The sequence below is a fragment of the Nomascus leucogenys genome, chromosome 21 (genome assembly GCF_006542625.1).
Source record: "Nomascus leucogenys isolate Asia chromosome 21, Asia_NLE_v1, whole genome shotgun sequence".
Classification (NCBI taxonomy): Eukaryota; Metazoa; Chordata; class Mammalia; order Primates; family Hylobatidae; genus Nomascus; species Nomascus leucogenys.
The window spans coordinates 52,504,842-52,747,714 of NC_044401.1; the positions used below are offsets into that span (position 1 = coordinate 52,504,842).

At 45.7% G+C, this 242,873-nt stretch overlaps 4 protein-coding genes and 1 pseudogene across 10 annotated transcripts; 3 read left to right on the forward strand and 2 right to left on the reverse strand.

Moving 5' to 3' along the window:
- Positions 1–4,176: 4,176 nt before the first annotated feature.
- Positions 4,177–45,043, forward strand: TMEM40 (transmembrane protein 40). Of its 6 annotated transcripts, none has more exons than XM_003265001.4 (12): positions 4,177–4,383; positions 26,466–26,546; positions 27,516–27,647; positions 33,866–33,955; positions 35,353–35,406; positions 39,968–40,003; positions 40,388–40,420; positions 40,802–40,849; positions 41,719–41,790; positions 41,904–41,978; positions 42,633–42,695; positions 43,777–45,041. In XM_003265001.4, the coding sequence occupies exons 1-12, from the start codon at positions 4,344–4,346 to the stop codon at positions 43,794–43,796; spliced, it is 744 nt and encodes a 247-aa protein (XP_003265049.2). In that variant the 5' UTR covers positions 4,177–4,343; the 3' UTR covers positions 43,797–45,041. The 6 variants fall into 6 exon arrangements, with proteins under 6 accessions (XP_003265049.2, XP_003265047.2, XP_003265048.2 ...); XM_003264999.4 differs by lacking the exon at positions 4,177–4,383 and adding an exon at positions 16,533–16,649 and having other exon boundaries at positions 43,777–45,043; XM_030802001.1 differs by lacking the exon at positions 4,177–4,383 and adding an exon at positions 29,028–29,033 and having other exon boundaries at positions 26,465–26,546; positions 43,777–43,796.
- A 67,673-nt stretch (positions 45,044–112,716) lies between these two features.
- Positions 112,717–193,890, forward strand: RAF1 (Raf-1 proto-oncogene, serine/threonine kinase). 2 transcript variants are annotated; one of them, XM_003264994.3, is made up of 17 exons: positions 112,717–113,106; positions 158,766–158,998; positions 165,443–165,555; positions 167,944–168,046; positions 168,362–168,519; positions 170,976–171,074; positions 172,970–173,123; positions 176,844–176,871; positions 176,980–177,107; positions 177,456–177,573; positions 185,736–185,820; positions 186,531–186,707; positions 189,869–189,915; positions 191,694–191,812; positions 192,239–192,370; positions 192,512–192,646; positions 192,830–193,890. In XM_003264994.3, exons 2-17 carry the CDS (start codon positions 158,792–158,794, stop codon positions 192,971–192,973), a joined length of 1,947 nt encoding a protein of 648 aa, XP_003265042.1. In that variant the 5' UTR covers positions 112,717–113,106; positions 158,766–158,791; the 3' UTR covers positions 192,974–193,890. The 2 variants fall into 2 exon arrangements, with proteins under 2 accessions (XP_003265042.1, XP_003265043.1); XM_003264995.3 differs by lacking the exon at positions 165,443–165,555.
- On the reverse strand, positions 143,889–143,986 carry LOC115832218 (annotated as a pseudogene).
- Positions 193,778–224,037, reverse strand: MKRN2 (makorin ring finger protein 2). The gene is made up of 8 exons (XM_003264996.4): positions 223,883–224,037; positions 208,490–208,618; positions 207,225–207,406; positions 205,120–205,421; positions 202,477–202,691; positions 200,757–200,867; positions 195,519–195,663; positions 193,778–195,354 (listed from the first exon to the last, which is right to left on the reverse strand). Exons 1-8 carry the CDS (start codon positions 223,906–223,908, stop codon positions 195,217–195,219), a joined length of 1,248 nt encoding a protein of 415 aa, XP_003265044.1. The 5' UTR covers positions 223,909–224,037; the 3' UTR covers positions 193,778–195,216.
- A 6,404-nt stretch (positions 224,038–230,441) lies between these two features.
- On the forward strand, positions 230,442–236,209 carry MKRN2OS (MKRN2 opposite strand). Its single transcript, XM_003265056.3, has 4 exons — positions 230,442–231,072; positions 233,060–233,109; positions 234,258–234,420; positions 235,832–236,209. Exons 1-4 carry the CDS (start codon positions 230,855–230,857, stop codon positions 236,070–236,072), a joined length of 672 nt encoding a protein of 223 aa, XP_003265104.1. The 5' UTR covers positions 230,442–230,854; the 3' UTR covers positions 236,073–236,209.
- Positions 236,210–242,873: the final 6,664 nt, after the last annotated feature.

Consider the following 242,873-nt stretch of genomic DNA (forward strand, 5'->3'; position numbering starts at 1 on the left):
AAGGGCAACTTTGCTGCCTGTGCTTGAGCTGGGACACCCACCTCCCCTTGCCCTCTGATATCAGAGCTCCTGGTACTGGAACTTATACTACTGACTTTCCTGGACCCCCAGCTTGCAGATGGAGGATTATTGAACTTCTCAGCCTTCATAATTGTGGAGCTAATCCCTCACAATAAATCTCTTCCTGTACATCTACATAAAGTCTATTGGTTCTGTTTCTCTTGGAACCTTGACTAATACAGGTACACAGAAGAGGGAAGGGGGAGAGGGGACTCATGAGCCAAGCCTTGAGGAGCAGCTGCCTTCTCCAAGTGTAGAAGTGGAAAGGAGTCCCGCCACACATGCTTGCATCTGCACATCCTCAGGCTCCTGTCATTGGGTGGGTGGGACAAATAGTTCTGTGACATCTGCCTGGGCTTGAGCTCAGTTCAGACCACTCAGAGTAGTTACTGCCCAGAGTTCTTGGGAGAATTCCAAGGCTGAAGGCGCTGTCTCCTTCCAACAGAAATGAGCCCATTCCAAACACTTAGGGCTTGGGTCTCAAGATGATCTCAAGAGCCTTCTCTTTATCTTCTTTCCTTCCTCCTGCTCCTTTTCTTCCTTCTGAAAGGGGCCCAAGGATCCCATAGACGGTTGTTTTTGGATAAACATAGAAATTGACCATTCTGCTGTTAAAGATTGAAATTTACATTTGTTTTATCTGAGCTCCTTCCTCAGGAAAGGACCTTCAGCCTTCTCACAAAAAGTATCGAAGAACTGAAACCAGGTGACTGCACTAGGTGCCTGACCCCTCATTCACCATGATTGCTTCCTTGCCCCTCCCAAGTTCCTGTTTTCTTACACATTGTTACATTTCTTGCCTGCTACACCAACCCCTGGTTTTAGTCAGTCAGGAAAATAGATTTGAGACTGAGCTTCCATCTCTTCAGCTGTAGCAGCTGATTAAAGGCTTCTTCCTTGGCAATACTTGTCTCAGTAATTGGCTTTCTGTGCAGCAAGCAGCAGGACCTAGACCAAACCCCTGGTGTTTTGGTAACACTTCCTTCTTCTCTCTCCCCTCCTCTTTTCTTCCTTCCTCCCCTCTTCCCTGTCTCCCTTCTTCCCTCTCTCCCTTCCTCCTTCCTCTCTCCCTCTCTCTCTCCTTCCCTCCCTTTATTTCTTCCCTCCCTTCCTGTATTTGTCATAAAGGTCAACAACCCCCAGTTATTTATTGCCAGAGACTGTTGAATCCTCCTAAAGAAGAGAACTATATTGGTAGATCAGACAACTCTAGAAAGGAATCACCAGGCCCAAAGGAAATCACAACTGGAGATTCCATAACATTTATAGCAAGGAGTGTCCTGGTGTCCAGTCACTAAATGCTTTCATTCTGGGTTTAAACAAAGATATGGAATTCACAGTCCAGACATTTCTGAAAACAGTACTGCCTCTCTGATGCCATGGAACACGGATCCAGTGATGTACTGCATCCTTGGAAACTTTTATTATGGAAATTTTGATATATACCCAGTTAGACAATAATACAGCAAATCACCCAGCTTCCACTGTTACTAATATTAGCCAATCTTGCTTCATCTCTCCCTCTTCCACATTTTTCTGCTGCTCAAGTACTTCAAAACAAATTCCAGACACAAGTAATCACTTCAGCCCACATTGCCAATGGATGACTTTGTTTGTTTGTTTGTTTTGAGACGAAGTCTCACTCTATCGCCCAGGCTGGAGTGCAGTGGCACAATCTCGGCTCACTGCAACCTCTGCTTGCCAGGTTCAAGTGATTCTCGTGCCTCAGCCTCCCCAGTAACTGGAACCACAGGCGTGCTCCACCACACCTGGCTAATTTTTGTATTTTTGGTAGAAACGGGGTTTCACCATGTTGGCCAGGCTGGTCTTGAACTCCTGACCTAAGGTGATCTGCCCACCCTGGCCTCTCAAAGTGCTGGGATTATAGGCATGAGCCACCACACCCAGCCTGTTTTTTACATACCACCATGCCATTTTCATACCTAACAAAAACAATTCCTTAAATAACTCAATGCCCTGTATTCAAAGTGTTCAGACTGTGTCAAAGATGTCTATTTGCAATTTGTTTGTAAGATGAGTATTCACAAATTTCCCGAATTTCCCCCTCCTTCCTGTCCCTGGCCCTTCTCAGCCTCAGGCAGGACAGAGGACTGTCTGCCTCCTGTCTGTTTTAGAGTATCCTTGGCCCCACTTGAGTCAGGCCTCCTATAGTGCAGCTCTTGTCTGCGTGTTCCTGCTCAAATCTCTCCAGGGATTCTCCAGGATTTCTCTCAACAATGAAGCTCCCAAACTTCATTCATTCACATACCACTTCCAGAACTTTTGCCACATCTATAACCACCTGTATTATTTATTACATATTTTAATATTTAAGGTTTTTGTTTGTTTTGAGACAGAGTCTCACTCTATCACCCAGGCTGGAGTGTAGTGGTACGATCTCGGCTCGCTGCAACCTCCACTTCCCAGGTTCAAGTGATTCTCCTGCCTCAGCCTCCCCAGTAGCTGGGATTACAAGCATGCACCACCACGCCCAGCTAATTTTTGTATTTTTACTAGAGACAGGGTTTCACCATGTTGGCCAGGCTGGTCTCAAACTCCTGACCTCAGGTAATCCACCTGCCTTGGCTTCCCAAAGTGCTGGGATTACAGGCGTGAGCCACTGCACCCAGGAATATTAAAAGTTTTAATATTACATTATAACTTTTTAACTCACATCTTAAAAAAAATTATTTTCTTTCTTAATAATAATAATTACTATTTTATCTTCAACTTTTATTTTAAGTTCAGGGGTACATGTGCAGGATGCGCAGGTTTGTTACATAAGTAAACGTGTGCCATGGTGGTTTGCTGCACAGATCATCCCATCACCTAGGTATTAAGCCCAGCATCCATTAGCTATTCTTCCTGATGCTCTCCCTCCCCCTGCCAACAAGCAAAATAATTTATTTTTAAAGGAAACTTTATGTTACTACCCAAGACAGAAACCCAGTATTATCTGCCATAAATTGAAAATAACTATTAAAAAAGACAAAAATAACAGGAAAGTGGAACAAGGTTATTATTACATTCTAATCAGATACCACTGTCTGCTGAAAATTAGAGTGTGTCTCCACAGATACATTCTAATACTTTATTAAAAGTGAGCATGGGCTCAAAATGGGCAAGGCATGTTAAAAACACATTAACAGTACACAGAGACTTTCTCCTAGATGTAATAGTCACCAATATGCAGTTTAAGTGAGCTAAGTTAATATAACAACCCAATAAGGTAGGTACGATTGCTATCCCCGTTTTATGGATGAGGAAACCAGAGCTCAGAGAGGTTAAGTAACTTTCTTGAGGTCAAACAGCTGGTAAGTCACAGTCAGGATTCAAATCCATGCTGTCTGGTTCCAGAGTCATAAACACCATGTTATTCTTAATCAGAAGGGCCCAGAGACGTTGAAAATGGAAATTCTTTCTGATTATGGGATTCAGTATTATTGGTACTAACTATGATTATCTCCTGAACCACCAGGAATTAGAGGGGCTGACTTGGGGACACCCACTCCTATGGAGTAACCTCTAAGTCCCTTTTTTTTTTTTTTTTTTTTGAGACGGAGTCTGGCTCTGTCACCCAGGCTGGAGTGCAGTGGCACAATCTTGGCTCACTGCAGACTCCACCCCCCGGGGTTCACGCCATTCTCCTGCCTCAGCCTCACGAGTAGCTGGGACTACAGGCGCCCACCACCTCGCCCAGCTAATTTTTTGTATTTTTAGTAGAGACGGGGTTTCACCGTGTTAGCCAGGATGCTCTCGATCTCCTGACACCATGATCCACCCACCTCGGCCTCCCAAAGTGCTGGGATTACAGGCGTGAGCCACCACGCCCGGCTGAGTCCCTTTCATAACCAACTCCTCCTGCCTCAGCTTCCCATCTCAGCTGGGACTACAGGTACATGCCACCATTCCAGGCTAATGTTTTTTGAATTTTTTGTAGAGGCAGCGTCTTGCTATGTTGCCCAGGATGGTCTTGAACTCTTGGCCAGAATCAATCCTTTTGCCTTGGCCTCCCAAAGTGTTGGGATTACAAGTGTGAGCCCCTGTACCCTGCCCCAGCCTCAGCCTCATGTTACTACCCCTCCACTCTCACCTCCTGCTCCAGAAGGTGGAGCCTTTTTAACTTGTTTAACTACGGGTGGCTCCTGTTCAGAGGTGACAGCATGCTGGCAGCCCTGGAAGCCCTCGCTCGCTCTTGGCGCCTCCTCGGCCTCCGCGCCCACTCTGGCCCCGCTTGAGGAGCCCTTCAGCCTGCCGCTGCACTGTGGGAGCCCCTTCCTGGGATGGCCGAGGCAGGAGCCGGCTCCTTCAGCCTGCAGGGAGGTGAGGCGGGAGAGGAATGGACGGGAACCGGGGCTGCACAGGAACCGGGGCTGCACGCAGCGCTTGCGGGCCAGCTAGAGTTCCGGATGGGCATGGGCTCGGCCGGCCCCTCACTTGGAGCGGCCCCGCCGGCCAGGGCAGTGAGGGGCTTAGCACCCGGGCCAGCAGCTGTGGAGGGTGCGCCGGGTCCCACAGCAGTGCCGGCCCACTGGCGCTGCGCTCGATTTCTCGCTGGGCCTTGCTGCCTCCCCGTGGGGCAGGGCTCGGGACCTGTAGTGCGCCATGCCTGAGCCTCCCGGCCCTGCCGTGGGCTCCTGTGCCGCCCGAGCCTCCTGGACGAGCGCCGCCCCCTGCTCCACGGCGCCTGGTCCCATCGACCGCCCAAGGGCTGAGGAGTGCGGGCGCACAGCACGGGACTGGCAGGCAGCTCCACCTGCGGCCCCGGTGCGGGAGCCACTGGGTGAAGCCAGCTGGGCTCCTGAGTCTAGTGGGGACTTGGAGAAACTTTATGTCTAGCTAAGGGATTGTAAATACACCCATCCGCACTCTGTATCTAGCTCAAGGTTTGTAAACACACCAATCAGCACCCTCTGTCTAGCTCAGGGTTTGTGGATGCACTAATCGGCACTCTGTATCTAGCTAATCTGGTGGGGACTTGGAGACTATGTCTAGCTAAGGGATTGTGAATACACCAATTGGCACTCTGTGTCTAGCTCAGGGTTTGTAAATGCACCAATCTGTGCTCTGTGTCTAGCTGATCTGGTGGGGACTTGGAGAACCTTTATGTCTAGCTAAGGGAGTATGACTACACCAATCAGTACTCTGTATCTAGCTAATCTAGTGGGGACGTGGAGAACTTCTGTGTCTAGCTCAGGGATTATAAAGGCACCAATCAGCACCCTGTCAAAACGGACCAATCGGCTCTCTGTAAAATGGACCAATCAGCAGGATGTGGGTGGGGCCAGGTAAGAGAATAAAAGCAGGCTGCCCAAGCCAGCAGTGCTAAGCTGCTTGGGACGGTTTCACGCTGTGGAAGCTTTGTTGTTTTGCTGTTTGGGTCAAGGCTGTTTATGTAGCTGCAACACTCACCACGAAGGTCTGCAGCCTGGTTCCTGAGGGCGGTATAGACCACGAACCCACCCGCAGGAACGAACAACTCCAGATGCGCCACTTTAAGAGCTGTAACACTCACCGCGAAGGTCTGCAGCTTCACTCCTGAGCCAGTGAGACCATAAACCCACCGGAAGGAGCAAACTCCAGACATGCCGTCTTTAAGAACTGTAACACTCACTGCGAGGGTTTGTGGCTTTATTCTTGAAGTCAGACCAAGAACCCACCGATTCCAGACACACTGTGGTCTCTGGCTGAGGGGCAACGATGGTCCTTAGTGTTCCCTTCTGCTCTTGAGTCTGTAATTCTATTTCCACAAGTTTTGCTTCCTGGACAAGATACAAGGGGTGTGGAGACAGGAGCTGCACCATATTCCTTTCTAAAACCTCCAGCTGTATGCTGGACACAAACTAGCCCCAGTAGGTCCTCAAGGTGAGACCAATTCTTTGACCTTCCTTCCCTCTTTAAGCCCAATAGTGCTGGGTGGTGAATTAGCCCTAGTTGTCCTGTTTTCACGTCTCCTTGGAGACCACCTTCTGGGGCCCCTAGCTCAGCAGTGGAGTTCAGAGGAGTCTTGCCCCAGGCCTTTGGCCCTCCTTGCCTCTTTGTTAAGTCCCATAGTGCTGGGTGGTGAATCAGCCCTAGTCGTCCTGTTTTCCCGTCCCCTTGGAGACCACCTTCTGGGGCCCCTGCTCAGCAGTGGAGTTCAGAGGAGTTTTGCCCATGCTGCTTTTGCCCTGTGAATGGAGAGCATTTCTATCTAGCCAGGCCTGTAGGGACCCAGGGCTCAGATAAACTCCCATCTGATGGGTACGTTACTTCATTTCTCTCTTCACCCCAATTCTCTAATCTGCAGGTAAAACAGACCCTAAGGACCTCAGAGCTCATACTTGACGGTAGAGAAGTGGGCCAAAGCTCCTGAACTGCTACTTGCTCTCATCTCTTCTATGGATGCCACAGTCCCCTGGGAAAGAGGACATCTCCCACCCTCACCGTGATTGTCTCCACTTGCTCTTCTCCAAGGAGAGCCTTTTCCCCACTGCTGTCCTGGAAGCCAAGGTTTTATTCCTGTTACCCATTGAATACATCTGCTGATTCTATTCCTTCCCCTATGAAAGCTAGTATCAGGGCTGACAGGAAGGCGATGAAAAAATTTGGTAACTGACTCCCCAACTTTTACCACTTAATCACTGTGACCTCAAGCAAGTTACTTAACCTCCCTGGCTTCAAGGTGTCCCACAAAACTCATTCTCTAGTAGCTGCTCCAGGGTAAGATCTTCCCTCACCTGGAGGAAAGTGCATATTTTCTGGACATAGAGTTCTTTCTGGAGACTGGCCCCTCCCCAGGAGCAGACATTTCTCTCCTTTGTCTGGCTTCAGGAAGCTCAACTAGAGCTGTGGCTGTGTGGTGAGCATCCACCCAGGATGAGAGGGGAGGAAAAGGGAGGACCTCTCGTTCCACAAGGTGGTCTGATCACTAGGCCGAGGGTCAGGAGATTGGGGTCCTGGTCCCACCTCTGCCCCCTAAACTCCTTGTGCATTTGTGGGAAAAGTCCTTTTACCCTTTAGATCTGTATTTCTGCATCTGTGAACTGTCCTCAAGAATGCCTGTTCAGCTGGCCTGTCAGAGTCCTGTGAACTAGACAAGAGAATGACTGTTCAGCATTGTCAAAGGGTGGCCCATGGACTGGAGAAAATATTTGCAAACCACATAGCTGACAAAAGGTTACTATCTGCTATATATAAATAACCCTTTTCTTTTTTTTGAGATGGAGTCTCGCTGTGTGGCCCAGGCTGGAGTGCAGTGGCACAATCTCGGCTCACTGCAAGCTCCGCCTCCCGGGTTCACACCATTCTCCTGCCTCAGCCCCCCGAGTAGCTGGGACTACAGGCGTCCGCCACCGCGCCCGGCTAATTTTTTGTATTTTTCGTAGAGACGGGGTTTCACCGTGTTAGCCAGGATGGTCTTGATCTCCTGACCTCGTGATCCGCCCGCCTCAGCCTCTCAAAGTGCTGGGATGACAGGCGTGAGCCACTGCGCCCGGCCCTGTATATGAATATTTATAGCAGTTTTATTAATAATAGACCCAAACTGGAAATAATCAGATGCCCCTCACTGGGTAAGTGGCCAACGAACAGTTGCCTATCCACACCATAGAATCTGAACATCCACACTACTCTGCAATAACAAGGAACAAGCTGGCTGGGCACAGTGGCTCATGCCTGTAATCCCAGCACTTTGGGAGACTGAAGTGGGAGGATTGCTTGAGCCCAGGAGCTTAAGACCAGCCTGAACAACATGGCAAAACCCTCTTTCTACTAAAAAAAACTAGGCACAGGTGGTGCACATCTGCAATCCCAGCTACTCAGTAATCTAAGGTGGGAGAATCGCTTGAACCCGGGAGTTGGAGGTTGCAGTGAGCAGAGATGGTGCCCATTGCACTTCCGCCTGGACAACAGTGCAAGACCATGTCTCAGAAAGAGGCTGGGCACAGTGGTTCATGCCTATAATCCCAGCACTTTGGGAGGCCGAGGTGGGCAGATGACGAGGTCAGGAGATCGAGACCATTCTGATTAACATGGTAAACCCAGTCTTTACTAAAAACAAAAAATTAGCTGGGCGTGGTGGTGGGTGCCTGTAGTCCCAGCTCCTCGGGAGGCTGAGGCAGGAGAATGGCGTGAACCCAGGAGGTGGGGAGCTTGGAGTGAGCCGAGATCGCGCCACTGCACTCCAGCCTGGGCAACAGAGGGAGACTCCGTCTCAAAAAAAACAAAAAAAACCAGCCATTTTTCTTTAGAACCCAAAGCGACCATTTAGTGGACCTTCTTGTCTGTCTTCAAACAGATCTCCAGCGATGGTTTGTTTGTATTGCTGCCCTCCAGTGATTGTCAAACTGGGTTCTCTGGCACCCCTGGGCTCTTCGTTGGCACCCCAAGGGCTGCCTGCAAGGCCAAGGTGATGCTGGGCTGGTGTTCCCATCGACAGCCCATGGCTTCTACTTCAACCAGAAAAAAAACAATCCACTTTGATCAGATAAGATTTCTTAAATTTTATTTGTCAAAAGGATTTTTCTGCTTAAAACAGTTAAGATTGTTGAGTACAAATCACTAGTTTTGCACAAATCAGAATGAGCTAGGATTGACTTTTCCTCTACTCCCTCTTTATTTTTTTTAAAAATTTAACTTCAATAATAAAATTTAAAAAAAAATTAACTTTAGGCCAGGCACAGTGGCTCATGCCTGTAATCCCAGCACTTTAGGAGGCCAAGGGAGGTGGATTACTTGAGGTCAGGAGTTCAAGACCAGACTGGCCAACATGGCAATACCCTGTCTCTACTAAAAATACAAAAATTAGCCAGGCATGGTGGCAGGTGCCTATAATCCCAGCTACTCAGGAGGCTGAGGCAGGAGAATTGCTTGAACCTGGGAGGCGGAGGTTGCAGTGAGCCGAGATCGTGCCACTGCACTCCACCCTGGGCAATAGAGTGAGACTCTGTCGCAAAAAAAAAAAAAAAAAAAAAAAAAAACTTAAAATATGTAAACCTGCCTCCTGGGTTTAACTTTAAATTAATTTTAACTCTAAATTTAACTTTAGTCCTTGCCTTTTAAAGTAGGCGCAGGGACACACGCATGAGGGTTAGGAGAGCCCTCAGGATAACCAGATCCAACTTTCTGCCTTCAGCCAAGGCAAGCTTTCATTATGCCCATTTTACAGGTGAAACAACTGAAGCCCGGAGGCCCAGGGTGAGTAAGGCTTAATCTAGTTTAGGAATCTTTTAAGCTCCATCTCAAATGGCATCAGCTACAGCCACTGTTTCTCTAAGACCATAGATTGCAAGGATTCCAGCGTGGACCAGAAGCTAACACTTCAAACATGGATTTAAGTGGCACATGCAGGAGCTTCCAAATCTGTGAGTTAACTTGGAGTTTCTCCATGAAGGGATAGAAAGAGTCCCAGGTTTCAAGTCAGGGAGAATCCAGTGAAAATCCTGACTCAGCCACTTCCCAGCCATATGACCTTGAGCACATCATTTAACCTTTCTGAACCTCATTTTTCTCATCCATGAAATGAGCACAATACTCTCCAATTTAGAGTTGATTTAATAGGTGCTTTAAGATGACTAAGACAGGTGCTGCCCTCACAGACATCTTTCTGGTGACTAAATAAAAATTCATGTAGCCGGGCACGGCAGCTCATACCTGTAATACCAACACTTTGGGAGGCTGAGGTGGGTGGATTATTTGAGGTCAGGAGTTCAAGACTCAGCCTGGGAGTGAGGCACCCACCACCATGCCCAGCTAATTTTTTGTTTTTAGTAAAGACTGGGTTTACCATGTTAATCAGAATGGTCTCGATCTCCTGACCTCGTCATCTGCCCACCTCGGCCTCCCAAAGTGCTGGGATTATAGGCATGAACCACTGTGCCCAGCCTCTTTCTGAGACATGGTCTTGCACTGTTGTCCAGGCGGAAGTGCAATGAGTCTTTAGTGAGACCCCCGTCTCTACTAAAAATACAAAAATTAGCCGGATATGGTGGGTGCCTGTAATCCCAGCTGCTTGGGAGGCTGAGGCAGGATAATCACTTGAACCTGGGAGACGGAGGCTGCAGTGAGCCGAAGTCACACCACTGTACTTCAGCCTGGGTGACAGAGTGAGACTGTCTCAAAAAAATAAAATTAAAATTAAAAAAATAAACCTCATGTAAAGAACCAGGCTCCTGGGTGCTCATAGTAGGTAAACATTCTTTTCTGCATACACCTACAGGGCATAATTCTCAGACCTAGGGAGTCACTGGGGAGTTCCAATCAGCCTGAAGGATCCCACAGCCTCATCACAAGAACACCAAGGTATAGCAGGGGCTGACGTGTGCCAGGTGCTGCCTTGACCACTTTATACAAATATTCTCACCATGGATAGGGGCTGTGTCTCCCCATTTTTATGGATGGGGAGACTGAGGCTGAGCTGTCTAACTTGTCTCCAGAACACCGATGCCTGCTGAGTCAGGCAGGCCCCCGCTTGCAGTTCTGGAAGCTGGATGCCATGCTCAGCTGCTGAGCTGGCTCCCGCGGGGCTGTCAGCTGTGCTCACAGGACTGTAGGAGGTTGTCCTATGAATCACCCCCTACACACAGGGCAATGAGGTCACCTCAGGATGGAGCTGAGCTGGGGCCTGCCTTACACTTCTGGCAGCTCTATCATGTCCCCTGAGATCTGCCCACGGCAAAGAGGTAGGAAACGCCCTGAGGTTCATCCATCCTGTACCAGGTACACACACAACCAGATGCTGTAGGAGGTGTAGAGAGGGAAACTAAGGCTCAGGGAGGGAAGTACCTGAACTTGGGAGTAGGAGGCAAACAGAAGGTAGTGAATAGTTTTTTTTGGAGCACCTACTATGTGCCAGGCATTTAAACCTTTTTTTTTTCTGAGACAGAGTCTCACTCTGTCGCCCAGGCTAGAGTGCAGTGGCGCAATCTTGGCTCACTGCAAGCTCTGCCTCTCAGGTTCACGCCATTCTCCTGCCTCAGCCTCCCGAGTAGCTGGGACTACAGGTGCCCGCCACCATGCCCCGCTAATTTTTTGTATTTTTAATAGAGACAGGGGTTTCACTGTGTTAGCCAAGATGGTCTCTATCTCTTGACCTCGTGATCCACCTGCCTCAGCCTCCCGAAGTGCTGGGATTACAGGCGCGAGCCACCGCGCCCAACCGCATTTAAACTTTTAAGTGGCAGGAAACATCACCTAGTCGAGTGGGGCTTGTTTAAATACAGATTCTAGGTCCCACTCCTGGAGTTTCTGATTCAGGCCCAGGATGGGGTCTGAGAATTTGCATTTCTAAAAGGTTTCCAGGGGATGCTGTAGCAGCTGGTCCAGGGACTATATTTTGAAAATATCTAGTTCAACCTCCTTTCCTCTGCTTAATGGTGGTCCTTAATTTTCTTCTTACATACCTCCAGAGACAGAGAACTCACTGTCTATTCAGTCAGCCTATTTCATGTTTGGATAGATCTTACTTTGAAGATATGAGTGTGTGCTTATGCTGAACTGAACACTCACTCTGTAGGCTCTCCCCTGTGGCCTCTGGACCACAATGGTCTCATTAGAAAGGAGCAATTGGAGAAGACAGACTTACAATTAGACCTGGGGTCCCCCTCACCCTCACAGTACTCCAGCCTCTGCCAGTTCTACCTCTAAATCAGCACCATCCAATATAGAAGTTCTGTAGCTACTGAAAACTTAAAGTCTAAAAAAATTTTCAGTAACTATGTTAAAAAATAGTAAAATGAAGCAGGTGAAACTAATTTTAATAATATATTCCCGACCAGGTGCGGTGGCTCATGCCTATAATCCCAGCACTTTGGGAGCCCGGGACTGGAGAATCACTTGAGCCCAGGAGTTCAAGACCAGCCTGGGCAACACAGCAGACCCTTTCTCTACCAAACATTTTAAAAAATAAAAGTTAGCCGGGCATGGTGGTGCACAGCTATAGTCCCAGCTACTGGGGAGGCTGAGATAGGAGGATCACTCGAGCCCATTTCAAGGTTACCATGAGCTATGATTGTACCACTGTACTCCAGCCTGGGCAAGAGAACAAGATCCTGTCTCTAGAAAATAATAATAATATATCCAAATATCATTTTAATAGATAATCGATACAAAAATTATTAATGAGCTATTATACATATATGTGTTGTATATATACATATATTTTTCATACCAAGTCTTTAACTCTAGTGTTATTTTACACTCACAGCACATCTCAATCCTGATCAGCCATGTGTCAAGGGCTCCATAACGACATGTGGATGGTGGCTACTGTTTTGGACAGCGGAGCTATAAACTTCCCACGACCCTCTCCCTAGTCCCCATCTCCCCTGCATGGCTCATGCTCACCCAGATGCTGGATCCTCACAGCTTCTCCACCAGTCCACAATGCAGCAGCCAAATCCTTATCTTTTTTTTCTTTTTTTTTTTTTTTTTTTTTTTGAGATGAGATCTCACTCTCTTGCTATGGTTGGAGTGCAGTGGTGTGATCTCTGCTCACTGAAACCTCCACCTCCCAGGCTCAAGTGATCCTCCCACCCCAGCCTCCCAAGTAGCTGGGACCACAGGCATGCACCACCACACCCAGCTAATTTTTTGTATTTTCAGTAGAGATGGAGTTTCACCATGTTGGCCAGGCTCGTCTTGAACTCCTAGACTCAAGTGATTCACCTGCCTCAGCCTCCCAAAGTGCTGGGATTATAGGCATGAGCCACGGTGTGTCTGGAATTGATGGGTTCTTGGTCTCACTGACTTCAAGAATGAAGCCGAGGACCCTCACAGTGAGTGTTACAGCTCTTAAGGTGGCACATCTGGAGTTGTTCGTTCCTCCTGGTGGGCTCGTGGGGTCTCACTGGCTTCAGGAGTGAAGCTGCAGACCTTCGCAGTGAGTGTTACAGCTCATAAAAGCAGTGTGGACCCAAAGAGTGAGCAGTAGCAAGATTTATTGCAAAGAGTGAAAGAACAAAGCATCCACAGCATGGAAGGGGACCCTCAGCAGGTTGCCGCTGCTGGCTCGGGCAGCCTGCTTTTATTCTCTTATCTGGCCCCACCCCTGTCCTGCTGATTGGTAGAGCAGAGTGGTCTGTTCTGACAGGGCGCTGATTGGTGCATTTACCATCCCTGAGCTAGACATAAAAGTTCTCCACGTCCCCATCAGATCAGTTAGATACAGAGTATCGACACAAAGGTTCTCCAAGGCCCCACCCGGGCAGCTAGATACAGAGTGCTGATTGGTGCACTCGCAAACCCTGAGCTAGACACAGGGTGCTGATTGGTGTGTCTGCAAACCTTGAGCTAGATACAGAGTGCCGACTGGTGTATTTACAATCCTTGAGCTAGACATAAAGGTTCTCCAAGGCCCCACCAGAGCAGCTAGATACAGAGTGTCGATTGGTGCATCCACAAACCTCGAGCTAGACACAGGGTGCTGATTGGTGTGTTTACAATCCCTGAGCTAGACATAAAGGTTCTCCACATCTCCACCAGACTCAGGAGCCCAGCTGGCTTCACCCAGTGGATCCTGCACCGGGGCTGCAGGTGGAGCTGCCTGCCAGTCCCGTGCTGCACGCTCACACTCCTCAGCCCTTGGGTGGTTGATGGGACTGGGCGCTGTGGAGCAGGGGGTGGCGCTCGTCAGGGAGGCTCAGGCCGCACAGGAGCCCATGGAGGGGGTGGGAGGCTCAGGCATGGCGGGCTGCAGGTCCCGAGCCCTGCCCCGCGGGAAGGCAGCTAAGGTCTGGTGAGAAATTGAGCACAGTGCCAGTGGGTCGGCACTGCTGGGGGACCCAGTACACCCTCCGCAGCTGCTGGCCTGGGTGCTAAGCCCCTCATTGCCCGGGGCCAGCAGGGCCCGCTGGCAGCTCCAAGTGTGGGGCCCGCCAAGCCCACGCCCACCCGGAACTCCAGCTGGCCCACAAGCGCCGCGCGCAGCCCCGGTTCCCGCTCACACCTCTGCTTCCACACCTCCCTGCAAGCTGAGGGAGCCGGCTCCCACCTTGGCCAGCCCAGAAAGGGGCTCCCACAGTGCAGCGGTGGGCTGAGGGGCTCCTCAAGTGCCACCAAAGTGGGAGCCCAGGCAGAGGAGGCGCCGAGAGCGAGCGAGGGCTGCGAGGACTGCAAGCACGCTGTCACCTCTCAACGGCACCCAGGCAAAATTCTTATCTTAAATGCAGGTTTGGTCATGCCCCTCTCAGGTGGCTCCCCATCCCTCTCAGGATGTCTGGCTGCTGTGGCCCTGCCTCTCTTGCTTCCTCCTCTCCCCTCTCCATCCCCAAGGCCCCCACTCTCTGGCTGTGCAGAATTATTTGCAGATCCTCCACACAATAGTGCTCCTGACCTCTAACCCTCACACATGGCTCCCTCTGCATGGAATATCCTTGGAACACTTCTTGGGCTAACCTTTCAGGTCACTCATTCATTCAACAAATGTATTGAGGGCCAGATGCAGTGGCTTACACCTGTAATCCAGAGCTTTAGGGGGCCAAGGCCGGAGGGTCACTTGAGGCTAGGAGTTCAAGACCAGCCTAACATAGCAAGATCTTGTCTCTATAAAAAATATAAAAATCAGCCAGGCGTAGGGGTGCATGCCTGTAGTCCCAGCTACTCAGCAGGCTGAGGTGAGAGGATGGCTTGAGCCCAGGAGTTTGAGGGTGCAGTGAGCGATGATTGTGCCACTGCACTCCAGCCTGGGCAACAGAGCAAGACCCTGACTCAAAAAAAAAAAAAAAAATTAGTGAGCACCTACTATGTGTCAGACATGATCCTAGGTCCTGCAGCAAAGCAATGCGTAATGAGGAAATAGGCATAACAAGAAAATACACTGGCCGGGCACAGTGGCTCATGCCTGTAATCCCAGCACTTTGGGAGGCCAAGGCGGGTGGATCACGAGATCAGGAGATCGAGACCATCCTGGCTAACACGGTGAAACCCCGTCTCTACTAAAAAATACAAAAAAAAAATAGCCAGGCGTGGTGGTGGGCGCCTGTAGTCCCGCTACTTGGGAGGCTGAGGCAGGAGAATGGCGTGAACCTGGGAGGCGAAGCTTGCAGTGAGCCAAGACAGCGCCACTGCACTCCAGCCTGGGCAACAGAGCGAGACTCCATCTCAAAAAAAAAAAAAAAGAAAAGAAAATACGCAGCACAGCAGATGGTGAGCAGTGAAGCAGGCAGAGGGAAAGCTGCTGTGGAGTTACTACTTTAAGCAGGATGGTCAGAGAAGGCTTCATGGAGAAGGTGACTTTTGAGTAGAGAGCTGAAGTGAGGGAGGGGCCAGGTGGCTTTCTAGGGAGAGAGCACTCCAGGCAGAGGGAACAGCCAGGGCAAAGGCCCTGAGGAGGGAGCCTACCCAGGGGAACTGGGACATGTTCCAGTGTTACTGGAGCAGAGTGAGGGAGGAAGTCACGGGAACGAAGGTCAGAGAGGGCCAGAGGTGTGGGGAAGATCTCGCAGGAGCTTGTAAGACCTTGGGTTTTACCCTGAGTGCAGTGGGAGTGTGGCAGCTGCTGAGCGGGAAGGGACATGAGCTGCCTTGGGTTTGAACAGGACCCCCTGGCTGCCTGGCTGATGAGAATAGTCAGGGGTGAGCGGGGGGAGCAGGGAGCCCAGTGATGACACTGGCTGGATCAAGGTGACAGTTGAGGAGTGGAGAGAAGGGGCTGAATTCAGGCTATACTGAAGGCAGGACCAACAGGATTTTCCAGATGGGTCAGATACAGAGTGTGAGAAAGCAAAGTGTCAAGTATGACTCCAAGATTTGGGGACTGAGCTTAGGGTATGGATGACCCCTCTTCAGGAAGTCCTCCTCGGGAGCCCACAGCTCCCTGTGCCTTGCCTGTTTCCCTCCAAGGCTGGGGGCTCCCGTGGTAGAACTTGTTTGCTGTCCTGCTGCCACAGTGCTGGGTAAGTGAGAGGTGAGAGGTGGAGGCAAGCTGAGCTGGGGCCATGCCCTCAGCTGTGTGAGGTCTGACACTGCTCCTCTCACCTCTCTAGGGACCTGTGTTTTCCCACTTGCACAAGGCGAGTGGGTGCTCTCCAAAAGTACTTCTAGCTGTAACCCAGTTTCCTCCCTAGGAGCAGGCACTGCCAGTCTCCTGAGCCCCCAGGCCCTCTCTCCTGCTCCCTGCCAACCTCAGCCTCCTGGGAGCATCGGAATATCTTCCTTCCCCTCTGGGACGCACAGGGCAGGTTGGGACACATGTCTGGGGCCTGAGTCAGCCTCACCAATGTGGGTGGAGGGGGTACCTGGGATGCGTCCCCTCCTCCCTTCCCAGAGGTTGGTACAGCCAAGGGTGGCACAGCTGCCCCCATTTCACTGCCTCCTGGAGTCCGAGGGCATGGCTGTGGCCCTGAGGCAGGGCCAGGCATGTAGCTGCCCCACCTGCCCCTCCTGCAGTGTTGTAGGGAAGAGTCAAGTCAGACAGGAAGGCCTGGGGCTGATAGCACCAGCAGGAAGGAATGCCATCTCAGTAAGTGAGTGGGGCCCAGGGGCAACGTCACGGTAGTCCCGCCCTCCTTGCTGTCACAGGTGCAGCCTGTCCTCTCCTTCCCCTGACCAGCCCAGCATCCACAGTCTACACAGAGCTCCCCTTGCTGCCCAGACAAGCTGAAGGACCACAGGTAATGGGACATGGGGCTGGGTGAGCAGTGGGGTGGAGTGTCACCTTTTAAGGAAATCGGGAGAAAGAGTGTCCACAATAGGCTTGATATTATGTGGTTCCTTGGTGCACCTGGGTTTGAGTCCCAGCTCTGCATCTTCCTAGCTGGGTGAGAACCTGTCTCTACTTCAGGGGAGGATGACAAATATTCACCTTCCTGGGTTGGGTTGAGGCTTCCACCCGCCTATACTTGGCTGTGGTAGGTGACCAGCTCCCAATTCTGTCACCAACTTGCTGCAAGACTTTCAGAAAAACCTTTGACCTCTCTGAGCCTCAGTTTCCCTACTTGTAAAATGAAGGGTCCAGCTAGATCTCTGAAGGCCCCTCACACCCTCACTGTTATGGAACCTAACAGCTTAGGAGGGGAGGGGTGTTCCCACAAATGTCTCAGCCTCTGCACCAACATCAGTGACTGCAGGCAGCCACCCCTCCCTCTGCCCCTCCTGGAGGAAGCCACCTTGGGCTGCCAGCCAGGTTTGGGAGACGGGAGGAAGAAGTCAGCCGTCGCCTGCCTCCAGCTCAAAGGCACCCCCGGGGAGGATATGCCAGAGAGCTGGACCATGGGGAGGGGGTCCTGCTGCCTGTCGGGGGCTCAGGCACAGGTGGTGTGGCCAAGGGGAGGGGGGCTTGGTAGACCTCTCAGAGCTCCCCCCACCCACCCCCGTAGGCTGTCATCCTCGTCGTAGAGCCACTCTGCTCAGAGCACCCTGGGTTTTAGGCCTCAAGCCAACCTAGTTTCCTTTTAAGGGGGATGAGAATGATTATGGTCTTGTGCTTATTATTTTCTTCTGTTTTGTTAAGAAACTGCCCAGGAGAGTTCAGAGCCCTAACTAAGGAGTCAGGAGTGTGTGTTAGGGGGAGTGGTAGGGAGTGAACTCAGGCTAGTGTAGCCCTAGAGCACCAGGTTACTTTTGCTGGGAAATCCTCCTTGTGAAAAGGATCAGAGAGAGAGAGATCTCAAGTGCTGGCTGCACGTCAGGGACCATCCTGGGCCTGCCCTGCTCCCTGCCTTATTTCACTTCCAAACAATCCTGTGGGTAGAGTCCTTTTTCTTTCTTTCTTTCTTTCTTTTTTTTTTTAAATAACAGATTTACTGGGATGCAATTCACTACTATAAAATTCACCCTTTTAAAAGTGTATAATTCAGGGCCAGGTGCCATGGCTCACCTATGTAATCCCAGTACTTTGGGAGGCTGAGGCGGGTGGATCACTTTGAGGTCAGGAGTTCAAGACCAGCCTGGCCAACATGGCAAAACCCCGTCTCTACTAAAAATACAAAAATTAGCCAGGCGTGGTGGTGCGCACCTGTAATTCCAGCTACTCGGGAGGCTGAGGCGTGAGAATCACTTGAACCCAGGAGGCAGAGGTTGCAGTGAGCCAAGATTGCACCACCACACTCCAGCCTGGATGAGAGGGAGACTCTATTTCAAAATAAATAGATAGATAGATAGATAGATAAAAATTAAGTGTACAATTCAGTGTTTTTGTGCATTCACAGAGTTGTGCAGCCAGTGCCACTATCTAATTTTTTTTTTATCATCTCCAAGGTGAACCCTGTACCCTTTAGCAGTCACTCCCCACTTCCCCTTCCCTCTGGCAACAACAAACCTACTTTCCGTCTCTATGGATTTGTGTATTCTGGACATTTCATCTGAATGGAATCATACAGTGTGTGGTCCTTTCTGAGTGGCTTCTTTCACTTAGCCCAGTGTCGTCAAGGCTCATCCGCATTGCAGTGGGTGTCCATCCTTCCTTCCTCCCACTGGTTGGATGAGGTTGCATTGTATGATGATCTCAAACTTTGTGTCTCCATTTACCATGGGATGGACATTTGGGTTGTTTCCGTTTTTGGCTGTTATGTGTAATGCTGCTATAAACATTCATCACAAGTCTTTGTTCGGATATAGGTTGTCAATTCTCTTGCTAATATACTAGGGATTGGAATTGCTGGGTCATGTAGTAAATCTTTTTTAACCTTTTGGGGAGCTGCCAAACTGTTTTCCAAAGTGACCTCCATTTTACAATCTGACCAGCAACTTATGAGGGCTCCAGTTTCTTTGCACCCTCACCAATACTTGTTAGTGTCTGTATGTCTCATCGTAAGCCACCCTAGTGGGCGTAAAGGGGTATCTCATGGTGGTTTTGATTTGCACTTCCCTAATGACTAATGATGTGGAGCATTTTTTTTTTTTTTTTTTTTTTTGAGACAGAGTTTCAGTCTTGTTGCCCAGGCTGGAGTGCAATGGTGCAATCTCAGCTCACCACAACCTCTGCCTCCGGGGTTCAAGCGATTCTCCTGCCTCAGCCTCCCAAGTAGCTGGGATTACAGGCACCTGCCACCATGCCCATCTAATTCTGTATTTTTAAAAGAGATGGGGTTTCTCCATGTTGGTCAGGCTGGTCTCAAACTCCCGACCACAGGTGATCCGCCCGCCTCGGCCTCCCAAATTGCTGAGATTACAGGCATGAGCCACCGCACCCAGAGATGTGAAGCATCTTTCTATGTGCTATTGACTATTTCTGTGTCTTCTTTCGAGAAATGTCTATTCGAATCCTCTGTCCATTTTTAAACTGGATTATTGGTCGCTGTATGTTGAGTTGTAGGCATGCCCATTTTTCCAACTAAGGATTCTGAAGCTCTGAGAATGGATGTGACATGCTCCAGGTCTCAGAGTCAGTGAGGGGTAGAGGCGGGAATTGAAGATCTAGGTCTGTCTGATGTTCAAGAGAACTGACAAGCTCTTGTGCTGGATGCCACCTTTCTGTTTCTTATTGTCAGTTGTGTGTGTGCGTGTGAGAGAGAGTGTGTATGTGTGTGGTGTGTGTTGTGAGAGAGAGAATGTGTGTGTGAGAGAGAGAATGAGACCGAGAGAGAGAGAGAGAGAGGCGGGTAGAAACACAGAGAGAAAGATGGGAAAGAACGAAACAGAGACTGAGATTCCAGGCTGTGGGAGAAGGGACCCACCTGGCTCTATCTAGCTGGGCACCCACCTTGGTGCTTTGGTGTTTGACTCAACACTACACCAAGTTAGGACGATGAGAGCCAGGGAAAGACTTCTATGAGTTTTAGGTTTCTTCCTATTAATCTTCAAATGTGTCAGTGGAGCCTCAAAAAAGTTTTATGGAAGGCAAACTCCCCCTCTAGTTTTCCTTGTCCCTAAATCTGGAACAAATTATCTGATTAGACCCAAAAACCCCAAACCAGGACCAGCATCCCCTAGTGTCTAGCTAGGTCTGAAGATCTAGAGCAGCACTCATCTAACTTTTTGGTTGCACAATCTTCTCAAGAAGAATGCTCTGGGCACCCCCAGCATATACATATGCATAGATTTGTACACGTATATACAAGCATGGTGGCCATTAGCTGATGTCTCAGGGCCAGTGTACGCTCAGAATGAATTTCAATCACCAATGATAGTGGGTGGAAATCCACCTTTCAAATCGTTTCTCATTATTATTTCAGGAATTCAAAATACGATTGTATTTGAGTTTGAGTTTGTATTTGTTTCTCGTTATTATTTTGTATTTTGAGTTTGTGTTTGTTTCTCATTATTTCAGGAACTCAAATACTCAGGAAACAGTTGCTTCGTGTGTGAGATTCCTTTCCATTGCTCTTTCCAACGTGGTAATGCAGCTAAACTAAGAGCAAGGACAAGTCTGTCCCGCACTTTTCCTGTTGCTTGTTTGTACTTTCATGATTAGGGTTATCTCCATCCGCGGTTTCTTTGCAGAGACTCTTTGAAGTCACTTGTCAACAAGAAGGGGGCTGATTCAGTGAAAGCTGTTTCATTTGAGCCTCAAATTAACCCAACTGGGCTCCTGCACACCACAATATATGGCAATAGTCTGGATGTAGAGAAAAGGAAGACGTGGCCACAGTCAACCTGTCTGCCTTGTGGGGCTCCCCACTGGCCTCTAGGAGCCCCACTTAATGGACATGACATGTGGTGTCTGACATATGAGCCAAGGGTGCACATCAGGGCTAAACTATATACTGTTAACTATTTTTAGTTAAAAATTACATAGAAATCGATAAATTAATATTTTCCTCCTGTACTTTGGAGAGAATTGCTTGGGACACTAATAGGTTCTGAGCTAAGAACATCTAAGCCAACCCTTGCCACTCCTCAACTTGCCACCTCACATGGCAGCATGCTCAGGACAACCCCAAAGCTGTTGTCATTTTTAGGATATTATTTTATATATTGAGGCCAGGTGCAGTGGCTCAGCACAACACTTTGGAAGGCCAATCCCAACACTTTGGGAGGCCGAGGCAGGAGAATTGCTCAAAGTCAACAGTTCAAGGCTGCAGTGAGCCATGATTGCTCCACTGCACTTGAGCCTGGGTGACAAAGTGAGACACTGTCTCTAGAAAAGAAGAAAGAAAGAGAGAAAGAAAGAAAGAAAAAGAAAGAAAGAAAAAGAAGGAAGGAAAGAAAAAAAGAAAGGAAGGAAGGAAAGAAAGAAGGGAGGGGAGGGAGGGAAGAGAGAGGAAAGAAAGAAAAGAAAGAAAAAAGAAAGAAAAGGAAGGAAGACAGAAAGAAAGAGAAAAGGAAGGAAGGAGGGAAGGAAGGAAGGAAAGGAAGGAAGAAAGAAAGGAGGGAGGGAGGGAGGGGGAAGGAGAGAGAGGAAGGAAGAGAAAGAAAGAAAAAGAAAAGAACGAACGAAAGAAAGAAAAGAAAAGAAAAAAGAAGAAAATTCTTTTATATATTGAAGTTGGCAATTTCCCTGGTGACTTCCTCAAGGTACTGACCTTTCCTTCTGAGCTCACAGCCCTACCTGCTCCCCATGTCCTGGAGTCCTGGAGTAGTTCTGCAGAGACTTGGGGACAGTGACTAGGCCCATCCATGTGGAGCTCATCCCTAGGTCGAGTGCCCTGCTCCCCAAGCCACTTCTCTTGGGTGTAGTCTCTGTACCCGCTACATCCTCTGGATTCTCTTTGTCTGTCCAGAACTTATTCTGTGCAGGACCCAGGAGTAAACCCAGGATGGAGGATTGGGGATGGTGGGATGTGGGCCACCTTCTTCACCATAGACTCTGCTTCTGTTAATATCACCTAAGGATATGCTAGCTTTGCTCTGTAGCTATATCACCTTGTTGGCTTATACTTTACAAACATTGGTTATGCACCTACTATGTGCTAGACATGCTAGACAACAACCTAGATGCTTGCACTATTTTCTTTTCTTCCAGATTATCTTTTTAAAATCTTAGATCTTTCTGTATAAACAGCCTCCACACAGAGCCCAACCATCCTCTTTCTGTACAGCCATTATTTTGTTTTGTTGTTGTTGTTGTTGTTGTTTTAGATGGAATCTTGCTGTGTCACCCAGGCTGGAGTGCAGTGGTGTGGTCTCGGCTCACTGCCAGCTCCGCCTCCCGGGTTCACGCCATTCTCCTTCCTCAGTCTCCCTAGTAGCTGGGACTACAGTTGTCCACCACCACGCCCAGCTAATTTTTTGTATTTTTAGTAGAGACAGGGTTTCACTGTGTTAGCCAGGATGGTCTCGATCTCTTGACCTGATGTGATGAAAGAGCCAGCCTTGCCCCTGTGTGGCTGCATGACCTGTGCAAGTTCCTCTCCATTTCAGGGCCTTGGTTTCCTCTTCTGTAAAATACGACAATAATCTCCAGCCTGCCTCTCTCCCGGTTGTATGAGAGTCAAGAGAGCTGGGAGAGGAGAGTGCTGTGAGGCTGTGATGGCTCAATGTGCTCTGTCAGCCCTCCTGCCCTGGGCCCAGGCCCTGTGACAGCAGGAGCTCAGGAAATCTGGGCTCACCTGAAGGGGAAATCCAGTTGAGCAGGACCCGTGGGTACACAGGCCCTGGCACCACCCATGACTCAGCAGGGCTGGGCTTTTTGGAGAAAAGTGCCAGAAAGTCAGGCATTCCATTTCCTTGTAGGATCAGCCTTGGATGTGGGGGCCACCTGAGGTGGCACTAGAGGCCTCTAACCAGGGGGAAGCTGGGGCATGAAGCTTCTCTGTTGGGGTAGGGGTCAGATTTGAGTCCATCTATAAGCTGGGAGACCTTGAACAAGCCTCTTCCTCTACCTGAGCCTCAGTCTCCCCCTATGTTAAATGAGACCTGTATGGAGGCCGGGTGTGGTGGCTCATGCCTGTAATCTCGCACTTCGGGAGACCAAGGCGGGAGGATCACTTGAGCCCAGGAGTTCAAGACCAGCCTGGGCAACATAGTGAGACCCTATCTCTACAAAAATATAAAAACAAAAATTAGCTGGGTGTGGTGGCAAATGCCTATAGTCCCAGCTACTCGGGAGGTTGAGGTGGGAAGATCACTGGAATCCAGGAGGTTGAAGCTGCAGAGCTGTGATCGTGCCACTGCACTCCAGCCTGGATGATAGAGTGAGACCCTGTCTCAAAAAAAAAAAAAAAAAAAAAGAAAGGAAAAAGGCAAAAAAGAAAAATGGGTGGAGGAGGAATAGACAAGGACATTAAAAGGAGAAACAGAGCCACGTGGGGTCTTCCCTCTGTGATGGTTCCATTCCTCCCCAAGGAAGTTCCCTTGGCTATGGTAACAATTACTCAAGGCTCCATCAGTAGCTAAATGTAAGCCAAGTCAGCATATTTGCATAACACTCTGATGACTGTTAGTGTGTCCTCTTTCCTGGTGCCAATGTCAGGGTCCTGAGAAGAGGAGCCAGCATCACTCCTTTAGTCTCCCAACATGGGCTTAGCAACCAGCTACCCTTGCTTAACCACTTACTACGTGGTCCTGGACAAGTTTCTTTCTTTTCTTTCCTTTTCTTTTCTTTTCCTTTCTTTTTCTTTTCTTTTTTTTTTTTTGAGACGGAGTCTCACCCTGTCGCCCAGGCTGGAGTGCAGTCGCGCGACCTTGGTTCACTGCAACCTCTGCCTCCCGGGTTCAAGTGATTCTCCTGCCTCAGCCTCCTGAGTAGCTGGGATTACAGGCCTGCAACCACCATGCCCAGCTAATTTTTGTATTTTTAGTAGAGACTGTGTTTCACCATGTTGGCCAGGATGATCTCCATCTCCTAACCTCGTGATCCACCCACCTCGGCATCCCAAAGTCCTGGGATTACAGGCGTGAACCACCGCGCCTGGCCCGTCCTGGGCAAGTTTCTTATCCTCTCTGTGCCCCAATATTCTGACCTATTAAATGGGCACAGCCCTGGTGAGCCTTCATAGGTTTGTGGTGAGGAATAGATTAGTTAACACGAGTTAACTGTTAGAACCTTGCCTGGCAGATAGTAGGCACTTATAGCTGCTTGTTATCATCATTTTTCCTTTGTTCCCGGCTCTGTACAGGGTATGGGTGATACAAATGAATCAGCCTTAGTCCCTACTTAGGCTGCATTCATGATCTAGTGAAGGAGACAAACCCTGGATGGTGGTACATGCTTGTAGTCCTACCTACTCAGAAGGTTGAGGCAGGAGGATCACTTGAGTCCAGGAGTTCAAGGCTGCAATGAGCTGTGATTGCACCACTGCACTTTAGCCTGGGTGATAGAGAACTTGTCAAAGAAAAAAAAGCTAGGGATAGTGGAGGGAGTAAGGTTAGGGGAGTAGGGAATAGAGTTGGTGGGTATTGTTTAGGCAATCGAAAGAGTACTTCATGAGGGAAGTGGGTTTCGACCTGTGCTTGGAAGGTCAGATGCAATTTTGACATTACGAAAGAATGGACTAAGCCAAAAGTGCTGTGTGTGACCAGGACACAGAGCAGGATGGAGATGAGACTGGAAAAAGAGCTTATCACTTTGTAAACTTCGGTCTATCTGACATCAGCCAGCAGCTCTCTTTTCCCCATGTGGCTCTACAACTCTTCCTCCACTCTAGCTGAAATGCCTTCATTAGAAATGATCTCAGCCAATGAATATGTGCTAGTCACCTGTTGCATGCAGAGAACCCTGTTCAAAATAGAAATATGCCCTAGAGGCTTCTGCTGTCAGTCATTCCATCTCGATTCGATGAATTTTAATGGCTAGTGACTTCCTAATGCCTAGCTGAATTCTGCTCTAAGAAATGGGAAGTTTTATTCTAGAAAAGGGTAGGCCGGGCGCGGTGGCTCACGCCTGTAATCCCAGCACTTTGGGAGGTCAAGGCGGGTGGATCACAAGGTCAGGAGTTCAAGACCAGCCTGGCCAATATGGTGAAACCCCATCTCTACTAAAAATACAAAAACTAGCCTTAGCCGAGCGTGGGTGTGGCGCCTGTAATCCCAACTACTCTGGAGGCTGAGGCAGAAGAATCACTTGAATCCAGGAGGCAGAGGTTGCTGTGAGCTGAGATCGTGCCACTGCACTCCAGCCTGGGCGACAGAAGTGAGACTCCATCTCAAAACACAAATGAACAAAAAAAACGGGTAATGGAGTCTGGGGCCTATGAGATGGGGGATGAGCGGGGATGGTACTGGACACTGAATGTCCAAGGGTAAGAGGAGGCCTGTAGAGGAGGAAACCCACATTCACAACGGCCCTGCTAAGGACTGTCCTGCCATTTTCACACACTATGAGGTAAGCACTATTACTGTCTCCGTTTTACAGATGAGAAACCCAGGGCGCAGTGAGGGATTAAGTAACTTGCCCATGCTTCCATTGCTAGAAGAGGCAGAGACAGGATTCCAACCCAGGCAATCTGGCTCTAAGACACGGGAGGAGGCTTCCTGCCGAGGTCTTGTGGTAGATTCTCTAGACCATTCTCAAATGGGGGGTGATGTTTGCCCCACAACAGGGGTCATTTGGCAATGTCTGGAGACATTTTTATTGTCATAGCTGAACAGGAAAGTGCTACTGGCGTCTGAGAGGAGGCTGCTAAACATCTCACAATGTGTTACCCAGTCCCAAATGTCAGTTGTGTTGAGGCTGAGAAACATGGTTTAAATGAGTCAGAGGCTGGCCACAGTGGTACGTGCCTGTAGTCCCAGCTACTCAGGAGAATGCAGTGGGAGGATTGCTTGAGCCCAGGAGTTCAAGACTAGACTGGGTGATATAGCAAGACCTCTGTCTCAAATAAAAAAGTAAAAAGTAAATGAGTCAGAGACTAGTAAATCTACCTCCTCTCAGATTTGAGGTCTCAGCCTCAAAGCTCAGAGAAGAAGAAATAGGGCAAGGAATCAGAAGGAAGCCTGCACTTTCTGGCTCAGCTGCTATAACACAGACTCATAGCACAGGGGCTCCATTAAAAGAAACTTCTTTCTTGTGCACGTAGCTGTCAAGAGGTGGCAGGTGGCTCTGTGTGTGAGGCCAGCCGGGGCCCAGGACTCCCTTGCCTTTTTGCTCAATCATTCCTGGATGTTGGCCATGTTTGTGGGATTGGAGTTGGTTCACCAACTTCAAATCTGCATTCCTGTCAAAATTGTACCTAGGCTGGACATGGTGGCTCACACTTGAATCCCAGCACTTTGGGAGGCCAAGGTAGGAGAATTGCTTGAGCCTAGGAGTTCGAGACCAGCCTGGGCAACATAGAGACACCCTGTTTCTACACACACAAAAAAAAAGAAAGAAAAAAAGATTGTGCCTGACTTTTCAGGCACAGATAAAAACTGATTTCCTTCATGAAGCCCCCTGCTAGTTGTCTAAACAATACCCACCACCCCGATTCCCCACTCCCTTAACCCTCCTCCCTCCACTACCCCGGCCTTCTTGCTTGCCAACAGAACTACCATTTTTTTTGTTAATTATTTTTCTTATTCCTTTGAATGTTGATTGTTTGTCTTTTTCTTATTTATTTGCCAAGCTCTTTGTATATTAAGATATTAACTAAGGCGATATTAACTACTGATTATTGTTATTCCTCCAGGAAAAGCCATGGAGACTTCAGCAACCTCCTCCCAGCCTCAAGACAACAGTCAAGTCCACAGAGAAACAGAAGATGTAGACTGTACGTTTGCCTTCTCTGACCCTCTGGGCAAAACCATGTGGGAGGTGGAGTCCAAAAGTAGAAGGGACAGAAGAAGACCCTGCTCAGCTCACGTTGCACAGGGCCTCAAATCACAGCTGAAATGGGGAAGTAGCGGTTTTACACACATGCACACACACATTTGCATGGTCCAATCTATCCTCCTGTGCTGCCTAGCTATGGGGACCCTCAGCTGCTTGCCAAATCTCAAGAATTCTCTGGGGGCTTGGGTTGGCACTAGGGAGCACCCCTAGAAGGTGGAGAGGGTCCTATGTGACCCCAGAATGGGGAATGGGAAGGTTTAGGGCTTGATCACACCTCATCTTGGCTGTAATTTACAGAGGATCCTAAATTAGCAACTACTCTACAGAACATAGCTGTCTCTGGGCAAGGCAGGGGGCTTAGAAACCCCTTTTCTGGCCGGGTGCGGTGGCTCATGCCTGTAATCCCAGCACTTTGAGAGGCCGAGGCGGGCGGATCACAAGGTCAGGAGATCGAGACCATCCTGGCTAACATGGTGAAACCCCGTCTCTACTAAAAATACAAAAAATTAGCCAGGCGTGGTGGTGGGCGCCTGTAGTCCCAGCTTCTCAGGAGGCTAAGGCAGGAGAATGGCGTCAATCCGGGAGGCACAGCTTGCAGTGAGCCAAGATAGCGTCACTGCAGTCCAGCCTGGGTGAAAGAGCAAGACTCCGGCTCAAAAAAAAAAAAAAAAAAAAAAAAAGAAACCCCTGTTCTGAGTCCATATTCAGATAAATTTCTTTACTGAGCCTTCTTTGAGCCCCTGGCATCTCTGAGAGCCTTGGTCTCCTGCACATTGCATTGGCCCTAGCTATTTGGGAAGATAATCCAGTCCTTCCTGGCTCCCCAAGTCCAAGTAGAACCCTGGAGAGGACTGGGTGGTCCCTGGGGTGGGAAACGCTCATCCCCTGGCCTCTGTGTGCCTTGCAGATGGAGAGACAGATTTCCACAAGCAAGATGGGAAGGCTGGACTCTTTTCCCAAGAACAATATGAGAGAAACAAGTCTTCTTCCTCCTCCTCCTCTTCCTCCTCATCTTCTTCATCCTCCTCCTCCTCCTCAGGTATAGCAGAGATTTAAATATATGTATATTATTCAAGAAAAAGATTTACATGGGGAAACAATCCCCCATACTTGAAGTCATTGAAGTACTTGAAACTCCAATACTGTTTCTCCACATTCTTTTCTAGAGCCGATCTGTCTACACGTGCTTCTATGTACACAGTTATAATTGGTCGTATCGGCAATTTTGTCCTCCATTTAAAATTTTCTGCAACTTATCCTAAGCTTTTAGCCATGTTGTTCTGTAATATCTCTGTAGCTATTTTTAATGTTTACTGAACAGCCCCTCAAGTGGCTGCATCTCATGTAAAGTAACATTTAGGTTTATTAGGGGAACCCCAGTGCGATAGTCAAAGCGTGTGTTACAGGTTCAAATCCTGTCTTTACCACTAAGTAGCTACATGTCCTTGGGTAAACTGCTCAACCCGTGGCTGCCTCAGTGCCCTCATCTAGAAGATGGGGATGATAGTGTGTCTGGAATTGGTGGGTTCTTGGTCTCACTGACTTCAAGAATGAAGCCGCGGACCCTCGCGGTGAGTGTTACAGTTCTAAAGGTGGCGTGTCCAGAGTTTGTTCCTTCTGACGTTCGGACGTGTTCGGAGTTTCTTCCTTCTGGTGGGTTCGTGGTCTCGCTGGCTCAGGAGTGAAGCTACAGACCTTTGCAGTGAGTGTTACAGCTCTTAAGGCAGCACGTCTGAGGCGGCACGTCTAGAGTTGTTTGTTCCTCTCGGTGGGCTTGTGGTCTTGCTGGCTTCAGGAGCGAAGCTGCAGACCTTTGCGGTGAGTGTCACAGCTCATAAAAGCAGTGTGGACCCAAAGAGTGAGCAGTAGCAAGATTTATTGCAAAGAGCAAAAGAACAAAGCTTCCACAGTGTGGAAGGGGACCTGAGTGGGTTGCCACTGCTGGCTCGGGCAGCCTGCTTTTATTCTCTTATCTGGCCCCACCCACATCCTGCTGATTGGTAGAGCAGAATGGTCTTTTTTGACAGGGTGCTGATTGGTGCATTTACTATCCCTGAGCTAGATATAAAAGTCTTCCATGTCCCCATCAGATCAATTAGATACAGAGTATCGACACAAAGGTTCTCCAAGGCCCCACCAGAGCAGCTAGATACAGAGTGTCGATTGGTGCATTCACAAACCCTGAGCTAGACACAGGGTGCTGATTGGTGTGTCTGCAAACCTTGAGCTAGATATAGAGTGCCGATTGGTGTATTTACAATCCTTGAGCTAGACATAAAGGTTCTCCAAGGCCCCACCAGAGTAGCTAGATACAGAGTGTCGATTAGTGCATTCACAGACCCTGAGCTAGACACAGGGTGCTGATTGGTGTATTTACAATCCCTGAGCTAGACATAAAGGTTCTCCACATCTCCACCAGACTCAGGTGCCCAGCTGGCTTCACCCAGTGGATCCTGCACCAGGGCTGCAGGTGGAGCTGCCTGCCAGTCCCGTGCTGCACGCTCGCACTCCTCAGCCCTTGGGTCGTTGATGGGACTGGGCGCTGTGGAGCAGGGGGTGGCACTCATCGGGGAGGCTCGGGCCGCACAGGAGCCCATGGAGGGGGTGGGAGGCTCAGGCATGGCGGGCTGCAGGTCCCGAGCCCTGCCCCGCTGGAAAGCAACTAAAGTCCGGTGAGAGCTCGAGCGCAGTGCCGGTGGGTCGGCACTGCTGGGGGACCCAGTACACCCTCCGCAGCCGCTGGCCTGGGTGCTAAGCCCCTCATTGCCCAGGGCCGGCAGGGCCGGCCGGCTGCTCCGAGTGGGGGGGGCCCGCCAAGCCCACGCCCACCCGGAACTCCAGCTGGCCCACAAGCGCCGCGTGCAGCCCCGGTTCCGCTCACGCCTCTCCCTCCACACCTCCCTGCAAGCTGAGGGAGCCAGCTCCCGCCTTGGCCAGCCCAGAAAGGGGCTCCCACAGCGCAGCGGTGGGCTGAAGGGCACCTCAAGTACCACCAAATTGGGAGCCCAGGCAGAGGAGGCGGCGAGAGCGAGCGAGGGCTGTGAGGACTGCCAGCACGCTGTCACCTCTCAATAGCAATACATAATACCTCATGGGAATCTTGTGAGGATTAAATTCGTTATACAGGTAAAGTCTTAGCACGTAGCACATATTAAAAGCTCTAAAAGTAATTGTGTTATGATCTTCCCCTCCCAGGTTTATCATGCTCATGAGCATCTTTGTGCGAAAGCTTTTGCCTTTTGAATTTTTGTACAAATCATTCCTAAGTATTGATTCCTTGCAAGTAGTTCAGTGGGTTTAGAGGAATGACATCTCCAATAGCATCTTTTTTTTTTTTTTTTTTTTTTTTTTTTTGAGACAGAATCTTGCTTTGTTGCCCAGGCTAGAGTGCAGTGGCGTGATCTCAGCTCACTGCAACCTCTGCCTCCTGGGCTCAAGCGATTCTCCTGCCTCAGCCTCCTGAGTAGCTGGGATTACAGGCACCCGCCACCATGCCTGGCCAAATTTTTGTATTTTTAGTAGAGACAGGGTTTCTTTATGTTGGCCAGGCTGGTCTTGAACTCCTGATCTCAGGTGATCTGCCCGCCTTGGCCTCCCAAAGTGCTGGGATTATAGGGTGAGCCACTGCACCTGACCTCCAATAACATCCTGATTCCAAATAACCACATTATTCTCCAAGAAACAGCAGAATGTTCTTTCATTTGTATTCTTTTAATTCAAAATGTAAGGCTGAATTTATAGTAGTAGCACCAGCAATATTTATTGAATGCTTACTCTGTGCCGGGAGCTGTTGTAAACACTTGCAGGTAATAACTCAATTCTCACAGGAACCCATAAAGGAAGGTACTATTATTATTCCCAGTTTACAAGTGAGAAAACTGAGGCACAGAGAGGCCAACTGACCTGCTCTAAGAGAGCTCAGTAACCAACTTGGGATTCCCCGGAGGTCTTTGTGGGATCCAGGAAGCTAACCCTCCTCAGTCAGAGCTCCTGCACCATGATCTCTTTTATGCCGTGGGCTTGAGCTTAAGACTTTATTTAACGAAAGGTCTCTGGGCTGGAAGGAAAAAAAAAAAAAAAAAGCTCTGGTCTTATGTCCTCATGTTGCAAATGCTGAGACCAAAGCCCAAAGCCACAAAATCAATGATCATTTCAGCAGGGGAGGGAGAGTGGTCGGTGGGCCCAGTGGGTTTGTTTGTAGCCAGTCTCCTCATGGCACTGAAAAGGAAGCCATCTCCCCATTTAAAAACAAAAAATGAGAAAACACACAAGCCCACCACGTATGGGGTTTGGCTCTGGAAGAAGAGCTTCCAGGTGCAGGGAGGGGGCTGTTTGTTGCCTGTCCTTTTGTTTCTCCTCCCTGGGCAGGAAAGAGTGTTCTGTCCTCTGGTTCTGGTTGTCCCTCAAGGAGTGCTGCTCCTCTGAAAATGTCCCCCATGTGACCATAATCCCTGGCACCAAGGCATCTCACACACGGGACTGGCTGAAATTAGCCAAGTGGAGTGCTAAGAGAAAGCAGCAGGAGAAAGCCAGAGTACTAGAAGCATAAAGACAGGCCGACATTCAGGATCCTGGTCCCTGATCCTACTATGACTGACCTGCTGCCAGAATATGACTGCCTGTTTTTCAGGCCCGGACAGGGACCCATTACTCTAGAGGCCCCAAGCCTGGGTGGCTCACTGCAGCCCTGCCATCCTCATATGCAGGACCCTCACTCATAGTCACATCCGTCGTCTCTCTCCTACATACCTGTTTTAATCCAGTTATTTTTAGATGAAGTTTTGTTTTCAACTGTAAAAGATTACACACAGGTACACTGTAGAAAATATAGAGCATATAGGGAAACAGAAATATGAGAAAACAAATCACCCTTTGCCCCATTACCCAGAAATAACCACCCAAAACATATTAGTGTATTCCTTACATTTATTTAGCAAATATTTACTGAGCACCAAATATGTGCCAGTCTTTGTGATGGGTACTAGGGACACTAGCAATGAACAGTGAATCTTTCTTCTGTGGTCAATTTTTTTTTTTTTAATTTATAAAGAAAAGAGGCTGGGCACAGTGGCTCACTCCTGCAATTCCAGGACTTTGGGAGGCCAAGGCGGGCAGGTCACCTGAGGTCAGGAGTTCAGGACCAGCCTGGCCAACATGGTGAAACCCCGTCTCTACTAAAAATACAAAAATTAGCCAGGTGTGGTGGTGGGCATCTGTAATCCCAGCTACTAGGGAGACTGAGGCAGGAGAATCACTTAAACCGGGGAGGCAGAGTTTGCAGTGAGCCGAGATTGCGCCACTGCACTCCAGCCTGGGTGACAGAGTAAGACTCCGTTTCAAAAAAAAAAGAAAAAGAAAAGAGGTGTATTTAATTCACAGTTCTGCAGTTTGGGTAACTTTTTAAATAACTAAATCAAAGAGCATACACAAAAATAGTCTTCATTTTAAACAGCATATATTCCATAATACCTTTTATTTAAAAAATTGTATTAGGCTGGGCACGGTGGCTCACGCCTGTAATTCCAGCACTTTGGGAGGCCAAGGTGAGTGGATCACTTGAGTCCAGGAGTTCGAGACCAGGGTGGGCAACATAGTGAAATCCCATCTCTACTAAAATACAAAAAATTAGCTGGGCGTGGTGGCACATACCTGTAATCCCAGCTACTCGGGAGGCTGGGGTGTGAAGATCACTTGAGCCTGGGAGGTCAAGGCTACAGTGAGCCCTGATTGTACCACTGCACTTAAGCCTTGGTGACAGAGTGAGACCCTGTCTCCAAAAAACTTGTATTATGAATATATCACAGAGAAAGCTAAAACAATGTTCATTCACACATTGATGGCAGTTGTCTCTAGCTGATAAAATTTGGAGTAATTGCCAGGTACGGTGATACACACCTGTAATTCCAGAACTTTGGGAGTCCAGGGTGGGTGGATCACCTGAGGTCAGGAATTCACAACCAGCCTGACTAACATGGTGAAGCCTCGTCTCTAGAAAAAAAAAAAAAAAAAAAAAAAAATTAGCCAGGTGTGGTGGTGCATGCCTGTAATCTGAGCTACTTGGTAGGCTGAGACAGGAGAATCGCTTGTACCTGGGAGGTGGAGGTTGCAGTGAGCCGAGATCACGCCATCGCACTCCAGCCTGGGCAACAAGAGCAAAACTCCGTCTCAAAAAAAAAATTGGAATAATTTTTACTGTATTTTCTATATTTCTTTATTTTGCAACATGCATTCTCTTTTTAGCAATAAAAAGTCATTTTTTGCACAGATGAATATTTGTAAAATATAGAAAAGAAGAAAATAGAAGTCACCCAAAATCCTCTCTCCTGAGATAAACACCAGTGTTGTTATTTTGTTGAGCTTCCCAGTCCCTCTTCCCCCTTATCCAGTTGAGATCACAGATGCACTGATGTTTAAGCACAATTAATTTGGTTTCCTGGAATTTTTTAAATTGACCCATGACTGACCAGGAGGTCCCCACGGTCCTGTCGTGGGATAAAGGAGTCTTCTAGACCTGGAGCCAGAAACTCCTAGACCTGAATTCTTGGAATGCTGACTGGCCAAAGAGCACAATTGACAACCATTTTCAAGTCTTGATCAAGCTCCTGTTCCTAGCTGGGCACCCCTGCAGGGTGGAGAACCCAGGTCATGTCCTTCAGGAGATGAAACGGTTGGAGAGAGGCACATCACAAGACCGCTGGCCCTCGTGTCCACTGAGTCAAGCACAGACAGCTGGTGCTATAGAAACCCCAGCAGGGAAACGCAAGACCAGTGTGAACTGGGGCAGTTGGCAAAGGCTTTCTACAGGAGGTGTGACATCAGCTTAAGCGTCTCAATAACACAGACAAACAGGAAGGATATTCCAGGGGGGTGGGAGACACAGCAAACATCCAGAGCCAGCATGATGGGTGGGGAAACAGAGATGACACAGCCCCTGCACTTGGTGGGATGGAAGCCATCTCAGTACTATGATGCCTCGTGGGACCTTGTCTTATCTTCATGGAAGTCTTATGAAGTAGGCAAGGCAGAAGCAGAAATATTATGTAGACACGAAATCAACAGAAATATTAAGGGATTTGTGCAAAGTCACACCTAAAATGAGTGGCAGGTCTCCTACCTCCAGTCCCCAAATCAGAGTTCCTCCCACCAAACCACACACTCTTCTCGTAAACCAAATTCTGAGAATGGCCACCAGAATGAATGCATTCCCAGCTCGGTCCGGGCTGAGCTTCTCCTACAGCTTGTGTTTGTTCCCCGCAGAGAGCAATGATGAGGACCAGCACCCCAGAGCAACCGGAAAACGTCAACTGAGCATGGGGGCTGGATACCCCCACGGGAACGGCTCACCCGGTAGGAAATAGGCCTTACCATTTTTCTTTGGCCCACTCACTCACTGTTGAGTTTCTCAGTGGGACTGAACCTGCCTGTGTGATGTTCTTCACAGCACTGTTTATGGCAGGATAAAATAGGAAATAGCCTAACAGCAGCAGAATAGATAAAGGATGCTACTACACTCTGCCCTGATGACAGCTCTGCTCTTCATCTATCACTGAACTGAAAAAGAAAGACGCCAAATCATAGAATTAATTTGATCTCGTGTATACTTTATAAAAAATCAGACATATATGGTTATAATCAAGACTAGAAGGAAAAATACCAAAATGTTAATAGTGGTTATCTCAGGATGGTGGAATTATAAGTGATTTTTATTTTCCCTTTTTCGAACTGTCCTATACTATAAATAATTTACAATGAGCATGTTTTATTTTTTATTTTATTTATTTACTTTTTGGAGATAGGGTTTCGCTCTTGTTGCCCAGGCTGGAGTGCAATGGCGTGATCTCAGCTCACCACAACCTCCACCTCCTGGGTTCAAGTGATTCTCCTGCCTCAGCCTCCTGAGTAGCTAGGATTACAGGCATGCACCACCATGCCTGGCTAATTTGGTATTTTTAGTAGAGACAGGGTTTTACGATGTTGCCCAGGCTGGTCTCAAACTCCTGGACTCAAGTGATCTACCCACCTTGGCCTCCCAAAGTGCTGGGATTACAGGGGTGAGCCACCGTGCCTGGCCGAGCATGTTTTACTTTTACAACCAGGAAATAATTTTTGCAAAAGAAATAACAAATTTCATAGGAAGGAAAGAGCACTGGGAAAAGGGCTGAATTATTGCCTAGTACAGAACCTGCCACACAGAAGGTGTTTAATAAATGCTGCCCATGAGGCTAGAGCTAAGCCCTGGGTTCTATTTCTGGATATAAACATGATTAGGAATGCAGGCTTTGGCAACAGACCTGGTAGAGTTGCCAGTTGCTGGCTATATGACTTTGGGAAAATAATTTAACTGTTTGAGCCTCAGTGTCCTTATCTGTATAATGGGTGGGTAGGTACTAATACCTTCCTCATAGGATGTCCATGAGGAGCAAATGAAGTATTAAATATAAATCACTTAGTACAGTTTTGGTGCATGCTGGTGCCCAATATATACCCACTATTAACCTTGAGCAAGGTCCAGGTCCTCTCGGGTCTTGAGTGCTTTCTGAGTGTGGTCACCTCTGGAAGTTCTGGGGGCATCAGAGAGGGCAAAGGGAAGGTACTTGTGCTGCCTTGCCTCCTGAAGACCGTCCCCCACCTCACCTCCAGCACAAGGACTGTGGTACTTCTTAAGCTTCAAAGCCATGGGAGATGGAAGTGGCCTGGATCACTGTGTTTGGGGAGTGCTGACTAAGGGGTTTGTCTCCATCCAGGTCCTGGGCATGGGGAGCCTGACGTTTTGAAGGATGAGCTTCAACTCTATGGAGGTAATCAGTTGCCCAGTGGCTTTGGAGAAAACAATTAGATGAAGGAAAAGAGGGCTTTGTTGGTCAGAAACAAGGTCATGAGGGTGATTCATGAGCTGAAAAGTCCCAGCCAAATACAGGAGATGTGGCCAGTTGGGTGGTTATAACATTGGCAGGTGGGGAGGTGGGCATGAGATTGTCTTGAGGAAATCCTGCATTTTCTGGGGTTTTTATTTGTTTGTTTTGTTTGTTTTGAGACAGAGTCTCACTCTGTCGCCCAGGCTGGAGTGCAGTGGTGTGATCTCGGCTCACTGCAACTTCCACCTCCCCAATTCAAGTGATTCTCCTGCCTCAGCCTCCCAAGTAGGTGGGACCACAGGCGCCCGCCACCACACCCAGCTAATTTTTTGTATTTTTAGTAGAGACGGGGTTTCACTATGTTGGCCAGGATGGTCTCGATCTCCTGACCTCGTGATCCGCCCGCCTTGGCCTCCCGAAGTGCTGGGATTACAGGTGTGAGCCACCACGCCCAGCCAATCCTGCACTTTCTTCTGAGCTATAACCTTGACTTATGGGGTGACAATGAAGAGTCAACCACTTTTCTGGGCCTCAGCTCCTAAACCAGCAGAATGGGATATGATTGGTACCCCCTCTCTTGGAATACTGGGCTGTTTCAGCACACAAGGAAAAATGAGGGATCTGATCTCCACCATACCCATTTTACAGAATAATTATTTCCAATACCCTAATTACTACAGTGAGGAGGCATGAATAATATGGCGCTTTGGTTGGTAGTACTAGGGTGAAATAGAACTTGTAGAATGAGAAACAAAAAAAGAGGAAAAAAAAGAACTTGTAGAATGAACTCTTTTGCCAAATAATATGACAAATGCACTCTACTAGATAAGAAAGCCTTAATATCTGTGTTTAATCCAACATTTCAGAAATCTACATAATCTCCTAATGCCTGGCAATAACTTAAGTAAAACAGTGGAAAACACTTACGTATATGCTAAAGAAAAGATTTCATTTGTTGTGTAACAAATACAACCAGTGGCTGCCTCTGGGTCATCTGTATTGTGGGTTTTTGTTTTTTGTTTTTTTTGCGACAGGGTCTCACTCTGTTGTCCAGGCTGCAATGCAGTGGTGTGATCATGACTCACTACAGCCTCAACCTCCTGGGCTCAGGTGATACTCCCACCTCAGTCTCCCAGGTAGCTGGGACTTACAGGTGTGTGCCACCACACCCAGCTAATTTTTTGTATTTTTTAGTAGAGACAGAGTTTTGCCATGTTGCCCAGGCTGGTCTCGAACTACTGAGCCCAAGTGATCCTCCCGCCTTGGCCTCCCAAAGTGCTAGAATTACAGGCATGAGTCACTGCAGCTGGTCCTTCTTTCTTTCTTTTTTTTTTGTTACAAAAACAAGTATAATCTGGTTTAGAAAAATGCGTTTAATTACTCAAGTAATTTAAGAAAGGTTTCACTGGGTATAAAATAAGATAAACCTTTATGTTTACGTGTATTTTAAAATATTTTTCTCATTAAGTAATTCATATTCACTGTAGAAAACGTAGATACAGTCACTTATTCATGAATTACTTCTTTCCCCCAGACATCGGAGGTGCTTGGTAAATTACATTGCTCGAGTTCTCATTTCATGTTGTCGTTGGTATGCTCTCTGCACTCTCCGTATTGGCCCCTCTGGTCACTTTGCATATGGTGTTCAGTGTGCTGAGTGCCTGTTGTCACATGCTAAGTGCCCCTTGTGGTGTTTGTGTCCTGGGGCTGCCCTGTGGGACAGGAAACTACAGAAGTAGGGGCCTGATGGTAGGAAGATCATACAAGTGCCTGTCTGCCCTTGAGGGGAAGAAGATGACAGGCTAGGAGCAAGGTCACCAGGGAACTAGAACAGGCACCAAGAACCACATGGTGAATGGTGTGAGAAGGACGCCCAGGACTGGAATAATGCAGAGGTGGCAGCTCAGGTCTATAGGGCTCAACTCACCCTCGGCAGCCCAGACAAGTGGCTCAACAATCAGGGTGGGAGCCAAGGATCGAGGTGTACAAGCCAGCTTGGCTCCCACATGCTCAGAGCCTGGTAGTCTAGAAGCCAGCAAGATGGCATGAGCTTGGAGTTGCCTGTCTAGTCCAGAGTTCTGTGGGTAAAAGGCAGCAGGTGTCATCACCTGCATCTGCATAGCCTGGAGCAGCCGTGTGCAAATGGGTGGCCCATGGGGGCAGATGCTTTTTATCTGGCTCACAGAATGGTTTTTTGGGGGGCAGGGGAGGGGGAGGTTCTTTATTTTTTGTTTTTTTTGGGATGCTGTCTCACTCTGTTGCTCAGGCTCGGGTGCAGTGGTACCATCTTGGCTCACTGCAACCTCCACCTCCCAGGCACAAGCGATTCTCCTACCTTGGCCTCCTGAGAAGCTGGGACTACATGCATGTGCCACCATGCCCAGCTAATTTTTGTATTTTTGGTAGAGACAGGGTTTTACCGTATGCCCCAGGCTGGTCTTGAACTCCTGGACTCAAGTGATCTACCCACCTCGGCCTTCCAAAGTGCTGAGATTACAAGTGTGAAGCATCACGCCCAGCCCACACAGAATGCTTTTTTTTTTTTTTTTTTTTTTTTTGTATTTTTAGTAGAGATGGGGTTTCACCGTGTTAGCCAGGATGGTCTCGATCTCCTGAACTCGTGATCCACCCGCCTCGGCCTCCCAAAGTGCTGGGATTAGAGGCATGAGCCACCGCACCTGGCCCAGAATGCTTTTTTAAAATTATGATTGTGTGGCCAGGCGCTGTGGCTCACGCCTGTAATCCCAGCACTTTGGGAGGCTGAGGCAGGTGGATCACTTGAGGTTGGGAGTTCCAGACCAGCCTGGCCAACATGGCAAAACCCCGTCTCTACTAAAAATACAAAAATTAGCCAGGTGTGGTAGCACCCATAATCCCAGCTACTCAGGAGCCTGAGACAGGAGAATTGCTTGAACCTAGGAGGCAGAGGTTGCAGTGAGCTGAGATCATGCCACTGCACTCCAGCCTGGGTGGCAGAGTGAGACTCTGTCTCAAAATAAATAAATAAATAAATATTATAAATATATAATATATATAATTTATATAAGTTATATAATATATAAGTATATTATATATAAATTTATATAAATTATATATTATATATATATAAAATTATGATTGTGAGAGCCAGCCATGGTGGCTCACACCTGTAATCCCAGCTACTTGGGAGGCTGAGGCAGGAAGATTGCTTGAGCCCAAGAGTTTGAGACTGCAGTGAGTCATGATTGCGCCATTGCCCTGCAACCTGGATGACAGAGAGAGAACCTGTCTCCAAATAAATAAATTTTGAAAATAAAATTATGAATGTGAATATATTTCATCAATTCTACACCACATTTTTTCACATTTGAATATTTCCGAAATCAGGATGCATCTTAAAAATCACTGGCAAAGTTAGGCATGGTAGTTCGTGACTATAATCCCAGCACTTTGGGAGGCCAAGGTGGGAGGATTTCTTGAGCCCAGGAGTTCAAGACCAGCCTGGGCAAATAACAAAACCCTATCTCTATTAAAAAAAATCACTGGCAGCCAGGTGCGGTGGCTCATGCCTGTAATCCCAGCACTTTGGGAGGTTGAGGCGGATGGATCACGAGGTCAGGAGATCCAGACCATCCTGGCTAACATGGTGAAACCCCATCTCTACTAAAAATACAAAAAATTAGCCAGGCGTGGTGGCGGGCACCTGTCGTCCTAGCTACTCGGGAGGCTGAGGCAGGAGAATGGCATGAACCCGGGAGGCGGAGCTTGCAGTGAGCCAAGACTGCACCACTGCCCTCCAGCCTGGGCGACAGAGCAAGACTCTGTCTCAAAAAAAAAAAAAAAAAAAAAAATCACTGGCAACTTACAATTGTAACTGTCAGGGGCTTTTCTTACATAGTAGTACATAAAATAATGTCATGTCTCACAAGCAATGGCATTTTGATTCATGGAATACAAGAGTTGCCAAACTTTTTTTTTTTTTTGAGATGGAGTATCGCTCTGTCGCCAGGCCGGAGTGCAGTGGTGTGATCTTGGCTCACTGCAACCTCTGTCTCCTGGGTTTGAGCAATTATCCTGTCTCAGCCTCCCGAGTAGCTGGGACTACAGGCGCGTGCTACCATGCCCAGCTAATTTTTGTATTTTTAGTGGAGACGGGGTTTCACCATGTTAGCCAGAATGGTCTCAATCTCTTGACCTCGTGATCCACCCACCTTGGCCTCCCAAAGTGCTGGGATTACAGGCGTGAGCCACCACGTGCGGCCCAAACTTTTTTATAATCAGGAAGTTTACCTGAAAACCTGGCTTCTCTGGGGAAATTGACAGACCTGTAAGAGTGGGCAGGCATTCCTACAGCAGCTTTCTGTGGCTGGTGGGTGGTGGCTGCCCCTTTAGTTGGAACAGGAACCCTCCAGCAGGCTCCAGATTAAGTGGAAAGTCTCTGAGCAGGATCCACCTTCCCTGAAGCATGACTTCTCCCTCCCCAGAGGATCATGGGTATATGATCACTGATTTCCTTTCTGCGCAGATGCTCCTGGAGAGGTGGTACCCTCTGGGGAATCAGGTGAGTGTCCAGTTAGAGGAGAGTGGTCGTTGGTGCTGGTATTGAGCCAGGTCTAGGCATCACCTCTCCCCCAAGACGGCGAGCACCTGTTGGGGTACCTGGCTCTGAGAAAGAGGAGCCCCAGGTCCACTGAGCCTAGGCTCATCAAGCAGGCTGGGCCAGCTGTGGCATGAAGCAGGGAGCCTGGGGAGCTTGGAAAGCTGTCCAAGCAAGACCCAAGGAGATTACAACCAACCAGCCATCAATAGAGAGAAGGATCCCTTGGGGGCTGCAGAATTCCATGGGGACATTTTTTTAGGTCACCTATAGCCTTCCCCAGGGTGGAGGCACCTGTTAAGCACCCCAAGTTGGGTTGGGCACTAATATTGAGTTTCTCGTTTCCAGGACTCCGAAGGAGAGGCTCTGACCCAGCAAGTGGTAAATACACAAGCTCAAATAGGAGAGCTAGAGAGGGTCTGGATTCCAGACGATGGGTTGGGACCTCAGACAGCCTGAGAGGGTGGGTTAGTCCCAGCAGGGATGCTGTCACCAGCCAGTGTCACTGTGATTCAGAAGGGGGATCTCCAGTGCAGGGGAAACGGAACGGAAGGCAGACTCGGGCCTAAGGAAGGAGGAGGAAGTCAGTGGGGGTTCCAAGGACAGCACCCCCATCTTCACAGTTTGACTGGTCCTGCAGTGAGTGCCCTCTGACCCAGGAAGAAGTACCCAGGATATTAATTCTCAATGAGGCAGGGAAGAGAAAATCCCACCTGCCGTCCTGCATCAAAGTTAAATACTCATCTCTCTCTTGTTCTTAAGGAGAAGTGGAGGCTGCTCAGTTAAGAAGACTGAATATAAAGAAAGATGGTAAGGAACTTGGTGTAGCAGAGCTGCTTTTTCCTGTCTGGCTAGATTTCTAGGGGTGAAATGCAGCTGGTGGCCTAGCACAGCAGTAATCATAGCCCACCTCTGTCTTGTGCCCTGCAGTTTACACGTTACTCAGCTCAGAATCACCTCAACAGGGTGGGACAATGGTTCCCATTTTGCAGATATGAAAACTGAGGTTCAAGGTTGGGGAGTGGCCTTACAGCTTGTGAGTGGCGTGGCCTGAGCTTGAGCCCTGGTCCTCTGCTCTTTCTGCTATGCACAGCCATAGGGTGGTAAATGCCTACCAGGCCTTGTGGCCAGGATGGGGAGCTGGAGGTCAGCCGAGCTGAGAGAGTTGTAAGGTTAGATTAGACCAGACTCGGAAAGGAACAGTGAAAATGGGAGCAACCTCCCTGCTCCAGGCCTGGAATCCATTGAGACTTCTAGGAGGAAGGAGAGGGCAAGAGGAAAGACCATGGTGCTCGACACAGAGATTTTTGTAATTAAAAAAAAAAAAAAAAAAAGAGGCCAGGCATGGTGGCTCACAGCTGTAATCCCAATACTTTGGGAGGCCGAGATGAGAGGATTGCTTGAAGCCAGGAGTTCGAGACCAGCCTGGGCAACATAGCGAGACCTTGTTTCTACTAAAAATTTAAAAATTTGTTGGATGTGATGGCATGCACCTGTAGGCCTCACTACTTGTGAGGCTGAAGCAGGAGAATTGCTGAAGCCCAGGACTTCAAGGTTGCAATGAGCTGTGATTGCACAACTGCACTCCACCCTGGGTGACAGAGCAAGACCTTGTCTCCTCTGCCCAAAAAAAGAGAGAGAAAGCAGCAGATAGTGATTGCCTACCCCTGCCTTCACAGATGAGTTTTTCCATTTCGTCCTCCTGTGCTTTGCCATCGGGGCCTTGCTGGTGTGTTATCACTATTACACAGGTGAGGGGAGGCACCCTGGAGAATGGGCAAGGGGGATGGCATGGGGGGTGGTGCAGGGGGCAGGGGCATCAAGACCTGGAGGCTGACCATTCCCTCCCTCACTGCCCTTCCAGACTGGTTCATGTCTCTTGGGGTCGGCCTGCTCACCTTCGCCTCCCTGGAAACCGTTGGCATCTACTTCGGACTAGGTAAGCCCCTCCCCAGCAGGCACACACACACAGTCTCTTGGAGGGGTGGTGGGTAGAAATATTCATTTTCATACTCATTCAAGTATGGACCAGAGAGTCACAATCTACACTTTTTAAAAAATTTTCCTTATGCTCATATTTTCTTCCTGACCACTTTCAAGGTCAATGTAAGGTCACTGGCAAAACCCTGTGGGAAAAATGGGCAGCTCCATACAACGCAACAGCAACAGATTAAAGTGGCAATCAGGCCGGGCCCAGGGCACACGCCTGTAATTACAGTTATTCAGGAGATTGGAGCAAGAGGATGGCTTGAGCCCAGGAATTCGTTCAGCCTAGGCAACATAGCAAGACTCTGTCTATAAAATAAATAAATAAAAGTGGCAAACAAAATAGAACTAGCCAGATACTGAAAACAAGTTAGTTAATGGAGTTGGGAACTGAATTTGGCGAGTGAGTTTCCTGCCACTATTCCTGCTGTTCAGAGTTGTTGTTTTTAGTAATAATAACTCTAGTACCATTCTCTAAGCTTAACCTGCTGCCTGAAGTTCCACCATCAGAGCTTTGTTTGCATGAGTTAGGCCCTTGTCCAATGGTGGCCAGGTATCCCTTGTGGGGGCACAAACTTAACTCACTTTTTTCTTTGCTTCTGAGCAGTGTACCGCATCCACAGCGTCCTCCAAGGCTTCATCCCCCTCTTCCAGAAGTTTAGGCTGACAGGTAACTTTTAAAGTCTTCCTGTGTTCACTCTTTTTGTCCCTAGCAGGATCTTCATTTAGAAAGAGGCTTAGCAGGCCGGGCGCAGTGGCTCAAGCCTGTAATCCCAGCACTTTGGGAGGCCGAGGCGGGCGGATCACGAGGTCAGGAGATCGAGACCATCCTGGCTAACACGGTGAAACCCCGTTTCTACTAAAAATACAAAAAATTAGCCGGGCGTGTTGGCGGGCGCCTGTAGTCCCAGCTACTCGGGAGGCTGAGGCAGGAGAATGGCGTGAACCCAGGAGGTGAAGGTTGCGGTGAGCCGAGATCGCGCCACTGCACTCCAGCCTGGGGGACAGAGAAAGACTCTGTCTCAAAAAAAAAAAAAAAAAAAAAAAAGAAAGAGGCTTAGCATACAGGAAAGAACACAGCCTGGAGGCAGAGGACCCAGGTTCGAGTCCTTCCTCTGCCAGTTTACTAGCTCTGTGACCCTGGATGAGCCGTGTAGCCTCAGTTTCCTCAACTGGAAAATAGGTGTAATACTTCTCTGCTGCACAAGGGTGTTGTGAAGATCAAGTGAGGAATGGATGCAAAGGCCTGAAGTGTGAAACAGTAGAAAAATGGTCTGGTTAGTCTTCATCCTCTTGTAGAACTTTACAATTCCCCAAACGCTATCTTCTCCATGGCTGTACTTGCCTAATAGCAACTGGGGAGGTAGGCTTTAGCAATGTTACACTTGACCAATAGGAAAATGAGGCTCAGAGAGGTGGAGTGACTCGCCCACAGTCACACAGCTTCAGTGGCTGGGCTGGGCGAAAGCACATTGTCTTTCCTGACTGACAGCTCTGTGACCACCTTATGCCTCAGAATGGAGAGGCCAAGTGGCTGTGTGGCTGTGCTGGGGAAATATCTGTCTCCTTTAATCCATGTAATGAAGGAAGAGAAAACTAGCTATTATGACTATGGGTCATTGAGACCCATGGCTTCTGGTGTGACTACATCATGCCAGCTGTGAGGGGTACTTGGGCATCTGAGGTGATGGTGGGGAAGAAGCCTGGCTGCCTTCAGAATCCCATGCCATCCTGTGGCCTTTGCCTTCCAGGGTTCAGGAAGACTGACTGAGGCCACTGCCAGGTGGGCAGCAGAAGCAGGCCCCGGTGTGACCACCACTGCGACCCCTGAGCCCACAATGACAGAGCAGCATTCTGAGAGACGCACAGGAGACCAAACCAGACTAATAAACAGAACACTTTTCCTTCCAGGTGGTCTGAATGTTGGCACCAGCCCAGGCAAGGGCATCATTTGGGCAGTACTGCTGTGCAATCCAGCTGCCAGGATGGAAGGCAGAGGGTGGGTGTGGGGCCTGAGCTTTCACAGTACCTGGACCAGCAGGAAGATTCTGGGGGGGGTCACTGCTCTCAGAGGACAGCAAGAGACCCTGAGCTCTGCAAGCTGTGATCTGTCTGCATTCATGGTTTTTCTCAAATCCCAGGCTATCCGCATGTGCTCTCAGGTGCTACCGAGCCATCCTGGGAGAGATGGATGGTCCACTGCCCTGAGGCAGGGAGCCACCAGGCTGGGGCCCCTTGGTGAACCTGATGCAGGTAAGATGCTGGGGACTAAAACCATTTTTTTTTGCACCCAAAAAAAAAAGACAGGAAAATGATCATCAGAAACTAAATGGCAGCCAGGCATGGGGGCTCACAACTGTAATCCTAGCACTTTGGGAGGCTCAGGCTAAGGGTTGCTTGAAGCTAAGAGTTCAAGACCAACCTGGGCAACATAGTGAGACCCCCATCTCTACAATTTTTTTTTTTAATGACCGAATGTGGCGGTACATGCCTGTACATACCTGCAGTTCCAGCTACTCAAGAGGCTGAGGCAGGAGGACTGCTTGAGCCCAGGAGTTCAGTGCTGCAGTGAGGTATGATCAAGCCACTGCACTCCAGCCTGGGCGACGGAGCAAGACTCTTCCTCTAAAATTAAAAAAAAAAAAAGACAAATAAAAATTGCATGTATTTATAGTGTACAACATGTTTTGAAATATGTAGAATGGCTAAATCAAGCTAATTAACATATGTATCACCTCACGTACCCTTTTTTTATGATGAGAACAGTAAAAACCTACTGTCAGCAATTTGCAAGTATACAATACATTGTTATTAACTATGGTCACCATGCTATATGATTGATATCCTGAACTTGAACTGAGTTCTTGATGGTCACAGACATGCTATTCTCAAAACTCAAAAGGGGAACTTCTGAGGTTTTGATTTCAAGTACTTGTATGTAACCTAATTTAACGGGAGCCCAGAGTGCACAGATCAGATATTTATTAAACATATAAATAAAACACAGTTTTCACGATAGAAGTATGAACTTACTGACTTGGAAACAATGTGGTTAGCCTCATTTTATAGGAACAATGGGTCCCTGTGGCCAGCTCTGCCACTGCCTGGCTGTGATTTTATTTTTTTTATTTTTTTATTTTTTTTTTCTTGAGACAGAGTTTTGCTCTTTTGCCCAGCCTGGAGTGAAGCGATGTGATCTCAGCTCACTGCAACCTCCACCCCCCACATTCAAGTGATTCTCCTACCTCAGCCTCCTGAGTAGCTAGGATTATAGGCGCCTGCCACCATGCCTGGCTAATTTTTGTATTTTTGGTAGAGATGGGTTTTCACCATATTGGCCAGGCTGGTCTCGAACTCCTGACCTCAGGTGATCCACCTGCCTCGACCTCCCAAAGTGCTAGGATTACAGGCCTGAGCCACCAATGCTGGCTCTGGCTGTGATTTTGGTCAAGTCCTCCCCTCTCCCAGCCTTAATGTTCTCATCTGTACAATGGGGAGCATAACAGTGCCCACCTCACGGTGTTATGTTGAGAACTGCATGAGATAATTATATAAAGTCTTATGCACAGACTCTGGCACATAGGTGATGCTCAGTCAATGGGCGTTATTACATTAGACAGGAGCACAAATCAGATCCCCTTAGGGTCAGGCAGACAGAGTCAGCAAGATGTAGAAAAATGGGGGCTGGGTGCAGTGGCTCACACCTATAATCCCAATACTTTGGGAGGCCAAGGTGGGTGGATTGCCTGAGCTCAGGAGTGTCGTAGCGTGTACCTGTGGACCTAGCTACTTGGGAGGCTGGAGTGGGAGAATCGCTGGAGCCCAGGAAGTCAAGGCTGCAGTGAGCCGTGATCACACCACTGCACTCCAGCCTGGGTGACAGAGCGAGACCCTGTATCAAAAAAATAAAATAAAAATGAAAAAAGTAGGGAGCAGGAAGAGGGGAACAGAAGAGCATATACCTGACCAAAGGGGGCAGCTGTTGTCTAGCAATTCCAGGCGAGAACACCAGCTGAGTGGGATCTGTCAGCCAAGCAAACGAAAACCACACCAGGAGCTTTAACAGAGGGAATTTAATAGAGGGACATGTTAACCAGGTGCAGGACTACTAAAAAGGCAAAAAGGGACCGTGGTATCACAAAGTGTAACTGAGGGAACTGCCTAGGGCTGGAGGGAAAAAGGAAAGAGGTTGGAGCTATTAGAAGTGAGAGGCCGGGGCCAGGTGCGGTGGCTCACGCCTGTAATCCCAGCACTTTGGGAGGCTGAGGTGGGCGGATCACAAGGTCAGGAGATCAAGACCATCCTGGCTAATACGGTGAAACCCCGTCTCTACTAAAAATACAAAAAATTAGCCGGGCGTGGTGGCAGGCACCTGTAGTCCCAGCTACTCAGTAAGCTGAGGCAGGGGGATGGCGTGAACCCGGGAGGCAGAGCTTACAGTGAGCCGAGATCGCACCACTGCACTCCAGCCTGGGAGACAGAGCAAGACTCTGTCTCAAAAAGAAGTGAGAGACCAGGTGCAGTGGCTCAGTCTATAATCCCAGCACTTTGGGAGGCCAAGGTGGGCAGATCACCTGAGGTCAGGAGTTCGAGACCAGCCTGGCCAACATGGTGAAACCCTATCTCTACTAAAAATACAAAAGCCAGGCGTGGTGGCAGGCGCCTGTAATCCCAGCTACTTGGGAGGCTGATGCAGGAGAATCACTTGAACCTGGGAGGTGGAGGCTGCAGTGAGCCGAGATCGTGCCACTACACTCCAGCCTGGGCAACAGAGCAACACTCCGTCTCAGTAAATAAATAAATAGCCGAGCGTGGTGGCTCACGCCTGTAATCCCAGCACTTTGGGAAGCCGAGGCGGGTGGATCACGAGGTCAGGAGGTGGAGACCATCCTGACTAATACGGTGAAACCCCGTCTCTACTAAAAATACAAAAAATTAGCCAGGAGTGGTGGCGGGCGCCTGTGGTCCCAGCTACTCGGGAGGCTGAGGCAGGAGAATGGCATGAACCCGGGAGGCAGAGCTTGCAGTGAGCCGAGATTGCGCCACTGCACTCCAGCCTGGGCGACAGAGTGAGATTCCGTCTCAAAAAATAAATAAATAAATAAATAAATAAATAAATAAATAAATAAAGTGTGAGAAGATTGAGAGAGGGTCCTCCAGAGCTGGGACCCAGACCTCTGGGGAAAGGGCACTGCTTAGCTGGGGAGGTGTCTCTGAGAGGCCTGATGAGGCTAGTTCTGCAAGTGCAAGACCACTGGGGTCAGATCTCCAGTTTCTTAGCAGAAGCCCCAAATCTAGAGTTTGGCAACTATTTTTTTTTTTAAATTTCCACTTCTGCTATGGAAAAGAGTACAGTGATTCCTCAAAGAACTAAAAATAGAATTACCATATGATCCAGCAGCTCTACTTCTGTGCATACGCTAAAAAGGGACTTGAAGGGATATCTGTACACCCATTTTCAAAGCAGCGTTATTTCCAGTAGCCAAAAAGGGGAAGCACAAGCGTCCATCAATGGGTGAATGAATAAACAAAGCATAGTATATTATCAGCTTTTAAAAAAGGAAATTATTTGAGACTTCACAAAAAATAAAAACCAAAGGGGGAAAAATGGAAATTCTGGCCAGGCATACTGGCTCATGCCAGTAATCTCAGCACTTTGGGAGGCTGAGGTAGGAGGATCACTTGAGCCCAGGAGTTCAAGACCAGGCTGGGCAACACAGCAAAACCCCATCTCTGCAAAACATAAAAACATTAGCCAAGCATGGTGGCACATGCCTGTGGTCCCAGCTACTTAGGTGACTAAGGTGGGAGGATCCTTGAGCCCAGGAGGTGGAGGCTGCAGTGAACCATGATCATGCCACTGCACTCCAGCCTGGGTGGCTGAGTAAGACTCTGTCTCTAAAAAAAAATAAAAAATAAAGAAATTGTGACACATGCTACCACACAGATAAACCTTGAGAACATTATGTTAAAAGGACAAATACAGTTATGATTCCACATATATGAGGTACCTAGAGTAATCAGATTCATAGAGACAGAAAGTGGAATGGTGGGTGCCAGAGGCTGCGGGATGGGGAATGAGAGTTAGTGTTTAATGGGGACAGAGTGTCAGTTTGGGAAGATGAAAAGAGCCCTAGATATGGATGGTTGTGATAACTGCACAACACTGTGAAAGTGTTTAACGCCACTGAACTGTACACTTAAAAATGGTTATGGTGGTTAATTTTATGTTATGTCTATTTTACCACCTTTTTTTTTTTTTTTTGAGATGGAGTTTTGCTCTGTCGCCCAGGCTGTAGTGCAATGGCCCCATCTCGGCTCACTGCAACCTCCACCTCCCAGATTCAAGCGATTCTCTTGCCTCAGCTTCCTGGGTAGCTGGGACTACAGGCACGTGCCACCATGCCTGGCTAATTTTTTGTAGTTTTAGTAGAGATGGGGTTTCACCGTGTTAGCCAGGATGGTCTCGATCTCCTGACCTCGTGATCCACCTGCCTCGGCCTCCCAAAGTGCTGGGATTACAGGCGTGAGCCACCGTGCCCTGCCACTTTTTTTTTTTTTTTTTTTTGAGATGGAGTCTCACTCTGTTGCCCAGGCTGGAGTGCAGTGGCACGATTGCAACCTCTGCCTCCCAGACTCAAGGGATTCTCCTGCCTCAGCCTCCCAAGTAGCTGGGACTACAGGCACCTGCCACCATGCCTGGCTATTTTTTTTGTTTTTTGTATTTTTAGTAGAGCCAGGATTTCACCATGTTGGCCAGGCTAATCTTGAACTCTTGACCTCAAGTGATCCGCCCACCTTGGCCTCTCAAAGTGCTGGGATTATAGGCGTGAGCCACCGCACCCAGATCACTTTTTTTTGTTTGTTTAATTTCAAATTATTAGTGGTTAAATAAAACTGGATCAGGCCTGCAACCCACAAGCTTACAGCTGCTTTGTTGAAGGCTTTTTATCATGTCAAGCTAAAGAAGGGAGCTAAAAGTGGTGCACGCAGGGGTCTGGTTACACCTCAGGCATCAAGTGCATTCCTGGAGCCCCAGTCCAACATGTGGGCTAAAAATAAAGCATTGAATCTTGAGCCCAGGAAGGCAGTGTTGAAAAGTGGAGGGGTGAGGAGGAGGTTATGTGGAAGGGGATGGGCTTTGGTCTTTGGCAGTCCTGGATGCTGTGTGTTAGATTTCTGCTTTCATCACAGTGGAGGGAGGGTGAGAGTACAGATTTCAAAACCATACAAGCCAGCTTATGCCGGGAAGATTTCTTTTTATTTAATTTCAACTTCTGCTATGGAAAACAGTATAGTGATTCCTCAAAGAATTAAAAATAGAATTACCATATGATCCAGCAGTTCTACTTCTGCGCACATGCCCAAAGGGGACTTGAAGGGATATCTGTACACCCATTTTCACAGCAGCATTATTTCCAGTAGCCAAAAAGGGGAAGCACAAGTGTCCATCAATGGGTGAATGAATAAACAAAGCATGGTATATTATCAGCTTTTAAACTGATACTTCTGCACATATGCTTCGGCACATATGCCTAAAAGGGACTTGAAGGGATATCTGTCCCTTCAAGAGAAGTCCGAGAGGACTGTGGCAGTTGTTTATCCTGTTCTCCCGACACAGCCCCTGGAATCTTCTGTCTACTCCAGAGGATCTGGGACTGTACCAGAGATGGAGTGAAGGGACGCTGCTGACTAAACCTAGGAAGCTGAGGAAAGCACTTAACACTGGAGCTGGGAGATGTAGGGAAGGGCTATCCAGGCAGAGGTCACAGCATGGGCAAAGGCGTGGAGGAGTAAGAGGATAGCATGGCCGGGCGCGGTGGCTCACAACTGTAATCCCAGCACTTTGAGAGGCCAAGGCGGGTGGATCACTGAAGTCAAGAGTTCAAGACCAGCCTGGCCAACATGATGAAACCCTGTCTCAACTAAAATAACAAATAGCCCCCCCCCCCCCCCCCCCCCCCCCCCCGTCTCAAAAAACAAAAATAGACTGAGACTACTGGAAGCTGGGGAGTGAACCCGGAGGCAGTGAGCGAAGCCCCCCCCCTGGTGAAAGCAACCCAAAAAAAAAAAAAAAAAAAAAAAAAAAAAAAAAAAAAGTGGAGTAGAACCCAGAGAAGCTGAGAAACAAAGCCCTGATGAAAATGTTACCTTCTGGATCAAGCTGCCCATGAAGTTAACCCTATTTTATGAAGCAAGAAACTTCCCTCTTTCTTTCACTCAATTTGAGTTGGAATTTCTGTTCCTTACAGCCTAAGAAGCTTGTCATACAGCAATGACAGTATGCTGTTTTCTAAATGTGAATGGGAAAGCAGGTTTGTGTGTAGATTAGGTAGGAATAGAACTTTCAGTTTTATGACAAAAAGATACAAAAATACAGTGGCTTAAATAAATTAGGACTTTGTTTTTCTTCCAGTAGCATTCCAGAGTTGAGCAGTCCAGACTGGTGGGATAACTCTGCTCCACATAGTCACTCAGGGACCCATCTGTGGCTCAGTTGTGTCTTAGAGTGTTATCTTAGTCTGTACGATCAAAGCTAAGTGGTCACTCTGTCTGTGTTCCAGTCTATGGGCAGGGAGATGGGAGGATGTAGAAGACAAGACACAGAAATTGTGTACATCATTTTAATTCCCATTCTACCGTAAGAACTTAGTCACTAACCACGCTTAACTGCAAAGGAGGCTGGGAAATGTAGTCTCTAGTGGGGCGCCTGTGCTTCCAAGCTGCCTCCAGTATCATGAAAGAACAGAATGTATTTGGGGAGGAACATCTGGAGCACATGACACATTCTATCTTGGATGTGATGATTTTGAGGTATCTAACGGACATGTAAGAGGATGCATGTCTCATGCAGTTGGATATATGGGGCTGGGAAACAGGTGAAAACTTCACAACACTCTGGGAGTTGTGAGCACCTATCGGAACAACAGGCAATCAATACATATTTGAGTTCCTAGTATGTGGCGGTCATTATGTGAGGTGCTGGGGACCAAATGTGGAATAGCAAGAGAATAGAGGTGAAGATCAAACTTTGAAGACCCTCAGCATTTAAAACTCAGGTTGAGGAAAAGAAAACCCAGAAGGTGTGGACAGGAAGACAAGAAAAAAAAAAAAAAAAAAAACAGGAAGGGGTTCACAGAAGCCAAGGGGAAGAAATGCTTTAAGAAGGAGAGGTGGCCGGGCGTGGTGGCTCATGCCTGTAATCCCAACACTTTGGGAGGCCCAGGTAGATGGATCACCTGAGGTCAGAAGTTCGAGACCATCCTGGCCAATATGGTGAAACCCCGTCTCTACTAAAAATACAAACAAACAAACAAACAAACAAAATTAGCAAGGCGTGGTGGCACATGCCTGTAATCCCAGCTACTTGGGAGGCTGAGGCAGGAGAATCACTTGAACCCAGGAAGCAGAGGTTGCAGTGAGCCGAGATTGCACCATTGCACTCCACCCTGGGTGACAAGAGCAAAACTTAGTCTCAAAAAAAAAAAAAAAGAAAGAAAAAGAATTAGCTGGGTCTGGTGGTGCATGGCCTATAATCCCAGCTACTCAGGAGGCTGATGTGGGAGAATCGCTTGCACCCAGGAGGTGGAGGTTGCAGTGAGCTGAGATAGCACCAATGCCCTCCAGCCTGGTCAACAGAGTAAGACTCCAACTCAAAAAAAAAGAAGAGGTAAGTCAGTTGTGTCAAGAACTTCTGAGGAATAAAGTAAATGAAGGATGAAAAATGTTGCTGAGTCTTGTCTCATGCATGCATTGATCAGTACTCAGCTGAAGACATGAGCAGGACCCTCTGGAGATGTCCAGGGATCGCTCTCTCTCTGCAGCAGTCTCTGCTGTGGTGGTCAGCCCTGAGAACTTCAGTGGCCTTCACCTCCCCAGACCCCCATCTCTTCAATCCAGTAAGATCATCAGACCATGCCTGGGCTACTCTTCTTAGTCTTCTCAGGCTGCCATAACAAAATACCATAAATTGGGAAGCTGGATGTGGTGGTACATGCCTGTGGTCCCAGCTACTTGAGAGGCTGAGGTGGGAGGATCACTTGAGCCCAGGAATTTGAGGCTGCAGTGAGCTATGATTATGCCACTACATTCCAGCTTGGGTGACACAGCACAATTCTGTCTCTAAAACAAACAAAAAACAAAATACCACATACTGGGTGGTGGCTTAAACAACAGAAATTTATTACTCATGGTTCTGAAGGCTGGCAAGTCCAAGATCAAGGTGTCAGCATGGTTAGTTTCTGGGGAGAGCTCTCTTCCTGGCCTGTAGATGGTTCCCTTCTCACTGTGTCCTCACATGACAAAGAAAGAGAGAGACAGAAACAGAGACAGAGAGAATGTCTTTCATCTTCTTTTTTTCTTAGAGACAGGATCTTACTCTGTTGCTCAGGCTGGAGTGTAGTGGTGCGATCATAGCTCACTTTAGCCTCAAACTCTAGGGTTCAAGCAATCTTCCCACCTCAGCCTCCTGAGTAGCTAGGACTGCAGGCACGTGCCACCACATTCTGCTAATTTTGTTACTTTTTGTAGAGATGGGAACTCACTATGTTGCCCAGGCTTAGAGTCTCTTCTTTTAAGGGCACCAGCCCTATCAGTTTAGGGCCCACTTTTTTTTTTTTTTTTTTTTTTTTTTGAGACACAGCCTTGCTCTGTTGCCCAGACTGGAGTGCAGTGGTGCAATCTCGGCTCACTGCAAGCTCTGTCTCCCAGGTTCATGCCATTCTCCTGCCTCAACCTCCTGAGTAGCTGGGACTACAGGCGCCCGCCACCACGCCTGGCTAATTTTTTGTAATTTTAGTACAGACGGGGTTTCACCATGTTAGCCAGGATGGTCTCGATCTCCTGACCTCGTGATCTGCCCCCCTTGGCCTCCCAAAGTGCTGGGATTACAGGCGTGAGCCACCGCACCCAGCCTAGGGCCCACTTTTATAACCTCGTTTAACCTTTATCTCCTAATAGGCCCCATCTCCGAATACAGCTACATTGGGAGTTAGGGCTTCAGGGTATGAATGTGGGGGATACATTTCAGTCTGTAGCACCCTCTCTGCACTGCAGCCTGTAGACCAGGGCAACTGTGGAATTCACGTCGTTTGCTTCCCCTCTCTGGGGGTCACAGCCTTCCACTGTCTGATGCCCAATGTCTAAAAATGGTTGTTTCACACATGTTGTCCGGTTTTTAGTTGTTTCCAGTGGGAGGCAAATCCAGTCTCTGTTACTCCATCTTCGCAATGCTGATGGGATTCATAACAAGGGAGCCACTGGTGACTTGATCCAGAGCAGTTTCAGGGGAGTGCTGAGGGCAGAGTTCAGGTTGGAGTCAAGTGAGTGAGTGTAGACGGTGAGGGAGTAGAGACATGGAGACATTGAGTGTAGAAAACTTTTTCAAGTTATTTGGCTAAGAAAGGTGTCCCAGGGGAACCTTGACAAGATCCCTTTCTTTCTTTTTCTTTTCTTTTCTTTTTTTTGAAACAGAGTCTTGTTCTGTTGTCCAGGCTGAAGTGCAGTGGTGTGATCTTGGCTCACTGCAACCTCCGCCTCCGGGGTTCAAGCGAGTCTCCTGTCTCAGCCTCCCGAGTAACTGGGATTACAGGCACACACCATCACGCCTAGCTAATTTTTGTATTTTTAGTAGAGATGGGGTTTCACCATGTTGGCCAGGCTGGTCTCGAACTCCTGACCTCAGTTGATCCGCCTGCCTCAGCCTCCCAAAGTGCTGGGATTATAGGCAAGATTCCTTTCAATTGACCTCAAGCCTATATTCTTGATGAATTTCCCACATCAACACTCTTTGGTTGGAGTAAAAACTAAAGGAAATAATTCGGTAAGATTCAAACGCAGCTGTCAACCCTTGAGGTCACTGTATCACTCATTCAGTGAGTCATTTAGTCACTCATTCAATTAGTCACTTATTCAGTCAGTCATTTAGTCATTCATCAAACTTTTTTTTGAGACAGAGTCTCACTCTGTCACCCAGGCTGGAGTGCAGTGGCGCGATCTCGGCTCACTGCAACCTCCGCCTCCCGGGTTCAAGCGATTCTCCTACCTCAGCCTCTTGAGTAGCTTGGACTACAGGCACGCACCACCATGCCTGGCTAATTTTTTGTATTTTAGTAGAGATGGTGTTTCACCATGTTGCCCAGGCTGGTCTCAAACTTCTGAGCTCAGGCAATCCGCCCACCTCGGCCTCCCAAAGTGCTAGGATTATAGGCATGAACCACAGCACCCGGCCTCATTCATCAAACTTCTATTGAGACTTCACTCTGTGTGCCAGGCTCTGCGGAGACTGAGATGAGTAAGCACTTACTGGCTACCTGACTGTGTTTTAGACAAGGGGTAAACAAAGCCAGCTCAAAGTCTCAGCAGTTCTCACTGAGGTGATTTTTGCCCTGGCCACCATCCTGCCGCACCACCAACCAGGGAACATTTGGCAATGCCTGGAGACACTTTTAGTTGTCACAACCATGGTGAGGAGGGTGCAACTGGCATCTGGTTTGTAAAGGCCAGGGATACTCCCAAATGCCCTGCAGTGCACGGGCCAGGCCTCCATAACAATGAATTCTCCAGCCTCAGATGGCAATAGTGCTGAAGCCGAGAAACTCTGATGTAGCTTCAACTCTAGTGGAGGAAGATGGAGGTAAGAAAAATGTGTCAGAGTGTGCTAAGTGCTATGTAAGAAGTGGGGGGCTGGGCACAGTGGCTCAAGCCTGTAATCCCAGGACTTTGAGAGGCCAAGGAGGGTGGATCACCTGAGGTCAAGAGTTTAAGACCAGCCTGGCCAACACGGTGAAACCCTGTCTCTACTAAAACTACAATAATTAGGTGGGCATGGTGGTGGGCGGCTGTAATCCCAGCTACTTGAAAGGCTGAGGCAGGAGAATCGCTTGAACCCAGGAGGCAGAGGTTGCAGTGAGCACTCCAGCCTGGGCGACAAGAGTGAAACTCAGTGTCAAAAAAAAAAAAAAAAAAAGCAGGGGACAGGGAGTGCTGGGGAAGCGCTCACTGAAAAGATGACGTTGGGCAAAGGAAGTGAAGGACTAGCCATGCGGCTGTCTGGAGGAAAAGTGTTTCAGGCAGAAGGAATAGCAAGTACGAAGCCCCTGAGGCAGGAGCAAGCATGGCAAGTTGGAGGAGCAGCCAGAAAACAAAGAAAAATAAAATATTAAAAAAGGATACATACATACAGGTAATAAAACTGTAAGGAAAGTGAAAAAGATAAACACCTGTTGGGGAGAAGGCGAGAGAGAAGCAGGGCCAGTGTCTAATGCGCTGGCAATGCTTTGTTTTTGTAGGTGGTGGTTACACAATAGATACACAATATCTATTTTCCAAGCTGTGCGTATACCCTAGATACTTTTCTGTGTGTTATATTCACAATAAAGACGATTTATTTTTTTTTTTTTTTTTTTTTTTTTTTTTTTTTTTTTTGAGACAGAGTCTCGCTCTGTCGCCAGGCTGGATGCAGTGGCGCGATCTCTGCTCACTGCAAGCTCCGCCTCCTGGTTCACGCCATTCTCCTGCCTCAGCCTCTCCGAGTAGCTGGGACTACAGGCCCGCCACCACGCCGGCTAATTTTTTTTTTTATTTTTAGTAGAGACGGGGTTTCACCGTGTCTCGATCTCCTGACCTCGTGATCCGCCCGCCTCGGCCTCCCAAAGTGCTGGGATTACAAGCGTGAGCCACCGCGCCCGGCCAAAGACGATTTAAATCGTGTGTTAAATAGTCTTTACTGTTTGCTCAACTGTGGGTGCTATTACAAGGCATAGACACAAGAGGGGGCGCTAACCAATGAGCGGCGGCGAAGCAGTGTTTCCTAGCAACGGGGAAAACGTTGAAGCAGAAACTTCCTTCAGAGTGGTAAACTGATGGATTCTGGCTCCTGCCCCTGACAGGTCGGCCAGAGTCCACTTCTCACCCTGGAGGCGTCTCTGCAGGGTCTGGAGTGTCACTGACTTTTGTGGGGGGTGGAGCTCTTCTCCCAAATGCGAAATCGGGTCTGCAGAACACGGGAGGCTGCTCCCTTGTGCCGCGGAGCTTTCTTCTCCTGCCAATGTTAGATAATAACGACGTCCTCATTAACGGATGCCATTATTAATATCATTACTAATGGAGGGCTCTTATCCGTAAGACTCCAAACAAGTCGTAGTGTTTCCCTCGAAAAACGGAGGAAATTAAGGAATGGAAAGGAGGGAACTTGCCTTCAGCCTTCTAAGACTTCAGGTCTCTCTCTCTCCTCTCTCTCTCTCTCTCCCTCCCCCCCTCCTTCTCCTCTCTCTCTTTCTCTGTCTGTCTCTCTCCTCTCTCTCTCTCTCCCTCCCTCCCTCTCTTTCCTCTCTCTCTCTCTCCTCTCTCTCTCTCTCCTCTCTCCTTCTCTCTCTCTCACTCCTCTTTCCTTCTCTCTCTCTCACTCCTCTCTCCTCTCTCCTTTCTCCTCTCTGTCTCATACACACACAAAGAGAGAGAGAAGTTTTTCAAGATTTGGGATGCGGTGGAAGTTTTCAAGATTACTAGCCGGGCATGGTGGCTCACATCTGTAATCCCAGTATTTTAGGAGGACGAGGCTGGCAGATCACCTGAGGTCAGGAATTCCAGACCAGCCGGGCCAACATGGCAAAACCCCGTCTCTACTAAAAATACAAAAATTAGCTGGGCGTGGTGGTGCGTGCCTATAATCCCAGCTACTCTCAGAAGGCTGAGGCAGGAGAATCACTTGAACCCGGGAGGTGGAGGTTGAAGTGAGCCAAGATCATGCCACTGAACTCCAGCATGGGTGACAAAGTGAGACCCCGTTTCAAAAGGAAAAAAAAAAAGATTATTGACAAAGCAGAAGGTTTTATGATACATAGGTAAATATTAGGTAAATCTGAGGCTGAGTGGGATTATGATAATGTATACCTACGTTGTTAAAAGAAGTTATCCCAGACTTTATCTCACTTGACTTCAAAATCACTTTGGTACCACTCCATTTTGCAGATGAAGAAACTGAGGCTCAGAGAGGTTAAACTGAGCAGGCCAGAGCTTTCCTCCCAATCCAATTTACTAAAGAAGTATTAACTAGCTTATTTTTAAGCGGGGGAAGCTGTTGTCTCTCATGCCTGTAATCCCAGGACTTTGGGAGGCTGAGGCAGGCGGATCATGAGGTCAGGAGTTCAAGACCAGCCTGGCCAACATAGTGAAACCCCGTCTCTACTAAAAATACAAAAATTAGCCGGATGTGGTGGCTGGCACCTGTAGTCCCAGCTACTTGGGAGGCTGAGGCAGGAGAATCGCTTGAACCTGGGAGGTGGAGGTTGCAGTGAGCTGAGATCGTGCCATTGCACTTCAGCCTGGGTGACACAGCGAGACTCTGTCTCAAAAAAAAAAAAAATTGGGCCGGGCGCGGTGGCTCACGCTTGTAATCCCAGCACTATGGGAGGCCGAGGCGGGCAGATCACGAGGTCAGGAGATCGAGACCACGGTGAAACCCCGTCTCTACCAAAAATACAAAAAAATTAGCCGGGCGTGGTGGCAGGCGCCTGTAGTCCCAGCTACTCGGAGAGGCTGAGGCAGGAGAATGGCTTGAACCCAGGAGGCGGAGCTTGCAGTGAGCCGAGATTGCACCACTGCACTCCAGCCTGGGTGACAGAGCGAGACACCATATCAAAAAAAAAAAAAAATTGTCTCTCATAACCAAAGAAAGTTAAAACAATGGAGAAGTAGTTTATTTTCTCATTAAAATAGCAAAACTATTTTCAATCATAATACCTCACACTAGGAAGGCCTAGTGGAAACTGGCAGCCTTGCACGACGCTAACAGCAGCATAAACCGGTAGCCACTCATCGGGAGAGCCGTCTGGCAACACCCAGCAGAAGCCATAAAAATGTTCCTACCCTTTGATCCAGCAACCCAGCTTCTGGGAATCTATCCTAAGGACATAATTTGAAATTTAGGAAAAGGTGTATGTGCAAATATTGGTGGCAGCATTATTTATGATGGTGAAAAATTGGAAACAACCAAGGAAAATGGGTGATCAAGGGCACAACTCTATTAAGTAACATGAATGTCTCCTTTTTAAAAAAATGATGACTACAAAAATTTTGAAAATTACCTGGGTGTGGCTGGGCGCAGTGGCTCACGCCTATAATCCCAATACTTTGGGAGGCTGAAGTGGGTGGATCACTTGAGGTCAGGAGTTCAAGACCAGCCTTGGTAACATGGCCAAACCCTGTCTCTACAAAAAATACAAAAAAAAAAATTAGCTGGGTGTGGTGATGCACGCCAGTAGTCGAAGCTACTCCAGAGGCTGAGATGGGAGGATTACTTGCACCCAGGAGTTCAAGGCTGCAATGAGCTATGATCCTGCCACTGCAACTTCAGCCTGGGTGACAGAATGAGACTTGTCTTCCAAAAATATATATATATATATATATACACACACACACACACACATATATATACACACATATATATACATACATATATACACATATATACATATATACACATATATATACACATATATGTATATCTTATTCTGAAGACTGTGACATCATGGGAAATGCTGCTGTGTAATGTTTTTTAAAGTTTAGCTAGACTTCCCTCATGCAGGAATGCCGTGCAATATTAAATGAAAAAAAAAAAGCAGCTACAAAATAACTGGGATATCAATCAACCTCGTAAGTACATACCATTCCATTCATGTGGGGAGAAAGCTAAGGCAGGAGAAGAAACTGTGTTGAGGAGATAAGAATGTTTCTTTTCTCTTGTTTTTTTGTTTGTTTTCATAACTTTTTTCTCCCCTTTCACTTCTACGCGGGATCTTCTTCCTTCTTCCTTCTTGCTTCTTCTTTTTCTTTTTTTTATAGATAGGATCTTGCTCTGTCACCCAGGCTCCAGTGCCTCTGCCCAGTCACAGCTCACTGCAGCCTCAACCTCCTGGGTTCAAGCAAAACTCAGCATCCCAGGTAGCCAGGACTAAAGACACAGGCCACCAGACCAAGCTTTATTTTGAGACGGGATTTCACTATGTTCCTCAGGCTGGTTTCAAACTCCTGGTTTCAAAAAATCCTCCCATCTCAGACTCCCAAAGAGTTGAGATTACAGGTGTGAGCCACTGTGCCTGGCCTATTTTTTCTTCTTTTCAAAATAAAATTTTAGTAGGTATTTCTTTTTTTTTTTTTTTTTTTTTTTTTTTTTGATATGGAGTCTCGCTCTGTCGCCCAGGCTGGAGTGCAGTGGCGCAATCTCGGCTCACTGCAAGCTCCGCCTCCCGGGTTCACGCCATTCTCCTGCCTCAGCCTCCTGAGTAGCTGGAACTACAGGCGCCCGCCACCACGCCTGGCTAATTTCTTGTATTTTTAGTAGAGACGGGGTTTCACCGTGGTCTCGATCTCCTGACCTTGTGATCCGCCCGCCTCGGCCTCCCAAAGTGCTGGGATTACAAGCGTGAGCCACCGCGCCCAGCCTAGTAGGTATTTCTTATATCAGTTGGTAATGTAATCTTACTCCAAGAAAGCCAGGAAATATAAGAATATTAAGGCCAGGCACAGTGGCTCACAACTATAATCCCAGAACTTTAGGAGGCTGAAGCAGAAGATTGCTTGAGCCCAGGAGTTTGAGACCAGCCTGAGGAACATAGCGAGACTCCATCTCCACAAAAATCTTTAAAATTGCTAGGCACAGTGGTACATACCTATAGTCCTAGCTATTTGGGAAGCTGAGGTGGGAAGATAATTTGAGCCCGGAAGATAATTTGAGCCCAGTAGTTGGAGGCTCCAGTGAGCTGTGATTGTACCATTGCACTCCAGCCAGGGTGACAGAGAGAGACTCTGTCTCTAAAACATATGTATTAATATATTCATACTCTCACTCATAAACAACTTCTAGTACCAGTGGTTAGAGCAGTGATTCCCAAACTTGAATGTGTATCAGTATCACCTTGTTAAAGGACCTGTTAAAACCCAGATGGGGCCAAGTGCGGTGGCCCATGTCTGAAATCCCAGCACTTAAGAGGCCTAGGTGGGTGGATCACTTGAGCCCAGGAGTTTGAGATCAACCTAGGCAACATGGTGAAATCCTATCTCTACAAAAAATGGGCCAGGCACAGTGGCTCATGCCTGTAATCCCAGTACGTTGGGAGGCCGAGGTGGGCGATCACGAGGTCAGGAGTTCAAGACCAGCCTGGACAACGTGGTGAAATCCCATCTCTACTAAAAATACAAAAATTAGCCAGGCATGGGTGGTGTGTGCCTGTAGTCCCAGCTACTTGGGAGGCTGAGGTGAGAGGATCCACCTGAGCCTGGGAAGTTGAGGCTACAGTGAGTCATGACTGACTGTACCACTGCACTCCAGCCTGGGTGACAGAGCGAGACTTCGTCTCAAAAAAAAAAAACCAAACAAACAAAAATAACCCAGATGTCTGTGTCCCACCCTGGAATTTCTGATTCAGTAGATGTGGGATGGGGCCCAAGAATTTACATTTTTTGACAAGTTTTCAAATGACACTGATGCTGCCAGTCCCTGGGCCACACTTTGAGAACCACCACCTTAACGTATAGTCTTATCAAATCTTTCTGTATGTCACACATGTAGATTCTTCACCAGAAAAATGATGGACATTTAGATTGTTTTTCCAAGAGCCTTCTTGTACCTAAATCTCTGGTGCATTCTTAATTATCTGAATAGCTAAGTTTTGTTTGTTTTTTTTTTTTGAGATGGAGTCTCGCTCTGTTACCCAGGCTGGAGTACAGTGGTGCGATCTCGGCTCACTGCAAACTCTGCTTCCCAGGTTCACACCATTCTCCTGCCTCAGCCTCCCGAGTAGCTGGGACTACAGGCACCCGCTACTACGCCCGGCTAGTTTTTTGTATTTTTAGTAGAGACGGGGTTTCACCGTGTTAGCCAGGATGGTCTCGATCTCCTGACCTCATGATCCTCCTGCCTCGGCCTCCCAAAGTGCTGGGATTACAGACGTGAGCCACTGCACCCGGCCCTGAATAACTAAGATTATCATAATCATTAATTTACTCTTAATTACTAAAATTATTAGGATTAAGTTTCCATTTTCAGAAATGGAATTGTTGGATCAATAGACATGCATGTTTTTCAAGCTTTCTATATATATCATCAAATTGCTACCATAGAATCTTTTTTTTTTGAGACAGGAGTGCAGTGGTGCTATCTCAGCTCACCATAACCTCTGCCTCCCAGGCTCAAGTGATTCTCCTGCCTCAGCCTCCCAAGTAGCTGGGATTACAGGCGTGCACCACCACTGCCCAGTCAATTTTTATATTTTTAGTAGAGATGGGGTTTTATCATGTTGGCGAGGCTGGTCTGACCTCAAATAATCCACCCACCTCGGCCTCCCAAATTGCTGGGATTACAGGCGTGAGCCACTGCACCTGGCTTTTAGAATCTAATATTTACCATACGCCATGTAAGTACGTCATCTCATTTAATCTTCAAAATTAATTCATTCATTCAGCATATATTCTTTGAATGCTATTTTGTGCCACATATTTCAGGGACTCAGAGATGAGCGAGACATAGCAACCCTCTGAGGTAGATACTATTATTATTCAGATAATTATTATTCAGATAAATTATAAAATAATTATAATAATAATAATATATATATAAATATATATAATATAATTATTATTCAGATATTATTATTCAGATAAAAAAACTGAGATCCAGGCCAGGCATGGTGGCTCACACCTGTAATCCCAGCACTTTGGGAGGCTAAAGCTGAGGCAGGTGGATCGCTTGGGCTCAGGAGTTTGAGACCACCCAGGGCAACATGATGAAACTCCATCTTTACTAACAATACAAAAAAATTAACCGGGTGTGGTGGTGCACGCCTCTAGTCCCAGCTACTTGGGAGGCTGAGGCAGGAGAACCGCTTGAGCCCCAGAGGCAAAGATTGCAGTGAGCCGACATCACGCCACTGCACTCCAGCTTGGGCTACAGAGTGCGGCTCCATCTCAAGAAAAAAACAAAAACAAAACAAAAAAAAAACTGAGATCCATGAGATGACTTGCCTAAAGACACACAGAGAGCCATTCCTTGCACTGCTTCATTTGCACAAAGTTGATCCTCTGGCTCTCAACAGCCTCATGCTGCTTTGCTCCGTATGGAAAGGGATATTTTAATTTTGGGTGGCAACTCTTTTTCCCCTTTCTTTTTCCATTACAATTCTGGAAAAATTAAATGAGGAAACATCCTGGCATATAGTTTAGGAAATACAGTTTGTCTGAAAGCTGCCAGGAATAAAAGCTAACACTTTCTCCACTGAGTTTTATCCCCCACTTTTTTTTTTTTTTTTTTTTTTGAGACAGGGTCTCACTCTGTCTCCCAGGCTAGAGTGCAGTGGTACGATCACAGATCGCAGCCTTGACCTTCTGAGCTCAAGTGATCCTCCCACCTCAGCCTCCCAAGTAGCTGGGACTACAGGCATGTGCCATCATGCCTGGCTAATTTTTTTGTATGTTTTGTAGAAATGGGGTTTTGCTTTGTTGCCCAGGCTGGTCTCTAACTCCTAGGCTCAAACGATCCTCCCACCTCAGCCTTCCAAAGTGCTGAGATTACAGTCATAAGCAACTGTGCCCAGCATTATCTCCCACTTTTAATAAGTTAGGCAGAATTGGCCCCTTTTGATCTGAAAATTAGACTTGTTAATAACATTTCTAACAAAAAGCATGATGGAGTTTTATGGACATGTAGCAATTTAGTCATCTCTTTTTCAGTTTCCTAAATTAACTCTAATTACAATTATTGGCTGGGTAGCTTAGTGATTAAGTAAAAAGCTTGCAAGTCAAACAGATTTGATAAAACAAAGTTTTACAATAAATATTTGTAAAACTCTCTAAACTTCAGTTTCCTTGTCTGTAAAATGCAGCTGAAACTACTTCCTTCATAGAATTCTCTAGAAGATCTCAAAGATTCAGGGGTCGTGGTCACCATCTACCCCCCATTTAATTCACTAAACTGACTCCTGCAAGAGCTGAATGGATCCTGGAGGATGATGGAGGACCACTGCAAACTCAGCCAAATAGTAATTGTGATATGGTTTGGCTGTGTCCCCACCCAAATCTCATTTTGAACTGTAGCTCCCATAAGTCCCACGTGTTGTGGGAGGGACCTGGTGGGAGATTATTGAATCATGGGGGCGGTTTCCCCCTATTGTGCTCATGGTAGTGAATAAGTCTCACGAGATCTGATGGTTTTATAAGGGGTTTTCCCTTTCACTTGGCTCTCATTCTTTCTTGTCTGTTGCCATGTAAGACGTGCCTTTTGTAAGACGTGCCTTTTGCCTTCCACCATGATTGTGAGGCTTCCCCAGCCACATAGAACTGTGAGTAAAATCTTTTTTTCTTTATAAATTACCCAGTCTCGGGTATGTCTTTATCAGCAGTGTGAAAACGGACTAACATAAGCCCCAACTGGAGTTGCTGTGTGGAGATGGTGTCTTCCTAGATCCGATTAACATTGCTTCAAGTCTGTGGTGTCCAACCATTGATTTGGTTTTCCCATCCCTAACAAGAAAAAGATAAAAAATAGCTCAATACATGTGGGGACAGACAACAATATACATTTACAATCCACCTCAAGGCTATGTTAAGTCTTGCCCTCTGTCATAACATGGTGTAAAGGGACTGGGCCATCTGGGCATCCTGCAAAACATCATATTGATCCAGTCTATGGGTGAGATAGTGTTAATAGGACTGGATGAACAGGACATGGCTCCAGAGAGTTGGAGATAAACCCTGTAAGAATTCAATCCTGGCCAGGCATGGTGGCTCACGGCTGTAATCCCAGCACTTTGGGAGGCCGAGGCAGGCAGATCATGAGGTCAGGAGATCCAGACCATCCTGGCTAACACAGTGAAACCCCATCTCTACTAAAAAAATACAAAAAATCAGCCAGGTGTGGGGGTGCACGCCTGTAGTCCCAGCTACTCGGGAGGCTGAGGCAGGAGAATGGTGTGAACCCAGGAGGCAGAGCTTGCAATGAGCTGAGATCGCGCCACTGCACTCCAGCCTGGTCGACAGAGCGAGACTCCGTCTCGGAAAAAAAGAAAAAAGAATTTAATCCTAAGCAAATTAACAAAGGAGCAGAAAATCAAATACCACATGTTCTTATAAGTGGGAGCTAAACATCAGGGGCTGATGGACGTAAAGACAGCAAAAATAGACACTGGGGACTATTAGAGCGGGGAGGAGAGGAGAGGGGCAAGGGTTGAAAAACTGTTAGATTCTATGCTCAGTACTTCAGTGACTGGATCATTTGTATCCCAAATCTCAGCATCACAGCATCACCCAATGTATCCAGGTAACAAACCTGTACATGTACCCCTTGAATCTAAAAGTTGGAAAAAATAGCAAATAAACCAGGAAAAAAGAAAAAGAAGAATTAGAAGGACTCCAGAAGTTTAAGAGGCTCACCACATCATGAGGTTTTTAGGGATTCAATGGTCTGGGGCCTGCTAGGACATCCTCTCCAAGGTAAAGGACAAGTAATTACATCTTGTTCCTCCTTAAGAAGATAGCAACACTCAGCCGGGTGCAGTGGCTCATGCCTGTAATCCCAGCACTCTGGGAGGCCGAGGTGGGTGGATCACCTGAGGTTAGGAGTTCAAGACCAGCCTCGCCATCATGAAACCCCGTCTCTACTAAAAATACAAAAAATAAAAAATAAAAACATAAAAAAAAAATAAGCCGGGCTTGTGGTGCACGCCTGTAATCCCAGCTACTCAGGAAGCTGAGGCAAGAGAATCACTTGAACCCAGGAGGCGGAGGTTGCAGTGAGCCGAGATCATGCCATTGCACTCCGGCCTGGGCAACAAGAATGAAACTCCGTCTCAAAAAAAAAAAAAGAAAGAAAAGAAGACAGCAACACTTTGTAGACGTCTGCAGCATATTTTACTTTATTTATTTATTTATTTATTTATTTATTTATTTATTTATTTATTTTTGAGATGGTGTTTCGCTCTTTTTGCCCAGGCTGGAGTACAATGGCACGATCTCGGTTCACTGCAACCTCTGCCTCCCAGGTTCAAGTGATTCTCCTGCCCCAGCCTCCTGAGTAGATGGGACTACAGGCACTCACCACCACACCCAGATAATTTTGTATTTTTAGTAAAGATAGGGTTTCACCACGTTTGCCAGGCTGGTCTCAAACTCCTGACCTCAGGTGATCCACCTGCCTCAGCCTCCCAAAGCGCTGATATTACAGGTGTGAGCCACCGTGCCCAGTCTGTGGCATATTTTATACTTTGGAATACTGCTCCAACCCATTTTCTTAGGAACATGGAAGGCTGCCAACTTTGAACAGATCTCAAGGCAGAAAAGAGCTCTCTGGCACAGTCAGGCTGTAGTACAAGCAGCTCAGCCTCTGGGTCCACATAACCTGGAAGAACCCATGCTATTAGAGGTATCTGTGGTGGCAAGAGATGCCACATATTTATGGCAAGCCCCAGTGAGAGAATCACCACGTAGAGCCCTCAAGTTCCAGAGCAAAGCCATTTGAGAAATTACCTGTGGGTGGCCCTCATAGAGATAGAGAGTTTGACCACGGGACATTAAGTGACCCTTGCAGCCAGAACTGTCCATCCCAAGCTGGGATCTGTCAGAGCTACCAAATGACAAGGTCAGATGGGCTTGACAGCAATCCATAGTAAGGTGGAACATCTGGGATCAGGCACAAGCAGGGCCAGAGAGCACGGGTAAGCTGCACAAGATCCCCGTGGTGGCCAAGAGCCCCATGTCATCCCCCAGTGTGACACCAGCACACCTCCTTCAGCTCACCCTGGCAGCTGCTTTTGGGTTCCCTTATGACCAGCCAGCAAAGAGGAAAAAGGCCAAGCTGGATCCACAGGTGGGTGCGTTCAGCATGGGAGTGCAAGTTGAAAACAGAGAATGGCTGCACTGCAGCCTCACTCAGCAGGGACTCTTAAAGACACGAATGAGGAGGAATCTTCCCAATGGGCAGAGCTTTGGGCAGTGCACCTGCTCATCCACTTTGTGGCCAAGAGAAATAGCCTGAGGTAAGTTACAGACATATGGGCAGTGGCAAAATTAGGAAGGATAAATATAGGAAGATTAGAGACAAGGAGGTCTGGGAAACAGAGATGTGTGGACCCACAGGAACTGGCACAAAATGTGAAAGTCTTTGCATCTTATGCTCCTGTCCCCCAGACAGCATCTACCGTGGAGGAGGTACCATGTAACAAAATAGGCAGAGAGACTCAGGCCATTCAGCAGTCAGCCTCTGTCACTGGCCACCCCAGTTCTGGCACAATGGGTTTACAAATGGAGAAGCTATGTGGCAGGGTTAGAGGTTCTGCATTCACTAAGAATGCTCTAGCTACTGTTGAATGTCCAATCTTCCAGCAACAAAAATTAACATACAGCCCTCTTCATCCTTCATGTGATGTATGAGAAAAAATAATAATTTTTTTTAAAAAAAGAACATAGAACCCTCAACATGACAACCATCCTTCAAAGAGTCCCATCAGCCCCTTGGTGGCAAGCTAATTACATCAGACTTCTTTTACCTGGAAGGGGAAGCAATTCATGTTGACTACAACTGACACATGTTTTGGGTGTGGGTTACCTTTCCTGGCTACAACGCCTCGGCCGATCTAAGGACTTGCAAAGCATTGATCCACTGACATTTGGTCTCAGATAATATCACATTAGACCAAGAGTCTCAGATAACTCCCATTAGACCAAGAGACAGCAAAGGTGGTACAGCCTTGCTTATGACTGTGACATCCACTGGACTTACCACATACCACCTTGCCCAGAAGCAGCTGGCCTCAATGACCCTGGAGGACTTTGGTGCTGTTGCCTACATCCAAACAGTCAAACTGGGCCCCAGAGGAACAATAGACTGGGTCTTTCCCAGCCCCAAACTGGAAATATCATTTCATGTCTCCCTATAGACCTGTAAAAAGCAGGCACTTGAGCTCTTAATTCTTTCCCATTTGGGTCCTTTCTCTCTTCCACATCTGCAATAAGTTCTGCCTAAAAGCTATTGTATGACAGCACTCCCTGGAGTACGGTTCACCCAATGCTGCTTCCCACAGGAGTCGCTGATGTGCCTTGAGGCTTTCTTGGTCAGTGTCTGGCAAGGCTCCAGCCCCACTGGACCAAAGATTCTGTCATCCCTTCCCCTTCCCAACTCTGAGCAGATCCACTCCAGCTTTCTAGAGTCATGGGCAAGGAATTCTGGCAGAAGGCAGACTAACGTTCAACTTCTATTCTTCTCCCAGGTGCATTTTTAACTCTTTTCTATCTCCAAAAGACATGATCAGCAGAGTGCAGATGAATGATGTCTCCTGTCAGTAACAATCACCTTCCTATTGTCTCCTAGCTGGATTTGGCTTTCTCTAGAGGTTGCAGTGATGTCACGTTGGAGGGGACTACAGCACTTGGGCCACCCTAGAGTGGGCTGTAAGGCCCCTACAGCTCTGGATGCCTTGACTGGTTCTCTGCTAAGACCGTGTTCTCATGGGCAGCAAGCGGGATTGCAGGTGAGGGAAATAGGAGCCTGAAAACCTTCCTTTCTCCCTCCCAAGCCCCTTCCCTTAACTGCTTTGTGGCTGCTGCTGTGATTTGAGTTGATAGATTTAAGAATTTCTATATTAAAAATGTTTGGCAAGTCGAAAAATTTAAAAAGCACTTTAGTGGCCGGGAGCAGTGGCTCACACCTGTAATCCCAGCACTTTGGGAGGCCAAGGCAGGCAGATCACTTGAGCCCAGGAGTTCAAGACCAGCCTGGGCAACATGGTGAAACCCCGTCTCTACTAAAAATACAAAAAGCTACTACAGGTGAAGTAACACACACCTGTGGTCCCACCTACTTGGGAGGCCGAGGCACAAGAATCATTTGAACCTGGGAGGCAGAGGTTGCAGTGAGCCAAGATCATGCCACTGCACTCCAGCAACAGAGTGAGACTCCGTCACCCCCCAAAAATTAATAAAATAAAATAAATAAAAAGTACTTTAGTTGGAAAAAAAGAAATGCAGCTGAGGCATCAATCTGGAAATGACACTGTAAGGATAGAGCACCATCCCCCAGGATGCAGTATTCACCCTGAATCAACAGCCATTCATGAGTTGTTGATTAAGAGCTCAAGCACCTGCTTTTTGCAGGCCTGTAGAGAGACATCAGATGGTATTTCCAGATTGGGGCTGGGGCTGTCTTGTCGAAGTAGAATAAATGGATCTGGGAATCCGGGGGTGGAAGTATGAGTGGCTGCTCTCACTGTACTCCCAACGAGCTGCTGGGAGAAATCAGGCCTCTCATCTGTACAGCTCTAGGCTCTATAGGTGTAGAAGTCCTCATTCCCAGCAGGAAGATGCTTCCCCCAGGAGGCCAGTAAAATTTGTCTTATCAAACCAGCTGCCACCTTGTCACTTCAGGCTCCTTGCACCAACAGACCAGCAGGCAAAAAAAGGAGTCATGTTCTTGGCAGGTTAAATGATCACCAGGAGGAGGCAGGGCTGCTATTGCACAACAGGATGGGGAGGGACTCATCTAACATTCCAGCAGATCTGTTGCGGTGATTCTTGGTTCTTCTCTGACCAACTTTGATGGTTAATAGACAGATGCAGCAACCGTGACCTGAGACAAGCATGGTGACCACGGTCTCAAACTTCTCCGGGCCATCTCACTAGGTAAGCCACCTAGACCAGCAGAGATGCTGGCTGAGGGTGAGGGGATCTAGAATGCACAGGAGAGGAGGGAGAAGAAGACTATCAGCTGTGGCCTGAGACCAGCTGCAGCGTGAGAGCTTCCATTCATTCCACTAACCTTCTCAAACTTCCCCAGAAAAAGAGATGAAAAAAGAAAAGAAAATGGCCAGGTGTAATGGCTCACACCTGTAATCCTAACACTTTTGGAGGCAAAGATGGGAGAATTACTTGAACTCAGGAGTTTTCAACCAGCCTGGACGATATAGCAAGATCCTGTCTCTATAAAAATTAGCCGGGTATGGTGGTGCACACCTGTAGTCCCAGCTACTTGGGAGGCTGAGGTGGGAGAATCACTTGAGCCCAGGAGGTCGAGGTTGCAGTGAGCCATGGTTGCCATTGCACTCCAGCCTGGGCAAAAGAGTAAGACCTTATTAGAAAGGAAAAGAAAGGGGAGGGGGAAAAGAAAGAAAAAGGAGAGAAAGAAAAGAGGTAGAAAGAAAAGAGAGAGAAAGAAAAGAGAGAAGGAACAGAGAGAAATAGAAAGAAAGGGAAAGAAAAAGAAGGAAAGAAAGAGAAAAAGAGATGAAGCAGAATCCTGGAGAAGCTATTCTCAGATGGGCTTAGCTTATTTTATGAAGCAGGGGGATCCATGTGGTGCAGGACTGTAGTGGATGCCGTGATGTGTTGCTTAGATTTCCCTCTTCAGGACCAAGGCTCTCACTCACTTCCCAGGTGCCAGGAGAGCCCTCTAGTGAAAGAGGTTGCAACCCCTCTTTGGGTGCAGTTCCAGCCAATGACTGATCAACAGAGGATTATAAAGGCATGATGCCCTTCTGTCAATTCAGGACAACTGTGAAGGGCCATCCCAGTTTCAGGGCTCCCAGTGACAGAGGTCTCTGTTACAACTCTATCGCAGTTCATCCTCTCCCTGTGGGAAATCCTGATTCCTCACTACCTCATAGGTGCTATTTCTTTTTTTTTTTTTTTTTTTTTTTTTTTGAGATGGAGTCTTGCTCTGTGCCCCAGGCTGGAGTTCAGTGGCGCAATCTCGGCTCACTGCAAGCTCCGCCTCCTGGGTTCACGCCATTCTCCTGCCTCAGCCTCCCGAGTAGCTGGGACTACAGGCGCCCGCCAACACACCCGGCTAATTTTTTGTATTTTTAGTAGAGACGGGGTTTCACTGTGTTAGCCAGGATGGTCTCGATCTCCTGACCTCGTGATCCGCCCGCCTCGGCCTCCCAAAGTGCTGGGATTACAGGCTTGAGCCACCGCGCCCGGCCATAGGTGCTATTTCTAAGAGCGTTCCCCACAAAACCTCCTGCATGCCAACACCCTCCTCAGTTTCCCAGGAAACCTGGCTTAACACACTATGCACATCCTCAACCACACTAGTTAATGTCAAACTGTTCCCAAGATAGTTGTATCAACTTGCATTCCTACCAACAGCGCCTGAGAGTTCCACTTGCTTAATACCCTTGCCAAATTCTAGTATCATTAGGTTTTTTATTTTTAGCCAATTTAGTGGGCGTAAAATGGAAGCTCATTGTGGTTTTAATTCATATTTCTCTGGTGACTATTGAGGTTGAGCCCCTTTTCAAGAGTTTGCTGGCCATCTGGATTCCCTCTTTGGAAACAGCCCCAGCTCTTCTGCTGGCCCCATTTTATGGGCCCACTCATTTCATGCTGCCTAATAAGGGAGTGAGTGCTCACTTTACTGAGCCCCAGAAAACTGGAATGGCTTTCCTGAAGGCCACCAACCTCGATGGATCCTTTGGTCCTATCTATCTATCTATTTTTGAGACAGGGTCTCACCATGTTGCTGGTCTCGAACTCCTGGGCTCCAGTGATTCTCCTGCCTCAGCCTCCCAAAGTGTTGGGATTACAGGTGTAAGCCACTGCACCTGGCTCTCAGTCCTCTTCTGACTTGACCTCTGAGCAGTGTAAGATGTCATTGACTGCTCTCTTCTATCATCCTCTTTTCATGGCTTCCCTGACATTGCACAATCCTCATTTTTGATCCTACCTCTCTGGTTGTCCCTTCTCTGTCTCCTTTGCAGGCTTGACTGTTAAATGCTTGGGTTCCTCAGAGCTCAGTCCTTGGCCCTCTTCTCATCTCACCCTGGCCTTTCACTCTGGGCAACTTCACCCTCAGCTACAGTTCCCAGCTTTGTATGCTGACGGTTCTCACACTCCTCTCCTTTGACACTTCCATGTGAATGTCCCAAAGCCTCTCAACCTCAATATATCCAGAATAGAAATCAGGCCTTTCCCCCCAAAACATGGTTGTTTTCCAGCCATCCCTGTTTCAGCAAAGGTCTCACAATCCTTCCAATTCCGAATGTCACAAACCCAGGAATCCCTGTCTCTTACCCCATATCTAAGCCTTCAGGACCAGTGTTGGTTATCTTCAGTTCACTCCTCCAGATCCACTCCCCACCCTTCTCCATTCCACCCTCTGCTTCTGGAAGATGATTATAAGCACACTTTTCGTGGGCTTCTTGTTCTTTAATTTCTGCTTGGATTTGGCCAATGGCATTTTAGCTGTTTACTGCTGTATATAACAAACTATCCCAAAACTGAGTGGCTTCAAAATATCACCATTGACTGGGCACAGTTGCTCATGCCTGTAATCTCAGCACTTGGGGAGGCCGAGGTGGGTGGATCACTTGAGGTCAGGAGTTCAAGACCAGCTTGGCCAACATGGTGAAACCCTGTCTCTATTAAAAATACAAAAATCAGGCCAGGTGCGGTGGCTCACGCCTGTAATCCCAGCACTTTGGGAGGCCGAGGCGGGCAGATCACGAGGTCAGGAGATCGAGACCATCCTGGCTAACACAGTGAAACCCTGTCTGTACTAAAAATACAAATAATTAGCCAGGCGTGGCGGCGGGTGCCTGCAGTCCCAGCCACTTGGGAGGCTGAGGCAGGAGAACAGCATGAACCCGGGTGGCAGAGCTTGCAGTGAGCCGAGATTGAGCCACTGCACTCCAGTCTGGGGGACAGAGCAAGACTTTGTCTCAAAAAAAATAAACAAAAAGTAAACAAAAATTACAGGTGGCAGGCACCTGTAATCCAAGCTACTCGGGAGGCTGAGGCAGGAGAATTGCTTAAACCCAGGAGGCAGAGGTTTCAGTGAGCCAAGATCACGCCACTGCTCTCCAGCCTGGATGAAAGAGTGAGACTCTGTCTCAAAATCAAACAAACAACAACAACAAAAAAACCACACACACTAAAAAATATACCACCATTGTGTTCTCTTCTCATGACTCTGTGTGTTGACTCAGGTAATATGAGGTCAGTTCTGCTCTACACAATATCATACAGGGACTCAATTGTGCTAGAATATCCAAGATGGCATTCTCATGTCTGGCAGGTTGGTGGGGTGGCTAGAGGTATGAACTCAGCCAGACCTGAAAGGCTGCACCTGTCTTTTTCCAGGCGGTTTCAGGGCTTCTCCCCTACCCAAGGCCTTTCCATGTGGTCTTACGAGCACAAGGTAAACAGGCTTCTTATATGGTCGCTCAGGGTCTTCCAAACAGCAAAGGCTGACACTACCAGGCCGCCTTAATTCTTAGGTCCAGAGCTGGCATGGCATCCATCACATCTGCTGCCTTCTGTTGGTTAAAGTAGGTCACAGAACCAGCCCAGATATGACGTGGGAGTGGACTGCACAAAGGCATGCACACAGGGAGGCATGAGTCATTGGGCCATCTTTGGAGACTAGCCACCATAGTCTACTACCTGGTCCCCAAAGCCTCTCTCACATGCAAAATGAACCTCCCCTTACCTCCCATAACTCCCAGAGTCTCACCCCAATTCAGCCTCAGGCCTAGGCTTGAAGTTAAGTTACTCATCAACTAAATCTCATCCAGTTTTTGCTGAGGCCTTTGGGTGTGGTTCCTCCTGCTCTGAAGACCTGTGAACTAAAGAGACAAGTTCTCTCCCCCTATAGACCCAACGTAGAATGACAAAACAGGAACTCAGGCGCCACAATACACACTCCCTTTCAAAAACAGGAGACCTAGGGTAGTCATAGGTCCGTGGTCATTCTGAAATTCCACGGGGTACAATCCTCCCTGCTCCAAGGGTAGAAAACGTTGATGAAATCCCTGGGTCAGCTTCCTGGGAATGGTCCTCTTAGGCTCTTGGCTCCACCCTCTGAGTCATCCTTCTTTTCCATAAGATATGACCATGTTTGCTGGCTTCCTGCACTTAGGGAGCTGGGGCCACAAAGGCTACCTTTTGTTTCAAAATGTCTCTGTTCCACCGGGCATGGTGGCTCACGCCTGTAATCCCAGCACTTTGGGAGGCCGAGGTGGGTGGATCATGAGGTCAGGAGTTCGAGACCAGCCTGACCAATATGGCGAAACCCCCATCTCTACTAAAAATACAAAAATTAGCCAAGCGTGGTGGCGTGCGCCTGTAGTCCCAGCTATGCGGGAGGCTGAGGCAGAAGAATCGCTTGAATCCGGGAAGTGGAGGTTGCAGTGAGCGGAGATCCTGCCTCTGCACTCCAGCCTGGGCAAGACAGCGAGACTGTATCTCAAAAGAAAAAAAAAAGTCTCTGTTCCTTTCAGTCAAGCAAGTACAATTAAAAATGTTGTGAGTTTCCTATGTGTTAGATTATAATCCTCTGCATCAGACAAAAGCCACCCTTAATTTCTTTTGGAGACAAGCCTTTTCTGCTCTGGATCCTGCATCTACTGCTGAGGAACAATGCCCTAAAGATTCTTAGAGGCCTTTTTATCTAGCTGAGAGGATCCACCTGGCAAATGCTTAAATCTTTCTGAAATATCAACAAAAGGGTCTTATGTCTGTGTCATTGATTTGGTCTTGACCTTGAAGCCACATTTTACTAGAAGTTCCCTGGATTTGATCTTTAGCACCAGGTTTCTCCCCTACCTCCACATTTTTTTAACTTTTTTTTTTTTTTTTTTTTTTTTTTTGAGACGGAGTCTCGCTCTGTCTCCCAGGCTGGAGTGCAGTGGCACAATCTCGGCTCACTGCAAGCTCCGCCTCCCGGGTTCACGCCATTCTCCTGCCTCAGCCTCTCCGTGTAGCTGGGACTACAGGCGCCCGCCACCACGCCCGGCTAATTTTTTGTATTTTTAGTAGAGACGGGGTTTCACCGTGGTCTCGATCTCCTGACCTCGTGATCCACCTGCCTCGGCCTCCCAAAGTGCTGGGATTACAAGCGTGAGCCACCGCGCCCGGCCTAACTTTTTTTTTTGAAACAGGATCTCACTCTGTCCCCACCGGGCTGGAGTGAAATGGTGCAATTGGGGCTCTCTGTAACCTCAAACTCCTGGCCTCAGGCGATCCTTCCACCTAGGCCTCCCAAAGTGCTAGGATTACAGGCATGAGCCATTGTGTCTGGCCATCCCTTCAGGTTTTTGTTTTCTGGGAGAATTTTTACTGGGCTGTCTTTAAGGTTAGGAACAAGAAACAGTTGTTTTTACCAATCCAGCAAGTTTGGGACTAGAAACTTTTTCTTTAGGTTCTGCTTGGATCCTGAACAATTCCTTCTTCAAGTTCATCTGTCTATCCATACCTCCTGCTAGGCAGTTAAAATGAACCAGTTGGCCGGGCGCAGTGGCTCACGCCTATAATCCCAGCACTTTGATAGGGCAAGGTGGGCGGATCACCCAAGGTCAGGAGTTCGAGACCAGCCTGACCAACATGGCGAAACCCCATCTCTACTAAAAATACAAAATTAGCCGGGTGTGGTGGTGCATGCCTGTAATCCCAGCTACTCGGGAGGCTGAGGCAGGAGAATTGCTTGAACCAGGGAGGCGGAGGTTGCGGTAAGCCGAGATTGCACCATTGTACTCCAGCCTGGGCAACAAGAGCAAAACTCCATCTCAAAAAACAACAACAACAACAACAACAAAACAAACCAGTTGGTGCAATCAACATTCTGTGTCAGCCAAATCAGCAAGTTCATGAGGTATGTTTTAGTGCCCACGTTATCACAGGGAACAGTTTTACTAAATTATTCTGCCAGTGAATAAGTCGGGTCCCCTTTACTCAGCCTCCAATAACAGTTTCCTCATTCAGCTGTCTTCACAGGGTTAACAAGAATTCTGGACAGAAATATAGTTATAATTAAGCATTAATCAGGCTGCACTTTGACCCACTTAAGATAGATAGCATCTCTGACATAAGAATCACCAAGCTTTTGTCTAAGAATTGCTTAAGCAAGGTGGGGCGTGGTGGCTCATGCCTGTAATCCCAATGCTTTGGGAGACCGAGGTGGGTGGATCACTTGAGGTCAGGAGTTCAAGACCAGCCTGACAAACATGGAGAAACCCCATCTCTACTAAAAATACAAAATTAGCCAGGCATGGTGGCTCATACCTGTAATCCCGGCTACTCAGGAGGCTGAGGCAGGAGAATTGCTTGAACCTGGGAAGCAGAGGTTACAGCGAACTGAGATCATGCCATTGCACACCAGCCTGGGCAACAAGAGCGAAACTCCATCTCAAAAAAAAAAAAAAGAATTGCTTAAGGAGCCAGGCGTGGTGGCTCATGCCTATAATCCCAGCACTTTGGGAGGCCAAGGCAGGCGGATCACCTGAGGTCAGGAGTTCAAGACCAGCCTGGCCAACATGGTGAAACCCCATCTCTACTAAAAATACAAAAAATTAGACAGGCGTGGTGGTGTGTGCCTGTAATCCCAGCTACTTGGGAGGCTGAGGCAGGAGAATCGTGTGAACCCAGGAGGCAGAGGTTGCAGTGAGCCGAGATCGTGCCATTGCACTCCAGCCTGGGTGACAGAATGAGATTCTGTCTCAAAAAAAAAAAAAAAAAAAAAAAAAAAAAAAAAAATTGCTCAAGCAGATCCTGACTTCCAGTGGAACAGCTGACACCAATCAGTTTGAAGACCTCCACGGAGGAACCAGACCAGTATGAAAACAGCTTCCTCATCTCCCTGTCCCATGACTTCACCCTGCACTCTTCCACCAATTGACAATCTCCACACTTTGGCCCACTCCAAACCCCTTAGAAACCCTATCCTTAGCCGGGCGCGGTGGCTCACGCTTGTAATCCCAGCACTTTGGGAGGCCGAGGCGGGCGGATCACGAGGTCAGGAGATCGAGACCACGGTGAAACCCCGTCTCTACTAAAAATACAAAAAAATTAGCCGGGCGTGCTGGCGGGCGCCTGTAGTCCCAGCTACTCAGAGAGGCTGAAGCAGGAGAATGGCGTGAACCCGGGAGGCGGAGCTTGCAGTGAGCCGAGATTGCGCCACTGCACTCCAGCCTGGGCGACAGAGCGAGACTCCGTCTCAAAAAAAAAAAAAAAAGAAACCCTATCCTTAAATTCCTTGCAGACACAGATTTGAGGTTTCCTCTCATCTCCTCATTAGCCAGCCATACAACTAAACCTCTTTCTCTGCTGCAACCTAGTGTCTCAGCATATTGATCTGCCCTGTGTCAGGCAGGGCAGATCAATTTACATTCACAGTCCTTCCATGTTCCAATAACAGTTTGTTCACAGTCCTTTACAGTTACGTTCACAGTCCTTCCATGTTCCAATAACAGTTTGTTCACAGTCCTTTACAGTTACGTTCACAGTCCTTCCATGTTCCAATAGCAATCCCCTCGGGGCCTGTCTGGCCTCTGCCCACTGCTCTGTTCCTAAGCCAATGGCACATGTTTTTGGTGTTGATTATTGGAGCCCTCCTGCTCTAGATAGCAATTCCTGTTTTTCTTATCCCCAAAGTTTAATGGCTTAAAACAATATCCATGCATTACCTCTTGAGATTCTGCATTGACCAGGCTCAGCTCCACATGACATTGGCAGGAACAGCATTATCCAGGGGCTCACTTGGGCTGGACTGTCCAAAACAGCTCACGCACATGACTGGCACCTTGTTGGGGACAGCTCAAAAGCTGGGCCCAGCTAGGGCAATGGGACATCAGGCCTCTTTCTCGACTTGGCTTCTCCATACGATCTCTTCTGTGATCTCTTCAACAGGATAGGAAGACCTAGGACAAGTTCTGTAAATGCTCTGTCCCTAGGTGTTCCCATTCCTCAGCTGCTCCTGTTACCTCAAGAAGGCTCCGACTGTATCCTTCTAACAGGGCAGATGTCTTAAAGATGGCTTAAAGCCACCATTTACTGACCACTTAGGAACTGCCTATTCTGTCTTGTGCCAAGCCCTGTGCTAGAGACTTGACATGTATTTTTTTTTTTTTTTTGAGATGGAGTCTCGCTCTGTCACCCAGGCTGGAGTGCAGTGGCGCGATCTCGGCCCACTGCAAGCTCCGCCTCCCGGATTCACGCCATTCTCCTGCCTCAGCCTCTCCGAGTAGCTGGGACTACAGGCGCCCGCCACCACGCCTGGCTAATTTTTTGTATTTTTAGTAGAGACAGGGTTTCACCGTGGTCTCGATCTCCTGACCTCGTGATCCGCCCGCCTTGGCCTCCCAAAGTGCTGGGATTACAACCGTGAGCCACCAAGCCCGGCCCATGTATTTTCTTCCTTAGGCCTCAAGGCTAACCCAGTTAGGTAGGTATTGCTCCCTCAATTTATGATGTCCAGTGACTTGCCCAACGTCATGAGCTGGACTGGAATCCAGTTCCATCTGACTCCACAGCCTTTGCCTTATTCAGTCCACGGCCTGTGCAGACCTCCAGGGTCAACTAGTGGGTCCTACGGCAAGGTCACTGTTAGCTGAGGAGCTTATGGACTTTTAGGTGTAACATACACATGGTAAACTTAAAGGGCGTTTATTTTCCACATACAGCTCAGAGATGTTTACATCTTGCAAACCCCTGCAACAACCACTAATACTAAGATTTAGAACACCTCCAGCCCCCTGACAAGCTTGCTCATGACTCTCTCCCATCTGTATACCTCTGACTTCTACCATCAGCAATTAGTTTTGCATATTCTTGTCTTGGCCTTAGTGTGAAGAGACAGACCTGGAATCACAGTTCACCGCTAATTCCTAGTCGTGTGACCTTGGCCAAGTTAAGAACTTCTCTGATCCTCAGTGTTTATCTGCATAATTGGCACAAATAACCCCTACTTCACAGATAGTGCATCTTCTGGCACTTGGGTGCTGACCAGAGTGAAAGGCATGGATTCAGTAAAGGTTGGCCCCTTTTCCTTTTTCCTTTCTTCAGCCAATTTTTCATGTTCCTGAAAAAAAATGTGCTACTCAGAGCGAAAGACGACTTCAGGAGGAGCATTGGCTCTCAACTTTAGCTACACATCAAAATCACATGGGGGCTGGGCATGGTGGCTCACGCCTGTAATTCCAGCACTTCAGGAGGCTGAGGCCAGCGGATCACTTGAGGCTAGGAGTGTGAGACCAGCCTGGCCAACATGGCAAAACCCAGTCTCTACTAAAAATACAAAAATTAGCCAGGTGTGGTGGTGAACCTCTGTAATCCCAGCTACTCAGGAGACTGAGGCAGGAGAATCGCTGGAACCTGGGAGGCAGAGGTTGTGGTGAGCTGAGATTGTGCCACTGCGCTCCAGCCTTGGCCACAGAGCGAGACTCTGTCACACACACGCACACACACAAAATCATATGGGAAAATTTTTTGATATAACAATGCCCAGTCCCTACCCACAGAGGTTCTGATTTAATTCATCTGGGTTAGTCAGCAGGCGTTATTATTTTTCCAAAAGTGTCCAGGTTATTCCAATGTGTAGCCAGTGTTAGAACCACGGTGCTAAGTAAGGAATTGCCTATGTGTTCATTTGAGAAGCTGAAAAGAGGGATATGGTGACCAACCATCCCAGTTTGCCCAGGACTATGCTAGTTTTAGCAGTAAAAGTCCTGCATCCCACGAAATCCCTTAGTCCTGGGCAAACTGGCATGGTTGGCCACCCATCAGGGAGCTCATATGCCAATGTTTGATATGTGTTACTTAAATTTAGGATTTCCTTTCCATTCAAGTTGAGGTTTAAGTCAAACTACTTTTGAACTTAGGGAATAAATACTAGAAAGCTACTACTATACCCAGCTCATTTGGGGCATGTCAGCACAAAGTTTGAAATGCACAGAGAAAGCTATCAGCTCTGCAGTCCCATCACAGAAAGTAGAAGAGACTGAGGTCAGGAGAGGAGTTCATTTGACACAGGCCTTAACCCTCCCAAGTCTTGACAGCTGGGGTTGCTTTGCCGACTCCCGCTCCTGCCGGGCCCTTGGTGGCTTTCCCTGTATCTCCTTGCCTTTCCTTGTCACCAAGAAAGTACTTCTCAAACTTGAATGTGCATGAGAATCATTGCAGGGTCCTATAAAAGGCAGTTTCTGATTCAGCAAGTCTGAGGGCAGCCTGAGATTGTGCTTTATTTTTTTGAGACAGAGTCTCGCGCTGGAGCCCAGGCTGGAGTGCAGTGGCACAATCTCGGCTCACTGCAACCTCCGCATCCTGGGTTCAAGCGATTCTCCTGCCTCAGCCTCCTGAGTAGCTGGAACTACAGGGGCACGTGCCATCATGCCAGGCTAATTTTTATGTGTTTAGTAGAGGCAAAGTTTCACTGTGTTGGCCAGGCTGGCATCAAACTCCTGGCCTCAAGTTATCCTCCCATCTTGGCCTTTCAAAGTGTTGGGATTACAGGCGTGAGCCACCACGCCTGGCCGAGATTGCGCTTTTCTGCATTTCTTTTTTTTTTTTTTTTTGAGACAGAGTTTCACTTTGTCGCCCAGGCTGGAATGCAGTGGCGCCATCTCGGCTCACTGCAAGCTCCGCCTCCCGGGTTCATGCCATTCTCCTGCCTCAGCCTCCCGAGTAGCTGGGACAACAGGCTCCTGCCACCTCGCCCGGCTAATTTTTTATATTTTCAGTAGAGAGGGGGTTTCACCATGTTAGCCAGGATGGTCTCGATCTCCTGACCTCGTGATCCGCCGGCCTCGGCCTCCCAAAGTGTTGAGATTACAGGCGTGAGCCACCGTGCCTGGCCGAAATAGCGCATTTCTAACAAGCCCCCAGGTCACTTTGATGCTAAGGTCTAAGGATAATTTTTAGATTATAAGTTTTGGGTGTGAGATGCAGCTTCTCTCTTACAACCCATGAGGCTTCGAGAAAATTCTCCTTGCAGACCTTCTAGTTTATCAGCTATAAAATGGGAGTAATACCTACTTCACAGGTAATACTCAGGAAATTCCACATAGTTTAGAAAGTGGATTGTTGGCCAGGCCTGGTGGCTCACGCCGGTAATCCCAGCACTTTGGGAGTCCAAGGCGTGCGGATTGCTGAAGGTCAGGAGTTCAAGACCAGCCTGGGCAACATGGTGAAACCATGTCTCTACAAAAAATACAAAAAAAAAAAAAATTATTTGGCCCGGTGTGGTGGCTCACTTTGGGAGGCCAAGGTGGGTGGATCACGAGGTCAGGAGATTGAGACCATCCTGGCTAACACTGTGAAACCCCGTCTCTACTAAAAATACAAAAAAATTAGCCGGGCCTGGTGGCGGGCGCCTGTAGTCCCAACTACTCAGGAGGCAGAAGCAGGAGAATGGTGTGAAACCAGGAGGCGGAGCTTGCAGTGAGCCAAGATCGCGCCACTGCACTCCAGCAGCCTGGGTGACAGAGCCAGACCCTGTCTCAAAGACATAAAAAAAGAAAAACTGGCTGGCCGGGCGTGGTGGCTCACGACTGTAATCCTAGCACTTTGGGAGGCCAAGGCAGGCAAATCACCTGAGGTCAGGGGTTCGAGACAATCCTGGCCAACATGGTGAAAACCCATCTCTGCTAAAAATACAAAAATTAACCGGGCATGGTGATGCGCACCTGTAATCCCAGCTACTCAGGAGGCTGAGGCTGGAGAATTGCTTAAACCCAGGAGGCAGAAGTTGCAGTGAGCCAAGATCGCTACACTGCACTCCAGCTGGGGTGACAGAGCAAGACTCCATTTCAAAAAAAGAAAAAGAAAAAGAAATAGTGGGTTGTTGTGAAGATTCCATGTGTCTGGCATACAGTAGGGGCTGAGTACGTGTTAATTCCGTCTCCATCTCCACACAACTTTTGCCCTCCTGCTTGAAGAGCTCTAACAATTTCTTAACGGTTAGCACTGTCTTCAAGGTAGAATGGGCACCTAATAGGCATGTGGTGAATTGCTCAGAGAGAAGGTGAGGGTAGGCAGAGGTCTGCCAGCTAGTGCAGGTAGCAGAGACCAGCTCCACCTTTAATTTAACCATTTGTGTGTCCTGAGAAGGAAAACTTCATTTCATTTAAAGATGATGTTGGTAGCCAACAGCTTTTACTTCAAGGCAAAAAAGAGAAGAAATGCCACAGAGAGAATATTTTTCCTTAATAACTCGTCTCAGAATATTGAGGTTGGAGGAACCATTGGAGAGGGAAAGTGCTAGACTCATAAATAGCCTTAGAAAAGCACAGGCTTTGGAATCAGAAACTCCTAGGTTTGAATTCTAGCTCTACCAGTCACTATGCTGTGTGACCTTGGACAAATCACTATCCCTCTCTGAGCCTCAGTTTCCTGGGCACTTTTCACATGTTTATCCTCAGGTCCATCATATGAGATAGATGCTACTATTCCATAGGTAAAAAAGCAAAGGCACAGAGACACTCCATAGATGACCTAGGGTCACACAGCTAGAAAGTAGCAGTGCTCAGATTTAAATTCAAGCAGCCTGACTCTAAAGTGTGTGTCATTAACCACCACACCACGCTGCCCCTACCAGAGACACTGAGAGCTTTCTCCTATTTATTTTTCTCAAAATAAACTAGTATTTGTTTTCTTTTCTTTCTTTTTTTTTTTTTTTTTGAGATAGAGTCTCTATCACCCAGGCTGGAGTGCATGGGCTTGAACGTTGCTCACTGCAGCCTTGAACTCCCAAGCTTAAGAAATCCTCCACCTCAGCCTCCTGAGTAGCTGGGTCTATAGGCATGTGCCACCATGCCCAGGTCATTTTTTTTTTCCACTATTAAGCATTTTTAGTGTTTCCAGTTTTTCTTTTCTTTTTTTTTCCTTTATTTCTTCTTCTAAACAAACAAACAAAAAAAAAAAACAAAAAAACCAGGATGGATGTGCAGAATGTGCAGGCTTGTTATGTAGGTATACATGTGCCATGGTGGTTTGCTGCACCTACCCAGCCAATTTTAATTTTTTTTCTTTTTATTGTAGTAATGGGGTTTTGCCACGTTTCCCAGGCTTATCTCAAACTCCAGAGCTCAAGCAATCTTCTACCACAGCCTCCCAGAATGTTGGGATGATAGGCGACAGCCACCATGCCCAGCCAGTGAGCCGTGATTCCATCACTGCACTCCAATCTGGGTGACAGAGCAAGACCCTGTCTCTAAAATAAAATAAAATAAAATCCTACAACGATGAAAGAATGATCCAGAGCTCACAGCTGGGAGTCATTAACCCTGGGTTCAGATCTCCTAGTTTTTCCTCTGCTTAACTGTGTGATTCTGGGCAAATGACTTAATCTAAGTTTCAGTCTTCCCTTATGTAAAATGGGACTGTTCATAGCCCAACCTCATAGAGCAGGCCTAAAAATTCAGTGAGATAATACACGAGAAATGCTTGGCGTGGTCCCTGGCATTCTGTGGTGCTCAATAAAAATTCAACTACGACTGATTATTCATGGCTGATGTATGCTCTTTAGATGTGGTGAGCCTCTGGCCCTAAGAAGATCCGAATTTTAGTGGTGGAGAGAAGTAAAGGATCTGAGGGCTGCAGCTCCAAACATGAAAGCAAAGCCTGGAGGAGCAGGAGCCATTTATAAAGTGAGGTATGGCCAGGCGCGGTAGCTCACGCCCGTAATCCCAGCACTTTGGGAGGCCAAGATGGGTGGATCACCTGAGGTCAGGAGTTCAAGACCAGCCTGGCCAACATGGCAAAACCATCTCCACTAAAAATAAAAAAAAAATTAGATGGGCGTGATGGCAGGTGCCTGTAATCCCAGCTACTAGGGAGGCTGAGACACAAAAATTGCTTGAACCCAGGAAGCAGAGGTTGCAGTAAGCCAAGATCTCAGCTACTGCACTCCAGCCTGGGTGACAGAGCAAGACTCCGTCTCAAAAAAAAAAAAAAAAAAAATGAGGTGCACAGTGTGGGGTGGGCTGGGACCTGTGTGTAAGTACTGGAGGTAGAGGTACCGGAGCCAGCCAGGCCCTGTGATGGGTAGGAGGATTCCCTCTGTGTGTGCTCATCCACCCTGTCTGGTACAGTCGCCCAGCTCTGAAACTGTCCCTGCAGTCTCCTCCCTCCAAGTAAATAGGTGTTGCTATTCTAAGAGAGGCCTGTGATAAAAATAGTTGCTTTGCTTTGGAGGGTTTTTTTTTTTTTTAAGCCATGAAAATAACAGGGCAGTAGGCTGTCTATTTTGGGTTGGGGCCTTTGGCCCGCTTTCAAAGTCACAGCCCAATGAGATCTATTTAGAAAAGGTCACTGCACACTTTGCCCATGTTGATGGCGCCTTAAAACAAGCCTGTGTGGATGCACTTAGGAGACTCTGGGGCTTACCCAAGGGACAGAGTTAGAAGGAATTGTGGGGCCACTATGTTTATGCCCCTGTGTAAATGTAAGCTCTGGCATCTCTCCGTGGGGCTTCAGTGGTCTTTCTCTCCACTGCCCTTTCCCCCAGCCCCCACCTACTTCTCAGGAGGTGGAGCTGCCAGCCTGCTTCTCCCTCCACCTTAGGCATCCTGCATCAGGGTGACGCTGGGTATGGAGAATGCTCTCCTACTTCTCTATAAATCAGCCTATCATGTGGCAGCATCAGAGTCAGGCAGGAGCTCCAGCTGGGGCCCGGCATCTGGAACTGGGCTGGATTTTTCCATTCTCATTGGACCAAAGCGTGACTTGGGTGACTGAGAAAGGCACACCCAAGTAGATGGCCTTAGATGACAGAGCAACTGGAGTGAAAAGAACATGAGCAGTGTGAACCTTGTCCCTAGCCCTCACTAGCTGTGTGACCTTAGGCAAGTAACTTCACTCTCTGATCCCTTGTTTCCTTATTAGTAAAATGGAGATAAAACCAACCTTATAGGACTATTGGGAGGATTAAATAAAATAATGTATGTATGTATGTATGTATGTATGTATGTATACTTATTTATTTCTTGAGACAGGGTCTTGCTCTGTCACCCAGGCTGTAGTGCAGTGGCACCATCTTGGCTCAGTGCAACCTCCACTTTCTGGGCTCAGGTGATCCTCCCACCTCAGCCTCACGAGTAGCTGGGACTACAGGGGCACACCACCACACCCGGCTAATTTTTTGTATTTTTTGTAGAGATGGGATATCACCATGTTGCCCAGGCTGGTCTTGAACTCCTGGATTCAAGTGATCCGCCAGCCTTGACCTCCTAAATTGCTGGGATTACAGGCGTGAGCCACCGCACCCAGTCACAAGATAATGTATTTTAAAAGTACCTAGTGTGTATAGGGTGGCTACCAAGTCTGGAAACACAGAGGATTTTTCAGAATAAATGGTCTGTTGCTAATACATACTAAAATTCTCTATACTTTCAGACTTTAACACTTACATGGTGTTTAGCATGTGCCAGTCACTGTTTTAAATGCTTAGCGTTTTTTTTTTTTTTTTTTTTTTTTTTTCGAGATAGAGTCTCGCTCTGTCGCCCAGGCTGGAGTGCAATGGCGCGATCTCAGCTCACTGCAAGCTCCGCCTCCCAGGTTCACACCATTCTCCTGCCTCAGCCTCCAGAGTAGCTGGGACTACAGGCGCCCGTCACCACGCCTGGCTAATTTTTTGTATTTTTAGTAGAGACGGGGTTTCACCTTGTTAGCCAGGATGGTCTCGATCTCCTGACCTCGTGATCCGCCCGCCTCGGCCTCCCAAAGTGCTGGGATTACAGGCATGAGCCACTGCGCGCGGCCTAAATGCTTTGCATTTTTAAACTCATTAATTCTCCATAACAACCCTATGAGGTAAGAACTATGTTACACCCATTTTACAGAAAAGAAAACTGAGGTTCAGAAGTTAAATCACCACCCAGTGATGTGGTAACTCTCTGCCCTTCTTAGTCAAGAATATACTGAAAACACATTGGAATCGGTTAGCAAACCTTTTTTTGGGAGAGGGCTCTCTATATTGCCCAGACTGGGCTCAAACTCCTGGACTCACGGGATCCTCTCACGTCAGCCTCCTGAGTAATTAGGACTACCGGCCTGCCATCACACCTGGCTACATTTTTTGACTTTGCCCAACCTGTCAGCTGAGAAGTGGTCTCTCAGTGTAGTTTCTCTTACTATGATGGTGGCTCTCTTTTTGTATATTTGATTTATTTGCGTGTTCCTTTATGTGAATTGCCTATTCATATCCTAACTATCCTAGTCCTGATTATTTGTCTGTGGGGTTCTTAGTTTCTTCTTAATTGATTTTTGGAGCTCTTTTTACATTAGGGAAACCAATCCTTCATCTGTGAATTGTATTTACTTATTTTTTTTTTTTTGAGACAGAGTCTCGCTCTTGTCGCCCAGGCTGGAGTGCAATGGCGCCATCTCACTGCAACCTCTGCCTTCTGTTCAAGCGATTCTCCTGCCTCATCCTCCCGAGTAGCTGGGATTACAGGCGCCCGCCACCACACCCAGTAATTTTTGTATTTTTAGTAGAGGTGGGGTTTCACCTTCTTGGCCAGGCTGGTCTCAAACTCCTGACCTCAGGTGATCTGCCTGCCTCTGCCTCCCAAAGTGCTGGGATTACAGGCGTGAGGCACCATGCTCGGCTCATCTATGAATTGAATTGCAAATGTTTTTTCCCAGCTTATCATTTGACCTTTGATTTTGTTTAAGGTATTTATTACCATGCAGAAATTTGACTTTCATGTAGGTCAATTTATCAGGCTTTTCTTTTATGCCTTCTGGCATTCGTATCATGCTTAGATATGGAAGTTTCCCCTGTACTGAAAAAAAAATGTTTTTAACCTTCTCATGCTTTTCTCTAGTACTTCTTTTTTTTTTTGAGACACAGTCTTGCTCTGTCACCTGGGCTGGAGTGCAGTGGCTTGATCTTGGCTCACTGCAACCCCTGCCTCCCGGGTTCCAGCGATTCTCCTGCCTCAGCCTCCTGAGTAGCTGGGACTATAGGCACACACCACCACGCCCGGCTAATTTTTGTATTTTTTAGTAGAGACAGGGTTTCACCATATTGGCCAGGCTGGTCTTGAACTCCTGACCTCGTGATCCACCCGCCTTGGCCTCCCAAAGTGCTGGGATTACAGGCATGAGCCACTGCACCCGGCCTTCCTTTAGTACTCCTATGGTTTCATTTTTTGCTTTTTCTATTTATTTATTCTTGAGATGGAGTCTTGCTCTGTCACCCAGGCTGGAGTGCAGTGGCACAATCTCAGCTCACCGCAACCTCCGTCTCCCGGGTTCAAGTGATTCTCCTGCCTCAGCCTCCTGAGTAGCTGAGATTACAGGCACCTGCCACCACACCGGGCTAATTTTTTTTTGTATTTTTAGTAGAGACAGGGTTTCACCATTTTGGCCAGGCTGGTCTCGAACTCCTGAACTCAGGTGATCCACCTGCCTCAGCCTCCCAAAGCATTGGGATTACAGGCGCCTGCCACCACGCCTGGCTAATTTTTGTATTTTTAGTGGAGAGGATGTTTCACCATGTTGGCCTGGCTGGTCTCGAACTTTTGGCCTCAAGTGATCCACCCACCTCTGCCTCCTAAAGAACTGGGATTATGGGCATGAGCCACCATGCCTGGCCCATTTTTTACATTTAAATCTCCCTGTCATTTGGGTTTCATTTTGGTGTAATTTGCAAAGTAGAGTCACTTTGGGTCCTACTCTACATGCCCAGCACTTCCACTTTCAGCATGGAATAATTTCTGTCCAGTTCCAATTTTAATAAAAAAATTTGGCCTTAATTTGGCATATCAGTGTCCAGGGCTACCATAACGAAGTACCACAAATTTGATACCACAAATAAGAAATCGTTCTGGAGGCCAGAAGTCTGAAATCAAGGTATCAGCGGGCCACGTTCCCTCTCAGACTCTGGGTAGACTCTTTCCTTACTTCTATCGAGCTTCTAGCAGTGCTGGCCATCCATGGAGGCCCTTGCCTGAAGCTGCATCACTCCAGTCTCTGCCAGTGTTGCCTCTTGGTGTTCTCCCTGTGCCTCTCTGTCTTCTTATTAAGACATCAGCCAGACCGAGTGTGGTGGCTCACACTTGTAACCCCAGCACTTTCTGAGGCTGCCAAGGCAGGAGGATCACTTGAGCCCAGGAAATTTGGGACCAGTCTGGGCAACATGGGGAAATCCCATCTCTACAAAAAATAAACAAAATAAACAAATAAATGGTGGCGGATGCCTATACTCCCAGCTAATGCGGAGATTGTAGTGGGAGGATCGCCTGAGCCCAGGGAGGTCGAGGCAGTAGTGAGCTGAGATGGCGCCACTGCACCGCAGCCTGAATGCCAGGCTGAGACCCTTCTCCACTACAAGTTCACTTCAGCTTCATTGTGTCTGCAAAGACCCTATTTCCAAATAAGGTCTCATTGACAGGTAGGCTGAAGCAGGTGGATCATTTGAGGTCAGGAGTTCAGGACCAGTCTGACCAACATGGTGAAACCCTGTTTCTACTAAAAATACGAAAATTGGCTGGGCGTGGTGGTGGGTGCCTGTACTCCCAGCTACTTGGGAGGCTGAGGCAGGAGAATCCCTTGAACCCAGAAGGTGGAGGTTGCAGTGAGCGGAGATCTCGCCACTACACTCCAGCCTGGGTGACACAGTAAGACTCGTCTCAAAAAAAAAATAGTTAACTTTTTTGTTTGTTTGTTTGTTTTGTTTTGTTTTTGCTCACTTCAACTTCTGCCTCAAGGGCTCAAGCAATTCTCCTGTATCAGCCTCAGGCAGGTACCACCACACCCAACTGATATTTTGTATTTTAAGTAGAGATGGGATTTCACCATGTTAGCCAGGCTGATCTCCAAGTCCTGGCCTCAGTTGATCCATCCACCTCAGCCCCAAAAAGTGCTGGGATTACAGGCATGAGCCACCGCACCCGGCCTTTTTTTTTTTTTTTTTTTTTTTTGAGACGGAGTCTTGCTTTATTGCCCGGGCTGAAGTACAGTGGCACAATCTTGGCTCACTGCAATCTCCGCTTCCTGGGTTCAAGCAATTCTCCTGCCTCAGCCCCCCTAGTAGCTGGGATTACAGGCGCACACCACCATGCCTGGCAAATTTTTTTGTATTTTTTGTAGAGATGGGGTCTGGCCATGTTGTCCAGGCTGGTCTCGAACTCCTGGACTCAAGTGATCCACCAGCCTTGGCCTCCCAAAGTGCAAGGATTATAGTTGTGAGCCACCACACCTGGCCTTCTCAACTTCTGTTTTTTGGTTTGTTATTTTTATTTTATTGAGACAAGGTCTTGCTCTGTCACTCAGGCTAGAGTGCAGTCATCCAGGCTCAATCATGGCTCACTGCAGTCTTGACCTCCCATGCTTCACTGATCCTGCCCACTCAGCCTCTCAAGTAGCTAGGACCACAAGCAAGTACCACCATGCCCAGCTAACTTTTTTTTTTTTTTTGTAGAGACAGGGTCTCTCTATGTTGGCCAGTCTGGTCTTGAAGTCCTAGACTTAATTGATCCTCCCGCCTTGGTCTCCTAAAGTGTGGGCCTCCTGAAGTGTTCAGCCACCATGCTCGGCCCTAACTTCAGGAACTTTATTTTAGAGAAATAATCTGAAGTGTGGAAAAGCTATTTGAACAGGTAAAGGAACATTTGTTGGATGCCTACTAAATGCCAAGCTCTTTCCATATCTTATCTTTTTTTAATTCAGTAATCTTGTAACATAGGTATTCCTTGCTCCATTTGAAGATAAGATCAAGTCTCTGTGAGGTTAAGTCCCTGTCAAGGTCACGCAGCTTGTAAATGACAGCTGGGCTTTGATCCCAGGAGATCCAGCTGGGCTCTCAGCTGCCCACAGCTCCATGTGACGCAGAGCACCCTGACTCCTCTTCAGGCCAGCACCCATTTGCCAAATGTGGGGGCTAGAAAGGTTTGCACTGAAAGGTCTCTATGACTTCTCTAAGCTGTAAGCTTTCATGACTCTTTATTGCAAGTAAACCTCAGGAAGGACAAATACAGAAATGAGTAGGAATTGTGCAGTAAATTGACCGGACACGGTGGCCCACGCCTGTAATCCCAGCACTTTGGGAGGCCGAGACGAGCGGATCACGAGGTCAGGAGATCGAGACCATCCTGGCTAACACGGTGAAACCCCGTCTCTACTAAAAATACAAAAAAATTAGCCGGGCGTGGTGGCAGGCGCCTGTGTCCCAGCAACTCAGGAGGCTGAGGCAGGAGAATGGCGTGAACCTGGGAGGTGGAGCTTGCAGTGAGCCGAGATGGCGCCACTGCACTCCAGCCTGGGTGACAGAGCGAGACTCTGTCTCAAAAAAAAAAAAAGAAGAATTGTGCAGTAAATTTTTTTTTTTTTTTTGAGACGGAGTCTCGCTCTGTCACCCAGGCTGGAGTGCAGTGGCCCGATCTCGGCTCACTGCAAGATCCGCCTCCCAGGTTCACGCCATTCTCTTGCCTCAGCCTCCCCAGTAGCTGGGACTACAGGCACCTGCCACCATGGCCAGTTAATTTTTTTTTTTTTTTTTTGTATTTTTAGTAGAGATGGGGTTTTACCGTGTTAGCCAGGATGGTCTCGATCTCCTGACCTCATGATCCGCCCGCCTTGGCCTCCCAAAGTGTTGGGATTACAGGTGTGAGCCACCGTGCCCGGCCTGTGCAGCAGGTATTAGACACTCTTCATTTCCCCCTTCAGCACTGTGGCTTTCAGCCAAGATTAATCTTGTTTTGGATTACCATTTCGAGTATGTTGGTGTTTTTTGTTTGTATGTTTGTTTGTGGATTTTTTTTTTTTTTTTTTGAAACAGGTTCTCCCTCCGTCATCCAGGCTGGAGTGCAGTGGCATGATCACGGCTCACTGGATCCTTGACTTCCCAGGCTCAGATGATCCTCCCACCTCCGCCTCCCCATGTAGCTGGTACCACAGGCATGCGCCACCATGCCCCGGCTAATTTTTGTATTTTTTATAGAGACAGGGTCTTTGCTGTGTTGCCCAGGCTGGTCTTGAACTCCTGGGCTCAAGTGATCTGCCTGCCTCGGCCTCCCAAAGTGCTAGGATTACAGGTGTGAGCCACTGCAACCGGCCTGTTGGTGTTTTCTTAATTAAGATTAGTTATGTATTATGTCTGAATGCCCATTTATTTATTGAACAAATAAACTACAATGATTAAAGGTGCAGATACTATGTAAGGATGTTTCTTGCATATTTTCTCCTTGTTAGAAATTCTATCCAAATAGTTATTTTAGGCCGGGCGCAGTGGCTCATACCTGCAATCCCAGCACTTTGGGAGGCCGAGGTGGGCGGATCACGAGGTCAGAAGTTCGGGACCAGCCTGACCAACATGGTGAAACCCCGTGTCTACTAAAAATGCAAAAATTAGCTGGGCACGGAGGCGCGCACCTGTAATCCCAGCTACTCGGGAGGCTGGGGCAGGAGAATCTCTTGAACCCAGGAAGTGGAGGCTGCAGTGAGCGAGATCGCACCACTGCACTCCAGCCTGGGCGACAGGGCAAGACTCCATCTCAAAGAAAAAAAAATAGTTATTTTTAAAAAATAGAGGGGTGTGGAATTGGACAGCTTGAATTGGATCTACAACTCAAGCACTGTTAGCTGTGTGTCCTTGCCTCAGTTCCCTCATCTGTAAAATGCGATGATAATGGTAGCCATCTAAAACTGTTGTTATGCCCATATGATCATGTGCCTTCTGGCATTATGCCTGACATAGAGCTGGTGCTCTATCGTTGTTAGCTATTGTTGTTAATAATTTCCTTTCTATGTTTTATGACCAACCAATTTGTTTTGGAGTCATTTGGCTTCTGAAATTGTTTCTAAAAGAAAACACTTGCTGGACGCAGTGGCTCACACCTGTAATCCCAGCAGTTTGGGAGGCTGAGATGGGCAGATCACCTGAGATAGGGAGTTCAAGACCAGCCTGACCAACATGGAGAAACCCTGTCTCTACTAAAAATACAAAAATTAGCCAGGTGTGGTGGCAGGCGCCTGTAATCTCAGCTACTTGGGAGGCTGAGGCAGGAAAATCGCTTGAACCCAGGAGGCAGAGGTTGCAGTGAGCCATCACACCACAGCACTCCAGCCTGGGCAGCAAGCGCGAAACTCCATCTCAAAAAGAAAACACTGATTTTCCTGATCGGACAAATGTCTACAGGATGCCAACATTACTATAAAGAATCTGAGAGGAGGGCGCAGTGGCTCATGCCTGTAATCCCAGTACTTTGGGAGGCCGAAGTGGGTGGGTCACGAGATCGGGAGATCGAGACCATCCTGGCTAACATGGTGAAACCCTGTCTCTGCTAAAAATACAAAAAAAATTAGCCGGGCATGGTGGCAGGCACCTGTAGTCCCAGCTACTTGGGAGGCTGAGGCAGGAGAATGGCATGAACCTGGGAGGCGGAGCTTGCAGTGAGCCGAGATCGCGCCACTGCACTCCAGCCTGGGCGACGGAGCGAGGCTGTGTCTCAAAAAAAAAAAAAAATCTGAGGAAGAAGATAAAACCACAGTTGCCCAGATCTATGATGAGAAAATGAACTAAAAGAAAGCAATTTCCAGAATTAATGTGCAAACTGTATTTTAGGCTGAGAAAAAGGCTGTATAGACAGGCTTGATTTTTTTCAATCTGATGACCGGAGCTTTTAGCTAAGGTTGACCCTCTTGTATTATCTTTAAATTTTTCACTTCTAGAGAGGTAAGTGAAGGGGCACAAAATTTAAGCTAAACATCAGAGGACTGCATCTTCAGCTACTGTTTAAAGCTCAGTTCTCATGGTCTCCAAGTTATGGAAACATTGCACATTATAAGGGTTGTAAATATTGTTAATTATAAACATAATACCAGGCCGGGTGCAGTGGCTTATGCCTGTAATTCCAACATTTTGGGAGGCCGATGTGGGTGGATTGCCTGAGCTCAGGAGTTTGAGACTGGCCTGGGCAACATGGCAAAACCCCATCTCTACTAAAAATACAAAAAATTATCCAGGCTGGTGGGGTGCACCTCTAATCCCAGCTACTGGGGAGGCTGAGGCATGAGAATCGCTTGAGCCCAGGAGGCAGAGGTTGCAGTGAGCTGAGACTGTGTCATTGCACTCCAGCCTGCGTGATAGAGCGAAACTCTGTCTCCAAAAAAATAAACTACCTGCCAGGTACGGTGGCTCACACCTGTAATCCCAGCACTTTGGGAGGTCGAGGCGGGTGGATCACGAGGTCAAGAGATCGAGACCATCCTGGCTAACACGGTGAAACCGTGTCTCTACTAAAAATACAAAAAATTAGCGGGGCGTGATGGTGGGCGCCTGTAGTCCCAGCTACTCCGGAGGCTGAGGCAGGAGAATTGCTTGAACCCAGGAGGTGGAGGTTGCAGTGAGCAGAGATCGTGCCACTGCACTCCTGCCTGGCGACAGAGCGAGACTCTGTCTCAAAAAAAAAAAGGCTGGATCTCCATCCAGGCCAGGGAAGCTTCTCACAGAAGGTTTTGAACTCTAAGAAATAAATTGGTTTGGTAATAAATGGCTTCTGGTCAGATAAAAAATAACCATAATAAAATAAAAATAATAATTCCAGAGTTCTCACAATGTACTGAATCTGGTCTGATGAAGCCTCTCCAACGTGAACCCCTGTGAATCCACAAGAGCCTCAGAGGCTGTTGGGCAAAGCAAGTCACCTGAGGGATGAATAGGGGAAGGAAGACTAAAGGCAGTGGGCAGCCTTTTACCCCCCATTGGTCTTTGGGGCTCAGAACATTCCTTCAGTTCGTAGACTCCCTCCTCCTGAAAGCGTGTGCATAACTCCCAGTGATTTCCACATGTGGTCTGAAAGAGAAGACATGAGCTTCACTGAATGTCAATATTCAGTTTCCGGAGAGAAAATCAACAGCTAACCGCCGGGGCATCTGTTAGGCCTCTGCTATCGGCGATAGAAAAACTAACTTAATTGTTTTAAGTACAAAAAGGGGGAATGTAATCTGCATGGAACTGAAAAGCCCAGGTCTGGCTGTTGCAGGTCTGGCTGATTTCAGTGCTCAACAGAGGTTGAAGGACCCCGCGGAATCCATTCTCGGGCCTTGTGAACTCCAGGCTCTGTTTTTTGTTTGTTTGTTTGTTTGTTTTTGAGACAGAGTTTCGCTCTGTCGCCCAGGCTGGAGTGCAATGACGCGACCTCGGCTCACTGCAAGCTCCGCCTCCCGGGTTCACGCCATTCTCCTGCCTCAGCCTCCCAAGTTGCTGGGCCTACAGGCGCCCGCCACCACGCCCGGCTAATTTTTTTTTTTTTTTTTTTTTGTATTTCTTTTTTAGTAGAGACGGGGTTTCACCGTGTTAGCCAGGATGGTCTGGATCTCCTGACCTCGTGATCCGCCCGCCTCGGCCTCCCAAAGTACTGGGATTATAGGCGTGGGCCACCGCGCCCGGCCCAGGCTCTGCTCTCATTGTGTAAAGGTGGCTGAGGGCCGGGCGCAGTGGCTCACGTCTGTAATCCCAGCACTTTGGGAGGCCGAGGTGGGTGGATTGCCTGAGCTCAGGAGTTGGAGACCAGCCTGGATAAAACGGTGAAACCCTGTCTCTACTAAAATACAAAAAACTAGCTGGGAATGGTGGCTTGCACCTGTAATCCCAGCTACGCGGGAGGCTGAGACAGGAGAATCATTTGTACCTGGGAGGGAGGTTGCAGTGAGCCGAAATGGCGCCACTGCACTCCACCCTGGGCGACAGAGGGAGACTCCATCTCAAAAAAAAAAAAAAAAAAAAAAAAAGGTGGCAGACGCAGCTCCAGCCTTTCCTCCCCTCCCAGTTCAAGTCCACGGGAAAGCCCAGAAGGCTTATTTGGAAGCTTCTTGTAAAACCTGTGACTCACTGTGATTGGATCCGTTGAGTCATGTGTCTATCCCTCAACCAATCACAGTGACCAGGGGCCTGTGCCTGAGTCACAGCTTTCATTCCTGGCACGAGGGGGAGAGTCCCAGCCAAATAGCAGGGGCTGAGAGTAGGGGAGAGGTGGGTCCCCAAACGTTTCTTAGGAGAAGAAGAAAAGGCAAACAATGAAGTCCTCTGTAACCGACTACTTCAATTGAGGCAAGGGGCCTGAGATGGACAACCCAGGTGCTTACCAGCCCCTTCCACTGGGCTTGTATCTTACCAAACGTAGGCACTCAACAAACTAAACTACTTACATTTCCTTGCACACACATACTGTATAAGTGATCTATTGCTGTGTAACAAATTATTCCAAAACTCAGCAGCTAAGACAAGCATTTACTATCTCATGCAGTTTATGAGAGTTCAGTTCAGCAGGGGCTTAGCTGGTGGCTCTGGCTCAAGGTCTCTCATGAGGTCATCGTCAAAAAATAAAAGCTGAGGTTGCAGTCAGTGGGGACCATGGTATCTGAAGGCTTGATGGGCTTGAAGAATCTGCTTGTGTGGCTGTTGGCAAGCGGCCTCAGTTCCTCATCATGTGGGTCTCTCTATAGGACTGCCTGTGACTTCCTTCGGCACAAATGATCCAAAAGAGAGAGACAGAGATAGAAGATAGAAGAAACAAGGCTTAAAAAAAATCTTGGGTGAAGTTCCTTTTTTTTTTGGCAGCATTGCACACAGTCTTTTAGAACTAGCCTTGGATGTGACACAACACCACTTCTGCGGTATTCTATTGGTCATGCAGACCAACCCTGACAAAATATGGCAGGGAATTTCACAAGCTGTGAATACAGGAAGTGGAGATCACCAGCAGTCATCTTGGCTACCATGAAGAGTGCCAACTCCTGCCTCTGTGTGTATCTTTACTTGCCCTGTTTCTTCTGCCTGTCTTTCCTCATCTCCTTCCCTTGGAGAATTTCACTTGTGATTTCATCCCTGAACACACTCCTCCTCCAGGAGGCCCTCCCTTCCCACTTATCCAGTCATTCCCTCTCCAAGGAACACTGACACGTAGATAGACTACTATGTTTCAAAGCCTTGCCTGGGCCTGTAATTCATTTGTTCTCCTCCACACTGCACAATGAGGCTCTCAAGGGCAGGGACTCTGCTGGGCATCTCTACATCTCCAGTAGCTGGTGTGGCCTCCAGCATGAGGCTGAACTGTAGATAATGAAGAGTGAAAGGGAGAACTGAGAGGATTGTCCATATCATTTCAGCAAAACAAAGCAACACAAGCACATCTTTGGTCCTGATTATCTGGCTTTCATTCTCCCTTTGGAGCCAGCCAATGTGAGCCAATGAAGGAAATTGTATCAATTTTAGACTGGATGTGGTGACAATGAAATAACCAGAAATTAAAGTGTTAGTCATCCAGTAAGCCTTGTTCCTTTAAGGTTCATCTTAAGGCTAACGCCACAGTTTCTCTTCTGTCTTAGCTAACAGTGAAGTAAGTATACACTAAGCACCAACTATATGCTCAGTACTACACGCTGTGGGATGGGGGTGGTAGAGTATAGCATAATAAGGCCCTTATCCCAGAGAATGAGAAAGACCTAAGCCATTACATTTTTTTGAAGCTCCTGAGATTGTTTTTTATTTTTTGTTTTTTTTAGAGATGGAGTCTTGCTCTGTTGCCCAGACTGGAGTGCAGTGGTGCAATCTTGGCTCACTGCAAACTCTGCCTCCCCGGTTCAAGTGATTCTCCTGCCTCAGCTTCCCAAGTAGCTGGGACTACAGGAGTACACCACCACGCCAGGCTAATTTTTTGTATTTTTAATAGAGACGAAGTTTCACCATGTTGGCCAAGCTGGTCTCGAACTCCTGACCTCAAGTGATCCACCCGCCTCAGCCTCCCAAAGTGCTGGGATTACAGGCGTGAGCCACCACCCCCAGCATTTCCTGGTATATTTTTTTAAATGTAGAAATGCCAAAGCAGGTATTAAAAAATGGTGATGGGCCAGATGCGGTGGCTCAAGCCTGTAATCACAGCACTTTGGGAGGCAAAAGAGGGTGGATCATGAGGTCAGGAGTTCGAGACCACCTTGACCAACATGGTGAAATCCCATCGCTACTAAAAATACAAAAATTAGCCAGGTGTGGTGGCGCGTGCCTGTAATCCCAGCTACTCAGGAGGCTGAGGCAGGAGAATCGTTTGAAGCCAAGAGGCGTAGGTTGCAATGAGCTGAGATCGAGCCACTGCACTCCAGCCTGGGCAACAGAGCCAGACTCCATCTCAAAACAAAACAAAACAACTGATGATGAAGGCTGGGCACGGTGGCTCACGCCTGTAATCCCAGCACTCTGGGAGGCCGAGACTGGAAGATCGCTTGAGCTCTAAAGTTCAAGACCAGCCTGGACAACATGGTGAAACCCCGTCTCTACTAAGATACAAATAATTAGCTGGGTGTGGTGGCATGGGCCTGTAATCCCAGCTACTTGAGAGGCTGAGGCAGGAGAATCGCTTGAACCCAAAAGGTGGAGGTTGCAGTAAGCTGAGATCACACCACTGTACTCCAGTCTCGGTGATAGAGCCAGACTCTGTCTAAAAAAAAAAAAAAAAAGGTGATGAAATATTTTAAAGGCTTATTTTTAAATTTTAATTTCGATTTGTAGAGAAGAGGTCTTGCTACATGGCTCAGGTTGGTCTTGAACTTGTGGCCTCAAGCAATCCTTCTGCTTTGGCCTCCCAAAATGCTGGGATTACAGGCATGAGCCACTGTGCCTAGCCTTTAAAAGCTTATATTCAACAAACTAATAACTTTTAAATTCATAATCCACCCCCGTACAAACATAATGTAAATTTATGATGCTCTTTTCAAGATAAAGGATTTAAGATGTAATTCACAGATGTGGCCAATTAATACTTTTCAAAGATAGTGCAACAATAGGTCCCATCCCATATGAATTTCTGTAACCTCATCAGTCCCTCATCGAGAAGTGGATTCTGTATTTCCTCCCTTTGGCTCTGTGGGCTGTGACTGCTACAGCCAGTAGAGTGCAGTGGAAGAGACGCTAGGTCAGTAGGTCATAAAATACCATGACACATTAGTTGTTGGTGCTCTGAGTCCCCAAGTAGGAATTCTGGACACCCTGAGGCCACCGTCCTGAAAGAGCAGGCAGAGGTGCTCTGGCAGATACCCTCAGCTGAGCTTAAGTTCAGGCAGCTTGTTACACAACAGAGGACAGTTGGAATAATAATCTACCACAGACAGTGTGCTGGTGTCAGGCTCCAGTTTAAAATTGTATGATGAGTGGTTTCTTGTTTTATTCTGATCAGTGTACCTCTATAACCTTGTTTGGGGATAATGGCAAATTTTAAGACCCTTCCAGGCCTATATGACCCACCTAGCCTCTCTCCAGGGTCATCTACATAATTTGTGAGACCCAGTGCAAAATGAAAATGCAGGGCCTGGCCGGGCGCGGTGGCTCACATCTGTAATCCCAGCACTTTGGGAGGCAGAGGCGGGCAGATCACAAGATCAAGAGTTTGAGACCAGCCTGACCAACATGGTGAAACCCCGTCTGTACTAAAAATACAAAAATTAGCTGGGCATAGTGGTGCGTGCCTATAATCCCAGCTACTCGGGAGGCTGGGGCAGGAGAATTTTTTGAACCCGGGAGGCAGAGGTTGCAGTGAGCTGAGATCACACCACTGCACGCTCCAGCCTGGGCGACAGGGCGAGACTCCGTCTCAAAAAAAGAAAAAGAAAAAATGCGGGGCCTGTGGCCAGTTGCAGTAGCTCACACCTGTAATCCCATCACTTTGGGAGGCCAAAGTGGGAGGATTGCTTGAGTCCAGAAGTTTGAAACCAGCCTGGGCAACATAGTGAGACCCCTGTCTCTATTAAACAGAAAAGAAAAGAAAATGCAGGGCCCTTGTTCAAAAGGCAAAAAAAAAAAAAAAAGTGTCATTAAAAGTTCGACTAAAGCCAGGCATGGTGGCTCACACCTGTAATCCCAGCACTTTGGGAGGCCAAGGTGGGTGGATCACCTGAGGTCAGGAGTTCGAGACCAACCTGGACAAAATGGCGAACCCTCGTCTCTACTAAAAATACAAAAATTAGCCGAGCGTGGTGGCGCACGCCTGTAATCCCAACTACTCAGGAGGCTGAGGCAGGAGAATTGCTTGAACCCAGGAGGCGGAGGTTGCAGTGAGCCGAGATCAAGCAACTGCACTCCAGTCTGGGTGACAGAGTGAGACTCCCATCTTGGAAAAAAAAAAAAAGAAAAATGTTCAACTAAAATGTAGAACCTGGCCAGGCACGGTGGCTCACGCCTGTAATCCCGGCACTTTGGGAGGCTGAGGCGGGCGGATTGTCTGAGGTCAGGAGTTCGACCAGCCTGGCTAACACATAGTGAAACCCTGTCTCTACTAAAAAACACAAAAATTAGCTGGGCATGGTGGCGCATGCCTGTGGTCCCAGCTACTTGGGAAGCTGAGGCAGGAGAATCACTTGAACCCGGGAGGCGGAGGTTGCAGTGAGGTGAGATTGTGCCACTGCACTCCAGCCTGCACGACAGAGCAAGACTCCATCTTTCAAAAAGATAAATAAATAAAAAATGAAAAATAAAATGTAGAACTTTTTCTTTTCTTTCATGGTTTCTCCACCATGTTTTATATTCGCTATTTCATGTCATGTTCCTTTGGACATGGGGATGCTCATAGGGTGAATGCAGACCCCAATAGGGGGCTGTGTGTTCCCACCAGCTGGTTCCCAGGTTGCCCATCCCACCAACTGCCAGACTGATGTGCTGAGCCCAGCTGGGGGCAGGGAAGGCAATCTTCGCTTCCCACTAGAACACTGTCCCACCTCCTGATAGATAGTGACCCTCAAGGGATTGCAGCTTCTGTGCCAGGTAGTGTTCAGAATCTGGGTCAGGAGCGGGAGGCACCTGCTAGGCTGCCTGCCAAATGTGTAGTGCAAGGACCACATCTGGTGGGCTGGGAGGAGTCCCACCCTGACCTTCCTTGCCCCACCCCAAGGTGGAGGGTCACAACAGGAGCTGGGTGGGGGTGAGAGAGGGGAGCCTGTGCCAGGTAGCAGTAGGGAGTGGGGTGGGGTCGGAGGGAAGTGGCAGAACACAGTGGAGCAAGTGGCTGGAACCTCCCCCTTTCCCGGGTAGGGAGGAAGTAAGAGGCTGGACCACGCAGGAGCAGAGGTCTCAAGCTCCATCGTCACATTGGACTTCACATACAAAACGCAAACTCAAAGATAAAATGATGAAGAATTTCAAAACAGAGATCACAGAGCATTCAACTCCAAGTATAGGCGCTTTCTGAGCATGGAATGGGGTTCCTGTGTGACTAGCTGGCCTTGTGGTCATAAAGCCCACCCTGCCCCTCTCACCACACAAAATAAGATGCTTTTTTTTTTTTTTTTGAGAAGGAGTCTTGCTCTGTCACCCAGGCTGGAGTGCAATGGTGCAATCTCGGCTCACTGCAACTTCCGCCTCCTGGGTTCAAGCGATTCTCTTGTCTCAGCCTCCCAAGTAGCTGGGATTACAGGCATCCACCACCACGCCTGGCTAATTTTTTTGTATTTTTAGTAGAGATGAGGTTTCACCATGTTGGCCAGGCTAGTTTTGAGCTCCTGATCTCAAGTGATCTACCCACCTAGGCCACCCAAAGTGCTAGGATTACAGGTGTGAGCCACTGCGCCCGGCCGATAAGATGCTTTAAATAGGGATCTCAGCCCTACCAAAGCCCTTGGTGGGGTGGGGGGAGATGGGCACATCATTCCCATTTCACAGATAAGAAAACTGCAGATACATTAGCCAGTTTGCTAATACATAGAGTCAAACAGCTAATAGGATAAAGAGATGGAAATTCAAAGTCTATAGCTGAATAATAATAATAAAAAAAATTGGCTGGGTGTGGTGACGCACCTGTAGTCCTAGCTACTCAAAAGGCTGAAGCGGGAGGATCACCTGAGCCTCAGGAGGACGAGGCTGCAGTGAGCCGTGATTTCGCCACTGCACTCCAGCCTGGGTAGAAAACAAACAAAACAAAACAAAACAAAACAAAACAAAACAAAACAAAACAAAAGGCCGGGCATGGTGGCTCACGCCTGTAATCCCAGCACTTTGGGAGGCCAAGGCAGGCGGATCACGAGGTCAAGAGATCAAGTTCATCTTGGCCAACATGGTGAAACCCCGTCTGTACTAAAAATACAAAAATTAGCTGGGCGTGGTGGCGCATGCCTGTAGTCCCAGCTACTCCGGAGGCTGAGGCAGGAGAATTGCTTGAACCCAGGAGGCAGAAGTTGCAGTGAGCAGAGATGGCGACACTGCACTCCAGCCTGGTGACAGAACGAGACTCCACCTCAAACAAAACAAAACAAAAAACAAGTCTATAGCTGGTTGTGCAGCTGTAGTCCCGGCTACACCTGATGCTGAGGCAGGAGGGTTCTTGAGCCCAGGAGTTTGAGGCCAGTCTAGGCAACATAGTGCAACCTTGTTTCTGTTTTTTTTTTTTTAAGATGAGTTTTGCTCTTGTTGCCCAGCTGGAGTGCAGGCATGATCTCGGCTCACTGCAACCTCCGCCTCAGGTTCAAGTGATTCTCCTGCCTCAGCCTCCTGAGTAGCTGGGATTACAGGCGCCTGCCACCACGCCTGGCTAATTTTTTGCATTTTTAGTAGAGATGGGGTTTCACCGTGTTGGCCAGGCTAGTATTGAACTCCTGACCTCAGGTGATCCACCTGCCTCGGCCTCCCAAAGTGCTGGGAGTACAGGTGTGAGCCACTGTGCCTGGCCCCTCTATTTTTTTTTTTTTTTTTTTTTTTGAGTAGCCCTACCTTTTATATAAGTCAGATTCCAAAGCTTGTGCCTATTCTGTGATGCCTATGTGAGGCTGAGAAAAGGCAATGCACACAATGAAGTTGGGGTAGAGGTGGAGCTAGTCGCTGCAGAAGTGGTCCTTGAGCTGGGATCTAAAGCACGGAAGGGTATTTCCAACAGAAGAAATGGCAGGAGCTGCTTCACCAAGCTGCTCTGGGTTCCACAGCCCTGCAAGCGTAAAAGGAGCCAGTCCTGGGACGAGAAGAATCAGACAGCGCTGGTGTGAAATAGGAGAGAAGCACAGAGGTAGAGTTTCAACATGAAAGGCATACCCTTTACCAAATGCCATAAAGGGCATTGAGGCCTGGGCTTGGGACACCCTCCTGGGATTTACCGGGGCCTTGGAGGGTGGTTTCTGTGGAAAGGAAAGGCATTCTGGGGATGGCTGTGGAAGGCCAACTGTCAGGGCTTAATGTAGGGGTGGGAGAGAAAATTCAGCCTGAGCCTAGACCGTTGTTTAGATTAATTTGGCCCTAAAGGGGAGGAATTAGGGTAGCAAGTACAAGGGGCACATTGGTGTTTTTCTTCTTCAAGACCCGGTCGACTTGTCCATATAGGGCAGAAAGCAGTGAGTCAGGGAGAGGTTGGGGAGAGGGGGAGGAGCCGCACTTTCTGCGCTCCTACTGTGTGCTAGGGACTGTGCTTTCCAGTTTTGTTTCCTCCCAGCAAGCCTGAAGGCAAGTGTTTCCTACTTGACCTGAGGGAGAGGCCAAGAATCACAGAGATGAGGGGCAGGCTGGGGTTTGGTCTCCCAGCTGTCTGACTCCAGAGTCCAGGCCAGCCCCTCTGTGCAGAAGAGAGAGGAGGGATTGGGCTTATCAAGGAGAAAATGCATGTTCTCCTCAGGAGCTGGATGAAGGGGTGGCCTGCCCCTCTACACCTGTGGATGTTTCTCATCGGGTGGGACGAGAGACTGAGGAAAGAAAGAGACACAGAGACAAAGTATAGAGAAAGAAAAGTGGGCCCAGAGGACCAGCACTCAGCATACCGAGGACCCGCGCCAGCCCGGTCTCTGAGTTCCCTCAGTATTTATTGATCATTATCTCTACCATCTCAGAGAGTGGGATGTGGCAGGACAATAGGGTAATAGTGGGGAGAGGGTCAGCAGGAAAACATGTGAACAAATGTCTCTGTGTCATAAACAAGGTTAAGAAAAAGGTGCTGTGCCTTGATGTGCACATACATCAACATCTCAGTGCATTAAAGAGCAGTATTGCTGCCAGCACGTCTCACCTCCAGCCGTAAGGCGGTTTTCTCCTATCTCAGTAGATGGAATAATATAATCGGGTTTTACACCAGAATAATATAATCGGGTTTTACACCAAGTCATTCCATTGCCCAGGCACGAGCAGAGACACATGCCTTCCTCTTATCTCAACTGCAAAGAGGCCTTCCTCTTTTACTAATTCTCCTCAGCACAGACCCTTTATGGGTGTCAGCCTGGGGGACGGTCAGGTCTTTCCCTTCCCACAAGGCCATATCTCAGGCTATCACATGGGGAGAAACTTTGGATAATACCTGGCTTCCTTAAGCAGAGGTCCCTGTGGCCTTCTGCAGTGTTTTGTGTCCCTGGGTACTTGAGATTAGGGAGTGGTGATGACTTTTAACAAGCATGCTGCATTCAAGCATTTGTTTAACAAAGCACATCCTGCATAGCCCTAAATCCATTAAACCTTGAGTCGACACAGCACATGTCTCTTAGAGCACAGGGTTGGGAGTAGGGTTACAGATTAACAGCATCTCAAGGCAGAAGAATTTTTCTTACTTCAGAACAAAATGGAGTCTCTTATGTCTATGTCTACTTCTTTCTACATAGACACAGTAACAGTCTGATCTCTCTTTATTTTCCCCACATTGCTAAAGTAGGAATATGGTATAATCAGGCTCCTGTTGAAGGTGGGTCTTCAGCCCTGAGGTGTTTCCAGGGCTCAGAGCAAGTGAGTCTTCCCCCTCCCACCCCCAAGTGTTCAGGTTTATTGAGGCCATGAGGAGCGACGAGGAAGCCTTGAGTGTCTGGGGTATAGCCTGATATCAGTCTGGACAGTGGCCCAGATGAGGTCTCCACCATTTGGGTTTACTTGAAAGCATGACTCTCAGCTCCATCTCGCTCAAAGCTTTTGGGCCTGAACACAGCGAAATAGCAGAGGTGGTTGCAGTAGGGCTTGCCTTCATGCTCCGGGTGGCCCTTGGAGGTCAGTGTCTTTCCGCACTTCTCACACTTGAGGCAGGGCCAATGCCAGTCCTTGCCCCGGGAGGTCACCTGTTCAGCAAAGTACACTTTTTTCTTTTTTTTTTTGAGATGGAGTCTCGCTCTGTCACCCAGGCTGGAGTGCAGTGGCGCGATCTCAGCTCACTGCAACCTCCATCTCCCGGGTTCAAGCAATTCTCCTGCTTCAGCCTCCCGAGTAGCTGGGACTACAGGCGTGTGCCACCATGCCCGGCTAATTTTTGTATTTTTAATAGAGACAGGGTTTCGCCATGTTGGCCACGGTGCTCTCGAACTCCTGACCTCAGGTGATTCACCCACCTTGGCCTCCCAAAGTGCTGGGATTACAGGCATGAGCCACTTCACCCAGCCAAGTACACCTTCTTGTTGCACTTAGAGCACTTGGGGATGGCAGCACTGGGTCTGGTGCAGGCAGCTGTGGCTGCAGCAGGAGTGGACTATCAGTGCGAGACTCACATGTGAGTTGTGAGGGAATGCTGTGGGCAACCTTCCTTTAGAGGTGAGCCATGGAGGTGGTGGGGGAAGTGGTGGGCCACCGTACCTGGCTCACGGTTATAATCCCAGCACTTTGGGAGGCTGAGGCGGGCGAATCACGAGGTCAGGAGTTCGAGACCATCCTCGCCAACATGGTGAAACCCCATGTCTACTAAAAATACAAAAAAAAAAAAAAAAAATTAGCTGGGTGTGGTGGCATGTGCCTGTAATCCCAGCTACTCGGGAGGGTGAGGCAGGAAAATCGCTTGAACCAGGGAGTCGGAGGTTGCAGTGAGCCGAGATGGCGCCACTGCACTCCAGCCTAGCGACAGAGGGAGACTCTGTCTCAAAAAAAAAAAAAAGATTACAAGCAATGTGGCAAGGAATAACCTGTTTGGACATAATTTCACACCTTTACAAGTATATCTGTAAGATAAATTCCCAGGAGAAGAATTTCTAGCACAAAAGATATATGCATTTATAATTTTGATATTGCCAAATTACCTTCCATAGAGATTGTTCCAATTTTTTTTTTTTTTTTGAGACGGAGTCTCGCTTTGTCACCCAGGCTGGAGTGCAATAGCACAATCTCGGCTCACTGCAATCTCCGCTTCCCGGGATCAAGCGATTCTTCTGCCTCAGCCTCCCCAGTAGCTGGGATTACAGGCACCTGCCGTCATGCCTGGCTTTTTCTGGCTTTTTTTTTTTTGGTATTTTTGTAGAGATGGGATTTCACCATGTTGGCCAGGCTGGTCTTGAACTCCTGACCTCAGGTGATCCACCCACCTCGGCCTCCCAAGGTGCTGGGATTACAGGCGTGAGCCACCACGCCTGGCCGATTGTTCCAATGTATATACACCCCAGTAATTTATGGGAGAGCCCAGGTCTTAATTTTTAATTGTTTTCCAAGATGGCTGTACTAGGCTTTCCTGCAAATGACACCATAGCATATATTGTGGTTGCCACCCCAGCAACCAGGCCCTCACCCTCCATCATGGGCTGCCCATTATGGCATGAGGGGGATTGACACTGGGCCAGGTATCTTTTGCCCCTCTAGGATTCCCCTTCATCATTCTCTCCATGCTGTCTGCCCCAGGAAGGCAATCTCCAACCTCAGAGACCTGCTTGCTGTTTCCCAAACTTATGCTAATCACACCTCTATGCCTTTGCCCATACTGTCCCCACCTCTTGCCCTGCACTCCTTCCCTTCTCAGTCTAGAACATTCTGAAGTTGTCCTCACAGGATTAACAAGAATTTTGGACAAAAATATATTAATAGTTATAATTAAGCATTACTTAGGCTGCACTTGACCCACTTTCTTGTAACTGAAAGTTATAGGGCACTAGATACTGACCATTTGCATCCCCATTGTTCCTATAGATAAGTTTTTTTTTTTTTTTTTTTTGGCAAGGTCTCACTTTGTCACCCAGGCTGGAGTGCAATGGTACACTCATGGCTCACTGCAGTCTTGACCTCCCACGTTCAAGCAATCCTCCTGCCTCAACTTCCTGAGCAGCCCGGTCTACAGGTGTAGGCTACCACACCTTGCTAATTTTTTTTTTTTTTGAGACGGAGTCTCGCTCTGTCACCCAGGCTGGAGTGCAGTGGCGCAATCTCGGCTCACTGCAAGCTCCGCCTCCCAGGTTCACGCCATTCTCCTGCCTCAGCCTCTCCGAGTAGCTGGGACTACAGGCGCCCACCACCACGCCCGGCTAATTTTTTGTATTTTTAGTAGAGACGGGGTTTCACCGTGGTCTCGATCTCCTGATCACGTGATCCGCCTGCCTCGGCCTCCCAAAGTGCTGGGATTACAAGCGTGAGCCACCGCACCCGCCCCTTCTCGCTAATTTTTAAATTTTTTTGTAGAGACAGGGGTCTCCCTATGTTGCCCAGAATGGTCTTGAACTCTTGGGCTAAGGGGCCTTCCCACCTCAGCCTCCCAAAGTGCTAGGATTACAGGTGTGAGCCGCCACCACACCTGGCCTATAGGTCAGCTTTCTGATGCTAGAATAATAAGGCTTTTATTTAAGATACGTAGAATCTCTGACATTAGAATCATAAGGCTTTTGTTTAAGAATTTCTTAAGATGTTTTTTAGATCCCAAATTTCAGCAAGACAGCTGACCTCAAATAGTCTGAAGACCCACTGACCCCTGCAGAGGAATGGAGTCAGCATGAGAATACATTTTCTTCATCTCCCTGTCCCATGACTTTGCCCTGTGCCCTTTGAGCAATCAAGGATCTCCACACTTTGGCTGATTCCCAAACCCCTGAAAACCCTAGCCCCAAACTCTATGGAGGCGGATTTGAGGTTTCCTCCCATCTCCTCGTTCAGCACCCCTAGAATTAAACCTCTTTCACTGCTGCAATGTGGTGAATTGACTTGCCATGTGCACTGGATAAAGGACCTATTATGGTTACAATTCCACTCATCCTTTAAGATAGCTTACATGTTACCTCTGGTCACTGCCTCCCTCCTCTTGGTGCCCCTCACACAGTTATCCATGAGAGCACATTTACGTCACCTGCTGGGGCAACTGTTTGTTTACATGGCTCTGTCTCTCCCAGCCCAGGCCAGCCCCACACTTCAAAGTCCCTGCAGGGCAGGATGGCATGGAAAGGTCACAGGTTTGGGAGTCAGACTGAATATGACTCCACCCTCTGTCCTCAGCCTCATCTGCTCCCCCAGTTTTCTGTGCTCTAACCACACTGGCCTGCACTGCTGTCTCACTTCATGGCCCTTACACACGCTGTTCCAACTGCTTAGAATGCTCTTCCTCTGGCTCTTTTTCATCCTTTCGTGCCCAGCTTAACTGTCACCTCCTGAGACAGGCCTTCCTTGACTACTGAAGCTAAAGGCACACCCTCTTCCCATTCTGTCATTCTCCAGCAATTCCCTTCACTGATTTGCCACAACCCTAATTATCATATTATTCATTTACTTGTTTGCTGCTTGTCTCCCCTGCTAGAGCTTAAAGTCCTTGAGTACATACAGGGACTTTGCCTTGTTTACTGCTATAGGCCCAGCTCTAACACAGGGTCTGGCATATATTAAGCATTAAAAAAATTTAATTTTCGCTTTTTTTTTTTTGAGACGGAGTCTCGCTCTGTCGCCCAGGCTGGAGTGCAGTGGCGCAATCTCTGCTCACTGCAAGCTCTGACTCTCGAGTTCACGCTATTCTCCTGCTTCACCCTCCCAAGTAGCTGGGACTATAGGCGCCCGCCACCACGCCCGGCTAATTTTTTGTATTTTAAGTAGAGGCGGGGTTTCACCGTGTTAGCCAGGATGGTCTCGATCTCATGACCTCGTGATCCGCCCTATTCGGCCTCCCCAAGTGCTGGGATTACCGGTGTAAGCCACTGCGCCCGGCCTTAGTTTTTTTTTTTTTTTTGAGACAGAGTTTCCCTCTTGTTGCCCAGGCTGGAGTGCAATGGCACGATCTCGGCTCACCCCAACCTCTGCCTCCTGGGTTCAAGCGATTCTCCTGCCTCAGCCTCCTGAGTAGCTGGGATTACAGGCATGTGCCACCACATCTGGCTAATTTTGTACTTTTAGTAGAGATGGGGTTTCTCCATGTTGGTCAGGCTAGTCTCGAACTCCCGACCTCAGGTGATCCACCCGCCTCGGCCTCCCAAAGTGCTGGGATTACAGGCGTGAGCCACTATAACCGGCCAATTTTAGCTTTTTTCAGACAAGCTGGAGTGCAGTGGCATGATCATAGCTGACTGCAGCCTCCAATTCCTGGGCTCAGCCGATCCTCCTGCCTCAGCCTCCCAGGAAGCTAGAACTACAGGAATGTGCCACCACCTCTGGCTAATTTTAAAAATTTTTGATAGAGATGGAGTCTCATGATGTAGTCCAGGCTGGTCTCAAACTCCTGGCCTCAAGTGGTTCTCTCACTTTGGCCTCCTGAATTGCTGGGATTACAGGTGTGAGCCACCAGTCCACCAAAATATTTTTATTAACTGAATGAGGAATGAACAAACAAAACAGATCCAAATCCTTGCTCTACTACTTACCACCAGCTTTGTGTCTTAGGACAAATTACTTACCCTCTCCTCATGTGAAGATGAGGCCTCTTATGGGTTGTGTATTGGAAACTGTAAAAATGCCTGATACGTGAAGACATTCCATAAATGGCCATTATTTTTTCTTTCCTTCATCTGAAAAATGTACCCTTTTTGCCAAGCATAAAGACCTTACTGTATATCTTTCCTTTTTCTTTTCTTTTTTTTTTTTTGAGATAGAGTCTCGCTCTGTCGCCCAGGCTGGAGTACAGTGGCGTGATCTCCGCTCACTGCAAGCTCCGCCCCCCGGGTTCACGCCATCCTCCTGCCTCAGCTTACTGAGTAGCTGGGACTACAGGCATCTGCCACCAAGCCCGGCTAATTTTTTGTATTTTTAGTAGAGACAGGATTTCACCGTGTTAGCCAGGATGGTCTCAATCTCCTGACCTTGTGATCCGCCCGCCTTGGCCTCCCAAAGTGCTGGGATTACAGGCGTGAGCCACCGCGCCTGGCCAACTGTATAACTTTCTTTTTTTTTTTTTTGAGACAGGGTCTCCCTCTGTCGCCCAGGCTGGAGTGCAGTGGCACGATCTTGGCTCACTGCAACCTCCACCTCCCCGGTTCAAGCAATTCTTGTGCCTCAGCCTACAGAGTAACTGGGACTACAAGCATGCGCCACCATGCCCAGCTAATTTTTGTATTTTAACAGAGACGGGATTTTGTCATGTTGGCCAGGCTGGTCTTAAACTCCTGACCTCAGGTGATCTGCCCGTCTCAGCCTCCCAAAGTGTTGGGATTACAGGCATGAGCCACTGTGCCCGGCCTATTTTCCTCCTCTGATCTGACATCATGGGCATGTCTATTCTTCCTTCAAACATTTCAGACTCATTCCTTCCTCCTATTACTCTTCTGAGACCTTCCCTAATAACTTTAGCACACTTGACCTCTCCTACCACCAAACCAGAGGTATCCAAAGTAGGGGATATGCAACCCAGCATGTAACACACATGTTCTTAGCACACACGATGCCCAAAAAATGGAAACAGCCCAAATGTCCACCAACAGATGAATGGATAAACAAAATGTGGTATAAACTTACAATGGAATATTATTCAGCCATGAAAATGAATAAAGTACTGACACATGCTACCATGTGGATGAACCTTGAAAACATTATGCCAAGTGAAAGAAGTTAGTCACAAAAGGCCACGTATTGTGTGAGTCCATTTTTATGTAATATCCAGAATAGAAAAATCCATAGTGACAGAATGCATATTGGTGATTGCCAGATGTTCAGGGGATGGGGAAGAAAATGCTTTATGGGTAAGGGGTTTTACTTTGGAGTAATGGAAATGTTTTGGAACTAGGGGTGGTGGCTGTAAAAGACTGAGTGTACTAAATGCCACTAAATGTTCAGTTTAAAATGGTTCATTTCACCTCAATAAATTTTTTTAAAAACGAAGTAGCCATTCTTCCAAGTGAGCTGAAAAGTTTGAATGAGGCATAGGCTCCTTAAATTTCTAAGATGTAAAGTGCTGGGCAAATATCAGCTGGGGATGCTGAAGGAAGGAATAATCAGAAGGTCAGCAAGTGTGGCTTCGAAACTCTGCCTCAAGTAATAATGATAATGATAATTAGAGATAGTTATAATACTGACTTCTATGGTTTCCTTGTAAACCAGTGTTATTTTAGAAAAAGAGGGAGATAGCTCTAGTAATTACAGCTAACACTTCTACAATGCTTAATATGAGGAAGGCACTGTTCCAAGTACTTTACGTCTAAAACTTACTAAATCCTTACAACTGTAAGAGGTAGTATCATCACATTTCCATTATAGATGAGGGAATGGAAGAATTGAGAAGTTTAAATGAGTTCTCCAAGTCACAGATAAGGAAATGGCAGAGTCCAAATTTGAACCCAGGCAAGTCAGGCTCTAGGCACTGAAGTCTCAACTACCAGGCTCTGCACTAAGTGCTCTCCAGGTTTTATCTCATTTAATCCTGCAAGGAAGGTGTTATTATTCCCATTTTATTTTATTTTATTTATTTATTTATTATTTATTTATTTATTTATTTAATTTTTTTTTTTTTTTTGAGACGGAGTTTCACCCTTGTTGCCCAGACCAGAGTGCAATGGCACAATCTCCGCTAACCGCAACTTCTGCCTCCCAGGTTCAAGCAATTCTCCTGCCTCAGCCTCCCGAGTAGCTGGGATTACAGGCCACCATGCCCGGCTAATTTTGTATTTTTAGTAGACATGGGGTTTCTCCATGTTGGTCAGGCTGGTCTTGAACTCCCAACCTCAGGTGATCTGCCTGCCTCGGCTTCCCAAAGTGCTGGGATTACAGGCTTGAGCCACCATGCCTGGCCTATTATTCCCATTTTAAAAATCCCCCTCATGCTATCCACATTCCACACCTTCTAGTCTTTCTTTCTTTTTTTTTTTTTTGAGACGGAATTTCGCTCTGTCGCCCAGGCCAGAGTGCAGTGGCGCCATCTTGGCTCACTGCAAGCTCTGCCTCCTGGGTTCACGCCATTCTCCTGCCTCAGCCTCCCGAGTAGCTGGGACTACAGGCGCCCACCACCATGCCAGGCTAATTTTTTGTATTTTTAGTAGAGACAGGACTTCACCGTGTTAGCCAGGATGGTCTCGATCTCCTGACCTTGTGATCTGCCTGCCTCGGCCTCCCAAAGTGCTGGGATTACAGGCGTGAGCCACCGTGCCTGGCCAGTCTTTCTCCTACATTTATTTTTACGTTGGTCCACATACTCCTGTCATTCTCACTTTGCTTCATTTTTTCTTTCTTCTTTTTTAAGAGACAGGGTCTTGCTATGTTGTCCAGGCTGGAGTGCAGTGAGGCAATCATAGCTTGTGCTATCCCCAACTCCAAGTGATCCTCCCGCCTCAGCCTCCTCGCTAATTGGATTACAGGAGCATGTCACCATGCACACTAATTTTCTTGTCTTTTTTTTTTTTGGTAGAGATGGGGTCTCATGTTGCTCAGGCTGGTCTTCAATTCCTGGGCTGAAGTGAGCCTCCTTCCTTGGCCTCTCAAAGTGCTGGGATTAGAGGCTTTGGCCACCACATCCAGCCTGAATTTCTTTTTTCTTTTTTTTTTTTTTTTTTGAGACAGAGTCTTGCTCTGTCGCCCAGGCTGGAGTGCAGTGGCGCAATCTCGGCTCACTGCAAGCTCTACCTCCCGGGTTCACGCCATTCTCCTGCCTCAGCCTCTCCGAGTAGCTGGGACTACAGGCGCCCGCCACCGCGCCCGGCTAATTTTTTGTATTTTTTAGTAGAGACGGGGTTTCACCGTGGTCTCGATCTCCTGACCTCGTGATCCGCCCGCCTCGGCCTCCCAAAGTGCTGGGATTACAAGCGTGAGCCACCGCGCCCGGCCTGAATTTCATTATTTATATTTTCTTTTAGTCTCCCATTACTAGAAGGCAGGGATTTTGATTACTGTTAATTTTCCTATATCCAAAATAGTGTGTGGTACCTAATAGGCTCTCAATATTGAAAAGTAATAGTGCACATGGCATTCTGTAGTATTAGGTAGGTATCTTGTGTTCCTGTGTTGCATAAATAAGATCATACGTAATGTTCTGCTTTTTTAACTTAATGACTTTTTTTTTTCTTTTTTGCGACAGACTCTGGCTCTGTCACCCAGGCTGGAGTGCCGTGGCACTATCTCGGCTCACTGCAACCTCTGCCTACTGGGTTCAAGTGATTCTCCTGCCTCAGCCTCCTGAGTAGCTGGGATTGCAGGCACGCACCACCACACCTGGCCAATTCTTTTGTTTGTTCGTTTGTTTGTTTGTTTTTTGAGGCGGAGTCTCGTTCTGTTGCCCAGGCTGGAGTACAGTGGCGCGATCCCGGCTCACTGCAAGCTCCGCCTCCCAGGTTCACGCCATTCTCCTGCCTCAGCCTCCCGAGTAGCTGGGACTACAGGCGCCCGCCACCACACCCGGCTAATTTTTTGTATTTTTAGTAGAGACGGGGTTTCACTGTGTTAGCCAGGATGGTCTCATCTCCTGACCTCGTGATCCCCCCGCCTCGGCCTCCCAAAGTGCTGGGATTACAGGAGTGAGCCACAGCGCCCGGCCCTTTTTTTGTTGTTTTTTAAAAATTCAGTAACTGTATCTAGTTCATTCTTGGATGGATGACAACCCAGATTGGATGTGTAGCAGCGTTCTTAACCACTTTCTTAGGCCGGGCGCGGTGGCTCAAGCCTGTAATCCCAGCACTTTGGGAGGCCGAGGCGGGCGGATCACGAGGTCAGGAGATGGAGACCATCCTGGCTAACACAGTGAAACCCCGTCTCTACTAAAAATACAAAAAATTAGCCGGGTGTGTTGGCGGGCGCCTGTAGTCCCAGCTACTCGGGAGGCTGAGGCAGGAGAATGGCGTGAACCCGGGAGGCGGAGCTTGCAGTGAGCCGAGATCGCGCCACTGCACTCCAGCCTGGGGCACAGAGCAAGACTCCGTCTCAAAAAAAAAAAAAAAAAAAAAAAAAAACCACTTTCCTATTCATCTTCATTTCATCCCCAGTGTTTCTCCAGAATGCAAATAATATGGCATTAAATATCTTCACACATAACTTTTTGTGTGTGTGTACTTATTTCTCTAGAATTAGTGTCTAGAAGTGAAACTGCCAGGAGGAAGGATATATACTTTTAACATGTCTAAGTTCCACTGTGGTAGCGCCGCGAGGGCACACATGTTTCAATATACCTTGGACCAAACTGGATATATTTTTTTTTGAGACGGAGTCTCGCTCTGTCGCCCAGGCTGGAGTGCAGTGGCACAATCTCAGCTCACTGCAAGCTCCGCCTCCTGGGTTCACGCCATTCTCCTGCCTCAGCCTCTCCGAGTAGCTGGGACTACAGGCGCCCGCCACCACGCCCGGCTAATTTTTTGTATTTTTAGTAGAGACGGGGTTTCACCGTGGTCTCGATCTCCTGACCTCGTGATCCGCCTGCCTCGGCCTCCCAAAGTGCTGGGATTACAAGCGTGAGCCACCGCGCCCTGCCCAAACTGGATATTATCAGTTTTTCTAACTTGTTGCTAATGTGATGGGGGAAAAATGAACTCTGAATTTACACACAAGGAAAAGACTGTTTAAGGTTCAGGGACTGTCCACATAGCTGGCAAGTGGTGGAGCCGTGATATGGTATTAAAGTGACCGGAGAGGACGCGTCAAAGTTGGACACTGTGCCCTGTGTCCTGGGGCACGTCTGGTGATCGCTGGGCCTTGCAATGCTGGGCAGGCAGGCCTTCTTTTCCCGTTCTAGGCCTCTGGCCACTCCTGGCTGGCCGAAAGCCGGTTCTTCTCGATTACCGAGTGCCCCTCCTGAAAGCAAGTCAGCATCACCTAACCTCTTCAGCTTCGAAATGGCGGCCACCAGATCGCGAGGCCACGCCCCGGGGGCGGGGCCTGAGTTCAGGCTAGAGCGATGGATGCCCGAGCCAAGTTAGAAGTCGACTGCCAGTAGGGCTCGCGCAGAATCGGAGAGCCGGTGGCGTCGCAGGTCGGGAGGACGAGCACCGAGTCGAGGGCTCGCTTGCCGGGGCCGCCCGAGAGTCTTAATCGCGGGCGTTTGGGCCGCCATCTTAGATGGCGGGAGTAAGAGGAAAACGATTGTGAGGCGGGAACGGTTTTCTGCTGCTTTTTTTGGGGCCCCGAAAAGGGTCAGCTGGCCGGGCTTTGGGGCGCGTGCCCTGAGGCGCGGAGTGCGTTTGCTACGATGCGGGGGCTGCTCGGGGCTCCGTCCCCTGGACTGGGGACGCGCCGAATGTGACCGCCTCCCGCTCCCTCACCCGCCGCGGGGAGGAGGAGCGGGCGAGAAGCTGCCGCCGAACGACAGGACGTTGGGGCGGCCTGGCTCCCTCAGGTAGGTGGCAGGGCCAAGTCGTGGATGCCGGGGGAGCCGGGCGGCGGGGCTGAGGGATCGGCTTCCAGGGCGACCGGGCCTGGGTGGCGCTGATGGAGCGGCCCCGCGGCTGCCGGGCAGAGGGCTTGGGCCAGGCCGCTGTCACCCCGGGTAGCGTTGGGCGGGGGCCCCGGAGTCCGGTGTCATGGCCGGCGATCCTAGTTCCCACATCCCACTCAAATTTCCTTGTGTTTGGCGGAAACGTGCCAACGCCACCCTTATGCCATGCGCATTCCTCATATTTGGCAGTGGGAAAATCCGCCCAGAGCTGCCCCATATCTCTTGTCACTTGGATGGGCCAATTCCTTTTTTCTTGGGCCGCCGAATGTGGGACCCGGGCTTGCACCCTTTCTCAGGGTACTTCAGTCAAGTGACATCCTTTTAGAGAAGACGTGAGGAATCGGGTGAGAGGAGAAACCTGGCCAGTGCCCTACCACAAAGGCACAGGGGCCTCTTCTTGGGTATCAGGACTAGCCTTGGGTATCAGGACTCTGTGGGTTATTAATGAAAGGCTTGGGATACTTATAGAGAATTGGCCTCAGGACGCTTTGGAATGAAGAGTCAGGGCTGTCTTTTGTGCAAAGCGAGAGCCGCCGGGACGCTTCAGCTCTGCAGCTGCTGAGGCTCTGCGAGCGAGTCGATGCCCGAGAGAGGCGTTTGGACGTCGTGAGAGGCGAGGCGGCCGTGTTCATTCATTGTTCTCTTTCTAGGGCTCTGGGTGTGCCCCTGGTATTCATTCTGTGGTGGGAAGAAGGAATGGAACTTATGTGTATCCTTGAGATGTGAACGGGTTCTAGGGGGTCACTTAATCTAAGTGGGAAATGAATTTAAGGCACGTTCATTGAGCGTTTCTGCTTGCCTAGTTCTCTGTGGGCTGAGTGGAGAGATTCTGCCCTCCCTGCGCTCCTAAGGCGTGAAAACAATGCAGTGTGATAAGAATTGGCTTATCAAGTGTTGTGGGGATTTAGAACAGTTAGTTTTGCTTGGGGAGGAGTTAAGGAAGCTTCTACACTCGAGGAGACTTCTGAGTCGAGTTTTGAAAGACCGGTGAGTAAGTGCTCACCAGGTGAGGAGGAGCTCAGGGAACAGCTGGTACAAAGGCTTAGAGGCATGTGGGAGTTGGGATGAGTTTGGGGAGCAGCAACTTGCCTGGGGTGCAGGAAGGAAATGGTGAGAGATGAGTAAAATAAAAGTTGCTAGAATTGTGAGGGGGCTGTCTTTGTTGTAGATAGTGAACTAGTTGAATTTGGATTATTGTACGTGGGTTGCTGAATCTTCATTCTTGCTGATAATTTTCTCCCTTTGTTGATGTTGAAGCTGATAGTGATTGAACATATTTAGTTTAACTTAGTTAATGATTTTAAAATTTTTTTTTATTTTTTCAGAACAATTCAAACTTTTTTTTTTTTTTTTTTTAAAGGAACAGGATCTCACTCTGTCGCCCAGGCTAGAGTGCAGTGGCATGATCATAGCTCGGTTGCAGCCTCTAACTCCTGGGCTTAAGCAGTTCTCCTGCCTTCGCCTCCTGAGTAGCTGGGACTACAGACAGGTGCTACCACATATGGCTAATTAAAAAAAAAAAATAGTAGAGATGGAGTCTTGCAGTGTTGCCTAGGCTGGTCTCAAACTCCTGGGCTGAGGCGATCCTCCTGCCTCCACCTCTCCTCCCAACGTGCTTGCTGGGATTACAGGGGTGAGCCACTGGCCAGGCAGAACTTTTTTTTTTTTTTTTTTTAATAATAGAGAGGCGGTCACACTATGTTGGCCAGGCTGGTCTTGAACTCTTGGGCTCAAGTGATCCTCCAGCTTCAGCCTCTCAAAGTGCTGAAATTACAGGTGTGATCCACTGTGCCTGGCCAGCAGAACATTTTTGATAAGTGTTTTATATCAAACGTTTTGCACTTACACAGTGGTGAATGAATTGAACTCATACATTCCTGGGGATTCTTGCAAAAAATTCTATTAAAGTTATACTTGCTCACAAAAATCTTAACTTTATAAATGTAGAACACTCTCCTACTAATTTTTATTTTATTGTTCTATTATTTTTTATTTTTTTGAGACAGAGTCTCACTCTGTTGCCCAAGCTGGAGTGCAATGGTGCGATCTCGGCTCACTGCAACCTCCGCCTCCTTGGTTCAAGCAATTCTCGTGCCTCACCCTCCCGAGTAGCTGGGATTACAGGCGCACACCACCATGCCCGGCTAATTTTTGTATTTTTAGTAGAGATGGGGGTTTTGCCATGTTGGCCAGGCTGGTCTCGAACTCTTGACCTCGAGAGATTTGCCCACCTTGGCCTCCCACGTTCTCGCTGGGATTACAGGCATGAGCCACTGTGCCTGGCCTAAATTTTAAATGTAAATAATGTACTCCCCAGTCTTATAGAAATTGGATGACTATAGAAAACAAACATCAAAAAAAAGTGTAGAATGTGAGTATTTTTAGTTTAATAAGTGTATTTTATAAACTATTTCTTTGTATTGACTTCTCGGATAACAACCTGTTACAAAATCTTTATCCCCATAAACATAATTTTCCTAAAATAGCTATAATATTGTGATTAATGTTCATGCTAAAGTGACTATTATGGAATTAACAGACTTCAGTTGCAGTTCCTAAATCTTGCTTTGGTTGCGATGATTATATACCACTGAAGAACATTCAGGATTATTTTGGCTTGTTTTTACCCTTATCACTGAAGGGCTAAGCTGTTTAAAATGCAATATAAACATTTGACCCAGTTGAATGCTGGGATACTTGGAAAAATAAACCTGTTACTGTTTCTGTACTAAAGGCTTATCTTTTAAAGATATGTGGTGTTTTTTTTAGTGCAGTGGCGCGATCTCGGCTCACTGCAACCTCTGCCTCCCGGGTTTAAGCATTCTCCTGCCTCAGCCTCCTGAGTAGCTGGGACTACAGGCGCCTGCCACCACGCCTAGCCAATTTTTATATTTTTAGTAGAGACGGGGTTTCACCATATTGGCCAGGCTGGTCTGGAACTCCTGACCTTGTGATCTACCTGCTTTGGCCTCGCAAAGTGCTGGGATTACAGGCGTGAGCCACCGTGCCTGGCTGATATGTGGCGTTTTGTGATTATAAATTGTAGTGGAGTTCCTTAGTTTTGTTGAAGTCTTGTCAGTAGTTGTAAAAACATCAGCCAGTTGTGGCTCAGGCCTGTAAGCCCAGCACTTTGGGAGGCCGAGGCTGGTGAATTGCTAGAGCTCAGGAGTTTGAGACCAGCCTGGGCAACATGGTGAAAACCTGTCCCTACAAAAAATACACACACACAAAAAGAAAAAAATTAGGAGGGTATGGTGTAGTATGCCTGTAGTCCCAGCTGCTTGGGAGGCTGAAGTGAAAGGCTTGCCTGAGCCCAGGGAGGTTGAGGCTGCAGTGAGCCATGTTCATGCCACTGTACTCCAGTGTTGGTGACAGAGTGAGACCCTGTCTCAAAAAAAAAAGTGTGCTTTCAATAGAAGGCTTGAGCATATTTTATGGGATTTGGTTTAGCTGAAAAAAACAGTGAGAAGCAGATTAAGCTGGTAATTTCTGACAAAAAATATCTAAAAGATGAAGTGAAGAATGTTAAACATCAAGTATTATATTACAATTGCTCTGAGACTAGTTGCTTTTAGTTTATAACATGTCATTTGTTTGCTCTGAAGATTAAACAAGTTCATGCTTCTTGGAAGTTAAATTAGACTTTTCCAGAAGTACTGGATTCTTTACGAAATAAAAAATATAGTTGATAACTTTAAACTACTATTTCAGGTAGTCTGTTAGTAGTAAATGTATGATTCTACATTTAAATTTCAGGTAAATCTTTGTTAGTAACCTGCTGCCTAAAAAAATGTTATGTGAGGGAGTACTTTTGTTTGCATGTTGGGAACATAATAGGCCATACATAATAATCTTGATCTTGGGAGGAGCTTGTTAGCCAAACAGCATGCCTTAATGTTGACTTGCAGAAGAGAATTTTAAATATTGCCTTTGAAAGGCAGTGGACTAATGTGATAGTGAGGGGGTTTATGAAACCATAAAATTGAGCTTTGACTTAGTTTTTTGTTTTTAAGTTGTGCAGATCTTGGGAGTCATTTCTTCAAAACAAATGACTATGAGGTGGAAAATTACTTACCTTGAATAAACTAATTGGAAAATCAGAGAACACTGGGTTTATTTAGGATGAGGTTGTTTAGGTCTTTTATTGGTATGTGTATGGGAGGGTAGAATTCCTAATTGCTCATCTGACTGGGTTCAAAATGTAATACTAGATATTTGTGTTGCAATTCAGTTGGTACTTTTGGTATAGGGCTAACTTATCTTGCCTGTAATTTTTTTTTTTTTTTTTTTTGAGATGAAATCTGGCACTATTGCCCAGGCTGGAGTGCAGTGGTGTGATCTTGGCTCACTACAACCTCTGTCTCCCAGGTTCAAGGGATTCTCATGCCTCAGCCTCCCGAATAGCTGGGAATTACAGGCGCTGGCCACCTTGCCTGGCTAATTTTTGTATTTTTAGTAGAGACGAGGTTTCACCATGTTGGCCACGCTGGTCTTGAACTCCTGACCTCAAGTGATCCACCCGCCTTGGCTTCCCAAAGTGCTGGCATTACAGGCTAGCTCAGGCATCTTGCCTTGTAATTCTCTTGATAGTAATGGCTATTTTTTTCTTGCCTTAGAGTTGTAAGTAAAAATTCCTTAATTACACATTAAGGTTTGATCTTTAATTTTACAATGTTCGAGTCATTTTGTTACTTCTTTTCTCCTAGAATGACTTGCGTAGCTCTAAATGATTTTAGTTAATTTCAGATCTGTTTGCCTTTCTTCTAAAATGACCCCTAGAATCTCAGCTTAACCAAGGAAAATGTCAAGTGGGTGTTGTTTCTTTGTTACTGGTTTTGGCCTAGGCTATCTAAAGTTTGGCAAATTACTCACAAAATATGTTAATTGGCATCACATTCCAATCAGTGTACATAGTATTTTTTGAGGAACACTTGACACACGGTTTTATTTTTAGGCCAGATTCTAAGGGGTTTTACTGGGTGGGGCTTAACAATCCTAAAGCTAGTTTACAGTTTTAAAATCTTTATGATTTAGAGGTTGTTTACATTTTTTGTTAATAAATGGGAAGCAGCAGGCAGTGGCAGTCAATTTTTTTTGTTTGTTTTTGTTTTTGTTTTTTTTGAGACGGAGTTTCATTCTTGTTGCCCAGGCTGGAGTTCAGTGGCATGATCTTGGCTCAACATAGCCTCTGCCTCCTGGGTTCAAGCGATTCTCCTGCCTCAGCCTCCTGAGTAGCTGGGATTACAGGCATGCACCACCACGCCTGGCTAATTTTGTATTTTTAGTAGAGACAGGGTTTCACCGTGTTGGTCATGCTGGTCTCGAACTCCCTAACTCAGGTGATCTGCCTGCCTCAGCCTCCCAAAGTGCTGGGATTACAGGCGTGAGCCACCACGCCCAGCCCTCACATAACTTTTATGATAGTGTGTTCTTATAATTGTTCCATTATTAATTATAATTAATCTCTTACTGTACCTAATTTATATGTTAAACTTGATCATGGGTATGTATGTATAGGAAAAAACATAGTATATACAGTATAGTATACTGTTCTTGCTTTCAGGCATTCATTGGTAGTTTTGGAACATATTCCAAGTGGATATGGGGAGCACTACTATGTGATGGAATGTTACTCAGTAATAAAAAGAAAGGGTGTATTGATGTATACTACAACATTGAAAACATGCTAAGTAAAAGAAACCATGCAGGAAAGACAACATATTGAATTATTCCATTTATATGAAATGTCCAGAATAGGAAAATCCTTAGTGACAGAAAGTAGATTAGGGGCTGAGGGATGTAGGGAATGGTCAGTGACTGTGATAGGGGTTTTTTTTTGGGGGGTGATAAAAGTGTTCTACAATTATGGAGATGGATCCACAACTGTGAATATAATAAAAGCCATTTTATTGTGCACTTTTTTTTTTGAGATGGAGTTTTGCTCTTGTTGCCCAGGCTGGAGTGCAATGGTGCGCAATCTCAGCTCACTGCAACCTCTGCCTCAGGTTCAAGCGATTTTCCTGCCTCAGCCTCCTGAGTAGCTGGGGTTACAGGCATGCCCGACTAATTTTGTATTTTTAGTAGAGATGGGGTTTCTCCATGATAGTGAGACTGGTCTCGAACTCACTACCTCAGGTAATCTGCCTACCTCGGCCTTCCAAAGTGCTGGGATTTACAGGTGTGAGCCACTGCGCCTGACCCCTGCCTGGAAATTCTTAAGAATTAAATATTAATAAGGTCACATGTCACAAAATTTAAAGGATATAGAAAGTTATGTTGTGCATAGTAATTCTACGTTACCCTTTGTTCTCTAGCTACCCAGCTTTCTTTCACAGAGGGAAATGTGAATTCTTATGTATCCTATTTTGTGACGTCACAAGAATATTTAAGGGTAGATGTGCTGGCCTTACTTTCTTGCTCAAATCTTCCAGGCTCTCCCTGGCTACCAGACTAAGTATATATAATTCTTGCCTCCGTGTCTTGCTCACATGGCTTTCTCATAGTAATAGTATGTTTAGTGGAAATCAAAAGCCAGTATTTTAAGCCCCTGGTAGGTGCAGGCCAGTGCACTTGGTGCAGCATAAGGCAAGTTCCTACCTTCAAGGACCTTATCTAATTGAGAGAGGCTGACATTTCCTTACTTTTATCTATTCCTCTTTTTTTTTTTTCCCCCAAGATGGAGTTTCACTCTTGTCACAAAGGCTGGAGTACAGTGGCATGATGTTGGCTCACTGCAACCTCTGTCTCCGGGTTCAAGTGATTCTCCTGTCTCAGCCTCCCAAGTAGCAGGGATTACAGGCATCTGCCACCACACCTGGCTAAATTTTGTATTTTTAGTTGAGATGGGGTTTCATGATGTTGGCCAGGCTGGTCTCGAACTCCTGACCGCAGATGATCCACCCTTCTCAGCCTCCCAAAATGCTGGGATTACAGGCGTGAGCCACCGCAGTGGCCAAGTTGAATTTCTTGTATAGATGTCTTATGTCTCTGTTTAAAAATGAGGCATGTCTTACTCTTGCCTATATATTTCCAGTGGGGCATGTCTTATTCTTATTTATATATCTCCAGTTCTTTTTTTTTTTTTTTTTTTTGAGACGGAGTCTTGCTCTTTCACCCAGGCTGGAGTGCAGTGGCGCGATCTCGGCTCACTGCAAGCTCCACCTCCCGGGTTCACGCCATTCTCCTGCCTCAGCCTCTCCGAGTAGCTGGGACTACAGGCGCCCGCCACCACGCCCGGCTAATTTTTTGTATTTTTAGTAGAGACGGGGTTTCACCGTGGTCTCGATCTCCTGACCTCGTGATCCGCCCGCCTCGGCCTCCCAAAGTGCTGGGATTACAGGCTTGAGCCACCGCGCCCGGCCTTTCTTTTTGCATTTAAAAAAATTATTATTTTTACTATTTTAGAGATGGGGGGGGTCTCACTATGTTTACCAGGTTGGTCTCGAACTCCTGGCCTCAATTGATCCTCCTGTTTTAGCCTCCCAAAGTACTGAGATTGCAGGCTTGAGCCACTGCACCCGGCCCTCCTTTTCTTCTTATTGCTACTTAGATCTAATGGGCAAACCAGAACCTTTGAATTTGGCTATATTTGGATCCGATGGGTTTTTTCCTCCCTCTTAAACTTATGTATAATGTTGTTCAAAGAGATACATTAATTACACAATTAATGACATCTTTTTTAAAAGAATACTGTTTTTCTTTCATCCTTGTGAGGTGTAAGAAGAAAAATAAGCAAAAAAAAATGAATAAAGTTTTTTTATAAGTTGATACACATAGTTGTAGTTACTTTATACTCATACCCTTTTTTTGTGTTTGAGTGACAGTCTCACTCCATTGCCCAGGCTGGAGTGCAGTGGTGCGATCTCCACTCACCATAGCCTTGACCTCCCAGGTACAAGCCATCTTCCCTCCCGAACTTCCTGAATACCTGGGACTACAGGTGTGTGCCACCACACTCAGCTAATTTTTGTATTTTTTGTAGAGATGGAGTTTTGCCCTGTTGCCCAGGCTGATGTCGAAGTGCTGAGCTCAAGCGATCCTCCCGCCTTGGCCTCCCAAAATGCTGGGATTATAGGCATGAGCCACTGTGCCTGGCCTCTCATACTTTTTTATTGTGTAATGTATTTAGGACCAGCCTCTGTGGCTCATGCCCGTAATCCCAGCACTTTGGGAGGCCAAGGAGGGAGGATTGCTTGAGGCCAGGAGTTCAAAACCAGCCTGGGCATCATAGTGAGACCCGCATTTCTAAAACCAAAAAAACTAGTCAGGCATGTGGTATGCGCCTGTAGTCCCAGCTACTTGGTAGGCTGAGGAGAGAGGATTATTTGAGCCCAGGAATTGGAGGCTGCAATAAGCTATGATTGTGCCATGGTGCTCTAGCCTGGGCAACAGAGCAAAATGCTGTCTCTTGGAAAAAAAAAAAAAAAAGAAAAAGAAAAGATGAATAGTTTGTCTGAAATGGCCGGCAATCGCAGCTGCTGACCTGACCTGCATCTACTGTATAAGTCAAGCAGTTCAACTTTTTATTATAATGTTATGGCTTTTCTTTGCTTCTTGGGAGCACTTCCAGCATCACTAGTGGCACTTCATATGGAACCCATGGTGTTATTCAAAGTTTATGGTATTGTACTGTACATGATGAAAAATACAGAAGACCCATGAGAGATCACTTTTTTTTTTTTTTTTTTGATACATAGTCTTGCTCTGTCGCCCAGGCTGGAGTGCAATGGCATGATTTCGGCTCTCCTCTGTCTCCTGGGTTCAAGCGATTCTCCTGCCTCAGCCTCCCTAGTAGCTGGGATTGCAGGCACTCGCTACCACGACCGGCTAATGTTTATATTTTTAGTAGAGACAGGGTTTCATCATGTTGGCCAGGCTGGTCTCGAACTCCTGACCTCAAGTGATCCACCAGCTCGGCCTCCCAAAGTGCTGAGATTACAGGAATGAGCCAGTGTGCCCAGCCAAGAGATATCACTTTTTACTGCAATAGGAAATGTACCGGAGAGACCAACTGCTCACAGGGACACAAGGCCTTTTAAGTGGATACTTGCAACTTGTAACACTTGAGTTCACTGCAATAGAAAGAAGAGTTGGTTATGAAATTACTATAGTAATATAGTTTGTACAACAGATTTGTTTTGTTTTGAGGCAAAGTCTCACTCTGTCACCCAGGCTGGAGTGCAGTAGCAAGATCTCAGCTCACTGCAACCTCTGCCTCCCAGGTTCAAGCGATTCTCCTGCCTCAGCCTCCCAAGTAGCTAGGATTACAGGCCTGTGCCACTATGCCCAGCTAATTTTTGTATTTTTAGTAGAGATGGGGTTTCACCCTGTTGCCCAGGGTGGTCTCAAACTCCTGGCCTCAAGCGATCTACCTGCATCAGCCTCCCAAAGTGCTGGGATTATAGGCATGAGCTACCGCACCCAGCCAACATCATTTAATTTTATGCAGTTATTTATTTAATTAAAAAAAAAATTTTTTTTTGAGATGGAGTCTCACTGTTGCCCAGGCTGGAGTGCAGTGGCTTAATCTTGGCTCACTGTACTCACTGCAACCTCTGCCTCCCGGGTTCAAGTGATTCTCCTGCCTCAGTCTCCTGAGTAGCTGCACAACACCTGGCTAATTTTTTGTATTTTTAGTAGAGACAGGGTTTCACCATGTTGGACAGGCTGGTCTCGACCTCCTGACCTCGTGATCCACCCGCCTCTGCCTCCCCAAGTGCTGGGGTTACAGATGTGAGCCACTGCGCCTGGCTGCAGTTATTTAATGTGCTGCAGTTATTTAATATACTGCATCTTAACATTTGTTTACATTTCTCTCAACTGTGAATGTGTGTCTGTGCAAGTGGTGTTATGTACGGTCTGTAAGTATATGCATAAGTTTTGATTTTTTTTTTTTTTTTTGAGACCGAGTCTAGCTCTGTCGCCCAGGCTGGAGTGCAGTGGCGCGATCTTGGCTCACTGCAGCCTCTGCTTCCTGGGTTCAAGTGATTCTCTTGCCTCAGCCTCCCGAGTAGCTGGGATTACAGGCACCCCCCACCATGCCCAGATAATTTTTGTATTTTTAATAGAGATGGGGCTTCACTGTGTTGTGGTCTCAAACTCCTGACCTTATGATCTGCCCACCTCAGCCTCCCAAAGTGCTGGGATTACAAGCGTGAGCCACCGTGCCCAACCTAAGTTTTGATAAATTTTAACTTTTTATAATTTGTGTTTTATTTTATGATAGTAAATGATAAAAGACTAGTATCTACATACATTGTATGCATTCATGACATACCTAACATCTAAATTTTTTTGATATTTTTATGCTATAGGGTAAGTGCCAGTTTTTTCAAATTATTACAGATCTCCCCAAATTTTCCAATATATTTATTGAAAAAAAAATCCACGTATAAGTGGAGCTGCACAGTTCAGTGTGTGTTGGGAAGGGTCAGTTGCATATTGAGTGAAAACAGCACTAAAATATATTAAGTAAGACCTCATTTTTTTTGAGGAAAAGTATTTACAAGTATGTATCTGCATGGAAAAGATGGAGTCAGGGCAAGGTAGAGCATGCCTATAATCCCAGCACTTTGTGAGGCTGAGTCAGGGGGATCACTTGAGCCCAGGAGTTTGAGACCAGCCTGGGCATCATAGAAGACCTAATCTCTACAAAAAAAAAAAAAAAAAAATTAGCTGGGCATGGGTGCACCTGTAGTTCTAGCTACTTGGGAGGTTGAGGTGGGAGGATCACTACTTGAGGTCAGGAAGTTGAGGCTGTGGTAAGCCATGATCTTCCCAGTGCACTCCAGCTTGGGCAAGAGTGAGATCCTGTCTCCAAAAAAAAAAAAAAAAAAAAAAGACTAGATACATATATCTACAAATGTTCACATTTGTCATCTATAGGTTATTTTAAGCTTTTGGTATTTTTCCGTAGTTTTATTTTTATTATTATTATTATTTGGCGTGATCTTGGCTCACTGCACCCTCTGCCTCCCGAATTCAAGCTATTCTCTGTCTCAGCCTCCTGAGTAGCTGGAATTACAGGTGCCCGCCACCACCCTCAGCTAATTTTTGTATTTTTAGTAGAGTCAGGGTTTCACCATCTTGGCCGGGCTAGTCTTGAACTCTTGACCTTGTGATCCACCCACCTTGGCCTCCCAAAAGTGGTGGGATTACAGGCGTGAGTCATCGCGTCTGGCTTATTTTTATTTATTATTGTTTTTTTGAGATGGAGTCTTGCTCTGTCTCCCAGGTTGGAGTGCAGTGGCATGATCTTGGCTTACTGCAGACTCTGCCTCCTGGATTCAAGCGATTCTCCTGCCTCAGCCTGCTGAGTAGCTGGGATTACAGGTACTCATCACCCTGCCCAGCTAATTTTTTATATCATTTATTTATTTATTTATTTATTTTAGAGATGGAGTTTTGCTCTTGTTGTCCAGGCTAGAGTGCAATGGCACGATCTCGGCCCACCACAACCTCTGCCTCCTGGGTTCAAGCAGTTCTCCTGCCTCAGCCTCCCGAGTAGCTGAGACTACAGGCATGCACCACCACACCTGGCTAATTTTGTATTTTTAGTAGAGACGGGTTTTCACCACGTTGGCTAGGCTGGTTTCAGCCTCCTGACCTCAAGTGATTTGCCTGCCTTGGCCTCCCAAAATGCTGAGATTACAGGCATGAGCCACCGTGCCCGGCTCATATTTTTAATTTGTTTCCCTCCCTCTTTGAACATGTATTCTGTGATCAATTCGTGTATCTTTTTTTTTTTTTTTTTTTTTTTTTTTTTTTTTGAGACCAAGTCTCGCTCTATTGCCCAGGCTAGGGTGCAGTGGTGCCATCTCGGCTCACTGCAACCGATCTCGGCTCACTACAAACCCCACCTCCCGGGTTCCAGCAATTCTCGTGCTCAGCCTCCCGAGTAGCTGGGACTACGGGCATGAGCCACCACGCCTGGCTAATTTTTTTGGTATTTTTAGTAGAGACAGTGTTTCACCATGTTGGCCAGGCTGGTCTTGAACTCCTGACCTCAGGCAATCCACCCGCCTTGGCCTCCCAAAGTGCTGGGATTACTGGCATGAGCCACCACACCCAGCCCAATTTGTGTATCTTAAAAAATTAGTATATTGGGAAAATAAATTATTGCAAAAAATCTATGTATATCGGTATGAGATTATAAGCATGTAGGAAAACACTGAAGAATAATTGGTTATTAGGAAAGGAAAGATAAAACAAACACGGGGTTAAAAGACCCGCTCTAATATGTGTAATGTTTAAGTGCTATAGAAAAAAAACAAAGCAGGGTAAACATTTTAGAAGTAAAAAGGCTTGCTATTTATATTGAGTGCCTTTACAATAAGAAAGGCAGTATCCTTCATCAGGCTCATTTCTTTACCTGCTTGTCTGTGCTTATTTCCTGGGCACACTTTAGCTTTTGTTTTACCTCTGCGTTAGTCTGTTGAAATATTACCCCTTTAATATTTCAGGTAGGAATCCTCCCTACCCTTAATTTCATATTTTGTTGTAGGCCTACTTGTCTTCCTGAAAGCTCTTAGCTCAATGCCTAGCACACATTCAATTTTTGTTAAACAGTGGTGGTTTTTACTTCTACTTTAAGGGGTTCTGGAATGCAAGGACCATGTCTCCCTGAACTTTATATTCCTCAAAGCAGCTAACAGTTGAAAGTAGATTCTTAGAAATTGTTGAATGAATGGTGCTCTTTATTCTTATTTTCCTTTCATTCCATGCTGGGTTACAGTCTATAGAGAGGCATTCTGGTTCTTTAGATTTATGTGATAGTGATTCGGTATTCATTAAAAAGGGTTAGGATAAATATTGTAATTGTTAACTTTTCTCCATTAATATTCAGCAGATATTTGAGTACCTAATTTTGTGCAGTGTCCTATACTGGATGATAGATTATAACAAGATTATAGGAAATACATGTAGTTCTTCAATGCTTTGGTATATAATTATGTAGGTTATATTTTCTTTTTTGAGATGGGGTTTCATTTTGTCACCCAGGCTAGAGTGCAGTGATGCAGTCACGGCTCACTCCAGCCTCGACCTCCTGGGCTCAAACAATCCTTCTATCTCAGCCTCCTGAGTAGCTGGGGCTGTAGGCATGACTACCATGCCCAACTAATTTTTTTTTATTTTTATTTATTTATTTATTTTTAATTATTATTATTATTTTTTGAGATGGAGTCTCGCACTGTTTCCCGGGCTGGAGTGCAATGGCATGATCTCGGCTCACTGCAACCTCCGCCTCCTGGGTTCATGCAGTTCTGCCTCAGCCTCCCGAGTAGCTGGGATTACAGGCGCCCATCACCACACCTGGCTAATTTTTTGTATTTTTAGTAGAGATGGGGTTTCACTATGTTGGCCGGACTGATCTCGAACTCCTGACCTCGTGATCCGCCCGCCTTGGCCTCCCAAAGTGCTGGGATTACAGGCATGAGCCACTGCGCCTGGCTGCCTAGCTAATTAAAAACAATTTTTTTGTAGAATTGATGTTCCCCCTCAGTTGCCCAGGCTGATCTGGAATTCCTGGGCTCAAGCACTCCTCCCACCTCGGCCTCCCAAAGTGTTGAGATTACAGGTGTGAGCCTTAGCTCCTGACCCTAGGTTATATTTTTGTGTTTCATTTACTATTTTATCCTCTGGCAAAATAGCAGGGTATAATTTAGAGCTTTAATGAATTAATGGTGTAACTAACAGTGAAAACTCTGTGTGTGTGTGTGTGTGTGTGTGTGTGTGTGTGTGTGTGTGTGACAGTCTCTGGCCCCCATGCTGGAGTGCAGTGGCACGATCATAGCTCACTGCACCCTCAAACTCCTGTGCTCAAGTGATCCTCCCGCCTCAGCCTCCTGAGTAGCTGAGACTAGAGGCATGTGTCACCATGCCCAGCTAATTTTGTATTATTTTTATAAAGATGAGGTCTCACTCTGTTGCCCAGGGTGATCGTGAACTCCTTGGCTCAAGCCATTCTACTGCCTTGATTTCCCAAATTGCTGAGATTACAGGCATGAACCACCATGCCTGGCCAGGGAAAAATTTTAAACATGTCCTTCTTTTGAGAAAATTATTATTGAAAAGTTGGTTAAAAGTAATTTCTGAAGAACAAATATCAGTTTTACAGGTGTCTTACTGTAATTCTTAGAAGTTGTTAAAGTTTACTATTGAGCGCACCACTAAAGACTAGGGAATTTTTCTTTTTTTTTTTGAGACTGAGTTTTGCTCTTGTTGCCCAGGCTGGAGTGCAATGGCGTGATCTTGGCTCACTGCAACCTCTGCCTCTTGTGTTCCAGCGATTCTCATGCCTCAGCCTCGCAAGTAGCTGGAATTACAGGCATGTGCTACCACGCCTGGGTAATTTTGTATTTTTAGTAGAGACCGGGTTTCTCCATGTTGGTCAGGCTGGTCTTGAACTCCCGACCTCAGGTGATCTGCCTGCGTTGGCCTCCCAAAGTGCTGGGATTACAGGCGTGAGCCACCGCACCCTGCCAATGGGAATTTTTCTATTTGAAAGCCATTGACTCCAGAAGGAAGTGTAGGGGAGCTGGCTGAATCAGATGGTTACTTTTTTTTTTGAAGCAGAGTCTCACTCCGTCACCCAGGCTGGAGGACAGTGGTGCGATCTCGGCTCACAGCCACCTCTGCTTCCTGGGTTCACATGATTCTCGTGCCTCAGCCCTCTGAGTAGCTGGGAATACAGGTGTGCACCACCACATCCGGCTAATATAGATGGTTACTTCTTGAAATTACTTTGGTAAGATGTAAACATGGGGGAATACCTCGTCTCTTGAGGACACATCTCCTCTGCCCAAATGAGTGATGCCAGTGTGTAGAAAGAATGATTCACTTATATTCTGTGTCCTTATCTTTGAGGAGGGCTAATTTTTTTAACCATTTGTTGAATATGCAAGATTTACTGTGAAAATCAATGCCTTTAGTATGAAAGAGAAATTAGTGTTGAAATTGTTAGTGTTTTCAGGTGATTTTTTTCCCCCTTCCTTCCTACTTCATTATGTAGCTTTTTTTTTTTTTTTAACTCCACTGTTACTTGGCTATCTGAATAATCATTCCTAAACCATATTTTATTTGTACATTGTGTGTTTTGGTACTTGTGTTAATGGTGTACTTTGAATACACGTCTTTTTATTTTAAAAATCAGCAGTTGCTGACTAGATGAAGAAAACAATGACTGATTTGAAGGTGAAAAGAAAAACTTGGGTTAAAAAAGAGTCCAGACAAAGTGATTTAAAATGAAAATAATTTAAGGTCATTTGTGGTGAGAGTTAAAAATAAAGTTGGCTGCAGGTATCGCTTGTGGAGCTGATTGTTTTAGCATAATTGTTTTTGAACTAGCTCATTTTTAACTTGTATTTTTAAAGTTACACTTTTAAAATGTAGGAGTCTGTTTTGTAAACTTGTACAGCCCCTGCTAACTTTTAGAAGAGTAGAGTGGCTTATTTCTTCATGTGTGTTTATTCTGGGCTGTCATCTGATGAAGTTACCAGTTTGTGGTCAGAAATTGAGAAAGAGGAGTGAGGAAACCAAAAATATTGACACATACACATCACCTTGCAGTGCATGAGAGTGCCCTTTTGGACTGGTTAGGAAACGAACATTTGAGCATATTTGCTCAGCAGAAACTTTTTACGTGTGAAAGTTATTTTTTTTCCAGTGTTGTGACCACTTAAAATTTATTTATTTGTTTTGTTTGTTTGTTTGAGACAGGGTCTCACTCTGTTGCCCAGGCTGGAATGCAGTGGCACAATCATGGCTCACTGCAACCTGGACCTCCCTGGGCTCAGGTGATCTCCCGCTTCAGCCTCTTGAGTAGCTGGGACTACACATGTGCTACACCGTACATGGCTGATTTTTTGTAGAGATGGGGTTTCTCCATGTTGTCCAGGCTGGTCTCAAGCTTCTAGGCTCAAGCAGTCCGCTTGCCTCAACCTCTCAAAGTGCTGAGATTACAGGGGTGACCCACCATGCCTGGCCTGAATTTTTTTTTTTTTTTTGAGATGGAGTCTCACTCTGTTGCCCAGGCTAGAGTGCAGTGGCACGATCTCGGCTCACTGCAAGCTCCGCCTCCTGGGTTCACGCCATTCTCCTGCCTCAGCCTCCCGAGTAGCTGGGACTACAGGTGCCCGCCACCACGCCTGGCTAATTTTTTGTATTTTTAGTAGAGACGGGGTTTCACCATGTTAGCCAGGATGGTCTCGATCACCTGACCTCGTGATCCGCCCGCCTTGGCCTTCCAAAGTGCTGGGATTAGAGGCATGAGCCACCACGCCTGGCCAGTAATGAAGATTTTAAAAATGACTTTAAAAACCAAGCGCAGTGGCTCACTCCTTTAATCCCAGCACTTTGGGAGGCCAAGGTGGGTGGATCATTTGAGGTCAGGAGTTTGAGACCAGCCTGGCCAACACGTTGAAACCCTGTCTCTACTAAAATTACAAAAATTAGGCCGGGCGTGGTGGCTCACACCTGTAATCCCAGCATTTTGGAAGGCTGAGGCAGGCGGATCCCGAGGTCAGGAGTCCGAGACAAGTCTGGCCAACATAGTGAAACCCATCTCTACCAAAAATACAAAAAATTAGCCGGGTGTGGTGGTGTGTGCCTGTAATCCCAGCTACTCAGGAGGCTGAGGCAGGAGAATCATGTGAACCCAGGAGGTGGAGGTTGCAGTGAGCTGATATCGTGCCATTGCACTCCAGCCTGGCAATAGTGTGAGACTCTGTCTCAAAAAAAAACAAAAGACAAATACAAAAATTAGCAGGGCATTGGTGGTGCGCACCTTTAGTCCTAGCCACTCAGGAGGATGAGGTAGGAGAATTACTTGAACCTGGAGGCAGAGGTTGCAGTGACCTGAGATCGTGCCACTGCACTCCAGCGTGGATGACAGAGCAAGACTCAGTCTCAAAAAAAAGACTTAAAAGAAACTGGTAATATCGTTATTATATTCTGCCTGTCAATTCTTTATCCATTTGCTGTAGATTATAATGTTAGCTGCATGAATGAAATATTATATTTTTCCAGCTACTCAGGAGGCTGAGGTGGGAGGATTGCTTGAGCCCAGGAGTTCGAGGCTGCAGTGAGCTATGATGAAGCTACTGCACTTCCAGCCTAGGTGACAAAGGGCGACTCTGTCTCTAAAAAACAAAGATTAGATTTTTGATACACCATCTATTAATATATTAATGAGTAAAAAGAAAGGAAAAGTTATAAAAAAGCATTAAGAATATGACTGCTCTAAAGTAATGAATTTAAGCTAAATCCTTTGTTGTTTAGAAGTGAAGTAAAAATCTCTTAGATATGAAGAAAAATTTTAATTGCTTGTGATGTATAAGACATGGTATATACAGTCTTTTTCTTTCCTCCACACAGAGGTCTGATGCATTATTTACAACCAATATTTATTTAAGAGTAATATAATAAGCCAGGCACAGTGGCTCATGCCTTGTAATCCCAGCTCTTTGGGAGGCTGAGCTGAGACGCTGCTTGAGGCCAGGAGTTCGAGACTAGCCTGGGCAACATAGTGAGACACCCCTCCCCCCACCCCACCCCACCTCTACAAAAAAAAATGAGTAAATAAATACAGTACAGTACAATAATTAGGAACTCTTCTAGATAGCTCTTAAACTTCCAGCCTGGGTTTTTCTGAGTTCAATGCCTAAAACTCTTAACCACTACATTACTGTATTCCAAAAAATTAAGTCCTAGGTTTCAAAGGACAGATCAACTGTGAAAAACAAACAAAAATTTTAAAAGTAATAGTAACATCATTAAACAATAAAAATTTCAAATCCTAATGTACCATTCAAATCAGTGTATTATAGTGGAAACAGCTGTAAAGTCTGAGTATCTGAATTTTTAATTTTGCTTCTCTTAAATTGTCACGAAACCTTTTGAATTTTACTTTTTTTCTTCATAAAAAAAGGGGTAGTATGAATAATACCTGCTTTAGCCTGTTTAATTCTAACAGTTCTGTGAGATAGTGGAAAGGTGAGCTAAATAAATTGTAAAGCTGTGTTAAATTCTAAGTTCTCTTGACTAAGTAAACTTTTTTGAATTGGAACTACACAAAAAGCATTGCTGGGTTTTCAGAAGTTAGGTTTTAGGTAGATCTAAGAATCTCTTAAAACCTTAATACCAAAAGGCTGGCTACCTTAGATAGTTTTGTCCTGCCACCTTAATTTTTTTTTTTTTTTTTTTTGAGACTGAGTCTCGCTCTGTCACCAGGCTGGAGTGCAGTGATACGCTCTCGGCCCACTGCAACCTCCAACTCTCTGGTTCAAGCAATTCTTCTGCCTCAGCCTCCTGAGTAGCCAGGATTACAGGCACGTGCCACCATGCCCAGCTAATATTTTGTATTTTTAGTAGAGACAAGGTTTCATCATGTAGGGCAGGATGGTCTGGATCTCCTGACCTTGTGATCCACCCATCTCCGCCTCCCAAAGTGCTGGGATTACAGCCATGAGCCACCACGCCTGGCCACCTTAATATTTTTAAGTGAAATATAGTATTTGAGAAAAAACTCAAAAATGAGGTTTTTCAAAGTGCCTAATTATAATGATTGATTTGCTAAGGCGTTTTTGAAGAAAACTTAAAAATGTCCATGCCTGAAGTATTTACATTGTTTATTGCGTGTGGGTGTTTCTCTAGTCAGAAAGGGCAATAGGAAGATTTGCCTGCTAGGCCTTGGTAAGCAAAAGGATAGAACCAAGGGATAGGGCAAAACAAAGTCATCCTTAACCCTAAGTTTGTCCAGCTGCTTCTTGACTCTCTTTTGGACGGAGGTTTTAGGACTTATTCTTGTACACTTAACTCCTGAGAAGCTTGCTGCATTAGTCAGAATTGTGATAATTCTTACAACTGTCCAAAGGAATCTAATCTCATTTTTCGGGAGAGTAGTTGCGGCAGTACAGTCCATGAGAAAACTTAAGTGGATGTTCTAGTATGGTTTACTTATCTAGACTTTGATAAAATAACATTTTCACTCAAACATTCATGCCTCAGATTTAGCTTTAATGTGACAGATGTACCTTAAAATATTAGGATTCAAATCACTTAAAATGATACCCTAAGTACAGGTAGTAACTTTTTAATAATTGTAGTCTTTCCAGATTTGACTTGTCCCGAAGCTACTTCATTGTACTTTGTATGTGTGCTGCTCCCTAATAATCTTGCACCTTGAACATAGTTGTGCTTTCTTATTTTTTACAGGATATCATAAACTGAAAAAAACCAGCAAAACCTTTCCAGGGTTTTTGAAAGTTTGTTGTCTAATTTACAGTTTATTAATCTGGTACTACTTATTCATTTTTAGAAATGCCTCTGAATGCAAAAATTCACTGAAATTATTTCTAGAGGTGGACCACAGGGTGAGAAGGCTGAAATGACTATGTTGAGTTGAAAATGCCTTTATCACAACCCTATATTCTTCTGGATTATGAGCATAAGAATAAATTATACAGGATACCTGTGTAAGATCACTTCTCAGCAATTTATTAGGAGCTGCACAAGGAGGTAAACTGATTTCTTTTTTATTTTTATTTTATTTTTATTTTTTTTGAGACAGAATTTTGCTCTCGTTGCCCAGGCTGGAGTGCAGTGGTGTGATCTCGGCTCACTGCAACCTCCACCTCCCGGGTTCAAGCGGTTCTCCTGCCTCAGCATCCCTAGTAGCTGGGATTATAGGTGCCTGCCACCACACCTAATTTTTTGTATTTTTAATAGAGATGGGGTTTCACTATGTTGGCCAGGCTGGTTTTGAACTACTGACCTCAGGTGATCCACCCACCCCAGCCTCCCAAAGTGCTGGGATTACAGGTGTGAGCCGCTGCACCCAGCTTCTTTTTAATTTTTAAACAAGTCACTTTTTGGCAAATATAGTATGGCCCCTATAGTTACTCTTTTCTTACTTTGATCCTTAACATGTTTGCATACCCAGGAGTGTTCTGCCTGCTATATAATCTGTTTCTTAGCCTGATGGTGCTTTGTGTAGATTGAGATATGAGGATTATGGGAATAGTGCTCAGAACTCTGCAAGCTCTCTGGAAATACAGTACACCTTTTTGCCTTAGCCAGCAGAATGTTTGTGAGTTCTCTGCTGAAGCCTGGGGATTGAGTGGTAGATATTGTGCTTTTATCTGTCATTTGATTTGTTGCCTGAGGACAGAGGTGCAATATTATGGGTAGGACTTGTGTCTTGCCTTACCAGTGTTTAGACTTTTTAAAAGATAATGGATCTTACTTCTTGAAAGAATAGGAGATGAAAATCAATCTCCTCCTACTTCTGTTCTCTTTCTTCATAGCTTTCCACTTGGCATATAGCAGAAAACTCTTTGGCTATATTTGGTGCATTTTGTTGGTGGAATTCCTCAAGAATGCATTCTTGACTTTTTTCTTTTTTTTTTTTTTTCCTGAGACAGAGTCTTGCTGTATCACCCAGGCTGGAGTACAGTGACATGATCATGGCTCTCTGCAGCCTCAACTTCTCTGTTAAGCCATCCTCTCCCCTCAGCCTCCCACCCCCTGGCCCTGCCCCAATAGCTGGGACTACAGGCCCATGCCACCATACCCAGCTAGTGTGTGTGTGTGTGTATGTGTGTGTGTAGAGATGGTGTCTTCCTGTGTTGTCTGGGCTGTCTATAAAACTTGACATTCAAGTCTCTTGTTTTTATTCATTGAGAAACTGGCTTCATCCTTTTACTGAAATGGGAGAAGTGTTATTTATCTTACTAATTTTTTAATTAATTTTTTTTTTCCTGAGACAGAGTCTCGCTCTGTTGCCCAGGCTGGAGTGCAGTGGTGCGATCTCAGCTCACTGCAAGCTCTGCCTCCCGAGTTTACTCCATTCTCCTGCCTCAGCCTCCCGAGTAGCTGGGATTACAGGCGCCTGCCACCACGCCTGGCTAGTTTTTTTTGTTGTTGTTTTTTTTTGTTTTTTGTATTTTTAGTAGAGATGGGATTTCACCGTGTTAGCCAGGATGGTCTCGATCTCTTGACCTTGTGATCCACCCGCTTCAGCCTCCCAAAGTGCTGGGATTACAGGCATGAGCCACCGCGCCTGGCCTAAATTAATTAATTTTTTTGAGACAGAGTTTTGCTCTTGTTGCCCAGGCTGGAGTGCAATGGCACGATCTGGGCTCACTGCAACCTCTGCCACCTGGGTTCAAGCAATCCTCCTGCCTCAGCCTCCCGAGTAGCTGAAATTACAGGTGCCTGCCACCATGCCCCGCTAATTTTTTTGTGTTTTTAGTAGAGACAGGGTTTCACCATGTTGGCCCGGCTGGTCTCAAACTCCTGACCTCAGATGATCCACCTGCCTCAGGCTGGGATTACAGGCGTGAGCCACCACACCGGGTTCCTATGGGAGTATTTTAAGTTAACATCCAGGAATCTAAACTACAATTAGCATTACGTAGTTATGCTTAAGAAAGCATTTTTGGGGCCGGGTACGGTGGTTCACATGTGTAATCCCAGCACTTTGGGAGGCCAAAGCAGGTAGCTCACTTGAGCTCAGGAGTTCAAGACCAGCTTGTGCAACATGGTGAAACCCTGTCTCTATGAAAAATGCAAAAATTAGCCGGATATGGTGGCACGTGCCTGTGGTCCCAACTGCTTGGGAGGCTGAGGTGGGAGGATCCCTTGAACCTGGGAGGCAGAGGTTGTAATGAGCTGAGATCACGGCACTACACTTTAGCCTGGGTGACAGAGTGAGACCGTTTCCAAAAAAAAAAAAAAAGGCATTTTTTTTTGGAGGGGGACATGTCCACCAAATATTTGGAAATTGTTATATTTCCTGTAAGTGGAACTAGTTTTTCTCCATATCTGAAATCTTTCAGTTTCTGTACATTTTTTTTAATACTTTAAGTTCTAGAGTACATGTGCACAACGTGCAGGTTTGTTACATATGTATACATGTGCCATTAGTGCTGCACCAGTTAACTAGTTAACTCATTGTTTACATTAGGTATATCTCCTAATGCTGTCCCTCCTCCCTCCCCCCACCCCATGACAGGCCCCAGTGTATGATGTTCCCTACCCTGTGTCCAAGTGTTCTCATTGTTCGATTCCCACCTATGTGTGAGAATATGCGGTGTTTGGTTTTCTGTCCTTGCAATAGTTTGCTCAGAATGATGGTTTCCAGGTTTATCCATGTCCCTACAAAGGACATGAACTCATCCTTTTTTATGGCTGCATAGTATTCCTTGGTGTATATGTGCCACATTTTCTTAATCCAGTCTGTCATTGATGGACATTTGGGTTGGTTACAAGTCTTTGCTATTGTGAATAGTACCACAGTAAACATATGTGTGCATGTGTCTTTATAGCAGCATGATTTATAAGCCTTTGGGTATATGCCCAGTAATGGGATGGCTGGGTCAAATGGTATTTCTAGTTGTAGATCCTTGAGGAATCGCCACACTGTCTTTCACAATGGTTGAACTAGTTTACAGTCCCACCAACAGTGTAAAAGTGTTCCTATTTCTCCACATCCCCTCCAGCACCTGTTGTTTCCTGACTTTTTAATGATCGCCATTCTAACTGGTGTGAGATGGTTTTGGATATTGTGGTTTTGATTTGCATTTCTCTGATGGCCAGTGATGATGAGCATTTTTTCATATGTCTGTTGGCTGCATAAATGTCTTTTGAGAAGTGTCTGTTCCTATCCTTTGCCCACTTTTTGATGGGGTTGTTTGATTTTTTTCTTGTAAATTTGTTTAAGTTCTTTGTAGATTCTAGATATTAGCCCTTTGTCAGATGGGTAGATTGCAAAAATTTTCTCCCATTCTGTAGGTTGCCTGTTCACTCTGATGGTAGTTTCTTTTGCTGTGCAGAAGCTCTTTAGTTTAATTAGATCCCATTTGTCAATTTGGGCTTTTGTTGCCCTTGCTTTTGGTGTTTTAGTCATGAAGTCCTTGCCCATGCCTATGTCTTGAATAGTATTGCTTAGGTTTTCTTGTAGGGTTTTTATGGTTTTAGGTCTAACATTTAAGTCTTTATTCCATCTTGAATTAACTTTTGTATAAGATGTAAGGAAGGGATCCAGTTTCAGCTTTCTACATATGGCTAGTCAGTTTTCCCAGCACCATTTATTAAATAGGGAATCCTTTCCTCATTTCTTGTTTTTGTCAGGTTTGTCAAAGATCAGATGGTTGTAGATGTGTGGTGTTATTTCTGAGGGCTCTGTTCTGTTCCATTGGTCTATATCTCTGTTTTGCTACCAGTACCATGCTGTTTTGGTTACTGTAGCCTTGTAGTGTAGTTTGAAGTCAGGTAGCATGATGCCTCCAGCTTTGTTCTTTTTGTTTAGGATTGTCTTGGCAATGTGGGCTCTTTTTTGGTTCCATATGAACTTTAAAGTAGTTTTTTCCAATTTTGTGAAGAAAGTCATTGGTAGCTTGATGGGGATGGCATTGAATCTGTAAATTACCTTGGGCAGTATGGCCATTTTCACAATACTGATTCTTCCTATCCATGAGCATGGAATGTTCTTCCATTTGTGTCGTCTTTTATTTCGTTGAGCAGTGGTTTGTAGTTCTCCTTGAAGAGGTCCTTCACATCCCTTGTAAGTCGGATTCCTAGGTATTTTATTCTCTTTGAAGCAATTGTGAATGAGAGTTCACTCATGATTTGGCTCTTTGTTTGTCTGTTATTGGTGTATAGGAATGCTTGGGATTTTTGCATGTTGATTTTGTATCCTGAGACTTTGCTGAAGTTGCTTATCAGCTTAAGGAGATTTTGGGCTGAGACGATGGGGTTTTCTAAATATACAATCATGTCATCTGCAAACAGGGACAATTTGACTTCCTCTTTTCCTAATTGAATACCCTTTATTTCTTTCTTTTGCCTGATTGCCCTGGCCAGAACTTCCGACAATATGTTGAATGGGAGTGGTGAGAGAGGGCATCCCTATCTTGTACCAGTTTTCAAAGGGAATGCTTCCAGTTTTTGCCTATTCAGTATGATATTGGCTGTGGGTTTGTCATAAATAGCTCTTATTATTTTGAGATACATCCCGTCAATACCTAGTTTATTGAGAGTTTTTAGCATGAAGGGCTGTTGAATTTTGTTGAAGGCGTTTTCTGCATCTATTGAGATAATCATGTGGTTTTGACTTTGGTTCTGTTTATATGATGGATTACGTATGTTGAACCAGCCTTGCATCCCAGGGATGAAGCCAACTTGATGCAGCAGCACATCAAAAAGCTTATCCACCATGATCAAGTTGGCTTCATCCCTGGGATGCAAGGCTGGTTCAACATATGCAAATCAATAAACGTAATCCATCATGTTCCTGTACATTCTTTTGCATTCTACATGACCTTGTGTGTGTTTAAAAACACATTTTTAAATTTCTTTTTTTGTATTTTTAGGCCGTGTTGGCCAGGTTGGTCTCGAACTCCTGACTTTAGGTGATCCGCCCATCTCAGCCTCCCAAAGTGTTGGGATTACAGGCATGAGCCACCATGCCCAGCCCATTTTTACATTTCTTGAGCAGGAGCCCTGTAGTTTAAAAATCCCCTTTATTTTCAGCAGCGTACGTTTGGGACAAATCGGATGTGTGAGTAGGTAGAAAGTTTTTACCGTTTACTGTGACAGAACAGATGAACAAGAATGTATTTGGTTTCATTTGTAATATAAAACAACTATGAAGGGAATGCCAAACAATAGTAGTAAATCAAACTTTGGAAATACCTCTGATGTAGAATTCTATAGTAGCTTTAATTGGGTACTATTATCAGCTGGTCTGTTTGGGATTTGTTTGATGAACTGTTACATGACTTTGACTGCCAGCCAACCATTATCCTGGCTGCTCCTTAGCTGACTGCCAGTCAACAATTACTCCATGCTGATTCTACAGTTTTTCCACAGTTGTCAGTGTTCTAGTTCTGAGTATAGTCTCTTGGCATAATGTGGCTCATAAACGACTGCACTGATAACTTTTGTTAGAACTCACCACTTGCCAGATAGCCCAGATACCATATGTTACTCATTCAGGAAATAACTCTTAAGAGCCTGCCAAATGCTAGATACTTAAAGGCAGTGGGCTTATAAGGGTGAACTGAACTTAGCTTCTTGGAGCGTACTACCTAGTGGTATAGGCAGACAATAATCATTGAGTAGGCAAATACCTAATATTATTTCAAATGGTGATAAATTATTATGAAGACCATAAAGCTGCGTAAAGAGAAGAATGATGGAGAAGGGTGGGATACACTTGAACCAGGGTGGTCAGGGGAGGTCCTTTTTGATGGGTAACGGGCCAGGCCATCATAAAGGTCTTGTAGGTCACAGTTAAAGAATTTGAGTGCTAATTTGAGTGTAATAAATAACAGATAAAGGGTATTTAATAATATGTTCAAATTTGTGTTTTTTGTTTTGTTTCAAGACAGAGTCTTGCTCTGTCGCCCAGGCTGGAGTGGAGTAGCGCGATCTCAGCTCACTGCAACCTCTGCCTCTCGGATTCAAGCGATTCTCCTGCCTCAGCCTCCCGAGTAGCTGGGATTTCAGGCGCGTGCCACTACACCTGGCTGATTTTTGTATTTTTAATAGAGACAGGGTTTCACCACATTGGCCAGGCTGGTCTCAAACTCCCTGACCTCAGGTAATCCATCCACTTCAGCCTTCCTGGAGCCACTGTGCCCAGCCTTGATTTGTGTTTTAAGAACACAATGACTGTGCTCCATAGAGGACAGACTGCTTTCAAATGTTAATAGAGATGGAGGCGGGTGGATCACCTGAGGTCAGGAGTTCCAGAACAGCCTGGTCAACATGTCGAAACCCTGTCTCTACTAAAAATACAAAAATTAGCCAGGTGTGGTGGCATGTGCCTGTAGTCCCCGCTACTCAGGAGGCTGGGCAAAAGAGCGAAACTCTGTCTCAAAAAACATAAAAATGTTAATAGAAGCAAGGCCTCTCCCTACAAAGATGTACATGTGCATATATACAATATTCTGTATTCAGTTTCTGGAAGTTCGTGAATTCACTGAAGTTCTCAGAAGTTGAAAGATTGAAGTTAACCCCCATACCCTAATTCCTAGATGATAATCGAATTCCCAGGTTTACTAGTGAGTATAATACACTTAAAAATTGAGCGAGTTCAGCTTTTCACTTGAAGAATTTGTTTTAATAGCGGAGGTACACAATTTTTGCTAACTTTGAATGTTTTTTATATGCCAGACTCTAAATTAGGTACTTTATATACACTATCTTATTCATTCTTCACTGCAATTTAGTGAAGTTTGTACCATTATTATCTTTACCCGAGATCCATGGAGTTGCCCAAGTAGTGAAGCTGGATTTCAAACTCAGTACCTGTTCTTTTATCTACTAAACCAAAAGTGTTCAATATAGTCTCCAGGATATGTAGTATGTAATGAAACTGTTGTTGCCGCTGCTGTTCATTGATGTAGCAAATATTTTTTCTTTCTTTCTTTCTTTTTTTTGAGACAAGGTCTTGCTCTGTTACCCAGGCTGGAGTGCAGCGGCATGATCTCAGCTCACTGCAGCCTCCACCTTCCAGGCTCAAGTGATTCTCCCCTCTCAGTCCCCCAGGTAGCTGGGACTACAGGTGCAAGCCACCATGCCTGGCTAATTTTTGTATTTTTTGTAGAGATGGGGCTTCGCCATGTTGCCCAGGCTGGTCTTGAACTTCTGGACCCAAGTAGTCCTCCCGATCTCAGCCTTCCAAAGTGCTGGGATTATAGGCATGAGCCAACGCAACTAGCCAGTGTAGCAATTTTCTTTTCTTTTTTTTTGAGCAACCATTCTTACTGCATTTTAATTTAATCAATCAGTTTTTTTTTTGTTGTTGTTGTTTTTTGACACGGAGTCTCGCTCTGTCGCCCAGGCTGGAGTGCAGTGACGCAATCTCGGCTCACTGCAAGCTCCGCCTCCCAGGTTCACGCCATTCTCCTGCCTCAGCCTCTCCGAGTAGCTGGGACTACAGGCGCCCGCCACCACGCCTGGCTAATTTTTTTGTATTTTTAGTAGAGACGGGGTTTCACCGTGGTCTCGATCTCCTGACCTCGTGATCCGCCTGCCTCGGCCTCCCAAAGTGCTAGGATTATAAGCGTGAGCCACCGCGCCCGACCTGTTTGTTTGTTTTTTAAGGTATACAGTCTTGTTATGTTGCCCAGGCTGGTCTTGAACTACTGGGCTCAAGCGATTCTCCCACCACGGCCTCAAGCGATTCTCATTTCTCGGCCTCCCGAGTAGCTTGGTGGCGTGTACCACCAAACCCAGCTATTTTTTTTGTTGTTTTGAAATGGAGTCTCTGTCACCCAGGCTGGAGTGCAGTGGCGCAGTCTCAGCTCACTGCAACCTCTGCCTCCCGGGTTCAAGTGATTCTCCTGCCTCAGCTTCCCAAGTAGCTGGGATTACAGGTGCCCACCACAATGCCCAGCTAATTTTTGTATTTTTAGTAGAGATGGGGTTTCACCACATTGGCCAGGCTGGTCTGGAACTCCTGACGTCAAATGATCCACCCACCTCGGCCTCCCAAAGTGCTGGGATTGCAGACATGAGCCACCACGCCCGGCCTAAAAACAACATTATTAATTTTTTTTTTTTTTGAGATGGAGTCTCGCACTTTCGCCCAGGCTGGAGTGCAGTGGCACGATCTCGGCCCACTGCAAGCTCTGCCTCATGGGTTCATGCCATTCTTCTGCCTCAGCCTCCTGAGTAGCTGGGACTACAGGCGCCCACCACCATGCCCGGCTAATTTTTTGTATTTTCAGTAGAGACGGGGTTTCACCGTGTTAGCCAGGATGGTCTCAATCTCCTGACCTTGTGATCCGCCCGCCTCGGCCTCCCGAAGTGCTGGGATTACAGGCATGAGCCACCGCGCCCAGCGTAATAAATTTATAAAGTAATCTCTCTCTCTCTCTCTTTTTTTTTTTTTTTTTGGAGCCGGAGTTTCACTCTTTTTGCCCAGGCTGGAGTGCAATGGCACGATCTCGGCTCACTGCAACCTCTGCTTCCCAGATTCAAGGGATTCTTCTATCTCAGCTTCCTGAGTAGCTGGGATTACAGATGTGTTCCACCACACCCGGCTAATTTTGTATTTTTAGTAGAGATGGGGTTTCACCATGTTGGCTAGGCTGGTCTCGAACTCCTGACCTTACATGATCCGCCTGCCTCGGCCTCCTGAAGTGTTGGGATTACAGGTGTGAGCCATGGCCCCGGCCCCTTTTTTTTTTTTTTTGAGACAGAGTCTCCGTCGCCCAGGCTGGAGTACAGTGGCAAGATCCCTGCAACCTCCGCCTCCCGGTTTCAAGCAATTCTCCTGCCTCAGCCTCCTGAGTAGCTGGGAGTACAGGTGCATGCCACCACAGCCCAGCTAATTTTTGTATTTTTAAGAGACAGGATTTCATCATATTGACCAGGCTGGTCTTGAACTCATGAGCTCATGCAGTTCACCCACCTTGGCTTCCCAAAGTGCTGGGATTACAGGTGTGAGCCATCGTGCCTGCTCTAGTAGAAGGTCTTAAAGAAGTATTAAACATATACTAGCACCTAACTGACACTTTTTCCTTATATCAGTTTTAGTTTATATCTTGTATACGTATCCCTTATAATCGTTTTGTAAACCATGAATAGTATATATCCTGCTTTGGGAAACCAATGGTGCTATACTGTTTTATTAATGTTGTTCAGCTACCTGGAGTAGCTCAAGACCTAGCACAGGTTTTACCATTCACCTCCTCCAAAGGCGAGAAAATATACTTAAAGGGGCTAACTTTGAAAATATGGGCTATTTCCTTCCCTTCTCTGTTACTTCTTTCCTCCCTCCTTCCCTCTCTCTGCTCTTCCTCCAACCGCTTTCCTCCCTCCCTCCCTGGCACTCTCAAGAAAAAAGGCTATTATGTAGATGATGGTTGGAAATTGCTAGAAAGGGTCACATAATTACAGATTCTTGTATCCGGTGCACAGTCGTCATCCAGGGATTTCCCTCCACTGGCCTTCTGGAGATTTCCTTCGCTTCTTTCCTATGCTGGGTGTCCCATTTCCTATATCTTAAGTCTTTCTCTTGCTATATTCCTGTAACAAATCCCTTGAGAAAGGAATTATGGGCCAGGTGCGGTGGCTCAAGCCTGTTATCCCAGCATTTTGGGAGGCCGAGGCAGGTGGATCACCTGAGATCAGGAGTTCGAGACCAGCCTGGCCAACATGGCGAAACCCCTGTCTCTACTTAAAAAAAAAAAAAAAAAAAAAAAATTTAGCCAGGTGTGGTGGTGTGTGCTTGTAGTCCCAGCTACTCGGGAGGCTGAGGCAGGAGAATTGCTTGAACCTGGGAGGTGGAGGCTGCAGTGAGCAAGGTCACGTCACTGCACTCCAGCATGGGTGATAGAGCAAGACTCATCTCAAAAAAAAAGAGAGAAAGGAATCATGGAGATTCAAATTTTTGTAATCATGAATGTCAGAAAATATCTCTGTAGTTCTGTCCCTCACTGATAGTTTTGCTGATTATTGTAAATTGGAGATAGTTTTCCTTCAGAATCTAGGAGGCTTTGCTCCATTATGTCTTCTAGTGTTGTTGAAGAGTTTGAAGTCATTCGGATTCCTGATTTTTTTTTTTCTTTTTTTGAGACAGAGTTTTCACTCTTGTCACCCTGGCTGGAGTGCAATGGCGCAATCTTGGCTCACTGCAATCTCTGTCTCCTGGGTTCAAGGGATCCCTGCCTCAGCCTCCCAGGTAGCTGAGATTACAGGTGCGTGCCACCACACCTGGCTAATTTTTGTATTTTTTAGTAGAGACAGGGTTTCACCCTGTTGACCAGGCTGGTCTTGAACTCCTGACCTCATGATCCATCCGCCTTGGCTTCCCAAAGTGCTGGGATTACAGGCGTGAGCCACTGTCCTGGGCCTGTATTTTTTTTTTTTTTTTTTAACTGTAAAAGTTTATAGAATCTGGTCCTCCTTTATTGTGAAATTTAATGTGTTAGGCATTTGATAGGCTATTTTAATCTGATAGTTCAAGTTCTTTCATTGTGGATGTTTTTCTTTTTTCTTTTCCTTTCTTTTTTTTTTAAATTTCCAGACAGGGTCTCCCTCTGTTGCCCAAGCTGGAGTGCGGTGGCACAACATAATCACAGCTCTTGGCAGCCTCGACATCCTGAGCTCAAGTGATCCTCCCACCTCAGCCTATACCTGGGAGTACAGGCGTTCGCCACTGTGTTGGAATAATTTTTTTAATTTTTTGTAGAGACGAGGGTCTCACTGTGTTGGCCAGGCTGGTCTTGAATTCCTGGGTTCAAGTGATCCTCCTGCCTCACCCTCCCAAAGTACTGGATTACAGGCCATTGTGGGGTTTTTTTTCTCTGTGTGTTTTGGTCTTTATCATCCATGTTAGAGGGTTTCCTAAAAAGTCTGCTATTCCTTGGCAACCTCTTTATTTTTTTAAAAGATAAGATTAAAAACAAATTGGAATCTTTGAATGCATGGATGAGATTTGTTGTCTTTGAGCTTTATTGTGAGGTAAGGGAAACCAAAGATTTTAGTTTCTTTGTTTGGTTGCCCCACTGGGGAAAAGGGATTTCTGCAGTCAAGAATTCAGTTAGTGTAGTCTGCAGAACAGTATTCATACTCTCAACTGTGTCTGGAATCCTCCAGTCAAGAGATCCTCTAATTTACCTTCTCCAGGAATATAAGCCTGGGAGTACTTTTTTGTTTTTTCCTCTTCACGTCAGATGGGTAATGTGTCTATGTTGTTACAAGGTTTGAAGAAGGCACATCTCACACGAGTGTGAAAACTCAATCATGCTTATAAACTACAAAGGATCAGCCTGGGACTGAGTTTTAGAGAGTTTCAGAGTTTCAGAAGAGTTTCAGAGAGCTCTTTGGGAACTAGGTTGTTGAATTCTACTTTTTGTCAAAGGAGTATAAAAAATAGAAAATAGTCTCTTTCTTTTAAGTTGCTAATGGAAAGCTGACTAATGTGGAATTCTTAGAAAGATTATACCCACTGTTGTTGGTTGCCTTTATCAATCTATATCTTTACCTTCTCTAAACTTTTAGAAGGCCTTGTCACTTCTAAGAAAGATGAAGTAGTAGCACAACCCTCCTTTTCCGGGTTAAACCTACTTCTCTCTGCCCCAAAAGATCAGAAAAAACAGACGGTGATCCATTGCTTCAGAAAATAAGTTTATTGTGACAATTCTTCCAAGCCTACTCTTTATTTTTAGTAGAGACAGGGTTTCACCATGTTGGCCTGGCTGGTCTCGAACTACTGACCTCGTGATCCCCTTGCCTTGGCCTCCCAAAGTGCTGAGATTACGGGTGTGAGCCACTGTGCCCTGCCAAAATTAAATAATTTATTATCAAACATTTAAAATTAAATTTGAAGGAGAATATTATACAGTATTTGGATTGAGAATATAATTGTGTAAAAGTACATGTGTATGTGGAAAAGGATTAGGGCCACAGCCCCAAAGTCACCGTTACTAAATAGAAAAAGGTCCATTTTGAACAGATGTACCTCTGCAGAGATGTAGCTCAGCTAGCAGGAAAACTTCTACATGTGAATTAGAAGGATCTCTATCCTTCATGCTTATGCTGTCTGTATACCAGACACATGGCCTAGCAAGTGAAGCATGGGCTGAATTTCCACCCTCTCTCGTCTCCTGTGGTGGGTGTTCTTCTGTGGGATAGAAGCTATAACAGTATATTTTACAGTTTACTCTGTGTTAGGTGCAATGCTAAGTGCTTTACAAACACTACTGAACAATTTTTGTTTTGTTTTGTTTTTGAGATGGAGTCTCACTCTGTCGCCCAGGCTAGAGTGCAGTGGCGCGATCTCGGCTCACTGCAAGCTCTGCCTCCCGGGTTCATGCCATTCTCCTGCCTCAGCCTCCCGAGTAGCTGGGACTACAGGAGCCCGCCACCACGCCCGGCTAATTTTTTTGTATTTTTAGTAGAGACAGGGTTTCACCGTGTTAGCCAGGATGGTCTTGATTTCCTGACCTCTTCATCTGCCTGCCTCGGTCTCCCAAAGTGTTGGGATTACAGGCATGAGCCACTGCGCCCGGCCACTATTGAACAATTTAATAACAACTCAATTAGATAAATATTATCTTTATTTTACAGTTCTTCTGCCCAGACATCTTCTGAACTTCATAATTCTATATGTAACTGCCTGTGTCATTTATTTTCCATATAGTGAGCCACCACGCCTGGCCAGTTTTTAAATTTTTTTGTAGAGACAGGGTTTTGTCATGTTGCTCAGACTGGTCTGGAACTCCTGGGCTCATCCGCCCACCTTGACCCCCCAAAGTACTGGGGTTACAGGCCTGAGTCACTGCGCCTGGAACAATCCTTTTAAGATTTAAGCCTGGCCAACACAGTGAAACCCCGTCTCTACCAAAAAATACAAAAATTAGTCGGGCGTGGTGGCACGTGCCCATAGTCCCAGCTACTTGGGAGGCTGAGGTGGGAGAATCGCCTGAACCCAGGAAGCAGAGGTTGCAGTGAGCAGAGATCGTGCCATTGCACTTCCTCCGGGTGACAAAGTGAGACCCTGTCTCCAAAAAAAAAAAAAATCTAAGGTAGATTGTGCCTTTTGTGCCTTTCCTCTGCTCAAGACTTTTCAGTGGCTTCCCACTTCACTCAGTAAAAGGCAAAAAGTCCTTTTAATAACCTACAAGGCATTATGTTACCCACATTTTCCCTGCTCCCCTACATTGTACTCACTTAACTCTATGATCTTTTTACCATTCCTTGTACAAAGGATTTTCACTGGCTCTTCTTTCTGCCTGGAATGTTGTTCTCTCAGTTATCTGCAAGTCAGACTCACTGATTTCCAAGTCTCAGCTGTTACCTGTTCGTTGAGAACTACTGTGACCTCACTGTATAATTGCAGTCTGCCTTCCTTTCCCCAGCACGTATCACCCACTATCATAGAATTTACTGTGCATGCCTCCACCAGAAGATAGGCTTCTCTTATGATCATGGATCCTTGTCTTTTGTTCTCTGAGGTAGCCCAAGCATCTTGAACAGTGCCTGGTACATAGTAGTCACTCAGTAATGTTTATTGCATGAATAAGTGACGAAAATTGGTATATGGGAAAGGTAAGCAATTTGGTGAAAGGCCAGGCCATACAGCTAATAAAAGGTGGAGGTAGATTTTGAACTGATATTTATTTATTTATTGTGCCTCTAATATTAGAAGATGATACCCAAAAAAATGTGTTAGGATTAGTAAAATTGTGAGTAACTTCCCCTTTATCCTCCTTCCCAAATTTAGTTTTTGTTTTATTGTAAATAAAAATATAAATAAAAATATAATTAGGCCAGGTGTGGTGGCTGACGCCTATAATCCTAGCACTTTGGGGAGGCTGAGGTGGGAGGGTCACTTGAGGCCAGGAGTTCAACACCAGCCTGGGCAAGATAGTGAGACTTCGTCTCTACAGAAAATAAAAAATTAGCTGGACTCAGTGGTGTGCACCTGTAGTCCCAGCTAATCAGGAAGCTGAGGCAGGAGGATTGCTTAAATGTGGATCAAGGCTGCAGTGAGCCATGATCATGCCACCGCACTCCAACATGGGTGACAGACCCAGACGGGTCATGCCTTAGAAAAATAAACAAATAAAAGTATAATTAGAAACAGATTATCAGAGTAGAGGAAAGAGCCAGATACCAGGAAGCCAGAGTAGGCTGCCACAAGGTTGAAATCTGGCACCTCATCTTAGGAACCGCCTCTCCCACAAATGCACGGATCTTAACATATGTGATGGTGTGATGAAACCCTGGTGAGATTTGTGAATATTCTGAATACCATGTAACCTTGGACATTTTTACTTAACCTTTATGGTCCATAGATTGCTCACTCTAAAATGATAATTTGTCTTATAGGGGGTTGTTGGGAGGATTAGAAGGGATATTGTATGTAAAGAACTGATACATAATAAGCATTCTGTACTAGCTAATACATTAGCTAATATCATTATTGTTGCTGCTGCTTAGTTGATACAGAGTTTTAAGAAATTTATTTTTTGGTGGATATATCTTGTTGTCTAGTGAGTTTTAGCGAGTACCAAAATAGAGAGCAAACACTTACTGTTTTTGTTCAGGTAGCCAAATAAGCTTTGTCAAGTATTTGTGTTTTTTCATGGACACTTGGTTGTGGTTCTAATTTTATATTACATCTTAAACAATAGCCACCTTTTCTTAATTATTTACATAAATTTTAGTATTTAACATGTGGATTCTACAACTACCATTGTTTCATTGGTTTTGCATTTTTGGTTGATTTCTGTTGGTTAGTTGATTTAAAATGATCCATAGGAATTATGATATAACTGTCATGATATTTAAAAATTAGTAAACTGGCTGGGCGTGGTAGCTCATGCCTGTAATCCCAGCTGAGTACGAGCTGGTGGATCACTTGAGGTCAGGAGTTTGAGACCAGCCTGGCCAACATGGTAAAATCCTATCTCTACTAAATATACAAAAATTAGCCAGCATGGTGGCTCACACCTGTAGTCCCAGCTACCTGGGAGGCTGAAGTGGGAGGATCACTTGAACGTGGGAAACAGAGGTTGCAGTCAGCCAAGATTGTACCACTGCCCTCTAGCCTGGCCAACAGAGTGAGACCATGCCCCCCGCCCCCCCAAAAAAATAGTCTCAGGTTCATCATACTTATGTGAATAGAAGTTACTGCCAGTGTATCCATTAAAGTATCTTCTACTTTAAAGTAGAAATTTGAATGATAAATAAGGTCACAAAATAACTACAGTACCTGAGAAAAGAATGGCAGTATAATATACTGAAATTTTTTTCTTTTTCTTTTTTTTTTTTTTTTGAGACGGAGTCTCGCTCTGTCACCCAGGCTGGAGTGCAGTGGCGCGATCTCGGCTCACTGCAAGCTCCGCCTCCCGGGTTCACACCATTCTCCTGCCTCAGCCTCTCCGAGTAGCTGGGACTACAGGCGCCCGCCACCTCGCCCGGCTAATTTTTTGTATTTTTAGTAGAGACGGGGTTTCACCGTGGTCTCGATCTCCTGACCTTGTGATCCGCCCGCCTCGGCCTCCCAAAGTGCTGGGATTACAAGCATGAGCCACCGTGCCCGGCCTGAGATTTTTTTCTTATTAACACGGTAATGAAATACATGAAAACTAGTAGAGTCGAGTTACATGAAGTAGGAAAAATGACTTTTTAAAAACTTTTTTTTGTAGAGTAGGTGTCTAACTGTGTTGTCCAGGCTGGTATTTAATTCTTGGGCTCAAGTGATCTTCCAGTCAGCCTCCCAAGCAGTTGGGGCTACCGGTGCATGCCACCACACCCGGCTAGTTTTTAGATTTTGTAGAGATGAGGTCTCACTATTGCCAAGGCTGGTCTCAAACTCCTGGGCCTAAGTGATCTTCCTACCTCTCCAATCGGGATTAGCCCGGGCTGGTCTCCCAAAGTGCAGGGATTAGCCCGGGCTGGTCTCCCAAAGTGCAGGGATTAGCCCGGGCTGGTCTCCCAAAGTGCAGGGATTAGCCCGGGCTGGTCTCAAACTCCTGGGCTTAAGTGATCTTCCTACCTCGGTCTCCCAAAGTGCAGGGATTACAGGCATGAACTACCACACCTGGCCAGGCTGTAAGCCCATTTTATAACTTGAATATAGAAATAGTTTTACACTCTAACTTTTTAATTTTTGAGACGGAGTTTCACTCTTGTTGCCCAGGCTGAAGTGCAGTGGCTCACTACAACCTCTGCCTCCCAGGTTCAAACGATTCTCCTGCTTCAGCCTCCCGAGTAGCTGGGATTACAGGCACGTGCCATCACACCCAGCTATTTTTGTATTTTTAGTGGAGACGGGGTTTTGCCATGTTGGCCAGGCCGGTCTTGACCTCCTGACCTCAGGCGATCCACCTGCCTCGGCCTCCCAAAGTGCTGGGATTACAGGCGTGAGCCACTGTGCCTGGCCACACTCTAACTTTCTAAAAGAAATATTCACATACGGAATAAATGCAGTTGAGAGATTTTAGAAAGATACGGCTTTGAATCCTGGTCACCCCCACCAACCATCACAGAATGATTCAAAAATCAAAAGGCCTAGATTCTACTCTGTTTCGCCTTCCTCTACTTTGGCTACTATTCTGTTAAAAAATTACTACATGGGCCTAACTCCAAAATCAGTCTCTGAAAGATACCAGGGGACGTTTACACCATAATAATCATGAATTGCTTGATTAAAGCAAATATATCCCCAAAGTCCAGGTGGCAGAATGATGCATGAAGCTAATAAAAGGCAGTTTTTTTTTGGTGAACCTAGGGAACCTATCACCCTCAGAAATAATGTCGACCAGAAAAAATAGTTGTAGAGAAGTTTATATAAATTCATGATGGATAGATACAGAGTAAGTGACTACAGAAAGCTAAGATAACTGGCAATTATGAGTCATCCCTTTTTTTTCTATCCTAAAACGTCCCCCGGTATCTTTCAGAGACTGATTTTGGAGTTAGGCCCATGTAGTAATTTTTTAACAGAATAGTAGCCAAAGTAGAGGAAGGCAAAACAGAGTAGAATCTAGGCCTTTTGATTTTTGAATCATTCTGTGATGGTTGGTGGGGGTGACCAGGAGAAGTCAGGAATCTAGAGGGAAGTAGCTTGGAACCAGGTAAACCTAATTTCTGTAATAGCCTAGAATAATTTGTATTAAGTAAATTGTAGGCTTTTGAAATAATTTATATGGTTTAGATATCAAGATAAATTATGAATACACTATGTCTTCTCTGGCATGTAAAAGGTAAATGTTTCACCTATAGAATGCAAGTTCCCAGACTGTCTTACCAAATAAATGTTTAAAGCCTGGGAACTTTTGTGGTAATAAAAGTTGTTACTACTATTTTGTATATATGAAGAGTTTTTTTTTTTTTTTTTTTTTTTTTTTTTTTTGTGACGGAGTCTCGCTCTGTCACCCAGCCTGGAGTGCAGTGGCGCGATCTCGGCTCACTGCAAGCTCTGCCTCCCGGGTTCACGCCATTCTCCTGCCTCAGCCTCCCAAGTAGCTGGGACTACAGGTGCCCGCCACCATGCCCGGCAAATTTTTTTTTTTTTTTTTTGTATTTTTAGTACAGACGGGGTTTCACCATGTTAGCGAGGATGGTCTCGATCTCCTGACCTCGTGATCCGCCCACCTCGGCCTCCCAAAGTGCTGGGATTACAGGCATGAGCCATCGCGCCCGGCCTTTTTTTTTTTTTTTTTTTTTTTGAGACAGAGTCCAGGCTGGAGTGCAATGGCACAGTTTTGGCTGACTATAACCTCTGCCTCCTGGGTTCAAGCAATTATCCTGCCTCAGCTTCCTGAGTAGCTGGGACTACAGGCGTGCAGCACCACCCCTGGCTAATTTTTGCATTTTAGTAGAGACGGGGTTTCACCATGTTGGTCAGGCTGATCTTGAACTCCTAACCTCAGGTAATCCGCCTTCCTCAGCCTCCCAAAGTGCTGGGATTACAGGCGTGAGCCACCCCACCTGGCGAAGAGAGTTATCTTTAAAAATAAAAAAATCTTTATCATTGAGCAGAAATGTGATTTTACAATTAGTTTCCATATAAACTTTTTGTTACCAAAGTATCTTCAAATTACATACTTAACAATATTCTTTTAAACAATGCCTTTTTTTTTTTTTTGAGACAAGGTCTCGGTTTGTTGCTTAGGCTGGAGTGCAGTTGTGTGATCGTGGCACACTGCGGCTTCGACCTCCTTTGCTCAAGCAATCCTCCCACCTCAGCCTCCCAAGTAGCTGGGTCTACAGGTGCATGCCATGACACTCAGCTAATTTTGGAAATTTTTTTGTACAGACGGGGTCTTGGTATGTTTACCAAGCTGGTGTCAAACTCCTGGGCTCAAGTAGTCCTCCCATCTCAGCCTTCCAGAGTCCTGGGATTACAGGTGAGAGCCACGGTGCCCAGCCCATGAACAATTAACATTTTTTTTTTTTATGTTTGGTTTACCTTTTTTTTTTTTTTTTTTTTTTTTTGAGACAGAGTTTTGCTCATGTTGCCCAAGCTGGAGTACAATGGCACTATCTTGGCTCACTGCAACCTCCACCTCCTGAGTAGCTAGGATTATAGGCGCACACCACCACGCTTGGCTAATTTTTTTGTATTTTTACTAGAAATAGGGTTTCACTATTTTAGCCAGGCTGGTCTCAAACTCCTGACCTCAGGTGATCTGCCCGTCTCAGCCTCCCAAAGTGCTGCGATTACAGGCATGAGCCACCGCGCCTGGCCTACCTTTTTTTTAATGCTTATCTATTTCTTGCAGTATCGTTTACTTTTGATATTATACTACACATATAGTACTTGGAAGTATTAAATTGTATTGGTATTGGTGACAGATGACACTGACCTTATTCTTAAATTATGGAAAATGACTCGTGTGTGTGTGAAGGGATCTCACTGTGTTGTGCAGGTGGACTTCAATGGCTGTTCACAGGTGCAGTCATGCACTACAGCCTCGAACTCCTGGCCTCAGGAAATCCTGAGTAGCCTCCTGAGTAGCTGGGGGTAAATACTCTTTCAGTTAGACCTTTAGCTAATGTATTGGGGGCAATATTCTTTCCTGGGAGGTCTTGTTTTTAAACCAGTCCTGCCTTAAATTGTTCCAATTTTAGTTCTGTGGCTTTGAGTCTGAGGTAATTTTCAGTTTATTGGTATTAGAAACATTCCTGTGTTTGTGTAGTGCTGGGTGTGAAATGTGAAGTTAAATCTTTAAATAGTTAATAGATACTATTAGATTGCTATACTTCTGTGGTTTATACTCTTCACTGTGAGAGTAGAATACTTCAAATGCTTGTGCTAGATGTTTTGTCTTTTCAATTTTACAAATCTGGCTGGGCACAGTAGCTCACGCGTGTAATCCCAGCACTTTGGGAGGCTGAGGTAGGTGGATCACCTGAGGTCGGGAGTTGAAGACCAGCCGGGGCAACATGGTTAAACCCCATCTCCACTAAAAACACAAAATTAGCCAGGCATAGTGGCATGCCTGTGATCCCAGCTACTTTGGGAGGCTGAGACAGGAGAATCACTTGAACCCAGAAGGCGGATGTTGCAGTGAGCAGAGATTGCGCCACTGCACTCCAGCCTGGGCAACAGAGTGAGACTCTGCCTCAAAAAAATAAATAAAAATAAAATAAATTTTACAAATTGATATTAAAAATAGTTTTTATATTTGTGTTTCGCTACTTTATATATAAACATATATGTTTGTTGGCCTTTGTATTGCTTTTCTGTGAATTTAATTTCCTGTTTTTTTCCAATGGCATTGTTCATCTTTTACTAATTTTTAGGAGCTCCTTGTTTTTGTTATTTTTTTTTTTTTTGAATTGGAGTCTTGCTTCATTGCTCAGGCTGGAGTGCAGTGGCGCAATCTCGGCTCACTGCAGCCTCTACCTCCTGGGTTCAAGCAATTCTCCTGACCTCAGGTGATCCACCCACCTTGGCCTCCCAAAGTGCTGGGATTACAGGGGTGATCCACTGTGCCCAGCCAACATGTCTGTCTTTTTAAATGATTGATCTTTTCCAGCATGCCAAATTTCTCCATTCATAAGAGAATACATTTGATTTTAGAACTTTTCTGTGGAACTTTGAAAGACCTTTCACATGCAGAAGCTGATTTTCACTTTGGCTTATCTAGTTTTAGTATGTGTCTAGGATGTGTGTGTGTGTGTGTCTGTGTATACATTTTTTAACATGGAGCCTTTAGTCAGAGAAATTACAGTATTAAAAGCTAGATCTATGCTTATATTTGAAGGTAGTATCAACAGGGTTTCTGAATATTTCCATTTAAGATTGAAGTATGTTGCTTCATCTTATATATAAAAAAAATATGATTTTTTTTAGAAGATGCTTTTTCCTCCTTGTTTTCAGATGTCTGCCCGGATTTTTCAGATGTTTGCCTTGATAAAGGAATACCTTAGTAGAATTTTCTGTGATTAACAGGTTAGAGTTTTACCCCTCTTTCCTGAGCCAACTTGTAGGGCCCTTGAAGCAGCATTGTCTGCGTATTTCAGCATGTTCTGCAAATGTGACCATCGTTTGTGTGAGTATGTGCCATGAAAATGGTTAGGAAGGCCAGGTGCAGTGGCTCACACCTGTAATCCCAACACTTTGGGAGGCCAAGGCAGATGGATCACCTGAGGTCAGGAGCTCGATACCAGCCTGGCAAACATGGAGAAACCCTGTCTCTACTAAAAATACAAAAATTAGCCAGGCGTGGTGGTACATGCCTGTAATCCCAGCTACTCGGGAGGCTGCGGCAGGAGAATTTCTTGAACCTGGGAGGAAGAGGTTGCAGTGAGCCAAGATCGTGCCACTGCATTCCAGCCTGGGCAAAAGAGCAAGACTGTCTCAAAACAAAAACAAAAACAAAAAAAAAGAAAAGAAAAAGGTTAGGAAACATGAACTTTAGCCTGCCTCTTTTTTTTTTTTTTTTTTTGGAGACAGAGTCTCACTCTGTCACCCAGGCTGGATGGAGTGCAATGGCGCGATCTCAGCTCACTGCAAGCTCCACCTCCCAGGTTCACGCCATTCTCCTGCTTCAGCCTCCTGAGTAGTGAGGACTACAGGCACCCACCACCATCATGCCCCCTAATTTTTTGTATTTTTAGTAGAGACGGGGTTTCACCCTGTTAGCCAGGATGGTCTCCATCTCCTGACCTGGCGATCCACCCGCCCGGCCTCCCTAAGTGTTGGGATTATAGGCGTTAGCCCCCGCGCCCGACCCTTAGCCTGCCTCTTAAGCTGTTAGTGGTCTTGATATGGAGATAGAAAATAAAATACTATGAATGATAATCTAAAACTTGAATTAAAGTAGGTGTATTTTTATCTTGTCACTTTTTATTAAAAGTTATTGTAGTATGTTCTCTACTAAGTACCAGCACTATATTTTGAGTGCCTGCAAGACTTAGAATTCGTTTGTAAAATTACTGTTCTTGGACTGAGGTTACATTTTAGTCTTGTCAGTGGATTCTTCACCAATCAATTGGAATCAGTCAATTCCAATACAGTCTTCCCCCACAGTTGAATATAGAATAAAATCTATTGCAAGCTGGGTGCAGGGGCACACGTGGCAGGACTGCTTGAGCCTAGGAGTTCAAGACTAGCCTCGGCAACGTAGTGAGACCTCATCTCAATTGAAATATATATCTATATAAAAAATAAAATTCATTACAGTTCATCTTGCTGGAAAACAAAATACTGTTTTTGTAATTAAAAAATTTTTAATTTAGAGATGGGGTCTTGCTGTGTTGACCAGGCTGGTCTCGAACTCCTGGCCTCAAGCAGTCCTCCCATCTGGGCCTCCCAAAGTGCTGGGATTACAGGTGTGAACAACTGCACCCGGCTGACAAAGTATTTTTTAAAGATATACCACTAAATGGAGATTTGATTCACATTTGATAGTTTTTGACAGGTCTTTTCTATTTAAAAACATTTCTGTTTTTGTAGCATTATTCTGGCTTTTCCCTTAATTTAGTAAGTATTTGAGCGCCTTTGTATTCCAGATACTGAGCAAGATTGGCAGGGTTCTGCCCTTAGGGAGCAGAAGGAAGGTAGGGGGACTGACTAAAACTTGAGAACTATCTAACATAAGTACCATGCAGAAAATGAAACAGTATTAATTGGCAGAAGGAGAGCAGGCTATTTTGGCTAGTGTGGTTAGGGAAAGCCTCTCTAAAGAGATGTCTCTTGGGTGGAGACAAGATGTGAAAAAACCAGCTTGCCTGTTTTTGGGGTTTCAGCCTTGCAGGTGAAGAGAAACACGAAGTTGAGAAGTCTTGAGGCACAAAGTCTGGCATGTTATGAAAGAAGGCCTTTAGACGCCTTGTCATGGAGTTTAGATTTTATTTTGAGTTTTAAACAGGGGAGTGACACAATGAGTTGCATTTTAAGCTTGTTCAGGCTGTTACATCGATCATTAGGAGCTGTATCATTTCGGGCTAGTGAGATGCTCAGATGAGTGTGCCTTCTGTCTCTTCCCTCATCTATTTCTCTCTTATCTGGTCTTAAGCTCCTCCGTCTTTTCCTTTTTAGTTGGAAAAAAAAGATCTAGAAAAAAGAGGAGCTGTAGGTACTCCTAAAAAGGGACCTCACAGTAACCTGGGGATAGAGTTAGGTAGGAGTGAGTCAGGGCTCAGGTTGAGGTTCTAGAGGCAGGAGGCAGCGAGATCTTGTTCTGTCATCCCCTCTTACAGAAATAAAATATGCCGATAAAAGTTTATAGTGTAATAGTAAGATATAAAAACAAAAAGTAAGTAATGTAGAAAATAAAAGCCCTTCACAGTCCTGCTGAAATGATCACTGTTAACACTTTAATTCTAGAGTTCCCCATCCATTTATTCATTTCTAGATTTCCCTCTCTCTTTATAGATTAATATTAAAGGGTTCAGACTATATATTTTGTTCATTTTTTGTTGTCTTGGATATCTTTTCCCATCTCTGTATATATGGATCTACTTTATTTATCACATGGATATTAACATGGTTTATTTAATTCCCTATTGTTAGGTATTTGATCTTTACCACAGTTTTTCAAGGGTATGAATAGTGCTGCAAGGAATATGCTTACACATGTTTTTATACACTTGTCTTAGGCTTCTGTGGGACAAATTTCTGGAGTAGAATACTAGATCATTCTTTAAGAACATTTCAAACTTTTAATAGATACTATCATATTCTTTCCCAAAAGGATGTACCAAGACTGTATGAGAATAACTCCATGTTGTGGTCTTAAGTTGTCTCTAAACCTCTTTGGTTTTCTCAGCTGTCATCTAAGAATACTAAATATCTAACCTCCCTCTTGATTTGGGCATGTGATGTCATTTAGCACATAGTGGATATTCAGTTAGAAACTTTTGGTTGAAAACAAGGTTTGGATTCTGTGGTCTTTAATTCTAGGCCATTTCAGCTCTGACTGAAATGATTTGAGTGTTAGTGTTATATATGGGAAGGTAAGGGCTATGGAGTCAGTGCAGCCCAGTTCAGAATCCCAGTTTGCCACTTACAAGCTGTGTGTGTGAGAATTTTCTCAGCTGTAAAATGGGGACATAATTCCTACCTAGAGTAATACTGTAAGTATTAAGGTGGATAATGATTGGAATGTATGCTATGTATCCTGCCTCATAATAGTAAGCTTCTAGTAAATGGTAGCTATTGTTAATAATAAAACAAGTTTCTGAAGGAGGAAGGCTTGAAAAGATGGAATTCCTTATCAACCTCAAAGTTTTCTAAAGGAGGAAACCCTACCCCCCTTACTTCTTCTTGGTTTCTGACTATGAACTGAACTCTGAACTCTGAATGAACTGAACTCTGAACTCTGAATGTTATGGTAGAAAATTCATGGACTTTAAATTTAAACAGATGAGGAATCTGGTTATTTTACCCACTGCTGGGGTGTTCTTGGGCAAGTAGCATGACTTCTGTGTCCAAAAAAGAAAGGGTTTGCAGTGACTGAACCTGTAATCCCAGTACTTTGGGAGGCTAAGGAGAGTGGATTGCCTGAGCTCAGGAGTTCAAGACCAGCCTGGGCAATATAGTGAGAGCCTTTGTCTACAAAAAACTTTTTAAAAATTAGCTGGGCATGGTGATGCATGTCTGTGGTCCCAGGTACTTGGGAAGCTGAGGTAGGAGGATCATTTGAGCCTGGAAAATCAAAGCTGCAGTGAGCTGTGATCATGTCACTGCACTCCAGCCTGGGCAACAGAGCAAGACCCTGTCTCAGAAAATAAATTAATTAAAAAGAAAGTGTGGATGGAGGAAGGGATTAAAAATCTGGCTGGGCGCGGTGGCTTATGCCTGTAATCCCAGGTGTGATTTGGGAGGCCAAGGTGGACAGATCACGAGGTCAAGAGATTGAGACCATCCTGGCCAACTTGGCCAACCCCATCTCTACTAAAAATACAAAAATCAGTCGGGCATGGTGGTGCATGCCTGTAATCCCAGCTACTCGGGAGGCTGAGGCAGGAGAATCGCTTGAACCTGGGAGGTGGAGGTTACAGTGCCTGGTGACAGAGTGAGACTCTGTCTCAAAAAAAAAAAAAAAAAAAGAAAAAAGAAAAGAAAAAATCTTTGGGGTTGTTACACAAATTAAATGAGATAATTTATTATTATTATTTTTTTGAGATGAAATTTTGCTCTGTCCCCCACGCTGGAGTGCAGTGGCGCCATCTCGGCTCACCACAAGTGGTGGGATTACAGGCATGAGCCACCACGCCCGGCTTGAGATAATTTATAAAGTGCCTAAAATACATCCTAGAAATATTAGTTTTTCTTCCTTGAAGTCATAAATTATGGCTTGCACTTTTTTGCAGGTATTTCTCATAGTACTAATGTGTTGCTCACACTTAAGGGTAGTTGTTTAGGAAGCAGAGAAATGTAATTGAAAAAGTAATAGACTAGAAGTCTTGAGACTTGGGCTCATGTTCCAGGTTAGCTTTTTTTTCTTTTTTGGGGAGATGGAGTCTCGCTCTTGTTCCCCAGCCTGGCGTGCGATGATGCAATATCGACTCACTGCAACCTCCACCTCCTGGGTTCAAGTGATTTCTCCTGCCTCAGCCTCCCTAGTAGCTTGGATGACAGACACCCACCACCATGCCTGGCTAATTTTTGTATTTTAAGTAGTGACAGCATTTTACCATGTTACCCAGGCTGGTCTTGAACTCCTGGCCTCAAGTGATGCACTGGCCTCGGCCTCCCAAAGTGCTGGGATTAGAGGTGTGAGCCACTGTGCCTGGTCCCTTGCTAAATGTTTTGTTTTGTTTTGTTTTTGAGGTGGAGTCTCGCTCTGTCACCCAAGCTGGAGTGCGGTGGCATGATCTCTGCTCACTGCAAGCTCTGCCTCCCCGGTTCATGCCATTCTGGCTCAGCCTCCCGAGTAGGTGGGACTACAGGTGCCCGCTACCACGCCCGGCTAAGTTTTTGTATTTTTTCTTTTTTTTTTTTTTGAGATGGAGTGTCCCTCTGTCGCCCAGGCTGGAGTGCAGTGGCGCGATCTCGGCTCACTGCAAGCTCCGCCTCCCGGGTTCACGCCATTCTCCTGCCTCAGCCTCCCGAGTAGCTGGGACTACAGGCGCCCGCCACCGCTCCCGGCTAATTTTTTGTATTTTTAATAGAGACGGGGTTTCACCGTCTTAGCCAGGATGGTCTCGATCTCCCTGGCCTCGTGATCTGTCCGCCTCGGCCTCCCAAAGTACTGGGGTTACAGACGTGAGCCACCACGCCTGGCCAATTTTTTGTATTTTTAGTAGAGATGGCGTTTCACTGTGTTAGCCAGGATGGTCTCTATCTCCTGACCTTGTGATCCACCCGCCTCGGCCTCCCAAAGTGCTGGGATTATAGGCGTGAACCACCGTGCCTGGCAGTCCCTTGCTAAATCTTTTAACTGCTGGTCCCATTTTCCTCATCTATGAAATATTTTATAGAAATGTACTATTAAAGAAACTTTTCTTTGCTGATGAATGCAGGAGGTATCATTAAAAACCCACATAGTGCTACTTTCATAATTACTCTTTATGTATTGTGTTCTTGGGTTAAATACTTTTGTTCTAGGGTTACAATTATTTGTGTTTCTTACTAGGTTTAAGAATTGTTTAAGCTGCATCAATGGAGCACATACAGGGAGCTTGGAAGACGATCAGCAATGGTTTTGGATTCAAAGATGCCGTGTTTGATGGCTCCAGCTGCATCTCTCCTACAATAGTTCAGCAGTTTGGCTATCAGCGCCGGGCATCAGATGATGGCAAACTTACAGATCCTTCTAAGACAAGCAACACTATCCGTGTTTTCTTGCCGAACAAGCAAAGAACAGTGGTATGTGAACATTCTACTTAGGAAATTTAGCTATTTATCTGCCTGTGGAACACATTAAGGATCATGTTGTTCAACTTAAAGACAGGCAAAATATTCATTGTCATTTAGGGCCTTTACTGTTTTTTTTCTAACTGCAGATTTATTTCTTTATATTGCTGTTCCTTCCACACCCCCTATTTTTTCCTACCTCTTGGCCTTCCTTCTGTTACTCTTGCCTGGAATGTCTTCCTTTGTGCCACCTCATCCAAACAAATAGTACATTCTTACGGGTATATTTCGAAGACTTTTCTTTGCAAAGTCTCTAGGCCTTTCCAACTACTTTAGAAGACATTTTATTTCTTCTATTAAAATATTCACCTAAAGCTTTTTGAATATTACAATCAAGTATAAAGAAGAAAGTAAAATTACATAGAAAAATTTATTTTTGTATATTTCATAGGCCCAGGACAAGTCTGGAGGCAGCTGAATCATAGAATCTTCTTTTTCAGGGCACTGACACCAGCCACTTAGTTCTGCGTAGTTTATTTTTGTAGTACCAGTGACAGGTTCATATTGGCATCATGGCAGGACACTGCCACTAGGTTTTCTGATAGAAAATTTCTTTTCTTTTTTTTTTTTTGTTTGAGACAGATTCTTACTCTGTCGCCCAGGCTGGAGTGCAGCTCACTGCAACCTCTGCCTCCTAGATTGAAGTGATTCTCCTGCCTCAGCCTCCCAAATAGCTGGGACTACAGGCACATGCCACCACGCCCGGCTGATTTTTTTATTTTTATTTTTAGTAGACACGGGGTTTCACCATGTTGACCAGGCTGGTCTCAAACTCCTGACCTCAGGTAATCCACCTGCCTCGGCCTCCCAAACTGTTGGGATTACCAACATGAGACACCACGCCCAGCCCGATACAAAACTTCAATTTTTCTAAGAATTTAGCACTCAAAAAGTTTTCTGGCCGTGTGTGGTGATTCACACCTGTAATCCCAGCAATTTGGGAGACCGAGGTGGGCAGATTGCTTGAGCTCAGGAGTTCGAGACCAGTCTGGGCAACATGGCAAACCCCTTCTCTACAAAAAAAAATTCAAAAAAGTAGGCCTGGTGCAGTGGCTTACGCCTGTAATCCAAGCACTTTGGGAGGCTGAGGCCAGCTCATTACTTGAGGTCAGGAGTTCGAGACAAGCCTGGCCAACATGGTGAAACCCCATCTCTACTAAAATTGCAAAAATTATAGCCAGGCATGGTGTTGCACGTTTGTAATCCCAGCTACTTGGGAGGCTGAGGCAGGAGAATCATTCGAACCCGGGAGGCAGAGGTTGCAGTGGGCCGGGATTGCGCCACTGCACTCCAGACTGGACAAAAGGGTAAAATTCTATATAAAAAGAAGAAATAACAACAAAAATGTAGCCAGGCGTGGTGGCACGCGTCTGTAGTCCCAGCTACTCGGTACTCGGGAGGCTGAGGTGGGAGGATGGCTTGAGCCCAGGAGGCAAAGGTTGCAGTGAGCTGAGATCGCACCACTTCACCCCAGCCTGGGTGACAGAGAGCCAGACCCCTTCTCAAAGAAAAGAAAAAAAAAAAGTTTTCTACTATTATGGATAAAACAAACAAAACCAACCACCTGGCCAAAACAGAAAAGTGAAATTGCATTGGTTTTGTTTGGTGGAACTTTTGAGAAAACTTGAGTTCAAAACTTCCATGCCTCTTCCTTTCCCATCCTCTGTTCTTTGTGTAAAATCAGTGCATTGTGTTTATTCCATATAGTCAGGTGAAGCAAGGTTCTGAGGTGAGGAACCCCAGTCCAGAGTTTTCTCTGTTTGCTTCTAACAGTTCCACTCTTCCCAATTTGTTAATAAATTGTTTATACTTTTTTTGTGAACCTAAGGGGTCTCCCTAGTGTTGAATACTTAGGTGCATTTTGAACTGAAGGCAAAACTCAAAAGTCTAACTTTAATTAAAGTTTGAGTAAGTTTATCTTTGTCTCTCTTCCTAAAAATGAAAATTTTATGGCTGGCAAAATAAGCAGTAATAATCCCCTATATCTGAACAATGGTCTTCCATTTGCAAAGTAATTTTACTTACTGTTTCTTATTAATTTTCTTTGTGACCTTAAATTGAGAGGTCAGATAGGAAGTGTGTGTTATGAGAAGCTGAAGACCATTTGGTGCTTCTTCAGAGTGTTATTGAGAGTATCTTCTCCATCCCCATCTGCTACCAGTTTGCCCAGAAGGCTGGGAAACTTAATTTGGCATAGTGATTAAGTGTATGAACCTTTAAAACAAGAAAACCCCAATTTAAATCCTTGCATTGCCTTTTATTAGCTGTATCATTTAGAGAAGTTCTGTACTTTTTTGAGCCTCTTTCCTGACCTTTATGAAATTAGGCTTGTACTTAGCACAGTGGCTGATTTTTAAGTGAAGTGGTAGCTATGATGATTATTATTATATGTATTTTTTTTAGATGGAGGCTCTCACTGTCACCCAGGCTAGAGTGCAGTGGCCTGATCTTGGCTCACTGCAACCTCCACCTCCCAGGTTCAAGCGATTCTCCTTGCCTCAGCCTCCCAAGTAGCTGGGATTACAGGCACCTGCCACCACGCCTGGCTAATTTCTTTGTATTTTTAGTAGAGACGGGGTTTCACCATCTTGGCAAGGCTGATCTCAAACTCCTGACCTTGTGATCCGCCTGCCTCGCCTTCCCAAAGTGCTGGGATTACAGACATGAGCCACCGCACTCAGCTGCTATGATTATTTCTTAGCTTTTTATACATCTATGTAGTCCTTCATCCCCTCCACTTGAGCACAGCTGGTGGTTGGAAACCAAGCTTGACTTCTCCTACAGCTTATGAGAAGGTTGTAGCCTAGGTTAGTTTTGCCTGTTTCTTTGGGTAAAGATGAACTAACTGTGGAAGAACTAGCTGCTTTCACCAGGCACTCAGCTGCAGGAAAGCAGTAGAAGAGGGAAGAGTCACTTAGCTAGGCCAGCACCATCAGTCAGCTCTTTTTACTCCTCCCCAGGTTGCTTCACTTCCTGAACCCAGAATGACTCTCATAATCACTCAGTGGGTTCTAGAATTATTTAACTGATTTCAGCATGTATCCATGGAGGGCTGTAAAGAGGAGAATGAGACAGAGGATGTATATCTGATTTAAATAATTTTAGATGTGATAATTAGGTTTTTGAATGTTTCTTGGAATTTTTATTTTCTAAGTGTATGCCTCTTTGACTTTCTCCTGCTGTTGTTGCTGCTATTGCTGCTGCTGCTACTGCTTCTAATTATTATTAGATGAGTGATTGACTGGAGCCGAGGACCACTACTGTTAGAATCAGCTGACCAGCAGGTTAAAATACAGATTAATCTGTATGAATGGGCTTTGTTCCATACTAACTGAATCAGAATCCTTGGATGTGTTGGACAGGTAGATGGAATCTATATTTTCACAAGCTTCTCTGCGGATTCTAATGCCAGCTACATTTGGGAACCTGACTGGATTAGATGATATTTAAAGAACTGTCCAGCTTGAAGTATGATTTAATGAAGACTGATAATGTAACAGATATCACTTTATAGCTTAGAAAACTTTGCTATACAGTATTTGATGCAGGTCATGATTCCGTTAGTGTATGTTTATTACTCTTCGTTTTCCTCATTCTTAGTATCTTCATAGTTCATATCAGTATAGCTTGTTTTGTTTCTGAAAAGCTGGAAGTTGGTGGGTATCACTGCATCAAGAAACTTTTAAAGTAAACTTATTTTGGAACATTAAAAAATATATACAGGCTGGGTGCAGAGGCTTTTCCCTGTAATCCCAGCATTTTGGGAGGGTGAGGTGGAAGGATTGCTTGAGCCTGAGTTTGAGACCAGCCTGGGCAATATAGTGAGATCTTGTCTCTACAAAAAAAAAAAAAATTAGCTAGAAGTGGTGCTGCCCACCTGTGGTCCCAGCAGAGGCTGAGGTAGGAGGATCACTTGAACTGGGGTGGTCAAGGCTGCATGTGTCATGATGATGCCATTGTATTCCAGCCTAGATGACAGAGCAAGACCCTGTCTCGGTATATATAATATAGATTTTGCACACACACACACACACACACACACACACACACACACACACACACACACGTAGAGAAAATAACAAATCTGATGTACCCCTTACCCACTTTCAACATTTAGCTAACCATGGCAGTCCTGCTTAATCTGTGTTTTCATCCACTCCTTTCCCAGTGTTTTGACACAAATCCCAGATATCATTTGTCTGAACTATTTTGGTATCTACAAGGAACTTTTAAAGGATGCTAATTTTATTTATTTTTAAATAGGTAAAGCATTCATATGAGCCAAAAGTCTTGGGTGACCCCTGCCCCTGTATCCCCATTTCCTCAGCGGTTTCCTGTGATCAGTCTTTATCTATTCGAAGAATCAGTTGGTTTCCCCTTACCCTGTTGTTCACGACCTTTCCTTTCTTCCACATCTCTGAAGGAGAGGAAAACCCATCAGTAGCTAAGGAGGCTATCACAAACTCCAAAGGAACTGTGTTCGTTTGGAAAATCTTTTCCTTTCTCCCAGATGATTGATCCTCCTGGAGAATATTCCGCCCCCACTCCCATCACCTTCTCGACTAATCTGTTAACAAGTTCAAATTCTTCTATACTGTACTCTCAATGTGGAGTCCATCTTTGGGCTTCAAAGAATGATTACAGCACAGATAAGTCCCCATCAGTCCCTGGTGATAGCAAAATAAAGCCTTGTGAAAAACTTCTTACGTTGCCCCTCTCTGATGTTTTCAAATTCCTTAGGCTTACATGCATTCTCTTCTTTCCTACATTGTTTTCTCTGCTTTGCATCGAGATACTATGCCCTGGTTTGGAGCCTGGTAACTAGAAGGGCCCAGATACCTATGTCCTCTTTCTTACGACTTTTTTCTGTTGTAAACCAGCTAGAGAAGGCTGGCTGGATTGGCATTGAGGTGGCTGGAGTAAGGGCCAAGATTAAGAACACTTTGGGCCTTTTGGAGCCCTGCTTTACTTCCTTCCCCCTCCCCGTGTACCCACATAGATAGATATATGCATACACTCACCACCTTCTGGGGAGGTGGGGGGGTTGGCTGGCTGCTGTCAGCTGTTAACACTTTCAATCAGAGGAGGAACCTTGTAGGCAGTTCACAAGCACTGCAAATCTCTGTTTTGCCCTCCTTGCTGGCCATACTGACTCTAGTTACCTTACTTTTGATTAACACTTGGCTTTGAAGTTAAAACATGGAGGGCTTTTATCAAAACTCTGAAATTTTAGTTCAAATTTTTTTTACAGCTGCCCTTAATTGTGAGTATCCTGGGCACTCACACTTCCCAATAGGGTTCTGAGTACCTGCCTAGCTTTTTGAGGATTGAGTACAGGGGAATATAGAGAAGTATGTGCCACTAAGGCTGCTTGGTATGGTGTGCACATATATTTAAACTAAGATTGGTGTTTGTCCCTACAGCAGGGCTAGAGTTCTATATCTTCCACTTCCTGCTTTGCCTTCACTAGTGTTAAGTACGTGTGAGATGGAATTTTTGTTAGAATGATCAGTCATTTCTGTTGAAATAGGTTGAAGTACAAATTTTGATCATAAAAACTCATTTGTTTATAGATCAGATTGGCTTATTTCCTCTCTAATGACGCTAATGAACATACATGTGTATACATTCTAATCACACAAAATTAGAGACGTATAAAGGAAAAGTTTATCATTTTATCCCTCTTAAACACTATCTCTTGATGTGAACAGCTAAGTGTAACTCTTTCCACCTTTCCAGTCATGTAACATATACAGATTTCTTCACCCTTTTTTTTTTTTTTAGAGACGGAGTCTCGCTCTTGTCACCCAGGCTGGAGTGCAATGGTGCGATCTCAGCTCACTGCAACCTCTCCCTTCTGGGTTCCAGCAATTCTCCTACCTCAGCCTCCAAAGTAGCTGAGATTACAGGCATCCACCACCATGCCTGGCTAATTTTTGTATTTTTAGTAGAGCTGGGGTTTCACCATGTTGGCCAGGCTGGTCTTGAACTCCTGACCTCAGGTGATCCACCCGCCTTGGCTTCTCAAAGTGCTGAGATTACAGGCGTGAGCCCTCGTGCCCGGCCTCTTCACCTTTAAAATAATCTTACTCTGTTATTCTGAAGGATATTTTCCCCCAATTAATATATCATGGACTCCTCTCCATCCAGGTCATTATAAGTAATATAATAGCTGCATAATGTGACATAATACAGATGTCTCACACTCCATTCAAGTACTTTCGTATTGCTGGATATTCAGGTTGTTTCGTATATGTGTGTGTGCATGCGCCATCACAAGCAATGCTGTCATAAATTTGCCTGCACCCTTACAGACTGGTGCATTTATTTCTGTGCCCACCTTTCCAAGGGGTGCTGCAGCCTGTGTTGGTCCTAAAGGTGGTCCTTTGTTTGTAGGTCAATGTGCGAAATGGAATGAGCTTGCATGACTGCCTTATGAAAGCACTCAAGGTGAGGGGCCTGCAACCAGAGTGCTGTGCAGTGTTCAGACTTCTCCACGAACACAAAGGGTAAGAGCTCAACAGTCAGTTGACTTCTTCAGACTAGTAAGGATCTTCTAGCTTCAAACAGCTATGTTTGTATTAAATTGTACTAGCTTCCTATAGAATATTGTATATGTCTATACCTTTCTTTATAAAGAGATAATTCAGAAAAATAGGTATTAAGAAATTGAAATTATTGCTTGGACATTCTCTTGAAAAGTTAAATACACGTTAAGCTGGGCATGATGGCCAATACCTGTAATTTTAACCCTTTGGGAAACTGAGGCAAGAGGGTTGCTTGAGGCCAAGAGTTCGAGACCAGCCTGGGCACATAGTGAAGGCCCATCTCTACAAAAAATTTTTAAAAATTAGCCAGGCATGGTGGTGCGGCCTTGTCGTTCTAGCTGTTCGAAAGGCTGAGGTGAGAATATTGCATGAGCCCAGGGGCTTGAGGCTGCAGTGAGTCATGATTGTGCCACTGGACTCCAGCCTGGGCTGGAGCAAGATCCTGTCTATTAAAAAAAGCCAAAAAAACAAAAACAAACACATGTTAGGTATTGATAATGTTTCCATGGATGGAAACAGTGATGTTAGATGCTGTGTTTTTTGAGACAAAGATTTTTCTTTGTGTTTACTCTAATGCATTACATAGACTGGGCACTCAGAAAGTGCATTATTATATATAAAGAATGCTATCCTTGGGAGATTGACTTTTCTCATTCACTAATTTTTTTTTTATTCAGTTAAATGTGTACTAATCCCTGCTGTTGGATAGATTGTTTAAAGATGCAAAAGCATTTCTGCTTCAGGAAGGAGTCATAGTTTATCCAATTCCTAATGGTGGTGGCAAGATAGAGGCATCCCCTCAAAGGCTGGGAGTAATATCTCAAAGCAGCAGAGCTGTCCATAATTATGCATTATCCATTATTCCCTCCATCCCTAAAATACAGGGAAACCTTTAAAGGGTTCTTTTTTACCCTCTTCTTGGAAAGCGTCACTTATGTTATTCATCTTTAGCTTACATTTTTTCATGTTTCAAAGAGTTCTCCAGTTTGAGAGAATAGCCCAGGGAATGAATCTACTCAAAGGGGTGAGTGTAATTCTCAATTTAGGAGGCGTTTATTGAAGTGCAAGTCTTTGAAGCAGATGTTAACTTTTGCTGAATGTAGCCCAGGTTGGGTCCCTAAGCCAATCCGTAGTGCTCCTTAAGGACTAGAGAGATTCTGAGACAGGGAGGGCTTGGTTTACTCTCATCCAAGGCTGCACTGGTTTGCAGCTACTCTGGAGTCTCTAGGACAGACAGCAGATTGTCACTAGGATCAGTCTGCAGATTGATGAGAAAATAAGCCTTGTCCTCCTCCTCTTCATAAGGGCAAAATAGTCCTTTGGAGTTATAGGGAGTTTTCCAGGTGCTGTATAGGTAATTATATTGAGGAATGTATTATTTACTGTTGGATAGTGAGAAAAATGGCTTGACTAGGCTTCTGGTGAATAAGGGAGAGGCTTGAATGGTGCTATACATGTTATTTTCTCTTTACCTGAGAATATTCTTCCTTTGGAAAATGGGCCAGATTAACTGGATAAAACATGAGAAAGGAATTGGGCATTAATTTTTACTTATGTTTCTATTTTTTATCTTATTTATACTGTAGGCACAGAAAGTGTGGTTTCAGAGTAGATTTTAAGACAGTTAAGTTTCTCATTGACTTATAGACCCTACAACTACAGATTTGAGTCTGTTATTAATTAATAGAAAAGTACATTTTTCATTTGTGGTTCCTTTCTATTTATCTAGATTGAAATAGGCTGCTGAAGACTAAATTTTTTACTGCAGCAATATTTATAATCCATTTTACAGGATTTGGGGATTTTTGTAAGATTTTAGTGTTACAAATTCCAATTTAATGTATATTGACTTTATCGTGAGATTGTTATATATCATTGTTTAAAGAAAACTTTATTCTGGCCAGACATGGTGGTTCATACCTGTAATCCCAGCACTCTGGAAGGGTGAGGCAGGAGGACCGCTTGAGGCCAGGGATTCAAGACCAGCCTGGGCAACACAGCAAGACTCTGTCTCTACCAAAAAACATTTTTTTAAGTAAATAAAGAGAAAACTTTATTCTAAGAACATGGGCTTTGGAGTTCAACGGACCTAGATTCCAACGTAGGCTGTTAAACTTGCTGTGTGGCCTTGAGCAAATTACCTTCTTAGAGTCCCAGTTTTCTTATTTTTCAGATAGAAATAATACCTACTTCATAGGTTTGTTGTATGAATTAAATAAATTATTGTTGTATGGATTAAATAAAGTTGTGTTTATATGGCATGTGATAAATAGTAGCTGTTGTTATTTCTATTGAACTTTGACCTTGTTGAAACATTTCCCTTTCATGTTTTTTTTAAATCCTTTCTAGTAAAAAAGCACGCTTAGATTGGAATACTGATGCTGCGTCTTTGATTGGAGAAGAACTTCAAGTAGATTTCCTGGATCATGTTCCGCTCACAACACACAACTTTGTAAGTTGCAGATCTCTTCTCTTTCTGGCATGTTGAGGGCTTTGCCAGGCATAACAGAAATTTCTCAGGTAATATGCATATGTATATATATATATATAGTTGGATTGTTTAAAGTTCTTTATGCTGTTGTTTACAGTAAGGCAATTTAGATTTCATTAGTCAGAGATATACTCTAATTTGTGATTATGAATTCTGTACATGTTGGAAGTATGATTCATTTTGTAAAAACTTTTTTGGAGGCCAAGAAGGAAATGATGTTGTCTTTTGTCATCTTTTATTTATTCAGCATAATTTACACCTGTGTTCTTGTTGTAGGCTCGGAAGACGTTCCTGAAGCTTGCCTTCTGTGACATCTGTCAGAAATTCCTGCTGAACGGATTTCGATGTCAGACTTGTGGCTACAAATTTCATGAGCACTGTAGCACCAAAGTACCTACTATGTGTGTGGACTGGAGTAACATCAGACAGCTCTTGTAAGGCATTGTTCTGTTTCTCAAGGAATATAGGGATGAGGAGTATAAATACTTTAAAGGGTATTTGTTGTAGATTTTGACTGACAGGTCTGGATTTTAGACTCATTTAATGAATTGTGATCCAGAAACTACTTTAGAAACAGTGATAATTCTGAAACTAGCTAGGTTTGGTGGCATTAATACTCCAGGATGAGCAGGTAGGAGTAGAGCTTGTTATCTGTCAAATTGAGATTGACATACTGTGACTGTGATTCAGTAAGGAAAAGAGCAAAAGGATATGAAAACAAGATTTTTTGCTTTTATCTCTTAATAGTATCATCTACTAGGGTTGGTAGTAGACACTGCTCTGTATTTTGTTGAATATGCTGAATGAGCCTTTGACATTGAGAAGGAGCAGAAAGCACAGTTGATGCTATTTTCTTCACTTCATACTGGAGAAAACTTAGTTGTTTGGACTTAAAATTGTTTGAACATAAAATCTTGAAAGATTCTTATTTCTTTCAGGAGACAATATATTTCATATAGATAAAATTTTATTAAAGAATTTAAAGTTTATATTAAAAGTACATGGTCCAAACTGCCTTGTAAAAACTGTAACTAGGGATATGAAAAGTTTAAAGTTTTGTCCTTTTTTGACAGTACTAGAGAAACCAAGGGAGTGTAATTATTAGACCATGATGAAAACGTTTTTGCTTTCATGGTCACTTTGGTCACTTACATATTGATTTTGTGAGGAGAGCTTGAGTAGCACAAATGGCACAAGCTTTAAAAATTTATTTTATTTTTGTCCCCCACCTCTTCTTTTTTTTTTTTTTTTTTTTTTGGAGACGAGTCTCTTTCTGTCATGAGGCTGGAGTACAGTGGCGTGATCTTGGCTCACTGCAACCTCCGCCTCCCAGGTTCAAGTGATTCTCCTGCCTCAGCCTCCTGAGTAGCTCAGACTACAGGCACACACCACCACGCCCAGCTAATTTTTGTAGTTTTAGTAGAGATGAGGTTTCACCATCTTGGCCAGGATGGTCTCGATCTCTTGACCTCATGATCTGCCCACCTCGGCCTCCCAAAGTGCTGGGATTACAGGCGTGAGCCACCATGCCCAGACTTTTTCTTTTTTAAAGATAGGGTCTCGCTCTGTCTCCCACACTGGAGTGCAGTGGCTTGATCATAGCTCACTGTAGCCTCGACCTCTCGGGTTCAAGTAATCCTCCTACCTCAGCCTCCTGAGTAGCTGGGACTACAAATGTATGCCACCATGCCTAGCTAATTTTTGTGTTTTTTCTAGAGACGGGGTTTCAGCATGTTGCCCAGGCTGGTCTCGAACTCCTGAGCTCAAGCAATCTATCCGCCTTGGCCTTCCCAAGTGTTGTGGTTACAGGTGTGAGCCACCGCACCTGGCAGCACAAGCTTTTGAGTCTAACAGACATATGTCAAAATCTCAGTGTTGTCATTAACCATAATGACATCTGAGTTTTCGTTCATGCATCTGAATAAAGGGGATATTAGCTTCCTTGCATTGTTCTTATGAGGCTTGCTGACATAACCTATGAAATTACTAAGCACAAGTGCCCACCTCATGGAAAGAAGGTGCCTAATTACTCACTTTTCTGTGATTTATTCCTCCTGTTTTAGTCTTTTATCTATGTATTTTCAAGATGGAATGTTTCCAGAGAAGCTCTATGTGACATCGTTTGTAAAATGTTCTACTGTAGTTTGAAAAACATTATTTTGATATAGCTAGACATAGGACCAGTATTTCCTAGAAATGCACACTGGGCCGGGTGCGGTGGCTCATGCCTGTAATCCTAGCACTTTGGGAGGCCGGGGCAGGTCAATCACCTCAGGTCAGGAGTTCGAGACCAGCCTGGCCAACATGGTGAAATCCTGTCTCTACTAAAAATACAAAAATTGGGGGAAGGGATAGCATTAGGAGATATACCTAATGTTAAATGGCGAATTAATGGGTGCAGCACACCAACATGGCACATGTATACCTAGGTAACAAACCTGCACGTTGTGCACGTGTACCCTAAAACTTAAAGTATGATAAAAATACAAAAATTAGCTGGGCGTGGTGGTGTGTGCCTGTAATCCCAGCTACTCGGGAGGCTGAGACAGGAGAACCTGGGAGGTGGAGGTTGCAGTGAGCCGAGATTACGCCTCTGCACTCCAGCCTGGGCGACGGAGCAAGACTCCATCTTAAAAAAAAGAAAAAGAAAAAGCACACAGGAGCCTGTATGTTTATTGGCAGGTCAGTATTATTCACATTCAATAATCATTCAAATCCAGTTATTTGGAATATTGTTCCCTTTATTCTAAGTAATGTAAAACAGCTGAGGAAAATGTGACTGGGAAAAGTTCAGTTTTAGTAGCTCTGAGTTTGCAAAAGCAAGGCATGCTGATTGTCTCTGTAAGATTACTGCAAGCCTAAAAACCAATCTTTCCCTACTTTTGTTTAGATTGTTTCCAAATTCCACTATTGGTGATAGTGGAGTCCCAGCACTACCTTCTTTGACTATGCGTCGTATGCGAGAGTCTGTTTCCAGGATGCCTGTTAGGTAATTTTTTACCTATAGCTTTTCTTTTAGAAAGTTATTGGGGGTGGTGGGGTTGGAAGCTTGAAGACAAAAAATAAGTTTCTTCGCATTCCCTTCTCTCTACGTGGAAACCCCTTGCTGCTTCTGTGGAACTTGATACTGGTGGTACAGCAAAATGTAGAAATTTCTCTTTATGGACCTGTAGGTCTTACATTCTGGAAAGTGACTTTGACTGTAGCTTCTTCTGTTATCGTAGTGTATTCCTTAATATGTCATTAACGTTTTAAAGAGCTTGAGATTCTGCTTTCCTCAGTATGTACTGAGTTCAACCTCGATGGAAGGGGTCCCAAAACTTAATACAGTGATTCGATAAAAATAAAACCCTTAACTTTGAAATGCATGTTGTGGCCGATGCATTTGCTAAAACCATGTATTTAAATAGACTGGTGTCTTTAAAAAACATTTAATTAGATTTTCAGCATAAATATTGTTTCTAATGTATCTCTGAGTTTGCATATAACTTGTCTTTACTCTGTTTTCCAGCTTTATAATCAGTTTTGTTGAGTTCACATATTGCTCAGTGTTACACACATGAATTTGAAACCTAAAGTAAAATCTACATCCAAAATATCTTACTTGAGGCCAGGCACAGTAGCTCACACCTGTAATCCCAGCACTTTGGGAGGCCGAGGCAGACGGACCACTTGAGGTCAGGAGTTCCAGACTAGCCTGGCCAACATGGTGAAAGCCCATCTCTACTAAAAATACAAAAAACTGGGTGGGTGTGGTGATATGCGCCTTTTGGCCCAGCTACTTGGGAGGCTGAAGTAGGAGAATCGTGAACGTGGTAGGCAGTGAACTGAGATGGCACCACTGCACTCCAGCCTGGGTGACAGAGCAAGACTCTGTCTCCAAAAAAAAAATTATGTATACACACACACACACACAATGTGTAATCAGATAATGTTTAATGTGAAACTACTATGGAAATATTAAAGGCAGCATATCTTAAGGAATTTGCATATGTTTGGATATATATTTCTGTATGGCTTTTATTTTTCTTGATAATTTGAGAAGCATATCTGACCAAGAGTTTGTAGTTACCTCTGAAGATTAGAAGAAACCAGGCCTCTGAAGCCATAAACAGAGAATTATAAGGGAAGGCATTTTTTTCAAGACAATAGAACAATTTCCCTTAGAAAAGTTTGCCTTTTATCCCTTTAATTCATACATGGGTGTTAGCTGAATCTGAACAAACCTCAGACTAATCTTTAGAGCAAATAATGAAAATGTTATACCTCTTAATGCATGTTCCCAGTTTGGTTGGTGGGAGGGTGGTGGTGGCTGGAAGAGGCCAGTGGTTAATTTCACATTTAGTTATTTCCATCTAAAAACTGAATTCCCATTTATTTACTTTGTTTGCTGGTTGTAGCAGGAAAGGACAAACAGAGGGTAAAATCCTGGCCTTTTTGCAGACGTGCTCAGCATGTCTACTCATCTGTTTAAATAAGTTCTCAAATTTAGTCTCTAAATTAAACTGGGCACGTTCCAACTAGCTTAATAGGTGGTAGTGTGGTTGTCAAATGTTAATCTGTTCTTTCCCAGAGATGTTGTAAAAATTTGGAGTATTCGGATGGTGCTTTAGTAAAAAAAAGAAAACTTAACAATGCATTCTCCTTTTCATTGAATTCCCAATATGTATATTATTTCCTGTTCCAAATTTTGTATGCAAAAGCACCTAGACTTAAGATAATTTTTAGATGTCACATATTTGAAAGAATCAAACATTTTGTCAAAGGTTGTACAGGTAGAGTTTGTCCTTAAGCATCTTACTTATCAACTAGGTACTTGAAAGACTTCACCAGTATGAAAGCCTAAGTGCCAATCATGGAATTTTCTTTCTCCTCCTTGCCTAGTTCTCAGCACAGATATTCTACACCTCACGCCTTCACCTTTAACACCTCCAGTCCCTCATCTGAAGGTTCCCTCTCCCAGAGGCAGAGGTCGACGTCCACACCTAATGTCCACATGGTCAGCACCACCCTGCCTGTGGACAGCAGGATGATTGAGGTAATAGGGCCCCTTGGGGGTGGTAATGTCAGTCAATTAATGGGGTGAGGTTGATATTTATTTTCAGAGTTTTGGGTTTCAAATCTGATCAAGGAATGTTGCAACACTTTCTCAGGTCTCTGGACTTTTACAGTTTATTTTATATCCATAATATCTTCAGACTGGCTGAATAGTCTGGTTAGTTAGTATATCATTCAACTGGAGAACTAAAACTTCCTGAAAAAATGTTAACATTTGAACTCTTCCCATTATCAGATTTGAATAGGCTATTAATGAACGAGTGTCTAAGATATTTAAAGAGGAGTTTAATTTTGGTGTGGGACAGAAAATAACAGTGATGGAGAACTACAGATTCTCTGGAAGACTTTTGTGATTTTATTTAGAAATAAAAGGGTGGAGTCCTAGGACTTTAATAAGCAGGTATTTAGGGAGATGTCAAAGTGCCCAAAGCTAGTGTTTTTGAACTGCTTTTTCTTTTCTTGGCTTTTTGGTTATGTCCTATTGGTTTAATTTGCTTTCTGCTTCATCTTTAATAACAACTGAATACACTTAAATACTTCCTTTGTTCTTTATTCTTCTTTATTTCTCACTGCTTTGGACTAGAATAACAACCTGAATGCTTCTCCCAGGGCGTGGTCCAGACGATTTTGTTTGAGGGGAAGAGTAGGTGCTTTTCTTCATGCCTTTGCTTTCTTGTAATTAACAGGATTGCTAAAACTGTCAAGACAGCAGACTACCAAAAATGAAATAGTTGCTAAGTTAAATTTATATTTCTTGTCACTTGTTTCCATGTTTTTTCTTTTTTCTTTCTTTTTTAAATTTTTTTTGGCAGAGTATATAGAAGTGAAAAAAAAGTTGTATATGGTATTGATGATAGGTGAAATGAATTTCTTAAGTTAGGCCAGGCATGACGGTGTATGCCTGTTGTCCCAGCTACTCCAGAGGGTAAGGCAGGACGATCACTGGAGCCCAGAAGTTCTAGGCTGTAGGGAGCTACAATTGTGCCTGTGAATAGCCATTGTACTCCAACTGGAGCAACACAGTAAGAATCCACCTTAAAAACAAACAAAAAAAATCTCAAGTTAGATTTTGAGGCCGGGGCATTAAAAACTTGTCTTTTGTTTTTTTTTTTTTAATCAATTCCAACCAAAGACTAATGTTAGACTTACTTAGTTGGTGCTCACAGCATTGGTATTCTGTTTATATATTAGTAACCAAATGTGTTTTTGGTTGATAAACCCTGGAATAAATATTCTTTATTGAAAGCTTATCAGAGACAACTGTGCTCTCTCTCATCATGTAGACACCTGCTGCCTTAGGCACAGTTTATCTCATTCAGACCTCAAATCACTTTCAACATAATTGTACTGCCACTATGTATAAGCTATAAATTTTATTATTTTGACTTTATCGTTATGATTAGTCCTGATAATACAATAATATACCAGTTACTGCTACTTCTATTAAATGGTTTGTTCCTGTATGAACACTGTAATACTTACAGGGAACAGTAAGGTCAGAACTGGCTGGGCAGGAAGATCACTTGCGACCAGGAGTTCGAGACCTGCCTGGGCTATATGTAGCAAACCCCACCTCTACAAAAAAAAATATAAAAATTAGCTAGGCTTGGTGGTGTGCACCTGCAGTCCTAGTTACTCAGGAGGCTCCGGCAGGAGGATTACTTGAGCCCAGGAATTTGAGGTTGTAATGAGCTGTGTATGATTGTGTCAAGTAAGAATTTTTGAGTTTTTATTATAAAAGAATTAGCACAATTGTTGTGCCTAATCATTTTTTACTTTAGAAGCAGGGTAAATTTTGATTCCTGTTAATTTAATCACATATAAGTCAGCATTTTTAAAGTAGACTAATTGTTGCTTTATTTATTTAAATTATTTGTAGGTCTCAAATTATTCATAGTTCTCTTGAGTATTTAGATTCCAGGAACAATAGGAAAATTCTTTCTAGAATAAATTGATCCAACTATAGAAATTAGTACAGAATAAAATATGGGATATTTAATGGATACAGGGAAGAAAATTACCATAACATTAAGGAAAATATCCTACTACATAGGAATATAATTGTGGTTAATAAAAATAAATTGTGCTTTGCTTTAAAAACAAAGAACAGATTACTTTGATAATGAAGCTACAGCTGCCGATTTCTATTGAAATCCACATTATTTTTTGCCAGTGTTTTGCCCACCTGGCAGTTATCCTGCTGTACTTAAAAACACACAGATGCCTGGGCTTCCCACATTCCCCTCCAAAACATGCTAAGTCAATCCTGGGTCGGGGATTAGGGGTGGATCTTCATCCTTCTTTCCAGAGTCAGAATCACTCTCCAGGTAATTCTGAAGACTAGCTAGTTTTGGGAACCAGAACTAGGCTTTCTTGTTAAATTCCGAATTATGTTTTGGGAGCGGGGGAACAGCTTGGTTTGATTCTTTTTATCTAATTATATAATTAGATATATAATTTTATCATTTTATATAATTGAGTGGGAGCATTCCAGTAATAGTTGTGTGGAACAAGTATCTTGTCTATACTGTAGTTACACAAAGAGAATAGTAGGACTTCCCCCCAAAAAATGTCATTTTTGAGGATATGGGGGCCAAGTGGTTTTATATTATTCTATTATACTGTTCTATTCCAAGCGATGAATTTTAGATTGGGGTTTAGGTCTCATGGAGGCCTCTGTGATTTAAACTATTTTTCAAACAGTTTCTAATAAATTCTAAAGATAGCCTTTGCTTTCTCCCATGAGTAGAATGTAACCAATTTCCAATTTGCCCATAAGGAGTGTTTTGTGTTGAAAGAGCTGAGGGCTGAGATCCATGTATGATGGTTTCTGGTTCTATTTCTGCCACCTACTGGTTCTGCCAAGTGACCCTGCCAAGTCTCTCTACCTGTTCAGATGTGTTTTCTTATATGTAAAATGTAGGTTTTGAACTTGGATTTGTGGTCTTTCCAGCTTTCTGTAATTTTAGGCTTGGATAAAGTATGTAGGCTGCTTACCTTTTTCAAATACAACTTCTAGTCAATTTAGCCTAACTCCTCGTGGAGTAAGAGTGAGCTTCCCCCAGAATCCACCTCCCCACCCTGCCTTTTTTAAAAAAGTTTTGACCCTCAGTGGAACAAGAATCCCAATCTTTGGAAGGGTCTCAGCTGAGAGTAACTTTGCTAGCTTCCCTTGAAAGAGTATGTTTGTTGTGTACATTGCTTTCTTTTGAGAAAAAGAATGTGGTTTTCATTATATATGAAAAACTAATACCAGGCTTGGCATGGTGGCTCATGCCTGTAATCCCAGCACTTTGGGAGGCCGAGGCGGGAGGATCACCTGAGGTCAGGAGTTCAAGATGAGCCTGGCCAACATGGCGAAGCCGTGTCTCTACTAAAAATGCAAAAATTAGCTGGGCGTGCTGGTGCACACCTGTAATCCCAGCTACTCGGGAGACTGAGGCAGGAGAATCACTTGAACCTGGGAGGTGGAATATTAAATCCTTCTAATATTTAATGAAAAATCAGCCTTGGAGGTACTGGCCACTGATATTTGCTGAATTTAATCAAGGAACGTTGATCAGAGTATGTTTAGGATTTCTGTGGTTTTTAGAGGTTTTATAATCTATTTTGTTCTTGCACATCCTCCTCCTCTCTTTTCCCTCCCCCACAGAAAATCTTTTGTGTGTAGGAGTTGACCAGCTTTCCTTTTCTGTTTCAGGATGCAATTCGAAGTCACAGCGAATCAGGTACTTTTCCATAGTCATTTAGCCAACAATAATGGGCTTTTTTTCTTTATGCGGTGTATCTTCTGTTGGCTTATCCTTGTGTGGATTCTGTTTGTCTTGTCTGTTAAGCCTCACCTTCAGCCCTGTCCAGTAGCCCCAACAATCTGAGCCCAACAGGCTGGTCACAGCCGAAAACCCCCGTGCCGGCACAAAGAGAGCGGGCACCAGTATCCGGGACCCAGGAGAAAAACAAAATTGTGAGTATAGACAACAGTACCTCCTGCCAATTAAGGTTCAGTAAGAAAAGCCTTGTTGGAAATTAGAATACTTTTAATTTATTTTGGGAGAGGATTCTAATAAAATACATTTAATGAAGGAGATTATAAATGTCACTGTCATTTTTGGCACACTTGCATCAGACAATTTGCCCGTGCTATAACTAAAATGGTATTTCCCAAAAGACAAAAATTGGAAGTATGGTTAATATGTTTATCTTTAAAAGATATGGAAACAGATGACATGGGTTGATCCTTTCTTTGATGCCCTCATTATCAAAAGGTTATTACCATTGCATGGAGTATAATAATGATCTCTACTTGTTTCAGAGGCCTCGGGGACAGAGAGATTCAAGCTATTACTGGGAAATAGAAGCCAGTGAAGTGATGCTGTCCACTCGGATTGGGTCAGGCTCTTTTGGAACCGTTTATAAGGGTAAATGGCACGGTAAGCTTGGGGCCCTCCCTTTACTTAACTGCAGGGCTTTGGTGTGAAGTCAAGTTTCAGCCCAGGGGACCAGGAGGAGGAGAGGACTGAGTGCTCCTGGGCTTACAGCAGTACTGTCCCTTAGATACTTGATTATACCTGAAGATTGAACTTAATTCTTTTTTTTTTGAGATGGAGTCTCGCTCTGTCACCCAGGCAGGAGTGCAGTGGCACGATCTCGGCTCACTGCAAGTTCTGCCTCCCGGGTTCACGCCATTTTCCTGCCTCAGCCTCTCCGAGTAGCTGGGACTACAGGCGCCCGCCACCACGCCCGGCTAATTTTTTGTATTTTTAGTAGAGACGGGGTTTCACCATGGTCTCGATCTCCTGACCTCGTGATCCGCCTGCCTCGGCCTCCCAAAGTGCTGGGATTACAGGCGTGAGCCACTGCGCCTGGCCTGAACTTAATTCTTTTTAGACTAAGTTCTTATAAAGCTCCCAGGATAATTAGAAATTAGTGAATAAGACTTGCGCCCTATAATCAAATGTCAGGAGTACTTCTCCTTTAAACTGATTAAATACAGTCTGCACATGGGTCATGCTTGGAAGCTCCTTAAGTGAGCAAGAGTCTGCTGCTATGGAGGGAGCACGGGTTCTAGAAACTTTAAGCTGGAAAGGACCTTAGAGATTGAAATGGGGGCTGATTTGCCCATGGTCATGCAGTTAGGCATAGGAAAGCCGGAAATCTCCTGAAATAACTTCTTTTTGTCCTGTCCCTATCAAACAGGGAAGGCATAGACTTAATTCTTGAATCTATGTGGAATATTAGTGTTCTTATTTTAATGGAAACACTTTGTCACTTGGAAGAAGGGTACTATTTAACTTATGTAGTTACAGCTTGTGTATTTTGGCAACACTCAACATTTTGGCAACATACTTAGCATTTCTCTGTTAGGTTTTTAATGCCTCTGGCTTTAGGACTTTGGCAAATAATAGGTATTTCCTTGAAAATGCTGCATGTTCCCAAAAAGTCATCTCTTCTAAATTCAGATTACAATAAAGCAAAAATCAGAGTCCCTCGGTGCCTATACTTCTACTTTGGATGACACTGGAATTATCTTTAGAGATAAATGTGCAAAGATTGAGAGAAGTTAAAAGCATCAAATGAATGCAGTATTAAAATTCAAGGTACTGAAAATATCAAACACCTCCAGTTTTGAGTACTTGGTGTTTTGTTTTGTTTTATTTTGTTTTGTTTTTTTGAGATAGATTCTTGGTCTGTTGCCCAGGCTGGAGTACAGTGGCACAATCACAGCTCACTGCAGCCTCCAACTCTTGGGCTCAAACGATCCTCCTTCCTAAGCCTCCCAAGTAGCTGGGACCACAGGTGAATGCCCAGCTAATTTGTTTTACTTTTTGTAGAAACAAGGTCTCACTATGTTGCCCGGGCTGGTCTCCAGCTCCTGGACTCAAGCAGTCCTCTTGGGTCTCTCAGAATGCTGGGATTACAGGCATGACCCGGCCTTACCATGTGCTCATTAATGCATGGTTTTTACCACGTGTAATTTACCGTGCTCATTAATGCATGGGTTTTCACCACTTGTAATTAATCATCTGACCAATTTCTAGTTCCTTAAGAGGATTGGCACCCGACTGAACATTTGTAAAGTACATGCGGAATGATTCCTTTTCCTTTGAAAATTGCATCTGGCTGGGCAGTGTGGCTCATGCCTGTAATCCCAGCACTTTGGGATCACTTGAGCCTAGGAGTTCAAGAACAGCTTGGGCAACATCGTGAAACCCCATCTCTACCAAAAATTAGGTAGATGTGACGGCACTCGCCTGTAGTCCCAGCTACTCGGAAGGCTGAGGCAGGAAGATTGCTTGAGCTCAGGAGGCGAATATTGTAGTGAGTTGAGTACAGTGAGTACATACTACTATACTCCAGCCTGGGTGAAAGGGCAAGACCGTCTCAGAAAAAAAAAAAAGAAAAGAAAATTGCATCTAGTATGTACTACTGGGCTGCCTCCTGGGTCCCAGAGAAATGATACTGTTGTAGATTATTTATTTATATGTATTTAGAGACAAGGTCTGGCTCTGTTGCCCAGGCTGGAGTAGTGGCACAATCTTGGCTTACTGCAGTCTCTGCCTCCTGGGCTCAAGCTAGCCATCCTCCTGCCTCAGCCTCCCAAGTAGCTGGGACTACAGGCACATGCCACTACACCTGGCTAATTTTTGTATTTTTTGTAGAGATGGGGTTTTGCCATGTTTCCCAGACTGGTCTCAAAATCATGAGCTCAAGCGATCCGTCTGCCTTGGCCTCCCAAAGTGCTGGGATTGCAGGTGTGAGCCACTGTGCTCAGCCAGTTGCAGAATATTTTAGATGGCATAAATATCTCCAGGATTCCTTAGGAAAGAAGAACACAAGCACTTTGTGGGACAGAGCACTTACTTGTGTCTGAGATAACAAGGCTGCTAGTAATTGTAGGAGGCAGAGCAATGGATATTGCATTTATTGCTTCTGTTAACATTTGATCATTTTTATATCACATTTTAAAAGCCCCAGCTAAAAGCCAGTGGATGAAGTTTAAGTTGTACCTAAGTTTAATTTTCCTCTGGTTGAGCACTTTTATTTGGGGATTCATAATTTTTCAAGGCATTAGTACGTGGTACTGCTTCTGAGCTTTGTCTTCTCTCAATAGGGTGAGCTTTCAAACTATGATAAAGATTATTTGTTACAGTGTTACTTCCATAAAGACTGCTATTAGAATGTAGATAACTTGTTTTTAAGATTCTAGGTTTTTTAGGCTGGGCGCGTTGGCTCACGCCTGTAATCCCAGCACTTTGGGAGGCCGAGGTGGGTGGATCACGAGGTCAAGAGATCGAGACCATCCTGGCTAACACAGTGAAATGCCGTCTCTACTAAAAATACAAAAAATTAGCCGGGCGTGGGGGTGGGCGCCTGTAGTCCCAGCTACTCGGGAGGCTGAGGCAGGAGAATGGTGTGAACCCGGGAGGCAGAGCTTGCAGTGAGCCGAGATCGTGCCACTGCACTTCAGCCTGGGCGACACAGCGAGACTGTGTCTCAAAAAAAAAAAAAAGATTCTAGGTTTTTTAAGTCAGAAAGTCTTAAAAGTCAGAGGAGTGAGGAGCAGTGGACTTCTATGTCATGCTTTCAGAAAGCAAGCCCTGGTCTATGAATGAAGAAGAAAAATGAGTGGTCCAGGAAACATAATTTCTAGATTGTTTTGTGCAGTGCTTTTTTTCCCCCATATTCTGGTTCCTGTATACAGTATATCTGTTCAGTATCTTAAAAATTACAACTGTTGTCATGATTTTGATTGAAGATTTTTTTAACTCAGCCCACCCACTTGTAGAAGTAAAGCAGAAAGGGTCTCAAAGCAACTCAGAGGCCTGAGATGCACGATCTAAAACTCAACATATTTATTTAAAGCAGCATCTGTCAGGCCCAAAGCGCACAACCTCCTTTTGAGCATTAAATTTGGCATCAAGGCTGGGTGCGGTGGCTCATGCCTGTAATCCCAGCACTTTGGGAGGCCAAGGCAGGCAGATAATTTGAGGTCAGGAGTTCAAGACCAGCCTGACTGACATGGTAAAACCCTGTCTCTACTAAAAATATAAAAATTAGCCGGGTGTGATGGCGTGCGCCTGTAATCCCAGCTACTTAGGAGGCTAAGGCAGGGGAATTGCTTGAACCCAGGAGGCGAGGTTGCAATGAGCCCAGATCACGCCACTGCACTCCAGCCTGGGCGACAGAACGAGACTCCATCTCAAAAAAAAAAAAAAGAAAAATTCTTTCTCTAGGCCACGTGTGGTGGTTCACACCTGTAATCCCTAGCACTTTGGGAGGCTGAGGTGGGAGGATCACTTTAGCCCAGGAGATTGAGACCAGCCTGGATAACATAGTGAGACCCTGTCTCTACAAAAAACACAATTAGCTGAACTTGGTGCTGTGTGTCTGTTGTCCCCGCTACTCGAGAAACTGAGGCAGGAGGATCACTTGAGCCTGGGAGATAGAGGCTGCAGTGAGCCATGATAACACCACTACACTCCAGCCTGGGCAACAGAACAAGACCCTGTGTCCAAAAAAAAAAAAAAAGAAACTTAAGGAGTTTATATTCTAGTGGAGGCAGTAAACAAGAAAAGTAGAATATATAGTGTGCTGTAATCGCTAAGGAGAAAAATGGAGGAAAGGAGATATGGAGTGGCAGTCCCAGTTCAAAGTTTTTGGTAGGTTGGTCAGGGAGGAATCTGCCAAGAAAGTGGCATTCGCATGGAGGGTGAGGGTGGTGCAGATATCTAGGGAAGCAGCAACATCAAGTGCAAAGTGGACCACTCACCTGGACTGTTCAGAGAACTCAAGGAGATCTTATGGCTTCATTTAGAGTGAGTGAGAGGTATACTAATAGGAGTGAGGTCCAGTGGTAGGGTGTTTTAGGGTCCTGTAAAGACTGTCATTTAGGTTAAATGGGATCTGGGGTTGTACGAGACCTTTAGGAGGTTTGGCAAGCCTTTGTTTGAAGATGAGTGTGATGAGAGAGCTCATTATCTATCTGAGAGCCCATTCTATCTCCAGGTAGTTCCTACTAGTAGAAAATAGTTTGATTGGGTGCAGTGGCCCACATCTATAACCCCAACACTTTAGGAGGCTGAGGTGGGAGAATCACTTGAAGTCAGGAGTTGGAGACCAGCCTGGGCAACACGAGTCCCTTGTCTCTACAAAAAATTTTAAAAATTAGCTGGGCGTGGTGGTGCACACCTGGATTGTAGTCCCAGTTACTTGGGAGGCTGAGGTGGGAGGATCCCTTGAGCCCAGGAGTTTGAGGCTGCAGTGAGCCGTGATGGTGCTGCTGCACTTCAGCCTCGGTGACAGAGCAAGAGCCAGAGGGGGACGAGGGGAGGGCATGGAATAGTTCTTTATTAGAGTTGAAATCCGTTTTCCTATAATGTTTGCTCATTGATCCTAGCAGACTGAATGGATCCCTTTCATGGCAGTCCTTGGATTATTTATATGTAAATGAGAGGAATGCTGCAGTATAGAACATTGCTTCTGGATTTCATAAGAAATTGCAAATAATCTGTTACCATAACTGTGTTAACGAGAGCTGGCTGGCACATGGATCCCTGCAAGTACCATGGGCACTGTCTTTGGTTGACCCTGTTTAGTCTTCCCATCAGTGACTTAATCAGAGGTGTGGTATGTATTTGCATAGTAGTGAGGATTTAGAAAAGTGAGAAGAGTTCATCTGGCCAGGATGATGGAAAAAAGAAAAGATCAACTTTTAACAGAGATAAGTCATATTCATTGTTCCAAAAAGTAGAACTGGAGGGGGAAGATGTGGCTTAATGATAACATGTGTGGAAACTGCTAAGGAAGTTCAGCTGACTACAAGGTCAGAGTAAGTCACTGTGTGGGCTTTGGCTCTGAATTCTGAGGTTATATTACTGATTAGGGCCAGAACAGGTGACACTAGAGGGTGGGTTCAGTGACAACTAGAGCATGCCCAGAGGAGAGCTATAAGAAAGGGAATGGACTACAAAATGAGGTCCACAAAATAGGAAGGTCTTTAGAAGCAGTTCCCCCTGAGCGATCATCCAGCATCTCCCAAGCCACCTGCCTGAACCCCTAGCCCTGTCCTGTCCCATCCCGTTAAAGACTCTGCCCTTTTCTGGGTCCTGGAGCCTCGGTCATAGCGTTGGCCGTTTTCCCAGCACTTCCACTCAGTTGACTGCCTCATTGGGTCAGTTTACCTTCACAGGATTTCTTGTCTTCATCCCTTCTTTCTAAGTCCCCACAGTCAACCATTCTGCTTGTGCCTTTCCTGGGCTATTGCAGCAGATTCCTCTCTGGCCTCCTTCTTTCTCTCCTACAGGTGTCCAAATCCTACCCTAGAGTTTACTAAACACAGCTCAGGTTTCTCTCATCCCCCTCATCTCACCTTTATTTCTGATGTGCCCAGTCTGAAACATTCTCTCTCCTATTTACTAAAATCCTTCCCTTGGTTTATATCCCATTTCCTTCAGAAAACCTTTCTGTATTCTCTTTGAAAAGAAATTTACTTAGGCACCTGTAATCCCAGCTACTTGGAAGGCTGAGAGGTTGGAAGATTGCTTGAGCCCAGGAGTTCGAGGCCAGCCTGGGCAACATAGTGAGGCCCCATCTCTAAAACAGAAAAAAAAAAAAAGGATTTACTCCCCCATCTTGGGGAACCCCTTCTGTTCCAGCACTCCTGTCTTGGCTCCAACTGTACCAGAATGGACACTTATGCAAATGATTGTTGTCCTCCTACTCAGGGCTGGTTATACACGTGTCCCATATGGTGTCCCATATGGATCCATTTTTCTAGATAGAAGGTAGCTCCAAACGTAGTGTGGATCTCTCCCATCCAGTCAACAGCACCTTCACCGGCAGCCCATGGCAAACACATGTACAGGTTAACTGGATGAGAGACACTTTGGAGGCTGCTGTTAAAACATGGGGACTCGTTGAAACTTCAGATGATAAAACCAGAGATCACAGGGAGACAGTTTGGGCCTATCGTAGAACCATCTCTCTACCAATTTTCTTCCCAAAAATGAAATGAGGAGGGCTGGGTGGGGTGGCTCACGCTTGTAATCCCAGCACTCCAGGAGGCTGAGGCAGGCAGATCATTTGAGGTCAGGAGTTTGGGACCAGCCTGGGCAACACGGTGAAACCCCGTCTCCACCCAAAAATACAAAAATTAGCTGGGCATGGTGGAGCGTGCCTGTAATCCCAGCTACTCGGGAGGCTGAGGCAGGAGAATCGCTTGTGGAGGTTGCAGTGAGCCAAGATTGTGCCACTGCATTCCAGCCTAGGTGACAGAGTGAGACTCCATCTCAAAAAAAAAAAAAAGGAGGAAGGCTCCAACAGAGAGGCTCCAGAAACACTTTTGAAAGTGGCTTTTGGCCAGGCACGGTGGCTCACGCCTGTAATCCCAGCACTTTGGGAGGCCTCACAAGGTCAGGAGATCGAGACCATCCTGGCTAACATGGTGAAACCCTGTCTGTACTAAAAACACACACAAAAAATTAGCCGGATGTGGTGGCGGGTGCCTGTAGTCTCAACTACTCGGGAGGCTGAGGCAGGAGACTGGCGTGAACCTGGGAGGTGGAGCTTGCAGTGAGCCGAGATCACGCCACTGCACTCCAGCCTGGATGACTGAGTGTCTCAAAAAAAAAAAAAAAAAAAAAAAAAGAAAGTGGCTTTTAAATTTATAGCACTCCAAAGTGGAATGGATCCCTGGATGTGTCGAAAGTTAGATCAAGAGGCTGGTTTTACAGTGCTTGACAATCAGTTGTCAGTATTGTAGGTAGAATAGCAATTGGAGTCGGTCTGGGGTTTTTGATCCTGGCTGCAGCACTCTGTTTTTTGGCTGTATGACCTTGGGCAAGTGACTAAACTTCTCTGCTTGTTGTCTGTGAAGATAAATTATTTACGTCATAGGGCAGCTGTGAGGATTAAAAGAGATAAAAGTACACACAGTGCCAGGATTCAGTATTATTAGAATTACTTTTTAATGGTATTGAAGGCAGAGAAGCTTAATTTCAATATATATCTCTGAATTTTTACTAGGGACCATCTTAGGTCTCACTGAAATGTGGATTCAGAGTTCAGCCTCAATAGTTGCTAAATGGCCTGCTTCCTTATACCAGCATCCAGCCCCAGTCATTGTGTATTTGCCGGCCATTCATATCTATGCACTGATTTCATCCCCACAGGACAAGGTTTTGACCTGTCACACATGACCTCACCTCTGTGGCTTGCCAGGGTTGGTGTGAATAGTTTAACCAAGCCTACTGAAGACCTAACTGTAGCGATAGCAGTTAACCTATGTAACTTTTTTGAGTCATTTGAATTATGTAGAAATTGGACCTGTAATCCCAGCACTTTGGGAGGCCAAGGTGGGAGGATTGCTTAAGCCCAGGAGGTCAAGGCTGCAGTGTGCCACTGCACTCTAGCCTAGGCAACAGAGTGAGACCCTGTCTCAAAAAAAAAAAAAAAAAAAAATTGGAAATTTGTTGTATCTGTGTAGGTATGTGATTCTTTGGATAAATGATTCACTGTATCTTCCTCAAAACTAGGTTATTTGAAAGACTAAGATCATTCAACTGATTGCACTGACTGCCAACTAATTTTGCAGGAGATGTTGCAGTAAAGATCCTAAAGGTTGTTGACCCAACCCCAGAGCAATTCCAGGCCTTCAGGAATGAGGTGGCTGTTCTGCGGTGAGTAGAAAGCTGGTGGTCCAGTCCCTCTGGAGTGCTGGAGTGGGGAGTACAAGGACTGTAGAAGTTAGTGGATTGTGCCGCGGGTTGGAATGGGCAGGCAGTTGGGACTCACTGTGGAGTTCCTGTGGTTGGATGCTCCTCCCTTGAGAGCGAAGGGATGTTTCCTTTAGTTTATGTGGTTGTCAAGCCTTTCGAAGAGCCCCTTTTTAGGAGAATACCCTCCTCTGGGCACAGTAAACTCAATAGCCCAATTTCTATCTCTGGGTTTTGGTTTGAGGTGGGCAGAAATAGGCCCTATTTTTACCTTTATTTCCCAGAACCCTCTTTATAGCTGAGTTGACTTATTTTAGACTTCAGAACAGTCAGCTTTCAAATCTTTCAGTCACTATTTAGACTTGTAGGAAGAAGTCATATAATGGAGACTTCTACAGAGGAGTCCTTGTGACCTCCACAGGGAGGGTCATGGAGTGTACATTGATGAAAGAGAATGTCCTCTCTGTAAGCAAGGCAGGCACTGAACTGATGGCCCAGTGAACTATTGGTGGGCTTCCGTTTGCTCAGAATGCCACCCAGGTTATCAGCCATGCCATGTGTTTGTTGTTGGGACTGGGGGTGGTGTCGAGAGCACAGAACCTAGTGTCCATGGGGAAGCACAGTAGACCTCCCTGAGCACTTTCCTCCTCCCTCTCCTCTCTTCCCCTCCCCAGCAAAACACGGCATGTGAACATTCTGCTTTTCATGGGGTACATGACAAAGGACAACCTGGCAATTGTGACCCAGTGGTGTGAGGGCAGCAGCCTCTACAAACACCTGCATGTCCAGGAGACCAAGTTTCAGATGTTCCAGCTAATTGACATTGCCCGGCAGACGGCTCAGGGAATGGAGTGAGTAGATGGTCTGATGCCTCTCTGGGACCAAGGCATCAAATTTGTCCCTAAATTGGAACCAGGATGAGGAAAAGCCTTCTAGTCCATTAAGCGATTCTGTGATATCTTTGCACAAGCCTCTGGCCTGGGCTGGAGGGGCCAATTATCAGGAATGAGTTGTTTGGGTTCCAGCTGGGTGGGGTGGCTCACACCTGTAATCCCAGCACTTTGGGGGGCCAAGGCCAGTGGATCACTTGAGGCCAGTAGTTAGAGACAAGCCTTGCCAATATGGCAAAACCCTGTTTCTACTAAAAATACAAGAATTAACCAGGCCTGGTGGCACATGCCTATAATCCCAGCTACTCAGGAGGCCAGGACAGGAGAATCGCTTGAACATGGAAGGCAGAGGTTGCGGTGAGCTAAGATCACGTTACTACACTCCAGCCTGGGCTGCAGAGCGAGACTCTGTCTCAAAAAAAAAAAAAAAAAAAAAAAAAGAGAAGTACAGGTTCCTCCTTGGGACTGAACTTCCCCCTTGGGGCTCAGATTCGGGCTCTGCCTGCTACCCTGGCTTTATCAGAAACCTGAGAACATAGTGGGGTGCATGTACCTTCTGCTTGGACAGCTGTGGCAATGCCCTCTGCTCAGCTGTCTGAGGCATGGCTGTCCCACATGAGGGTTTAAGCAGATGTCATTTTGGGGATAATTTTTTTTTTTTTAATTAAAAACTTTTTCCTGACCAGGCACGGTGGCTCATGCCTGTAATCCCAGCACTTTGGGAGGCTGAGGCGGGTGGATCACGAGGTCAGGAGTTCGAGACCAGCCTGGCCAATATGGTGAAATCCCATCTCTACTAAAAATACAAAAATTAGCTGGTTGTGGTGGCACGCACTTGTAATCTCAGCTACTCGGGAGGCTGAGGCAGAAGAATCACTTCAACCCGGGAAGCGGAGGTTGCAGTGAGTGGAGATCACGCCATTGCACTCCAGCCTGGGCAACAGAGCCAGACTCCATCTGGAAAAACAAAAACAAAAAACACTTTTCCCCTTAGAGACACAGGTTCTCACTCTGTCACCTATGCTAGAGTGTAGTGGCGGGATCATAGCTCACTGCATCCTTGAACTCCTGGGCTCCAGCTATCCTCTTGGTCCAGTCTCATAGGTTGCTGGGACTGCAGGCACATGCTACCATGCCCAGCTAATTTGCGTGTATTTTGTAGAGTTGGAGGTCTCACTATGTTGCCCAGGCTGGTCTCAAACTGGCCTCAAGTGATCCTCCCACCTTTCCTGGCTAGCCCAGGGTAGTGCTTCTCAAACCTTTCCTCTGAAGTAGAGGAACTCCTCGTACCCCTAGACATCTGGGAGTTATTAAGCTATAGCTGTGCTTGCAAGTCCTACATAAATTCTCATACTGTCTTTAAAATTCATATGGAAGTTGCCTTCTTTGTATTTTAAGAAATGGAATGACTTTTCAGAAAAATTGAGATATAATTCATGTATCATAAAATTCCCCCTTTTAAAAAGTACACCTACCTCAGTGTTTTTCTGGTATTGAGTTGTGCAGCCATCACCACTATCTAATTTTAGAACATTTTCATTATCCCGGAAAGAAACATATGCCCATTGTATTAGTCTGTTTGGTTTGCTCTAAAGGAAGACCTAAGGGTGGGTAATTTATAAAGAAAAGAGGTTTATTTGACTCGGGGTTCTGCAGACTGTACAAAAAGCATGACACCAGCATCTGTGTCTGGTGAGGCCCCCAGGAAGCTTTTACTCATGGCAGAAGGCAAGGGGAGCCACATGTGACGTGGTGAGAGAAAGGAGCAGGAGCGTGGAGGGAAGTCCCAGACTCTTGGGTACAGGTTTCATGTGAACTAATAGTGTGTGAACTCACTCGTTACTGCAGGGAGGGCACCGAGCCATTCGTGAGGAATCCATCCCCATGACCCAAACACCTGCCACTTAGGTCCCACCTCCAACACTGGGGATCACATTTCAACTTGAGATTTGGAGTGGACAGATACCCAAATGATATACCCATTAGTGGTCACCCAATACCTCCCACCCACTTGCAGTCTACTTTCTGTTTCTATGGCCCTATTTTGCCTACTTTATAGTTTAATATAAACGGAGTCATGTGAGATATAATATAGTCAGGTAACATATAATGATGTTTCGGTCAATGACCACATATAGGAAGGTGGTCCCACAAGATTATAATACTGTATTTTTACTGTGCCTTTTCTATGTTTAGAGACACAAATACTCACCTTGTTACAACCAGCTGTAGTATTCAGTACACTGAGGGCCATACAGCTTTGTAGCCTAAGTGCAACAAGCTATATACCATTTAGCCAGGGTGTGTAGAAGGCTGTACCATCTTGGTTTGTGTGAGTACACTTTATGACGTGTGCGTGAAGACAAGTTGGCTAACACATTTCTCAGAAGGTATCCCTGCCGTTAAGTGATGCTTGGCTGTATATAATACATAAGATATGGTATTGTATGCCTGGGCTGTTAGACCTAGCATAATATTTTCAAGGTTAATCCAGGTTGTGTAGCATGTGTCACTACTTCATTCCTTTCTGTGTCTGAGTAACATTCCATTGTATGGATATGCCACATTATTCATTCATCATTTATGGCCATTGGGTTATCAGAATTACTTTAGAGTAAAACTGATGCTTGAAGAAGTGTCAGCAATGGTCAGGCGCCAGGGGCCCATGCCTGTAATCCAAGCATTTTGGAGGCCAACGTGGGAGGATCACTTGAGCCCAGGAGTCAAGACCAGCTTGGGCAACACTGCAAGATCCTGTATCTACCCCCCCCACCAAAAAGGGCGGCATGGTGGCACATGCCTGTGGTCCCAGCTACTGGGAGGTGGGAGGATCACTTGAGCCCAGGAGGTTAAGGCTGCAGTAAGCTATGACTGCACCACTGCACTCCAGTCTCCAAAAAAAAAAAAAAAAAAAAAAAAAAAAGTGTAAGCATGTTTATGCTGTGGCCTCACCTTCAGGTAAGCAGTGATGTGAACCAGGCTGAACAGCACAGGGTCTATCCCTGTGTGTAACACTCCTTGGAGCCAGGCCTTCAGTGGCTTTACTTCTTAGCTGTAGTTTAAAACTGCTTTCTACCCATGCCCCTCAAACTTATTTTTAATAATTTCTTTTCCCTTCACAGCTATTTGCATGCAAAGAACATCATCCACAGAGACATGAAATCCAACAGTATCCTTTGGTTGTTGAGTTCATTTGACGGCTCAGTTCTAAATTTAGGGAAACAGAAGGGAGCCTTTCTATCACAAGTGGCTCTCAGTGCCAGGGGGTATCTTTTTAAGGAAAGAGGCAGAGGACAGGAAAACAGAACCTAAGTCAGAAAATTAGTAGGCTTGGCCTGCCCCTCAGCAGCTTATGCCTCACCTGGACTGATGAGAGCGATGTTTAGGTTAGGTTCCTTTCTGAGTTTATCTCAGCAAAAGTGATTTGGAGAGATTTCCATAAGCTTGAAATAGGCGTAATTTTATCACACTATTGGTAAATTTAACCTGAGGGGGATTGGGCTTTTGTCTTATGTTTATTTCTAGTTTGTGGCCAGTGTGTGTATGTCTATCTGCTTGTTATGTGGATAGCAAGTAGCTACAAGCCAAATGTTGAAAGGTTTCCAAAATCACTATTTAAAATGGTCTTTCTTGACTGGGCGTGATGGCTCACACCTGTAATCCCAGCACTTTGGGAGGCTGAGGCAGGTGGATCACTTGAGGCTAGGAGTTTGAGACCAGCCTGGCCAATATGGCGAAACCCCATCTCTAAATTTAAAAATTAGCTGGGTGTGGTGGCACGTACCTATAATCCCAGCTACTCAGGAGGCTGAGGCACAAGAATTGCTTGAACCTGGGAGGCAGAGGTTGCAGTGAGCTGAGATTATGCCACTGCACTCTAGCCTTGGGGACAGAGCAAGGCTCTCTCTCAAAAAAATAAATAAATAAATGGTCTTTCTCAAAGGTACGTAAGTGGGTTTCTCAGAAGTCACTGTTAGAAGAGGAGAGGGGTTGTTTTTATAGAAGAGTAAATGAAGAAAGGTATTTTTAATGCTGTAAGGCATGACAATTTTGAATCTGCCACCCTCCACCAGCCTTTCCTTGTGAAAGAAAGATGGCATTACAACCCACACTTTGCCTGTTGAGCAGTGAGAGGCATGATAGTTGTGTTGGATTATGGGACATGGCCTATTTTAGGTACATGTCTGAACACTTTTCATTGGTGGGGTCTTTGGCAGCCAAACATTATACCATGAAAGCGGACACCACAGATTTAAGGAGGTGTGAATTCCTGGGCACCAGCAGATAACAAGTTACTTTGTGTGTGTTTTGTTTTTTAATTTTTTGTTCTCTCTCTTTTAATTTTTTTTTCCTCACAAGTTAGACTTAAACTGTATGACTTCTTTACCCAGAAGCGAGCTGACTTCGGTTCTCATTTTGAAGTCACTGAGTGGTACCGATTCTAGTGAGGAATTTCTTATTACATCGAACACTCAGTAAGGGATTTGCTATTTTGTTAACCACTCAAGTTTCAGATGGTGATTTGAGGGCGGAATACAGGCAGAAATGACTGTAAGTTGTCAGGCCATCCTTGGTCTTCTGGGGAGCACTGGAGTGTGGCCTCTGCTCATCCTGTTAGGGTTTCAGGCACCTGTATTATGTGGAAAGGTCACAACGCCAGGGACCCAGCACCTAGATGTGCAAATAGGGAGAAGCAGGGAAGAAACTCTGGCTTGCTTTTGGCTAGGGTCAAATAATCTGGCACATTGACCAATCCCTGCCTGTCTTTTAGAAGAAGGGGCATTTCAAAAGCACTTTAAAGAACTTCAGAAACCTTAGGAAGTTCAGTGCAGAGAGGCTGTGACAGAGATAAGGCAGAGAGATTACCGTGTTATAAAGAACTTTGGGATGTTTTTCAAAATTAACCTGACCATTCTTTTGAAACCAGGGTCCTTAACAAGCATTGAGATATATTTCTCCATGAAGGCTTAACAGTGAAAATTGGAGATTTTGGTTTGGCAACAGTAAAGTCACGCTGGAGTGGTTCTCAGCAGGTTGAACAACCTACTGGCTCTGTCCTGTGGATGGTGAGAACTGGGCTCCCACCAGCAGTCTCTGGTACAGGGCAAAAGGAATGCCCTGGAGATTTATGTGCAAACTTAAAGCATTTCTGTACATTTCCCCGAAATCCACATGACCCCTAGTGACAGCCAGCCTCAGGGCAATTGTAGATTTTCTTGAGGAAGCTGTTGATCAGAACCACTGTGAAGCTTAGTGTGGAGAGGAGTTAATAAGCTGGGTGATAGAAATGCTGGGTCTTGGTCCTTTAAAGACAAGGATTCCTGAGCTGTTTTAACCAGTGCCTGAGTTGGAGTCCTTTGGGGGAAAAGCTATGTGGGGACTGAAGAATGGACTCATTCATAACTAATGAAAGGGACAGCCTGGCCCCTAGATGTCTGTGAGGCCGGTCATATGGTGATAAATGCACTTTTGTCATATGGTGATACATGTAGGCCCCAGAGGTGATCCGAATGCAGGATAACAACCCATTCAGTTTCCAGTCGGATGTCTACTCCTATGGCATCGTATTGTATGAGCTGATGACAGGGGAGCTTCCTTATTCTCACATCAACAACCGAGATCAGGTGAGTCTGTGCTGGTGCTAAAGGACCTAACTCGTGGGAGCCCCTGGGCCTCCTGCCAGCCTAAGCAGCTGGAGGGTTAGGACTTGTTATTATCTGTTGTTCATTTACCCCCCATTAGCTCAGCTGTTTTCTTTCCCTTAGATCATCTTCATGGTGGGCCGAGGATATGCCTCCCCAGATCTTAGTAAGCTATATAAGAACTGCCCCAAAGCAATGAAGAGGCTGGTAGCTGACTGTGTGAAGAAAGTAAAGGAAGAGAGGCCTCTTTTTCCCCAGGTAAGGCTCAGGGCTGCTAGAACGTGATTAAAGCATGGGTTGGTTCTTAAAGATGGCAATATAAGGTGGGAGTATTTTGTTTTATAGGGAGGGGACCCAGGTCCTCTACAAGATGGTGGGGGCAGGTTACATCCTGTGTCTTTGAGACACGGCTAATGAGAGCATTCTTGGGCTTTGTTTCAGATCCTGTCTTCCATTGAGCTGCTCCAACACTCTCTACCGAAGATCAACCGGAGTGCTTCCGAGCCATCCTTGCATCGGGCAGCCCACACTGAGGATATCAACGCTTGCACGCTGACCACGTCCCCGAGGCTGCCTGTCTTCTAGTTGACTTTGCACCTGCCTTCAGGCTGCCAGGGGAGGAGGAGAAGCCAGCAGGCACCACTTTTCTGCTCCCTTTCTCCAGAGGCAGAACACATGTTTTCAGAGAAGCTGCTGCTAAGGACCTTCTAGACTGCTCACAGGGCCTTAACTTCATGTTGCCTTCTTTTCTATCCCTTTGGGCCCTGGGAGAAGGAAGCCATTTGCAGTGCTGGTGCGTCCTGCTCTCTCCCTACGTTCCCCATGCTCAAGGCCCAGTCTTCTGTAGATGTGCAAGTGGATGTTGATGGTAGTACAAAAAGCAGGGGCCCAGCCCAGCTGTTGGCTACATGAGTATTTAGCGGAAGTAAAGTAGCAGGCAGTCCAGCCCTGATGTGGAGACACATGGGATTTTGGAAATCAACTTCTGGAGGAATGCATGTCACAGGCGGGAGTTTCTTCAGAGAGTGGTGCAGCGCCAGACATTTTGCACATACGGCACCAAACAGCCCAGGACTGCCGAGACTCTGGCCGCCCGAAGGAGCCTGCTTTGGTACTATACTATGGAACTTTTCTTAGGGGACACGTCCTCCTTTCACAGCTTCTAACGTGTCCAGTGCATTGGGATGGTTTTCCAGGCAAGGCACTCGGCCAGTCCGCATCTCAGCCCTCTCAGGGAGCAGTCTTCCATCATGCTGAATTTTGTCTTCCAGGAGCTGCCCCTATGGGGCGGGGCCGCAGGGCCAGCCTTGTTTCTCTAACAAACAAACAAACAAACAGCCTTGTTTCTCTAGTCACATCATGTGTATACAAGGAAGCCAGGAATACAGGTTTTCTTGATGATTTGGGTTTTAATTTTGTTTTTATTGCACCTGACAAAATACAGTTATCTGATGGTCCCTCAATTATGTTATTTTAATAAAATAAATTAAATTTAGGTGTAATGGCTGTTATCTTCTTTTAAAGTAAAGTAATTCTGAGCTCACAACTTGAATGCCCCATTTGTTCACCTTCTTCAGGAGCAGAATTCAAGAACAGGAAATGTGCCCAGAGCCTAGGCTGGGAATGAATTTGTAATTTAACCTTTGTACTCTTTGTAACACTCTACTGAAGAGTTAGTTAAGTATAAAAACTAAGCAGAAAGTACGCTAAACTCAGGTAATACCTTAAGTAATACTTTTTATAAACTATTATTTGGTAGCTACAGCTTTTTTTAAAAAAACACAAAAAGATAAATTCCAGCTTGGAACAAGCTAGTGCTGGTTCACAAGGTTGTGCTCACCCTTCAATTAAAATCAAAATGACTACAAGACTTGCCATCAGCTCTCTTCATGACCATTGCTGGGTCAGAATCAGAAACGTTGGGTGCCATGAAATTTTTACAAAATTTCAAATCAAAGCCAGGCTTTGCAGATAATAGATCGCTTGAGTACGAACCACACATGTAAGTGCACGTATATTTGAGTTGTCAATACAATTACCCTGATGGGCATGAACCCACAGGTGAGAGCAGAGGCTTGGTTCCCCTAAAGGGCCCCGGCTGGAGGCCCCAGCACCAACCAGACAGGAGGGCCAGACTGCTACCCAGTACTGTACCTCCTGCTCCTTCAAGAGCCTCCCTAAGGGAGAAAAAGATTTATACTTCCACTTTGTTTGCTGCACATGTGGCAACAAGATTGCTACCCTGATTTGGGACACTTGAGAGAACTTGAAAAAAATGACCACCCTTAAAGCCCTAGAAAAAAGTTGTATGTTAACAGCTATGCTGCACTCACTTTGCATTGTGTGTTCTTGAAAGCTCTGTATAAATCAAAATTTTGACCACACACTAAATACACTAGAGAAATACACTATAGAGGAATCCTTTTATAGGGTTGAAGAATCCTTTGGTAAGAAAAATATGCTGCATTAGGGGCAGCTGCAAGTTAACTATTTCTGGGGAAGAAAAGATCAAAGATAAGAGCCAGGTTTGTTTTTTAAAGCAATCAATCCAAACAGTCTGGGTGTTAGTTGTTACCCCTGAGGGGCTTGAGGTGTAACTATATCACCTATAAAAATAGCAATTCCATACACTTAATTAGGTTACTTTATATCCTTCACTCTTCCCCATGGCTGTAATAATGGAGAGTGAATAAGATTAAGGCTAAGCCCAACTCCCCTCAAATCCAAGCCACACGGCACCTTGGCTGCAGTACAGGAAAGCTCTGCACACCCTGGCTTGGGAAAGTTTCGGCCGATGGAGCCCAAGATGCAGGGCAACCATCTACTCTTTAGGGTTCTGATGACTCCACTCCAGAAAGGTGCATGAAGAGGTCCCCGAGCTCTGTCACGTCGACATCTTCATTGTTGGGGACATGCCGGCTTTCTCGGTTCTCGATGAAATCCCAGAGCCGCACTGAATTAAAGAACTGCAAAAACAGCCAGTGGACATGCCTGGTGACTGCTAAGAGGAACAGGAAGGCTGCGTTCCTTGATCTTTCTTTTGCCTACCCCATTTCTCTGCCAGGAACAGTACCTGGAAATGCCCACAACTGCTAAGTGTCCCCAACTAGAGATAGCTAAAGTCCCTTACCCTCACAGTGCCTTGAGAACTGAGCTGTTTCCGAGGTTTCTCAGGCTCTGCTAGCCGCCCATCAGGGTAAGCATGGCGATAAAGACATTTGCTTCCAAATGGGCAGGTCCCCTTGCCTTGCTCAAAGTATTTACAGGCTTTTTTCCTGAAAAGCAGAAAGAAAAAATCAGGAGGCTGGTGGGAAAATGAGGGGTCCAGATTGGGCCACTGCCTTCCTCCATCCTTACCCTTATGCCAGAGGTAGGTCAGCCTCACATTCTAGGTGGGGCAGCTGAGGCTGGGAGAGGTTGAGTGATTTGTCTCAGGTCACACACAGCTGGGATTCTGATTTCCAAGCAGAATAGGAAGTATCCCCACTTACCTGCAGCCTTGCAAAGGATATTAACCTGCCTGGGGACTCGCTGTGTGGAGACTGCAGTGCTCCACAGGCCCTCCGGCAGCTCCAGAGCACCTCCTGGGTCACCACAGAGCTAAGCCGGCCTGGTCACTCTTCTGGGCACTAAGGTCTGAAGCTGGGCACTTGTCTCTGCTCAAAGTTCCCTAGGTACCCCACCAAGCCAAGTCTCCCCTTCCTCCTGGCCGCAGTGCTGTCAAGGTGACTACAGGGAAAGCAGAGTGTTTAGCAACTGCCTAAAGCCATAGGTCTCCTTCCAGTTTTCCTGTCTCCAACCTTGGCACCAGGGAGGGCTTCTTCACACCTTATGTGCTTTGGACCCCTTCTCTGAACAGTGTTTTTCAATGCATAAAACGCATGGGTCTACAGCATACAGTTACCAAACAGTTCAAAATGTTTTCCCTCTCTCTTAATTCTACTATTCTCCCCACAGACCTCTATGCTAAGAACCCTGCCCAAGGAAACTCAATCAAATGAATTCCCATTTTGCTCAAATGAACTCTGGTTTCTGCCCAAGGAAACTCAATCAAATGAATTCCCATTTTGCTCAAATGAACTCTGGTTTATCCAATCATAAAGGACCCCAAACTGAAGTAAAAAAAAAAAAAAAAAAAAAAGATACCTAAGAATCCAGAGGGCCATCTCGGAGTACAGAGGAAGGGGAAGGTCACAGAAATAAAGCCAAACAACAGAAAGGGCACGCTGCTGTCAGGGGCAGCTGGGGTGTGTGACAGCAGAAGACAAGAACAGGGAAAGGAGGCTCCTGAATCCAGTGGTTTTCCGTCTTGTCAGATGGGATGGCCACAGGCCAGTGGTGAAGTTCTCTGAGGACGGCTTCATAGCAGCATAAAGAAAAGCTCTCTGGCCGGCCGCGGTGGCTCACACCTGTAATTCCAGCATTTTGGGAGGCCGAGGTGGGTGGATCACTTGAGGTCAGGAGTTTGAGACCAGCCTGGCCAACACAGTGAAACCCCATCTCTACTAAAAATCCAAAAATGAGCTGGGTGTGGTGGCAGGCACCTGTAATCCCAGCTACTTGGGAGGCTGAGGCAGGAGAATTGCTTGAACCCGGGAGGTGGAGGCTGCAGTGAGCCAAGATCGTGCCACTGCACTCCAGCCTGGGAGACAGAGTGAGACTCCGTCTTGGTGGGGGCGGGGGGGGCGAGGGGGGGGTGCGGAGGGGAGAAAAAGCTCCCTTGCCAGCTGATCTGATTTGAGCACAGGTGGCTGCAGAGCAGGTGTGTGGACCACACATACTCCAGGCCCCTGCCTGCCTGGAGTTCTGAGCAGACTTCAAATGACCGTGAGCAGTTTGCTCTCACCAGAGCCTGCTGGACAACTCCAGAGCATCCTAGCACATTGGCTATGAACTCGATCAGGTCAAACACATTATGTGCTGGTCCCCCGCTCTCACAAGAATATTATTCTTTTTCCTCCCCCAGGCTTATCTGGTCACCAAGGCCAAAAGCCTTGACTCACTCTGTGTCTTTGGCTCTCACACCCAACTGTGTTCATTCTGTTTACAAATCACTTCCCAATCTCCCCTTCCTTTGGGTTCCCACACTGTGGAAGCCTCTGGGGCCTGCCTTCCAGGGCCACTTCCTCACTGGCCTCCCTCCCACTCCCACCAGTTTCCACCTTCAGAGTACCACGGAGGAGCTTCCCAACCTTTTTTTTTTTCTTTAAAGAGATGAGGTCTCCCTAGGTCTCCCCTGGCTGGTCTCAAACCCCTGGACTTAAGCAATGTGCCCTCCTCAGCCTCCCAAAGTGCTGGGATTACAAGCGTGAGCCACTGCGCCTGGCCCCAACCTGTTCTTAAAGACCATGGCCACACTGGGATTCAAGTGTCCCTTAGATTCCAGTCTGTCTGTAGGTCCCACCACATCCTTCTACACACCTGTTTCAATGCCAAGAGCCATTCTCAGTGTCCCCCAGACACAAAACCTACACCCTTCTGTGCCCATGTCCTTCCATCACTTCCCCCTATAGACAGGTGCTTCCTGCTTCATGGTTCAGGCTCCCATGCTGCTTCACCTGGCAGTCCCTGGTGGATCCAAGTGCTTTCTCTGTTGTGATAGATGGTCCCTCATGAAGAATTGGTCACCAGCAAACCTGTATCATAATTGCCCTTTTGCAGTTTCCCATGAAGTTGTCTTACTTGGCGAGGCACAGTGGCTCACACCTATAATCCTAGCACTTTGGGAAGCTGAGGTGGGTGGATCATCTGAGGCCAGGAGTTCAAGACCAGCCTGGCCAACATGGCGAAACCCCATCCCTACTAAAAAAAAATACAAAAATTAGCTGGGTGTCGTGGTGCACACCTGTAATCCCAGCTACTCGGGAGGCTGAGGCAGAAGAATCACTTGAACCCTGGAGGCGGAGGTTGCAGTGAGCTGAAATCACGCCATTGCCAGCCTGGGTGACGGAGCAAGACTCAAAAGAAAAAAGAAATTGTCTTACTAATCTCTACATCCCCCGGTGGTGCTTAGCTGGAAGGTACCTGACCCATAGTGAGTACTCAGTAAATGTTTGTGGATTGCAAAAAACACAGTCATTAAAGGAAAGCAAAGCAAGGAAAGATCCAAATAGCAATAACAATTTCCAGACTGCTTTTCAGCAGAGCCCCTTTCTACAGGCCGGGGCCCTTTTCTACAGGCTGGGACTCCTCTGCTTGCCACGCCTGCCCTCTTGTGGACACATAGGAAGACTATATGAGGAAAAAATGGTTAAAAAAAAAAAAAAATCAAGCTTTAGTAAACTGATAATGCAACATAAAGGAACCATTAAAAAAGGTAATGCATAGTTTCACTTTTAGTATGACAAGTAAACTTCTACCACACCCAATCCTCCTGCAGATAAATCTTAACACAAATATTTCAAGAAGACCTGAAGGCACCGGAGAATGAACAAACGCAGTTAGATTCTTTGGAAGAATAAACACAAAGAAGAATAGCAATGGCAAAGGCTAAGTTACCTTTTTTAAAAAAGGTAGCTTTTGTGGCTCACATCTGTAATCCCAGCACTTTGGGAGGCCGAGGCAGGTGGATTGCCTGAGCTCAGGAGTTCGAGACCAGCCTGGGCAACGCAGTGAAACCCTGTCTCTACTAAAATACAAAAATTAGCCAGGCGTGGCGGCATGCGCCTGTAGTCCCACCTTCTTGGGAGGCTGAGGCAGAAGTGCTTGAACCCGGAAGGCGGAGGTGGCAGTGAGCTGAGATTGTGCCACTGCACTCCAGCCTGGGCTACAGAGCAAGACCCCACCTCCAAAAAAAAAAAAAAGAGAAGTAGCTCTTATCCTGGAGCAGGCCATAATCATAACCACATGGGGTGGCTAAAACTCCAAGGGGAAATCCAATCTTTCTGGCCTGAAGAACTAAAAGACAAGAGTTCAAGGAAATCACAGCCATTGGAAAGTGAGGAAGCAATCCCACAAAGTAAGGGGCCTGTGAAAAAGTGCTCAAAGGCTGTGTATAAACTCTGCCCAAATCTGACTAACTCCTGAACCACACAGGAATGCGAGAAAGTCAGCTACGAATGCAAAACCAGAACTGAGATCTGAACTGCTACTTGGGTTTGAGTTCAAACAATTTACCTGCCTATTAAAAACAGCAACACTTGGCTGGGCGCAGTGGCTCATGTCTGTAATCCTAGCACTTTGGGAGGCTGAGGTGGGCGGATTACCTGAGGTCAGGAGGTCGAGACCAGCCAGGCTAACATGGTGAAACCCCGTTTCTACTAAAAATACAAAAAAATTAGCCAGGTGCAGTGGTGCATGCCTGTAATCCCTGCTACTTGGGAGGCTGAGGCAGGAGAATCGCTTGAACCCAGGGGGCAGAGGTTGCAGTGAGCCGAGATTGTGCCACTGCACTCCAGCTTGGGCAACAAGAGTGAAACTCCGTCTCAAAAAAAAAAAGTCAACACTTTACAGATAAACTGTAACAGAATCCTAAGTCTCTCTACAATGTAATATTTACAATGTCAAGGATAAAATCTAAAATTACTAGATATATGAAGAATCAGGAAAATGTGATCCATTCTTAAAAGACAACAGAGGTCAACTTCAAGATGACAAGGATTTCAAAGTAGCTACTACAACTATGTTCAAGGAGATGAAAAGAAAAAAAGATTGAAAAAGAATGAACATCTCCAGAGATCTATGAACAATATAAAAAAATCTGTCATAAATGGAAGTAGAGTCCCAGCAGGAAAAGAAAAAACAAGACAGAAAAAAAGTTAATGAAACAACAGCTAAAATTTCGCTAATCTTGGGGAGTGACATAAACGTAGAGAAAAACCACTCCACTCCTAGGCAAAATGTCAACATGCTGACAACCAGGATAAAGAGGAAAACTTGAGGCCGGGCACGGTGGCTCATGGCTGTAATCCCAGCACTTTGGGAGGCCGAGGCAGGAGGATCACCTGAGCCTAGGAGTTCAAGACCAGCCTGGGCTACATGGCGAAACCTTGTCTCTACCAAAAAAAATTAGCCAATTTGCCGGGCATGGTGGCGCACACTACTGGTGGCCCCAGTTACTCAAGAGGCTCCTGCTTGAGCCCAGGAGGCTGAGGCTGCAGTGAGCTGAGATTGCACCACTGCACTCCAGCCTGGGCAACAGAGTGAGACCCTATCTCACCGAAAAAAAAAAAAAAAAACACCAAAACTAAACAGATCCACATCACCAGGTCCTTGCTCATTGCTGCATCCCAGAGCCCAGCATGGTGCCCAAGAGAAGGAAGAGAGGAAGAGGCCCCTAAGACCACACTCCTGGGAGGGAGAACGAGGACACAGGCTGACAGCAGAGCCAGACAGGCAGCAGGGGCACGTCGAAACTCAAAGCACTTACCCCATCCCCTGTTTGAAAGCTTCAATCAACTCGTTCTTTTTATTCTGATCTTCCACCCAATACACACTTGGAATTACAAACTCTGATATCACACGGCATTCTGGACAAGACCTGAAATAAGAATTAGATTACTAAGGGAGAAGTCATGTTACGAAGCCTGGGCACACTCTCTGCTAAACCTCTTGCTCAACTGCCTGACCACTACAGGCATTTCCTTCACCAGAAATTCCAAAAGATGAAATCACAATCATCCAAGAACCTTATTTACTATTAAAAAAAATAGGGTTTCCCAATGAGAACACATGGACATATGTGGGGGAACATCACACACCGGGGCCTGTCGGTGCAGGGGCAAGGGGAGGGAGAACATCAGCACAAATAGCTAATGCATGTGTGGCTGAAAACCTAGGTGATGGGTTGAGAGGTGCAGAAAACCACCTTGGCACATGGATACCCATGTAACAAAGCTACACATTCTGCACATGTATCCCAGAACTTAAAGCAAAAAAAATACATATATATGTATATATATAGGGTTTCCTCAACAAAAAAGACAGATGAAATAAGAACCCTCATACACTGCTGGTGAGAATGTAAAATGGTGTAGCCACTTTGAACAGAGTCTGGCAGATTCTCCAACAGTTTAATGTAGAGTTATTATACCATAAAACCTAGCAATCCCATGCCTAGGTGTATACCCAAGAGAAATGAAAACACATGTCCACCCAAAACTGTGTTCACAGATGTTGACAGCAGCATTATTCATAATAGGTGCAAAGTTAAAACAGCCTAAATGTCCACTAGCTGAGGAATGGATAAGGGAAATGTGCTGCGTCCATACAATGGAACGTATTCCACCAGGAGAAGGGGGGTTCTGGCACATGCTACAGTCGGGATGAACTCTGACAACACTATGCTCAGTGAAAGAGGCCAGGCACAAAAGGCCGCATATTCTATGATTCCATTTATAAGAAGTGTCCAGAATAGGCAACTCTGTAGAGACAGAAAGCAGATGAGTGGTGAACTAAATTGTGGGCTTTTATCTCAATAAAGCAGTTGTTTTACCACACAATTTTAGGCAAGTCACTTGACCCCCGCACCCCAGGCCTGTTTCCTAATCTGTAACTGAGGAGGGTCTTTGAGGGAATGAGATGAGCGGACAGATGTGAAGAGTTCTGAACAGTAGAATGCGTGCAGTAACCTCTCCACATGCCAGCTTTTCCCCTGTCCTGCTGGAGTATTTGAGACTCCTATGTTGGCCACATTGAGCACATCCCATGTGCCAGGCATCATGCAGAATGTTTTACATGCATTATTCCACTTCATCCTCAAATAACCCTATTTTCGTTTTTGGTGGGGGAAAAAACGAAGCTCAAAATAATTAACAGGCAACTGAGCTACAGGCAGGTAGTACTGGATTTCAAACACAAGGCTAGGAGATGAAAACAGGCCAGTGCCATTTAACACCTTTTTACACGGATCATCTTTGCTGAGTTCCTCCCCAACACCCAGAAAGCTTGGTAGGAATTGTTGCCCATCTTTTATAGGAACAGGTACTTAGGCTCAGGAAGAGTAAATGACTTGCTGAAGTTCATGCAGCCAGGGACGAGAACTCACCAGTTACTCTGGAGGGTAACAGAGGGCTTAAAAGTGGATGGAATGAAGTCTCAAATCAAACATTCTCCTAGCTCCTATAGCTAAGACCCCTGGCTGTACTTACTTAATGATTGGGTTTTCAAACTGTTTGGCACACCGCCACTGCCGGATGCAGGACAAGCAGTACGTGTGATTGCAATTGGAGAGAATCCCAAATCTCCTCTCAGAAGCAGAGGCCTTCTCCAGGATCACTTCCATGCAGATACTGCACACTTTGTCCTGGCTTGCCTGGAAGGCAAAGGCCTTTTCCATCTCGTGTTCGAATGTCAACATGCAGATCTGAAGCACAGACAGGAAGGAAGGCTTTGGTTGTGGGCCACTTATGAGTGGTAGGAGCCCTAGGAGTAGCTGCAGCCACACTGCCACAGCTGAGATCAGGAAGGAACACTGACAGCGACTGCTGTGGGCAAAGGCCCAGCCTCCCCCAAGTCAGAACACTGACATCTCCCTCAGACCACACAAAGGACTTCAAACCACCACTGGTCCAGCCCCTTGCTTTCCTAGGAGGTGACATGGTCACCACCCATTTAGGGCTGAGAACACGGAGATCCAAAAAGGTTAAACTGCAATGGAGTCAGAGTCCGTAAGGACTGTTGCCCTAGTCCCCCAGCTCCTCTGGGCACTGTTTCCCCTGACTCTGAGCCATGTCTACATCAGAGATGCTGACTCGTCCTTACCACGAGCCTTGAGGCTGGCAGCCTAGTCATATGTAAGAAGCACCACTTCTCCCCCAAGAAAATAATTCAATGAATTCATTCATTCACTAGGCATGCCCTGAATTCCTTCTATGTGCTGGCATTTGAGCAAGAGTGAGAAGACCTAGGCCCAGCCCTTGTGAGCTCAGTGTGTCCAGATCTGAGACAAGCCAACACTCACTGCAGAGACCTCACACACTTGCATAAAGACGACAGCTCTAACCCTCTGCTTCCCTGGAAGACAATGGAGAGTGTCTCCTTGTCCATTGCCACACGGAGTCAGTACTAACTTACCCCTTGATTATCTAGGAATATGCTGTCCATTTAAACATGTCTTAGGCCAGGTGCAGTGGCTCACACCTGTAATCCCATTACTCTGGGAGGCCATGGTAAGAGGACTGCTTGATCTCAGGAGTTCAAGACCAGCCTAAGCAACATAGCAAGACCTCACCTCTGTGAAAAATAAAATAATTTTTTTTTTTCGAGATGGAGTCTCGCTCTGTCGTCCAGGCTGGAGTACGGTGGCGCAATCTCGGCTCACTGCAAGCTCCGTCTGCCGGGTTCACACCATTCTCCTGCCTCAGCCTCCCAAGTAGCTGGGACTACAGGCGCCTGCCACCACACCCAGTTAATTTTTTGTATTTTTAGTAGAGACGGGGTTTCACCATGTTAGCCAGGACGGTCTCAATCTCCTGACCTCGTGATCCGCCCGCCTCAGCCTCCCAAAGTGCTGGGATTACAGGCGTGAGCCACCATGCCCAGCCAAAATAAAATAAAATTTTAAAAGTTGGCCAAGCCACCACACCTGGCATTTTTAAATTTTTTTATTATTATTATTTTTTGAGACAGGGTCTCACTCTATTGCCCAGGCTGGAGTGCAGTGGCACAATCGTGGCTCACTGCAACCTCTACTTCCCAGGCTCGGGTGATCCTCCCACCTCAGCCCTGCCGAGTAGCTGCGACTACAGGTGTGCACCACCACACCTGGCTAATGTTTGTATTTTTTTTTTTTGTAGAGACGGGGATCTCACCATGTTGCCCAGGCTGGTCTCAAACTCCTGGGCTCAAGCGATCTGCCTGCCCTGGCCTGCCAAACTGCTGGGATTACAGGTGTGAGTCACCATGGCTGGCCCTCCCCTGCCTCTTATCCAGCTTCGTACCTTCTGCATCATGCATAGGGCCTAGCATAAGGCAAAGCCTCCCAAAACACTGCAGACATTAATGACTTTAAAAGGCCCTTCCAATAAGTGGCTCCTCAGATTCTACGATTTGTGCTCGAATCTTCCAAAACTTCACCTAGCTGGATCCCAACTATGAGGAAGTGTGAACCCAGGGAGGGAGGATGCTGTATCTGTGTGTGATAGAGACATACACACAGACGACATACCATGGTCTCGAGCTAGATGTGTTCTTTGAACTTAGCATGATTTTATGTTTCAGATACCACTTCTTTTTCTCTTTATTCTGAGTAATCAAAAATTGGCAAAATAGGCCGGGCATGGTGGCTCATGCCTGTAATCCCAGCACTTTGGGAGGCCAAGGCAGGTGGACCACTTGAGGTCAGGAGTTCGAGACCAGCCTGGCCAACGTGGTGAAACCCCATCTTTCCTAAAAATACAAAAAGTAGCCGGGTGTGGTGGTGGGCACCTGTAATCCCAGCTACTCGGCGGGGCTGAGGCAGGAGGATCACCTGAGCCAGGGAAGCAGAGGTTGCAGTGAGCCGAGATTGCACCACTGTACTCCAGCCTGGGTGAGAGGGAGACTCCGTTAAAAAAAAAAAAAAAAAATTGGCAAAATGACTGCAGAAAAAAGAACCTGAAAATAGGATGTAAATATACCAGATACATAATATGGGTATTACTGGCAGGGGGATGCCTGTGGAAATACCAACAATTCTGTCACTTAGTACATTTCAGATTTCTTGAGTGTGTATGGATGGATGGCCTTCCGTGTCCTGTTCAGTACGTTTCAGATTTCTTAACATGAGTTCATGCAAAGGTTTATGACTTTACCTTTTCGTGAGCCTTCCTCTGCTCTGGGTCCAATGGGTGCAAGACTTGCAGCCTACAGATTTCACACACCTCCCCGTGCAGGTAGACACAGGTATCCCCAAACCGGCACTCCCCAGCAGCCGCGTAGGGGCACAGCTGCTGCTCGCTGCTGTAGGAGCTGCTGGCCTCCACATCAAGGCCACTCCTGATGGCATCCAGGTAGGAATGTGGCTTCATCTCGGGGCTGGGCTGAGGGTCGCTGCAGCTGCCTGGATTACTCGCCATGCTCGGCTGGGTCTTCCCTTCAGCCATGCCAGAGAGATCTGAATACAACACACAGCACACACGCACATGAAAATGGCACAATTTTTCTGGTATGCCGTTAGCCAAAGCCTAACATATTAAGCTACTCTGACCTAATAATTCCACTCTTGAGAACATATGGCAAAAAAAACAGACCGAAGGGGAAAAATAAAAGTAATAGTATAAAATGTTCATAGTGACACTACTTATAATTACTTAAAAAAACAAACAACAAAAATGGCAAGACAGGGAAATAGCAAAACAATAGGATACACTTATACAAAAGAACACTAAAGCTGTTTAAAATGGCAAATATGGAAATGTTAACACATGCACCAGTTAACACTAAAACAAACAAAAAAACAGTGAGATCACTAGAACACAGTGTTTCCTTCATACCAGCAAAGGTAAAATCATTTTAAGTGAACTAGAATAGATGTCTAGAGCAAATCTGTGGGTCCTGAGGCCAGTGTAAACTGTCCCATGGTGACCCCTTCTCACGCCAGGAGCTGCTGCCTTCCCACTGCACACCTCCGAGCTTGTTCAGAGGTCACGTATTCTCACAGGATTACTCATTTGCTGAGGACGGAATCTGCCTACCTCATGATACCCAATTCCAAGAACTAGAAATCTCTTCACCTGGTGAGGACCAGCCAATAAAAACAACTTTTATTGCCGGGTGCAGTGGCTCTTGCCTGTAATCCCAGCACTTTGGGAGGCCGAGGCGGGCGGATCATGAGATCAGGAGTTTGAGACCAGCCTGGCCAACATAGTGAAACACCGTCTCTACTAAAAATACAAAAATTAGCCAGGCATGGTGGTGGGCACCTGTAATCCCAGCTACTCAGAAGGCTGAGGCAGGAGAATCCCTTGAACCCGAAAGGCAGAGATCATGCCACTGTACTGCAGCCTAGGAAACAGTGAGTCTCCATCTCAAAAACAAAACAAAACAAACAAACAAAAACAAAAATCACAAAAAACAAAAAAACTTTCACAATTTGTAGCTTTCGTCCTCATCAAACCCTGTTTTAAGGCACAGACCATGTCCCAAACCCTAGTGTGCTATTCTGTTCCCAAAGGTGCAATCTAAACTGTCAAACACTGTCAGCATAAAAACTAATACCATTCACTGGCCTAAAAGTCAAACAGTGAAACATGCTCTTTAGCAAAATATTTAGTTTTCTTTTTTTTTGAGAGGGAGTCTCACTCTTGTCATCCAGGCTGGAGTGCAGTGGTGTGATCTCAGCTCACTACAATCTCTGCCTCCCGGGTTCTAGAAATTCTCCTGCCTCAGCCTCCCAAGTAGCTGGGATTACAGACATCTGCCACTATGCCCGGCTAATTTTTGTATTTTTAGTAGAGACAGGGTTTCTACTAAACCATGTTGGCCAGGCTGGTCTTGAACTCCTGACCTCAGGTGATCCGCCCGCCTCGGTCTCCAAAAGTCATGGGGTTATAGGTGTGAGCCACTGCACCCAGACAAAATATTTAGGTTTGAAATGAAGAGCTTGATGCTTCTCACCAGCTGGACAACCACCATATGAAGATGGAAGTTACATGTTGACAAAAAGATTGCATTTTTATGTTTTGCCAGGCCAGTCTTGGAGCTCAACCCAGCCTTGGGCACAAGGGCGAATGTATCATTTGAATGATATGCAGCCACATGGAGCCTCTTCAGAACAGTTCTGAAGTCTCTCCACGCAGACAGTCTGGAGGTGTATTAGGTTAGGAGTCCTCTTGACAAAAGGAGGCCAGAAAGGAGCACCAAGCATAAACAAGAGTGCTATGCAAAAAGACGCAACAAAAGGCTTCCGCTTACTCACTTCGATCTCTAAGAACCAATGTTCTCTTTTCACGCTTTCCGGGTTCATGTGAGTTAGTTTTCACAATGGATGCAGTGACCTCAGAAGGAGGGTGAGGACTGTGGAAAGCTGGGGAGGGCACACTGTGGGCCATGGTGCCCACAGCACCTCCAGCTGCAGCAGAGGGCCTCGTGTGGTCATATCTAAACAAAACACACAGCAGACGCATTACAGACATGCCACCCACACACATCTCCCACACTCCCCAGATGCCAATGGCCCTCTTTCTGCTGCACTTGTTGAGGTGAAGAAGGCGGCCATCTTTTCCAATATTTAAACTCTAACAGGATTATCGATTATTAACAGATACTTGGCAATTCAGTGTGAGGGGGACATTTGCTATCTATCACCTATGCTTAAGTGTCTCTGTGGGACTTGAGTGGGACAGACACACAGCTCCAGACCACACAGAGAACCTGAAAGTTCCAAACAGATGTTGAGCTGAAATCTCCTGATGCCTGACTGACCCAGTATTCTTTGGAGCAGGAGTCCCCAAAATGCTGACAAGGGCCAATGATCTCTCCCTGACTCTCTTGGCACTCATTGACAGGGGAAGACCAAGGTGGGCCTACTTCCATCATCTCCCACTGCACTGCACAGAAAAAGGAGGGAAGGAAGCTTTGCAGCCTAGGAAAGAAAAGATCAGCTCTTCACTACAAAAGCATGAACAAATTTCCGGAATTGTGTACAATTTTATAACTATATATTCATAAGAATAAGGCTGAAAAGTAGTTTTAAAAAATGAAAATTAGGCCGGGCATGGTGGCTCATGCCTGTAATCCCAGCACTTTGGGAAGCTGAGGCGGGCAGATCACAAGGTCAGGAGTCAGAGACCAGCCTGACCAACATGGTGAAACCCCGTCTCTACTAAAAATACAAAAAAAAAAAAAATTCAGCCAGGCGTAGTGGCGGGTGCCTGTAATCTCAGCTACTTGGGAGGCTGAGGCAGGAGAATTGCTTGAACCCTGGAGGCGGAGGTTGCAGAGAGCCAAGATCTCACCACTGCCCTCCAGCCTGGGCAACAGTGCGAGACTCTATCTCAAAAAAAAAAAAGAAAGAAAGAAAAGAAAATTAGTTTTAGGGTACTGAAACTGAGGTTTTAAATTTATTTGCCATACTTTTTGTAATGTTGTCACATTACTTTTACATTAAAATTTCCCCCTTATCAAGACCCATTCTCCAAATGAAATCAGTGTCACAGCTGGAGCCTGTTGCAGAGTCCTTGCCTGCACCGAGTTCCATAGGCACAGTAGCCCTTCTGGTAGTACTTGCAGATGGTGGACGGCTTGCTGTTTGCCAAGTCATGTGAGAATAGGCACTGACTTCCTTCCCGACACACACCATGCATAAAATACCTGCAGAGACAAGCACAGGCATACAACTTTTAGAAGCACATTTTGCTTTATAAAATCAGCTTATTCTTGAACCTAGCATACAAATACTTACCAAGCATACAGAGCATGTATAAAGGCTCTATTAGGCACTGGAGAGAGATCTATATATTTCCTTGATTCTACAACAGTGATTTCAGAGGCACTACAATGGATTCAATGACAGCTTTTCTGAAAGAAAAACAAATGATCCCATACATTTCTTTTTTTTTCCTTAGTATTTATTGATCATTCTTGGGTGTTTCTTGGAGAGGGGGATGTGGCAGGGTCATAGGATAATAGTGGAGAGAAGGTCAGCAGATAAACACGTGAACAAAGGTCTCTGGCTTTCCTAGGCAGAGGTCCCTGCAGCCTTCAGCAGTGTTTGTGTCCCTGGGTACTAGAGATTAGGGAGTGGTGATGACTCTTAATGAGCATGCTGCCTTCAGGCATCTGTTTAACAAAGCACGTCTTGCACAGCCCTTAATCCATTTAACCCTGAGTTGACACAGCACATGTTTCAGAGAGCACGGGGTTGGGGGTAAGGTTATAGATTAACAGCATCCCAAGGCAGAAGAATTTTTCTTAGTACAGAACAAAATGGAGTCTCCTATGTCTACTTCTTTCTATACAGACACAGTAACAATCTGATCTCTCTTTCTTTTCCCCACATTTCCCCCTTTTCTTTTCGACAAAACCGCCATCGTCATCATGGCCCGTTCTCGATGGTCACTGTCTCTTTGGAGCTGTTGGGTACACCTGCAGAAAGGTTGACACTTCACACTTGGAAGATTGCACAGCGGCCAGGCAGAGGCTCTCCTCACTTCCCAGACGGGGCGGCCGGGCAGAGGCGCTCCTCACATCCCAGACGATGAGCGGCCAGACAGAGACACTCCTCACTTCCTAGACCAGGTGGCGGCTGGGCAGAGGCTGTAATCTTAGCACTTTGGGAGGCCAAGGCAGGCGGCTGGGAGGTGGAGGGTGTAGCGAGCCGAGATCACGCCACTGCATTCCAGCCTGTGGCTGCATATTAGAATCAGCTAGCAGGCTTTCAGACCGCATTTCCAAGGCTTCCTCCCTCAGCCTTAGAGACACACTGCTAACACCATACTTTGGAAGTTACTGTGTCCGGAATTAGTGGGTTCTTGGTCTCACTGACTTCAGGAATGAAGCCACGGACCCTCGCGGTGAGTGTTACAGTTCTTAAAGGCGGTGTGTCCGAAGTTTGTTCCTTCTGATGTTCGGATGTGTTCAGAGTTTCTTCCTTCTGGTGGGGTTCATGGTCTTGCTGGCTCAGGAGTGAAGCTGCGGATCTTCACGGTGTTACAGCTCTTAAAGCGGCGCGTCTGGAGTTGTTCGTTCCTCCCGGTGGGTTCGTGGTCTCGCTGGCTTCAGGAGTGAAGCTGCAGACCTTTGCGATGAGCGTTACAGCTCATAAAGGCAGTGTGGACTCAAAGAGTGAGCAGTAGCAAGATTTATTGCAAAGAGTAAAAGAACAAAGCTGCCACGGTGTGGAAGGGGACCCGAGCGGGTTGCCCGATCCCATACATTTCTATGTGAAGATGTATCTTCCTGATTTGAGATATGTTCAATGTGAGCCACATAATTGAGAAAATACTTTGTGAAAAACTGTTCTCTCTGTTCTCAAGGAGCTTAAAGGGCATGACTAATGAAACCAAAAGATCTGGGCTCAAGACCCAGCTCTGCCACTTAAGAACATGTTACAAAACCAACTTCCCTGGGCCTTGCTACCTTTGCCTTTAAAATGAAGATTATAGTACCCACTTAACTGGTCATAGTGAGGATCAAATACCATAGTGTGGTATCAAAAGATATACACAGATGCTCCTTGACTAATGATGGAGTTACATCCCAATGAAGCCATTGTTTTTTGTTTTTTGTTCTGAGACGGAGTCTCTGTCACCCAGGCTGGAGTGCAATGGCACAGTCTCAGCTCACTGCAACCTCTGCCTTGCGGGTTCAAGTGATTCTCCTAGCTCAGCCTAGGCTACCTTACTTATGCTCAGAACACTTACATTAGCCTACAGTTGGGCCAAATCATCTAACACAAAATCTATTTTATAATAAAGTATAGAATAAGCTCATGCAATTTATTGAACACTGTACTGAAAGTGAGAAACAGAAAGGTTGTATGGGTACTTGAAGTATAGTTTTTAATGAAAGCTGTTTCTGATACATTGTTTCAGACGTATCAGAATATCAGATGTATCACATGTTCTGTATCAGAATATTCCACTGAGATATCAGATCCTGGCCTTGAAGGAATAAGTGGTACAGGAATACCTGGGAGGCATTCTAACTCTGTCCAGACAGGGTAGAGAGACCTGAGTGAATATTCAAACAGTAGAGACCCTAGATGAACATGCCTTGATATTAAAGATAAACTAGGCTGGGCATGGTGGCTCACGCCTGTAATCCTAGTACTTTGGGAGGCCGAGGCGGGCACATCACCTGAGGTCGGGAGTTCCAGACCAGTCTGACCAACATGGAGAAACCTCGTCTCTACTAAAAAAATACAAAATGAGTCAGGAGTGGAGGTGCATGCCTGTAATCCCAGCTACTCAGGAGGCTGAGGCAGGAGAATCACTTGAACTTAGGAGGCGGAGGTTGCGGTGAGCCGACATTGTACCATTGCACTCCAGCCTGGGTGACAACAGCAAAAACTCCGTCTCAAAAAAAAAAAAAAGATAAACTAGCCAGGGCAACAAAGGGAGACCCTAAAATTTAAAAATTAGCCTAGCATGGTGGTATGCACCTGTGGTTCAGCTACTCAGGAGAGTGAGACAGGAGGATTGCTTAAACCCAGGAGTTGAAGGCTGCAGTAGCCATGATTGTGCCACTGCACCCTAGCCTGGGTGACAGCAAGATCCTGTCTCACACACACACAAAAAAAAGTAAACTAGTGTTAGAGTAGAAGTATTTTAGACACACCCTAATAAGCCCTAAAAATAAGCTTTAGAAAAAAAAACAAGCTGATAACAAGTATGTTACTTACTGTCAGCCAAAACAAACTTTAAAGGAAGACAATAAATCCAAATGCTCAGAAACTCACAATGCTTGGCATCCAATCATAAATTACTAGATATGCCAAAAAGCAGAAAAAAATGTGACCTATAACCAAGAGAAAAATAAAGAACAGGAATTACAGAGATGATGGAATCAGCAAAATAAGACCTTAAGAACAGCTATTATAAATATGCTCAATATGCTGAAAGATTTAAAGAAAAACATAAACATAATGTGGAGAGAAATTGATGATTTAAATAAAACCAAATACTGGGCGTGGTGGCTTACACCTATAATCCCAGCGCTTTGGGAGACTGAGGTGGGCGGATGACCACAGGTCAGGAGTTCGAAACCAGCCTGGCCAACATGGTGAAACCCCGTCTCTATTAAAAATACAAAAATTAGCCAGGTGTGGTGGCAGGTGCCTGTAATCCCAGCTACTTGGGAGGCTGAGGCAGGAGAATCACCTGAACCCTGGAGGCGGAGGTTGCAGTGAGCCGAGATCACACCATTGCACTCCAGCCTGGGCAATAAGAGCAAAATTCCATCTCAAAACAAAACAAAACAAAAAACAAATGAAACTTCTAGAAGTGAAAAATACAATGTCTGAAATGAGAATTACATTAGATGAGTTTAGTAGATGGGATACTACAAAGGAAAATATCAGAATACTTGAAGACACAGAATAGAAACCATCTGAGAGAGGGAGAGAAAAAAATAAACTTTTGCTTCTGACTACCAAGGAGCATAGATCTTGGCTTCTCACCGTAAAAAAAACAAAACAAAACAAAAAAAACCCAACTGGAAAATGAAACAAAATATGTGAATCAACTGCTTTCAGACAATAGAAAAAAGGACTGGTCCTTAAGAGAAGGGAAACACAGGAAGTAAGCCCCACATTTAGTCTGACTTCCTACCTGGAGGCATATTCTAGGTCTTGGTACTGGGAGTAGAACCTCAGGCAAATCACAGAGATTGGAGTTTAGGGAGGCTGCAGGGATTCTTTAAAGATCCATAAATAGTCTGGGCTCAGAGGCTCATGCCCGTAATCCCACCACTTTGGGAGGCCAAGGTGCGAGGACTGCTTGAACCCAGGAGTTTGAGGTCAGCCTGGGCAACATGGCAAAACCCAATCTGTATAAAAAATACAAAAATCAGCCGTGCATGGTGGCTACTTGGGGGCCTGAGGTGGGAGGACTGCTTGAGCCCAGGAAGGAGAGAGGCTGCAGTGAGCTCTGTTTGCACCATTGTACTCCAGCCTGGGTGACAAAGCAAGACCCTGTCTCAAAACAAACAAAAAAAAACAAACAAAAAACCCTGTAAATAGAACCACACATAGGCCGCATGCAGTGGCTCACGCCTGTAATCCCAGCACTTTGGGAGGCCAAGGCGAGTGGACTGCTTGAGCTCAGGAGTTTGAGATCAGCCTGGGCAACATGGTGAAACCTCGTCTCTACCAAAAAATATACAAAAAATCAGCCAGGCATGGTAGCGTGCGCCTGTGCTCCCAGCTACTCAGGAAGATGAGGTAGGAGGATCGCTTGAGCCCAGGAGGCAGTGGTTGCAATGAGCCAAGATCATGCTGCTGCACTCTAGCCTGGGTGACAGAGTGAGACCCTGTCTCAAAAAAAAAAAAAAAAAAAAAAGTAAGTGGGGGAAAGAATCTTTTCAACAAATGATGCTGGACCCAAAATCAACTTGGAAAAAACTTAAATATGTACCTGCTGATATGACCCAAAATGAAGTATAAAACAACCTATGACGTATTCTAGCCAGAAACAATTAATTTGAATCCACAAAACTCCAGATCTAACATCCAGTTCATAGAAAATACAGGAGACTGGGGACAACCTATGAAAGACATCTCGAGAAAACAACCAAATAAATACAAAAGAGGCTGGACGTGGGATCTAGGCCTGCTCTTTTTATAAGTGCCACGTAACTAAAGGAGGCTGAGTCTGGAAGTCAGTTTGACAGTTTCTTAAAAAATGTAAACAGAAATCTACCATATGACCCAACAATTCTACGCCTAGGTATGTACCCAAGAAAATGAAAATCTATGTCCACAAAAATACTTGTACATGAATGTCCAAAGCAGCATTATGCGTAACAGCCAAAAAGTGGAAACAATCCAAATGTCCATCAACTGATGAACAGACAGACAAAATGTGATTTATCCATACAATGGGCTCTTATCCAGCCATAAAAACGAAAGAAGTACTGGCACACACTACAACATGGGTGAACCTTGAAAACATTATGTGGAGTGAAAGAAGCTGGACACAAAAGACCACATGTTGCAGGATTCCATTTATATGCAATGTCAGAAAAGGCAAATCTATAGAGATGGAAAGTAGATTAAGTGGTTGCGTAGGGTTGGGAGGAGAGAGGTGAGGGTGACTGCTAATGGGCACAAGGGATCTTTTGGGGGTGATAGAAATGTCCTGAAATTTAACTGTGGTGATGGTTGTACAACTTTGTAAATTCACTAAAAATTTTGCACTGTACACTTCAAACAGGTAAATTTTATGGTATATAAGTTATACCTCAGAAAAAGCTGTTAAAAAAGAGAAAAAAGGGAAGAGACAATGCTAGGTTAGCAGACAGAACACAAGGGACATAATAACCAGATGCAATACTTACCTCTGGACTAGAGTCTGGTTTCAACAAACCAGATACAACAGCCATTTTTGAAATCAGATATTTTGAAAGATATTTTGAAATAAATGTGAGTATGGACTAGGTATAAAATGAAAATTTATTAATATGGAAAGTTAAACACAATTAACTGAGAAGAGTAGATTATAAAACAGCTAATGGTGCAGCTGCTATAGAAAAACAGTATGGGAGTTCCTTAAAAAATTGAAAATATATTTACCATATGATCTGGCAATTCCACTTCTGGGTATAGACATAAAATAATTCAGGCCAGGCCCAGTGGCTCACACCTGTAATCCCAGAACTTTGGGAGGCCGAGATGGGTGGATCACCTGAGGTCAGGAATTTGAGACCAACCTGACCAACATGGTGAAACCTCGTCTCTACTAAAAATACAAAAATTAGCCGGGCATGGTGGTGGGCATCTGTAATCCCAGCTACTTTGGGGGCTGAGGCAGGAGAATCACTTGAACCTGGGAGGGAGAGGTTGCAGTGAGCCAAGATCACGCCACTGCACTCTAGCCTGGGCAACAGAGTGAGTCTGTTTCAAAAAAAATAGAAGGCTTCAAAGTAGGGACTCAAATAAACATTTGCACACCCGTGTTCATACCAGCATTATTCACAATAGCCAAAAGGTGGAAGCAACTCAAGCGTGCGCTAATGGATGAATGCATAAACAAGATGTGGTCTATCCATACAATCAGCCTTAAAAAGAAAGGTGATTCTGGCCGGGCGCGGTGGCTCATGCATGTAATCCCAGCACTTAGGGAGGCCGAGGCGGGCGGATCATGAGGTCAGGAGATAGAGACCATCCTGGCTAACACGGTGAAACTCCGTATCTACTAAAAACACAAAAAAATTAGCCGGGCGTGGTGGCAGGTGCCTATAGTCCCAGCTACTCGGGAGGCTGAGGCAGGAGAATGGCGTGAACCCAGGAGGCGGAGCTTGCAGCGGGCCGAGATCGCGCCACTTCACTCCAGCCTGGGCCACAGAGCGAGACTCCATCTCAAAAAAAAAGAAAGGTGATTCTGACACATGCTACAACATGCATGAACCTTGAGGACATTACGCTAAGTAAAATAAACCAGTCACAAAAAGGCAAATGCTGTATGATTCCACTTCTGTGAGGTCCCTAGAGTAGTCAAATTCATAGAGACAGACAGTCGAATGCCAGGTGTCAGAGGCTGGGGATGAGAGAAATGGAAGTTTTTTAATGGGTAGTACAGAGTTTCAGTTTTGCAAGACAAAGAGCTCTGGAGATTGGTTACACAACAATGTGAATGCATGTAACAGAACTATAAACTTAAAAATGGTTAAGATGGTAAATTTTATGGAAATTTTATATTTTTTTTTTTTTTTAGATGGAGTCTCGCTCTGTCACCCAGGCTGGAGTGTAGTGACACCATCTCGGCTCACTGCAACCTCCGCCTCCCAAGTTCAAGTGTTCACCTGCCTCAGCCTCCAAAGTAGCTGGGATTACAAGCACCCGCCACCACGCCCAGCTAATTTTTGTATTTTTAGTAAAGACGGGGGTTTCACCATGTTGGCCAGATTGGTCTTGAACTCCTGACCTCGTGATCCGCCCACCTTGGCCTCCCAAAGTGCTGGGATTATAGGAGTGAGCCACCGCGCCCGGCCCACAATAAATTTTTTTAAACCAGTATATACAGTATGATCTCATTTTGGTAAAAGATTATAAATATATACATACGTGTACTTTAAAATTCTGGGGCCCAGCAGGGCATGGTGGCTCACACCTGTAATCCCAGCACTTTGGGAGGCTGAGGCAGGTAGATCACTTGAGGTCAGGAGTTCAAGACCAGCCTGGCCAACATGGCAAAATCCCGTCTCTACTAAAAATACAAAAATTAGCTGGGCATGGTGGTAGGTGCCTGTAATCCCAGCTACTTGGGAGGCTGAGGCAGGAGAATCACTTGAACCCAGGAGGCTGAGGTTGCAGTAAGCCCAGATCGCACCACTGCACTCCAGCCTGGGCAACACAGCAAGACTCTGTCTCAAAAAAAAAAAAAAAATCTGGGGCCAGGCGTAGTGGCTCACACCTGTAATCCCAGCACTTTGGGAGGATGAGGCGGGCAGATCTCTTGAGCTCAGGAGTTCAAGACTAGCCTGGGCAACATGGCAAAACCTCATCTCTACAAAAAATACAAAAATTAGCCAGCTGTGGTTCTGTGCGCCTGTAGTCCCAGTTACTAGGGAGGCTGAAGCAGGAGGATCACTTGAGCTTGGAAATTGGAGACGACAGTGAGCTATGATTGTATCACTGCACTCCAGTCTGGACAACACAGTGAGACCCTGTCTCAAAAAAAAAATCTGGAAAGATATATAATAGCATGTTAAGAGTAGTGATTCTTGAGGATAAGATATATGGTATTTTTTTCTTTTTATTTTTGCAAATAGCAAAGCCAAGGCTCAGAGAGGTGAGGTGACTTACAGAAGATTTAATTGCTAGATATGAGGACTCCAACTCTGGCCTTTCCGGATAGCCCTGACCTTTCCCCAACAAAATCAATTTCCCTATCATGCTGCCTTCATCCCCATCGTGGCCCCTGTGTAAAACACAGTAGCCCATATCTTTCATTCTACTGAATTACTATAACCCACCTTCCTTCATGGACCAGCATGAGTCTTGGCTGATCCAAGAGGCCTCCTCATACCCTGCTGCCCACAGGCTCACTCACTAGTGGCATCCACACGCTATGGCACTTCCCAATCTGGGGCCCCAGATCCTCTCGAGCTAGTGCTCTGGAAGACGTAGTTGGGAACATCTGTTCTCTAATAAAGAATGCTTGGGAATAACTGCAGGAAGGCACAGCTAGAATATGACTAAATGCAAGCAGATATAGAAAGCATCAATCTAACCATTTATATGGTTCTGTCTGAAAGTGGAAAATAGAACAGAACTACACAACAGGAAGGCCGGGCACAGTGGCTCACGCCTGTAATCCCAGCACTTTGGGAGGTCAAGGTGGGCAGATCACCTGAGGTCAGGAGTTTGAGACCAGCCTGGCCAACATGGTGAAACCCCGTCTCTACTAAAAATACAAAAATTAGCCGGGCATGGTAGCAGCCGCCTGTAATCCCAGCTACTCGGGAAGCTGAGGCATGAGAATCGCTTGAACCCAAGAGGCGGAGGCTGCAGTGAGCCGAGATTGTGCCACTGCACTCCAGCCTGGCGACAGAGTGAGACTCCGTCTCAGGGAAAAAAAAAAAAAAAAAAGAACTAGACAACAAGAGGGAATATATGGAAGGAATGCCAGGAAGGCCCAAGAGGCCCAGACTGCTGGTGTCTCCAGAGAAAGAGTACTAGTGAACATGCTGCACATCTGCCCCAATCAGAAACCTCTGACTTCTCCACCTGTTCCTCTCCCCAAAAGCAGAGGAAGTGATGACCAGACCTACCTGACAGTTTATTTTTTTCCCAGGGAAATTATAAAAGGATATTCTAGTACATAAGTCAGTCTCTTATGAGTTTGGCTAGTATGAGCTACCTCTATGTACACCAACAGAATCAAATTTCTGAGCCTACAAAATGAGAACTGGACCTCATGACTTAAGTGACTATACAATGGTGCCATCCTACAGCCTTTGCTAGGTAGTCATCTAGGCTTTCCCCAGGAAGCACCCTCTTGTGGCCTACCATTAGATCAGCAGTCCCCAATCTTTTTGGAGCCAGGGACCAGTTTTATGGAAGACAATTTTTCCACAGAATGGGGGGATGGGGGATGGTTTCAGGATGATTCAAGCACATTACATTTATTGTGCACATTATTATTGTAACATATAACGAAATAAGTATACAACTCACCATAGTGTAGAATCAGTGGGACACTGAGCTTGTTTTTCTGCAACTAGATGGTCCCATCTGGGGGTCATGGGAGACAGTGACAGTTCATCAGGCATTAGATTCTCATAAGAAGCACACAATGTAGATCCCTCACATGCACAGGTGACAATAGGGTTAGTGCTTCTGTGAGAATCTAATGCTGCTGCTGATCTGACAGGAGGTGGAGCTCAGGTGGTAATGTGAGTGATGGGGAGTGGCTATAAACACAGATAAAGCTTTGCTCACTTGCCCACTGCTCATCTCCTGCTGTGTGGCCTGGTTCCTAAAAGGCCATGGACTGGTTGGGGACCACTGCACTAGATCAGACATTGTGCAGTAATTTGCCATAAGGCTGTTATAGTTTTATTTTTTAAAAAGAAAAAGCGCAAACAGAAGTTGGAAAACTAAGGGCACTTTTTATTAGAAACTTAGAGTTCCTGTTATTTACAATACCGATTTTATAAATGCACAGAAGAGAGTTAAACAGCAGATCTGAGACTGCTATCCTTAGGAAGGTCTGCTTCCAAGGCTGCCCCTTGCCTGGCATCTGGGAACTTGGCTAGTAACAGTTCTCTACACAGATACAAAATTTTCCCTAAATGATGGAGAGTGGCTCCTGTGTCTAAACTGATGTACGATGTAGTTCAGGCTGAAAACCTGCTTTCCTTCTGGGAGTCTGGAATTTTGGTTCATGCTAGGCAGAGGGTGCCTATGTGACCAGCTTGGGCACTGAATCCCTAATGGGCTTCCCTGGACATATGCTGCCGCATTTTCATTGCTGTGTGGCCCTCTCAGGGAGGGAGAGATGTAGGAAGCCTGCACCTAGGCTCCTCCAGACCCCCTATGTCTTCTGCCCTCATGATCTGGCTGTGACCCCTTACTAGATATGGTAATAATCTCAGCCTTGAATACAGCTGTATCCTGGGACCCACTTGTCCTAGTTCTAGACAGTCTCTGGATTTGGGGTGGTCTTGGAGATCTCAAACACAAAAGTAGAGTATACATCTAAGCAGTTTGAGAATTATTTTTGAGAAATGCTACTCAAGACTGCAATATTTCAATTGTCCTCAAACATGGTAATCTTTGAGGGTGTAATAGTTTAAAAAAAAAAGTCAGTGCCAAGAGCCAAGTCTGAATGACAAAGAGGTATCAGGATTAGTAAACTCATAAATACTGAAAGAAGACAGGTTCAAAGTGGCAACATAAGCAGTTACACAAAAGTGATACCGAATAAATACTGTATAGTTTCTTTCCTTTTCTCAGGTGGAGACAGGATCTTGCTATGTTGCCCAGGCTGGTCTCGAACTCCAGGGCTTAAGTGATCCTCCTACCTCGGCCTCCCCAAGTGCTGGGATTACAGGCATGAGCCACTGCACCAGCCAATACTGTATCGTTTCTTTTGAAGCAATTAGAACAGAAAATTTCCTGAAAGAACCAGGGTGGAAGATTACCACAGGCCCTCTACCAGATACTAATTGTTAACAAGGCAGACAAGAGGAGATTTTTTTAGGTAGTGGTCTCCTGCAAGGATGCCTTTTATAATTCTACCTCCACCTTCCATAGGTCCTATCCAGAAAACTTGCCTTCCAAACTGCACTAATTATCTCTTCCATTAAAATACAAATATTTAACTGCCAACCAGAGCTTCTAGTTAGTTTTGCCATTTATAAGCTGGTGACTTCATAAAAGCCACTTCACTTCTGTAAGTGACTGAGCTGAGATTTAAACAGATTCAGAAATAATTTCTAGACCACCATCACTGCCTTCAAGAAAGGCAAGTATGAAACGAGAGTTATGTAAGAGGTGAAGTCAGCCCAGTCCTATTTTTGTAGTATATGTCACCATTTCCACTCCCCAGTGACAAGCACAAAGCCACCTAGAGCACATCCTGCTTGTCCTTTGGGGCATCTCTGTCATGTGCTTATAGTCATTCCTTTCCATCTATGTTATACTGATCTTACTCCAAGCCTCTTTTTTTTATATTGTGCTTTGTAATGAATTTCCAACTGCTCACCCTTTCTGATGGACAAACCGCCCCTCATATCTTCCAAGAGAGACGACTGAGACATGCACTGGAGGAGGGGAGAGACGACTAGGCGGGTGAAGTGCATAGCTGGAGACTCAAGAGCAGGTAGGTTCTTTCTGGGGGACACTCCAAAGGGGTGTTACCCTAGGTAAACCCAAAAGACTGTTTCAGACAGTATGGCTATTATACACTGCAGAGCATATCAGGTTCACTGCTGGCCACAGAACCACCAGCAGCTCCAGCAGCAGCAGTGCTAAGCAAAACAATCAATCTGGTTTCTTACAGGCCCTTGAATGTTGCCTGTTTAGCAAAACGCTTTTGCAAATCATTTCCAAGCATACAGGTAATTTGCATCCTCAGTGTCTTTATTTTTTTATTTTTTTTTTTACATTTTCCTACATATTTTCACAGGCTAAAATTTTATGGCTATACTCCTTGTGACAGCAGATCCATTGAGGGGGAAGGAAGCAAATGGTAGGCACTGTGACAGGCTTGCAATAAATGTACTGATTAGAGGTGGGGATAAAATGAAGTACAGTGTGATGGTGAAGACACTGAAGTCAGACTGCTTGCTATGTGAGCTTGAGCAAGTTATTTAAATCACTGAGCCTCAGTTTCCCCATCTGTAATGTGATTATAATAACTGCACTTACTTCATAGACTGCTATGATAGACTACTGGGACATTTAACTGAGAAAATGCATGTAAGTGCTCATCCTAATACAAAATAAATGGTTTGTTGCTATTATTTAATTTTTAAACAGCCATGCCGGTTAGGTATTACCATCCTCATTTCACAGATGAGGCAGTTGTGGCACAGGCGGTACCAGGATTAGAATCCAGAACTGCCCAACCCTGGGGCTCAAACTCTTCCTGCCACCTGCCAGCTGAAAAGATCCCTCATGTTTTGTGACTTTCAAAGAATCAAAAGCCCGAGGCTTGACTGTCTTAGGACAATGAAATCCTGTGTCTTCTAATAGTGATTATGAGATGCCGGAAGCTCTATCACAAGAGGAGAGGGTGAAATCAACTGGTTACCAAGCTATAATAAGGGCCTCCCCCAGGGCTCCGAAAACAGACTGGAAGACAGGGAGATGGTTGTGGGGGAGGGGAATCAGCAAAAATGCACAGATTGAGATTCTGGATAGAGCGGCATGTCAAGGAATCAGAAGAGCTGACTGACAGCATAACTGTGCAAGCAGTCATTTTTACCATTCCAGGCAATAAAAACATGGAGTGTCTTTGTCATTAGGTTTGAGACTCCTAGTATTTGATAAGCATCTCTTGGAGAGACATAATACCTAACAGATTGGAAGCAAAACTGACATTATTCTGCTGTCATTCAAAATAAACACGTACATCACATCCCACAGTCAGGAAAACTTAAAACTTTGTGACCCGTGATTTAAAAAAACAAAACAAAACAAAAACAAAACAAAAAAAACACCCTGCTTAGATCTGGTCCCCAAAATAAATCATATCTTGAACATTTCCTATAAATTATCAATGTCTAGAGATAAGGCTTTTGTTAATGAGATAATAAAGTGAGAAAAGCTTTTGGTAGATAAGCTGGTAGAAAAGTTTATGGTAGATAAACACACTAATGTAAACTTGGTACTCTTGGTCATATTGGTTTTTTCCCATTTAAAACACCTGTTATGTTTTTTTTTTGGCAAGGCAGTCATCGGGAGCCCTGACTCCTTTACAAACCCTTTGTGAGTAAACTTCTTTGCAGTTTTACATATCCTTGTATGAGTTTCCTTTCATGGGAACATATTAAAAGCTTTGAAAAGTCCTGCAGTAAAGAAATTTTAATTTAGCATTTCGAAACTTATCTGGAGGCCCTACAGTCTACGAGGGCATGAACTTTGATTTCACACCTCTGCCACTTGGAAGCTAAATGACCTTAGGCAAGTCGCTTCAATGCTGAGGCTCAGTTTTACGATCTGTGGAACAGCACTGGTTGCTGGATTATACACTACAGTACCTAAGAGCCGCAGCACATTGTAAGTCCAACAAACATGAATAAACACTTAAACAGAAGTGATCCCTTCTCAACATTCCAACCCAATCTTCATTTATATGGAGCAACATCGTGCAGAACACCCCTGTTTGGGAAACAGATTAAAGCTTTCAAGTCAAGCTATCTCCAGGTATACAAGGAAAAAACCAAGATGATCCTGATTTAGGTCCTTGTGCCTCTACTAAGGTGTGAAATTTTAGGCAAATTTCAAGTCTTTCTGAGCATAATATTCCTTATTTGTAAAATAAGATACTACAGAGTTGAGATTAAATTATAAAGCATTATTACATAAATGTTTACTGTTTTGTGGACACTTCTTAGATGAGGTACCGGAATAAATGGTAGAATTAAACCATAGAGTGAGGGGAGGAATAGAGAGGTTTTTCTAGGAGGCTACAAGCTGCTTTACAGTGCACAATGACCTAGGAATACTTCGTCCAGCAGGAGAAACTTTATACAAATAAAAATACGTAAACACACACAAACCCGTCTTCACAAAACACCTTCTAGTACAAATAACCTAGTAAAAGTCTTTTTATAGACGCTAGGTGCAAATTTCTGACAACAGCTTAACATAAGCCACCTGGGCCTTGGATAAATCGAACAGTTAATGTACACTAATGCTAATAGAAAACTTATTACACAGTCACGTCTCAACTATTCATACCAATGAAGAGAAGTAACTACATAGAAAATAAACTGTTTATTACACAAACTCTATAATTGTTTTTAAGCAATGTTTCCCACAAAAATTATTAAATGAAATCTGTATTTTCCAAGCATACAATTCAATTTGCGTTTTCCAAACATACAATTCAATAGGACTAGACTCCATTACCAGTAAGCCACAAGCTGACCAAGCAATGAGGGTGTTACACAACCACACTATTCTATTTCATAGAAGCAGTCGTAGTGTAGCTATCTGGCTTTCTATTTTCTACAACAAACCATCCATTACCGTGGCATTTCTCCTCGTAAATGGCTCTCTCAGTAAGATAAAAGAGTGTCAACGTCTTTCAGTCTCAGTTTCCTGCACTGTAAAATGGTAATAATAACTAGTAAGTTGTCTTACTGTGAAGTCTGATGATAATGAATATAAAGGACTTGGAAATATGCAGGGCGCTTCACCGATATTCAGAATATGCTACCTGTCGTTATTATTTTCTACACAACAATTTTTACTTGCTAACTCTCTGCAAGTTTAGATTGCATCTGGATTCTCCAAACTTTGAGGCCCTTATAATCGATTAACAAATTACTCCTATGTGGTATCCCCATTTGTAACCGTCCTCTTGGCGTCCCTTTACTCAACTCCAAATCTTTTCCAGTTAAAGCGTAAGCCCCAGAGCCTTCCCGACAGCGCCCCGGCATCCTGCACGGCCCTGGCTAGGACGTCCTTCCTCCCAGCCCACAAGGGCCACGCTTCAAACTCGGGGCGTAGCCCCCAGCGCTGGCCTCGCCCAGCGTGTCGGCCACGCATCCCCCGGATCCCCGGCTCTGGCCGCAGTGCTAGCTCTGCCTCGCAAAGCCCCGCCGCGAAAAGCTGAGTAACTTTCCGCGTCCCGCTCTAGCCTCAGGTTCCCGGGCGACAGGATTGGCGCCAACCGGCCCCCCTGCGGCCTAGGGGAGCGGCCCGAAGTGGCCCGGCGCTCCTGGCTCCAGCGCACTGACCTGCAAGTGACCTGCTTGGTGCTCATGGTGGCTGGGCTGAGGGACCGTCGTCGTGCCGCCGCCGCCTCGCGCAGCCGCTGCCGCCTCGGCCTTGGCCCTGGCCCGGCCCATCCCGCGTAGCCGCGTCACGCCGGCGCACACCGCCCCTCCGGTGTAGCACCTTTGTAGCGCCGGCGGGTAACCTAGCCGCCGTCACAATTGGTTCCGCACCGGGGATCGGGCAGGCTGTCCCGGCATCCCTGCTCTGGGTGTCCCTCACTTCCAAGCCTCCGGGGCGGAGCCTGGCTGGCATCCTGGTCCTGCCAGTCTTATCCCGATGCCTACTGTTAGTGCCTGCGATTCTGCCCCGATCGCCAAGAGTATTCCTTAGGGATCTCCCACCTCCTTCGAGGCACTTCACCATTCCTGGGGCAAACTCCAGCCTCTCCTCTTAATCCCAGATGCCCCTATCCATTCATACTTGCACTCACTGGGCACCCTTCTCAGGCCCTGCCTCAACTGTTCCCGCCGGACCTCGCCTCCCACTTAAGGAAATTCCTTAGCGCTCTCCCAACTGCTCTTTCCCCAAATCTCTACTTCCACAAGTTTTAGTCTTCATTTTCTTTCCGGCCAGTCCTGTGCTGCTCGTCTTCCATTTCCTATGGTGGAAACCCCAAAACTTATTTTTGACACTTCCCTCTAGCTCTCTATACCCTGCAGATTCTGCTCCCACACCTCTGTCCAATGCGTCCTCTTCTGCCCCTTTCCACCGTCCCTTCTACCTGGCACCATGCCATAACTTTTTTTTTTTGAGACGGAGTTTCTCTCTTGTTGCCCAGGCTGGAGTGCAGTGGGGCGATCTCGGCTCACTGCAACCTCCACCTCGCGGGTTCAAGCGATTCTCCTGCTTCTCAGCCTCCGAAGTAGCTGGAATTACAAGGCGTGCACGCCCAGCCAGCCATGCAATAGCCTTTTAACTGGTCTTCTGGCTTCCGTTCCAGGTAAAAATCTATTTTTAAAACATAAATCGGATCATGTCATTCACCTTTTAATCTTACAATAGTTTCTCATTGCTTAAAAACTCGAGATACATAACATGCACAATATAAGTGCACCAAACGCATTCTATGAATTTTTGCACATGCATACACTCATGAAACTACCACCCAGATCAAAATAAAGAATTTTTTGTTTTGTTTTGAGACAGGATCTTGCTCTGTCGCCCAGGCTGGAGTGCAGTGGCGCCATCATAGTTCAAGCAATCCTCTGCCTTAACCTCCCCAGCAGCTGGGAATACAGGTGCGCAACACCATGCTCGACTAAATTTCAAAATGCTGGAGTAAGGAGAGGTTGAGCCGAAAGGATCCTTTGAGCATAGTTCACTGCAGTCGAGGCTGCAGGGGCTGCGTGGGGGGCGGATATTATCGACACCCCAGAAGGCTTCCTTATGGTCCTTCCCAGTCAATACTTTACAAAGGTCATTGCTTGGGTTAATCTCTATCCTTATAAATTTAACTGTTCTTGACTTTCATATAAATAATAATTCAGTACCTATGCTTTTGTCTGCCTTCTTTTGACCAACACTTTATCTGTGAGATCTTTCCATGTTATGTATGTATAGCTGTATGTTCTTCTTTTACTTTGCTATAAAAATATTGAGTCTTCCAATGAATGAGCATGGTATATACTTCCAATTACTCAGAACTTTTGAAATTTTTCTCAGGAATTTGGAAGTATACTGGAAATTTTGTTTTCAGTGTCTTGAATATTGCATTTTAATTCATAACACATTTGATCCATGCAATTCATGCTCGTAAAAATTACATGTTTTTTTTTTTTTTTTTTTTTGAGAGGGAGTCTCGCTCTGTCACCCAGGCTGGAGTGCAGTGACATGCTCTTGGCTCACTGCAACCTCCACCTCCCGTGTTCAAGCGATTCTCCTGTCTCAGCCTCCGGAGTAGCTGGGATTATACAGGCGCACGCTGCCACACCCAGCTAATTTTTTGTGTTTTAGTAGCGACGGGGTTTCACCCTGTTGCCCAGGCTGGTCTAGAACTTCTGAGCTCAGGCAATCCACCCGCCTCGGCCTCCCAAAGCGCTGGGATTACAAGCGTGAGCCACCGCGCCCGGCCTCTAAAATACACTAGATCTTTGTATACTGACTTGGGATTCAGCTCCATGCTAAATTTTGAATTAATTCAAATGGTTTATTTATTGTAGTTAGTTATCGATTTTCCATACACAATCACGCCATCAGCAAATAATGACAGTTTTGCTTCCTTTTCATCTTTGTATCTTTTATTTCTTTTCCTTGCCTTATTGCATGCACCGTCTACAGCCTTCAGAACAATGTTAAGGAGAAGTAGTAGTAGTGTACATCTTATTTTGTTCCTGGATTCAATAAAAATATTTAATATTTTCATTCATTTGGGTAAATACCAAAGGGCACAATTTCTGGGTCATATGGTAAGTGTTTGTTGAGTTTTGTAATAAACTGGCAGACTATTTTCCAAATCACTATACCATTTTGCATTCCCATCAGCAATGAGAGTTCCTGTTGCTCCACATCCTCTCCAGTATTTGGTATTCTCAGTGTTTTGGATTTTAGCCATTCTACTAGGTGAGAGTTCATCACTAGAAAACTTGCCCTATAAGAAATACTAAAAGGAGTTATTCAAGCCAAAATTATAGGGCGCTACCTATAATCCCAGCACTTTCTGAGCCTGACGCAGGAGGATCACTTGAGTCCAGGAGCTCAAGACAAGCCTGGGCAACATAACAAGACCCTGTCTCTATAAAAATAAAAATTAAAATATTAGCCAGCTGTGGTGTTATGCATCTGTAGTTCCAGCCGATTGGGAGGCTGAAGTGGGAGGATCCATTGAGCCCAGAAGTTTGAGGCTGCAATGAGCACTGATTGCACCACTGCACTCCAACGTGGGTGACACAGCAAGACCCTGTCTCAAAAAATAAAATAGGCTGGGTGTGGTGGCTCACAACTGTAATACCAGCACTTTGGGAGGCTGAGGTGGGTGAATCACTTGAGGTCAGGAGTTTAAAACCAGCCTGGCCAACCTGGTGAAACCCCGTATCTACTAAAAATACAAAATTAGCCAGGTGCAGTGGTGCATACCTGTAATCCCAGTTACTTGGGAGGCTAAGGCAGGAGAAGCGCTTGAACCTGGGAGATGGAGGCTGCAGTGAGCTGAGATTGCACCACTGCACTCCAGCCTGGGCAATGGAGCAAGACTCCATCTCATAAACAAACAAATAACATAGGCCAGGTGTAGTGGCTCACTTTTGTAATCCCAGCACTTTGGGAGGCCGAGGCTGGCAGATCACAAGGTCAGGAGTTCAAGACCAGCCTGGCCAACATGGGAAAACCCAATCTCTATTAAAAATATAAAATAGTCAGGCATGATGGTGGGTGCCTGTAGTCTCAGCTACTTGGGAGGCTGAGGCAAAGGGAGGTGGAGGTGGAGGTTGCAGTGAGGCAAGATCACGCCACTGCACTCCAGCCAAGGCGACAGAGTGAGACTCCATCTCAAATAAAAAATAAAATGCCTTTAAAAATCTTTTAAAAACTACAATTTATGTAGTTTTCTGTGTCTATGTTTTATTTTATAATAAGATTTTTTAAGATAGAGACAAGGTAAAAAAAGGATTGAAGATGCTTGTGTTGAAAAAAAATGCTAGTATATTTAAAATGTTTATTAAAGCATGGTGCTCAATCCCTTTTCATGAGATTAACAATACCTCTTGGTGTTGGTGTCAGAAAGATTATATTCTCAACTGAAAGTGGCTTAGGTCACTCAAGCAACCTAACAAACAAAACCATGTCGTTTATTTATTTGAGACAGAGTTTCGCTCTATAGCCCAGGCTGGAGTGTAATGGTGCAGTCACGGCTCACTGCAAGCTCTGCCTCCTGGGCTCAAGCGATTCTGTCTCAGCCTCCCAAGTAGCTGGGACTACAGGCGTCCACCACCACGCCCGGCTGTTTTTTTTTTTTTTTTTTTTGAGATGGAGTCTCGCTGTATCGCCCAGGCTGGAGTGCAGTGGCACCATCTCAGCTCACTGCAAACTCTGCCTCCCAGGTTCAAGCGATTCTCCTGCCTCAGCCTCCCAAGTAGCTGGGACTACAGGCACCCACCACCACGCCCGGCTAATTTTTTGTATTTTTAGTAGAAACGAGGTTTCACCGTGTCAGCCAGGATGGTCTCAATCTCCTGACCTCATGATCCACCCGCCTCGGCCTCCCAAAGTGCTGGGATTACAGGCGTGAGCCACCGCGCCCGGCCGGCTAATTATTTTAATTTTAGTAGAGACGGGGTTTCACCATATTGGTCAGGATGGTCTTGAACTCCTGACCTCAGGTGATCCACCTGCCTTGGCCTCCCAAAGTGCTGGGATTACAGGCGTGAGCCACTGCGCCCGGCCGTACCATGTGGTTTGTATTAATGATGCACAATCTCAGGTCTTTGTCACCTGAGCTGAGTGTCTAGCTATAACCTCTCTGCCTTCACTGTAACGAGAAGGTTGGTTGAAATGATTTCTGAGGTCCTTTCTAGTTCTGTGAGTCTGATGATCATTCTCATGTTATAACACTGCAGATGCACTTTTCTGCATTTTAGCATACTGTAATTTATTTAAATGTACATTGTGAAATACTTAACCCTCCTGAAGTGCCTTTACCTGCCACGACACCTTCTCTGTGGGTCTCCCCTTTAAGATTGCTTATCTTTGGAACTATAGGCATCAATTGGGCCTTGGTTAAAGTGTAGTGCAACCAAAATGTGGATTCCCATGCAATCTGAAATGAACTAGACCTATATTACTGATATTGTGGAAAAGTTTCCAAGATGAGGCAAAAACACAAATTTCAAAACAGTATACAATATAACAGTATTGAGGGGTTTTGTTTTGTTCTGTTTTTAGAGACAGGGTTTCACTCTGTCACCCAGGCTGGGGTACAGTGGTGTGATCATGGCTCACTGCAGCCAAGACCTCCTGGGCTCAAGCAGTCCTTCCACCTCAGCCTCCCAAGTAGCTGGGACTACAGGTACACACCACCAAATCTGGCTAATTTTTGTATTTTTTGTAGAGATGGAGTCTTGTCATGTTGCCCAGGCCGGTCTCGAACTCCTGGGCTCAAGCGATCCACCTGCCTCAGCCTCCCAAAGTGCTGGGATTACAGGTGTGAGCCACCACACCCAACCAATATTGAGCTTTTAAAAAAACCTAACATACCATTAATTTTCTCCAGAAAGTAGAATATGGTGGGTGGAAAAATGTTATGTGAGAAACAAGGGGCATTACTTTTTTTCCGAATATTTTTATGGAATTGCTTAAAATTATTTTATTTATTTAGAGACAGGGTCCCACTCTGTCACCCAGGCTAGAGCACAGTGGGATGATCTTGGCTCAATGCAGCCTCGACCTTCCAGGCTCAAGCACTCCTCCCATCTCAGCCACCTGAGTAACTGGGACTACGGGTGTGCACCACCACACCTAGCTAAAAATTATTTTTAAATTGTACACCCCATCTACCCTGATGTGATTATTGCACATTGTATGCCTGTATCAAAATATCCCATGTAGGCTGGGCACGGTGGCTCATGCCTGTAATCCCGGCACTTTGGGAGGCTGAGGTGGGAGGATCACCTGAGGTCAGGAGTTCAAGACCAGCCTGGCGAACATGGTGAAACCATCTCTACTAAAAGTACAAAAATTAGCTGGGCGTGGTGGCAGGCACCTGTAATCCCAGCTACTCAGGAGGCTGAGGCAGGAGAATTACTCGAATCCAGGAGGCGGAGGTTGCAGTGAGCTGAGATCACACCACTGCACTCCAGCCTGGTGACAAGGGTGAGACTGTCTCAAAAAAAAAAAATCCCATATACCCCTTAAATATATACACCCATTATGTACCCATAAAAATAAAAAATTTAAAAAATTATTTTAAAATTGAAAAATTATATACTGCATATAATAAAATGCACAGCTTGATGATTTTTCACAAATGGAATACTCCCATATTATTAACACCCAGATGAGTCACAACAGCCCCAGACCCGAGAAACCACCTCTGGCCTCTCCCAGTCAGTATCTCCCTCCTGTAACCACTATCCTTATTTCTAACAGGGATGTTAACTTTCTAAAAAAATCCCCAGAACATTCTGGATGTTAATTTTTTTTATAAGCAAAGTTACTTTTATAATATGTCAAAATAAAATAGGCTTAAATTAAGGATTTATGCAACAACAAATGATCTAACCAATTCTGGGAACACAAAAGTAAAGGTCTCCAATTCCAAGAAGCTCACAGACTAACGGGAGAAACAAAACTAAATGATTAAATAACAGTTCTAGGCTTGGTGCAGTGGCTCACGCCTGTAATTCCAGCTCTTTGGGAGGCCGAGGCAGGCCTCTTCAAGTCCAGCCTGGCCAACATGGTGAAACGCCCACCTCTACCAAAAAACACAACAATTAGTTGGGTATAGTGGCGTGTGTCTATAGTCTTAGCTACTCGGGGAGGCTGAGTGGGGAGAATCACTTGAACCTGGGGGTGGAGGTTGCAGTGAGCCAAGATCGTGCCACTGCACTCTAGCTTAGGTGACAGAGTGAGACCCTGTCTCTAAATAAATAAATAAATAAGAGTTCTGACAGAAATATGAATCCAGCGCTGCTACTGCAAGGGAAGACTGGGGGAAGCTGAGAAAGCTTTCACAGAAAAGTGAGGCTTTAAAGGATGAATAGGAGCTGGCAGTTATTAGTTATCATAAACAATGGAAATAAACAAATAGAAACTAGCTCTTTAAGAAACAGTCTATGGGGAGGCCTGGCTACTGGTTAATCCTATCTGGTTTGGCTTCTGAAGCCATCAGTCAGGATGACATCACCACTGATCAGGTTCCTCGGGGCGGTGTGCATTCGCCAGGTGTATAATGAGGAAAAGGAAGTCTCCGGAAACCTCCCCTGGCATTCCAGGCCAAAGCTATGCACTGCGCAGAGGCTGGGAAGGCTTTAATTAAATTCAACCACTGTGAGAAATACATTTATAGCTTCAGTGTGCCCCAGTGCTGCCCTCTCTGCCAGCAGGACCTGGGCTCGAGGAAGCTGGAAGACGCACCTGTTAGCATCGCTAATCCATTTACTAATGGACATCAAGAAAAATGTTCATTCCTCCTCAGACCAACTCAGGGGACATTTCTTAGGTACAGTGTTTTTTAAAGTGTTAAATTGCATTGTGCAAACTTTTCCTTCTGTTTTAGTCACTGAAGTTTCCTTTTCTTAATACATAATGTGTGAGGTTTGGTGGACAATTTTTTCAGTGCTTTGGCCTTAAATCCTGAGATGCAGGCCTACTGGCTTCATAAAAATAGATGGTATGCATATGTTCCTGCAGTGATAAGTGCAAGAATATATGTGGAATATATGAAGAGTAAACCTGCTCATATGATTTTCAGAGAAAAATATGTGCTCAGAGGCTAACCGGGAAAATGACCCAGCAGCTAATCTTATCTAAATAATACCTTTACTGCCAGTTAATTTGTAGTTTCAGTGACAAACAGGTACAACCTACAGGGCCTGATGAACTGGCACTTGCAGACTATTTTGTATGGAGGAAAATTAAACTGAAGACTAGAACTGATCTATTTCCACTGTAGACACCACCTGGCTTTAAGAACAAATTCAGTTCTCTCTTGCTGAGAGTGCTGGCATAAACAAAAAGGATGAATTAGAAAGCAAAAGAAAGGATTATACCTTTTTTTTTTTTTCTTGAGACAGAGTTTCGCTCTTGTTGCCCAGGCTGGAGTGCAATGGTGTCTCAGCTTACTGCAACCTCCATCTCCCGGGTTCAAGCGATTCTCCCGCCTCAGGCTCCCGAGTAGCTGGGATTACAGGCGCCCGCCACCACACCCGGCTAATTTTTGTATTTTTAGTAGAGACGGGGTTTCACCATGTTGGCCAGGCTGGGCTCAAACTCTTGACGTCAGGTGATCCGCCCACCTCAGCCCCCCAGAGTGCTGGGATTACAGGCGTCAGCCACTGTGCCCAGCCAGGTTTATATTTTACTGTCCCCGTGGAGTTTACCAATAGGATTAGGATTGGCCCAGCGTAAGCCAGGCTTTAGGAGAGCATGGGTCATAGAATGTTGGTGTATGCTTTAGGAAATATGTTCAGCTCCTGTGTATCATTAGTCTAATGCTCCCTAGAGTCTACCCTCCTAACTTCCTGTCCCCTCGAGTGCTGGTTTCGAATAAGAAAATGGGAGTTGACTACTCACCTTCCTGCCTACTAACTTCCTTAATCAATTTCCTTCTGGTCCCTATGAGGATTAAATGAACCAAAGTACATAAAAGGTTTTGGTCATACTGTTAGGTGCTAAATAGGCAGCATCCCTGGGCCTTGCTCAGGGAGGCAGCCAACGCAGAGAGGGCATTACAGGCTCTGGAGTCATAAAGCCCCTGATTCCTATCCTGGTTATTTTAACCAGCTCCAGGTATCTCTGGTTCCTTATCTGTAAAACAAAGATTAAAATTGTTATTATTTATTTTTTGAGACAGGGTCTTACTCTGTTGCCCAGGGTGGAGTGCAGTGGTGCAATCTCGACTCACTGCCACCTCCGCCTCCCAGGTTCAAGCAATTCTCGTGTCTCAGTCACCCGAGTAGCTGGGATTACAGGTGCCCTCCACCATGCCCAGCTAACTTTTGTATTTTATTTTTTAGTACGGATGAGGTTTCGCAATGTTTTCCAGGCTGGTCTCGAACTCCTGGCCTCAAGAGATCCTCCCACCTCAGCCTCCCAAAGTGCTGGGATTACAGGCGTGAGCTGCTGCATCCAGCCAGCTCTATTTTCTTGGACAGAGTCTCGCTCTGTCCCCCAGGGTGGAGTGCAGTGGTGCAATCTTGGCTCACTGCAATTTCCGCCTTCCAGGTTCAAGCTATTCTCGTGCCTCAACCTCCCGAGTAGCTGGGATCACAGATGCACACTAACATGCCTGGCTAATTTTTGTATTTTTAGTAGAGATGGGGTTTCGCCATGTTGGCCAGGCTGGTCTCAAACTCCTGGCCTCAAGTGATCTGCCCGCCTTGGCCTCCCAAAGTGCTGGGATTACAGGTCTGAGCCACTGTGCTCGGCCTCCTCCTACTTTAAATGCCAAATATATGCAAACCCGAAAAAAACCTTGTTTCTTTCAGGGAGTATGATGGAAGGTCTGATCTTCATGTTGGAATAACTAACACAAATGGTAAGTGCAGTTTTGTAGCTTAAAAAACCCCTACTACCCAGCAAAAGGAAAGCAGTATTTGTGGAGATTTGATTATGGCAACATCTAATGAGTGATTCCATTGTTCACTGGGTTCTCGTACTGCACCATGAGGTGGGCATTGCCCCCAAATGAGAAATATTTGACTTTATGGCAAATTATTACTAACAATACAAAATATCTGAAAGCTCTTTAATGTTTTCTCAGTGAAGAGCCTCACAAACCTGTACATTTTTTATTGGTTTTTAAAAGAGGCAGAAATAGATGTCCAGTGAGATTGACTTGCCCAAGACCTCCCATCTTGTTTCCGAACCAGAATTTGGAACCAGGCCCTCTGACTTCCAATCCTATGCTCAGCCGACTACCACTGGGTCCCCACATTCTAGGGACTTCAGGAGTAAAGCAGGATGTAGTGGGGCCTGCAGTGTTTTTTTTTTAAGGAAAGTGAAGATTAAACAAAACTGTTCCTTTGGCCACCTATAGCTCTGAGGGCAGAGTGTGCAACCCTTCAGCCAGAAGCTTTCTTGTCTGCAGGAAAAGGGCCTGGGTGGAGCCACCTGCAGGATGTGTAGCCTGGATATGGTGAGGCAAGTGAGGCACCTAGCCAGGCCTCATAGGTGAAGTCTAATAACAGCCTTTCCTTACCCACTGAGGCAAGAGAAACTGACACTGTGATCAGAAACCCAGAACGGTTCTGAACTTAGTTACCCACAAGCATAGTCATACTTACCACTCATCTTTAGCAGGTGGAAATTTATTCCTGATTTAAGGAAACAAGATTGACCCATTGGTAAATAGAGAACTTCAATAAAAATATTGGAGATGATGATCCTGGTGCCTATCATTGTCTCTGTTTCCTGGGGGCAACTTCACAGCCCTGAACAGCAGGTAGAGCTAGAACTCGGTTTCTCTCAGGGAAATGATTCCTGATAACAGGGAAGGCTACATAAACCCCTCCCTGACTATAGAAAAATCTAAATCTCATTAGGTGGATGGAAGATTCTAGAACCTCCCCCCTGGATTTATATTATGTAAAGTTACCACATGGCTACTGTCATTTTCTGACGTCCCTTTTACCCAGAGGTGTGTGTTTCCTTGAGGCTCCACATGACTTTGGTTTTGATTTGCAGGGGTTGTGTATAATTACAGTGCACACGGTGTCCAGCGAGATGGAGCAGGGTGGGAACAGAGCATAAGCATCCCATTACTGCAGCCCAACATGTATGGAATGATGGAGCAATGGGACAAGTACCTGGAAGACTTCTCCACCTCCGGGGCCTGGCTGCCTCACAGGTACACGACTGCAAATGCTGCCCCCTCACTGACACTCACATGCTATGCAAGTGGGATCCCCATGTAGCCTCAGCTCACAGAGGACTCAGCAGCATTTAGCTTCCTGTTGAGCCGATACAAAGATATTAGCATCTCTAACAGAATTTAAACAGGGGTTGAACTACCCTAGGTTTTCTGCAGAGGTGGGTCAGCATGCCACATACAACAAATTCACAGCGCTGTAAGAGCTTAAAGGACTAGAATCTGTATTCAGTTATTTTAGTTTTGTGACAAGGTATTTTTACATATACATAGCAAGTCACGATATTGTATTTCCTTAAAAATTAAAAAAAAACAATATTCAGGCTGGGCATTGTGGCTCTCGCCTGTAATCCCAGCACTTTGGGAGACTGAGGCAGGTGGATCACCTGAGGTCAGAAGTTTGAGACCGGCCTGGACAACATGGTAAAACCCCGTCTCTATTAAAAATACAAAAATAGCCAGGCATGGTGGTGGTCATCTGTAGTCCCTACTTGGGAGGCTTGGGCAGGAGAATCACTTGAACCCAGGAGGCGGAGGTTGCAGTGAGCCGAGATCACGCCATTACACTCCAGCTTGGGCAGACTGAGACTCCGTCTCAAAAAAAACCAAAAAAGCACAAAAAACAATGTTCAAAATGTAAAAACTTCTGTTTTGTAATTTTAGCAATTTCAAGTTAATTTCTCACTCTCAACATTTTATAAGATGTACAGCATATTTGTGGATTTAAATTAGAGGTTTCCCTTGAAATAAGTTTAGATACTACGGAATATCATAAAACTCATATGGAATTCCATCTCTAAAATCTAGAAGTGCAATAAGTTCCCCAAATTGGTAGTTAACTTGCAACTGAGTAACCACTCTGAACATCTGGGTGAATCTATGCCAAGCTGCATCAAGCAGAAATGGCCCAAGAGACCAAGCATCCCCCAGAATTGCATTTTTTTTTTTTTGAGATGGAGTCTCACTCACTCTGTCACCCAGGCTGGAGTACAGTGGTGCAATCTTGGCTTACTGCAACCTCTGCCTCCTGGGTTGAAACAATTCTCCTGCCTCAGCCTCCCAAGTAGCTGGGACCACAGGCTTGCATCACCATGCCAACTTTTGTATTTTTTGTAGAGACAGGGGTTTCACCATGTTGGCTAGGCCAGTTTCGAACTCTTGACCTCAAGTGATCCTCCCACCTTGGCCTCCCAAAGTGCTGGGATTACAGGTGTGAGCCACCGCACCCGGCCTGAAGTGCACATCTTGAAGCTTCTTAACCACTGAGCCAGCACATGCAGGGGCCTTGCTCGCTGAGGCACCCGATTTCAGTTAGGAAAGGCCTTTGGTAGCTTCACGGCCTGTTCCTGAGCAGCCTTTTCTTCTCAACACCCTTGTTCTCTTCCGTAAGGTATGAAGAAGACCACCACAACTGCTACACTTACACACTCACGTTCATAAACTGCGTTCTGATGGCAGAAGGTAGACAGCAACTGGACAAGGGTGAATTTACGGAGAAGTACGTGGTCCCACGGACAAGGCTGGCATCCAAGTTCATCACACTCTACCGGGCGATACAGGAGCATGGTTTCTATGTCACTGACTGTCCCCGGCAGGAGGTGCAACCCCCTGAGGGTGGCGGTTTGTACTGAGAGCTATGTAAGCGCAGCCTGGACATTGGGGGTAGGGTGGTTGCTACCTTTAATCAGTACTATGGATTTCTAAATGCATTTAACTGTGGTTAATAAAAATGTGTATGGGCCGGGCGTGGTAGCTCACGCCTGTAATCCTAGCACTTTGGGGGGCTGAGGCGGGTGGGTCGCCTGAGGTCGGGAGTTTGAGACCAGCCTGACCAACATGGAGAAATCCCGTCTCTACTAAAAATACAAAATTAGCCGGGTATGGTGGCACATGCCTGTAATCCCAGCTACTAGGGAGGCCGAAGCAGGAGAATTGCTTGAACCCGGGAAGCAGAGGTTGTGATGAGTTGAGATCGTGCCATTGCACTCCAGCCTGGGCAACAAGAGCAAAACTCCACCTCAAAAAATAAATAAAAAGTAAAAACGTGTATGGCTTCCCTTCAAGCATATGTCAGCTTACTACATCATAAGACTTCATAAAATAAAAATTGCCCTAGGTTTTAAAAATTAAATGCATTCCAACAAAATTATTTTCCTGTCAATGAGGTTTTTAGACTAAGAATCCATTCACAGCATAAAGTGGCAGCACATTTTATTCACAGAGCAATGAAAATTATTCCTATAAATTAATGTGAGCTGAACAAATTCACCTTCCAATGTGCATAGAGAAAGTGGGGATGTGAAGACAGCAAGGTGGGTGAGACACAAGTTATGAAGTAATGAGTACCTTCCCCTCGTGGTTTTTACTTTAAAAGCACTTGCTAAGGGCTGGGTGCAGTGGCTCACTCCTGTACTCTCAGCACTTTGGGAGGCCGAGGCGGGCAGATCACTTGAGGTGAGGAGTTCGAGACCAGCCTGGCCAACATGGTGAAACCCCGTCTCTACTAAAAATACAAAAATTAGCTGTGCGTGGTGGCGCGTGCCTTTAATCCCAGCTACTCGGGAGGCTGAGGCACGAGAATCACTTAAATCCAGGAGGCAGAGGTTGCAGTGAGCCAAGATGGCAGCACTGGACTCCAGCCTGGGCGACAGAGCAAGACTACATCTCAAGAAAAAAAGAAAAAAGCACATGGTAAGCTCATGATAGTGAACAATAGTAAAACAAAACCAAAAACCCCCCAGAATCTCAATCAGGAAATGGTCACTCCTTTTAAATGAGCTCTTGAGTCTATTTGCACAAACGAGCCCAGCAATGACTGAAATTAGTAAAATTCCAGCCTGTGTCCATTTCATTTTGCCTGACCTGATACACAGAGGTTTGGGGGTTGGGTTTGCTGCTACAAAGCACTTCCTCTGCCCACTGAAAAGGCAGAGTTCAGAAAGGACATGAAGAGAGGGCTATCTTCTTTCTCTGATACCTTCACAGGAGGCTGGGGAAACTGGGATGAGAAACTGTAAAGAAATGAGGTGATTTTTAACAAGTATGTTGGAGTTTGTGTACTGAGAGAATCATCGAACTTGAAAAGGCCAACATGCAAAACATTCCCAAATTCCTCTTTGGAAACTTCTTCCAGAACTCGGTTGTTTTTGACCAAATGTGATATACTACTTCACTTAATCTTATTCCCCAGCCTTGGTACCAAATGATGTCTAATTTCCAAAAATCAAACCCATCTTAAAGATACCAATAACTGCCTCGTGTTAAAATAACTTAGGGGGAAGCCATTACACTGAAAATGATCCAACACCCAGTTCCAAATTACACTAAATGAAACTTAAGATCAGCCAATCCTAAATGGCCAACTGAGCGTTAGTTACACAATCAGATACTTGCCACTGGGATAACCTAAATAAGACAACTGCTCAAACTTTAACCAACCAACTTCTCTCCTGTGCCTCCTCACACACCCTCTAAAAGCCTCCCTTCACATCCTTCCTCGGGAGCCCGAACCACTTCAGTTTTGGTGCAGCTTGATTCACGAATGGCTGTTTGCTCAAATAAACTTTTAATGTGCTTTATCCTTTAACATTAGTAATAAAGATATTCAGAAAACTTGCTACAGATCCTTAAAGCCTGTTTCCAAAGAGGCATTTAGTCCATGTTTCAGCACAGTTAACTTGAGTGGGAAAGAATGCATGGCATAGCGACATTTGCATTTACAAGCTCAGGTACTTTCTTTCAAATACAGAACTGCCCACCCAGAATTTGATGCCATTTTAAGCAGAACTATGACTAGTATTCCATGGTGTTCAAGAAGTCAACAAAACCCCAGAGGGTAAAGATGAAAGAATTCCAATTTGCCCCCATTTCTTCACATTTTATACTAGGATTCAGCTTCTCTAGTCTAATTCTTTACTCATTATTAGTAGTAACAGCAGCTGCATTTAATGAGTATTCATAAAGGACTCCACACCAGAAGAAACACTTATTCTTCCTCGTCAATCCTCAAGACTATCCTCTGAGGTGGGTCTTAACATTATGCTTCTTTTATAGATGAAAAGGGAAATTGAGGAAATGTCCAAAGTCATACAGTGGCAAAACTGGGGTTCAAACCAGGGTTTGACCGCAAAAGCTGTGCCCTTAACCCCTGGGCCACACTGCAGTGGTCAAGAGGACAACCCCAGCAAATTGAAAGGGACCAACTGTACCTAGTATGTGCAGAAACTGGGTCAATACTTTGCCATCATTAGAGAAGCAGAAAATAAGGATTTGTTTTTATCAACATTCAAACATGGAAAGGAGGTAAACAATAAAAGTCAGCTAAACTAAATAATATAAGAAATGCCTATTTCATGTTAATTTCCCTTAGGGGCTGCAGCTCTTTTCTTTTTCATTTATTTATTTTCTTGGAGACAGGGTCTTCCTCTGCTGCCCAGGCTGGAGTCCGGAGGCACAATCACGGCTCACTGCAGCCTCAACCTCCTGGGCTCAGGCAATTCTCCCACCTCAACCTTCCCAGTGGCTGGGACTACAGGTGCATGCTACCACACCCAGCTAATTTTTAAAAATTATTTGTAAAGACGGGGTCCCACTATGTTGCCCAGGCTGGTCTCAAGTGATCCTCCCATTTAAGCCTCCCAAAGTGCTGGGATTCTCACCCCTTAATTTTCAAGGAAAGCTTTACATGGTCCCCATTCCCTATTTTAGGGGGTGCTCTCCAACTTGGAGGTGACATTTGGCAAGAGCTGGCGTTATATTTCTCCTCTCTCACTTCAGCAGGCTACGAATTCCTTTTTTTTTTTGAGACGGAGTTTTGTTATTGTTGCCCAGGCTGGAGTGCAGTGACATGATCTCGGCTCACTGCAACCTCCACCTCCTGAGTTCAAGTGATTCTCCTGCCTCAGCTTCCCAAGTAGCTGGGATTACAGGCGCCCGCCACCACGTCCGGCTAATTTCTTGCATTTTTAGTAGAGAGAGGGTTTCACCATGTTGGCCACTCTAGTTTTTGAACTCCTGGCCTCAAGCAATCCACCCGTCTCGGCCTCCCAAAGTGCTAGGATTACAGGCATGAGCCACCGTGCCTGGCCCCCTCCTCTTATAAATAAGACCACATACCAATCTATAGGTTTTGCCCCTAATAAAGGAAATCAGGCATTGATTTACACCAACAGATGGCAATGTTGCTCAGTCCGTGGAATTACGAACTGAGACTCCTTAGATTAAGTTTCTTTCATCGTACCAGCTAAATGCTAACTGAAGTGGCAGGGAGACTCAGCATCGGCAGCAACTCTGTTCCCCAGAAAAAATCCCAAGTTTCTTCCCAGCCCCTCCCGAGATGTGCTTCTTCATTCCATTGTTCAGCACTCCCCGGAGCATACATCCGGGACTCAATCAGTGTTCATGGGATGACCACCAGGATCCTTTTCACAGCAAGTGCCACAGTGTTTCCTATCTGAAACACTAAAATGATCTATACAAAGGTAATCTTCCAAAGCCTCTACGGCATGCATGAATTACTCCTAGAACCAGGAAAACCTACCAACCATTATTAAAAAAACAAAAAACAAAACAAAACAAAAAAACCCACAATGGCTACATCTAGCTCCCTGTGCACAGCAGGTGCTTACAGTATTGCCTCTCCTCCCAATCTCCTCTGCTGTCTTCACTACTTTACCTCCAACTATTTTTCTACCACCTCCTTCTCCTCCACTGTCTCACCTACCAGGGCATAAAATAGGCTTTTCACTTCCTAGAGAAAATAAGGATGGCAATGCTTACACTTTGTCTGAAAGGGGAAAAGTACACCTACTGTGTGCCAGACCCTTTTGTATGTCATCTCATTTCATTCAGTCTGCAAAGCAAACTCAGGAGGTGGTAATTATCCTCATTTTACTGTTGAGGAAACCAAGGCTCAGAGAGATCAAGCAACATTCCCAAGGTCGCCACTGTTCTCCCAGTGGTGATTTGAAATGTGGACCCGAGTTTTCTGATTCTACTTTACCAGAATGTGCCATTTAAAAGTTAGGAAAATTCCAGCACTTTGGGAGGCCGAGGTGGGCAGATTACCTGAGGTCAGGAGTTCGAGACCAGTCTGGCCAACATGGTGAAACCCTGTCTCTACTAAAAATACAAAAATTAGCCAGGGATGGTGGCGGGCACCTGTAATCCCAGCTACTCGGGAGGCTGAGGCAGGAGAATCGCTTGAACTCAGGAGGTGGAGGTTGCAGTGAGCCAAGATCTCACCACTGCACTCCAGCCTGGGCAACAAGAGCAAAACTCTGTCTCACACACACAAAGTTAGAAAGAACATTTGCCTTTGAAATACTGTTTATGAAAATATAAAGACTCTAAACATTTTAAATGACAGAAACCTTTTACTTAAGAGAGATCATACTTGCAATAAAAATATTGCCTCCTAGTTTAACCATTTTACAAATATGATTTTTACATCATGTAAAAGGCATCCCTACATTTCACAAAATTAGATAGACTCAAATTTTCTAGTTTTAAGATCAACTTTAGAAATGGGCCTCGGTTATAGTGTTAGGGGAGTTAACATTCATGGGATGATTATTCAAGTCTGTAATGAGATTTTAAAAATTCAATTCAGTTAGTAAAATCATACATGGGAGATGGGTGGTGAGGAGGAGAGAAAATGTATTTCTTTTTAATCCAACTACTTCTCCACAAGGGTGAAAATAAGAACCACATTCAAGTAAATAGAATTTTTTTTCTTAAAAAAAGAGAAAGCAAATACGTTGTAACAATAAAGGTAAAATAATTAAGACAAATTTTTTAAAATTATCAATTTAAAGTTATCAATAAGTAACAATGGAACTTCAGGTTTTTTTGTTTTTTTTTAATGGAGTCTCACTCTGTTCCCCAGGCTGGAGTGCAGTGGCGTGATCTCGGCTCACTGCAACCTCCACCTCCCAGGTTCAAGTGATTCTCCTGCCTCAGCCTCCCAAGAAGCTGGGATTACAGGCGCTGCCACCACACCAAACTAATTCTTTTTTTTTTTGAGACGGAGTCTCGCTCTGTCGCCCAGGCTGGAGTGCAGTGGTGCGATCTTGGCTCACTGCAAGCTCCACCTCCCGGGTTCATGCCATTCTCCTGCCTCAGCCTCCTGAGTAGCTGGAACTACAGGCCCTGCCACCAGGCCTGGCTAGTTTTTTTGTATTTTTTTGTACAGACGGGGTTTCACCGTGTTAGCCAGGATGGTCTCGATCTCCCGACCTCGTGATCCACCCACCTCGGCCTCCCAAAGCGCTGGGATTACAGTGCTTTTTTTTGTTTTTGTTTTTGTTTTTGAGACGGAGTCTCGCTCTGTCGCCCAGGCTGGAGTGCAGTGGCACAATCTCGGCTCACTGCAAGCTCCGCCTCCCGGGTTCACGCCATTCTCCTGCCTCAGCCTCTCCGAGTAGCTGGGACTACAGGCGCCCGCCACCATGCCCGGCTAATTTTTTGTATTTTTAGTAGAGACGGGGTTTCACCGTGGTCTCGATCTCCTGGCCTCGTGATCCGCCCGCCTCGGCCTCCCAAAGTGCTGGGATTACAAGCGTGAGCCACCGCGCCCGGCCTACAGTGCTTTTTGAGTTCTCCTTTACCCACACAGCCACATGATTAGGTAAACATCATTAGCCACATGCTAGAAATAAGAAAATTGAGGTTATCAAGGGCAAGTAAATTGCCCAAGGCACACCACCACAGGGAAGCAGAGCTGAGATTTGAGGCGTTCCTTTCTAGAAGGTTCATTTCACTACCCAGTTTTCAGAATTCTCTCTGGGGAATTAAAAGCCAAGTACCACAGACTGTACCAGGGTTCTTACCCTTGGATCCATAGGTGGTCGTCATGGAATCTTTCTGACACTGTTTGCAAAATTACAGGCACAACCAGTAGGTAAGCGGGCCTCGGGCTGCACCCCACCCTTGAGGTAGAGGACTGTGTGTGAGCACAAAGCTGGCCGTGCCCGATGTGGTGGGTGGCCTTCCTTGTTCACCACCACCACCACCACCACCAGACAACAGGGCTCTATTTCTGACTGTATGTAATTTTTAGGATAGCGCCATTTTAGCTGAGATACTGATCTCAGGTCCAGTCCTCCACGTGCATGACTGGTAGTGATGCACACCCGCCAACATCTCTGAGCTTCAAACACCCCTCTGTGGGTCCCTCCTCCTGAATTCACAAGGCTGCTGCAGGGATAAATACACAGGCATGTGCCGCATCTCAACTCCTACTCTCCAAATGTTTGCTATCATGGTTTGCAAAATATTTTACCCCATATTGGCTATCCAAATTAAATATAACAAACATGTAAGGGTTTGCAGCAAAATCATTCAAGTAGTGTCTGGACCAGTTAAAAGGATATAGCTCAGGCTACCACCTTAGCCTGAGTTAAGTATTCTACCACCAAAGAGCAAGTATTCCC

What these genes read in the sequence shown, in the direction of transcription:
- TMEM40 (XM_003265001.4), top strand. Translation starts at nt 4,344, where the DNA reads ATGGCCGAGGCAGGAGCCGGCTCCTTCAGCCTGCAGGGAG. An exon ending in CTCCTTCAGCCTGCAGGGAG is followed by an intron (nt 4,384 to 26,465) that starts GTGAGGCGGGAG and finishes TTATTCCTCCAG; the next exon opens with GAAAAGCCATGGAGACTTCA. An exon ending in GTGTTATCACTATTACACAG is followed by an intron (nt 41,791 to 41,903) that starts GTGAGGGGAGGC and finishes CTGCCCTTCCAG; the next exon opens with ACTGGTTCATGTCTCTTGGG.
- RAF1 (XM_003264994.3), top strand. Translation starts at nt 158,792, where the DNA reads ATGGAGCACATACAGGGAGCTTGGAAGACGATCAGCAATGGTTTTGGA. An exon ending in AGTAACATCAGACAGCTCTT is followed by an intron (nt 168,520 to 170,975) that starts GTAAGGCATTGT and finishes ACTTTTGTTTAG; the next exon opens with ATTGTTTCCAAATTCCACTA. An exon ending in AGAGGCCTCTTTTTCCCCAG is followed by an intron (nt 192,647 to 192,829) that starts GTAAGGCTCAGG and finishes GCTTTGTTTCAG; the next exon opens with ATCCTGTCTTCCATTGAGCT.
- MKRN2 (XM_003264996.4), bottom strand. Translation starts at nt 223,908, where the DNA reads ATGAGCACCAAGCAGGTCACTTGCAG. An exon ending in ATTGGTTCTTAGAGATCGAA is followed by an intron (nt 205,422 to 207,224) that starts GTGAGTAAGCGG and finishes TGTTGTATTCAG; the next exon opens with ATCTCTCTGGCATGGCTGAA. An exon ending in AGAGGAAGGCTCACGAAAAG is followed by an intron (nt 202,692 to 205,119) that starts GTAAAGTCATAA and finishes TCTGTGCTTCAG; the next exon opens with ATCTGCATGTTGACATTCGA.
- MKRN2OS (XM_003265056.3), top strand. Translation starts at nt 230,855, where the DNA reads ATGCACTGCGCAGAGGCTGGGAAGGCTTTAATTAAATTCAACCACTGT. An exon ending in ACTCAGGGGACATTTCTTAG is followed by an intron (nt 231,073 to 233,059) that starts GTACAGTGTTTT and finishes TGTTTCTTTCAG; the next exon opens with GGAGTATGATGGAAGGTCTG. An exon ending in GGGGCCTGGCTGCCTCACAG is followed by an intron (nt 234,421 to 235,831) that starts GTACACGACTGC and finishes CTCTTCCGTAAG; the next exon opens with GTATGAAGAAGACCACCACA.